Here is a 284,255-nt window from a genome sequence, read left to right as displayed (position 1 = left end):
TGTCTCTCTTCGGTTCTTCCTCTGTACACTTTACAAGGGAGACTGAAGGACACTCTTAGGATCAATGTGTTCTTTGGTAGAACTATCCTGCCACTAAGATTTTCCCAGCTCTGTCAAGACTTGTAGTGAAAGTACCCAACAAGCACCTTGAGCCAAATCATCTCTCAACAGTGTTTCTGAATAAGGCTTCTGATGCATGGCGTCTGTCCCCATGACCTGCAGAGCTGCCTCAGAGTGGTCCAATGACTATGCCACTGAGGAAGCTCCTCAAATGAGAAGTCAAACATGGGTCAGTCCACAGTACAAATTGCTTCCCCAGAAGACACATACAGGATGATGATTCACCCACAATAGGAAGAGTCTTCTGTAGCAGAAGGGATATATATCTGTATTTATTTACTAGTAACTGGATATGCTTTTTGTTGTCCAAAGGCACAGTAACAAGCCCCCTTTTCTCTACCTCACCAGATCCCTGAAGATCTGGGATGAAGCCCTGGACCAAGGGCTGAACCACTTGCAGTACAGAGGTGGCCAATGTGTGAGGGCAACACTTCTATAAACAGCTCTAGATCCTGCTGAGACTCAGCTGTGACCAGGGTGAAGCATAAAATGCTCATGTTCACCTTTTGTTACTCTAAGCAACCCTCCTTGAGAGCCAGACAACTCACAAGTGTTCATGGTAACTCCAGGCAATGGGCAGTGTTGGAGTATAATGGAATCACAGAATGGTTGGAAGAGACCTTAGAGATCATCTAGTTCCAACACTCCTGCCATGGGCAGGGACACCTTCCACTAGATGAGGTTGCTCGAGGCATCATCCAACCTGGTCTTGAACACCTCCAGGGAAGGGGCATCCATGAACTCCCTGGGCAGCCTGTTCCAGTGTCTCACCATCCACACTGGAAAGAATTTTGTCCTAATACCCAGTCTAAATCTCCCCTTTTCCACCTTCAGTCCATTCCCCCTCATCCTATCACTACAAGCTCTTGTGAAAAGTCCCTCCCCAGCTCTCCTGTAGCCCCCTTCAGGTGCTGGATGACCACTTTTAAGGTCTCCATGCAGCCTTCTGCAGGCTGAACAGCCCCAGCTCTCTCAGCCTGTCCCCACAGAGGATGTGCTCCAGCCCTGTGTTCATTGTCATGGCATGAAGCTGGCAGGAGTTTGCCACTGCTAGTCTGCTTTCTCATTCTGCGCTACCCCAAGCCTCCCTTTCCTCCCACTGATCTCCTGCACGCAGGAGATGCCATATGGCTCCCAGGTGGTCTGAATTATCAAGCAGAGTGGCCAGTCCTGGATCAGGCCCTTTTTCACCACCTGTCATACAACCTGGGTGGAAACCAGTTCACTTCTTTTGAGGTATGTCCAATCAGGTGTTGCTCCCAGCAAGGCCACCACACCACACCTAGGTATCAAATAAAGCAGAGTTTATTTGGCATAGACTGAAAATGAACCACAACAGAACTTTATGTCAAACAAAGGCTAGTTACACAAACTGGAACAAGTGCAGTTAGAGCCTCAGTTACAATCTACCAACTAAAGAAGGTAAAAAAAAGTACATTTCAGAGTCTCCCAGTCTTGTCCTTTCTGTTCAGAGACACAGTGGCTCACTGGTGCGTTGTACCTTTCATCTTCTGAAGAGATGTTGTCACAACTGAAGTTGTGTTTCTCAGCTACAATGGATTTGGTTAGGAAATAAAGAGATTAATCTACAGGCTGCTCTTCAAATCCTGTTTGTTCTTCAAAGAGCAGTTTTAAGCCTTTTCGAAGGCTTTCAATTTGAATACAAGAACCTTGTGCATCAAATAACTAACACTTCAATTGCTGTCACAAGAGTAAGAAGGGAATGAGCAAGCTTTTAGCTTGATAAACTCCCAACCCCACACACTAGGCTTTCTCAACCCTGGTTGAAATGTCACAAAAACAGACAGAAATACAGACAATAACAGACTGAAACAAAAATACAAATTACACTGGTCAGAGTCACTGAGACTGGCCGGTTCAGCTATCAGACATACAAATCCCTTCTGCTCTACTCCCCTAAGAGTAAGGAGTGAGGTTTTACACTAGGAAAACAGTATCTTGCAGATCACTCCAAAAGTGCCACTGTCTATAAAGCTGGACTGGGCAAAGCATTTCAGAATGTGCCATCAGAAGTAACTTTAACAGCTGAAAAACCAACAGGAGGTCTGATTCAATGAGGACTTTCCCAGGTTCATGATGGTTCAGCACATCACCAGTCATTCACGTCATTCAAAGGCTTTCAGTTCAGCACTTGCTGCATGACAGCATCACAACCTGATCATTATTTACTCCAGTTACTCCCCATAAATATCCCTTATTTTATTTACAGATTTCTCTAGTCTCTTAAAATTTCAACACTCTTGTCAGTGTTTTCCAAGATGATATCAAAAATTGTTTGCAGTGAATGAGGTAAGTAAAGTGAAAGCATTTGCTCTACAACATCTACACCTGGTCCTTCACTTTGTCTTCATTTTCATTTTAAGGTTTTTTTTGGAGACTGGGAGTTGCACCACCTGAGGGTTAATCACCAGTCACTGTTACCGATGGAGAAGTAATTTCAGTCCTAGAGAACTCAATTTCTTTAAAACACAAAAATTAACAAGTCCTGCTTTTAATACTGCTGACAGCTGATGACTTCCAACACTTCCAACACAGTCTTTGTGCACTGATTTGTAGTTTTGTCTGTACACTTAAAATGGATTAAACTTTGCCATGCTTTCAGAACTGAAAAGCTTAACTTGACTGAAATACCGGGTCAGTAACTAGAATTAGCTTTGAATGACAATGCTAAGTGGCTAATACACTCAGCTGTGGACTAAATTTTTCTTCCAGACCTTCAGCACACCACCAAGCTCCAGCTGTACCTAGTAACAGAGAGGCACTGCTGAGCCATCACGTGTGCGGAGTTAATTCCCTGGGTGTTAAATTATGAATTGCGTTGTCTGATGCCTCAGCAGGCGACCCGGTGCCTCATTTCTCAGGTCTCCTGCTGAAGATCAAACCACTGGGGCTCTGTGCTGTGTCAGGAGCTGTTGGACAGGCTGCTCACCCTAACTGCTGTGTTAAAATCATGTGTGAAGCTTCGAAGCTGCCTTTCCTTGGGCAGCAGATCACTGCACAGGCAGCAGGTTGGATTTAATTTCAAACTCTTCAATCTTTCTGAGCTGCAGCTGCATCCACCCATGGATCCTTACATCCACCCATGGATCCTTACAGCCACCCATGGATCCTTACACCCACCTATGGATCCTTACACCTACCTACAGGCCTTACATCCACCCATGGATCCCTACCCCTGCCTATGGATCCTTACACCCGTCTATGGATCCCTACACTCACCTATGGATCCTTCCACTTGCCTATGGATCCCTTACATGCAGATTAACATGAGGTAGTAAATCCAGATGCTATCCTGTAGTCACTGTGTTTTATGGTACCTCAAGAATTAAAATCAATGAGGAAGACAAAAGGAACCAATGTGACTCTAGTGGAGAAAGAAAAAGAGAAGGAAAAATGCAGGTGACAATACAGGCAAAAAGTGATGAGAAGCTTGACTATAGAATACTAACTCTTAACATATTTATTTGTACCACACAGCTGGGGACATCACCAAACATCTGTCTGGCTGAAGAAAGAGCACAGCTGGAACACTCAGCTATGGCAAGATTCCACCTCTGGGCCGGTACAAATAAAGGACGTCGCGGGCAGCTCGCTACATGATATTTGCATTCATTAAGGATGACAACCAGGTACAGTTTCCAATCTCACCTCACCAGGTTTATCCCTAATTTATGAAAATAAAGCCTATATATTTTGGACATTTTTTTATATATATATATAAATATATATATATATATAAAAAAAATACACACTGCCAGGCAACTTAACAGACACGCACACACATATCATGCACACCCACCCAGGAGCAACATGCCTGCTACAGTATATTGTGTAACACACCCTCTACATCTAGGAAATAAGAACAAAAAAAAAAAAATCCCTTTTTAATGGCAGTTCTGCAGGCAGAAAAATCAATACAAAATATTTCCTTGTACAAAACCACCTGGTTTTCTTTACAACCAGCGCTGTAACACACCCCTGGAGAATGCACTGAGCACCCCTATACAAGGGGAAAAAAAAAAAAAAGGATCAAATCTTTATACAATGGTAAAAAACCCAAAAATTGTAAGCTGCTCTGCAACCTTCCTTTGCTAAAAGTTAGATACATTACACCGTTCTAGCAGCAGATTAATAAATAAGGATTAAATAAGTCTATTATACAAAGCCATACCCAATGGCAGATTTAAAACCAAGAAAGCTCTGCAGATCCTTTCGACTTCCTACACAAATCTTTTTGTTTATTAAGAATAAGACTCAGTATAAAACAGGGAAACAGCCAGCGCTTGATCTCTATCTACAGAACACGAGGAAAATCCAAGGAGAAGGAAAATATTTAACAGTTTATGGCACCTTTACTGCAAAACTTCTTTTTTTTTCCCAATTGTGTTTTTTTTTTTCTTTCAGGCCTCTGTTTCCCTACAACTAAGGAGTAAAGGGCTCTTCACCTCATAGCTTTTATTAAGCAAACTCGATATAACCAACCACACAGTGGCAAGAGACAGAACCAGCTGTTCCCAGCTGCAAAAAAATTAATAAAAATAATGTATTGATTTCCACCCTAAAACAACATCATTTAGGTGTCAAGAAAAGAAAAACAGTAAAGTCACAGTCACTGAACTTCCTACAGCTGCTTTGTTCCTTCCGTGGCAAATCCACCCTGTTGTCTGTGTTGGGTTACTGTTGCTTAGTAACTATTTTCATGTCCAGCCAGGATGTAGAGGTTGCTGTGGGCAGTTGGGTTTTCTGTTGGCCTGCTCTCTAACACCACCACTCTGCAACCAAACACAAACAGAACCCAAAATTGTTAGCGGCAAGAGACAAAGCACCTGGGGTAACTACTGAGGAGGAACAAACTTGTTGCTCACAGGTTCCTGCACACTGAAGGGATGTAGGTTCTCCTAAGTATCTTCAATATTTTATTCTTTATCTCATTTTCCATCACCAAAGTGGAGGATTCAAGGAACAAGGGACTAGAAGCAGCTTCTAGAACCAGATTCTGCCCCTCTGAAGCACAGGCACATGTAGCATGTTACAGACCTCTTCCAAACTGACAGCACTCATGACCAGCAGGATCAAGGAGTGATTGTCCATCTGTACTCAGCACTGGTGTGGCCACACTTTGAGTACTGGATTCAGTTTTGGGCTTCTCACTCCAAGAAGGCCATTGAGGTGCTGGAGCAGATCCAGAGAAGGTCAACAAAGCTGGTGAAGGGTCTGGAGAACAGGTCTGATGAGGGGCAGCTGAGGGAATTGGATTTGTTCAGCCTGGAGAAAAGGAGGCTGAGGGGAGACCTTCTGGCTCTCTACAAGTCCCTGAAAGGAGGTCAGAGCCAGGTGGGGATTGGTGTCTTCATCCAAGGAACAAGCGAGAGGACAAGAGGAAATGGCCTCAAGTTGTGCCATAGGAGGTTTAGGTTGGACATAGGGAACAATCTCTTCTCTAAAAAGGTTTTCAAGCCCTGGAACAGGCTCCCCAGGGAGGTGGTTGAATCCATCTCCCTGGAGCTGTTTCAGAGACACAGGGATGTGGCGGCTCTAATGACTCTATAAAATAAGCTATGTCCTCTGCTTCTCTTGGAAAGTTATCTCAGAGCCAGAGTGTTCAGGAGACACCACCCTCCTATCATCTGCAGCCCAAACATATTTATACCTCCTACATCATGATAAACATCAGCCACTAACCTAAACAGTTCTCCCCATGCCCATGGCAGGAGGGTTGGAACCAGATAATCTTTTACACTAACAGAGGGAGATTCAGAGTAGATCTAAGGAACAAAATTTTTGACTCTTAGGACGGTGAGACCCTGGCCCAGATTGCCCAGAGAGGTGGTGGATGCTCCATCCCTGGAATTATTCCAAGTCAGGTTGTTTTGGGCTCTTAGCAACCTGCTCTAGTTGCAGATGTCCCTGCTGACTGCAGGGTTCTTGGACTAGATGGACTTCAAAGGTCCCTTCCAGCCCAAACCAGTTTGGGATTTTTCCTTTCTCTTCCCAGCCTCTGTAGCTGGAAGGCATCACCTGGATGTTGGGGGTAATGGTTGAATTTAGGCCACCGAGCATTAAAAGTTGTATGGGATCCAGTTTGCCCTAACCCAGACCTCAAGTTCCAGAGGAGAGAAGATTATTTTTAACTAGCTGCCAAGACAATTCATAGCCCACCAGGAAAATCCAAGCCAGGAGCAAGCTTTTCCAGAGCTGCACTGGGTGCTGGCTCACCACAGGCCAAAGGCTGCTCTTATCGCTCCTTGTTGCTCATCTTCTCACTCTATCTCCACACACTTGTGTAGAGTGCCTCTGCAGTGGAAAGTGGGGAGCTCTCAGCAATAATTCTGGGCATAGATACAAGCACTAAGTAAAGTTTTGGTTGCTGCAGGTAGAAACAGATCCAGAGAGACCTGTGGTGGGCTGGAGGCCAGTTCCAGCTGGAAGGAGAAAGCTGGTTTAAAGAAAGATTAAGATTTCCTCAAGGTAGTTACCTGTCTGATCCCAGTAAGCGGAAAACCCTGGTTTCATCTGATATTTCTTGGGTGACCTGTGGGAAAAATGTGGAGACTTTTAGGTTCATTTCAGTGGCCAGAGTGAAACTTACTGGCTTGAGTTGGAAGGAGTCTGACTGATATTCTTGGAAAGAGAGCTGGGTCATGTGTGTGAGCTTTACCATGCAGGCAAGTCAGAGAAAGCAACCAGCAAGCTGAAGCACAACTGTTTTCCCAAGGGAAGCAGTGAGACAGGCCAAAGACCCAAGTGGTAAATAAGGAAGAGGAAGAAATTAAACTTGGAGAACCTGGGAAGTTACTTACTTCATCTGACTTAAAGCTTTTACCCTGCATGCCATGTTTCCAGAAGGCCAGCACACTGTCTTGAAGGCACACTGCAAAGGAGAAACGCAACATCAGACCAGAACCTGGATTTCTCACCAGCAGTGATGACGGGGAAGCGTGTTGAGAAAGCACACAGTGAGACTTGAACTGCAGGCAGAATCACAGAATCGTCTGACCTGAGATCACTGAGTCCAACTGTCAACCTAAGACCACCATGGCCGTTAGAAGAACCAAACTCAAGTAGAAAAACTGGACTGAAATGACTCTTTGGATCTGAGGCACACGTTACTGTTTAACGTGCAGTCCAAACCACACCACTCAGACTTCCGTTTGCCAGGACATGAGAGGCATCTTTGGCTTTTCCTTCCCTGCCTTTCCCTTCTGTTCTCTGGGCTGTTTTTTCCCTAATGATCCTGGAGAACACAGCAGGAAGCATACAAACATGCTGCCAGCCAAAACACTGTGGAAATTATTTATTGTATTATTGTATTCAAAATAGACAGGAGTATGAAAAACAGGAGGAGTCTTCCATTCAGGGCCAAAGAGAGGAGACAGAACACTACCAGATACGATTTAATTACCAGACTGCTGAAAATGATGAGGAGCCTGATGTTCCTTAAGCAGTGTTACAGGAACATAGTTTACACCATGTTTTATTTTCCTAAAGCCTACTTCTTTTCCTTCACTATTCCTTCCAGTCACACTTTGTCTCTGCTCAGTACTGACCATGTCCTAAGCAGAGATAACAAAGGCACTCAGCAGAATCCTAGAGCAATGTTTCTCACAACAGCTTCAGACTGATCTTCACCTGCTACTCCCCTCTTAACCCTGCAATCATAGGAGTTGTTTAATACCCTGAATTCCCAAGAGACCACTTGAAGCTGCTCAGATTGCTCAGTTTCAGCTGGTAAGCAGAAGGCTTTGGGTTAAATGCTTCTTTGTATGAATTCCTTCAAAGCTGAAGGAAAAGGAAATGGTCCAGCCATGTTGTGCAAGTCTCAGCAGGAGATGTTGGACAATCCAAGTACAGCAGTTAATTAGAACATGGAAGAACTCAGGGAAGAATCACAGCCTTCATTAAAAGGTCTTCCTTCAGGATGGGTTAATGGCCATGTTGGTCTTGGGTTGATGGTTGGACTTTGTGATCTTGGAGGTCTTTTCTAACCAAAATAATTCTATGATTCTGTGATTTATCTAAATCAAAACACTGTATAAAAGCATGTGTCCTGCTCTACCAGCTGCTGCTAAAATACAAAATACCTACATCAAAGATCTTCTCCTGAAAGGAAGTTGCCTGAAGAACCCAGAAATGCAAGTTCTACAGAACTGCTAACAAAAGCAAGTTGTGTCTCTGCTGACATTGATTCCAGAAAGCAGCTCAGTTTCTGAGATAGGGAATTCTTAAACTTCTAAGTAGTGTCAGGCCCCACTGGGTGCACTGGGCCAGTCTTGATTACTGAAAACCCTTCAACTCTCATCCCTCTAAATTTTGAAGTCCTTTAGAGACAGCAGAGAAGCAAATCACTTACCCACTGACTCGATGCAGAAATCAAAGCTCAGCTCGGAGGCCAACTTCTTGCTTGACTTCAGTTTCCCTTGTAAATTCACAATTTTCACAAATTCTCAAGGAAAAGAGAAAAACAAGAATTAAAACCCAGTGCTGGAAAGGATTACTGACAGCTTTAAGCACAAAGTGCTAATTCCCTCCTTCAGGCACAAAACCCCAACATCTAGTATTAGCCTAACATGAATCCAAGAGCATCCTTGGCTCTCAAAGTAAATATAGAAAACCTCCTTATAGACTCCTGGTGCTTTTAGACTCCACTGAGAGCCTTCCTGCAAATGGTGAATCCAACAGACAGTTTGGAAATTTTAAGCAGAGCAAGTCACTTCACAGTTCTCACTAAGGTGTTAACCTCTGACTCATGAGAACTATGGATTTATAGAATGGTTTGGGCTGGAAGGGGCCTTGAAGATCATCTAACTCCAACCTGCCTGCCATGGGCAGGGACCAGATTGCTCAAGGCCTCATCCAACCTGGCCTCAAATCCTGAGGGAGGGGCAAGTGTTATAATTACTGTGTATCACAGAATGCCAGCATGGTGGGGGTTGAAAGGGACCCTAAAGCAGGGTCACCCACAGCAGCTTGCCCAGGATCACACTGTCCAGGTGGGTTTGGAATCCCTCCAGAGAAGGAGACTCCACAACCTCTCTGGGCAGCCTGCTCCAGGGCTCAAAAGTGAAGTTTTTTCCTCCTGTTCAGATGGAACCTCCTGGGTTCCGGTTTGTGCCTGCTGCCCCTTGTCCTGTCACTGGGCACCACTGACAAGAGTCTGGTCCGATCCTCTTGCCCCCCTGTTGTTTAGATATTGATGAGCATTGAGAAGGTCCCCTCTCAGTCATCTCAATGCTTATTCTGTGTGTGTGCAGTGCTGATGTGCATGATGGAGCAGGAGCTCTTCGTGCTGCCAGCACAGGCAGATGTCTCTTTTTCCAGGGAAATGTTGAAATCTCCTGAATGTTTGATTCTGACCTGGGTTTTTCATTTTGAAAAGAAACAGGAAAGATACAAACATGAAGAGGGAAAGAGGAATCCCAAACATCAAAAATCTCACAGGCCCCAACTCTACCTTTTCAGAAATATTCCAGCACAAATTAGTACTGAAGGGAGAAAAATTAACTTACAGAGAGTTAACAACTAACAACCATGGCATGCACAGGGTGTAGTTAAGTTGCCCAACCCAGATGTGTTACTTACTGTCCAGGCAGACCAGGACAGTGTCTCTTTCCAGCTGTGTGACGTGAATGGCATCTAACTGCTGATTGCCTTGGGAAAAAGGAAACAGGGTTGTTTTAATCTCACATCATAAAACTGATCTCAGCCTCCCCTACAACTCTCAACAGCTACTGCAGCCTTTTCAGCTACAAGTCTTCCGTACCTGCTGCTCGTGTTACTGGGTACCACTGAAAAGAGTTTAGCCACATCCTCTTGCCCCCCACTCTTTAGCTACTGATTAGCACTGAGAAGATCCCCTCTGGGGCTGCCCTTTTACAGTCTCTCAGCCTGTCCTCATCACAGAGATGCTCCAGGCCCCTCAGCATCTTACCAGCCTCTGTTTGACTCTCTCCAGTAGTTCCCTGTCTCTCTTGAACTGGGGAGCCCAGATCAAGAGCTACAGAATCACAGGATCATTGTGGTTGGAGAAGACCTCTAAGATCATCCAGTCCAACCTTCAACCCAAGATCTCCATGGCCATTAAACCATGTCCTGCAGTGCCACATCCACATGTTTCTTGAACACCTCCAGGGATGGTGACTCCACTGCCTCCCTAGACAGGCTGTTCAATGCCTGACAATCTACAATAGTTGTTACTCTCTTAATTTTCTTTAAGGCTGTATGATCCTGGAATGTTCTGGGAGGAGTATGTGGGCTAAGGACAAACCAGCAGTTCACAGCAGCATTCCATATGAAAGCACTACTGCTTATTAGCAGAAAATACATTTTATGTCACAGCAGAGCAACTCAAGTTCCTTCATGAAGAGGCATGAAAATGAGCAAAAAGAATCATTAAAGAAATCTTTGCTCCTTAAAAATCCAACCTCTGCTCTTTTCCCATAAATCCACATCTGGAAATATTATTGTGCTGATATTAAACTAGATTGAATAGTTTTTATTAATGAGGTTCTTGGTACAGCTTGTAAGAACAACTATCTCTAACACAAGCATCTGCAAGATATCAACAAGCTTTTCAAGATAAAACACAATCTTCTACTTATTAATAGCCAGCTGAAGAGGACAAGCCTCCCCCAAGGGCTGGAGGATTGACAAGAATGTATCCATGTGAATCTTTATGCAGAAAGAAAGTGGGGAGAGGAGGAAGTTTGATCCCTGGAGATGGAATGCAGTAATAAAAGAGAACCTCATCAGCAGGTCTGTGTTACTAGTGCAGTAAATGTCTGAAGTAAAACATCTGTCTTCATGTGTCTAAAAGTGAAGTCTTCTAAGAAAGGTAATTTACACTGGAGTTGGTTGCTCATCCCAAGAAAACCTTGGGATCAGCTTCAGTAAGCTTTAGGTAGAGAAGCTGCATAAGTCTGCCCAGCCTAAAGGGCTTCAAATGACTTCTGAGCGAGGGACATCCAGCAGTCAGAATCATTTTGGTTGGAAAAGACCTTTCAGATCAAGTCCAACCGTTATCAAACTCTGCCAAGGCTGGTGCTAAACCATGTCCCTCAGCACCATAACTCTGCATCTTTTAAACACCTCCAGGGATGGGGATTCAACCACCTTCCTGCACAGCCTTTCTAGTGTTTGAGAACCCTTTCAATGAAGAAGTTTCTGGTAATGTCCAACCTAAACCTCCCCCACTGCAACTTAAGGCTATTTCCTCTAATCCTACCACTTGTTACTTGGGAGAAGAGACCAATACCCAACTCTCTACAACCTCTTTTCAGGGAGTTGTAGAGAGTGCTAAAGTCTCTCCTCGCCCTCCTTTTCTCCAGGCTGAACAACCCCAGTTCCCTCAGCCACTCCTCACCAAACCTGTTCTCCAGACCCTTCAGCAGCTTTGTTGCCCTTATGGACATCCTCCAGCACCTCAATGTCCTTGGATTGAGGGATCCAAATCTGAACCTAGTACTCAAGGTGAAGCCCCACCAGTGCCCAGTACAGGAGCACAGATCACTTCCCTTTTCCTTCTGGCCACACTACTGATGTTCCAGGGCAGGATGTTCTATTGTCTGTTACCAGAAAAAAAATTGCCAGAGGGATCCACAGTCTTACCTGCACCAATTTCTGTAAACCAGGAAGAAGCAGAGTTCAAGTTGATTGTCTCAAACTGAACTACCTGATTCGGTTCAGTACCCTTGCTGATGGCTACGCAGACCATGGGGTACTCCTGCTCAGGGATCACCAGCATTTCAAACACATTCAGAGGGCTTGGCAAAGGAAAATCAAAGTGCTGGAAAAGACAGAACATGGCATTTGTAAAGTTTCCTTTAACCCTGGAAATAGAAAGTTGAAAAGAATGTGGGCAAAGTGTAAAAGATGTGGAAGAGTTTCTCAGTGCTACTGAGGCATCATGAGCTGTGGCAGAGGCACATGCTGGTCTGTTTTTCCTAGTACTGGGCTTGATCCAACACTTGACTGACTCCAGTCACAAGATTTTCTTAGTCAAATTGTGCCCAGCCAGATTTTCAAGTGCTCAGAAGCCACAAACAGGGCTAGACTGAGATGTATTTTCCATTACAACCTCTGGAAAGGTTACTTCAACAGCTGTGTAATGATTAACACGAAATGTCCTGCAGGAAAATAAAACACTTACTTTTATTAACATGAATTTCTGCATCGGCTCATACCACTGGAGCAGAACAATTCCAGACTGCAGTGCACCACACAGGTACTTGTGGCCTGTGTATGGATTCCGTACTGTGTAAAATAAACAAAAAAGAACCTTTGTAAGTCCTGGAAGTTCAGTGCATACTTGGAACAAAACCCCTACAGCTATCTTAAGAAATAGCATCAGTTTCACACTAGATTCACAGAATGGTTTAGGTTGGAAGGGACCTTCAAGATCATGTAGTTCCAACCACCCTCCCATGGCCAGGGACACCTTCCACTAGACCAGGTTGCTCAAGGTCTCATCCAACTTGGGCTTGAACACCTCCAGAGAGGGGGCAACCGCTCTGGATGGGCAACCTGTTCCAGTGTCTCGCCACTCTCACCATAAAGAAATCTTCCTAATCTCCAGTCTAAATCTGCCCTGGCCTGAATCTGGCCCTGCCCTACCCAAGCCTTCTGGCTTGCCACTCAAACATCCATGGTGATTAATACTCTGCTACATTCCAGATTAACTCAATTATATTTATAATTAATCGCTACTAACATTCTTTGAGTCCCAGTAAAGAGGTCACATGCTGAGTGGCCAGGAAAGCTGTACCACCTCCTCCCTGGGGCTGGGTGAGCAGGGGGAGTGAAAGCTCTAGGTCAAATTGAGATGGAAATAAAAACAAATCCCCAAGCAGCAGAGCTGGCCTGTAACTCCCTGTGAGCTTTGACAGCTATAGTGCAGTGATGGGATAAACACATTGGGGGTTGCTGTTTTCAAGCTAAGGTGGATGTGAGACCAGCCTGACTTCACATATTCCTAGAATGGTTTGGATTGGAAGGAACCATTAAGGTCATCGAATTCCAATCCCCCTGGCATTGGCAGGGACACCCTCCACTAGACAAGATTGCTCAGGGCCTCATCCAACCAGGCCTTTAGGAATAACTTGTAATCATGCCTACTGCAGACACTGTTGTGAGCGAAAGAGGATATTCAAGTTTGCAACTATGTACTTTTTACCCTGATTAAGCATTTTTAAGAGCCTAAAGGTAGAGTTTCACCCAGCACTAGGGCCAGACTCCAAAAGGACATTCACTCTGCAGAAAGCCCAAGCCTGTTCAAAAGTCACTGAAGCCAAAGTCAAATCCGTAATTTCACAAGCTTTAACTTCTGTGTGCATTCAGACCTTAGAATAATAAAATTGTTTTGGTTGGAAGAGAGCTCTAAGATCACAGAGTCCAACCTTCAGCCTAAGACCACCATGGCCCTTAAACCATGTCCCAAACTTGAGCAACATCTTTCACTCCTCCCCAAGCTGACATAATTTTTATTCACATCCAGCCCTTTCTTTGTGGAAAAAGATTCCTTTTTTTCTTTTTTTGTGTGTGCCTGTGGTGGAAAAAGATTCCTTCTTTGTGTGTGGTAAAAGATTCCTTCTTTGTGTGTGGAAAAAGATTCCTTCTTTCTGTACGGAAAGATTATTTTTGTGCGGAAAAAGATTTTTTTTTTGTAGAAAATAAATTTTTAAAAAGTTTCTTTTTTGTGGAAAAAAAAGATTATTTTTGTGTGGAAATGAAATCCTTTTGTTGTGTGGAAAAAGATGCGCTTTTTTTGTCTGGAAAAAGTTTCTATTTTTTTGTGGAAAAGACTCTTTTTGAGTCAGCCTCACCAAAAGGTCAAGACTTGAGCCAAAGTGCCAAAGCAGAAAGGGTGTTTGTGTAGGTGCAACAATCTGGGATCCTGTAACGAGCATTACAGTCGCAGGCAGGCTGCATGTCACAGGAACCAGTTTGGTCTGGTGGCAGCCTGAAGCCAGTGATCCCAAACATCAACTTCATCACCAAGAGCTTCAGCAGCACTCAGCGTGTGCAACCCACCAGCTGCCTGCCAGTCCAGGATTTCCCTTTGGACCTTGCTCTCGGTTAAGAGCTGAGCTGAAAACTGCCTTTGCCCTGGGCAGTACTAAGATGTTTACCCCACGTTCATTAGAATGAAAGCAGCAGCCAGGCACAGCACTAAGAATCACCACAGCTGTGCTGCTTTCTGATCAATGGACTAACTATGAGCTTATTGAAAAGAAATTAGTTGAAGGCAGGAGGCCAGGGAACAAACCCACCAGCTGAGTGTCCGTTACTCACCTATACAGCATTTGTGGCATCCTTTTGTATCAGGGATCTTTGTCGTTAAGGCAAACTTCCTGGAATGACAACGATGACAAAAATACATCAAGAGCAGCAGTGGAAGGCCCTTCAACAGCACAGAGTATCTATGGCAACATTCACTTGTTAAGGAAGTGAGGGACTGGTACCTTGGTAATATTTTGTCAGGAAAGCGGTGGGTTTGGATATGAGCAGCTAATCCTGTCTTCTTGGCTTGTTCAAACAAAGCTATTAAATTATGGGAGTAGAGCTGGAAGGATTTCCCTGTAAGAGAGAAAAGCACAACTGAGGTGGCACCCACGCCTCCAGCAGAGAGCTGCATGGTTCAGAGAGATTTCTGTATCCAAAAATTACCTTCTAGAAACCAGGCCATGTGTGTCAGGGGATTCAAGTCCAGTGATGAAGGAAAACAAAACCAAGACAATATTAATGCATATGGAGAAGACAAAGCATTCAGCTCAAAGTTCCTTTCAGCACCACTAAAGCAGCTCTGAAAGTCAGGGTTATGGAAACATTTTTATAAGGCTGTATTTGCACAACAATTAATTGCATCAGGATAGTTTCTGTACTGTAAATCACCAGAAGTGGTGTTACACAACCCCCTACATGTTTAGAAACAGTCCTACAATTTAAACTCATTTAAACCTCATTTAAATCTCATTTAAACTAGACTAGCACCTAAAAGGGTTGGACCAGATGGTCCTTGGGGTCCCTTCCAACCTGGCATTCTGTGATTCTCTGACTCTATACAATCACTCTGCGTGCTACAGTGCCTCTGTTTCCTTCCTCAATGTCCTACTCTAAGACAACTGATGAAAAAAATCCCTTTTCCCCCCAGACTCAATCTGCTGGGTTAGTACTAAATCACAGACACCTTGTTCTCCTTGGGTTTGGGTTAGGGTGGATTTATTTTCTGAGTGTGGTCTGCACCAAAGATGCTGTCAGGCTGCACCAAGAGTGATCAAACCCTGCAATTATGTTTTGATAATCACCAACACTAACCCCCTCCTAATTTTGTTCTGACACATGAAGATCATCCTTATTCTGACCCTTCTAGCTCAGAGATCACGCAAGAGGACACTCAAAATTCTCTGGGCACATTCAGTCAAATTGCAGCCTTGACAGGGACAAGAAGATTGGACATTAGGAACAATTTCTTTGCTGACACAGCGGAACAGGCTGCCCAGGGAGGCAGTGGAGTCACCATCCCTGGAGGTGTTCAAAAACGTGTGGACACAGCATTTTGGGACATGGTTTAATGGCCATGGTGGTGGCTGGACTCCATGATCTGGGAAGTCTTTTCCAACCAAAACAATTCTATGATTCTGTAATTCTTGATCTGGCTTCCCCTGTTCAAAAGAGACAGGGAGCTAATGGAGAGAGTCCACTGAAGGCTAGAAAGATGCTGAGGGGCCAGAGCATCTCTGTGAGGAGGAAAGGCTGAGAGACCCGGGGATGTTTAGCTTGGAGAAGAGCAGTCTGGGAGGGGACCTGATCAATGCTCAGCAGGAGCTAAACAGTGGAGTGTAGGAGGATGGGGCCAGACTCAGTGGTACCCAGGGACAGGACAAGGAGCAAGGGGCAGAAACTGGAACCCAGGAGGTTCCATCTAAACAGGACAAAAAAATTGTTTGGTGTGACGCTGCTGGAGCCCTGGAGCAGGCTGTCCAGAGAGGTTGTGGAGTCTCCTTCTCTGGAGAGATTCCAAACACACCTGGATATTGTGATCCTGGGAAACCTGCTGTGGCAGACTCTGTTCCAGAGGTCCCTTCCAAACCCCTCCATGCTGGGATTCTGTAACTCTTGTTTGACAAATACCAAGTGCTGTGCTTTTCCAAACTAATTAAAATGAAATAAATAACAAAAAATATGTTGGGCCACTGCAGACACCTGGCTCTGCTCTACTACTTCTAAACAATCAGGTTCATCTCTGAAAATCTTTCACATGAAACCACTTTCAAAGCAAAGCTTCCCATACAAACACAGGAAACAATGCACAGTTTTCTACCTCAGTACAACCAAAATTCAGTGTACTGAATGAAGACTTTGAATGTTTCTCTTCAGTTATCATTTTCTCACTTTTCCCTCTGTTTGTACCTACCTGACAAGGACATTAAGGTGTTATTGATAACATACAGCCAGGTGCACTTGCGTGGAAATAACTGAGGAAAGAAAATAACTCCATGAATAAAAACACAGAGGAATTTCCAGCCATGGCTTTCTCTGCCTGCTCTACCTGCACCACTGTTCCTGCAGGGATCAACACTGGAGAAGCCCCCAGCTCCAACTACAGCTTCCCCTTTAATTCGCTCTTTTGGATCCTGCTTAGCCACCTTCTCTATCTGAAACAGTTTTCGTTTCTTCCCTCTTCCACACCTGAAACTTGCAAAATTCCATTTTAATTTTTTTTTTAATTAGCAACACAGATCTGAAGTGGGACAACTGGCAAGGCTGGGATATCACAGATAGAACGATCCAGCTTGGTCAGGAATGACAGGCAGAAAAAGAAAGCTACCACAGCTACAGAAACCTACTAAACCACACAAAAGTCAGGAGAGAGAAGGAAAAAGAGACATTAAGATATCTGAGCAACTGCCATTTTCAGCATCTGCCAACGCTTCCCTTCCAAGAACATTCTGCAACTCCTGAGTCTAAAACCGCAGATTTAATAACGCTGTGGATTTATGAGGCGGTTTTAGAAAGGGTTCAAGAGCCCAAGGAAAGGGAAGCAGACGTGTATTCATTTGTGATAGCAAGGCCAGATGAATTAAATGGCTGAGAGCTTTGCTAACAGGCAGTGGAGAACCCATATGCCATCTAGTGGAGATAAAGGGGAGGAGAAAGGGCAGGTAGTTTTCTCCAAGAAGAAAGACGTTTTAGCAAAGAGCTCCTTCAGAAGCAGTGTTACAGAAGCAGTAATCAAAATATCAGCTAGGTGGGGGAAATATTAATTTTCCACTTCCATTTCCAGCTCTGATGCAAATCACTTTGTGCCACAAATCCTGGTATCTCACCTATCCTCTAATCCTCATCATCCCTCTAGCACCAAATGTTCTTGCTTCATAATATCCCCAAATCCCTGTGTTCAATACACCAAAAGTCACCTGTTCCATTGTTGCTTCATGAAGCTCGTTCAAATTCAAAGTATAGATGCCTTCTTCTGTGCCAAAGATAATGTACTGATCTAAACAAACAAAGAGAAATGGATTATGCCACCAGCTCATCACTGCTTTGTCATCAGGCAGGTTTAAAATACAAGCCTCAGAGAGCTTTACCTTTAGTATCTGGATGTATCCAGGATGTGGCACAATTAATCTTCAAAGGACAACCATCAAAGACTTTGGAAAAACAGGCTCCCATCTGAAACACCACCAAAAGTGAAACCTGAAATGGCTTTACAATATAAAGCATTTTCTCTGCTGACATTTGCCCATTTAGCACATGTCTGGACACACCACTGCTCTCGTTTCACAGACACAAACTTAACTCTCATGTGTCAGATTTATCTGCCCTCAAAGCTACAATGGAGCCTTCCAAATCTTCTCACAGGTACATTAAGAAACACTGTAAGATATGATATAAGAATATAAGAACGATATGGACCATTTTAAGTACCTACTGTGTAAGAACAATGCTGAGTGCTTATTAAAATGACATATGAAAGAAAAAGAAGCTAGAATGTTGAAGTACTAACACCCTCTTAAATCACTGTCACCTCTCCCCCTTTGAGAGAATCATTCAGATTGGAAAAGACCTTTAAGATCATCAAGTCCAACCATTTAGCACCAAGGCTGGTGCTAAACCATGCCCCCCAGCACCGTATCTCTGTGGCTTTTAAACACCTCCAGGGAAGGGGATTCAACTACCTCCCTGTTCCAGTGTTTGAGAAGCCTTTCAGTGAAGAAAGGGTTACTAAGCAGAGGTTGCCACTGGAGATCACAACTCAGGGAACCAACCCTTCACATACAGACCAAATGGTGACAGGAAGTTTTTAAGAGAAGGAAACAAATATTATGGATTGAGTACATGAAAGGTAACTGGTTACACATAGAAAATCTAGAGACATGCCACAGAAACATAGAATGGTTTGGGTTGAAGCAACCTTGAAGATCATCTAGTTCCAACCTCTCTGCCATGGGCAGGGACACCTCACACTAGCCCATGCTGCTCAAGGCCTCATCCAACCTGGCCTTGGAACACACCCAGGGAGGGGGCATCCCTGACTTCCCTGGGCAACCTGTTTCAGTGTCTCACCACCCTCACTGGAAAGAATTTTTCTAATCTCCAGTCCAAATCTCCTCTCTTCCAGTGCCAATTCATTCCCCCTCATCCTATCACTACAAGTCCTTGTAAAAAGTCCCTCCCCAGCTTTCTTGTAGCCCCCTTCAGTAACTGGGTAGGCTGCTCTAAGGTCTCCCTGGAACCTTCTCTTTTCCAGTCTGAACAGCCTCAACTCTCTCAGCCTGTCTCCATGTCCCCTGTCCTGCCACGACAGCAGGTTTCCAATAACTGCTACTGCAAATGAGATTTCTTACCAGCACCTTCGGTGTTGGAGGCAAACCATTGATTGCTGGCTTCTGTGGAAAGAAAGGAAGATCGTAAAATTCCTCCCACACGTGATATGAAAGTAGCAAATACGACAGTGAGACCAGGCTGAGAATTGCCATACTCACAGGAAAATCTCTTTTCTCTTTTTTACGTGGCAGCTGAGGAATTTGTCCAGACCCTTCAGCATTTTCTTCAATGAGTTTCAGCATCCCTTCCCCATTTCCTGAAAAGAAGCCCAGACACATTTTGTAGCTCACTCCACACAGCTGCTGTCCTATTCTCTCTTCTCCCCCGTGTCTCATGGAAGTGGCAAAGTGAACTCTGAAACGTCCATCTACACTTCTCAGGTAGCTGAACCCTTGCAAGGACAGCTGGCCACCCTCCCACATGCTAAGCCATACAGGAATCAATGCTTTTCATTGTCCAAATCCAGAATAAAGCTGTGGCAAGGTCTTTGCGAAGAATCTCCCTGCACAGTTGTTGGGTTTATGCTGTTCCTGCAGGGGACAGGAATGGTATTGACTGGCTGAGAGTCCTTCTTTAGGGAACAATGTTTCTACCATGGGTGATAACTCTAAGAAGAACCAGCATCCACAGAATCATAGAATGGCTTAGATTGGAAGGGACATCAGAGATCATCTACTCCAACCTCCATTCCATGGTCAGGGCACCTCTCAGCTATACTTGGCTGCCAAAGGCTTCATGCAGTCTGGCCTTGAACACCTCCAGGAAGGGGGCATCCACAACCTCTCTGAGCAACTCATTTCAGAGTCTCACCACCCTCGTGCTGAAGGACTTCTTCCTAAAAGCCAGTCTAATCCTACTCTCCCTCGGCTGAGCACCATTCCCCCTTGTCCTGTGTTAGACACCCTTATGAAAGGTCTCTCTCCAGTTTTCCTGTAGGTTCCCTTCAGCTATTGAAAGGCAACTATAAAGTGCCTCCAGAGTCTTCTCTTCTCCAGGCTGAACAACCCCAGATCCCCTAAGCCTGTCCTCACAGCAGAGGCACTCCAGCCCTTGGATCATCTTTATGGTCCTCCTCTGGACTTTCTCCAACAATTTTGTGTCCTTCTTATGATGGGGACACCAGAATTGGGTGTGGTATTTGAGGTGGAGTCTCACAAGAGCAGAGTGAAGGGGCAGAATCACCTCTCTTGACCTGCTGGCCACACTCCTCTTGATGCAGCCCAGGAGACTGCGCCTCATGATCAGCTTGCATAGCAAACCACTAAAATGTGCTGCACACAGCTGCCTCTTGTGCAGATTTCCTTCCAGAGGAAGCAAGTCACCTTTAGGACGTGTAACATTTACCTAGGTCGCTGTATCTAGCTGTGAGCAATCCAGGGCTGCTCATGCTGCTGGTCATTCCAACTGAAGAAGAATCAGTCTGAGCTCCACAAACTGGGATGCTTTGTCTCCTGTGAGCTGGTGGAGCTCTGTTCTGAGAGTCTGGGAAATGTTTTATGGTCTGACATTTCTCATCATCTGGAAGGTTTTCCTCAGGATAACTGTTTATTCTTGGCTGCAACAAACCACAGAGGTGGAGGTTACCTGTGAAATGGCACCTGAAAGAAGGAACTTCATATAGTACAGTTTGGGTTGGAAGGGACCTTAAAGGTCCCTGCTGCGGGCAGGGACACCTCCCACTATGCCAGGTTGCTCAAAGCCTTGACCAGCCTGGCTTTGAACACTTCCAGGTTTGGAGCTTCCATAACCTCTCTGGGAAACCTCTTCTAAGGCCTTGAGACAAGTTTAATTCAAATCAGTCTGCTTCTATACACACAAAACCCACATCGGCCTTTGAAAAAAGAGATTTGACAGCAGAACAATCTATGAGAGATTCCTTCTCAGACGGAAAACCACAGCAGCAGGCAGAATGCTGAACAAGAGCACATCCCACGCAGCATGCTGGGGAAAATACCTGTAAGTCACTTTCTCTAGGCTGGCCCACAAGGCTGCAAGTCCCTGGAGGCTGAGATGGTGCAGACTGCAAGTCAGCATAAAATAGGAAGCTGCCCAAAGCCTGCTAGCAAATGGAATTTAACAGAGTTTATAACCTGCTGAGAGCATGAGACAGAGGTGCTGCTGAGGCTGCACAAGCAGAGCTCCGTGGAATAGAATCACAGACTGGTTTGGGTTGGAAGGGACCTTTAAAGGTCATCTAGTCCTTGCAGGCAGCAGGGACATCTGCAACTAGAGCAGGTGGCTCAGAGCCCTGTCAGAATCATAGAATGATAGGGGTTGGAAGGGACCTCTGGAGATCATCTAGTACAACCCCTCAGCTAAATCAGGATCACTTAGGGCAGGCCCCACAGGAAGGTATACAGGTGGGCTTGGAATTTCTCTGGAGGAGACTCCACAACTTCTCTGGGCAGCCTGCTCCAGGGCTCCAGCACCCTCACAAGAAGGAAGTTCTTCCTGATGTCGAGGTGGAACTTACTGGGTTCCAGTTTGCGTCCACTGCCCTTCATCCTACTGCAGAGCACCACTGAAAAGAAACTGGCCCCTTCTCCATGACCCCTACCCTTTAGCTCTTGCTGAGCATTGACCAGATCCCCTCTCAGGCTGCTCTTCTCCGGACTAAACAGCCCCAGGTCTCTCAACCTTCCCTCATAAGAGAGACCTGCCAGTCCTTTCATCATTCTTGCAGCCTTCTGTTGGACTCTCTCCAGCATTTCCCTGTTCCTTGTGAACTGAGGAGCCCAGAACTGGACCCAGTACTCCAGATGTGGCCTCTGCAGGGTAGAGTAGAAGTGTAGGAGAGCCTCCCTCAATCTGCTTGCCACACTCTTCTTAATGCGCCCCATTGGCTGCCTTGGCTCCAAAGGCATATTGCTGGCCCATGAATAACTCATTGTCCACCAAGATTCCAAAGTTGTACAACCTGACCTTGAATGTTTCCAGGGATGAAGCATTTACCACCTCTCTGGGCAAGCTGTTTGCTGCCTATAATTCCTAAAGGCCACCATCTCTTACCTTTGGAGGTAGCGGAGGTGGTCCAGCTCGCTTTAGCGTTGATCTACAATGAGAAGGTGCAGCATTGTCTTAGTTAAACCACCAACACAAACAGAATTACTGGAGAACACAGACTGTCAATAAGACAAGCAAGATGCACAGGAAGGATGGGTCACAGCTTTTGCACTAACAGGGTTAAACTACAAGTCCAAGAGGGAGGGGGAAAAGCACATTAATTGTGTTAGAAGTGGTGGGGATTGACAAATTCCTGTGCTCTCAGAAATGCCAAGGTTACAGAGCAACTTCTGCTGAAGGCTACTGGCATTTAGCAAAGAAATGTACATTCAGGGACTAGTTTGGTGCAGTTTGCAGCTTTCCTTCTGGATCAAACCAATGTTTGGGCAACAGAAGAGCTGCACATACTCCACCAGAGCTCTGCAGGAACATCTTCACATCCTGTCTTTACCAGGCTTGGCTGATGATCGATGGATTAATCAACACAAAATCTGCTTTAGAGCATTAGGCACTCAAAGACAACCTCAAGAAGGAGAGGGAGGGAAGGAAGCATTGCTCTGCAGACATTCTCCTGAGGATCAGCTAAACAGTCAAGCATGTATTAGACCTTTGAGTGCAGCCAGCCCTCCCTTTTTGATGAGTGGCAAAGCTGCCTGCAGCACTTTAAGGGAAGAGGTTTTGCCAGAAGGCTGCCTGCTTTAGCGAGCGCCACAGGGGGTCAAACACAACTGCACAGGAAGGAGGTCCACTCACTCTTCAATATCTTCAAAGCCATCGCCAAATTTGGTAAGCAGTCCCCTAGGTGAAATGTTCATACAATTAAGAGCTCTGCTCCGAGGTTGGCACGTGCGACTAAACCGAGCGGTGATGTCATTGGCTTCACAACAAGCAGCTCCCAGCCCTCTTCAAAACAAAGCACTTCCCTCTCCTGCTCACTGCACTAAGCCCTTTCTCGTTTCGTGGAATCACAGAATTGGTTTGGTTGGAAAAGACCTTTGAGATCGTAGAGTCTAACTGTTAACCCAGGACTGCCAGGTCACTGTGAAACCATATCCCTCAGTACCACATCTACATGGCTTTGAAATTCCTCTTCCCCGGATAGCCTGTTCCAGGGCTTGACAACCCTTTTCGACGAGAGATTGTTCCTCATGTCCAACCTCTGCCTTCCCTGGCACAACTTGAGGCTATTCCTGCTTGTCCCATCTCTTGGCATTTCATACAGTTTCACAGAATGCACTGGGTTGGAAGGGACCCTCAAAGATCATTTTGTCCAAGCCCCTTGCGGTCAGCAAAGACACCTCCAAACAGATCAGGCTGCCCAGGACCACACAGAGTCTCATTTTGAGTGTCTCCAGGGACAGGGAGACCACACCCCTGGGGCAACCTGTTCCAGTATTTCACCACTCTCATTGTAAAGAACTTCCTCCTGATGTCCAGCCTAAATCTACCTTGCTCCAGTTTCAAACCATTGCCCTTCCTCCTATCACTACAAGCCCTTCTAAACAGTCCTTCCCCTGCCTTGCTGTAGTTCCCTTCAGGTACTGGAAGGATGCTCTAAGGTCTCCCTGGAGCCTTCTCATCTCTAGGCTGAACAGCCCCAGTTCTCTCAGCCTGTCTTCATAGAAAAGGTGCTCCAGCCCTCTGATCATCTTGGTGGCCTCCTTTAGACTTGCTCTAGCAGGCCTGCGTCTCTCTTGTGGTACTTGTGTCTCTCTTAGGTGGGACATCAGGGGGAAGTTCTGTACAAGGAGAGTGGTGAAATACTGGAACGGGTTGCCCAGAGATATGGTTGAGGCCCTGCCCCTGGAGGTACTCAAGATGAGACTCAATGTGGTCCTGGACAGCCTGACCTGGCTGGAGGTGTCTGTGCTGACTTCAAGGGGTTTGGACAAGATAATCTTTGAGGGTCCTTTCCAACCCAATGCAATCTGAGACTATCAATCACCATTCACTCTGATAACAGCCAAAGGGCAGGAGAAGTGAGGAATCCCCAGCAGACATTCTCTCTGTGCACTCCTGGCGTTACTCAGAACTGCTGGGCCAGAGGAGCTGTGCATTTCCTGTTTATCTTTCCAACTAGAAGTGGTTTCCAAGTAAGCAGCACGGATTCACCATCCAGTAACTTTATGCCTGTCTTTTCAATCTTAAATCTGTATCTATTTACCCACCTATAGCCCTGGAAACATTTGCTACAGCTATATTAAGTCTGGTTTTAATACACCATGGTAATAAGGCTACAGAAACAGAATCAAATCAAGAAGTCACTTTGTCAGGAGGAGTTTCCCTCCCTCCCTGCTCTTCGACTCTGCAGATTCCAGCTGTCTGCATAGAATCCTTCAATCTGCAGCTCCTCAGGGTCACACAAACAAAGCCTGAGAGGAAGGAAAGGGCTTGCTGTTGTTACTGCAGGACCTAAAAAACCCACCCTAAGCTTTTACTACAATGAGTAAGAACAAAAAAGAGGTTGAACTTAAAAAGACCCAAGCATGGGTGATGTCAGTGACACAGCCAGCTTTCCAGGGGGCTGTAATGTCAGCTGACAGCTTATGCAAGGCTTTATCTGCAAAAAAAAAAAAAAAAGCCAGAAACACTCACTGTCTGCTGCTCAGTTCCAAATAAAGATGGGAAACAGGCTCTTCAGGCTGAGCAATTATTTCAATTCAAATACCATCTTTCCTAACATATGTGCAGCAGTATTGCTGAACTTCCAGGTTCTCTGCAAATCCAGATCGTCTAAAAAAGGCATAATCCAATATTTTGCAGCAAAAAGGAGCCACAAAGCTAATAAATCCTAGTCCCAGTTTGGACAGAGCTTTGCTCCCTTACTTCAGGCTTGCTTTACCCCAGGGGAGATCAGTCACAGCACATCTACACCTACAACATTTCAGCCCAAACAGGACGTGACTGTATTTGAGATCAGACACGCACAGCAGAAGCAGTAGTGAAGTTGTTCTGAATGTGCTACAACACAGAATCAGAGAACTGCTTTGGCTGGAAAAGACCTTTAAGATCATCGTGACCAACCACTAACCTAACATGACCAAGTCCACCACTAAACCATGTCCCTCAGCAGCACATCTCTGCATTGTTGAAACACCTCCAGGGATGGGGATTCAACCACTTCCCCGGGGAGCCTGTTCCAGTCTTTCCAAACCCTCTCAGGGAAGAAGCTTCTTCTAATGTCCAGCCTAAACCTTCCCTGGTGCAGCCTGTGGGCATTTCATCTTGTCCTGTCGTTTGCTACTTGGGAGAAGAGACCAACCATCATCCTGCTCCTTTCAGGGAGTTGTAAAGAGCCAGATTTCCCCTCAGCCTCCTTTTCTCCAGGCTCAACAACCCGAGTTGTTCCTCACCAGACCTGTTCTCCAGACCCTTCAGCAGCTTTGTTGTCCTTCTCTGGACATGCTCCAGCACCTCAATGTCCTTCTTGGGAGTGAGGGGCCAAAAAATGGACCTGATACTCAAGGTGTGGTTTCACCAGTACTGAGTACAGGAGCACAACTACTTCCCTGGTTCTGCTGGTGACATCATTGCTGATCCAGGCCAGGATGCTGGTGGCCTTTCTGGCCACCTGGGCACACTGTTAGCTCATCTTCAGCTGGCTGTCAGCCAACACCCCCCAGTCCTTTTGCACCAGGCTGTTTCCAGCCACTCAGCCTCATGCCTGGAGCGTTCATGGGGTGGTTGTGACCCAAGCGCAGGACCCAGCACCTGGCCTTGTTGAACCTCAGCCCACTGACCTTGGCCTATTGATCCAGCCTGTCCAGGTGCTTCTGTAGAACCTTCCTACCCTCAAGCAGATCAACACTCCCTCCCAGCTTACTGTCATCTGCAAACTGACTGAGGGTGCCTCAATCCCCTCCCTCATCCACATCACTGATAAAGATATTAAAGGGAACTGGTCCCAGCACTGCGCCTTGGGGAACACCTTCAGAACAGCTTTCTCCTTCCCTTTCTTGCAAGGCCCAGACTGCAGGTATGTGAACATGAAGTGTCACAGGATGTCACAACCACAGCCACAGCTCAGAAACGCAAGGCTGGTGCAGGATCCTGAACTCAGCCTTTGCAAGGTTTCCATCTTTGCTTCAGAAAATTGCCTTTGGCTGCATTATTTCAGTGTGCTGGGCATCAACTTACGTTTCCTTTTCCATCTACAACTGGGGAGCAACAAAAAACTCACACCAAACTCTGGTGCTGGTTAAAAGGGGTTAAAACCCACTCCCTAAGAGAATGACCAGCCAACTGCAGAAGGAGAGCTGCATACTGGGTAAAATCTCCTTTAATTTCATGAATACTGAAGTGGATTAGGTCTTATGGGTTAATTTTCTACCATAGCTCAATTTTTCTTGCTTAACTCTCATCTGAAGTCACAGAAACAAAAGATGGTTTTAATTTCTGCACTTACTTGCTACTTCCACCATCAACAAAAGGATTCCAATGTGAAGCGAAGTCAGCACCAGCTGCCACAACCTGAAAATGCAGAAACTGTCATTTTTATCCTCCTGTCCAACTGAAATACCTTAACCACAGCATGTGAAGATGCCTGAGAGATTGCCAAGCCCTCCAGAATGACCCATAAACAGTAAAACCAAGGGAAATCACATTTTACAATCTAATTATAAAGCAACTACTGAAAAATTATCTTCTTCTTATACTTGGATTTACAAGCAGCACCTGGAAATGGTTTATAGAATCACAGAATTGTTTGGCGTGGAAAAGGCCTCTATGACCATTGAGTCCAATCTTCAACCTAAGACCATGATGGCCATGAAACCATATCCCCAAGTGCCACATCCACGCTTCTTGTAACACCTCCAGGGGTAGTGACCCCTCCACCTGGGTTTAATGCCAGTATCACAAGTGGTGAAAACTGAGTAAGGATTTTCCACTCAGGGCACTTCCAAGATTCTCCCAGGAAGAGAACATACTGCAGCGACCTCCAAACTCATATGAGATGCCATCAGCAGAGCTTGGGATCATTCCTGTTATTAGACATGGTGTGGAGGGGACCTCACTGGTAATTAAAAGTAGAGATCTCATCAATCATACTCAAACCCAAGATGACTTGTACCCACCTAGTAGAAAAACAGGAAAGGGGGTTTGCTGGAGTGCTGAGCACTGATGTCTCCAAACCCAGACTAAGGGCAGCTGCTGCTGTTCACAACACTTATTAAAAAATGGAGCCTTTGTGTACATGACACATCCTAAGCCCAAAGAACATTAATTAGCTGATGTGCAATAAACTGGTGAGGGCTGGGACAAACAGCAGCAGCTCACAGGGGCAAAACTGACTGTGTGCAAGCTGGAGGCCTTCCAAGAAACAAGCAGGAAATAAACTCTGACGATGGGAAGATCAGGGACTCGAATGCTGAGAGGCCTCTTTACATTATCAAATTAATTGGCTCATGTTGTTGGGTTTTTTTCATCTGAGCATGACTCTGCACAAGGCAGGGAGGGTCTTAAGAATATAGCAACTGTCGGGGGACCCAGAGTGGTCTTCTGATGATACTTCAGAGACATTCTACTTAGACTTGAACCACAAAACAGTGAAGAAATGATGATTTAATGAAAGAAAAAAAATCAACTTCTGCTTACCATTTCATCCCGAGCTTCTGTTTCTTTCCGTAGAGGGGGCTCAAACTGCAGCTTATCAACTACAAAACATAACAAATTCAAATTTAATACACATAGTCTTCTTTTAATTTACTGCACAATTTATTTACAATTTATTACATGCAGTCCTCTTCCAGTGCTTACTACAGTGAAACACAGGTTGTAACAGATCCAAATGTTATGTACACAAGACTTAATCTGCCTACAAAATACAGTCAGCATTTAAATATCAGCCTTATTGTCTAAATATTTAAGTTTGCAAATATGAAACCCACAAGAAACAGACCAAAAGCAAACACCAGAAGTACACAAAGCTGCAACTGCCTAACCACATGTTACTGCTACTGCATGTGAGAGAATAAAAAAGAGACTTTTTAACAGCAAGCTTTCTAAAAGTGTGATGTAGGAGATGCAGAGGAGCAGAACACATTGAAACTACAAAAGATGCTTGTCCAAATCTAGAGAATTACCTTTTTTACACTAAGAATTTCAACTTAGATCCAAGTAAATGATGTATTAAGATAGTTTTGAAAATAAAATAAAAAGTTATATGAAAAAAAAAAGCATTATGTTACCATGTACCCTGGACAGGAGAGATAATCACAAGGTCATGAAAAAGTTTCATAGGATTGATAGAAAGGTTTGGGTTGGAAGGGACCTTCAAGATCATCTAGTTCCAACACCCTGCCATGGGCAGGGACACCTCCCACTCGACCAGGTTGCTCAAGGCCTTGAACCTGGCCTTGAACACCTGCAGGGAGGGGGCATCCACAACGTCTCTGGGCAACCTGTTCCAGTGTCTCACCATCCTTACTGTACAGAATTTCTCCCTAATATCCAGTCTAAATCTCCCCTCAAGTACAAAATGCTAAGCTTTTTCTGTATTTTCTCATCACACCATGACACTCAATGTCCTCATGTGAAAGTATGTCCTCCTAATTATCAACTCACTCTCATTTCTTGCTGTTTGCACATTATTAGTGGGTTTGGCCTTTTGAGTAAAGCTGCTGGCTCTGGAAGAAATCACAGACCTGAAAGGCTTGTGCAAGGTTTGCACATCTCTTTGCGATGCAGCAATGAGATGAAAGGAGACAGAAATAGTTAAATTTTAATTGTGATTTTGGAAAAAATATTCTTGAAGATTGATGTTTATTAGAATTACAGAATTCCAGCATAATGGGGCTTGTAAGGGACCTCTGGAGATCATCCAGTTCAACTCCCCTGCTAAAGCAGGGTCACCCAAAGCAGCTTGCCCAGGATCACACTGTCCAGGTGGGTTAGGATTGTTTCCCCAAAGAAAGAGACTCCACAACCTCTCTGGGCAACCTGCTCCAGGGCTCTGCCATCCTCACAGCAGAAATGTCTCCTTGCGTTTCAGATGGAACCTCCTGGGTTCCAGTTTGTGCCCACTGCTCCTTTTCCTGTCACTGGGCACCAATGAAAAGAGTCTGGCTCCATCCTCTTGACCCCTGCCCTTTAGCTACTGACCAGTACTGAGAAGATCCTCACTCAGGCTGCTCTTCTCCAGGCTAAGCAGCCCCGCGTCTCACAGCCTTTCCTCCTCACGGCGATGCTCCAAGTCCCTCAGCATCTTTGTAGCCCTGTTGCAATGTGCTGTTTTTTTCTGATTTTGTTTCTCAGAAGTGCCAATGCAGAAAAAACTTTCCAGAGAGCACAACAGAAGAACACCAACATCCTCCACTGGTAGAACCAAGGCAACACCACAGAAAAGGCAAAGCAGATCAGGTACTCACAGTTGATCTCTGATGCTGTTCTTTCCGCCCTAACGTTCCTGTTTGTCGATCGAATCGTATGGCGGACGATGGCGTGAGGCTGCAAGGGCCAGAAACAGAGAAGCTGAGGAAAACAGTATGGCTTTGTTGGATCTGAATCCACTACCAAACCAACAAGCAGAAAGAAGAGTTCTTGCAGTCATACACTGTAACCACCTTTGTCCCAGCCTCACAGTTTGTGCACAGGATCCTTCTATACACCCATAGAACAGAATCATAGAATGGTTTGGGTTGGAAGGGACCTTCAAGATCATCCATTTCCAACCCCAGCCATGGGGAAGGGATTAGAACAGGTAGCTCAAGGCCCCATCCAATCTGTCTTTGAACACTTCCAGGCATGGAACCTCGACAACTTCTCTGGGTAATGTGTCCCAGTGCTTCAACACTCTCATGGAGAACAATTTCTTCCTTACGTCTAACCTCAATCCATCTTCTTCCAGTTTGAAGCCATCACCCATCCATGCCATTGTAAAAAGTCCCTCTCCTGCTCTTCTGTAGCCCGCTTCAAATACTGGAAGCCGCTCTAAGGTCTCCCCAGAACCTTCTCTTCCCCCGGCTGAACATTCCCAATTCTCACAGCCTGTTTTCATAGGAGAGGTGCTCAAGCCCTCAGATCACCTTCATGGCCTCTTCTGGACCAGCCTCAACCTTGCAGAATCCATGCACAGGATCCTTCTCTAGCCCCAGAGCATAAGTTTGACAAGAGTTGCAGCAGTATTTCCTGGCTTCTCCTGCCAGAAATGTTGGAGTAATGTTCCATCAAGCTGCAACCCTACCTTCCCAAAGCAAAGCAGGTTATTTAAACGGCAGTTTTACCTAAAGACAGAAAATAAAAGATGTTCTCACCTCAAAATCATCATCATCAACTTCACTGTAGTGTGTATGGTTGTCAGGATTATTAACTTTATCCAACAGCTCAACTGCTAAAGATCTTGAAAGACCAGGCTGCCCAACAAAGCTATGCTGGAAGTACAGAAAAGAGCAAGTTAGAACACATCAATTGCTATGTAACATTAATAAACAGCCAATGTAGAATGTTACTGAACCCTGAGGTTGATGCCAAGCCATGTCCCTCAGCACCACATCTTTACATTTTAAATACCTCTGGGGATGGGGATTCAACCACCTCCCTGGGCAGCCTGTTCCAGTGCTTGAGAACCCTTTCAGTGAACAAGTTTCTTCTACTGTCCAAGTTAAACCTCCCCTGGTGCAACTTGAGGCCATTTCCTCTTGTCCTATCACTTGTTACTAGGGAGAAGAATCCACCCCCCCTTCACTTCAACCTCATTTCAGGGAGTTGTAGAGTAGCAAGGTCTCCCTTCAGCCTCTTTTTTTCCAAAACGAGAGAGATGAACAACACTAAATACATTTGTTTTCTATTTAGGTGACAGGTCACCTTTGCAGCTATATCCAAGAGGCTGAGACACTCACTTGCACAGAATCACAGAATGTTAGGGGCTGGAAGGGACCTCAAGAGATCATCTAGTCCAAACCCCCCTGCCAGAGCAGGATCACCTATACCAGATCACACAGGAAGGCACCCAGGCAGGTCTTGAATATCTCCAGAGAGGGAGACTCCATAACCCCCCTGGGCAGCCTGTTCCAGTGTTCCGTCACACTCACAGTGAAATAATTCTTCCTCCTGTTTCCATGGAAAGTTCTATGCCTCAGCTTCCACCCACTGCCCCTTGTCCTGTCATTGGGCATCACCAAGCAGAGCCTGGCTCCATCCTCTCGGCACTCACCCTTTACGTATTTACAAACGTTCATGAGGTCACCCCTTAGTCTCCTCCTCTCCAAGCTAAAAAACCCCAGCTCCTCAGTCTCTCCTTGTATGGAAGATGTTCCACTCCCTTAATCATCTTTGTGGCTCTGTGCTGGACTCTTTCAAGTAGTTCCCTGTCCTTCTTGAACTGAGGGGCCCAGAAGTTGACACAATATTCCAGATGCAGCCTCATTAGGGCAGAGTAGAGGGGGAGGAGAAAGGACAAGGCTGAAGAGAAAACATGAACCAAAGTTCTGGAATCCTTCCTACCAAAAATCACATAAAAGTTTTGCACAAAACCTTGCTACACCTGACCAGTGTCTTTCCTTCAGATTTAACCATCCTAGTTGTAAGATCAGAAGAGGACCATAGTTACAGTTTGCTTTGCTATAGATCTGTTGCTCACTTTGAAGCAAGAGATCTCTTGTTGATGTCACTAAATGTTTTGTGTCACTTACAGAAAGCAGCCTGTCTGCTGTGGGTCTCTTCTTTGGGTTTTTCGTGAGTGCTATTTTGACAAAATTATGGAATGTTGATGACCTTAAAGAAAAATGGGTTATGGTTAATTTTTCAAGAAGATTCTTTTGATTTTAACGTTGTCACTAAACAGACCACAAAAGGATGTGCTAAATTAAAATGTTGCCTGGGTACCCCATCTCAGGCTTGAATAATTACACTTCCAAGTTAACAAAACAGGACAAAAACATCATTTGGTTCATGGAAAACACTTCAAACAGGTAATAAATCAAACAGATAATAAATCAAACATGCAGAGATCCATTTCAACTTTTTCCATCTTCAACTGCTAGGGAATTAGGTCTCAGAAATAAAAACGACGAGGTATGTACCCAGCAAACCCTTAAAATCAGGCAATTTACCAATTTACCAATTTCACTGGTTTTGGCTACAGGCAAGAAAATAAAATACAATGCTCTAGACAGACTCAAGTTACTCTTCGAAATGTTTTGTGGCTATTTTCAGCACAGCTTAGGTGCCTGTGTCATATCTCCTCTTTTTACATCTGAATTATGACTTGATGTTATGACTGGACCTACAATTTCTCAACCATTTTTATGTCTCTCTTGGGGACAATATCAGCTCAAGTCTGCTTGCTCTCACATGACATTACAAAACACATTTCCTCTTTCAGCCTTAGCATCTGAGAAGGCAGCACTGGAGAAGTAAAGTACATTGGCTGGGGTTACGCTGAGCAGTTTCAATACAGGAAACACGCACTTAAAAGTGTTTTCTCCCTTCCACTAGCACACGTCTGCCCACTCAAACATCTCTAGGTATAAAGACTGCACAGCAGCACCATAAGCAAAATCATCCTGCACGTCAGAATTGGTTTGAGGCTCATAAATAAAATATTAGCAAGCATGGTACAAAATCCTGCAGGCACTGGGAAGGTATCACAGGATGAAGAAACCATGGAAGGATTAAGTCATTACCTGTCCCCACTGTGAATTGCAAATGCCCTGTAATAGGAATTAAGGAGGAAGAATAAAAACATTTTTTCTTCCTAGAACATACAAAGAGGGCTGAAGAAGGGCAATTTCATTTCCCTCTAGATCACCAGCAGGGATCCATTTTCATAGGTAGGGCTGTCCTGTCCCACACTGCTGCTTTCTGCCATGTCAGAAGATTCATAAAATCACAGAATGGTTTGAGTTGGAAGTGACCTTAAGCATCATCTAGTTCAAATCCCCCTGCCATGGGCTTCTTGCAGATGAAATCACCTCTTAGGCTCCCGAGTTAAAAAGTAGCACATATTATTTTTCACTGCCTCTATTCTCCAGTCATGACAAATTTTCCCACATTATCTACAGAATACTGAACAAAGGAAAGAGTTTAACCTACCATTTTGCTTTTTCCTTTAGCTTTGGTGGTTGAAAATTACTTTTTGACATTAAAAACAAAGCCCTAGAGGTAAAAGAAGAATAATGTTATTATATGGTTAAAAAAAATCATTTTCATTAAAATATCTAAACACTTCAATACTTTATGGTAAGAATCATAAAGGTGAAACTGGATTCTAACCTATACTGTGTTAGAGGACTGACAGAATAAAGCTCTTGATCTTCTTATCTTTAAATAAAATCTCTTTATCTCCATGCATAATCCTGTTAAACATAAGGCTGCAGCTTCTCTAGTGGTTTACTATACTACACTTTTATTCATGTTGTTGACGACACTACAAAGTGGTGGTGCTAAATTAACAATTTAAGGGATAATTTAAATTCTAAATTTAAGTCTGAGACTTCAGACTCATCTTAAATTCAGCTACAGCTCACACAAGAAAAAGTAGATGACCGATGAAGGAACCCTAGTGTGAGTTTCTAAGCTATGGAGAATGTTAAAGTGTATCTATTGGGCCTGAAGAGGGTCCCTAGCCAGCAGACCTCATGGGATGAAGATCAAACATGGGTGGCTGAAGCTCTGCCAGTTCAATCGCTGTTATGCCAACGGCCCAGATGTCACACAGCTGGTTGTATCCGCCGTTCTTCTCCACTGCTGCAACCTCTGGGGCCATCCTTTCAAAGCAAAAAGCATTGTTTAGGGAGAGCACCACCTGCTTCTGAGCAGTGCCCACACACAGCAGGCACAAAGCATGTTAGACAGACTCATAGATTCATGGAACGGTTTGGGTTGGAAGGGAGCTTAGAGATCATTTAGTTCCAAGCTCCCTACCATGGGCAGGGATACCTTCCACTAGACCAGGTTGCTCAAGGCATTGTCCAACCTGGCCATGAACACCTCCAGGGAGAGGGCATCCATGACCTCCCTGGGCAACCTGTTCCAGTGTCTCACCACCCTCACTATAAAGAATTTCTTTCCAATATCCAGCCTAAATCTGCCCTCCTCTAGCTTCAATCCATCCCCCCTCATCCTATCCCAACAAGTCTTTGTAAAAACTCCCTGCCTGGCTCTCCTGTAGCCCCCCTCAGGTACTGGAAGGTCTCCCTGGAGCCTTCTTTTCTCCAGGCTGAACAGCCTGATCCTATAGGAGAGGTGCTCCAGCCCTCTGATCATCTTTGTGGTCTCCTCAGGACCCGCCTCAACAGTTCCATGCCTTTCATGTGATGGGGGCCTCAGAACTGGACTCAGTATTCCAGGTGGGGCCTCATGTGAGCAGAGTGGGAGAAGCACTTCCCTTGCCCTGGTGGTCACAATTCTTTCGATGCAGCCCAGGATAAGGAATAACCCTAGGGTAGGACCTCCCTTAAAAAGCCTAACTGAGGGAAAAGCCTCATGTCCCCCTCAGCCAGCATCAGGGAACTGGAGCAGTGAGGTGACACATTTCACTGGAGCTTATGGGCTGGATGTCAGTGGTAGGAATCAAACCAGTCTCATGATTTCTGGTGAAATGCTTTAATGGCTTCCCTCAGTCCCCCTTCTCCATCAGGATAAAGAGGGCAGCATTAAGCTGTAGGTACACATTCAGTCTACACCAAGAACACTGCCCAAGGCGTCTCAGCTGCATCACAGTGATACCAGAAACTGACAGCAGAGAGATTTGCACATCTAATCCAGCTCAAGATTCACAATGATATATTTGCATATTAAATGTTGTCCTGCACTGACATTAATCAGTAAAGGTGATGAAAAGACAATTGAAAATCTGGGGTTTGTCACCATTTTTTCTGCACGGGGACTGAAAAGATGTTTGGCTTATTCTCTAAAGGAGTAAAAAGTTACTGAACAATTAAATGAGCTTTAGGTCCAGAAGAAGTAGAGAATGTTCTGCACTAATGAACTTGGGAGAAACAGCAATCCAGCCCCAAATAGCAACAATTTTTACTTCCCAGACTTACAACCATTGGACATTTTGCTTAGAAAAATGGGAATTTATTATCATAGAATGGCTTGGGTTGGAAGGGATCCTAACGATCATCTAGTTGCAACACCCCTGACATGGGCAGGGACACCTCCTATTAGACCAGGTTACTCAAGGCCCCATCCAACCTGCCTCTGAACACTCCCAGGGACGGAGCCTCCACAGCTTCTCTGGGCAGCCTGTTCCATTGTCTCACCACCCTTATGGGGAAGAATTGCTTCCTAATGTCTAATTCTGTGTGTAAACTTCGGTGTGTGCACTTTACAACTCTTGGCACAAATACAAATTCAGCCTTGCATAAACCACAGCAATCAAAGTAGTTCATTACCAGTAAGGGGTACCAATAAATGATTTCCTCTTCGCAATGGTGGCTGTGATTTTTGCTGCTACACCAAAGTCAGCTGGAAAAGAAAATTGTTATTAATCACTTTTCTCATCCAAAGTAAAAAATCATTAAGCTTCAACATTTAAAGATTAATAAAAAGATCAGCTAGTATCTGCAGTGACTTTACATCACAGAATACCAGCATATTGGGGGTTGGATGGGACCCCTGGAGATCATCTATTCCAAACCCCCTGCTAAAGCAGGGTCACCCAAAGTAGCTTGGCCAGGATCAGAATGTCCAGGTGAGTTTGGAATCTCTCTAGAGGAGACTCTACAACCTCTCTGGGCAGCCTGCTTCAGGGCTCTGCCACCCTCACAGGAAAGACTTTCCTCCTGATCAGATGGAACTTCCTGGGTTCCAGTTTGTGCCCACTGCCCATTGTCCTGTCACTGCACTGGGCACCACTGAGAAGAGCCTGGACCCATTCTCTTGCCCCCTACCCTTTAGCTATCGGTAATCATTGACAAAACGAAAACTTCAGTTTCTCCATCCAGCTCATTCATGACCCTGGGCTATTTTTTCCATCTCACAACAGAGCGACCAAGCAACCTTCCAGAATATAGTGGATATTCCATTTAATATTCAAGAGGAAAAACTGCATCATGCTTTGGAAGCTGCACTGTTTCTGTGTTACATATGAAGTCCTTTTTATTTTTATTGCATTTGTAGTATGATAGCTGGAGGGTAATTGTGAGCAAATCTACCTAGCTCAGCAGGCAGATGGAAGGTATCTGTCCGTGACCCATGATTAATGCAGTTAGTGGGATCTCCTGCCAGTTTCAGGGTTTTATTCTTGGGTTGTGTTTTTTTCCCCTTCCTCTTTAAAAAGCTGGACTTCCCTAGCAGAGCACTCCTGGCTCACCACAGGGGAGAAAAAGTGTTGAACCACACGGCTTTCCTGAAGGGCAGCCATGCAGCTAATGCACCACTGCCTTGATTCCAACACCAGACACAGTCAGCTGATGAGCATCCCATTCCTTCTCCTAGGATGTCTGCCAGGGTCAGGAGATGCTGTCTCTCTCAAAGAATCCTTGAAGGCTCTGAGGGAGAACTGCCATCCCAGCTAGGAACAAACCCAGGTAACCCCAAACTGGCATATTCCAGGGAAACCTCGGATGCTTCAAGGCTTGAAAAAATACATTATTTATAAGGGAACCCAAACTTTTCATCTCATGTGTACTCAAGCCCATGGATATACAATTTCTATCAACAACTACTGCCCCAAAATAAGAAAAATAACAGAATCATCAAGGTTGGAAACATCATCAAGTCCAACCATTAACTCAGTACTACCAAGTCACTACTAAATCACGTCCCTCTGTGCCACATCTACAAGTTTTTTGAACACTTCCAAGGATGGGGACTCTACCACTGCTCTGAGCAACCTGTACCAAGCATTGACAATCCTTTTGGGGAAGAAATTTTTCCTGATGTCCAATGTAAACCTCCCCAGGTGCAATTTCAGGCCATTTTTTCTCATTCTATCACCTATTACTAGGGAGAAGAGACCAACTCCCACCTGGCTCCAACCTGCTTTCAGGGAGTTGTGGAGAGCCAGAAGGTCTCCCCTCAGCCTCCTTTTCTCCAGGCTGAACAACCACAGTTCCCTCAGCTGCTCCTCACAAGACTTGTGCTTTAGACCCTTCACACCCCACAGTGAAGCACCCAAAGGTTCATGCCACTGAGAAGGGTCCCTAATAAAACTGACTCCAACAACACAGATCTGCTGTATTATGCTTTATCCTTTATAGCAAGCTTAATCTTTGCTGTGCATTTGCTGTGCAGCACAAAACAAAGCCTTCCAGAAGCTAACTGTTCCTGCTGGAGGGCATGGTCTCTACATTCTGGTCATTTTTTTCTCTTAATGGAATGATAAAAGCAAAAGGCAACTTTCTAAATCCAAGCTGCCAGCACAGTACCTTTTGATTCATCAAATTAAAACATTTCCATTTGCTTTCAGTCTTAAATTCAGTCAACTTACCTAATTTGACATCCCCATGGTCTGTTAGTAGAATATTTGCACCCTAAAACATAATAAATTGAAAGTTCAAAATCTTTATCAGGAATATTTTTGTGCTCTAGAAAGCTGAAGCTGAGTTTCTCAAAGTTCCAAATTACCTTGATATCTCTATGCATTTTGCCCTTCATATGCAAATAAGCCAGACCCTGGAAATCAAAAGAGAGAAGAGGTTACTTTCCCAGTTGTGAACACAGTACAAAGTCATCCCTGTTTAATAACATTTACATTACACAGTGGATTTGATTTGAAAGTGAAGACATTTGAGATTTGCAGATAAGAGGTAGCCTTGATTCTGTTCCTCATCTTTTCCAGCTCTGGCCAGTACATATGGAGACTCAGTGAAACCAGTCAGGGTATGATATTTTACATAGATCATAGAATTCTTTGGGTTGGAAAAGACCTCTAAGATCACCAAGTCCAACCATTGACCTAACACCACCACGGCCATTAAACCATGTCCTGAAATGCCATGCCCACATGTTTCTTGAACACCTCCAGGGTGTTCCACCATCCCTCTGGGCAGTCTGTTCCAGTGCCTGACAACTCTGTCAGCAAGAAATTTTTTTCTAATATCCAACCCAAACCTGTCCTGGCGCAATTTCAATCATTTCCTCTCCTTCTATCACCTGATACTAGGGAGAACAAACCAACCCCCACCTCACTCCAACCTCTTTTCAGGGAGTTGTAGAGAGCAATGAGATCTTCCAGCAGCCTACTTTTCTCCAGACTAAACAATGTCAGTTCCCTTAGTTGCTCCTGACAGACCTGTTCTCCAGACCCTTCACCAGCTTCATTGCCCTTCTCTGGACACACTCTGGCACCTCAACATCCTTCTTGGAGTGAGGGGCCCAAAACTGAACAGAAGATTTGAGCTGTTGCCTCACCAGTGCAGAGTACAGGGGTGCAATCACTGCCCTGGTCCTACTGGCCACACTATTGCTGATCCAGGCTAGGATGCTGTTGGACTTTGTGTGTTTTCAAAACAAACATCAAGATACATCACCTTTTCCCTTTACTAAAATTAAAACAGTGTTTCTGAAGTTGTGAAGGTTCCAACAAGCAGGTGTTTAGCCTTCAGGCTGTCCTTCCAGCACTATGAGTTCCAGCAGTGAGAAGAGCTCAGGAACAGAACTGCCAAACAGATTAGTTCACAGCTCTACACTCCTGCCTCTGGCAGTGACCAGTTCAGCCATGGCTTCAGGGAAAGGTGTGCATCCCCATGACTCTCATATGCTTATGCAGTGCGGAAGGAAAAGTTTTTTTAAAAAACAAGCTGCCTACATCATCTTAGAATGACAGAACTTGGAAGGGACCTCCAGAGATCATCAAGACCTAGGGTAGGTCACACAGGAACATATTCACACAGGTCCTGAAAATCCCTAGAAAAAGAGACTCCACAACCTATCTGGGCAGCCTGCTCCAGAGCTCCAGCACCCTTACAGCAAAGAAGTTTTCCCTCTGTTGAGGTGGAACTTGCTGTGTTCCAGATTGTGTCCATTGCCCCTTGTCCTATCAGAAGACATTACTGAAAAGAGACTGGCACCTTCTTCTTGACACCCACCTTTCAGATATTTATAAACATTGATCAGATCCCCTCTCAGTCTTCTCTTCTCCAGGCTAAACAGCCCCAGATCTCTCAGCCTTTCCTCATAGGAGAGATGTTCTAGTGCCTTCATCATCCTCATAGCCTCCTTTGGATACTCTCCAGTATCTCCCCCTCCTCCTTGAACTGGGGAGCCCAGAACTGGACACAATACTCCAGATGTGGTTTCACTAGAGCAGAGTAGAGAGGGAGAAGGGACTCCCTTGACCTGCTGGACACACTTTTCTTGATGCACCTGACTTCTCGGCCACAAGGGCATATTACTGTCCCACGGATAACTTATCAACCACCAAGGTCCTTCTCTATGAAGCTGCTTTCCAGCAGGTCAACCCCTAATCTGTACTGGTGCAGGGTGTTATTCATCACCAGGCACAGGACTCTACACTTGTTGAGTCTTGCCTTGCATTTCTACAGTTCTTAGCAATCACAAAATGAAACAGAATTTTAGTCATCTGCTAGTAGTATTTTTCCCCTACTAGTGATCAGGATTTACTGCCAGAGATCAAACAGGCAGATCAAAACACGTTTTTTTCTATTTTATTACTAAACTTACTAGGTGTTAGATGTTTTCTGCAATGAGAGTCAAAACGATGTCCTAAGCCAACTGCTGCACTGAATCACTGTGTTAGAAAAATGGGTGAAAACAGCTCAGACAGCACTGTGGTTACAATCTATGACGACCTGCTCTGTTCAGTTCCCCTGAAACCAACAAGCTGACCCAAATCCAGGAGCAGGACTGAGATTCAGCATTTTGGTCCTGCAGTGGGATCCACAGAGATGTCTGCTCCTGTGTAAATCCCTTTGTAAATCACAGCACAGAAGCAGTGCTTCTCTGACAATGATTTGAAGCAAATATTTGGGCTGCTCTACTGGAGTTTCTTGCTGATTTTTCTTTACGATATGGAAACTACAAGAGTAATCCTGGTTAATTGGTTTCAGATGGATTTCCAGTGCATACAAATGTACTGCAGCACCTTCTGAAATCATCTTCTCCATTTACTTCTTGTAGATGGAGCAAATACTTTATGCTACAGCTGCAGAAGTACTGTACCTGTAAAGTTTCTCTGCATACGTATGCAATTTGTAACTCTGACAGAGGTCCTGTTACTGAAAACAAAGACAAAAAGTGGGTAAGTGTACAATGAACAACACATCAGAGAATCAAGAATGGTTTGGGTTGGAAGGGACCATAAAGTTCATTTAGTTCCCTCTGCCATAGGCAGGGACACCTCCTGCTAAAGCAGGTTGCTCCAGGCCCCATTCAGCCTTCCTTTGCACAGGCTTCCTTTCCAGGCTTGGGGCTTACACAACGTCTGTGAGCAATCCATTCAATGCCTCACCACCCTCATGGGGAAGAATTTCTTCCTAATACCTAATCTCAGTCCAACTTCTTCCAGTTTGAAGCTTTTACCCCTTGTCCTGTCACTCCATGCCTTTGTAAGAAGTCCCTCTCCAGCTCTCCTGTAGCCCCCTTCAAATACTGGAAGCTGCTCTAAGGTCTTCCCAGCATCTTCTCCTCTGCAGGCTGAACTCTCTCAGCATTGCCTCACAGCACAGGGTTCCAGCCTTTGATCATCTTCATGACCCTTTTCTGGACCAGCTCCAACAGGTCCATGTCTCTCCTGCACTGAGGACTCCAAAGCTGGACCCAGCACTGCAGGTGGGGTCTCAGCAGAGCAGAGGGGCAGAATCCCCTCCCTCCACCTGCTGCCCATGCTGCTGGGGATCAGCAGGAGAAATAACATCAGCTACGTTGTGGAGCAATCAAGAAGTGTTATCTCCATGCTAGATTCAAGACTGATTTTACATGAACTGTGTTTTACATCAAGCTGAAAAAGAGGGTTTTGTTTCTTGTTTTATAGAAAGGCTTTCTGTGGAAAAAAATAATGCCACAGTAACAGAAAACAATACCCACAGTGAGGAAAAACACCCTGTTTTGACAGAAATCTAATTATCATTTTACAAGTGATTTTGTAGTAATGTAGTATCAGGATATTCTGAGAAAAGTAAGAAAAAAAAGGGTAAAAGACATTACTGCTATTTTTTTATGTCAGAAATAAAATGTTTTATTCTGCTAAATTTTTAATGTTAAAAATGTAATGTTTTATACTAAGGAACTATGGGGCTCAAAATTGTTTTGAATCTATTTGTACCAACTGGCTGAAAAATAAAGCAGAAAGAGCTCTGGTATTCAAAAACTCCACATTATCACTCAAAAGCAGAGCAAGTTCCCAGACCACTTCTCCAGCAACTCCAATAAATTCTTTTACAGAGTCAACATCTCAAGATGAAACCTCAGAGGGGAAAATAATAATAACAAAGTGATACAGTATTGCACAGGAGTGGGAATAAAGAGTTATTTTTACCCTTTAAAGATTGAATGTTGAGATTTTCCAGTGAAAAACAGCTTCCTCACACCACATCCACAATCCATATCCAATTAGACTGATTTCTGGTTGTGAATTTATTTTCTTTTTCTAGAGGGCCTTTTTTCCATCCTGCTTCTGAATAAGGCTTTCAAAAAGACATGGCTGAGAGAAGCCAAGAAGCAGGTGAGCTTCCAGGGTAGAGCAACTGCAGCTAGTGAAGAGCTCTCCAATGGGATAACTCTTTGGGTCTGTCCCTTAAGCATCACGAGGAAAAATAGTGTGGTGATTAAAACAAAGCATGTTCTGCCCTGAAATGACAAGGTATTAACCCCAAATGGTGGTTACCATATTTGAAAAGGGCTTTTAAAATCTGTACTAAAAAACACTGGTCACGACCTAAGAAAAAAAACATTGCCTGGTCAGTGCCAACTGTTCCCCATTACTTAGCTTCTTGTTTATTTTTCTTCCTTGCAGAAAGCTTCCCAAAGTTAGAAGAAGATTCAAAGTACCATGGTAAATGTCTTGGAGGGATCCCCCACCGCAGTATTCCATGCATATCCACAGCTTCTCACGGCTGTCAAAAGAAAGTTGAAACACAGGCATCAGATCATTAACTAATAATGATTATTTAATATATTTTTTTCAATTGGTCTTTACCACTCCTTGTTAAAAATACACACTCTGATACATGACTACATGGTATATATGTGATAAATAATCTCCATAAAACCTATCAACACCAACACCAATCACCTATCAACATCAAAATGTGATGCCACTTTAAGAAGTTAGCAGACCTAAAAGGGATTGATTTAACTCTGACTTCCTGACTGTACTAAAGAAGAAACATTTGAGGTTTAACTGCTACCAACAAATTTAAAGTAGACAGATTCATAGTTTCATAGAAATGTTTAGGCTGGAAGGGACCTTCAAGATCATCTAGTTCCAACTACCTCCAACTACCTCCAAAAACACCTTCCACTAGACCAGGTTGCTCAAGGCCTCATTCAACCTGGGCCTGAACACCTACAGGAAGGGGGCATCCACAACCTCCCTGGGCAACCTGTTCCAGTGTCTCACCACCCTCACTGGAAAAAATATCTTCCTAATATCCAGTCTAAAGTAAGCTTGAAACTGTGCGTTAAATCGAAATTACCTAACAATATCTAAACAACTCTTCCTGGCCTCCAAAAAGGGTAAAGGGCATTTAGAAGCTTAGCCATATTGTCCCAGCTGAAGTCCATTTGGGCTGTACAGATGACTTTAAAAATGCAGCCCTTCAAGAAATCTAAAGCTGAAACCTCATAGAAAAAGCCTGAATGGATGCTGTGGTGATATATTCCCACAGAGCCAACTGATAAACAGCAGAGCTCCACAAAAATGGAAAATATCCTCCAGCTTTCTCTCTAACATTTAACATGTGCACTTGAAGATGCAGCCAGCTGGCATCACCTTGCTTCTGCTTCTCAGTGCTTTGCATCTGTTCCACCAGAATGATGAAAAATGTTCTTAGCAGCAGCTCAGATTTAGTGTTTTTTGCTCTCACTACTCACTGACTAGACTTGCCCAAGCACACAAGACTACCATTAAATAAAAGAACCTAAAAACAACTCTAGCTAAATAATGAGCTCGTTTTATACTTAAAAGTGACAAATGTTTAAAATCTGCCCTGCAAGTGAGTAGCTTTGGATCTGTTGCAAGAATCTCTTTCTGTTCCTAGTGATAAAAATATTCCAGCCATTTGGCCAGCAGAGAAAACAAAGTGTTAGTCACTTTTTTATTTTCTTAAAGCCAACAGGGAACTGAAGGGAATTCAACCTAGAGAAGACGACTGAGACAGGATATCTAAGTACTAAACCAGACTGAGGCTTGTCTTAGGAAAGAAGCACCAGAAATTCAGGTATAAAAGTGGAGTTTACCTGAGATAGCTCCCAAAATAGGCGACTATGTTGCAGTGCTTGCATTCTTTAACCATATATATTTCTTGCTGTATCAATGAAAAGTCATCTCCTGAAAAATAGGAAGTGGCCACAGTTACCTCACACATCACACTCAAAGAGATCTGAAAGCGTGCACACATCTCATCAAAACGAGCCACGGGCTTGGAGAATTGCTAAGCCCTTCACAGGGGTTTGCTAGCACATCAGCCTGCTCAGCGATGGTATCTGCACAAACCAGCCTTTCTGTTTGCATTCTTTATGACATCCTTTGCAGGAGGTAGAAATATGTCTTGAAGACCAACAGAGAAGGCTTGGCCTGGTGGCCTGAACGTGATCCATCAGTCAGACAGCTTGACATGCACTGAGAGTGCTCTGGAAAAGAAGCAAAAGGATGGGAACACAGAGAGAACTCATCAGTGGCCCCTGTATAGAGTCACAGAATTGTTTGGTTTGGAAGAGAGCTTCAAGATCGTCAAGTCCAAGCACTAACCCAGCACTGCCAAGTCCAGCACTATATCATAACCCTCAGCACCACATCTACATGGCTTGGAAATCCCACCAGGAATAGAGACTTCACCACTGCCCTGGGCAGCCTGTTTCAGTTCTTGACAACCGTTCTGGTCAAGAAATTTTTCCTAATGTCCGACCAAGACTTCCCATGGTGCAACTTGAGGCCGTTCCCCCTTGTCTTGTTACTTGTCTCTTGGGAGAAGAGACCAGCCCCCACCTGGGTCTAACCTCCTTTCAGGGAGTAGTAGAGAAGAATGAAGTCTCCCCTCAGCTTTCTCTTCTCCAGACTGAACAATGGCAGTTCCCTCAGCTACTCCTCACCAAACCTGTTATCCAGACCCTTCTCCAGCTTTGCTGCCCTTCTCTGGACCCACTCCAGCACCTCAATGTCCTGCTTGGAGTGAGAGGCCCAAACCTGAACTGAGTATTCAAGGTTTGGCCTCACCAGTGCCAAGTACAAGGTGACAATCACTTCCCTAATAGCACCATCAGACCATCCATCTTTACCAGGACACGGTGCTCACATCACAAGGATCTCAGGAACAGAAGGAACCATTGAGGCAAGCTAATTCCAGAGTCCTCTGCCTGAAACCAGAAGAGATCATGTACCCGAGGCTCATTATTAAAAGCACTCCATTTCAAACTGACTCTGACAGAGCATACAGCCTGCACGCCCACACCGCCACTGATGACTCAGAAGAGAAGCAGCGAGTCTTCAGCACGGCCTGCCTTGTCATGAGTGCAGCCACAGAAGCAATTCGTAAATCCTAAACATCCTTGGTAAAAAAAAATAACCTTTTCTAATCAGCTTGTAAGGCCATTTGGGCAGCCTGATCTAGTTGGAGGTGTCCCTGCTCACTGCAGGGGGCCTTTGGTCAAGATGACTTTTGAGGGTCCCTTCCAATCCAATCCAATCTGTCAATCTTAGATATGCTCCTGCTTCGTATACACATATATTTTTTTATATGTTATTACCTTTACTACCTTTATTCGTCATTTGACATGGACAAAACTTCTGTAGCAGCTTGCAAGACATGAAAAGTTAGAGTTTAGATAAAGAATTTGGGTTTTAGAGTTAAAAAGATATGGTAAAAAGCTGATGTGTTAGCTACCATATTCTCTCAAGGAAAAAAAAATAATTGCTTGGTGTCTTTATTTTTGTTTCATGACTCACAAGTGGAAGTTCTCTCCTGCTACCAAAGTCAGAGGGGCACAACTCAGAACACACCCTTAATTTACATGACTTTGACAAGTCCAAGAGGTCTCAAGCACTGCTGTAAATTCTCTTTGGACTCTTCATGTGTTTATTTAACAAGTAATAGTGCAGCTAATATTTCTAACATCCTTTTTAAAAACAGTTGGGTTTATGTGCTGTGCTTTGAAGCCACTTCCCTGAGCAGCGGCGTCACTGGTACCCACAGGAGCCACAGAAGCCAGCACTGATGCATGGCCCCATGGCACCTACAATCACTTGGAAAGCCCAGCTCTCCACACATACACCAGTATGTAGGAGATGTTTACAGATAAAGCCCAGGAAGTGCCAGCTTAATGTAATGATTCCCAAACTGTCACCACCTTTATCACAGAATCAGAGAAAGGCTTGTGTTGGAAGGGACTTTAGAGATCACACACTCCAACCTCCCTGCCATGGACATGGATGCCTCTCAACTAGACTTATGTCTCTACACTTCATGTCAACTAAACTTTGTCTAAATGACCATCAGATTTTTACTTTAAAAAATAATTACAAAATCATAGAATCACAGAATGCCTTGGGTTGGAGGAGACCTTAAAGACCATCTAGTTCCAACCCCCTGTCATGGGCAGGGACACCTTCCACCAGACCAGGTAGAAGGGAACATGCTTCACAGAATCACAGCATGGTGGTGTTTGGAAGGGACCTTTGAGGATCACCCAGTCCAACCTCTTTGCTAAAGCAGGGCATCCATAGCAGGCTGCCTAGAATCAAAATGTCCAGCTGCATTTGGAGTCTCCCCAAAGGAGACTCTACAACCTCTCTGGGCAGCCTGCTCCAGAGCTCTGGCAACGAGTCTTCCAAAGCACGGAAGTTTTACCTCATGTTCATATGGAACCTCCTGGATTCCATTCATGCCCACTGCCCCTTGTCTTGTCACTGGGCACCACTGAAAGGAGTCTGTCCCCCACCCTTCAGCTCTTGCTGAGCATTGAGAAGATCCCCTGTGGAGCTGCTCTTCTCCAGTCTCTCAGCCTTCCCTCCTCACAGAGATGCTCCAGGCTCCTCAGCATCTTTGTAGCCTGCACTGGACTCTCTCCAACAGTTCCCTGTCTCTCTTGAACTAGGGAGCCCAGAACTGGACCCAGTCCTCCAGTTGTGGCCTCACTAGGGCAGAGCAGAGAGGGAGGAGAATCACTGGCACAAATACATCCCGGACTGATTTCAGTAAATCCTCAAGGGCTTCTTGAAGTTCAACTGTACAAAGAAAACACTTCACCAGGGCAGGAAAACATTAGGAGAGTTTCAAATGCCAAGAGTCTTTTTTCAAACACAAGTAGTATTTTTTTAAAACACTGAAAAGAAGAAAAGGCAACACAATTCCATAAATTTAGCCCAGATTTCACACTGTGCTGGCCTTATGGGTCACCTTCCAGCTATGGCTTTGCTTGAATTCATGCACTGTGCCTACAAATGATTACTACAAACAAGGGATTTTTGAGTTTGAACTCAATGGATTCATTCCTCTGACAAACTTCCTACAGGAAATTGTTGAATACTCACAGATAAACTAACTGGAGCACTTTACAACTCCAGAAGTTTTTGAAGAAAATCAAATCTAAGCAAATTCGAAGGCAAAAATCTCCCACCTGACATTAAAGAAGATACTGGCTTTGTCTAACATTACTAGATAGCCATGGTTCCATGGTTCAGAGTATCAAATGTCAATCCACAGAACCATTTCAGTTGGAAAAGACCTTTCGGATCATCCAGTCCAACCATTATCTAAACTCTACCAAGGCTGGTGCTACACCATGTCCCTCAGCACCACATCTCTGCATCTTTGAAACAACTCCAGGGATGAGGATTCAACCACCTCTCTGGGGAGTCTGTTCTGGTGTTTGAGAACCCTTGCAGTGAAGAAGCTTCTTCTAATGTCCAACCCAAACCTCCCCTGGTGCAGCCTGTGACCACTTCTTTTTGTCCTGTCACTTGTTCCTTGGGAGAAGAGACTGACTCCCACCTCACTCCAACCTCCTTTCAGGGACTTGTAGAAAGCCAGAAGGTCTCACCTCAGCATTCTTTTCTCCTGGATGAATAACTCCAGTTCCCCCAGTTGCTCCTCACAAGTCCTCTTCTCCAGACGTTTCACCAGCTTTGTTACCCCTCTCTGGACATGCTCCAGCACCTCAATGTAGTGACTAGCCCAAAACTGAACCCAGTACTCAAGGTGTGGCCTCACCAGTGCTGAGTACAGAGGGACCATCAAAATAGCCATGTCCTTTTCTTAAATGGACACCTTCAAATCCAAATCCCTTTGACATGTCAGAAGCAGAACTCCAGGACAGCTAGGCAGTCACATGTGTAAACCATAATTAAGGAGCACCCCCACAGCAGCAATAAATTGCAGGCAGCAGCTGAACTTGCCCCTTGGTAGCACATGGATTGGGCGGCCTAATGTGGAGCAAGAGCAACATAGGTTCTGGGAACTGTGACTAATGGGAGAAAATTGAAGGAAATCTGGAGATTTGGGCTAGCAAATGACTGACAACAGAAAAGATAACAAACTTCATGCACATAAAAGATAACAGGAAAGGGGGGGAAGAAGGGATAATCTATTCTCCATATGACAGGACGATTAGCAACGGGCTTCAATTGTCTTAACCTACATTCCCTGAAGAGATGAATTGTTTTTCCTACTGGAATAACATCACAGCATGGAACATGTGAGAGTTGGGGTTGTTCAGCCTGGAGAAGAGAAGGCTCCAGGGAGACCTTAGAGCAGCACTCCCTTACTTGGAGGGGGCTACAAGAAAGCTGGGGAGGGACAGCTTGTAGTGGTAGGACAAAGAGGAATGAAAGTGGAAGAGAAGAGATTTAGATTGGAAGTTAGGAAGAAATTCTTCTTTATAGTGAGGGTGGTGAGACACTGGAACAGGTCACCCAGGGAGTTCGTGGATGCTCCCTCCCTGGAGGTGTTCAAGGCCAGGTTGGATGAGGCCTTGAGCAACCTGGTCTAGTGGAAGGTGTCCCTGCCCACAGCAGGGCATTTGGAACTAGATGATCTTTAATGGCCCTTCCAGCTCAAACCATTCTATGATTCTGTGAAGGGATGGGAAGCAGTGAAAAATCCCACCAGAGAAGAGAGAGGGGAAAAAAGATTAAAAAAAAAAAAAAAGGAAGAAACCACTGTAAAAATACCCATTAGGAGTGATTTAGTGTGATGCTGCTGAACAGAGGAAGTCAGAAGAGACAGTATCATAGAATCATAGAATGCTCTGGGTTGGAAAGCACCTCTGAAGATCATCTAGTCCAACCCCCTCTACAGTAAGCAGGGGCATCTTCAACTAGATCAGACTGCCCAGAGCCCTGCCAAGCCTCTCTTTGAATATCTCCAGAGATGGGGCCCCAATCACCTCCCTGGGCAACCTGTTCCAGTGTTCCACCATCCTTGTGGTAAAGAACATGTTCCTAACATATCCAGTCTAAATCTAGTCTTTTCTAGTTTGAAACCATTGCCCCTTCTCCTATCACTACAGGTCTTCGTAAACATTTTCTCTCTATCCTTCTTTTTAAGCCCCCTTCAGGTAAGGACCTTAAAGATCATCTAGTTCCAACACCCCTGCTATGGCAAATGGACACCTCCTACTAGAATGATTTTCCTCTTTCTTTCAGCCATATCTTCAGTGCCATTGATCCATGAGGCTCCGCTGATCATCAGCAGCTTCAAATATCAGTATCTTGATTTGTAATCAATAAATGAAGACTTTATGCAAGAAATGGAGTTACCTACAGAAAAAGGCAAAAAAAAAAAAGTATCTGGAAGAGGAGAAGGGGGGTATAGCGTGAATACACACAGGGAGCTGATAAAGAAGCAGCAAAGAGATGGAAAAAAAAGAGATATATCCATGAGAAAATTTGGGCTAAATATGCAGAAAATTATTCTGAAAGATCAGACAGAGAGATAAGAGAGATGTATAGTCGTTTGAAAGATGACAAGAATGAATTCAAAACAAAGGAATTCAGAGTTTCCAGGCAGCTGGAGCATTCATCCTGGCAAGAAATCTTGGAATAGGGTAAACATTAAATATCCTTGGATAGCTAAAAAAAAATACTAAAAATTTGTAAAAAATACTTCATGGAGAAAGGAGACAGCAAGAGAAAAAGAATGAGACCAAAGGTGAGAATGGATCTGCACAAAAAGAGATATTCAGCTGCTGTAGTCATCTAAATAACACGGAATTGGGAAAATGTCCTTTTTGCTCCTCACATGTTTGCAATTATGGGTTGTGTGGCACGCTGAGCAAAAAACATGGTTGAGGGAGCTGCTGTAAATCACCCCAGCAGCATAGGCTGGTGACTCACTGCAGCCTGCTACTATTATGTAATTTTACCTCTGCAGCAAGAGATGCAGGACACACAAGGGAGAGGGACAATGGGAGATTCTGCTCCGATTCCAGCCCACAGTCGGGGCTGCTCTGCTTGGCACAACCAGCTGCTTGTTTCTCCAGCACAGCTGGGAGGGAGGGAGGGGACTGCTGGAACTTGAAGCCATATCATAGAATCATAGAATCTGTTTGGTTCGAAAAGACCTTTAAGATCAAGTCCAAACATTATCTAACTCTACCAAGGCTGGTGCTACACCATGCCCCTCAGCACTACATCTCTGCAGCTCCAGGGAATGGGATTCAACCACCTCCCTGGGGAGCCTGTTCCAGAGTTTGAATCATAGAACCATAGAATTCTTTAGGTTGGAAAAGAACTCTAAGATCAACAACTCCAACCATCAACCTAACACCACCATGGCTATTAAACTATGCCCAAAAGTGCCACGTTCACACATTTCTTGAACACCCCCAGGAATGACGACTCCACCATCGCCTGGGGCAGCCTGTTCCAATGCCTGATCACTCTGTCAGCAAAGAAATTTTTCCTAATATCCAACCCAAAACTCCCCTGGCACAATTTCAGGCCATTTCCTCTTGTGCTATCACCTGATACTATGGAGAAGGGACCAATCCCCACCTCACTCCAACCTCCTTTCAGGAAGCTGTAGAGACCAATGAGGTCTCCCATCAGCTTTCTCTTCTCCAGACTGAACAACTCCAGTTCCCTCAGCTACTCCTCACCAGACCTGTTATCCAGACCCTTCTCCAGCTTTGCTGCCCTTCTCTGGACCCACTCCAGCACTTCTCACAACTCTTCCTGTGTCAGCCGTGAACTGTCCAGAAGGATCCTCAGGGAAGAAGTTCATATTTCTTGCTTAAAATGAGTTTGTTCTGCATTACTGTAGTGTTGCATCACAGAGCTGATGCTGTGCAGAACAGAAGGAGGGAGGGACAAGCAGCGTCCAGGGCTTGCACGCAACTGGGAGGAGGGAACTGACAGCCCTTGGAGACATTCACAGTGTCACCAAAGGGTGGGACAGAAGCACTTAATGAAGAGGCCAGATCTCCTAGGTGCCAGCCAGCCAGCACTCCTGCCCTGAGCTAGTGCCCTCAACTTGCTGTCCTCACAGGCCTCAACACGCTGGAGGGACATATCAGGCTGCTTGGAGAAGGTGTGACGTGTACTCCAAAGCCAACCCACCAAGCCTTGCTGAGGAGCTGAACTGTAGGGACTTTGCAGAGCTGGGACTCTCAACACAGTAATTAAGAGCTGTTACTTAGAAGCGAGATGTCATTTAGCAACAGCACCAGGCAGACACTGCTGTGTGCATGCCGAAAGATGAGGAGCAGGGTCACATCACTGCTGATGATGCAAATGTTCTCACTGTAATCATACAACCAACAGACACCTGCCTCCTGAGTCAGCAGAAGCAACTGTCATCTCTGCTGGCATAATTCTTCAAAAATTCTTATTTCAATAACCTGAGTCCCCAGACAAGGAGAGAAAGCCCCAAGAGAGTGACAGCTTTGTGGAAATCATTCACACCAGAATATGAACTCCACAGGTAAGCAACATCCACAAATCATCAGCTCCTCTGTGTTGACTCCCAGATATCCCTATGCTCCCTAGTTCTCACCAAGCAACATCCACAAATCACCAGCACCTCTGTGTTGATTCTCAGACATCCCATGCTCCCCAGTTCTCAACCACTCACTCCAACCCATTTGACTGAACCTAGTGAGGGTTCAGTCTCTGCTGATGAAAGGGATGCCTTTCCCAGTATACAGGTTTTGCTTAGACTGGAGTTTACTGCCTTTCCCCTCTGTCCTTGTTAAGTTTAACTCCTGAGGTATTTTCCAATCCCCATTTAGATAGCTTGACACAATGACAGCCCTCAACATTTCTGGGGGCGTTGGAGAGGGTGCAAAGCATTACTGCAGGACTTCATCCCACAGCTCTGACACATACAAACCTCCTGCTTTCTTCACCACCCTGCAGACCTCTTTGCCAACCAATTTAAAAAAACGAGAATAATCGTCACAGAATGGCTTAGGTTGGAAGGGACCTTAGAGATCATCTACTCCAAACTCCCAGCCATAGCGTATGGGCAGGGACACCTCTCAAGCAGACTTGGTTCGTCAAGGCCTAATCCAATCTGGTCTTGAACACCTCCAGGGAGGGGGCATCCACAACCTCTCTGGACAACCTATTCCAGAGTCTCACCACCCTCATACGGAAGAACTGCTTCCTAAGACCCCATCTAAACTTACTCTCCCTCAGCTTTAAAACTATCCTTGTCCTATCGCTATACCCTCTTATGAAAAGTCCCTCTCCAGCTTTCCTGTAGGCTCCCTTCAGACACTGGAAGGCAGCTATAAGGTGTCACATCTTTAAGAAGGAGAATGATTTAAACCACACTCAAGCATTCAAACTGTTTTCTCCATACCTCCTTTCTTGGTATTCAAGGAAAGCTGCAATCTGACTGAAAGAATTTCAAGACCCCAAGCACAAAGCTCAGAAACTCGATTCCAAGCAGGAAACAGTTATTTGGAAACAACGATGTTTCCACTAGAGAATTTTACTGCCAAGCATCCAACTGCCAACTGCTAACCACTGATGGTACTGATTAGCTCAACACTGATAAAAAATACTACTGATGGTAAAGTTCTGCCACAGCAGAATAAGCTCTGCAGTAAGTGCCACACAAGTGTCTGGAGCAAATGGTCTAACACCAGAAATGATTTCTCATCTGCCCTGCTTGGATCCTACTTAGAAGCAGTCACGACCAGGGAGACCTTCTGGTGGCCATTCAGTGCTTAAAGGAGCCAATCAGAAAGCTGGGGACAGACTTCTGAGCAGACTTGCGACAGGACAAGGGGTGATGGCTTTGAAGTAAAAGAGGGAGATTCAGACTAGAAAGAAGGAAGAAAGTGTTGATGCTGAGGGTGGTGAGACCCTGTCGCAGGTTGCCCAGAGAGGTGGTACACGTCACATCCCTGAAACCCTTCCAGGTCAGGTTGTCTGGGGCTCTGAGCAACCTGCTCTAGCTGCAGATGTCAACTGCAGTGGGACTAGACTAGATGACCTTGAAAGGTCTGTTCCAAACCAAAGCATTCTGTGATTCTATGTCAACATATACTCTTATTCCTTATTTCCTGCCTCCTTGCCTTATCTAGTTACTGTTGTACACCTCAGCCTGTCATGATCTCATCCCTACTCTCCCTTCTCACCTCTTCCATCTCATTGTTGCTATTTGCCTTCACCTATTTTGTCAAATGATGTGTCCTCCTAATTCACCCCTTTCACAACCTGCCTTCACCTCATGTCACACTCTGCATTACCTTCCAACTAGAAAGTGTGATCTTCCAGCTTCTTTCCTATTCAGAATGTCTCCTTTCCCCACCATAACCCCTTCCTGGTGGTCATCCTCACCCAAGAAACACAATACATGGAAATATAAGCTCACCCACTCTGGATACATGATAGGACAAGAGGAAATGGATTGAAGCTTGAGGAGAGGAGATTTAGACTGGTTATCAGAAAGAAATTCTTTACAGTGAGGGTGGCAAGGATGCTCAGGGAGGTTGTTGATGCTCCCTCCCTGGAGATGTTGTATGGGGCTGGATGGGGTCGTGAGCAGCTTGGTCTAGTGAAAGGTGTCCCTGGCAATGGGGTTGGGACTAGATGATTCTGAAGGTCCCTTCCAACCCAAACCATTCTATGAATCTATGAACAGCAGATTACAAATGCATTACAAGTATGCAAGGTAAAATTAGATCAGATTTGGAGAAGTTACGTTTCATTAAGATGCTGAGCACTCTACATCAGAAGATCTCTGCTTTGCTTTGTGTATGCTCCACAGGCAGGCTGAGCAGCTGGTTGACAGTGGCAGTACCACTCAGGACATGACACAGCACAAGGCGATATCCAATGGTTCTGGCACACTTGGAAACTGAGGAATTCATCCCTGGGTACCTCCCAAACAGATGAAGCAAAGGTGTAATAAGCTGTACACTCACCTCTCCCCAAAAAACAGTGGCAGTGTCCTCTGGAGGTAAGGTGGTGACAGTCTGATGCCATGGGAGGTGGCAGCCAGCAAAAGAGCATAGGAATCAGACATGAGGGCTTGTGGCAGCACCTGGCCAGATGCTGCTCTGTGAATAAAGCCCATGTCTCTCTAAAGTGTCATGCACAAGGGACATAATCCCAAGGCCAACCACATCACACACCATGAGGCAGTGAAGGTGTAAGTAGTACCAAGGTGTTAGTCTCATATTTCTTCAACCCCAGGTGACGCCAACTATAGTTCAACCCCTCAGGCTTATTCTTCTCCATAGCTCACAGAATCCCTAGAGAATTTATCACACAGAGAAGCAGGTTGCTTTGCAAAAATATCCAAAGTCATAGAGTCATAGAATGGTTTGGGTTGGAAGGGACCCTCAAGATCATCTAGTTCCAACCCCCCCAACCACATGCAAAGACACCTCCTACTAGACCATCCAACCTAGTCTTAAATACTTCCAGGGAGGGAACATCCACAATCTCCCTGGGCAACCTGTTCCAGTGTCTCACCACCCTCACTGTAAAGAATTTCTTCCTAATCTCCTGTCTAAACCTCCCCTCCTCAAGCTTTGATCCATTCACTCTTGTCCTATCACAAGTTCTTGTGAAAAGTCCCTCCCCACCTTTCTTGCAGGCCCCCCCTTCAGGTATTGGAATCTTCATCCCTGGTCTTTGCTGTGCTACAGTCATGGCCCAGAGAAGACAAACCTGCATCTCAGCCTGACTCAGCTCTGTGGAATATCAGCCTCTCCACCTGAGATACAAAACAAACATAATACACCAGACCTGGTTCTGAATGTACTGAGCACTGTGCTACACACCTTCAGATTACTATGTTCCCTTTGTACAAAATCCTTTGAACAGTTTCAGCTCCACTTCATGATCCAACCTGAAACAGGTACCTCAGATGGAAAAATCACAATTACTGGACCAAACTAAATCCAGCAACAAGATTCCTCTATAACAATGCAAAAGGTACAGAGCACCACAGATTTCCACCAGCCCTTTGAGTGTCAAGGATCTCTGAGAGTTCTGGTTATCATCACAGCAATATTTACAATGGCTATTAGTATATTTTACAATGCCTCCTTGTTCTTTACGACTACCTGAAAGGAGGCCGGAGTGAGGTGGGGGTTGCTGCCTTCTGTGTACTATCAGGTGAAAGGAAATGGCCAGAAATTGTGCCAGGGGAGGTTTAGGTTGGATATTAGGAAAAATTTCTTTGCTGCAAGAGTGGTCAGGCATTGGAACAGGCTGCCCAGGGAGGTGATAGATTCTGGATGTGTTCAAGAAATCTATGGGCATGGCAGTCTGGGACATGGAGAAGAGAAAGCTCCAGGAAGACTTTACAGCGGTCTTCCAGTACCTGAAGGGGTCTACAAGAAAGCTGGGGAGGGACTTTTTACAAGGGTTTGTAACAATAGGAAGAGATGGAATGGATTGAAGCTGAAAGAAGGGAGATTTGGACTGGGGATTAGGAAGAAATTAACTACATTGAAAGTGGTGAGACATTGGAACAGGTTGCCCAGAGAAGTTGTAGATGCCCCCTCCCTGGGGGGGCCAGGCTGGATGAGGCCTCAAGCAACCTGGTCTGGTAGAAGGTGTCCCTTCTACCTGCCATGGCAGGGGGTTTGGCACTAGATGACCTTGAAGGTCCCTTCCAGCCCAAACCATTCTATGATTCTACAGTTCAATGGCCATGGTGCTGTTAGGCTGATGGTTGGACTCAATGATCTTAGAGATATTTTCCAACCCAAACAATTCTGTGATTTTACAATTTTGTTTATTACCCTTTCCCAGTGAGAATGTTCTGTGGCAGAAAACTAGAGTGGCAAAGAGCTACACCTTTTTGTATTGACTCCCCTCTGGATTCATCTGCTAAACCCATAGAAGGAAGTGGCTTTAGTGTTTCAGATGGTTTTGGCTTCTCCACTGCTGAGTACAGTTGGATTAGTTTCTGAAATAGAACTGGCTCCCAAATTATTTGAAGCATTTGTACTGGGGGAATGCTGGGAAATGTCATTAACGTGCCATAATACTTTTTGTCTAATGCTCTCCAAAGCCTATGCCAAAAAAAAAAAAAATGTGGAAAACACTATTTTGATTCTAGCAGCACAGCTCAAGTATCTGTGGTAGCAGATAGAGCACACTGCACAAAAATTCAACTAAACTGACAGGAACCTTCTGAATAGAGAGTTTGTTTCCTTTGTCTGGAGAACAGACAAAAAAAGGTAAAAGCAGACAAAATAAAACACGCTTTCATGTTGGGGTTTCAGCTTAAGTTGGAGTCTCTTTGCCTACCAACTCACTTGCTACCTGCTGCAGATGAGTAACATGAACAAACCACATTTCATATTTAAGGTTGGTCCAGATGATTCTTGGGGTCCCTTCTAACCTGGCATCCAGCAATTCATCCCCACCAGCACATCAGCAGTTTTTAAGTTTCCCCAGACACTGCCATCCTACTGAATGCTGTTTCTTGCAGCTTTAATTCAAAGCAATCCTCACCTTCTCTGGGGCATTCTCTGCTTCAGAGTCTTTTGTCTTCTGCTCCCAATTCCCCTATGTATTAATCAAGTGTTGAGTTGGAAGCTCTTATTTTTCCAGTCTGCTAATTAATTCCCATCGACGAGCCACCTCCTCCTCTCCAAAAGCAATGCTGTCTGTAACTCACAAACCTGTTTCTCTGGTGACTAACTTAAAAAAAAATATTACCATTCTTTTTCTAGCTGTGCCCTATGCTCTTACAGGAGCTTGTGCTGGTGCTTGGAGGGGCTACCCTCCCAAGGGGACCACCACAGCTGCCTCCCACAGCTTCTGGCACTGGACTGGTCCAGGAATTGATGGTGTTGTGCAAGTAAAGTCATACAAAGCTATTTAAAGTCCTTAAAATTAATCAGAACAGTGAAGTGAGGAGCAGCTGATTGATTTATTTCTTTTTAAAGCTGGAAGATCTTGAACAGCTATGCCTTCTTGCACAGCCAGTAAGCTGCTGCTCAGCCCAGCCACCCTGCAGAGGCTGCAGGCATCCCAGAGAATAAAAAGAATAAACAAGTCAACACATGTTGTGAACCCTCCTTAAAACCAAGAACAACACCCCAACAAGATTCTGTGATTCTATGATCTCTGCCAAGAGGCTGTGGGTGTACAAGCTGTGTGGATGGAGATCAGGTTGGCAACATTTAGAAGATGATGTATTAAAAAACCAAAACCCAAACTGAAAGAAATAGCTTCCATGTGGTAAGTCAGACCAGCAAGGCAATGAAACACAGAACACGTGGTCATCAGTGCTAATTAAAATGGGGATCCTCAGTAGTGAGGACTGACTTTGGGCTGGAGTCTTGTTTTTTTCACTATAGCTCTTAAGAGCAGGGGCTGCTCAGCCTCTAATGGCTTCTGCTATCCCCTCTCAGAGGATATGGCCTCTGCTTCAGTTCAGTTTTCAGAGCACTTCTTCAAACTCACACTAAAACCAGATCAGCTTTATCCTGGCCTTTATCAGCAACAGTGTGGCCAGCAGAAGTAGGGCAAGGATTGTCCTGCACAGTGTTAGGACACTGGTGAATACTGGGTTCAGTTTTGGGCTCCTCACTCCAAGAAGGACATTGAGGTGCTGGAGCAGGTCCAGAGAAGGGAAACAAAGCTGGTGAAGGGTCTGGAGAACAGGACGAGGCCTTGGGCAACCAAGCGTAGTTGAGAGCTGTCCCTGCCCATGGCAGGGAGGTTGGAGTAGATGACCTCTGAAGTCCCTCCCAACCTAAGCCATTATATGATTCTATGATTCATTGCTGCCTACAACTCCCTAAAAGGAGGTTGTAGGGAGGTGGGGATTGGTCTGTTCTCTCAAGTATCAAGCAGTATGACAAGAGGAAACAGTCTCAAGTTGTGCCAGTGGGTTGGACATTAGAAATAATTTCTTCCTTGAAGAGGTTGTCTAGCCCTGGAACAGGCTATCCAGGGGAGCACCACCCCTGGAGGGATTTCAAAGCTGTGTAGATGTGGTGCTGAGGCACAAGGTTTAGTGGTGACCTGGCAGTGCTGTTAACAGTTGAACTTGATGATCTTAAAAACAATTCCATGATTCTAAGTAATCTCTCATTACTTGGTCCCTGTGTACCTTTCAAAACCCTCCTCAGCACAGCAAATTCCGTGTCTCTTTGCTGTGTCAGTTGTTTAGGGTCCTGGCACTTCAGGATGGGAGCTGAAGGACTCTTCTCCTGTGAATGTACTTGCCCAGCACTCATGGGCTATGAAGCAATTAAGAATGTAATATGATGGGTGGAGACACAGAGAGGTAGCTTCCATGGCTGGAGAACTGCAGAGAGTAATCAGAGACTCCTTAGGAAGTAAAATGGAGGAAAATCTGGAAAGTGACTTGACACAGGAGAGACTGGCAGAACTGAGTGTTTTTTAGTTTGGGGACAAGCCTGAAGAGAGATCTAACACCTATCCTTCACAGAGGAGCTAGAGCCAGACTCTCACCAGGAGTGCCCAGAAAAGGGCTGAGAACCATTTCATCTTCAGCCAGCTCTGTTCAACTTCTTTGAACAAAGACCCTGATGTGGGACTGAGCAATAACGGAGGAGATAAAAATCTCCTCTCCTCATTTCCACTCAAGACAATTTCTGATTTCAACTCCCTATGCAGGACTAGGATCAGGCTTCAGCTCACCAAATCTCTTGGGCAGCAAGTGAGCTTCTCCTGCATCTCGTGATTTTAGGAGGAGTAGCAGAAAAAGCATAGGGAAATGATGGTGTGAGCCATCCTCCTCCCTCAGATTGAGTGAGAAAACAGAATAATCAGTAAAAAGCACAGGGTTCTGTTTTTCCTAGTGGTCATCAGCATCACTGCCTGGTCCCTTTACTTCTTCTAACTCAGCCAACCAGCTCCCTGCTGTCACAGAGCTCTTCCTCCCAAGTAACTAGTGATTGAACAAGAGAGAACAGCCTGAGCTGCACCATGGGAGGTTTAGAATCATAGAATCACAGAATTGTTTTGTTTGGAAAAGACCTCTAAGATCAACGAGTCCAACCACCAACCTAACGTCACCATGGTCATTACACCATAGAATCATAGAATGTCCTCCTTAGGCTGGACATTAGGGTTCCCAAACATTGGAACACACTGCTGAGGGAGATGTTTGAGTCCCCATCCCTGGAGGTGTTTAAAAGCTGTGCAGGTGTGGTGCTTGGGGATATGACTTAGTTGTGGACTTGATGATCTTGAACGTCTTTTCCAACTTAAATGATTCTATGATTCTAGAATCTTAATCTTCTCTTTGTGCTAACGCATGGTAACTGCAATGTCTTTTTATGCAACAATGGTAAGGCAGAGAAGAATAAACCAGGCAACAGTGAGCAGAACAGAACCAAAGTAATGGTTCACCTGCAGTGCTTCCTGTCAGCTAACCACTGGGACTACGAAAAACCCCAAATTATTCCTTTGTCTGATGCTTCATAGCCATGTGAAAATAAACATATGGGGGAAAAATGAATATAAAAATAAAAAAATACAGAAAAAAGTAAAACTTACCAGGCTCTAACTTGATTATTTTTACAGCAGCCAGTTCTCCCGTGTGAAGATTTCTAGCCTGAAATTAGAGAAGTAAGAGATAGTTAATGGAGAAAGACCTTGGAGTCCTAGTGGACAGTAAGTTATCCAATGTGCCCTCGTGGCCAGGAGGGCAAATTGTATCTTGGTGTGCATCAGGAGGAGGGTGTTCCACATGTCTAGGGAGGTTCTCCCCTGCCTCTGCTCTGCCCTGGTGAGACCAAACCTGGAACACTGTGTCCAGTTTGGGAATCCCCAGTTGAAGAGAGACAGGGACCTGCTGGACAGAGTCCAACACAGCTACGAGGATGGTGAAGGGACTGGAGAGACCTGGGGCTGTTTAGTCTTAAGAGAAGGTTGAGAGGGGATCTTAACATCTGTAAATATCTGAGGGGTAGGTGTCGAGATGAAGGTGCCAATCTCTTTTTGGTGGTGCCCAGTAACAGGACAAGGAACAACAGGTATAAGCTGGAACAGAGGAAGTTCCACTTCAGCATGAGGAGAAACTTCTTTGCCATGAGGGTGACAGAGCCCTGGAGCAGGCTGCCAGAGAGATTGTGGAATCTCTTTCACTGGAGTCTTCCAAGACCTGCCCAGGTGTCACCATCACCAGAGATAACATTTATTATTTTTGACACAAAACCTGGTGAGTCTAAAACTCAGCTGCTTCATTCTTACCCAGAAGTCTTCTGAACACATGAAATCTGGTTAAGAGGTAGATTATAGAAAACTGAGGGAAAACTGGCTTAGGTGAAATCAATTTGGATAGCTACTTAAACTGAGGATGGCAAGCAAACTTGCCCCTGTGGACTGAACTGAAGGAAGCCACTAGAGAACAAAACATTCTTCTCTTGCACATGGACAAGATGTCATCTTAATTTAACAACAGTTAAAATAAGACCCTAGAAGATGAACCCTTCAGTTTTGTCAACACTTCCAAATCAGGAAAGGAAAAAAAAAATCACCAATAATTGCCCTTTCAAAGTCCTGCAGTGTTCAGCCAAGAGAAGGGTGTCAAAAGGCATGCCAAGGACACAAATATGACTCAGCTGAAGTCAAAGAGAACCTCAAGTGTACAATAGAGCCCAACATCCGAGTCCAACAGATCAAATCACTGAAAGCAGAAACAGATAGTTATCTGCTAACCACAAAGGAAACCTTTACCACCTTTTTAAAGCACTTTCCACCAGAGGTGTTTTTAGACCACAGCAAGACCATTGGTATCTTTCAACATCCAGAAGTATGCATCCAAAGCTGGACAAAGGAGTAGGACTTCTCTGGTACTGCTACACCTAACAATTATAAAACACAGATATTCCCATAAGAGATAAAGCACGCACCTTGGTGAGGCCAGAGAACCTCCACCACCCACACTTCTATCCACAAGCAGCTAAGATGTGCAGGTAAGAAGACTGCACGGCTTCCAGAAGACCAGCTTCATTTCTTAGGTACAAAAAAGAGCATATTCCTTACAGATATTCCATTTCCTTTTTCACCTACTGTCAGGCTGAAGCCCGAAGGAATGGATATAGTCTGCCAAAGGTCTTTGGTATGCAGACTGCTTGGCAGGGACTTGGAGGTTCAGGCAGGAAGAGATCACTGCAATCACTGGTTCTTAGCTCTCACACAGAGCTTCACCAGGTCATGTCCTGATGCTATCCAATATCACCATTAAGTTTTGGCATAGAATCTATAGCCTGGACATGGCCAATTTTGGGTTTCAACCACCAAACGTCATTGGCTGGAATGGAAAGCCCTCCACCAGTTGGTATTTATGAACCAAATGCATCAATAGATCTGAGCCACTCAACCGAATAACAGTTTTCTGTTCCTACAGTTTAATCTTTACAGAATCACAGAATGATAGGGGTTGGAAGAGACCTCTGAAGATCATCTATTCCAATCCCCCTGCCAGAGCAGGTTCACCTACAGCAGGCTGCACAGGAAGGCATCCAGGTGGGTTTTGAATGACGCCAGAGATGGAGACTGCACCACTTCTCTCGACAGCCTGTTCCAGTGCTCTACCACCTTCAAAGTAAAACATGAGGAGGAGCACCCTCTAAACATAAGGAGAAGTTTGCTCTGTTCAAGTCTGTGCCCCTTAACTCTTATTCTACCATTTGACCACATTGAGTTGATGACATCAGGAACACAAAGGCAACTTAACTCCTATTGTACCAGCACCAAAGGCAAAAATTATGAATATTCCCTGGTCTTCAACATCTTTGGATGCTCAGAGGTAGAGGAACCATATTAGATCTTAAGCCTAGGCAGCATGGAGCAAATCACCCAAACTGCTTCCCAATTTGCCTGCAAACACAACTGATGGCTTTTGTTCCTTCAGCTTGGCTTGCACTAGCTTTACACGAGCGCACACATCTCTCTCTGCTGTCACTCTTGGTTTTTCAACTTTTCTGCTCCACACCTGTCAGCTGAAAGCTTGATCAATAATGAATTACTGTTATCTGGCACATCATTAAATATGTAAGAAGATGAGGGCTGAAAACTGTTTCTCCCATGATACAAACTTATATATGAAAACTGTCAAATAAGGATTGCTTGAATCATTTTGAGACATGTTAGTTAAAGAAATTCTCAGCTCTTCTCCTGTGGGGGACCACAGTCTGTGGTTTGCAGTGTCAAGGAAGCCAGGCACAGGAATGCATTACAGCAACACAGCTGGCTTTGTGAATCCAACCTGAGGTGTTACTACAAATGATATTTGACAAAAATAGAAGTTCCCCATAATTTCCCTGATATGAAGAAGTAGTGAATCATCTATTAATTGCTCTTCTTGCCGTACTTCCTCAGTAGACAAAAGGAAATTGAAATAAGGCTAAGAAATTACAGAATCATAGAATCTCAAAATGGTTTGGGTGGGAAGGGACTTTAAAGAACATCTAGTTCCAACACTCCTGCTATTAACCTACCACTGACAAGTTCTTGACTTGCTACTCAGCATGAAAATTAAAACTATAGGATTCTGGCAGAAGGATTGCAAAGCTCCAACAGAAAACCTGCCCTACACAAGAATGGGACGAGAACAAGGGTACATTTGAATGAGGGGAGCCACCCAGCTGTGTTTATTTTCCTCCATTTCAGACACAGAATATATTCACCGGGAAAGAGTAAGGCAGTCTTTTGGTCACCTCTTCTTCAGCTGTCCTACAGCCTGCTATAGGATGAGTGCAATCACAGAGTAACTCCAGCCTGAAAATACCTCATCACCAAGTCCAACCTTCAACATAAGACCACCATGGCCATTAAACCATGTCCCCAGGTGCCATGTCCACGTGCTTCTTGGACACTTCCAGAGACACTGATTCCATCATCTCCTTGGGCAGCCTTTTCCAATGCCTGACACTTTTGCAGTGAAGAATTTTTTCCTAATATCCAACCTAAACCTCCCCTGGCACAATTTCAGGCCATTTTCTCTCGTCCTATAATCTGATACTAGGGAGAAGAGGCTGATCCCCACTTCACTCACAGGATGATAGGGATTGGAAGGGACCTCAGGAGATCATCGAGCCCACTCCAATCTCCTTTCAGGGAGTTGTAGAGAGAGATAAGGTCTCCTCTCAGCCTTCTCTTCTCCATACTGAACAACCCCAGCTCCCTCATTTCCACTGAGCACACCCCCAGAGTACTTTAGCAGCTAAACAGAACATAACAGAGAGCCTGTGTTCAAAATAAAACACAAACCCTCCTCTAGTTTTGAATATCACATTGCAGAGCTGCAGTGAACTAGGAGATGACATGTCACTAGCTTAACATGACAGCACAATAATCATGACACTTTTCCCCCCAGTGCATGTCAACTCTAGCCAATACAACCCAGATTCCCTCAAGAGCAGATTAAAGGTTCCTTTAAACCTGTGGTCTTGTCTCAGTGGAATGTGTCAGAAAGTGGTTAAGAGATGAGGAAACAAATGGTGACATACAGAAAAAAACTCCTCTGTTGTGAGGGTTCCAGACCCCTGAAGCAAACTGCCCAGAGAGGTTGTGGAGTCTCCTCTGGAGAGATTCCAAACCCACTTGGACATTGTGATCCTGGGCAAGCTGCTGTGTGTGCCCCTGCTTTAGCAAGGGCATTGGAGTGGATGATCTACTGAAGGTTCCTTCCAACCCCCACCAGCCTCTGACTCTGATTTTCCTGACATGCTCTCCCAGCAGCAAAGTTATGATCTACACAGTGCCTGCTGCAAGTAGCTGCAGAGCCTGCATTAGTCTGTCAGTCCAGGAGCAATGTGTGTTTTTTCAACCTAGGCATATCAGTGGTGTGTCCCAACACCACACTCACAAGTAGGAGACACATTATTAGTTTGACTGGAGTTTGGGGGAATTGGAAGAGTTTTATGGCATCACACACACAGAAAAAAACATTAAGTTTTTGCACCAAGACTTAACTTTCTCCTCAGAACTACGTTAAAAAGTTGTGGGGCAATAGAAGCCAGCATGACACTCGTGTTAATCCCTGGGTACACTGCTTCCCACCACATACCAAAACAACGCACATGAGAAATCACATTTTGGGTAGGACACATTCTGTGGCTAATGACCAGAAACAACACAGAAAACTGGTTTCAGAACCAGTTATGCATTCTGCAGCTTTATTTATTTTTAAGAGTGCAAGCCAAACAATTCCACCCCAGGGGGTCTGCAGTACTAAACCGTGTGAGATGGTCAAGAACTGGAGAACCATTTCACTTGAACATCTGAATTTAAGTTTATGTGCTCAGTCACCTTGTCCAGCAACCTTCTCCTTCAACAGTGAGGAAGAGGGGAAGATTCAGATGGCAACATCACTCTTACAGCCTCCAGCCTCTGTGGATGGGGCCTTGAGCAGCTGAATCTAGTTGAGAGGTGTCCCTGCCTGTGGTGGGGAGGATGGAGTAGATGATCTCTAAGGTCCCTTCCAGCCTAACCCATTCTATGATTCTAAATCAGTATTTCCCATTTCCGTGGTGAAGTCTTTTCCTCTCCTCAATATCACTGTCTGATCTCTAGCCTTGGCTCAACAGCCCAGTTCACCAGAAGAGCTGTTTGTTTGTCTTTGTCTTCTTCATTTAATCGAATCATAATTGCAGCTCCTGTGGCAACCCTCTCATGCATGCCCATCTTATTCATTCCTTGCCAAACTTCACTCATCAGTGACCACAACATTTTGCTGTCTCAAGTGCTGCCTGCTTCTTCTCAGCTACTGTATACACCTTCCAAAGGCATTCTGACCTTCTGCCTGGTGACTGAACCCCAAATTTTTCATCTGCTTTCTACATTCTGACTTCTTACACTTTGTAACTCTGCTCTGTACAGGTTTGAAATTCCCAGTTTGCTGCATTGTTCTTTCCATATCTTACAGTATTATCAAACAGACCCTTGAATTCCCTTACCTACACCTCTGAATTCACATCTGCCACCACCCAGAGCTCTCAGCCAATCATGGTGACTCAAACAAACGTCTCTCACCCGGGCTCCTCTAAATCCAAGAAAATGGATTCCTTTCTTACACAGGAATCATAGAATGGTTTGGATTGGAAGTGGCCTTAAAGATCATCTAGTTCCAACCCCACTGCCATGGGCAGGGACACCTCCCACTAGACCAGATTGCCCAAGGCCTCATCCAACCTGGCCTGAACATCTCCAGGGAGGAGGCATTCACAACCTCCCTGGGCAACCTGTTCCAGTGTCTCACCGCCCTCACTGTAAAGAATTTCTTTCTAATCTCCCCTCCTCCAGCTTCAATCCATTCCCTCTCATCCTATCACTATAAGACCTTGTAAAAAGTCCCTCCCCAGTTTTCTTGTAGGCCCCTACAAGGTAGCACAGTAGGAGTTCAAAAGAGAATCCAAACCCTTATGGGCATTAGGAGAATAAAAAAGATACTTGATAGACAATACCTGAACAAACTAAGGCTACTGAATATGTATACCAGAAGGCAGGGGCACAGAGCCCTTGAAACAATGAATGAGATCTTGAAGATACCACCACAGCCAGCCCATCTGCACAGCAAAACTTCACTGAGCAACTGCCACAGCTCGGCACAGCCACCAGACCCTTCAGCAGCACTTCAGCTGTGAGCTTTTCTACATGAGGATTTGAGTTTCACCTTGCAGGGTAGTAACCTTCTCCAACAGGATACAAACCCCCCCAAACATATCACAGGCCTGCATGCAACCCCACTTCCATGTTATATCCCTACACTCAAATTGGTCACACGCAAAGATCACAATATCTTTGGTTGGAAAAGACCTTCAAGATCATCTAGCCCAACCTCCAACCCAGCACTACAAGATAAGTGCTAAAGCATTTCTCTAAGTACCAGGTCCACATACAGGTTAAACACCTCCAGGGATGTTTGAATATGAGACATTTCTGGAAAGAAATTACTTATTTCTCAAGATGAGGCCCCTGATCCCTTAACTGCTGTTCCCAGCACACAAGAAGAAACCCTAAAGACCAACTTTGGAGTTCTGAGGTCTCCTGCTACGCTGCCACCTCTACAGAGACCTGCCATGAAGGACAGCAAGTCCTCAGGAGACCTCAGTAACTGTAACACAACAATAGGTTTTGGGGTGTGTTTCATCATCTGCTTGCTTGTTTCATGGGTTGTTGTGTTTTGTTTTTTTTTTCTTGTGAACACACAAAGAAACATCCATAAAAATCAGGACCCAGGAGGCAGTGTTAAGAAATCTGACAGGAACTGCCAGACTGCATTAGGTTTCTGATCTCACCAGTGCACATAAACAGCAAATGATGGATTAGAGAAGAAATCTAAATGAACGGAGAAGTTTGTACTTCTGGAATATCAGCTCTTTACCAGCTGAGCTTAACACCCAGACTGGAGAGCTGGGGATTCAGAAAAAGGCAGAAAGCTTCTCAGAAAACCCAGGTTAAAAGCACCAAGAGTTAATCCTCATTGTGTGAGCCTGGGATTGCTATTTTATCTTTCACAAGAGGATACCACAACCTTTTGCTATCCCATATATTAGGAAATCACTTCTGTAAAGAAACTGAGCTCTCTGAAAGCCCTGAGGGGAAAAAAAATCATTGAAAATCAGATGGGTTTGGGTTGGAAGGGACCTTAAAGATCATCTAGTTCCAAATCCCCTGCTATGGACGCCTTCCATTAGATCAGATTGCTCCAGGCCTTGTCCAACCTGGCCTTGAACACTTCCAGGCTTGGAGCCTCCACAGCTTCTCTGGGAAACCTGTTCCAGGGCCTCACCACCCTTACGGGGAAGAATTTCTTCCTAATGCCTAATCTCAATCTATCTTCTTCCAGTTTGAAGCCATTGCTCCTTGTCCTGTCACTCCATGCCTTTGTAAGAAGTCCCTCTCCAGCTGTCCTGTAGCCCCTTTCAAATACTGGAAGGCTGCTCTAAGGTCTCCTCAGAGTCTTCTCTTCTCCAGTCTGAACAACCCCAACTCTCTGAGCTTGACCTCACAGCAGCAGTGCTCCAGCCATCTGATCACCTTCATGGCGTTCTCTGCCCCCACTCTAGCAGGTCCATGCCTTTCCTGTGCTGAGGACCTCCGAGCTGGCCCCAGCACTGCAGAATCCCCTCTCTTCCACCTCCTGCCCACGCTGCTGGGGATCAGCCCAGGACACAGTTGGCTTCCAGGCTGTAAGCACACGTTGACAACTTCTGTTGAGCTTCTTGCCAACCAGCATCCCCAAGTCCTTCTCCTCAGGAATGCTCTCAATCCATGCCCTGCCCAGCCTGGATTTGTACTATTTAAGCTGTATCGGCCTAAAGTGGCAGGTTAACCCAAGGTGAAGTTTGTTCTAATGGCTCACTGCTGAGGAATACCTGCTAAAATGCTCACCTGATGATCATCACCCTTCTCAGAGGAAGAGAGAAAAAGCCTATCATGTGCTCAAACCAGACCAGATCTTGGTACTGGGACAGTGCACAAGTGTAAGAATTGAATACACAGCCCATAGAGCGGCTGCAGAGCTCCTCTGCCTGGTTTCCAGCTACAAAGAGTAGCTCCCAGTACTCCTTTCTAGTTTTAAACTGAGTCCTGGGACTAGGTCCAGTCCCAGCAGCAGGCAGCACACCCTACAAGCATGCTCTAAAGACTCCCAGAAATGGTACAGGACTCATGTATTTTTTCTTCTATTCCCCTGTGTCTAACCTCCTAGATGGCTATATGTAGCAAACCCACACAGGTGCAATTACTGTAGTTCTGGGGGGATTTCTTCACCATCCCCCCCTCCCCCCCCCCCCTTTTATACAGAACAAATCAAAGACAAAATTCTCCACAGCCCCGTCACAAGCAAACCTGAACAGTGGACAGGGCTGAATAAAGGCCCTGCTGCTCAGTGCTGGGAGCATCTCCCTAACAGATGCTGAACACATTTTTCTCCTTCTTGCTGGAAGGTCTGTTGGACAGATTAAAAATGCAGAAGAAGGAACAAAAAGAGTGGGATGACTCTGTCAAATATTAATGCAAATCTTACTTGAATGGGCTGGGATTTGTGCCAGCCAGAACCAACTGTCCCTCCCATTCAGAGTCCTCGCAAAGCTCCGTTCATCACCCGAGGTGTGCCAGGGCAGCTCATATGTGATGCAGATCTCTCTGCTGCTGGAAGAAGTTACCTAACAACCATCTCTCATTTTGAGGGCTGTTTCTCTTTTTATGAGGCAGAAAGGCCCAAATGCAATTAGGGTAGATTTAGACTGGATATTAGAAAGAAATTCTTTACACTGAGGGTGGTGAGACACTGGAAGTGGTTTCCCAGGAAGGAAACCTCCCTGGAGGTGTTCAAGGCCAGGTTGGATGAGGCCTTGAGCACTCTGGTCTAGTGGAAGGTGTCCCTGCTCATGGCAGGGGGTTGGAACTAGCTGATCTTTAAGGTCCTTTCCAACACAAACCATTCTATGAATCTATGAATTGTTCATCCTGCAATCTTCCAGCTGGGTTTCAGTGATGCAGAGCAGTACCAGGCTCCTTTATAGCAAAGGGCACAGAGGCTTCCAGAAACCATTTCAACAGAATCACAGAGTACACTGGCTTGGAAGGGACCTCTAACGACCTAGTCCGATCCTCCTGCACAAGCAGGGACATCCTCAACTAGATCAGGTTGCTCAGAGCCCCATCAAGCCTGACCTTGAATGTCTCCAGGGATGGTGCCTATACTATCTCCCTGGGCAACCTGTTTCAGTGTTTTACCACCCACACAGTGAAGAACTTCTTCCTAATGTCCAATGTAAATCTACCCTGCTTTAGTTTTAAACCATTGCCCGTGACCTAGTGGTACAAACCTTTGTAAAAAGTCCCTCCCCAGCTTTCTTGTAGGCCCCTTCAGGTACTGAAAGGCCACTATAAGGTCTCCCCAGAGCCTTCCCTCCTCCAAGCTTAACAACCCCAATTTCCCTACCAGAGACTTTCCAGATTCAATACACTAAAAAAGAACTACCTCAGAAAACCATCACTTTTCAGGATAAATCAAAAAGAAACATTCACATCCTGGTTCTGCTTTTAGTATCTGTTTCTAAATTTCTTCTGACAGCTAGTTTATACTGCAGTGGCACTACTAAAAGAGCCATCACTTTGGATATCAGAGCTGAATATTGTATGAAGACAAATATTGATTTTGCGGGTGCTCTCCAGATGGGCATTGGCCACTCCTCGTCCTTCAGATGAGGAGCACGCAGCAGTACAAAGCAGGAGGCAAACTTCACAGCTATTGTTCCCTATTTCCACATTTACAGCACTTACAGTTTTCCTTATTGAATGGGCAGAAACCAGAATCCCAGGCTGGTGGGGGTTGGAAGGGACCTCTGGAGATCACCTAGTCCAACCCCTCTGATAAAGCAGGGGCACCCACAGCAGCTTGCCCAGGATCACACTGTCCAGGTGGCTTTGGAATCTCTCCAGAGAATAAGACTCTGCAACCTCTCTGGGCAGCCTGCTCCAGGGCTCCAGCACCCTCACACCACAGCATTTTTTTCTCCTGTTCAGACAGAACCTGCTGGGTTCCAGTTTGTGCCCATTGCCCCTTGTCCTGTCACTAGGCACCACTGAAAAGAGCCTGGCCCTATCCTCTTGCCCTCCAAGCCCTTTAGAACAGATCAAAGTAGCAGGGTTTAAATAAATTCCACTTTAAACCCTGAAAGTCAAAGCAGCAACATCTATGTCTGGCACTCCTAAGCCCAGCTATAATGCAAATAAGGCTTAAATGTATTTGCTTTTACTGGCAGTTGGTGGAATTCAGATAGTGTATCTTTTGCAGAGAAAATTGGGAGGAGGGGAACCTACCTTTCACTCAGAGACTTCAGACATTTTCTTATTCAAAGCCAATTAACTCAAGTAATAAGGGGATTAAAAGCTCATTTAATGATGTTAGGCCAACTCCTTTTATTCCAGCACAGAAAACCAGACTAAGGATTTGTAAAAGTAAAGTGGCTTTACAGATCTCAGCAGCCACTAAAATACTTAATTCTCATTCTTAAGCAATAGCTACTGAAGGACGAGGACCTATGGTAATAAGGATAATATTAACAAAGCAAAGATCAGGCCACATCCTAATATTTATTTAGGAGTTGAAAAAAATAACCAAAGTCGTCAGCTACATGCTTCCAAGGAGAGGTTGGTTCTTCTCCTGTGAAATTTTCTTGGCAGATCATCCGTTGCAAAATACTTGGCATGATCCTTCCAAAACTGAAAAGCTAAAGCTAGAAACAGACCCTGACCACAAAACTTGCTATTTAGCAACTAATGAGGCACAAAAGATACAAACAAATATCACATGAGGGAAAAAAATTAAAAAGGACCTCATTTTGACTTAGTTGGAACAAACTAGCAAAAAGCAAACATAAATGAATCCTTTCAAGTCACAACTCTGTGTATTAGGTTGTTTTGAAAAGCTACTAGAAACAGTTCACTTTGCTGAGGAATAATATACATTTTTGAACAAAATATGTATCATACAAATCAAAGAAGGTCCATAAAGCTTATAATAGACCACTGCCCTGCAGGGTAGTGGGGCTGGAACTAGATGATCTTTAAGGTCCTTTCCAACCCAAACCATTCTGTGAATAAAACAAAGCAGAAGCCAAACAGCCTTACCAGACAGGGTATAAAACAGAGGAAAGAAGAAAAAAAAAAAAAAACAAAAAAGGAGAAAAAAAATACCTTCAGGCATAATATTAAACTAAAAAAGAATGATTTTAAAGGGGTTTATTCACCAGAAGATATGAAGAATAAATGTAAAACAATTCTATTTTATTCCTCTGTTAAATGCATAAACATGACACAGGAAAAAATCCACCATATTAGGGTTGGAACTGGATAATCTTTAAGGTCCCTTCCAACCCAAACTGTTCTATGATTCCGTGATATTATGGAGTAAAAATTGAAGTAAGATTAAAAGATTACAGATTTTATCAGTTGTAAGGGAATTTATTTATTCCTCAGAGCTGAAAGAAGAGCTGTGTCAACCACAATATTTGAAGTATTTACATTTCTTCTTTTCACTGATAAAAAAATATTGGTGTGTTGACCAGATACAAGAGTCTCCAAATATCCTTACCAAGTCAAGGTGGCACTGTTAACTCCACTTCATAGAATTATAGAATTGTTGTGGCTGGAAAAGACCTTTAAGATCATCAAACCAACCATTAACTGCCCAGTCCACCACTAAACCATGTCCCTCAGCATCACATCTACACAGCTTTTAAATGCCTCCAGGGATGGGAACTTCACCACTGCCCTGGACAGCCTCTTCCAGGGCTTGACAACCTTTTTGGAGAAGAAATTGTTCCTCATGTTCAACCTAAACCTCCCCTGGTGCACCCTGAGGCTGTTTCCTCTTGCCCTGTTCACTTCTTAATAGGAAAAAGAGACCAAAACTCACCTGTCTCAAACATTCTTTGAGGGAGTTGCAGAGACCAAGAAGGTCTCTTCCCCTCTATTTCCATTTCTCCAGGCTAAACAACCCCAGTTCCCTCAGCTGCTCCTCACCAGACCTGTTCTTCAGACCCTTCACCAGATTTGAAGCCCACCTCTGCACATGCTCCAGCAACTGAATGTCCTTCCTGAAGTGAGGGACCAAAAGATGAACACAATATTCAAGCTGTAGCCTCACCAGTGCTGAGTACAGAGGGACAATCACTGCCCTAGTCCTGCTGGCCACACTATTGCTGATCCATGGCTGGTGGCCGCCTTGGCCACCTGGGAACGCACTGGCTCATCTTCATCCAGCTGTCAACCAACACCCTCTGGGCCTTCTCTGCTGAGTAGTTTTCAGCCTGGATGAATGTCCCGAGCCTGGATCATTCATGAGGTTGTTGAGACCCAATTGCAGGACCTGGCACTTGACCTTGTTGAACCTCATCCCACTGGCCTTGGCCCTTTACTGATAGTGCCTTGATCCCCTTGTCCAGTCCACTGATATTTACCAGAACTGGCCTCTGGGGAACACTGCTGGTGACCAGCTGCCAGCTGAAATTAACTCCATGCACTTCACACAAAAGGAAGACAGCAGCATTTATTACTTCAGGCAAGCTATAAAAAGTTGTGACTGTTTGTACGTGACAAGGATAGAACCAGTAAGTAACATGTCATTGTCATGCAGGAAATCCATGGCTGGGGTCCAAAGTGCTGGACCATCCTTTCCCATCACAACAAGGAATCTGGCTTTCTTGGAGGGTGGGAGGGGGAGGGAAATAAGTTCCTGAAGGAAAAGGAAGTGGATTGCTCTTTTTTCCTTCTTAAATTAAGTCTTGTGTTGCATGAAAGAGTTTAAGAGCATCACTTTACTTTTTTTTGATACCAAAAAGCAGATATTCTTTACTGCTTTGCTTTGTAACCGTGAGCTGACACAGAATCATAGAATCACAGAACTGCTGAGGCTGCAAGAGACCTCTGAGATCATCAAGTCCAACTTACAACCTCCCTCCAGTTGCTTGCCCTCCCGCAGATTCCCAGCATCCTCCCATTGCTAACACCAAGCTCCAGGGCTGGACCGCTGAGCCAGGACCCTTCTATTCAGCACATCTTGTGTTGCTGCTTGGGGCAGGGGGAAGAAAAAAGTGACACAAAAGATCTCCCTCCCAAATCTTTGTAGCACCTTGGGAGGAAGCAGCCCATCTACCTTCAGCCAAGCTACTGTTGCTTTTGGGTTTTGCTGCTTTTCACCTTTTTCCTGTGCTGCTGTCAAAAAACAAACAAACAAAAAAACATCCCATAGCTGAGAAGCTAGGGGGGAACACGAGAGAAAAGGTCATGTGTGTCTTTTCAGAAAGGCAGAAATGAGTATTTCAAAGAGAAGAAACTGCAGTTCTGAGCTTGCAACCATATCACTATCTACATGCAACTTCTTAAAACACCACAAATACTTTTGGACATACTTTCAGATTAGTCAGAATAAAACATCCAAGGGCATGCATTTTTCTGAGGGTTTTGTTTGGTTTATGAAGCTATTTTGCCTGGAATTGCTGTGCTTCATGCTGGAAGCGAGCCCGGTGTGCAAGCACCTTTTGAACGTTTGGGCAAAAGCCTCCAGCTTCTCATGTCACGCATGAGTTCTTCTGCAGTATGAAGGCTTCTAAACCCAGGGTAGAAATCTACACTGACTCCTCTTCCTTATTGCAATTTATCTGAGACAATCTAGAGGGGTACAGGCAAAAACTGTAGCTTTAAGCAGAAAAATCCAACTCCAACAAAGCTGTTCTGTAATTGCCTCCTTAAAATTTCAATTCCTCGGAGATGAACTCAACAGTTACAAAACGACTAAGCCATAAAATTGTCTTCATGACAAAAATAGGTCTGGGTGTTTTCTTCTTTGTTGTTGTTATTGTTAAACCAAACTGTGACCAGAAGAGAAAAAAATTATTTTAAAAGCAGCTGTGTAAATCAAACAAGTTAAAAGAAAATTAGTTTAAAATAGCAGAAAGAGAGATTCTTTTTGTGTCTTAAGATTAAGCTTTGGTTTATGCCTGGACTATATCAACTGTCACCTTCTTGGGGTGGGAAAAGGGTAAGATATAAGGGCTTCCTATTAATTTCACTCATGTACATGTAAATAAACACTCCAATGTGCTTGCTTCTTTCTGACTACTATGAGGGTACCGTTGTTTGACTGTTTCCACCCGAATAAAACCCAACATTCATTTAGAATCTGAAATTTCTATCTTATGATGATGATTAATGATGAGTAATATTTCTAATTTAGTCAGCAATTCAAAATCACACTTTGGAATTCTGCTGAAATAAAGAGAAATGGCATTTTAGTGGTTTGTCTTAATGAAGACAACTAGAATTTCTAAATATTCTAGGTACAGGAGTGTGAACTATGTTTTGTACTTATGCTGATGCAGTGAAGAGAGAAAATATGCCGCCATTTCATACCAGATGCTATCTTTCATGATTTTACAGCTATCTTATCCTCTCACACATTATTTTGAAACAGAATGGAGGAGACAAAAGAAATTGGTTTGATTCTTCATTTTATTTTCAAATGTTTTCTCAGTTTTGACTGACCCACTCACTTAAATGGCCTAACTTGAAAATGAGAAACAGTTATTTTTCTACAGCTTAACCTGCAGTTGTCAAACACTGGTTTCACTTCAGTAATCTGGTTTCAAGCACTTGGGACAGTGAGTTCCTTCCTTTACTGGTTCAACTTTCTTTAAAACAGGGACCAAAACCATGCTGCTCATTACATACATGGTATAGAATTTAGAATATTACAGGCTTCACGATTTAACTGGAATTGTAACTAAATATGTTAAAATTTTAATATACTTGAGAATATTTTCCATCTTGCCTAATTCCTCTTTTCTTTCTCAATATTTCTAAACCTTTGCTTGATCCCTGCTAGACCACAAAGCTGTGTAGGCAATGTCCCTCCATCCCAGGAAGCTGCTCAGCTTGACAACCAAGTCTGTAAAAGCCTACAGTTCCCACCCCCAATATATGTAATCCTCTCCCTTCAGCAGCTGGGTGGATTTTCCATGGACCAGCCTTCCTGAGCCAGACACCACTGAGGAATGTGTTTGGGAAAGCTGAAGGAAATCATGATAGCCAGGCTGAGGAACTCTGCACAGTCAGGCTGCTTCCCTGGTCCCAAAACTACTCTCCAGCAAAGCAGCACTCTGCTCTAGGAAGCAGCATACACAACATTTCCTCTTAATATGAGCTGACAGAATCAAAGAATCATTTCTGCTGGAAGACACCTTTAAAATCATCAAGTCCAAATGTTAACCCACCACTGCCAAGTCACCGTTAATCCATGTCCCTCAGTACCACATCTAAACAGCTTTTGAAGCTCTTTGGAGATTGTAGCTCCATCACTGCCCTGAGCAGCCTGTTTCAGGGCTTCACAACCCATTCTGTGAAGGCATTTTTTCCTAATATCTAACCTAAACCTCTCCTGGAGCAACTTGAGGCCATTTCCTCTCATCCTATTATTTGTTAGTATGGAGAAGGGAGTTGTAGAGAACCAGGAAGATCTCCCCTCAGTCTCCTTTTCCCCATGCTAAGCAATTCCAGTTCCCTCAGCTGCTCATCATCAGACCTGTTCTCCAGGCCCTTCACCAGCTTTGCTGCCCTTCTCTGGACCCATTCCAGCATCCGAGTGTCCTTCTTGGAGTGAAGGGCCCATAACAGGATCCAGTACTCACAGTGTGGCCTGACCAGTGCTGAGTAGAGGGGGACAATTCCTGCCCCGGTACTGCTGAACACAATATCGCTGATCCAGGCCAGGATGCTGGTGGCCTTCTTGGCCACCTGGGCACATTGCTATTGCAATAGATAAGGGCTAACTCACCTGCCCCATACATTCAGTTTTTGGCATCCTTGTTGTCCTAAGAACTGCCATAGTGGAGGTCTGATGATCTGCATACCCCCACAGCAGAAAGGAACAAGCCACAGAACCCTCAAGAAGTAGCACAGTGACCTGTGGGTTGTTGGGTTTTCTCCCTTACATAAGACAGCAACCAAAATGCAGACAAAAACTGAAAAAGCAGTCCTGTGAATCAAAAGAGATTCTAGCCACATCCTTAAGCAGAAACCTTAAGCTGTCACATGCAGTATCGCATGCACTGTAAGGTCTTTGCAAGAGAGTGGTCTTAAGCACAGTCCTATGAAAAGCAGCTGAGGGAGCTGGAGTTCTTCAGCCTGGAGAAGATGAGGCTAAGGGGAGACCTTCTGGGTCTCTGCAACTCCCTCAAAGGAGGCTGGAGCCAAGTTAGAGGCCAACCTCTTCTCACTAGTAACAAGTGATAGGACAAGAGGAAATGGCAGGAAGATGCACCAGGGGAGGTTTAGGTTGGACATTAGGAAACATTTCTTCACTGAAAGGGTCTTCAGGTACTGGAACATGCTGCCCAGGGAACTGATGGAATCACCATCCCTGAAGGTGTTTAGAAGACATTTGGATGAGGTGCTGAGGGACATGGTCTAACAGTTGTGTACAGGGAGATGTTAGGTTATGGATGGACTTGATGATCTTAAGGTATTTTCCAATCAGGAGATTCTGTGATTCTATGAATATTCCGCCTGCAGGAAGCTTAGGGGATGGTTACTGCCCTTCTCTGCACACAAACAGCAGAAACTGAACTCGTGGAATCAAAGGGCAGCCTCACAGGGATCACATGCAAATTCCACATCAAGCTTCCCATAGCTAAATAAAACAATACACATGGATGAAGTAATAAAACCAGAAACTATGAGAGAGTAGGAAGGTCAAAGCCATAATGTAGAGAAGAACTTGACATCCAGTGAGCCCACATCCCAGGGAAAGATGATAAGGAAATAGCTGGGCACCACACCTCTCTTAGAGCAAACCAAGCACAGCTGACCTGGTTGGCAGGCTGGATCTCACACATGCTTCCCACACACTGCCTGAAGCTTCAAGGCTCTGAGAAATAGAGGCAACAACTGCTTCACCTCTTTCAGAGTTTCATCACACTGTGCTTTCATGAAGAAAAGCCACAGCCTGCCTATCCTCCTCCTCCACCCCTACAGAAGCTGTTCAAGCCAGTGCAGTCAGTCTGTACTCAAGACATCCCACTGCAGGGTTTAGACAAACCTCAACACCCACAGAAGGAGAAAAAAGGGACATTTATGTTCCTTTGAATATAGGAACATATTCCTATGAACAGGAATGAACAGGCAGTCAGCTCTCCAGAGAAGAGACTCCAAAACCTCTCCGGGCAGCCTGCATCAGGGCTCTGTCACCCTTACAGTAAAGAAGCTTTTCGTCATGTTGAGGTCCCTTTGTCCTCAGCTTCATATTGTGAGCCAAACTGAAAAACAGATGCTCTAGAGAGAAACTGTTTGTCAAAGTTTAAAGAGCACTATGGTAATCGAAAAGTTAGTCATGCCTCTTCCCAATTAGCCATGAAGCAGAGGATCAGAACTCAAGCACTGCTTGAAATTTAAACACAGACATGCCTGACAAAATGAAACAAGCATCATCAGAAACTGCTTATCCTGTCCAATTACTGACCCAGACTCCTAAATATTCTTTTCATTAAGGCGTGACATGAATTATTCCAGCCCTTTGCAAGCTGCTAGTGCTACAAAACCAAGGTGAGCTCATTCAGTTCCTTCCCTCCTTGTATATCATTACCCTCCCCTGCAACAGAGATCTTCCTCCTAAGGAGCATTTAAAATGGCAGTGCTTCCCTCACAGACCCAGCTTTGCATCCAAAGAGGTCTCTGCTGTTTCAGAGAATCTATTTTTATATCAAAATGAAGAAGCCTGTTCTGATAGATAACACAACTGTGAATACCTGTGACACATCAAACACCCTCCCTTACTCCACTGTCTTATGAAGAAAGGTTTAAAGACCTTGGGCTGTTTAGTCTGGAGAACAGAGAACTGAGAGGGGATCTTCGTAATGCTGAACAAAAGCTAAGTGTTTGTGTGGTGAGGGAGGACAAGTAGTAGGTGCTAGCCTTTTTTCAGTGGTGTCTTGTGATAGGACAAAGGGCAGTGGGCACAAACTGGAACCCAAGAAGTTCTATCTCAACACCAGGAAAAACTTCTTTACTGTAAGGGTAATGGAATACTGGAGCAGGCTGCTCAGAGAGATTATGGAGTCTCCTTCTATAGAGGCCTTCAAGACCCATCTGGATGCATTCTTGTGTGACCTGCCCTAGGTAATCCTGCTTTGACAGAGAGGATAGCCTTGATGATATCTGGAGGTCCCTTCCAATCCCTACCATTCTATGATTTTCTGCAGACCAAGTACAGTGAAAGCCAAACTTCAGCTGGTTTGAAACCTCTGGTAAATATGACACAAATACCTGAAGCCACTGAAGTCACTGGAGAGCAACAAACATTGCTTCTTGTCAAGTTAAGATTCCTTCAGTTTTATCAAGACAAAGAAGGGCATGGCCCCACCTTTATTCTTTATACCTATCCAGTTTACATTTCTGTCTGCACAAGACATCTCTGTCATCACAAGAGTGATGACTGAATCTCCCAAACATCTTTGAGAGGGAGGTGGTGGAGTCACCATCCCTGGAGGTGTTCAAGAAACGTGCAGACATGGCACTTTGGGACATGGTTTAATGGCCATGGTGGTGTTGGGTTGATTGTTAGACTCAATGATCTTAGAGGTCTTTTCCAACCAAAACTATTCTGTGATTCTATGAGAGTCTAATGATTGGAATTAAACTCTTACCCATCTGCACATTAAACATCAAGTAAAGGCAAAAATAACAGAACTCAGCATGGCTTTAATAGCATTAATCAGCCAACAGCCACACACAGAGCTAAGAACAGAACAAAAATCCTGCTTCTTGTGGTGAAGCATCACAAGCAACGTGAGAAGAAATGGCCATCAGTAAAGTTGGAAAATATCTTCAAGATCATTGAGTCCAACCACTATGATGTCTTCAACACTGCACAGGACAGAGCCACACAAAGAAAGCTCATGAATGATTTCTTAAAAGTAAGCCAACAAAGCCACCCTACAATGACCTCTTCATCCTCCGAAGAGAAACAGCACCTGCCCCTGTGGAATGTAGACATGGCACTTCAGGACACGGTTTAACGACCGCGGTGGTATTAAACTGATGGTTGAACTTGATTATCTTAGAGGTCTTTTTCAACTGAAATTGTTCTATAGGTGTCTCAAAATTCCTATTTCAAAAGGCTACCAATCCAGTTATTCACATTAACCTGAGAATATGTTTAATTCAGATTTCCAGACATACCCAACCAAATACTCCTCAGCTTCCATCTAGCACTGGAGCAGGTACCCAGAGAGGTTGTGGAGTCTCCTCCTCTAGGGAGATTCCAAACCTGCCTGGACATTGGCATTCTGGGCAAGCTGCTGTGGGTGACCCTGCATTAGGAGGGGGATTGGACTGGATGATCTCCAGAGGTCCCTTCCATGCTGTGATTCTCTGAAAACATGAACCTTCTATAGATTATTCATGTAGAAGACACAAAACCAGACTTGGCAGAAGAGCAATCCCAACATGTGAAAACATCAAATATGGCATTAAAGACGCCATTTCAATGGATCAGTTCAGTAAATCCTAGAATCACAGAACGCTTTGGGTGGGATCTTACGTAGTTCAACCTCTTGCCATACACAGGAACATATTGAACTAGATCAGGTTGCTCAGAGCCCCATCCAGCCTGGCCTTGAACACTTCCAAGGGATGAGACACTCACAACCTCTCTCATCAACATGTTGCAGCGCCTCACCACCCTCACAGTGAAAAGTTTCCTCCTAATCTAAAACTGTCCCCTTTCGATTGCAATAGTTTTGGCCACCAGGATTGCAGGTCATCTCAAAGCCCCAACTGAATCTTCCATGACCTTTTTACTGTCTTCAGAAGCCGAGAAGCCAGTAGAAATACATCTAGAAACACAAAGGATCACAGACTGGGGGAAAGTACTGGAAGAGACTAAGGCTTTGGAACAAAAGCCTTGGCACTTCTCATTCTCCCTCTGTTGCAACAGATTTCAGATTTTTTACTGCCTGCTTATGATGTATTAACTGGTGTCTGCTCAAACCGTATCTTGGCATCCCACAGTCTCAAAAGTGAGCAACTCTGAGAGATGTGAGGCTAAATACCCTAGGTCCCATAATTCTGCTACCTCTTAACACGGCAGACTATGCTGTCCTGTACCCAACACCACCATTAGTGGTCACTAACTCAGAGATAAGATCACAGAATGGGTTTGGTTGGAAAAGACCTTTAAGATCACTGAGTCCAACCATTATCTAACTCTACCAAGGCTGGTACTAAACCATATCTGTCAGCACCACATCTCTGTATCTTTTAAACTCCTCTGAGGGGGAAATTCAGGCACCTCCCTGGGGTGCCTGTTCCAGAGACACAGTCAAGCTGTGGCAAGCTTTGCACTTCAACAGGCTGCCCTGGGTAGTGGTTGAATCATCATCCTGGAAGGATTCAAAAGCCATGTAGATGTGGTGCTCAGGGACATGGTTTAGTGGTGGACTTGGTAGCAATGAGTTCATGGTAGAACTCAATGATCTTAAAGGTCTTTTGCAGCCTGAACAATTCTATGATTCTTAACATGGGGTTTTCAATCTGCCATAGGGTAAGGTAAGCTACATATGGCACTTTGAGAAGCTGAGAAGGTCCTTGCAGACATTATCCACCATGCTGGATAAATTGATTACTCTAAAGTTTAGGTGAAGGAATTTAGAAAGCTGAAGAGCAGAATGGACACTTCTCCATACAAGATGCTGGAATTTCCCTCAAACAACCTAAGAAGGATGAGCAGTTTATCCAGCTTCCATGCACAAGGAACCTCCCAACAGCTCGGACCTTCATGTGAGAGAGACACTTCCCGCAGGCCAGCTGCAGGGGAACACATGAGCAAGCAGATTTGGATCTTAAAATGATGCCAAGAGGCTAAATATTATCCAACAGATGAAGATAGTGATTTTGCAGAGCTGGTTAGGTGGGAACAGAGTTAAAAGCTGTTTCACTCTAACTGGAGCTGCTCTGCTATTTTGATAAACAGAAGGATGTCCCAATTTTTCACACAAGCTGCGCTTGAAAGAAGAAAGGGGTGTGGGAGGTGCACCACAAGTAACACTGAATGGTGCTGCCTGTGCAAACACACTCTCTAACACAGCAAATCACAGCTTGGAGAAAAATGGAGTTGTTCGGCCTGGAGAAGAGAGGCTCCAGGGAGACCTTAGAGCAGCCTTCCAGTATTTGAAGGGGGCTTCATTAGAGTTAGATAGGGATGTTTTACAAAGGTATGGAGTGACAGGATGAGGGGTAGTGGTTTCAGAGTGGAAGAAGCTCAATTTAGATGAGACATTAGGAATAAATTCTTCCCCATGAGGGTGGTGAAGCACTGGAACAGGTGGCCCAGAGCTGTGGAAGCTCCATGCCTAGCAAAGCCAGGCTGGATGGGGATTTGAACAACCTGGTCTGGTAAGACGTGTCCCTGCCCATGGCAGGAGCTTGGAACTAGATCTTTAAGGCCCCTTGCAACCCAAATCATTGTGGGATTTTGTGATGCTGCCTCTTCTCATTCACTGCCATAACCAAGAAGCCAGGTTACAAACATGAAAAAAAAAGTAGCAAGCAGAGTTGTTTTTCCAGCTGCAGAGCGGATGGACAGTCACTGGTGTCAGCAGAATGTGCTGGCAAACTCCATCATGGCCTTGCTGACAGGAAGAGCTACTCTCCCTGACATGGATCATCTGCTACTTCTATCACACACCTCTCATGATAGACCTGGGAATTGCTCAGACACATCATGCTATAAATTTTGGACACATTAGAAGTTATCCAAACATGTTGGCAATTAAAACGAACTTCTGGAGAGAAAGATGAACTACATACTGGTACGAAAATGTTTTGATGTTTGACCCGTTCTTCCTTCTCAGACATCTTCTCTGCTGTTGGGGGTGTGGGTAGCGTGTGTGTTTCAGAGGGGATACATGAACTGCGCAATTCACTTCCTCTGGATGGATGGTATCACAGTATCACAGTTCATCAGAGGTTGGAAGGGACCTCAAGAGATCATCAGGTCCAACCCCCCTGCCAGAGCAGGATCACCTAGGATAGTCCACATAGGAACGCATCCAGGTGGGTTTGGAAAGTCACTAGAGAAGGAGACTCTAGAACTCCCCTGGGCAGCCTGTTCCAGGGCTCTGTCATCCTCACTATAAAGAAGTCTCTCCTCATGCTGAGGTGAAATCTTCTATGTTCTAGGTTGAACCCATTGTTCCTTGTCCAGTGTCTTGGTGAGACACTGAAACAGGTTGCCCAGGGAGTTCGTGGATGCCCGCTCCCTGGAGGTGTTCAAGGCCAGGTTGGATGAGGCCTTCAGCAACCTGGTGGAAGGTGTCCCTGCCCATGGCAGGGGATTTGGAACTAGATGATCTTTAAAGTCTCTTCCAAGCCAAACCATTTTGTCAGTCTATGAAGTCTGCAGGATACCTCAGCTTCCCTCACTGATGGTACCATGAACAACTGAGAAATAATAAAACTACCTACTCAGGGTAATGTCTCCTGCAGGATGACTAGTAGACAGTAATTCCGCAGCTGAAGTGTACAGAGACAAGGCTGCTCACAACAGGACATTAAACTCGATAGAACAGACTCTCAGTTCCTCCTTGGCTTAAGAGACATTGGGTACAGCTGTGGTACTAGCTGATGGAAGCACACTGAAAAGCTGCTACTACTCTTCGGCTCCTCGGAGGACCTAATCTAGGAGGACAACTTTTCTCAAGAGATGAAAAACATATTAGACCTTATTTTTAAGATTTCGGAGACTATCTGCTTTTGAAAGTAAGAGATGGACAAACAGACATAGGGAGAAACACTCTATTCCCAACATAAAACCTTCCATTAACAGAACATAGAGAATCCTCAAAGGAAAAATCAGAGAATTTTTTCGACTGGAAAAGACCTTAAGATCATCGAGTTCAACCATAACCTAACACCCCCCTGCTTGAGATCACAGAGTCCAAGCCCCCCAGCACAACTCCTTAAGATCACAGAGTCCAAGCATTACCCAACTCTGCCAAGTCTGGGGCCAAGCTATGTCCCAGATTCGAGTGAGTTAGGGGATTGGTCTCTTCTCCCTAGCAACAAGTGTTAGAACAAGAGAAAATGGCCTCAAGCTGCATCAGTGGAGGTTTAGGTTGGATATGAGAAGAAACTTCTTCACTGGAAGGGCTCTCAAACACCAGAGCAGACTCCACAGGAGGTGGTTGAATCCCCATCCCTGGAGGTGTTTCAAAGCCACAGAGATGTGGTGCTGAGGGACACGGTTTAGCACCAGACTAGCAGTACAGTTAAAGAATGGTTGGACCTGATGATCTTAAAGGTCTTTTCAAATAGGAACAAATCTGTGATTCTGCAGAAGAGTGTCTTCCATGATCCAATTTCACTGCTTTTCATTTTCCTGCTGCAGTGATCAGTGGCAAACCAATGGAGGTTTCTTCTAAGTTAATGCCTTTACCTGGTGCAGGAGATGAAAAGAAAAAAAATCCCAAGAGCATAAAAGATACTGATTAGGTGACTCCAAAAGGAATGAAATTGCCATGATATGCAATGAAAAGCCACCTCTTGTTCACAAAGAGTTTCTGCTATTAACTTGGTACTTTTCTGTCCCCCAGAGTTTACTTTTGATGAAAGCTTCTGTAGCACTGCTCACAACCATGCTTGGGAAAACCCAAACAAGCCAGCTTTAGAACTGCTGCACAAGATCATACTTGATCATCGTGGCTGAGTGAGGACAGACATCCATCCAGCTATTCAGCTCGCAGAGGGTTCTGGGCTGAGCACATCCATCAGCCCTCAGCTCAGCTGCCAAACCAGAGCATTCAAAAAGACACTTGATATAAACCATCCTTTTGTTCCCCTTCTCCAAAACTGAACATTAGTTAAAACTCTCTTTGGGGCACTTACATTAAAAACCACAAAAAGCCAAGCTCTGTGGAGTTGGGGAAGAGACAAAGGAGACAGTAGTGAGTGGAAGTCTTGTTCACCAGCAGTCAACAGGCTGAAGGTGAAGGCACTCATGTAGCAGAAGACTTTAAATTCCTTTTTATGTAGAAGAGGTGGTGACCCTCCATCTTTCACCACGACATGGGGAGACATTCTTGCAGCCTTTCAGTGGCCTGTAAGAAAGCTGGGAACAGACTTTTGAGCAGGGTTGGATAGAACAAGGGATGATGGGCTTAAACTAAAAGAGGGAGCTTCAGACTAGAGAGAAAGAAGAGATTTTTGACACTGAGGGTGGTAAAAAACTGGCCCAGGTTGCCCAGAGAGGTGGTAGACATCACATCCCTGGAACCATTCCAGGTCACATTGTTTGGGGCTCTTAGCAACCTGCTCTAGATGCAGATGTCCCTGATGACTGCAGAGGGGTTGGACTGGATGACCTTTAAAGGTCCATTCCAAACCAAACCATTCTATGATTCATTCTAGAAGGCTCCAGGGATACCTTCTAGCAGCCATCCAGTGTTTGAAAGAGGCTTGAGGAGAGACTGAAATGAACTTTTTACAAAGGCTTGTAGTGACAAGACAAGGGGTAATTAATTGTTTCAATCTGGAAGAATTTCTTCCCCAGGAGGGTGGTGAGGCACTGCAACAGGTTGCCCAGAGAAGTTGTGGAGGCTCCAAGCCTGGAAGTGTTCAAAGCCAGGTGGGATGGAGCCTTGAGCAACCTGGTCTACTAGGAGGAATTCCTGCCCATGGCAAGGGTGGTTGAAACTAGATGATCTTTAAGGTCCCTTCCAACCCACATCATTCTACGATTCTATGATTCTGTTGTTTCCACCAACTCTCTCTACCAAACCTATTCCGAGTCCTCAATAAATACTGAAAATGTCCATGCAGGAAGTTCCAGAAAAATACAGCTCAAGTAAATTATCAACCTAATACAGCACTTGTTTTGTAAGTCCTTCAGGCCACCAACATCTACAAATCCATACAACCAAATAACTTGCAATTGTGATGGAACCGAATCCTGCAAGTTAACCAAAAAAGCTCAGTCTTACACTAATTCAGGTACCTCCAGAAAATATCATGGACTGCAGCAACAACCTGCCTATAGAGCTGCTTATGGGAACTTGCTATCAAAACTGGCCTTCTCCAAATTAGACCACAAAATCCTACTGACACGCTGCAGGGTCACTGACAGGTCATGCTGGCATGAAAACCTGATCTGGGAAACACCTAACCACACTATGGGGTTTCACCTAGGATGGGATCTGATAAGCCACTTCCCAGTGCTGGAGATTAAATTCCATTTACAGTTTCTGGTGGCTTTTAAAACTTCCTTCTCTAAGACAGTGGTCAGATGGATGGTTCTGCATTAACCCCACACACATAAGATCTATTTCAGCACAATGCCACAGATGCATGAACTTACATCATGCTTTGAGACTTTCACATATATGACCAAGGAGGGCAAACAGAAATTTGCCATAAAGCCAAATTAAAACCTTGCTCTTGTAGACCCTATCTTCACAATGTTCAGGGGTACAATGCTGACCCTCTGACACAGAGGACAGAAAAAACCACTGCCAGCATTAATTTTTAGTGAGTAGAATCATGGAGTCATAGAATTGTTCTGTTTGGAAAAGACCTTTAAGATCGAGTCCAAATATTATTTAACTCTACCAAGGATGATGCTAAACCATGTCCTGCAGCACCACATCTCTATAGCTTTTAAAGCCCTCCAGGGATGGGGATTCAACTATCTCCCTAGAGAGCCTGTTCCAGTGTTTTGAGCACCCTTTCAGTGAAGATGTTCCATCTAATGTCCAATCTAAACCACCCCGGCACAACTGGAGGCCATTTCTTTTCATCCTGTTGCTTCTTACTAGGGAGAAGAGATCAACACCCACCTGGCTCCAACCTCCTTTCAGGGAGTTGTAGAGAGCCAGAAAGTATCCCCTCAGCCTCCCTTTCTCCAGGCTGAACAACCCCAGTTCCCCCAGCTACTCTTCACAAGACTCTAGACCCTTCACCAGCTTTGTTGCCCTTCTCTGGACATGCTCCAGCACCTCAATGCCCTTCTTGTAGTGAGGAGGCCAAAGCTGAACACAGTACTGAAGGTGCAATTTCACCAGTGTTCACTGCTGGGGTACAATCAGAGGGGATTTTATAAATGTTTATAAATATATGAGGACTGGATGTCAAGAGGAAGGGGACAGGCTCTTCTCAGTTGTGCCCTGTCATAGGACAAGGGGCAATGGATATAAACTACAGCACAGGAGGTTCCACCTCAACAAGAGGAGGAACTTCTTCACTGTAGGGGTCACGGAGCACTGGAACAGGCTCCCCAGAGGGGTTGTGGAGTCTCCTTCTCTGGAGACTTTCAAGACCCATCTGGATGCATTCCTGTGCAACCTGCGCTAGATTATATGCTTACGTGGTCCTGCTCTGGCAGGTGGGTTAGACTCAAATGATCTCCAGAGGTCCCTTCCAACCCCTGACATCCTGTGATCACTTCCCTGGTCCTGATGGCCACCCTATTCCTCATCAAGACCAAGAGATGCTGCTGGCTTTCTTGGCCACCTGGGCACACACTGGCTCATGTTCAGCCAGCTGTCAACCAACACCCTCAAGGGCTTTCTCTACTGGGAAGTTTTGCAGCCACTCTGCCCCAAGCCTGGAGCATTCATGGGGTTGTTGTGACCCAAATGCAGGACTCGGCACTTGGTCTTGATGAACCTCAGCCCACTGATCCAGCCCGTCCAGGTCCATCTGTAGACCCTCCCTACCCTCAAGATCAACACTCCCTCCCAACTTAGTGTCTTTTGCAAATTCACTGAGGGTGCCCTTGATCCCCTCAGCCATATCACTCATAACTGGCCCCAATACTGAGCCCTGGGGAACACCACTGGGGACCAGACACCAACTGGATTTCACTCCATTCAGTATCGGTCTTTGGGCCCAGTCCTCCCGCCAGTAATCAATCTTTGCTATTACAGCCTCTTTCAGAAGTCAACAATTTCAGATTGCTTGATACAGTGCTTTGATAGATGGATTATTCCAACTGATTAGAATTGGCTTAACAGTAACAACCTCTAATAAAAAGAAAAAGCTTTCCCAGCTTTTTAAACAACTAACACATTAGGATTTTGCACTTCCAAGACTGGCAGACCCAAAGTTGGATCTGTTTATGCACTTTGTGAATACGTAAGAAAATAGTTTATTTAATGATGGTTTCTCCCCCACCTTGAAACTGCATTTTGGGTGAAAAAAAAATGAATTAAAACATCAACAATCCAGTACTTACAAGGAGCCCTACAATCAACCATTGTGCACCATGTGACAGAGAAGAGGCAAAAAAAAAAAGCAACCCACAAACACTAAGAAAACACATTTCAGTTTTAAGCTTCCATAGCAGTAATGAAAAGCCAAGTGGGCAGGAGATTTTTAGAAAGGCCTTAAATATTCTTCTGTAACCTAATATTGAACACAAATATTTGCTTAACCTCTGCCTTTAGCATGCAAAAAACAACAGATTACTCTAAAAACTACTAAATGCCCCAAGAAGAATTTGAGGCACAAACCACTAGCACCAAAAAGCATCTGAGGAAGAGGCAAATCTCCCACAATCAGAAAAGCTGTCTCAGTTAGACACCCCAAAAAACAACTGTGCTGGAGAAGCTGGTGACTCACTAATAGCAATGGAGCAGAGAAACCACTTTAAGAGGTGAGAGGAAAATTCCATATTAATTTAAGAGCACTCTCTAGCAAATCTTTGCCCAGCTCTGCAACATAACAACAGATATTCACCAAAAAAATGAATTTTATAAACACTACTGACAGCCTTCAGCAAGCACAAGATCTGTGCTAAGAGATTTACCATAGACTAAGGAAAATAAAAGTACAATGTTTATATATGAAGTCCTTTCAAGAAGAAAAGGCTTCCCTTACTTTTAAAATTAACATAATATCAATGACGTGAAAAAAATAAAGTTAGCTTTGCACATTTGTCATAACAGCCAGTACCATCTGATTGAGTATTCCCTTGATACAGTTCCTCTCTGTTGCAGGGCTTCATAAAAACAAAGAGCAAACCAATGACCTAGAAACAAATGCAGGCTCTCAAACTACTTTAAACTCATTAACTTTAGACATGTCTTAAGACTCATAAGGATGTTTAAAAAGTGCCAAAGACTTGGATAGAAATTTGCCAACTTGCACTCTTGAGGAGGAGTTTGGGTTTATTCCTATCTGAAACTGCTTCAGGAATAGGAGACACATTTTTCATAACTCCAAGAATGGAGGTGGGGGTGGGGGGGGAGGAGAGGGAACAGGGGGAAGAGAGAGAGAGGGATTTTTCTCCTTTTTTTTTTTTTAAGGGGATATGTTTACATGGCACAGAGCCTCTAGAGCCATGCATTCAAACCAGCTCCGGAACCGGAAGCTCAATGACATGTCAGCACAGCTCTCCACTAATTACCAGGATAATGAGGAGCAGAGTATTTCTTTTTCCACAAAGAGATGACACCAAAAAACCACTTCTCTGCAACACGACTAGTTATTTCTTGTCGTGCTGCCCTGTACTATGTAGGCAAACCCAAACAAAGCTCAAGGCAGGCTGAGTTTGGGATTTAGGAAACTTGAAATGTTCTTTTAAAGGATTTACTGCTAAGATCCCCTAGCAAAGAAATGGACTAATCTGTGCACAGCACTCCAGGAGGAAAAAAAAATAAGGAAGGTAAATACACCCCATGAAAACTTAAAAATAACTCCCCAAGGCCATAAGTAACCATTTCAAAGGGGTGGTGGGAACAGGATCCATCCATAAAACTTCTATTCGAACATTAGCAAAAAGCCCTCCCCCAGCACAAGCAATTACATCTGCCTTTCATGTGGGAGAGTAACGCATCTTTTCTTGTAGGGTTGGTTGTTTCAGGTCTATTTTAAACACTCAACAGCATCACAAAGTAAAGCATCACCGCAACTCTTCCCATGCAGCTGAGAACACATACTGCCGAAAATGTTAAGGCTCTATTTGTAAGTAACCCAAGCCCTAAAGCTGCCGACGATCCCTGACATTTGGGGAAGGGGTGGGTATCTCCCAGAGAAGCATCTAGAGAGGAACATGCCATGCCTAGACCTCTGTTTCCCATGGCTGTGGTTCTGGCAATGTGAGCACCAGTACACACCATTTCAAGAGCACCCACTGGATTTGCAGTGTTGACTCTACCACGAGCTGCAAACTCTGTTCCAGCTTCTGAAGAGCTTTAATCTGCTTGTGCCTTTTGCCTGCTATTATTAACCTCAGGGATAAACCTGCACCCTTTTAATCAGGTGCTTTAACTGATTCGTTGTGGAAGCACGTACAGCAAATAAATATCCTCTACCTTCTTTAGCAGCAGCATGGGAAGTATCACCCCGAACGTTCACCAATTCAAAGCTAAGAATCACACGGAACGGTAGAGGTTAGAAGGGACCTCTGGAGATTACCAAGTCCAACCCCCCTGCTAAGGGAGGTTCACCTGGAGATCACTGAGGGCACCAGCACACTGAAAGCAGAAGTCAACCCTTTGTAATAAAAGTGTTAGATAGGGAGGGAAGCCTTAGGCTTTGGAAAGGATGCCCCACGTCCCTGGGTTTTTCAGGAGCCACTCTGACCCTTGATGCCCTGGTCGTGAGGAGAACCCCCGGAGCACACAGCCCACGCCTCTCACCTTGTAGACATCGCCGTAGGTGCCGCTCCCCACTCGCTGGATCAACTCGTAGTCCTGCTGCGGGTTCCGCCTCAGGATATCCCCGCTCGGCCGCGCCGCCGGCTCCATCTCCAGCCCTTCCCCGGGGGAAGGGAAGCAGCGGCCGCTTTCCTCCTCGCTCCTCCGCCCGGTAATGTTCCTAACGCGGCAGCCGGCCCATGGCTCCTGCGGCGGAAAGCGCTCGGTAAGGGGAGGACTCCCAGGGCGGGCTCTGGGCCGCGACCGCCGAGACAAAGGCAAAGCAGCCGCCGGTTGCCACGGCTGTTGGCGGCCCGGCAGCAGGGTCAGCCCCTTCCGCACCGACTCCCGGGGCTCTCCGGGGCAACAGGGAAGGGCCGAACCCGGTAGGGAGCAACCGTTCCTAGCCACTGTGGGGAGGTGTGGAAGCAAGGAGGGAGGTCCCGTCCCGCCGGCGCTGAGGAGCCGCCGCGGCCCGCCCGCCTACCACCAGCCGAGGCAGCCGCCAGCCCTCCCGCCCGCAGCCAGGCCCATAGCAAGGCCGGGCCGGCTCCTACCTGCGCGCCCACAGCCCTTTGTCCGGCCAGAGAAGGAGCGCCGCTGCCGCCTCCTCCTCTCGCCGTGGCCTCTCTGCCAGCCGCAGCCACGGACCCCAAGGCACGCACCGCCCGGCCGAGCCGAGCCGAGCCGGGACGGGACGGGACGGGACGGGTCGGGTCGAGTCGGGACGGGGCAGCAGCGGCCTCCGCGACGCCGCAGCGCCACGGCGCGGCCGATGGCACCTACACGGCGCTTCCTTCCCTGCCCTCCTCTCTGCTCTCCCTCCTACCCGCCCGCCTTCCTCACTCCGACCCGGGCCGCCCCTGGGCGTTAGTAGAACCGGTGTCATAATGCTATCGCGTGTGCCGCCAGCAGCCCGCCCGCCGGCCCGGCCGGCCCGGGGGTGCTCCGCATGAGCCCTGAGGTGCCGAAAGGGCCATAGGGGTGCCGCCGGTGGAGGCAGAGCTGGACCCCGGCTGGGCTGGAGGCCCCACTGCCCGCCCTGGAGGTGCAGACGGGGGTCTTTTGTTAACTCGTGAGCCTGGGGCTTCCACGTCCTGAAGCTCACAGAATGGTTTGTTTTGGAAGGGACAAACTTTAAAGGTCATCTAGGCCAATCCCCCTGCATCTGCAACTAGAGCAAGCTCCTCAGAAACCCAAACAAACTGACCTGGAATAGTTCCAGGGATAGGGCATCTACCAGCTCTCTGGGCAACCTGGGACAGTGTCTTGCCACCCTCAGCATCAAACATTTCTTCCTTCTTTCTAGTCTGAATCTCCCTCTTTTAGTTTAAACCATCACCCCTTGTCCTGTCACAACAGGCCCTGATCAAAGTCTGTCCCCAGCTTTCTGACAAGCCCCTTTAAGCACTGAAGGGCCACAAGAAGGTCTTCCTGGAGCCTATTCTTCCCCAGGCTGAACAACCCCAAGACTCTCAGCCTGGCCTTAGCAGAGGGCTTCCAGCCCTCACATCATTGTTGTGGCCTTCTCTGGTCCCACTCCAACTGGTCCATGTCTTGGCTGTGGAGAGACAAGTTTGGGGACAGACATGGCTCTTGGCCTGTGTCCCCTGGTTTGAGGCATGAATACTCCATATTCATGCTTCTCCCAAACACCAGACTGAACTTTCCATCTTTAACACCAGAGCTTTTCCATCATGTACATCCTGGTTGGGATTATCACAGATGCCATGGCAAAACCTCCCTCAGAGCTGAGTGCCAGAGGATGACATTCTTTCTGAGAGGCTCTGATGTGTGAGAGGAGGAGGGGAAGGGGGGCACAGACTAGATAGGACTTCCCATGTCAGTGAATCTCACCCTTTGCAATCTGTATGGCAACCCTGCAGCGGCATCACGTAATCCTTTTCATGGGCTAATCAAGCACCATGGTATTTAGCTTTGCAGGCAGCCAGTGCAATGATAGTCACATGAGAATTAACTTGGACATGTTGGGACTTGTCTACTTGGGCTCCTAAAGTCAAAAAAGTTCCTGAGAAACTGCAAGATGAAAAGGATTCTCTATCTGCCTTTCCCTCTTTGGAGAACATTTTCAGCAAAGTGGCTGAAATTCAGAGCAAAAATCACTTGTGGTCTCCAAACGAGTGGTAAGCAATGTAGCAAACCCCAAGATGGGGATATGGAGTAGAGGAATGCTGGAATTAGGAGCAGTATCCGCTGCATGTAGAATCATCAGCACCCAAAAGGAGGTGTGATTTTCTAGGTGCAAAAAGCCCCCACATACTCAGCGCAAGAAATATGCTTTCAAAAGCTAGGTAGGAAAAAGAAATTAAATGGATGCCAGATGTACAAATGTCTTTGGTGTTCATTGCTCTGGATTGGTTATTCCAGAATGGATTTTGCCTCTTTGGCAGTCAGACAGCCCACACAGGTCCAGTGTAGCCTGTTGGCAAAGTAGCTGGGTACTGATTCTCAGTTTAAAATGGAGTCTGGGCTTTCAGCTTACTCCAGCACATTTAGAAATCCCACATGCAAGCACCTGAAGCAGTGGCTGCCAATTGCGTAAACAGCGGAGCATAACTTGTTAGGATTGCTGTGTTGCTTTAGGTTAAACTCAAAGACAGCATGTGTAGGCTCTTGGGAATTACATAGTGGAATTTGATTTCATTTATGGGCTCATTTGAAATGAAGTGTGGCAGAAACAAGCTCCAAAACGTAAACTGTCCTGCTTCCACAGTCAGGGGAGCACAGGGCTGCTAACTTGAAGAGATCCTCATTTAATTTCTCCTTGTACTCTGAAAGCCTTCTACATCCTGTATGTTCTCTCCAACATAAATACGTAAGTTTTCCTGAACACCCAGCAAATAAAGAAGAAACTATTTACCCTTTGGGGAGCTGTATTTCCTCAAGCGATTTTGAACAAAACAATTACCTCTCCCCCCATAAATGAGCTTCCGGTACTCCTGATAGTGAGCTGTTTGCGTCCTTTTGCTTCTCTTCCTTGGCTAAGATTTGGAACACTGCTTCTCACTCTACTGATTTGCTGCTCTTGACAAGCCATCAGGTGACAGCACAGGAAAGAGGCTATTTCGTTTTCCAGTAGTAGATCACCATCTGCTACTTGGCCTCCTAGAATGTCTTACAGATCCAAGAGCCACCTAACAACTGCAATTTAACACAAATGCTCCTGCACTGACCATGATTTTGACCTTGCTGGGTTAAGTTCCACTTCCCACCTGGAGGTGTAGTTTCCTGTCCCATATTCATAGATTCATAAAATGTTTTAGGTTGGAAGGAACCTTCAAGCTTATCTAGTTCCAACTCCCTGCCATTGGCAGGAACACACCCCACTAGACCAGATTGCTTGAGGCCTCATCCAGCCTAGCCTTGAACATCTCCAGGGAGAGGGCACCCATGACCTCTTTAGGCAACCTATTCCAGTGTCTCACCAGCCTCACTGTAAAGAATTTCTCCCAAATCTCCAGTCTAAATATCCCCTCTTCCAGCTTCAATCCATTCCCTCTCATCCTATCACTACAAGCCCTTGTAAAACGTCCCTCCCCATGTTTCTACTAGGCCTCCTTCAGGTACTAGAATTTTCAGACCCTTTATTATTTATTGCCAGTAGTGAAGAGTGAGCTCTCAGAGCCCACCTTGTAATCCAAATATAGTCCACCCTCACACTGGTGCAATTTAACAATCTTTGTTGGTGACATGGACAGTGGGATTAAGGCACCCTCAGCAAGTTTGCAGGTGATACAAAGCTGTGTGTTGTGGTCAGCCCACTGGAGGGGAGAGATGGCATCCAGAGGGACCTGGACAGGCTTCAGAGGTGGACCTCTGCAAACGTCATGAAGCTCAACAAGGCCAAATGCAAAGTCCTGCACCTGGGTTGGGGCAGTCCCAAGCACAAATACAGGCATACAGGCTGGGAAATGAGGAGATTGAGAGCAGCCCTGAGGAGAAGGACTTGCGGTAGTTGGTGGATGAAAAACTATGTAAGAGCCAGCAATGTGCAATCACAGTCTGGAAGGCAAACTGTGTCCTCGGCTGCATCCAAAGCAGAGTGGGCAGCAGGCTAAGAGAAGGGATTTTGCCCCTCTGCTCTGCTCTAGTGAGACCTCATCTGGAGTTCTATGTCTAGTTCTGGAGTCATCAGCTTACAAAAAACATGAACCTGTTGGAGCAGGACCAGAGGAGGCCATAGCAATGATGTGAGGGCTGGAACCCCTCTGCTGTGAGCACAGGCTGAGAGTTGGGGTTGTTTAGCCTGGAGAAGAGAAGGCTCCACTCAGACCTTAAAGCAGCCTTCCAGTATTTGAAGTGAGCTACAGGAGAGCTGGAGAGGAATTTTTTACAAAAGCATGGAGTGACAGAATGAAGGGTAATGGCTTCAAATTGGAAGAGGGTAGATTTAGATTAGATGTAAGGCATAAGAAATTCCTTACTATGAGGGTGGTGAGACACTGGAACAGGTTGTCCATAGAACTTGTGGACGCCCCATCCCTGAAAGTGTCCAAAGCCTGTCTAGTAGAAGGTGCCCCTAGCCATGGCTAGTTGAACTATATGATGTTTAAGGTCCTTTTCAATGCAAATTATTCTATGATTCCCAAATGAGTCTTGGTCCCTGCTGGAAGCACTTCTGCAAAGCGTACATAACTAACAGTAGCACCAGGAATGTGTTATTTTGTTGTTGGAGAAATGGACATAAATTAGTTGTGCAAGTGTAGGGTGCCAGACAGACACTGTACACTGTCAGGCATGCCCTCCTGAACACACATCGATTCCCACTTGATGTTTTCTGCCCTAGACCATGCCGATTTTCTGGTCAAGCGTGTTAAGGAATGTGCTTTTATGCAGCATCTTTCATCTGGATGGGTCCCAGCCTTAAAAGGAATGTTAAGTGGTTTTACATAAGGCATGAGGTAGGATCAGAGAATGTGATCTGTTTGCATTGTAGTCTTAAGAGAGAGAACAGACAAAGTTATTTTAATGAGACACCAAGATATATCTGGTAACGGTAGAGCAGAACTGTAGCAATTTCTTACTGAACAATATCACAAAGGGCATTGTAAAAGCAGCAGAATGTGCCCTGCATAGTCACTGTCAATCCCATAACTCTGAGCAGCATGAGGGTTGTAGAATCATAGAGTGGTAGAGGTTGGGAGGGACATCTGAAGATCGAGTCCAACCCCCCTGCCAAAGCAGCGTCACCTAGGGTAGGTCACACAGGAACACGTCCAGACGGGTCTTGAAAGTCTCTAGAGACTCCACAACCTCTCTGGGCAGCCTGTTCCAGTGCTCCAGCACCCTTACAGTAAAGAAGTTTTTCCTCATGTTGAGGTGGAACTTCCTGTGTTCCAGTTTGTGTCCATTGCCCCTTGTCCTATCACAGGCCACCACTGAAAAGAGACTGGTCCCTTTGTCTTGACAGGCACCCTTCAAATATTTATAAACATAAGATTATAAACACAAGATCTCTTCTCAGTCTTCTCTTTTCCAAACTAAGCAGCCCCAGGTCTCTCAGACTTCCCTTATAAGACCCTTCATCAGCAGCATGAAGATAAAACACTTCAAGACCTAGCTTTTATCAGGCTGCTAAATCGTCTTTAACGTCACACAGTCTAAAAATCTCACATGGAGGATAACCAGAAATGTTCTCTAGGATTGCTTCACATCCTTAAAGTGTTTGAATAATAGAATGGATCAGCTACATGGCAATGCCAAGAACTAAGACTCAGGAAACAACTCAGGGGCTTACAGCTTTCCCTGCTTGTTGATTCCTGCTATACACCCAATAGGCCCTCTTGTGACACGACAAGGGGTGATGGTTTAAACTAAAACAAGGAGATCTAAACTAGAGAGAAGGAATAGATTTGTGACACTGAGGGTGGTGGGACCCCATCTCAGGTTGCACAGAGAGGTGGTAGAGGCCCCATCCCTGGAACCATTCCAGGTCAGGTTGCTGGGGGCTCTGAGCAACTTGCTCTAGTTGCAGATGTCCCTGCTGACTGCAGGGGGCTTGGGGCAGATGACCTTTAGAGATCCCTCTCAACCCAAGCATTCTATGATTTTATGATTCTGTGACACAGAATAAAAGGGATAGGGCAGTTTGTGCAGGAGACCTAAGAGTCACTCACTGCTGGAATAGCCCTTTTGGGCACCCATGGTGACAATTGCTATGGGCACATCATGACAAGTACAAAAGATGCACAAAAAAATACAGAGTTTGGGTAAAAGGGCTCTGAAGCGACCATGCTATTTCTGTCACAGTAGCAAGAAAGTGGGAAAGGTCTTGGCAAGATGGATGCAAGGAACACAGCTGAGGGAGCAGCTTTGGGTGACAAGGAGGAGATGGCATCCAAGCCTGTTAGATGTTTCTTATATCCAGCATGGGAATTCACTTGCTCAAGAAACCATCAGTCCCTAGGGATTATTGCTGAGATGTTTTGGGAAAGAGAAAAGACACTAAGGGAGAGCAAAGCTTTTCCAGGCTCTCAGGAAACTTGTATCCTTTGCAGGACCAGGAGAGCTAACTAGGACATAGCTCAGACCCTCACGACAGCTTTAAGTGAGGCCCTTGTGCAAGGATTTGTTTGTCACGGAAGGAACAGGAGGGCTAGCAGCTATACATTATTTTTGTGTCACCCTATTTACGTCGATGTATCTCAGGAGACTTTGCAGCTGATTGTGCTGTTTGTATTCAAAGGAAGGAAACCAGCTGGGTGCCCTTCCCAAGCACATGCACGAGCGGGAGGGCAGAGGTGAAGCGGTAACTGCTCAGCATAAGGATGCAGGAAAATGTGACCATTCCATTAAAAGCAGTATTAAGAGGGGGACTTCACAGCAGTGCCTGGAAACCTGGCTGCTTCTCCTGTTTCAGGTGCATGAACCAGGCTGGAGCAGATTGTGAGTATCTTGCTGAATCATGCGGGCAGGTGGATTCAGTTGTTTCTGCCAACAGGAGCTGGAAACATCTCCCCGGACAGAGTGTATCTTCAAGGGGAAATCCTAGAAACAAACTTGGCATGCACTGATTTTGACTTGGACTTAGTAAAGCCACGTTGCAAAAAAAACAAAGACTGGCAAGGAAGGATGTTTTGAATAGAGCATCAATCTGCCTATCAGTGCAGGAGAGAAAGAACCCAAGAGTCTGGAGAAGAGGAGGCTGAGGGAAGACCTTATTGTTCTCTACAACTATCTGAAAGGAGGTTGTAGTGAGGGGGGGGTTGGTCTCTTCTCCCTAGTGTCAAGTCATAGAATGAGAGGAAATGTCATGAAATTGTGGCAGGGGACATTTAGATTGGGTATTAGAAAAAATTTCTTTACTGAAAGAGTGGTCAGGCATTAGAACAGGCTGCCCAGGGAGGTGGTGGAGTCACCATCCCTGGAGGTGTTCAAAAAACATGTAGATCTGGCATTTTGGGACATGGTTTAATAGCCATGGTGGTGTTTAGTCAACAGTTGGACTCAATGATCTCAGATGTCTTTTCCAGCCAAAACAATTTTGCCATTCTATAAAAACAAATTAAAACCAATATTGGAAATAGATAGTAAGTTTGGCTTTGAAAAGATTTTACTGACATCTAAAGAGAAATAAGAGGACGAAAAAAATCTCAGAAGGTTGTAGTTAGTCCTGCAATGTTGGTGTGTCTCAGTGTTTGTTACAGAAAGGCGGAGCCTGGAGTTAAATGAGTTTTTAAAAAAATCTATAAATTAGCTTTCTCCTCTGCTTCCAATTTGTCTGCTCCAGAATTAATAGAACGTCAGGGCAAGATACAGCCCAGGACAGATTCATTAAGCCTGCAGGAGGAGCCTGCATCTTGGGGAGAACACCTTGAAAGCAAAGGATTTGCCTTCCCCAGAATATTCTTTGAATACAGAGGTATACAAAAAAGAAAAAAACAAGCAAGCATATTGAGATGCTTTTGCACATCCACTCATCCAACAAATGCCTCTGACATTGCAAAGAAGTGAGGTTCCAGATGCAGCACCGAGGCACACACAGATGGATCTGCAATATTATCTGAGCCTGCAGCTAAGAGGGGGACATTTTATTCCTGTCTGGTTGAAATTTTCATGCTGATGGTTCTTTATCCACATGGCTTTTTATATTAAATAGTTCTTTCAGTTTACAAAGCATCTTCCAGAAGGAAGGACCTTCAGACAGATTGATTAAACAAGTCATTTAATTAACCACTGAAATTCTATCTCCTCTACAAGTGAAATACGATGGCTCTGTTACAGTTGTAGTGTGCAATCCTGTTTACAGAAACAGCAAAGATCATCCCATTGGCTTCCAACCCTGCGTAGATGTAGGCGGTCATAACACTATTTGGGGTGAGAAATAGGAAGAGCAGAAATAGAAGGATTTCCTAAGCAACAGAGATCTACTTCACTTAAAAATATTCCAAGGAGGAAAAAACCCAGAAATATGTTAGGAAGGCTTTAGCTTTCAAGAAGAATGGGGGGAAAGCCAATTCCAGTTTATCACTTTGGACTTGATGATCTTAAAGGTTTTTTTCCAATCAAAAGAATTCACAACATCACAGAATGCATCAGGTTGGGACTCTGAAAGGTCATCTTGTTCACTCCCTCCTGTAGGGAGCAGAGACATCTCTAACTAGATCAGGTTGCTCCGGGCCCCATCAAGTTTGACCTTGAACATCTCTAGGGATGTGGCCTCAATCACTTCTTTGGGCAATATCTTCCAGTGTTTCACCACTCTCATTGTAAAGAACTTCCTCCTTAAGTCCAAACTAAATCTATCCTGCTCTGTGAGTTTTGGTATCTCCTAGGAATTGTGGCCTCTTAACCCAAGAATAAGGGTGCAGAAATTAAAACAGTGCTTACACATCACAGTGCAACTGCTTGGGAGAAGTCCCCTTCAATGCTTGTTACACAGGGTTGAAATCTCTGTTCCTTTGACTTTCCCATGCAGGTAAGCAGAAATGGTGAAAGAGTGAAGACTGAGAATGCAGAAGTGGTAATTATAACACCAGTTCTGGGCTCCCTAGTTTGAAAGACAGGAAACTACTGGAGAGAGTCCAACAGACGCTACAAATATGCTGAGGGGACTAGCGCATCTCTGTGAGGGGAGAGGCTGAGAGACCTGAGGCTTCTGAGCATGGAGAAAGCTGAAAGGGGATCCAATCAATGTTTACAAATACCTTTAAAGGTTGGGTGTCAAGAAGATGGGGCCAGTCCCTTTTCATTGGTGCCCAGTGATAGGATAAGGGGCAATGGATACAAAGTGGAACCCAGGAAGTTCCACTTCAACATGAAGAGAAACTTTGCTTGTGAGGATGCTGGAGCATAGGCTTCCCAGAGAGGTTGTGCAGCCTCCTTCTCTGGAAAGATTTCAAACTCGCCTGGGTGTGTTCCTGTGTGGCCTGCCCTATGTGATTTTGCTTTGGCAGGGAGGTTGGACTTCATGATCTCCAGACGTCCCTTCCAGCTCCTACCATTCTGTAATTCTGTGAGGGAGAAGAGGACACATTCAAGAACCTTGTATAATCACTGTAAGTATAGATCTGTCGCCCAGGGTTAAGACAGCGCCTTGTCTGTGTCACGGCAAAGCACACTCGTGTGGATGGCCTGGTTTCTCTCAACAGCAAGCCCCAGTGAGTTCTTGGTGGCACCTGAGAAAAAGCAGAGATTTTGCAGCATCCCTTTCTCTTACATAAGCATTGCACAATGTGGCTGGTTTCTCTCTGCAAAGGGCTGAGGATCTGAAAAGCAACTGTAAATGCTGCCTGGGTAAGTGGGCCAGTCAAATCAAGGTGAATTATGAAACGGCCTCTGCAAGCCGTGCCTATGGTATGCAGAAAAGATTTAAACCAAAGTTCTCTCCTCGTTCTGGGGCCTTTTCACAGAATCACAGAATGCATTGGGTGGGAAAGGACTGTCAAAGGTCAGCTTATCCAACCCTTCTGTCCTGAGCAGGGACACCTTGAACAAGATCAGGTTGCTTAGGGCCCCATCAAGCCTGACCTTAAATGTCTTCAGGGATGGGACCTCAATCACATCTCTGGGCAACCTGTTCCAGTATTTCACCAATCTCATAGTAAATAACTTCCTTCTAATGTCCAACCTAAATCTACCTTGTTCCAGTTTCAAACCCCTGCCCCTCCTCCTATCACTACAATCCCTTATAAACAGTCCCTCCCCAGCCTTCCTGTAGTTCCCCTTCAGATATTAAAATGCAGTTTTAAGGTCTCCCAGGACCCTTCTCGAGGCTGAACAGCCTATTCTTTCAGCCTGTCCTCACAGGAGAGGTGTTCCAGCCTTTTGATCATCTTTGTGGTCCTCTGGACCCACTCCAGCAGATCCATGTCCTTCTTCCAGCTCTTTAACTTCTGACACACTGACTTGGGGATCCCAGCTGTGCTCTCTCTACGAATTTTTTTTTTGCCTTTCCCATATTTAGCACCATTTTCCCTTGGTAATCCTTCCCACCTGTGCCTGTTCAGCGATGTGGTACTTGGGAAGCAAGAGCATACGAATACTTTCTAGAAAATGCTGTTTCCAACTGGAAAAGTAAAGGAAGGCTGAAGCACTGGAGTGAAGGGATGGATGATGGGTGAAAATTAACAAATGCTGAGTCACCCCCAGAAATAAAATAATCTACAAAACCTCTTGACTTGGGATCATAGGAAAAAATGCAGGAGAAAGCCTTGGGAGTCCATGCAGACAATTACACCAGCACAGAACAAGATCAAACCTCACTGCTCCTCTTTCATTTTGATACCATGTGCCATAAGCCAGAAGAGGGTAGATTTAGAATGGCTATTAGGAAGAAATTCCTGACAGTGTGTGCGGAGAGACGCTAGAACAGGTTGCCCAGGAAGGCTGTGGATGCCCCCTTCCTGGAGGTGTTCAAGGCAAGGTTGGATGAGGCCTTGAGCAACCTGGTCTAGTGGAAGGCATCCCTGCCCATGATGGGGGGTTGAAACTGGATGATCTTGAAGATTCCCTCGAACTTAAGCCATTCTATGATTCTAATGGAAACAGAAGATGAAAAAATCATAGAATCATAGAATTTAATTGGTTTGAAAAGACCTCTAAGATTGAGTCCAACCATGCCAGTAAATAGGGCAGTACAAGCTTGACCTAAGCAGCAATTCTCAAAGGAAACAAGGAAAACAGGACCTAAGCCCATCTCAGTTTAATTAGACTTTCAAATTAACAGATCTCCTTTTCCATCCTCCTTTTCATTTTTCCATTCCCCAGCTGCTTTTTTTTTTATATCTCCTCTTTCAACCTATCTGAACCCCTCTGACAGTCTCCAGCACAAGAAATCTCCCCTCATGACAAAGAAGCAACAGGCACATGCGATTTCAGGGATTATATATAAAAACCATAAGGGAGATTCTGTCAAGGCCATGAGCTCCTTGTCATCTTGGTGCCTGGCAGCCAGGGGCAGGAGGATTCAGCTGCCTACCACGTGAGCCAGCACTTCAGAGCTGAAATTATATGTTATGCTCTGATGCTGTAAACACAGGGAGGAACCCAACAGGAGGCAGTCACCGAGTATTGGAGTAGGTACTTACAAATTAAGGATCAGCCTATCAATGGAAGTGCAGCAACACAAAGCTTTGACATAGGTGAGCTGTCTGAAATGGAAAATTGGGTCATTTTGTGATATTTTTCCCACTTTCAAAACTGAAGAGTGGAGTCTGTGCATCCAACAAAGCTGGATGGCCATCGGCTTTCCCTGACCACTGCAGGCCACAGCACAGAAATGAGCAGCATTTCCCAAAATCGGCACTTGTAGCTACGGTCTGGGGCTCATCCTTCCAGAATTTCGCCTATACGATCCTCCGGTGACTGCCACATTTCCAGTTCAGAGATCATGCCTTGAGCAGTGTGCAGCTTTCCCTGACCCTACCCTCTTGACCCCCCTGCTCTCCAGGTATTCCTGAGCATTGAGATGATCCCCTCTCAAGTCTGCTCTTCCCCAGGCTGAACAACCCCAGTTCCCTCAGCTATTCCTCACAAGAATTGTCTCTAGACCCTTCACCAGCTTCACTGCCCTTCTCTGGACATGCTCCAGCACCTCAATGTCCTTCTTGGGGTGAGGGGCCCAAAACAACCCAGTATTCAAGGTGTGGTCTCACCAGTGCCCAGTATAGGGGAACAATTCTTGCCCTGGGCCTGCTGGCCACATTATTGCTGACACAGGCCAGGGCGTTTTGGGCCTTCTTGGGACACCTGGGCACACTGACTTATCTTCGGCTGGCTGTGGACCAACACCCTCAGGTCCTTTTCACCAGGCACTTTCCAGCCAGCCTGCCCCAAGCCTGGAGCACTCGTGGGGTTGTTGTGACCCAAGTGCAGGACCTGGCACTTGGCCTTGCTGAACCTCAGCCCATTGGCTTCAGCCCATCCATCCACCCTGTCCAGCTCCCTCTGTAGAGCCTGCCTACCCTCAAGGTGTGAATGCCCATCCATGATGTGTACCCCCATGAGCCCAGTGCCCTGGTGGGGGTGACCTGGACATGGGTACACCCTGGCTGTGCTGGGTGCCCCAGCCATGCCCCCTCTGTGGCTGGGTGCCTGTGAGAGTGACGAGGTCTGGTTACCCCTGGGTCTGCCCGTGCCTGACCCACGAATATCCACACCTAATGCCCCACGCCTGGCTGCCTCCAGTTACATCCGCCCGTGGGCCGGTGGGTGCTCCGTGGGCGGGTGCCCCAGAGGCCGCCGTGCCGTACCGTGCCACGCCGTAACGGCGGGCGGGGATGCTACTGCCGCCGCCGGCTCCCCCGCCCGCCCCGCTCCACCGCGGCAGCCGCGCCAGACGCAGCGCGGCTCGGAACGCGCAAGGAACCTCCCGTAACTGCCGCGGCCCGGGCAGCCCCTCGCCGCGCCATGGCCCGGAACCGCCGGGAGAGGAGCAGTTGGGGTAGGTGGCGGTGGAGGAGAATCCCGCGGTGGAAGGAGGGAGGGAAGGAAGGCAGCGAAACCGGGCGGGGCGGGTCACGAACAAAGCCGGGCCTGCGGCGGCCCGCGGCCCATTCCCCTCTCCACAGCGGGGCGGGGGGCGCGCTCAGCCCCGCCCGGGCCCGGGCCGCCGGGGCGGGGCGGGGCGGTGGCGCTGCCCTGCGGACGGGGGACTTGAGGCGGAAGGGCCGAGGCGGGGGGTCGGCAATCCCAGGAGGGGCTTGAGGGGCCTATGGGGGCGGAGGGCCGGCCACTCGTTGCTCCTTTCGTGGGGCTACACTGGCGTCTTTTACCCCTTCTTGCTTCTCCCCATCCTTTCGGGGGTCTGGAGCCAGGGCAGGGGTACCCAGCACCCCAGCCCAAACTCCTTTGGCCGGGATGGGGGAGGCACCGCTGGCTTGTCACCGCCCTCGGCCCTGCGACCCACACGGGGTTGAGCACCCTCGGCAGCCTCCCCTGGCCTCCGTCCGGCTCTGATACCCCTCGCCCTGTCACTGCTGTTCGCACAGCGCTTGCCCTCAGCTGCGGTGAGGAATAGGGTTGTCATCTCAGCCACCACCCCACCTCGGCTGAGCAGCAGGGCTTCTGCTCACGCCACCTTCTCCATCAGACGGAGCCATCGGCCATCCCCAAGCTTCTCCTTTGGTGGGTTTTTGATATTTCTGGAGGCTGTAGGATTTTATTGGTGGGTCAGACCCTCCAGCAGAGAGGGGCCTTTTTAAATACAGCTTCTTCCCTACCCCACGGGAGCTGGTGGCAGTATCACTGTGCTGCTGAGGAGGAGGAAGTTCTGCATCATCTTCCTGAAAAGCTTCCCATCTCTTTCAGCCTGTGGCAGGCCTGGATCCACGAGTCAGTTCCACTTCCCCAGTGGCACCAAAACTGGTCCCACAGGTGGGCTGCACCAAGCAAGGAAGAGGCTTTTGGTGCCTTTTACCTTGTGTGTGGCCAGGGCCATGGCCAAGCCTTCTTCATTCAGAGTATCACTTTGCCACCTTCCACTAACGTGCTGCCCATTTTGTAGAAAATCAGGTTTTATACAGCCATTTGCTGTTATTTGAGGCTGCAGAGGAGCCTAATTTGTCATTTCACCTCAGCTGTATTCTGTGTGAACTGGCTCATTGCAGTATCCCTATTTCATCAGGCAGAGCAGGTGAGCTGAGCTCTGATGTTTAGATACACAAATTACATTGTAATTTGTGTAGATGAGTGCAGTATTTCCCATGATAATGATTAAACAGTTCAGGGACATGCTTGTGGAAGTGTTTGGATAATGGGAGCGTGTGCTTTGAACAAATGGAGGGGGGTTGGTGGTCTCCTTTTGCAAGAGAGGGAGGATTAAATGAGCAATGCTTGCTTGATCGTGCCGTTTTTAACTGTGACTCTAGACGAAGGTCGGTAGACCCTTGGGTAAACTGGAGGGAAAACTTCCCAGTGAATATGCTGACATTCTCAGCTTTGTCTCACAGAGCTGTCAGCCCTGTCTCTGTCTGTGTGTTGAGTATTGCACACACGTACACATACAGATGCTTTCCCTTCAGATCTTGATAGCATGAGAAGAACACACAAATGATGCCAGAAGGGATATAAATGGAGGAAACATCATCTTGGAAAGAGTAGCCTTGGTCCTGCAGGGCAGTTAGACACATTCCTCAGTCTAAACACCGTACTAGAGTGAAATGTGATGTGTCATTGATCTGATGAGCTCCACCTTAGAATCTCTGTTAAGTTTTGCAAGAATCTGGAATGATCCATGGATCCAAGTGGATCTCTGTGAGAGCCTTCAGCTGCAAGCCATCCACAGATCAAAATCATAACCTGTCTTTCCACTACCTGAAGGAGGCCCACAAGAAAGCCAGGAAGGGACTTTTTACAAGGGCTTGTAGTGATAGGATGAGAGGGGATGGATTTAACCTCAAGGAGGGTAGATTTAGAATGGATATTAGAAAGAAATTCTTTACAGTGAGGGTGGTCAGACATTGAAACAGGTTGCCCAGGGAGGTAATGGATGCTCCCTCCCCAGAAGTGTTCAAGGCCAGGGTGGATGAGGCCTCGAGCCTCATCCTGGTCCAGTGGAAGGTGTCCTTGCCTATGGCAGGGGGCTTGGAACTAAATGATCTCTAATGTCCCTTCCAAGCCAAACCATTCTGTGAATTCCACAGATGTTCAGCCTATTCCTAGAAGGCTTTCTTAGCAGTTTTCCAGGCTGGTTGATATTGCAAGTGATCAGCTAGAGAGCAAAATGCCTTATTTTTTACTAGGAACACCCTCCACCTCCCCCCCACCCCCATCCACTTCAATAAAAGTGCATTTATACAACAGGACCTCATTGCCCTGAAAGATGTTCTTACATCCAGTGACTGCAGTATTGTTTGGTGACATCAGGCCATGGGGTGACCCTTCCATTTTTTAGCCTGGCAAAGAGGGCTTTTACTCAAAACTAAGGCAGAAAGTCCTCGCTGTGTGCTAAAAATGGACTTGTGGGTTATTAAAAATATTATTCTATTTTGAAATGGATCAGACTTTGTCCTAGTTACTCCCTGGTTGGTCGGACCTGAAAAGAGGCAATTGCTTAGTGCAACCTTTCTCTTCCTTTGTTTCATAAAAATAATTTGCTTTTTAAAAGACCACAAAGCAAATTAGGGGGAGTGAGTGTGCAGCACCCAGAAAAAATTGCCTCTGGTCAGCTACTAAAGCTGGGTTGCCATCACAAATACACATCCCCAGGAGCCTGCGGAGGGCTGTGTAATGCATCCAGCGTAGGATTTAGCCCTGGGCAGAAGGTCACCATAAGGCTGAGCTTCATTTAAGCTTCTCATACTGTATGTGCTGGGTGATGCATAGACCTCACCTCTGCTGCTGGTTGCTGGGTGAATGGGTGAGGGAGCTCCAGATGTATCATTATTTGGTAAGAGTAGGGGATTAGAACTTGATGATCCTTAAGGTCCCTTCCAACTTAAGCCATTCTGTGATTCTATGGATAGAGATGTAATCATAAAAGAGCCATTGAAGGTTGGACTCAATGATCTTGGAGGTCTCTTTCAACTGAAAAAGTTCTATGATTCCATATTCCTACGATTCTATGATTCTATCTCTGTTCCCAGTCACTCCTTTAAACAGCATAGACTGGAACAAATGGTATGAAACCTCTTCATGTTTCCCATCATGGCCCATGTTGCAATCAGAATGACCCACTCATCAAGAATTCAGTTTCAAAAGCATGCAAGGGATTACAGAGGTTAAATATATACCTCTGGGTCAGGATTTGCAAGCTGGATGTCAGATTTAAGAGAGCTCTTAAAGAGGCTGATTGCCAGGAAGGTCTGAGCAACTCTTTGGGGGAGAAGAAACTCCCTTCCAGCACAAATCAGGATGAGATCATCAATGTCACTCCTCCAGGCTGCACAGCAATGGGTTAAACTGGAAAGAAAATGATGGTTTTGGTAGTTTTTTGTTGTTTTTTTTTTTTTTTTTTAACTAATGGAGCTAACATCCTTTCTGTTTGTCATTTGTTTTCTGACCTTTTATGGTGGATTTGCACATTCCACTTCCTGGCATTTCTTTGTGGTTCTGAGTGAATGCTGGGAACCTCCCGAAGAGTGAAAGCTGAGATGTTTCAGTTAGGCAGGACTTTACACAAAAAGCCACTAGCTATGAAAAGATTTATAACCAAATTAGTAACTTGCAAATGAGGAAAGAAAATGTAGTGTTGGGAGTTGAGAGCTAGAGACACTGCAAGCTAGAGACCCAAAGTGCTAAAAGTGTTTCTCGGTCTTTGTGCCTCCAGTTTAGAGGCAGCAGCAACTTGAGTTTTGTGCCTCTGTTTTTGAGCAGTGTGGTCTGATCCATTACAAGATGAACAAGAGCAAGACCAGCCTGCCTTTCCCCTTTTAGGAGAAGAACTAAGATGCCTTGACCCTCCTAGCAGTGGTGACATGGTGCCCTTATCATTCTTCATGTTGTGTCTGAATCAGAAGAGGCTTTGCTGCTGTCTGGCTGCCTGATTAATGGAAGGAAGAAGCAGTGTGTGGAGCTGGCTGTGTCTTGCTGAATTTTCTGTGCCAAGCCCCTGGGTGAGAAACGGCACATGTAAAAATTGTTTAGGGCCTAAGTGATGTTCACAGGCAGCAGGCCTTATGTTAACTTCTCTGCACCCTCAACCGGAACCTTGTCCAGAAGGGGAGTGAGTCTGGTGCAGGTATCATCATGCTGTGGGAGGCACAAGATGTCCCATGGATCACCCTTGAATGGCACTTCAGTCTAGAGAGACCCCAGCTCCTTTGTTCCTGCCAAAACCATTCAACATTTGCTATCTGTTGAAGGAAGGTTGAGTGTTAGGGCAGTAAAAACTGAACGCAAATTTCCCAGGTGAGATGGAGGCTCATGCACTCTGCCAAGTGAGGAAAACACATTTAAAGCACTCTATGTGCACAAACATTTTCTCCCAGGTGTTACTACCTTTCATGCTATATCCTAGGATTTCTTGGCACATTTACCAAACTTTGTTTTCAGCAATTTTAACAAATAAAGGGTAAAAATAATTTCATGTCAGAAACGAGGGAGGCTGGTTGCTGAAAAACAGAGCAGAAAATGTGTGCTGGAGGAGAAAGTGAGAGTTTTGGGGACATCTTGAAAAGTGCTTTTCAGTCATATCACACCCCAGTCTGGCTGGGCTTACATGTGGGTAAGCAAGCAAACATAGTGTTTGTACCTGAGAAATACATAAAGGCCTTTTGGTCATGCTCTCTTTGGATGAACACAAATGGGAGGAAGGTTCTCTCTGAGAGCTGCCCACCTTGCCTTTGAGTCAACTCATCCTGTCACACAAATTGGCATGGAGGTAGCCATGTAGCTGTCTAATGTGACCTCAAACTTCACAGAATCACAGCGTGGTGGGGGTTGGAAGGGACCTCTGGAGATCATCTAGTCCAAACCTCCTGGTAAAGCAGGATTCTCCCACAGCAGGTTGCACAGGATCACAATGTCCAGGAGGTTTTAGAATCTCTCCAGAAAGGGAGACTCTGCAACCTATCTGGGCAGCCTGCTCCAGGGCTCCAGCACCCTCCCAGGAAAGAAGTTTTCCTTCATGTTCATTTGGAACCTCCTGAGTTCCACTTTGTGCCTGTGAAGAAAAGGAGGCTGAGGGGAAACCTTATCACTCTCTACAACTATCTGAAGGGAAGCAGTCATGAAGTGGCTGTTGGTCTCTTCTCACAAGTAACCAGTGATACAGCAAGAGGGAATGGCCTCAGGCTGCACCAGGAGAGGTTTAGGCTGGACATTAGGATTTTTTTTTTTTTTTCACTGAAGGGTTGTCAGCCATTGGAACAGGCTGCCCAGGGAGGTCATTCAGTCACCATCTCTGAATGTGTTTAAAAGCGATGTGGATGTGGTGCACTGAGCAATGGCTCAGTGGTGGACTTGGTAGGGTAGGGTTAGTGCTTGGACTTGATGATCTTGAAGATCTGTTCCAAACTAAGTGGTTCCACGTTCCAACCTATATGATTCTGGTTTGCCCATTGTCCTATCACTGCAGCACCACTGCAAAGGGTCTGGCCCCATCCTCTTGTCCCCCACCTGTTAGCTCTTGCTGAGTGTTGAGAAGTTCACCTCTCAGGGTGCTCTTCTCCAGGCTAAACAGCCCCAGGTCTCTCAGCCTTTCCTCTTCACAGAGATGCTCCTGAAAAAACTTCTACAAGAGCTTCTGTTCTTCCTGAGGCAGTTGTATGCCTGTGTCTCTGAAGCATGCTAACAATGATCTCAGCCTGGAATGTCACAGCAGTAGGCATTGCTGCTGTTCCAGAGCCAGCTGAGGCACTGCAGCTCCATGTAAGTGGTAGTAGATGTCATCACTCCAAAGTTTCACGCTGGACTTTGGCATGTGAGGTGTATCTGCTGTACCAGACAGGTTTGGTGGCTGGTGATCATCTGGGCTCTTATTTCTGTCAGCAGTCTTTTACGCATGAAGATCCCAAACCACTCATGTTATCAGCTTAATCATTCATCTCCTCCTTTCCTCTGCCAAAGGAAAAGGGGCTGAGTTGGCCACGCTCTCAAGCGTGGCTCTCTGAAGCTGCTGTGCTGCCAGCTGGATGACTCAGGGCTGGCGGGAAGGAGGTGCACTCCACATCTTACCACTGCCCCAAAAAACGCATGGTCACCAAGCCTGGCAGGCAGAGCCACCACGCTGCTTGGCTCCCTGCTGTGAGCACCTTGGGGTGCAGAGGAGTGGGGTGCTCCCCAGGAGTTTGTGGGAGAGCAGATTGCACTGAAGAGTAGAAGAGCTCACCCAGCCTGGGATGTCAAAACAAGACCCAAGTGACTACCAAGCATGGCCTTTTACCTGCTGTACTTGCTTGCTGAAGGACAGAGCTAAGTTTGACCACGACCATGACAGTGTTCTTCACCTGTTGCTAACCAAAGCCCTGCAGCTTGCTGGGTGGAGATGTTCATTATGGGCTGTGTCTCTTATCTGTCATTTCCACAGATATCAAGAGCCTTCTTTGCATCTTGGTTTATGGCAAAGCTGTGATTGCATATGGACGTCCGTTTTGGGGAGGTGTAAGTGCCATTGTGACCAAGAAGGCAAATGGCCTCTTCAGGTGCATTAAGAAGAGTATGGCAAGTAGGTCGAGGGAGGTTCTCCCCAATCTCTACTCTGCCCTAGTGAGGCCATACCTGTAATATTGTGTCCAGTTCTGGGCTCCCCAGTTCAAGAAGGACAGGTAAATGCTGGAGAGGTTACAGAAAAGATGCTGAGGGGACTGGAACATCTCTCTTCTGAGGAAAGAATGAGAGAATTGGGTTTTTTAATCTGGAGAAGAGCATACTGAGGGACAATCTCATCAATGCTGATCAATACTCAAAGGGTATGTGTCAGGAGGGTGGGACCGGTCTATTTTCAGTGGTGCCCAGTGACAGGACAAGGGGTGATGGGCACAAACTTGAACATAAGAAGTTGCATGTAAACATGAGGAGGAGCTTCTTTAAGAGTGATGGAGCACTGGAACAGGCTGCCCAGAGAGCTGGTGGAGTCTCCATCTCTGCAGACATTGAACATATGCTTAGGTGTGTTCCTGTGTGACCTTCTCTATATGAATCTGCCTTGGCAGGGGGTTAGACTTGATCCTCAGAGGTCCTTTCCAACCCCTTCCAGTCTGTGACTCTGTCATTATGTGAAGTGAATTTTCCACTTGGGCACGAGAAGGTCTGGCTCTGCCTTCTCTTTCACTGCTGGCTTGCCCAGACCACCGTCCCCAGGCATAAGAAAGCACAGAGCAAGGCTGAGGGAGAAGTGCCACTGCAGGGGTGCATGGTGGCTCTGGCTAGTGAGTGCTGCTGATAGCTAGAGCCTGGAAGTTGTCCACCCTGGGTCTGGGGGTCCTCTAATTCCAGGGTGGCATCACAAATCCCAGCAGAGGCAGGGTTGCGTGGCTCAGTGACAGTTGTGCCCTGGGTGTAAGATACAGAAAGGGGAGGTGAACATGTGTGTGGTTAAATACAGCTCAGGAGGCTTTCTGGCCATCAGAGAGTGGGACACAGCCAAATTGCAGAGCAGTGGTGGGTAGGAGAGGGCTTTACCCAGCCAGGCTTCCCTGCTTTGTCCTCTCAGAGCCTCTCTCCTGGGAGCACCTCCAACTCAACCCTTTATGGCAGCCCCATGCTGAGGGAATTTGCTAACTAAGAGATGTCAAGGCCAGGCTCCTGCAGCAGCCTGAATATTTTGGGCTGCAGCTGTGCCCTGCTGTGCATCCTTCGTACAGGATCAATACAGCTTCTTGTTCTCCAACCTCCCCTCTGCCCTGGCTGGCTCCTGGGTGTGCTTTGCTTCACTGCTTTTTTTTTCCTTTCCCTCATTAGCTGGAGCTGAGCTCTGCGCAAGCCTGTCTGGGAGAGGAGAGGGTGTTTGGTGCATGCTCAAAGCCACCCTGCCTTTCCCAGCCTCTTTGCTGGTGATCCTTGGCTGGTTGTCATGTGGCAGAGGTGGTTCAGCATGAACAGAGGGAGCAGAACTCATGTCACAGCAGCAGCCACACTTAATGCAGTAAGTGTAAGGGAGACAGCAGCTTGCACAGAGATGGCTTTCTTTGCCAGTGCTCTTTCTGAAGGGCAGATAAGCTTCCTGGAAGCTGAAGCTCTCTGGAGAATGTGCAGAGGGATCAAGCCTGACTGGAAGGTCTGTTCAGAGCTTGGCTCGTGGTATAGCTAGTGGCACTGTGACATGTTTGTAATGTAAACAGCCGAGGTAGGACACAGCTCCAGCAGGATCTGTGCCACTATCACTGCCGATCAAATTAATCCCCACAAGGCTGCTGGTAAGAAACTGAGCCCCTTCCACACAGGGATACTCCATTCTGTTCCATTAAGGGACTAGAACATCTCTGTCATGAGGAAAGGCTGAGAGACCTGGGGCTGTTTAGCCTGGAGCAGACAAGGCTGAGAGGGGATCTGATCAGCGTTTATACAAAACATTAAGGGTGGGAGGCAAGAAGATGGCAACAGACACTTTTCAGTGGTACCCAGTGACAGGACAAGGAAAGTTCTGCCTCAACATGATGAAAACTTTCTTTGTTGTGAGGGTGCTGGAGCCCTGGATTAGGCTCTCCATAGAGGTTGTGGAGTCTCCTTCTCTGGAGAGATTCCAAACCCACCTGCATGCATTCCTGTGCAACTTGCTCCGGGTGAACATGCTTGAAAAGGAGTCTACAAAAAGCCAGGGAGGGACATTTTACAAGGACTTGTAGTGATGGGACAAGAGGGAATGGTTGAAGCTTGAGGAGTGGAGATTTAGACTGGGTGTTAGGAAGAAATTCTTTACAGAGAGTGTGGTGAGACACTAGGACAGGTTGTCCAGGGAGGTCGTGGATTCACCCTCCCTGGAGGTGTTCAGAACCAGGTTGGATGGAGCCTTGATCAGTCTGGTCTAGTGGAAGGTGTCCCTGCACATGGCATGGGGGTTGGAACTAGATGACCTTGAAGTTCCCGATCCAACTCAAACCATTCTATGAATCTATAAATCAGTGAATCTCCAGAGGTCCCTTCCAACCTGCACCATGCAGGGATTGTGGGATTGCAGGGAGAGAACAAGTTAAAGCTTCCCATCAAACCTCTCTTTTATCTCCTTGCTGTTTTTCCATGCAGTAACTTGGATTGAATACCCTCAAACATCTCTGTGTTTTGAATATTTTGAATATTTGAATACATAGAATCACCAAGTTGTTTTGGTTGGAAAAGACTTGTAAGATCATGGAGTCTAACCACTGACCTAACACCACCATGGCCATTAAATGACATCTCTGTATTTTAGGGAAGGGGATTGAGGCCCAGGCTGCTGCTTCTGCCCTTCATGTGCAGTGCTTGGATAGACAGAGCCCCTGGAGTCCAGGCGAGCAGAATACAGGATTGGTAAATTGTTTTCAGGCCTGGTTAGGAGGCTTTGTTTTTGCACAGGTGATAGGTGAGGCCTGCATTTCGTTCTCTGGAATGAAATGTATTTATTGTGCAAACTCATTTAAAGGAAAAAGCTGACTTTATTAGTTGGTCTCTGGGAAGCAGTCAGCATTTCTCTGACCTGTTCTTCCGTAGCTAAAGAAGAACAGGCTTCAGCAAGCACTTGCCAAAGGTGTGTTGCATAATTAGTGACATGTAATTTATCTCATTCATTTTTCTGGAGAAGCTTAAATGAGTTAGACAGTGGCTGTCAGTCTCTGCACAGGCACAACATGAAATAATGCTGATTTAATTTAATTTTAACCCTAAAGAAGGCCCAGAGCAGTTGAAGAATGATGTTTTTTTTTTCTTTAGACTAATAACGTGAGCTGGAAGTGCTGCTGTATTATGGGGCTCTCTATGTGAGTTGAACCATTTTCTTGCTGCGTTCTGACAGCCCAGTAAATGTGAACGCAAATTCTGCTCTCTTTCACCTTTCCACTTTGAATCACCATATGGAAAAGAGACATGGATTCCAGCCTGCTTTAGAGCCATGGAAATGAGCTGTTATGAAATGGGGAAGAGGAACTGTACACTGGCCATCGCTGGATGAGCAGCTGGAGAATTGACGTAATTGCCAGGCGCCGGGAGAAAGCCTGACAGAGAGGAGGAGTCAAGTCAGAAAATGAGTGAAACAAGTGTGTTTAGGAAAGCTGAGGGCTCCTTCCTTTCCTTTTTGGCCAGATGATGTTGTGCCCTTGCCAGGTACAACTTCCTTTCAAAGCAGATATCTAATTTATGCCAGAAAGGCCAACTGATTGCCAACACTGTGCAGCCATCTTATAAAATCATCTCTGGCTCTCCAGTGTGGCTGATAATTTCCTAAACAGAACATGGAAGTTTTGCCACATGGAAATAAATATGAAAGATAGTTTTGTCTGAAGATGGTAGACCTGAAAGTAGCAAAGGTAACAGGGCTGCAATTAGTTCAGAGACATGCTTAACATAGTGGCTTTTCTCCTGAGAGTTCCATTGAACTAGGAAACCAAACATATCCTGCCCGTAACACTTTGTATTTAGCCCCTGTGTGGTGCAAACAGGCTGGCTTTCCCGGTGTTCCAGTGGTAGAAGCAAGGATCTCCCCTAGGAGGCCACAGCTGATCTGGATTGTTACTTTTGTCTGCAGATATTCTCCCAAAATCACAGAATCCCAGCATGGTGCGGGTTGGAAGGGACCTCTGAAGATCATCCAGTCCAACCCCCCTTCTAAAGCAGGGGCATCCACAGCAGCTTGAGCAGGATCACAATGTCCAGGTGGCTTTGGAATCTCTCCAGAGAAGGAGACTCCACAACTGCTCTGGGCATCCTGCACAGCAAAGAAGTAATTCCTCGTGTTCACATGGAATCTCCTGGATTCCAGTCTGTGCCCATTGTCCTTTGTCCTATCACTGGGCATCATGGAAAAGAATCTGTCCCCATCATCTTGTCCTCCACCCTTCAGATATTGATCATCATTGAGAAGATCCCCTCTCAGCCATCTCCAGTCTAAACAGCCCCTGCTCTCTCAGCCTTGTGTCTGTCAGTATCTGCTAAAAAAATGTGCTTCTTACAGATTGGATATTTTGAAAGGACAGCACAATATCTCCTCCTCTGCACTGGTTGTTGCTTTTTCCAGCAGCTGAGCTGGAGGGAGAGGAAGACGTGGGAGATCCCATCCAGGCACCAGCAGCAGCAGAGGAGGGATCTGGCACCAACTGTCCCTCAGATAGCAGGATGGGAGGGACATTCCTCAGTTCATGGTGCTTGGATCCTTGACCAGGATCCTTGACCAGGACTGCCTGAGCTGGCGGCATCCATGCTGCCATTTCCCAGCGCTTGAAGCCCACAGACAGCAGGGTTTGTGCCCATCTTGGTACCCAGCTAGGTGATCTGTGAGCAGCTCTCATTACTGCTACTGTGGGGTGAGTAAAATGCTTGTCCCCTCACCTTCTGTGTGCCCAGAGGTGGGACTTCTCTGGTCTGAGGAGGTGGCACAGCTATTTCACCTGCACCCCCGCAGGCTTGACTAGAGTCCAAAATGTTTTGATTTAATTTGATTTACACATTTTTTCCTGCCTCTGCCATGAGTCACATCCTATACAAGGATCCCTCCACTGTCCTTTCTGTGCAGCTGTAAAAGGAAAAAAAAAATGGACTCAGCTTGAGCAGGGCATTAGGAAACACCGCAGGAGAAGAAATGGTCCCTGTCCTAGACTTTCTATGGCACTGGCAGCATGGCACCGCTCAAAAAGCCCACAGGAGCCTGTGGCCCTTTGGCACCTGGCCACACTTACATGTTGAGAAGATCTCAGTGCTGGGGGTGGTGTTTGGTGTGTGCAGCAAGAGGATTGACTGCTCTCAGAGGCTTTCATTTTCCAAGTCATTTGGCGATGCGTGCCTAGATCACGGGTCCATGTGTTTGAAATAGGAAGGCTTTTCTTCCCTCTGGAGGCTCCTAAGTGTTGACACAGAGCAGAGGTTGGTGTTTGAAGAGAGTTTGGTGCTGCTGATCCCTGGCTGCTGAAGTCTGATGGAGAATCCAGCTTTTCAGAGGCTTTGGGACTTTTGTTTTGTTAAAAAAAAACCCTCCAAGCATCAGGAAGAAAAGACCTTTGTCTTTCCACTGGGAGGAAAGAAAGCTCATAGTATATGTCCAAGAGGCACCAGCAATCCCCTAGCAACCAGGCTTAATGATCCTGATATTTCATTGCAGGATCATAGGAAATCAGAAACTGACACAAAAGCACTGCTGTTATTGCACAGATGAAGTTTCTGCCGGAGGCTTCCTTACAAAGAGGCCCAGAATGGGCAAACTCTTTTTCCTCTTGGTATTTCTGTCTTGCCTTTTAGCCTGTGCACACACAGCACACAGTTCTTGTACTTTGAAGCTGCTGGGACTGGCTGAAAAAGGGTTCCCCAAGGTCAGGGTCTTAAACAGAGACTGAGGAGATTTAACTTGAGGCTACCAAGTTTGGAAAGTTACAGCCTGAGCCAAGGAACCTGTAGCAGTGTGGAGGAAGTTTCCATCACACGTTCCCTTCCCTGCCAGTGAGGAGATTTCACGTGACTGTAGGTGATCTGACTGGCACCGTTAATCATCTTCAGCATCTCTTTCCTGTGCTGGGAAGTTTGAACTCAAGGAAAGGAAAACTACTGGAGCTCATCCTGCTCTCTGCAAACCACAGGACTGCAGTGTCACTGGATGGAAGGTCTTAAAAGGCTTCCATCTCCTGTAGTGCAGCAGGTACACAAAGCATCCCAAATGGACTGTGAGGCTGCTAAGAGCCTCATCTGCCTTGCTCTGCTCAAGCTAACCGAGTCCAGTTATTTCTCCTTTTACAGCTGCACAGAAAGGACAGAGGAGGGATCCTTGTATATGATGTGAGTCATGGCAGAGGCTGGAGAGAATGTGTAAATCCAATCACATCAAAACATTTCTGACTCCAGTCAAGCCACCAGGGGCGCAGGTGAAGGAGCTGTGCCACCTCATGTGGGAGCGTGGATGCAGTGACCAAATGCTGGGTCCCTGCCTGTCGGTTCCAAAGGCTCCTCCTGCAGGATCTTGTTGATTCTCCCCTGTCCCAAAGGGGAGATGAGACCTTCTTGTAAGGCTGTATGAACACTATACAGCTTATGCAGCACTCACCTTGGTGTGCTCCACAGGGAACCTTGCCATTTCCAACTGGAAAAGCGAGCAGGGCCTGTGCTTTCTGTGTGTTTTCCAATTAGGAGTAAAGAAGTGGCTTTTATGAGGCAGACAGGTATATTCATGGTCTGGTTCCTGCTGGGGCTGGCTTGGGGCTGCCCATGGATGAGGTTGATGTCAGAAGTGGCAGATTACACTTAGAGCATTAGTGCAGGCTGCAAATGGAGCAGGGCTCTGCTGTTGCTACAGAAACAGCACAGGATGCATAAAGGCAGCATCCTTTGATGGAACATGAGGTACTTAAGACACCTCAGCATGAATGCTGCATCCCTTTTTGAGACAACCTTCAGGAAGGACCTGGTGAGGAGTGTCCAGAGGAGAATAGTTAGTTGCCTATACAATGTGGTAGGAAAGGGTGATTGAGAAGCTTGGATTTCTCTTTCCTAGCAGAGAAAAATCTAAGGGAGGTGTTGTGGTAGTCCTGGTGTGTGTAAGAAGATATTGCAGGCAGGGAATGATCTGTTCTCCATGTCTGCTCTTGTAGGACTAAAAATAATGGGTGTGTTTTGTCAAGGGATATTCCAGCAGGGAGTGCTTTGCCTGCAGGGAAAGAACATCTGCCTGTGGACAGATGGCCCCAAATGTCTGGACTCCATGTGATGCCTGAGCACAGGTTTGACAGACATCTGCTCTGAGTGATGCTGTTTAGGGTGGATATTTGGGCTGGCTGGCCTGTTACCATCCTGTTCAGCCCTGCTGTCTGTGATTCTGCACTTTGCAGAAGAAGGAACATAACAGAATCACAGAATGGTTTGGGTTGGAAGGGACCTCAATGATATCTAATTCCAACCTGCCTTCCATGGGCAGGAACACCTTCCACTAGACCAGGTTGCTCAAAGCCCCATCCAACCGGACCTTGAACACTTGCAAGGAGGGAACCTCCACAACTTCTCCAGGCAGCCTGTTCCAACAGCTCTTGTTTTACTTGTTCACACAGGTAGTTTTGCAGACAAGACTTACGAGTGGAGCTCAGAGGAGGAGGAGTCTGTGAGGAAGGCAGGACCAGTGCAAGTCCTTATTGTCAAAGATGACCATTCCTTTGAACTGGATGAAGCTGCACTCAACCGCATCCTCCTCTCAGAGGCTGTCAGAGATAAAGAGGTTGTGGCTGTCTCTGTTGCTGGAGCTTTTAGAAAAGGAAAATCATTCCTGATGGACTTCATGCTGCGGTACATGTACAATAAGGTATGGCTCCAGCTCAGGTGGCTTTTCTCACGGGTATGGTGCTGCTGCTCATTGCTCCCAGGTACCATCCAGGGATGAGCTGGATAGGACACTGATTTGGTGCTCTAGGAATGCTCAAGCCTCTCATTAGCATAGAATCATACAATTGTTTAGATTGAAAAAGACCTCTAAGATCATTGAGTCCAACCATCAACCTAACACCACCATGGCCATTTAACCACCAAAAAATAAAATAGAGCAGATCCTTCAACAGCACTGTGCACCAGTGGGTCTCTAGTGGACTCATAACTTTGGAGCAGACATGTTCACACTTGCTGCCCTGTAGGAAACCTCTCTGATAAGGGCTGCCCTCCTCCAGCACTGGGGTGGAGGCAGCACAGAAGAAAAGTGTAAAACCAAAGTGAGATGAGATGTCTATCAACAACTTCTGTTCCTACCTGCAGGAAGCAGTGGACTGGGTTGGAGATTACAATGAGCCTCTGACTGGTTTCTCCTGGAGAGGTGGGTCTGAGCGGGAGACGACCGGCATTCAGATATGGAGCGAGGTTTTCCTGGTGGACAAGCCTGATGGTACAAAGGTGTGTGCTTCTCTGCTGCTGGGCAGCTCATGTTTCTCCTCCAGCTTTTGTAAGACTCTTCTGCCTTGGCTTAGGTGCTGAAATGCCTGTGCAAGTTTAGAGAAGGTCTCCTGTACCTCCTCTAACTCTGGGAGTCCCAGAGTTTATTTCTCTCCTGTTGCCAGGGATCTTGAATCTGAGGACCTTGCAAACTACTCCCCTTTCCTAGAGCAGCAGCTGTAAAATGGGGTGTCCTCATTCAGAGTGGTCAAATGCAATGCAAACTGCATTTTGGGGCATCCTGAAAATTCAGCTTAGAACCAGGACTATTCGTATTCCTGGACTCTTTCATAAGGAGCCCAACACCAAAGTCACACTGGATTATTCACAGTGTGGCTTCTAATACTGCCTGAATTTGGGTTAAGGTGAAGAGCTCTGCTGTCTTTGGCTTCTGTGCCATGAAGCTAATGCAGGAAAAGACCCATCTGCTCTGACAGCCTGTGTCTGAGGAGCAAAGTGGTTCCCTCCACTGTGTTGCAGTGTTCATTCTGCTGCTTTCTGGAGTCATCACCCTGTCAAGAGTGACTGGGGCTGCTCTTTTGCTGTGTTCTCCACCAGTTAAAAGTCTGAGGCAAGAAGAGTGTAATTCCCAGCATGCTAATGCAGCTGATGCTCAACCCCCACCCTGCTCTGGCATTTCACAGATCATTTAGTCCAACCCCCATGCTAAAGCAGGATGACCTGCTTTTAAAGTAAGTCACACAGAAATATGCCCAGGTGGGTTCTGAATGCCTCCAGAGACCAAGACTCCAAAGCCTCTCAGGGCAGCCTGGTCCAAGACTCTGCCACTCTCACCTCAAAGAACTTTCTCCTGTTTAGATGGAACCTCCTGGGTTCCAGTGTGTTCCATTGCCCCTTGTCCTATCATTGGGCAGCACTAAAAAGAGTCTGGCTTCATAGTCTTGCTCCCCGGCACCCTTTAGCTATTGATCAGCATTGATCAGATCCCATTCAGGCTGCTCTTCTGCAGGCTTAACGGCTCCAGGTCTCTCAGCCTTTCTTCCTCACAGAGATGCTCCAGGCCCCTCAGCAACTTTGTAGCATCTGATGTACTCTTTCCAGTAGTTCTTGGACTGGAGAGGCTGCAGCCGGAGGCACTATTACAGATGAGACCTCAGCAGGGCAGAGTAGAGAGGAAGGAGAACCTCCCTCCACCTGGTGACCACACTCCCAAGATGCCAAGGCTTTCTTGGCCACAGGGGCACACTGCTGGCTTGCTGCAAGCCTGTTGGCCACCAGGATTCCCAAGTCCTTTTTCCCAGAGCTGCTTCTCCAGCATTTTTAGAGTGATTTTGCTTGGATGCAGATGCTTTAGGAACTTTCTGTCTCTCAGGTTGCAGTGTTGCTGATGGACACACAGGGGACCTTTGACAGCCAGTCCACCCTGCGGGATTCAGCCACTGTGTTTGCCCTTAGCACAATGATCAGCTCAATACAGGTAAGAAGGGAGATGTCTCCAGGAATCAGTTCCTCAAAGGTGGTGGGCTGGAGGTGTTCACACACCAGTAACCTCATAGTAGGGCTTCCTTTCCTACCACCTGGCCTTCAGTCTTGGAGGACAGCATGAATGGGATGGAAGCTCTGTCTTGGTACAGAGCTCAGCACATCATCAAAATAGGGAAGAAGGAACTTTATTTGCTTCTGACAACGTTCCAGGCTGGGGCATGACAGCCCCTGGTGTTCCTATGCTGGAGTGCTTCATGTGCAGGGAGCAGCAGTGCCTGTCTGTCTGACAGGGGCAGTCTGTCCAGCAGCACAGCTGTGCTTGGGGTCTGTCCTGGTCATCACAGACCAGTTGAGATTTTGGCTGTGTCCCCATGATAATCATAGAATCATGGAATGGTTTTGGCTGTAAGAGACCTTTAAGATCAAGTGTTACTATTAACTCACAGCACTGCCAAGTCCACCACTAAACCCTGTCCCCCAGCACTGTATCCATATGTCTTTGAAACCCTTCCAGGCATAGGGACTCTACCACTGCCCTGGGCAGCCTGTTCTAGGGCTTGACAACCTTTATGGGGAAGAAATTGTTCCTAAATGTCCAACTTAAACCTCCCCTGGTGCAACTTGAGGCTGTTTTGATTTAATTCAGGGAGTTGTAAAGAACAATGAGGTCTCCTCTCAGCCTCCTTTTCTCCAGGCTGAACAACCTTAGCTGCCCTTTACCAGACCTGTTCTCCAGGCCCTTCACCAGCTTTGTTCCCTGCTTCAGCACCCCAGGGTCCTTCTTGAGTGAGGGCCCCAGATATGTACCCAGTATTCAAGGTGTGGCCTCACCAGTGCCCAGCACAGAGGGACAACCACTGTGGTCTTGCTGACCACACTGTTTCTGATACAAGCCAGCATCATGCCGTAGGCTTTAGCCACACCAGCCCACACATTGGCCTGAAGGTCACAGGGCCATTCTGAGCGCTCTGAAGTTTTTCTTTTTAAATGCAGGTTTACAACTTGTCTCAGAACGTGCAGGAGGATGACCTGCAGCACTTACAGGTAAGACCCTTGTCCCTGCTGCTTTGCAGCACTGGAGTGCCTGGATTGCTTTACACAGTTGCAGGCTCCATTGCTCCGGACTTCCCCATTCATAGCTACAAAATGGTTTTCAGTTTCCCAGCTCTCATTTTGCTTCATGGGCAGGGAGGTGCTGTCACTTGGGTTGAAACCTGTCTTGCCTCATAGCATGGCTCCTGGGTGCCTGGGACCTTTGGCAGGACAGTCAGTGGGACATTTGGAAGGAGGGCCTGTCCCTGGTTTACCTGTGTTTCTTGAAGCTGTGGAGCTGAAAATGGCCTGTGGCTGTGCTTTGTGCTGCAGCAGGTGGCTGGAGGGCTTGGAGGGGCTGAAAGAACCAAGGCTGTTAAGACAAGAGACAGAAGTGACTGATAAGGGAGGTGGTGATGATCTTCAGCTGCAAAGTGGAGGGCGTCATTATCTTTTCTTAGGGCCACAGTGCACAGTTGTCATGGGTGGTGCTGCAGCCAGAGAGGGTTGAGTTGACTTTTTAATGGTAAGGTTAGAGGAAATCAGACTACCCAGGGCAATGCAGAGTACCCATCACAGACCATCTCAGTGAGCCATCACCGGTCTGGATACAGCTCATGCTGGTCTCTGTGTGCTACCCTGGGATTATACTGAGGTTCCTCAGGAGGCAGAGACCCAGCAGAGGCCAGGGGTGAGCCAAGGGGCTGGAAACATGCAGTGACCTTCACAAGGGGCTGAAGTGACTGCTAACAGGGAGGGACCAGGGTGGTCAGCCATGTGTTGGCTGCCCTCATACTGCTGTGAGCATCTTTCCACTGCTCCATGAGTAAGGGCAGTAAAAGTGCTGGTTTGACTGAACTGACAGGGAAGCTGAAGGTAGCAGTTGCACTGTTCACATTGCAGGACAGGATCTTTGCCAGCTGGATCCTACTAACGTAGGAGAAGCCCAGGAAAAAATGGGAACTGGTTTATAAGCCTGGATATTGACATCTGGTACTGGCTCAAAACAGATGACCCCTAATGGTAATTACTGTTGGAGACAAGCAGCTAATGGGATCTTTGTGGCACAGGTGGCTTGCCTGTTTCCTGGTATTACCTTCAGCTTTCTCTTCTCTTTGGGTGATTGATTGATTAATTGATTGACTGACTGATTAGGTAGATTTTTTCCAGGAGCTTAAGGAAAAGGAAAGAAAAGCTAAAGTCCATCTGGAAAAATCATCATTTGAAGACTTCTGTATCGTTTCAGTCAGTAAATATTTATAGCAATGATGCCTTTGTAACGCTGAACTTACCCAATGCAGCTCCCATCTTTCACTTTGGATTTTAAACCATTCTTGTTTCACATGGTTGACCCATTTCTAGGCATCTGTGAAACACATTGTTGTGCCTTCAGTTAGAAATTACAGTCCAGAGAGGCTGGAGAGCCTTCAAATCTGGCTGGTAGGCTGATCTTACAGTCTTTGCACAGTGGGGGTTTGCAGGGAAAATACTTATTTCTGAATTAATTTCTGCTTCTTCTGGGCTGTTTAAAGAGGACAGAGCTCCTGCAGTCCAACTAGGGGGCTAGCACATGAAGTTTCTGGTTGGTAGGAAAACAATGACCAGCAGCTGATTTGAGCCATATTTCACTGATTTGGCAGCCAAAAATTCTAGGCTGAGATCTTTCACGTGAGGGTTCACAGGGTGATTGTCCCTCAGAGCTCCCTGTGGCTCTCAGATGTGAGCTAAAAGCACACAGCCAGCCAGTTTCCCTTCCAGCTCTGTAAATGGTGCTGCTAGCCCCAAGTCAGCAACTGTCCCTTGCTCCTACAGCCCACAGATGTCCGTGTGTCTCTGCAGACAGACAAACTAACAGTCCTGTTGTTCTCTTCTCCTTCCAGCTTTTCACTGAGTACGGCCGGCTGGCCATGGAGGAGACATTCCTGAAACCTTTCCAGGTGAGTCCAGGGCTCCTGCCCAGCACATGACCCCTCTACTGGAGGTGGCTTGGCCCTCAGCCGGCTGGCTTCACCACGAGGTGTCACTGCAGTTTGCAGAATGGGAGGACATGGAGATGCCTAGGGACTGACTGCTGCAGGAAGGAAAGGCTTTGTGCTTCCTTGCCCCAAAGAGGCTTTCAAATACATCCAGCATCCCTCTTTCTTTCCTCTCTGAACCTCTGCCATCCTGATTGCTCTGCAGATGTCCTGCTGGCCTTGGGAAGCAGTCAGGGTTTGTGGCAGGTTTGTCACCCAGTGACTCTGCCCAGCTTTTGCACTGGGAGGTTTGAACCCTCCTGCCCTGGAAATCTCTGCTCCTGGTGAAAAGAAAGGAGAAGGATTAGCTCAGAGCTCTCAGGAGTGACAGCAGAGCTGTGGGAAGGCTCGGTTTAAGTGGGGGTTTAACTTCCAATAAGGGACATCTGTTCACCCTGCTGCTTCCCAACCTGTGAAAATCTGGCTTCAGAAAAGGGAGAGTGTTGAGCAGATGCCAGCTTGCCCTGGACACCAGAGCTGTGAGCAGCTCTGAGGTGGGAGCATAGTTGGTTGTGACAGTCCCTTCCAGGAGGAGAGTAAATGTGAGTGAAGAGACAAAGCAGAAGGTAATGGGGCAGAAGGTACCCATGACATAGCTGTGGCAGCTCTAAAGCTCCACTCCTTTAATATATTGAGTTTGTATGGCTTTGGGTTTGGTTGCACTGAATTCTGTGCAACTTGGAGGTAGAGAAGCTGGTTTTGAAGCTTTCGGGACCAGTTTTGAGCCAGAGAGTAGGGCCAAAGGGGATGGAGGGAGTAATGCTGTGAAGTCCCCACAGGTCCTTTTTCCCAGAGCTGCTCTTCAACAGATCAGCCCCTAACCTGTACTGATCCATGGGGTTGTTCTTCACCAGATGCTGAAGTCATTAGGGCTGGATAATAGACTGATTTTACCAAAGAGTGTTCAGCCTGGAGAAGAAAAGGCTCTGGTACCTGAAGGGGGCTACAAGAATGCTGGGGAGGGACATTTTACAAGGGCTTGTATTAACAGAATAAGAAGGAATGGATTCAAGCTGGAGGAAGGCACACTTAGACTGGAGATTAAGAAGAAACTTTTTACAGTCAGGGTGGTGAGACACTGGAACAAGTTGCCCAAGGAGGCTGTAGATACCCTGCTCCCTGGAGGTATTCAAGGCCAGGTTGGATGAGGCCTTGAGCAACCTGGGATAGTGGAAGGTGTCCATGCCCATGGCAGGGGGGTTGGAACTAGATGATCTCTTAAGGTCCCTTCCAGCCCAAACCATTCTATGATTCTATGAATTGCTGTCCAGTCACAAAGGTTTGTGGACAGCAAGTCTTCTCAGACAATCCCATTATCAATTTTTTAAAAGACCATGAGTTTGGATGATCAAAGTGACGACCATCATGGTATGTTCCCTTCTGGAAACCTTATCTCCCTGCAGTGCTGATTAAAAGCAAGTGAACAGCATGGCAAGTCAGCATTGTCTGTTCAAAACCATTGTAAATGGATTAATTCATCATTAACTGATAGATGACAGAGCAGGCTCAGCTGATTTCCCTCAGGAATCATCATCCTTCAGAAGTGGTTCCTTGGGGCTTCCCCCAGGCTCCCTATGATTCGCTGTTGTCTTTGTTAATGATCTGGTGAAAAATATCAAATGAGCTTGCAGATGTGATAAAATCTGATGGAAGCATCAATGGCTACGTGGTCAGGTGAGCAGCAGAGGTCTCCTGCCCACATCATAAAGTGAGATTGTTCCTGCAAACATGTTTTTAGCTGACTAAGTGTTACAAAAAATGACAGAATGGTTTGGCCTGGAAGGGACCTTAAAGATCATCAAGTTCCAACCCCCCTGCCATGGGCATGGATACCTTCCACTATCCCAGGTTGCTCAAGGCCTCATCCAGCCTAGCTTGGAGCCTCCACAACTTCTTGGGGAACCTGTTCCAGTGCCTCACTACCCTCATGAGGAAGAATTTTTTCCTAATGTCTAATCTGAATTGAGCTTCTTCCAGTTTGAAGGAAGTCATTGCCTGTTGTCCTGTCACTCCATGCCTTTGTAAAAAGTCCCTCTCCACTGAAAGGCTGCTATAAGGTCTCCCCAGAGCCTTTTCTTCTCCAGGCTGAACAACACCAGCTCTCTCAGCCTGTTGTTTTCATAGGAGAGATGTTCCAACCCTCAGACTATCTTCATGGCCCTTCTTTTGACCTGCTCTAACAGTTTCATGTTCCATGATTTTGATTGGGAAGCAGGAGAAGGGTGATGGTAAATAAACTGTTTTTCATGGAGGACAAGCCAGTTCTCAGCTCAGTGTCTGCAGCTGGGACTGGGCAAATCAGACCAGAATTAGGAGCATGCTCTTAATGTAGGGGCAATGTAATGGTGAGGACAGCTTTCAGGAGAGCTGGAGGGCCTTCTCTGGTAGCTGCAGGCTTTATATTGCTCTTAGGGCAGAAGAAAGTCTACAGCTTGAGTTCTTGAGGTTGCAGGCCTGTGAGTCAAACAAGCTGTACCTCTTGAACTTGAAATGGCCTCAAGTTGCACGAGGGGAGGTTTAAGTTGGACATTAGCAGAAGCTTCTTGACTGAAAGGGTTCTCAAACACTGGAACAGGCTGCCCAGTGAGGTGGTTGAATCCCCATCCCTGGAGGTGTTTAAAAGCTGCAAAGATGTGGTGCTGAGGGAATGGTTTTCACTGAAGTTTGTAGATGATGGACTGGATGATCTTAAAGATCTTTTCCAACTAAAATGATTCTGTGGTTCTATGATTCTGTGAATCTGTAAGGGAGGCTTTGGAAAACAGCTTCTGTAAGAATTTGCTGCCAAGCACGGAGAGCACGGAAAGTGTTGATAGTGAGGCCCTTGCATTGATCCTGCTGGAAGGGAAGTAATGCTTGGTGGTGGAAAAATCAACATTTCCCTTCATTGCTTTCCATCCTGTGTCCTCACACTTGCACTGAAGCATGACATTCTGTGCTGCCCCTTAAGCCTTCCCCAGATCCTGGCTGTAAAGCCTTCACAGAGGTACAAAGGTTGGAGGAGCTGAGGGTGGCTTTGAGGCCTCATCCAGACCAATTTTGCGTAAGAAAAAAGAAAATTATTCCAGAGTCATCATGTGTTTGTGGAAAAGTCCTAAACATGGGCATGTCTCCTAAGCATCTCAGGGATGTAGAAAGAACAGCATGTCCTGAAGCAGCTAACTGGGTGCAGTTCTTGTGGCTTGTCATGCAGTTTGGACTGGCCAACAAACTGTTCCTTCTCTTCTTTTAACCTTTCCTGATGTTTTATGGATGACAAATAGGAGGGGAAATATTTTTCCTCCCACCACTAAATCTTTATTCTAAACAGAGCCAATTTGTAGGGAAAGTCCAATGAAATGGATTCCACTTGCTGACCTGCTTATTAATGTGGAGGAGAGGAACCCTGACACTACTGCCAGCCCCTCCTGAGCTTCAGCATTCAGGGTTTCCTCTCCAAATCATGTATTTGTTATCCAGGAGGTAGGTCCCTTGCACAGGTTAGTCCTGGAGACAGGATTTCTTCTGAAAACATTGTGTTTTGTTCTTTTTTTTTTAAAGGCTCCAAGTTGACCGTCTTGGTATTTATTTATTTATTGCATGGGAGCTTTGAATGCCTCAATACAGATTACAAAAGACAGTGATTTCTTATTCACCTTCATTATCCTGCATCTGCTTCTCATTAAAAGTCTGCCTGGAAGGCTGCCCAGTGAAAAAGGCTGAAAAAATGAGCTTGTAAAATTCCCATAGGATGGAGCTAAATGTGGCTGGAATTAGGAAGCTTGTTGCCTTTTGTCCTGCTAGGCAAAATGTCTCTTCCTTGTGTTGCAATTTAAATGGTTGATGCTCGTAGATGTGGTGCTGAGGGATGTGGTTTAGTGGTGATCTGGCAGTGCTGCTGGGTTAATGGTTGGACTCAATGACCAGAAAGGTCTTTTCCAACCAAGCTGATTCCATGAGTCTATCTACCATAGCTTTGCACACTCAGCTTTGTGAGGTTTGCAGGCTTTATGTTCAGGTGCAGAACTTGTCCTGGTGAGCAAATACACCTCTTGGGAACTTCCATATGGATAAAATATATACTTTATATAGACTTAGTGGTGGACTTGGTAAAGTAGAATTAATGGTTGGACTTGATGATCTTGAAGGTCTTTTCCAATATAAATTACCCCATGATTCCGTGATCCATAATTCTTCAAGACAGGGAATTAAACTGCTGCCCAGTCTGGTGTTTGTTGCACCTCCTTGTGGGACACAGCCAGCAGTGAGTCTGTGTGGCCTCAGCACCATGGTGGGGTGCCCTTACACAGAGAGGTTTTTCCACCAGTAAATGTGTGAGATGCTGCTGGAGCTGGGCAGACTCAGGGCCAGGTCTTGTCATGGCATGAATCATAGAATGGTTTGGGTTTGGAAGGAGCCTTAAAGATCACCTGGTTCCAACCCCCCTGCCATGGGCATGGACACCTTCCACTATCCCAGGTTGCTCAAGGCCTCACCCACCCAGGCCTTGAACACCTCCAGGGAGGGGGTATCTACAGCCTCCTTGGGCAACTTGTTCCAGTGTCTCACCACCCTGACTGTAAAAAGTTTCTTCCTAATCTCCAGTCTAAGCATGCTGCCCTCCAGCTTCAATCCATTCCCTCTCATCCTATCACTACAAGCCCTTGTGAAAAGTCCCTCCCCAGCTCTCCTGTAGCCCTCTTCAGTTACTGGAAGGCTGCTCTAAGGTCTCTCCAGAGCCTTCTCTTCTCCATTCTGAAGAGCCCCAACTCTCTCAGCCTGTCCCCTTAGGGGAGGTGCTCCAGTCCTCTGATCATCTCTGTTGCCTCTACTGGACCTGCTCCACCACTTCCATGTCCTTCTTGTGCTGGGGCACCTGAACTGGATGCAATACTCCAGGTGGGGTCTCATGAGAGCAGAGGGGAAGAATGTTCTTCCTCATCCTGATGGTCTCTCTTCATGAAGGTGTGGTTGAACATGCCAGGGGAGTCCTGCCACCACTATGGGTGCCACCATCCACTGGAAGTGGTGGTGGCAGGGAGGGAGGCCCTGAAATCCTTGTGAACCCCCTTTTGGTAACATACAGCAGAGTTAAGCATTTCATGCAGCCGGTCCACAGTTGGCAGGAAACAGCAGAGCCCTTGAAGGATGAGTTTCTCCAAGCTGGCTCTGGAGCAGTTGGTAATGTTGACTCAGAGTGTGCTGTGTGGTACTGACCTTGTGTTTCTCTCTCTCTTTTCTAGTCCCTTATATTCCTTGTTCGTGACTGGAGCTTCCCTTATGAATTTTCCTATGGATCTGATGGTGGTGCCAAATTTCTGGAGAAGCGACTCAAGGTGCGTTCTGTCTGCTCTGGGTTCATTTCATGAGCAGTGGTAGCCTGGGGTACACTCCTGGGTGATGGAGAGTGAAGAGACAAATCTTGCTTGTGACTCAAGGATAATGCACTGCCATCACCTGCACAGATAGAGTTCACAGGGCGTGAGGGTGAGACCTTTATCTTCAGCTGATTCTGGAGAGCATAACCACAGAATCCCAGACTGGTGGGGGTTGGAAGAGACCTCTGGAGATCACCCAGTCCACCCCCTCTGCTAATGCAGGGTCACCCACCACAAGTTTCCCAGGATCACGATGCCCAGGTAGGTTTGGAATCTTTCCAGAAAAGGAGACTCCACAACTTTATTGGGCAGCCTGCTCCAGGGCTCCAGCACCCTCACAGCAAAACAAGTTTCTCCTCCTGTTCAGAAAGAACCTCCTGGGTTCCAGTTTGTGCCCATTGCCCCTTGTCCTGTCTCTGGGCACCACAGAAAAGAGTCTGGCCCCATCCTCTTGCCTTTAGCTCTTGATGAGCATTGAGAAAATCCCCTCTGGGGCTGCTCTTCTCCAGGCTAAACAGCCCCAGGTCTCTCAGCCTTTCCTCATCACAGAGATGCTCCAGGCCCCTCAGCGTCCACTGGACTCTCTCTGGTAATTCCCTGTCTCTCTTGAACTGGGGAGCCCAGAACTGGACCCAGTACTCCTGATATGATCTCACTAGGGCAGAGTAGAGAGGGATGAGAACCTCTCTTGACCTGCTGGCCACACTCTTCATAATGCGCCCTAGGAGACCAGTGGCCTCCTTTGCCACCAGGGCACATTCTGGGCACAATCCTAGGCAGAAAACAGGGCTTAGACTGCAAAGCACTGGCAGCAGTGGGTATTCTCTGGGGCTCTCCTGCTGGGACCAGCTGGGAGAGGCATCACAGATGAGAGTCAGCAGATTCCCTAGAGACCAGGAATGATGTTTTAGTAATAGGTGGTTGCAGAGTAAAACTGATGGGCTCTGGGATTAATCAGGAAATGCATGGATGGTTTGGTAGTGGAGAGACCTCATTAAATGTGAAACAAGAAGGGCCCAGTGGGAAATCCCAAATGTTTTTGTATTCCAGTCAGACATGGACATGCACACTTTCCAAAGGATAATAACAGGCCCTGGGGGTGTGTGGTCAGATATGCAAATTCCGGGGCTGCTGGAAGAGCTTTGTCTTTGTCCTCCTGTAGCAGACCCCTATAGGATGTCCTTCTGTCTTGCTTTAAGCTGTAAGCAGCCATAGCATGGAGTTCCCCATGCTCCTGCCTCTATTAACCATGTGCCCATCAGAATGGAAACCCCTGACCCCAAACTGGTCTCTTCCAGGTCTCAGGAAATCAGCATGAAGAGCTGCAGAACGTCAGAAAGCACATCCATTCCTGCTTCACCAAGATCTCCTGCTTCCTCTTACCTCACCCAGGCCTCAAAGTTGCCACCAACCCTAATTTTGATGGAAAACTGAAAGGTATGAAGGCCAAGGGGCCTGCTTTTTAAATGCATGCCTTAGAAGTCCTGGCAGACAGACCCACTGGTTCCTGAAACCTCTAGAAGTTATGTTCTGTGAAAAAACTTCATGGGAGAGGAGTTGGATTCTCCTCCCAACCATGTACACATGTTCAGCTCATTCTTCTGAGTCCAGCAGCTGCCTGTTCATAGAACCACAGAATCACAGAATTATGGAATGGTTTGAGTTGGAAAAGACCTTTAAAGCCCATGTAGTCCAACTACCCTGCAGTCAGCAGGGACATCTGCAACTAGACCAAGTTCACTGCCAGATGCTTTTAACTTAGAACAGAAGTGGAGGTCTAAAAGGTGTGGGAGGCCAAAGAAGGTCTCAGAGTTGCTGGCAATGATCAGTGTGAGGGCAGATGGCTGAGAGGCAGCCAGGGAAGGGCAGGGCTGAGACAGGAAATTCGTGGACATGGAGTTAAGCCTGCAGTTAATTGCTGTGCCTTGGAATTCAACACAGATGCAGGCCAGTGCACACTGGGTGCTGCAAAGCAGGCTGGTGCTTGTGGAGGGTGGAAGGCCCTTTACACCTGCTCTCAAGGGATCTTTGTTTCACTTTGAAAGGCTTTCCAAGGAATATTTAATCTTCCTGCTGCTTTTTCTGATCAGTGGTTTCCCTACAGGGCAGATTTAGTTCAAGAGGTTAAAGAAAAAACAACAAGAGGAATGAAAAAAAGTGTGGTGAGATTCTCCACCCTGAAAGGAGCCACATGCTGTGGATTATTGTAGTTGTGAACCAGCTGCTTACCAACATCACCGTTCAAGCTTAGCAGCAGAGAAAGTGACCCATTAGTCACTTAAAATAAGTCAGCAGACAGAAAGAAGTTTCTTTTTCTCTGGTTTTGCCTGGCTAGTGCTCAGACTTGTTCTTCCGGCAAGCCCCATGCTAAGCAGCAAGCAGCACGATGAGGCAGGAGGGTGGAAACTGAGCTGAGCCTTGTTGGTTCCCTCCTTCATTTCAGTAGTAGTGAACAAGGGGTGTGTGCAGAACTGGCACAGGAGTTGTCACCAAGGATTTTTGATGCTATTTTTCTTGTTCCCTCAGAGCTGAGTGCAGGTTATTATGCTCTGGGGGAAGTCATGTAGGGAAGAAATGTGTGTCTCCAACCTTGTTCAAAGACAGGTTGGATGGGGCCTTGAGCCAACCTGGTCTAGTAGGAGGTATCCCTGCCTGTGGCAGGGGGCTTGGAACTAGATGGTCATTAAGGTCCCTTCCACCCAAACCATACTGTGATTCTGTGACACCTCTATCCTTTCCTTGGCTTCCAAATTCATGGGTGTTGCATTGGATTTTTTTCTGTCTCCACTTTTATACAGTTTAAGTGGCAATAAATGGATGTCAGACACCACAAAGTCATAAGAATGCTAGGAGATGAGTCTGCCTCTATTGAAGCAACACAAGCAACCCGTGGAGGCCTAAAGCAGTGCCCTATGCCACCTCTGTGCTTTGGCAAAGGGGAGAGGCTGGTAGGAGTAGATATTGTCCTTGTTACAGGTGTCTGATGGTGCAACGTAAATATACAGCCATGGAATCACAGATTCACAGAACAGTTTTGGCTGGAGGAGACCCTTAAGATCATCAAGTCCAACCATTAACCCAGTACTGCCAGGTCCATCACTAAACCATGTCCCTCAGCACCACATCTACACAGCTTTGAAATCCCTCCAGGAATGGGGACTCCACCACTGACTGGGCCAGCCTGTTCCAGGCCTTGACAACCCTTTTGGAGAAGAAATTTTTGCTAATGTCGAACCTAAATCTCCCCTGACACAACTTGAGGCCATTTCTTCTTGTCCTATAATTTGTTCTTTGGGAGAAGAGACCAGCCCCTGCCTTCTTCCAATCTGGTCTCCTGTAGCTGTAGAAAGCAGAAAGGTCTCCTCTCAGATCACTCACAGGAGTCCTTTGTGGACCTGTACAAGCACCTGCAAAAGCTTTAAAATGCTTTGCAATGAGATTTTTCACATGTGGGTTCACGGAGCACCAAGAACCTGGGACAGAAGATCTCACCTACTGGTACAAGAGATGAGAGCAGGAGAGCCTAAGCCCTGGCAGAAAATTTCCACTGTGGATGCCATGGAGCAGAGCAAAGGGAAGGCACAGAAAGTGTCTGTGACCTGTCCTAAAGATCATGACTTGCAAAAAGTATTTGTGTCTGAGCATGAAGATGATGCTCTCTGGCTTTCTTCCCATGCATTTGTGTTTGGGCAAGGATTTTTGAAGCTGGTTTGGGGATTTATGGGCAGCTAAATATTTTGTCCATGGGTCAAGTAAGAACTTGGGGCCATGATCATCTCCGAGTGTCCACATCACTAAATTACAGAGTGGTGGAGTTTATATCCTGGCTTCAGTCTCCTGCTCTCATTTCACCTGAAGCACATCTCAGACCTTGGGCTGCTGCTGATGTCCTTGGGTTTTGTTTCCAGAAATAGACGATGAGTTCATCAAGAACTTGAAGGTTTTGATTCCTTGGCTTCTTAGTCCTGACAGCCTGGATGTGAAGGAGATCAATGGAAACCACATCACTTGTCGAGGCCTTGTGGAGTATTTTAAGGTATTGGCTCATTTAAGAGATTTGGCTCATTAATCTGTGGCACGTTTGCACTTCTGCTGTAATTAAATGGGAGGGCAGCAGTGGCCAGACTAGTGGAGGAGATGCTCTTGGTCTAGCTAAGAGTCCTGGCTCCCAGGCTGTACCTCATGTCATGGATTTGGCCATGCAGTAAGCACAAGAAGTGGGCAGGGCTGTTCTCCCCACCCCCGGAGAAGTGAGGACCAGGAGGAGGTAGGCTGAGGGCCATATTCCCAGTGCTTTTGGGAAAAGCTTCTTTGGTTGTCATGACAACTGGGACATTTTCATATGAGACATCAGTGAGTAAGTCTCACCACCTACTCTCCAGGGCTACCTGACTCTGGCTCCTTCTCCTTCACAAAGGTAGGTACAAAGCTGAGGGTAGAGATACTTAAGTGGTGGAGTGAGAGCCTTCTGTGACTGACACAAGCCACCCAAGGAGTCAACCTCAAGCCATGTTATGGAGCAATTTTTGACACTGAAGCCATCTTGTGACAGGAGCATCCTTCTCTTCTGTGCTTTTAGCATCCTGTTAAAGCTGAGTCTGGAACTGGGAGGGGCTGTTTGTGTGTTGTGTGCTGCACTGGGTGTGATCTCATTCCTCATGCTGTTTTGCAGGCATACATAAAGATCTACCAAGGGGAAGAACTGCCACACCCAAAGTCGATGCTGCAGGTATGTGAGGGTGAGCTGGTGGGCATTCATGTGCTGTAATTGCCATTGATTTCTAGTTAACTGTCTGAGGTGTCCAGTTAGTGCAGCATGTTGGGTCTTCTGAGATTGCATATCCAGTCCTTAGTGTAACAACCCAAGAAACAACCCTTCTGGATCTTGGGGTGGTGGTTGGCAGCCAACTGAAGGTGAGCCAGCATATGCCCAGGTGGCTGTGAAGGCCAAACAGCATCCTGGCCTGGAACAGCAATGGTGTGACCAGCAGGGCCAGGGCAGAGATTGTCCTCCTACACTCAGCACTGGTGAGGACACACCTTGAATACTGGGTTCTGTTTCGAGCTCCTCTCTCTAAGAAGGACACTGAGAAGGGCAGTGAAGCTGGTGAATGGTCTGTGGAACAGGTCTGATGAGGAGCAGCTGAGGGAACTGGGGCTGTTTAGTCTGGAGAAAAGGAGTCTGAGGGGAAGACCTCATTGCTCTCTACAACTCCCTGAAAGGAGGTTGCAGGCAGTTGGAGGTTAGTCTCTTCTCCCAAGTAACAAGTGATAGGATGAGAGGAAATGGCCTCAAATCTCACCATGGGAGGTTTAGATTGGACATTAGAAGAAACTTCTTCACTGAAAGGGATCTCAAATACTGGAACAGGCTGCCTGGGAAGGTGGTTGAATCCCCATGCCTGGAGGTGTTTAAAAGCTGCAGAGGGACATGGTTTAGCACCAGCCTTGGTAGAGCTAGATTATAGTTGGACTTGATAGTCTTAGGGGTCTTTCCCAACCCAAACAATTCTGTGATTCTGCTTGGCAGCCCCAAGTCTGCTGTAGCAACTGAGGGAGCACCTCAGCTGCTCAGTGGTGACTCTCTCTCTGCACACAGCTGAGCTGCAAGTGTTCCCTGGCACGTGAACAGCATTGTCCTTGGCTGTGGCAGGGCTGCAGCACGGTCTGTGGCTGTGGTGGGGCCGCACAGGGAGGTGACACAGCCCCCACATGTGGGCAGTGGCTGCTGGGCTGCAGCTCTGCTCTGCGGGAGGCTGCAGCTGGAGCTGTTTACACATGTTTGAGCCTTTCATCTCTTTTCTTGATGTCTCCCACAACCCAAGCCAAGGTTCTTGTTGCTCTGGCTTGGAGGACAGGAATCCTCTCTTCATGGAGGCTTTTGCCTTGGGGGTGCTGAGGAGACTGGATCTGTAAATACAGGATGATCTTATTTGGTGTTGGTCAGGCTCTGGGGAGAGGAGACTTGGATAAGTCGAGGGAGTTGGTTACTTCTGTAGGCATGCACCATGCACATCAGAAACACAGAACAGTTTGGGTTGGAAAAGACCTTAAAGATCATCTTATTTCAACCCCTGTGCCATGGTGAGGTTTTGGAACATGTCCTGACCATGTACACATCCAGTAGCTGTCTTTTTGTAGCTCAGCTTTTTACCCCTTTTGCTCTTCTTGCAGGCCACAGCAGAAGCCAACAATTTAGCAGCAGTTGCCACTGCCAAAGACACCTACAGCAGAAGAATGGAGGAGGTAGGTGGTGCTGAGCACATTGTTTTGCAGCCCTCATGGCTCCTGGGTCTCCTGTCCTTGTGGAGAAAACTCCTTGCCCGGGTTCCTGGTAGAAAACGTCCTGCTTGTACTTCGCCAGGACTGGTTAGAGTGCTCCATGCTCAGGAATCCAAAGAGGGGGTCTCTTCTGTGGTCCTGGTGGAAAGGGGGCTTTCTTGGAGGCTGAAGAGCAATGCCTGGTCAGGGTGTCTTGCCAGGACAGGGGAGAGTGATTGACAAATGGTCATTTGTTTCATATGATGGCAGCACTTTGCAGACCACGTGGCCTCTGCTGAACTTGCCTCTTCTTCCCAGTGTTCCCCAGCATGGGTAGATGCAACCCAAAAATGGGATGTTGTGGGGTGGCAGCATTGCATGGCCTGTACCCTGTGCTGTGGCTGGTGATCATTAGGGGGTAAAGCCATTAGCATTGGGCTTCACCCATGCCCTGTCCTGTCAGCTGTGCTGAGGGGGTGGTTGTGATGTCTGAAGGTGAAGCTCAGGCCGCAGCCTATCTCCAGCACTTCCAAACCCTGATTTTCTTCATCAGCATGGGAGATCGTTGCCCATTGACAGGAAAGGGGTGTGGAGCTCTATGGCCAAACCACCTATGGACTGCTCTGGGCCTTCAAACTAAGGTGTCCATGCCCTAAAGCAGAAGGAAGATGCTGTGGAGCTTCCAGTTCTGGAAAGTGCTGGGATTCAGGGTCCTGCCATCAGTGTTGCCTGAGATCCTGGCTTGGGCTGTGGGTGAACTGAGCAGACAAGCTGTGGGACACAGCTTCTGCAGAGCTGTCCATGGACAGCACAGTGGTGGAGGTCTTCCTGCAGCCTAGAGAAGGGACGACTCCAGGGGGGACCTTGTATCTGCCTTCCAGTACCTGAAGGGAGCCTACAGGAAGGCTGAAGAGGTGCTTTTCATAAGTCAAGGGGGAATGGTTTTAAGCTGAGGGAGAGTAGGTCTAGACTAGATCTTAGTAAGAAGTTCTTCAATAAGAGGATGGTGGGACTCTGGAATAGGTTGCCCAGGGAGGTTGTGGATGCCCTCTCCCTGGAGGTGTTCAAGGGCAGGCTGGATGAGGCCTTGAGCAACCTGGTCTAGTTGAGAGGTTGGAGTAGATGATCTCAAAGGTCCCTTCCAACCTAAGCCATTCTATGATTCCTGCAGGATCTAGTGGTCCATGCCAAGCAGGAGCCAGTAGAGCCCTAATTCCAGTATTCTGCACAGCGGAGCACAGGAGTGGGGTTTCCACACTGATGGGACTGTGTTTTCCACACAGGTCTGTGGTGGGGACAAGCCTTTCCTTGCACCAAGTGACCTCCAGACCAAGCACGCGGAGCTGAAGGAGGAGGCTGTGAAGCTGTTTCGGGGGGTGAAGAAGATGGGTGGGGAGGAGTTCAGCCGTCGCTACCTCCAGCAGCTGGAGAACGAGATCGATGAGCTCTACATCCAGTACATCAAGCACAACGACAGCAAGAACATCTTCCACGCCGCCCGCACCCCCGCCACCCTCTTTGTGGTCATCTTCATCACCTACGTGATAGCTGGAGTGACAGGCTTCATTGGCTTGGACATCATAGCCAGTCTGTGCAACATGATCATGGGCTTGACACTTATCACACTCTGTACCTGGGCATATATCAGATACTCTGGGGAGTACAGAGAACTGGGCGCAGTCATAGACCAAGTGGCCGCAGCCTTGTGGGACCAGGTAGGATAAAGAGCTTTCGATTTCAACCCAACCCCAACAAGTTCTTAACTCCTGAGTTTCTTGGGCCTTTTTCTCCCCTTTTGAAATGGGCTTTGTGTTTGGGCTTTTAGACCAAGCAGCCACAAGCCTGTGGGACCAGGTAGGATAAAGAGCTTTTGGTTTCAAAATGACCCAACCAACCTCACCAAGTTCTTAAACCCTAAGTTTCTTGGAGCTTTTCCTCTCCTTTTTGAATTGGGTTTTGTGTTTGGCATTGTAGACCAAGTAGCTGCAGCCTTGTGGGTCCAGGTAGGATAAAGAGCTTTTGATTTCAACCCAAACCCACCACATTCTTAAGCCTTGAGTTTCTTAGGGCTTTTCCTCCCCTTCTGAAATGGGGTTTGTGTTTTGGGCTTGTTAGATGCTCCAGCTGGGGAGATCCTGTTGGGCTGAGATACTGGAACAGGTTGCCCAGGGAGGTTGTGGATGCCTCTGCCTGAAGATGTTCAAGGGCTGGTTGGATGGGGCCTTGAGCAACCTGGTCTTGTGGAAGGTGTCCCTGCCCATGGCAGGAGGTTGGAACTAGATGATCTTGAAGATCCCTTCCAACCCAAACCATTCTGTGAATGTGTCCTGCGTCACAGGTGGTTTCATCCTAGCCGCCCCATTCTGAGGATCCACCATGAACCTCACAGCACCCCTTTGCCTGAGGACACTTCCCAGGTGCCCTGGGGCCATGCTGAAGTGTTTAAGCTCATTTGCCCATCCCTCTGCAGAACCAGTGTAGGGGGTGGTTTAAGAAAGACTAGGACACAGCCAGAGACGTCCACTTGCAACTCGCACAGCTGGGGAATAATAAAGAGGTTAAAGTGCCTGCAGCTGCTGGCTGGCCCCCATAGGCTGTGCAAACATGGCATTCCAACTGGGAAGAAAGGTCTCCCCAGAAGGGACTGGCCCAGTGTGACTGGCTGTGTCCCAGCAGCCCTGCTGCAGGCATCAGCATGACTCTGCCCTCTGAGATACACAGGGCTGGTGTCTGAGTGCCCTGGTGGGTTCCAACACTCTGAGCTCTCAGTGCCCCATGGTGGTGGGCAGAGCTGCTGGAGGGTTGGATGAAGCCATGAGGTGTCCTACAAGAGGGGCACCCTTGCAGAGCAAGCCCCCCCCCCCAGAATGTGGTGGGACCAAATGGCTGTGACCAGCGGTGGAGAGCCCCATGTGATCTGATACACAGAGATGCTTTTTTTTTTTTCTCCTTTCTCCCCAATGCCTCTCCCCAGGGAAGCACAAATGAGGTAAGTGTCTCTTCTTCTCCGCATGCAGTGGCACGCAGCTCCTGCGGCCTCCTGGGGAAAAGCATCTCAGACCCAGATGCATGTTTCAGTCACCTTTGGGCGGGTGGAGGACAGGGGGCTGCGAGGGATTCAGTGGCAGCCTGGCCCTGCACCAGGACACCGACCAGCAGCTGGGGTCTGGTTGCTCCCTGTGATCCTGGGAGAAAGGGGTTAATGGTGGGCACGGTGCTCTACAGGAGGTGCTGGAAGCCAAGTGGGGGAGAGAGTTGGGTGGGGAACGCGTTGGTTACACTGGGACTTTTCATCTTTCTCCCTTCAGTTCTGTTTGGGGATATTCCTGTTGTGGTGAAAGGTCCAGCTGAAGCATCAGCTTGTCTCGTAGCACCAGACATGGAGGTGTCATGAAATTATGGAATCATTTAGGTTGGAAAAGACCTTTTAACATTATTGAGTCCAACCTTTAACCTTGCAGGCACCCAGCATCCCAGCAGCCACCAGACTTGGCAAAGCTTCTCTGTGCTGCTGGAAGTGCTGGGGGTGTGTTTTGGGCCAAACCCATACCATCCTGGATTAAGAAAGCCAAAGGCAGAGCCTGGAAGGCGCATTTTATCTCCCCAGCCTCTAACTGGGGCAGAATGTCCAGTACTGGATCTCTGGAAATTCCTTTCAACCTCTACCATTCTGCTGCCCCTCTCACCCTGCTTGGGAGGGAAACAGCTGGGGGTGGGTGGTGCAGCCCTGCAGGGAACCCTGGGCAAGGAACCCTGGGCAGACAACCCTCAGCAGCTCTCAGCAGCAGCTAATTAAACCAAGAAGGAGCATCCTTACTCTTCTGTGTACCTTAACCCAGCACTGTAGTCAGGTGCCACATCTGTCTGTGACAAAAGACAACTCCATCTTTCATTGTATCACCAAAGCCTTAACAGCTCCATCTGTCAATGTCAGCCACTGAGTTAAATTTTCTTAAAAGCAAGCCAGAGAAGCTCTCACAGGTCCAAAAGGTCATCTAAAAAAACCAAAAGCAGTTAAAAATCAACCCATTCCCCCAGCAGCCAGCCCAGCATGGCCACTTTGGTTCCTCACTGTGCCACAAAAGCTGAACAGCTAGAATCTTTGTGACCTCTAGATCCATGGGCTCTGCTCTGGCTTGTGCAACAGCAAGAGGCAAAATATGGCCTTTGCTGTTGATGAAGTCTTGAACCAGCACTGTCAAGTAAAAGTCAGAGCTGTGAGATTGGTTTGCCATGAAAAAATAAATCCTGAAATAGCACAGAATGCTGCAAGGTCGCTTATGTAGGGTTTGGAGACATAGCTCTGAGACACTGGAACAGGCTGCAACACAGAGAGGCTGTAGGGGCCCCCCTCACTGGAGGTGTCTTTGCTTACAGCAGGGGGAGTTGGAATGATGATCTTGAAGGTCCCTTCCAGCCCAAACCATTCTGTGATTTTCAAGGACAAAACACAGAGAAGCTGCATGAAGTTTCCTCCTCCAGTCCACTATATTCCCAAATAATCCCCGAACAAACACGCAAAGCCCAAACTCCCTTTCATGCAACCTCAGGTACAAGTGGTAAAAATGAGAAGGAAAATAATCTGTAGTATTCTGCTGAAAAACAATCCAGATAAACCAGGTGCCCACTGCAGAGCAAAGCCCTCTGTATGGTGCTTGTTTATCTGCCTTCTGGTGTAAACTAAAATGCTGAGAGTGCAGAAACTGAAACTCTGTGGAAGAGCAGCCCTGAGAACTTGGGGATGCTAGTGGATGACAAGCTGGACATGAGTTAGCACTGCGTGCTTGCAGTCCAGAGCCAGCCATGTCCTGGGCTGATCCCCAGCAGTGTGGGCAGCAGGTGGAAGGAGGGGATACCCCGTCCCAGGTCTCCCAGAGAGGTGGTAGATGCCCCATCCCTGGAACCACTCCAGCTCAAGTTATTTGGGGCTCTGAGCAACCTGCTGTAGTTGCAGATGTCCCTGCTGACTGCAGAATGTTTGGACTAGATGACCTTGACAGGCTCCTTCCAACCCAACCCATCCTGAGTCTACAAAACCCATAGAGATAACAAACCCAAATCCCTTACTCCTACTCCAGGCAGCCCTTGCTTTATTACAGCTCAGGGCTGCTCCTCCCACAGCTGGGACATTTGAAAAATCAGTGTTACTGATCTTTATTCTTCTCCCTGATGGACACTTGACTACAGTCAGGAGTTGGTGCTCAAAACAAACCAGGCGTGACTGGGTTGAACATACTGCTGCAGCCTGAAAGCGCAGAGGTGTCCCAGGCAGCATGGCTGGGATGTGACCTGCTCCCTCCCTCCCTCCCTCCCTCTCTCCCCAGGCTTTGTACAAACTGTACAGCGCAGCCGCGACTCACCGGCACTTGTACCACCACGCCTTCCCAGCACAAAGAGCTGAGCCTGCTGAGGCCTCCGACAGGAAGAAGCTCTAAGGGATTTGGGATGCATGGAGGAGGAGGCGTGGACATCTCCTCCTCAGCTCAACACTCTTGTCCTCATGTCCCATCACAAGCTGCTGCCACCTGACCAAGAGAGGGAAGAACATAGCCTGTGCCTGGTGGTGCCCACGCGGTGTCTGAGGGGGTGACCTCAGCATGGTTTCTGTTGTTGATTTGTACATATTGGCACTGCCGCCACGACAAAAGTGCTTTTAATTTGTGATGGCCTCCTTCCCAGCTCAGTTACAAAGCCTTATTTCCCCCTTCTTAATTAGTTACGAGGTCACTGCAGAAATTTACAACTAATTACATGATACCATAACTAAAAAATCTTCCAGACCTTTGCTTATTCAAAAACCAACTCATTTTTCAGACCTTTGACTGAGTTATTATAACATGTAACCAACATTTTTTTCCTTCAAGTAACTATTTAATGACATAAGCATCATTAAAAATGTATTAACTTGCTTTCTCCAAACCTGTTAAGGGCACTTTTGCTGTGGTTTGTGACCCACCTCGTGTGGGAAGCATCACTTTGTTCATGTACTGGAGAAGTCTCACTGTATTTCTGTACATATAGATCCATTATAGAGCATAGAAGGTGTGTCCCACGGCTCTATTCTTATAGCATCAGAGTGATTAAAGTTTGTGTTTGGTTCCTAAAAGAAGGAAGAAGTTATTGACCAAGGAGCTGAGAGTGTCTCCTTCTTGAGTTTGGTACGTTCTTGCTTTCCTTTGGGCCTTCAGAGCTGGTGGTATAGCCATCAGTGGTTGTTATTTGGGGGGTAGCAGGAACATTCTCCTCACCATAGGCCCAATCCCCTTGCTGCACTCACCTGGGTCACTGAATCCAAAACTCAGAACCACTCTTGGCTTCACAGTATGTTCACCACCACCACTACTGCTCTTCACCACCACAATCAGGTGCCTCACTATCAACACTTTCCATGCACTCCCTGCTTGGCAGCAAATTCCTACAGAAGCTGTTTTCCAAAGCCTCCCTTACAGATTCACAGAATAATAGAACCACAGAATCATAGAACTACAGAATCATTTTGGTTGAAAAAGACCTTTAAGATCATCCAGTCCAACCATTACCTAACTCTACCAAGTCTGGTGCCAAACCATGTCACTCAGCACCACACCTCTTCCTCTTTTAAGCACCTCCAGGCATGGGGATTCCACCTTGGGCAGCCTGTTCCAGTGTTTGAGAACCCTTTCAGTGAAGAAGTTTTGTTTGGTCGTAAGATCATTTGATCTGATGTTCTAGTGTTTAGAAGGGCAGATAGGATAAGGGACAACAGTTTTAAACAGGGGCAGAGTACATTTAGACTGGACATTAAGAGGAAGTTCTCTAATGAGAGTGGTGAGACACTGGAACAGGTTGCCCAGAGAGACATTCAAGGTCAAGCTTGATGGGGCCCTGAGCAACCTGATCTCGTTGGGGATTCATAGATTCATAGAATGGTTTGGGTTGGAAGGGACCTTAAAGTTCATCCAGTTCCAACCCTTCACCATAAGCAGGGACACCTTCCACTCAACCAGGTTGCTCAAGGCCTCATCCAATCTTGCCTTGAACACCCCCAGAGAGGGCGGCCTCCATGACCTCCCTGGGCAACCTATTCCAGTGTCTCACCACCCTCGCTATAAAGAATTTCTTCCATTTCTTCCTAATACCCAGCCTAAATCTATCCTGCTCCAATTTAAATCATGTCTCTGCTCACTGCAGGGGGGGATTGGACAAGATGACCTTCAAGGGTCCCTTCCAAGCCAATGCAGTCAGAATGATTAAAAAAAACCAATCACCTGGACAACCCTTTGTTCATTAAACAAAATGATTTTATTGGATTAAGAGGGTTTACAAGAAATGTCTTTTTTTTTTTTTTTTTTGTCTGCAACAATGCTTATTGCACTAAGAAGAATCCATAAATAACAGCTTGGGGCAATCAGTGAACCAAATCAAGATATTGGAGAGAATAACTACAATTAAAACTGTTCCCCAAGTAAGAAAGCTCTATTTGAAAGCTTGTTTGAAAGCCAGTAGCTGTAGTTAAGAGCCCTTCCTTGTTGGCCATGGTGGGGTACAGCCAATTGGACAACGCTGTTGGACACGTTCCCTTCCCACCAACCAGGATGGACCTGAAATGCTTCTTACCTAGGGTTGAAAAAACCTGTGGGAAGTTTGCTTAGAGATCTTCATCTTTAAAAGACCTTGGTCTTTAAGAGGTTACTTCCCTTCTGAGGAATTCCTGTTGAAAACCAGTAGTAAATCTCAAGTAGTAATGTGTAAAGAGTAAAAAATAAGGCAACTTGGAGCTTGTTTTCATGAAGCACTTGGTGCAGAGTGATGAAATCTGCTTCTGGCTGGTTGCTGAAAAGAACAGTGTTGAGTGTTCTGTACATTAAAGCTGTAATCAAAGAGCAGACCTCTCTGTCCTGAGGGATACAAAATCCCAAGGGAAATAACAGGGAAATACTCATTTGGATGTGAACAATATTTCAAATTCCAGAGGTTTCTCCTTAACTTGCATCTATTGCCCTTTAAAAAATAAGTCAGCTTCTTAATAATACAGCTAGAGAAAGAAACCAGAAGCAAGGTTCTGACGGAACCTCTGGGCTGGCTTTTTGGGAATAACAAACTAGCTCTGGTATGGAAAAAAGATTAACAAACATTTCTCATCTTTATAAACAACACCTTAACAGGTAGAAAAATATTCAAGAGGGTAATAACAAAGGTGCAACGTCAACAAAAATAAGCTGCCTTCTCAACAAAAAAAGCACATTTTTTCATAGTTTGTAAGTGTGGAAAAAACCCAACAACACCTTTTAAAGCTCTGAAGTGTCCTCAGAAAGTCTATTAGAAAAAAAATCACCCAAAAAAGAAGGAGCTGTGAGCTTAGAAATTCTTGCCATGCTGCTGGGCGTACCACTGCTGCCGCTGCTTGCGGTGCTCCAGCTCGGTGAGCAGGGCCTGCCGGTATGCCTCGTACAGCTTCACAATGCGTTCCAGTTCCTTCATGAACAGCAGCTTCAGCATCCCCTGGTAGGTGTCCAGGTCGGCCAGCTGGAAGAGCTCCCACTTCAGAATGTGATCATATCTGATTTGGATAGAACAGAGAATCAGCTACATGTCAACAAACAGCAGTCTGTGTGTTTTCTTAAGAGCTGCCCTCAGGGCTGTGCAGCTACCCAGCTGACAGCTACCTGCACTGGTGTGTTGGGTCTGAAGAAATCACAGAATCAGAGAATTGCTCAGGCCGGGAAAGGCCCCCAAGATCTAACAGAACCCCAAAACCATCGAGTCTAACAAGACCCCCAGGATCATCAGGTCCTACCTGTCACTGAAGAGAGTCTGGCCCCATCATCTTGTCCCAGACCCTATAACTTTTGCTGAGCACTGATCAGATCCCCTCTCAGGCTGCTCTTCTCCAGGCTAAACAGTCCCAGGTGTCCCAGTCTTTCTTCTTCACAGAGATGCTCCAGCCCCTTCATCATCCTCAGTCCAATATGGATATTAGGAAAACTGTCTTTACTGAAAGAGTGGTCAGGCATTGGAACAGGCTGCCCAGGGAGATGAAGTTTCCATCCTTGGAGGTGTTCAAGAAACATGTGGACATGACGCTCTAGAACATGATTCAATGGCCATGGTGGTGTTGGGCTGACAATGGGACTTGATCTTAGAGGTCCTTTCCAACCAAAACAATAATTCTGTGATTCTATGAACCCTTTGGAGATAAGAAGAATGACATCTGAAGGGTGCCCAGGCTGGCTGGGCAGCTCAATGAGAGCATGATCTAACATGAGACATCCTCACCAAGGGAAGGGCTTATAAAAACAAACCCCTTCATCCTCCTGAAAGGGCTAAGAAAAACCCTGTGCAGCAGCGTTCCAGGCAACGTGGCATAGAGGGAAAGGCAGTGGAAGGAGATGGCAACCATGCCATAGGTGATATTGCCACACACTGACACACCCACCCCCAGCAGCACTTCTGGCCTTGGCAGTAACATGTCACATCTGAGCATGGAAGGAATGAAGAGAATTTGTTCCTGGCAGAGAGCCCTGGTTAGCGTGACCACTTCTTAGCAGACAGCCAAATCTCCTGCCCTGGACACCACTAACACCAGGGTTGAGTTTTACCAGCTCCTTTGTGTAGAAGGCTACACACAGCAAATTGAAGCTGACATGAAGTCACCTGCAAACAAAATACCTGGCCATAGACCAAAAAAGGGACTCTGCACAAGCTGGATGAAAGGAGGTTGGAGTGGAATGGGGGTCACTCCTTCCAAGGAACAAGAGATAGGATGAGAGGAAATGGCCTCAGGTTGCACCAAGAGAGGCTTAGGTTCAACATTAGGATGAATGTCTTCCCTGAAAATGTTGTCAAGCCCTAGAATAGGCTAGCCAGGGCAGGGGTGGTGTCCCCATCTCTGGAGGGATTTTAAAGCCATGTAGACATGGTGCTGAGGGACATGGTTTAGTGGTGAGCTGGCAATGCTGGGTTAATGTTTGGACTCACTGATCTTAAAGGCCTTTTCAAACCAAAACAATTTCTGTGATTCTATAAACCATGGCTTTTTTATGTTTACTGTTTAATAGTGAATCACAGAATCATTTCAATTAGGCTGGAAAAGACCTTTAAGATCATTGAGTCCAACCATTAACCCAGCACTGCCAAGTCACCACTAAACTGCATCTCTCAGCACCACATCCCCATGGCTTGTCAATTACCCCATGGATGAAGCCTCCACAATTTCCCTAGGCAGCCTGTTCCAGGCCTTGACAACCCTTCTGGGAAAGAAATTTCCCCTTGTATCCAATCTAAACTCCCCTTGGTGCAGCTTGAGGCTACTTCCTTTCATACTATCACTCGTTACTAGAGAAAAAAGACCAACGCCCACTTGACTCCAATCTCCTTTCAGAGAGTTGTAGAGAGCCAGAAGGTCTCCAAAGTATTTAAGCAGGAGGTGCTTGGGATGTTCCTCAAGGAAGTAGTCATTGAAATAATTCAGGAAACCCCCAAGACTCTGGGCCAAGAGCAAGCAACTGTTTGGGTGAGTAATGTGCAGCACATTAGCTCAGGCTCTGCAGCCCACGTGGACAAACAATGAAGATCTGGCTCAGCACCATCAGTCACACATCAACAGCCACCATTGCAGACCTATCTACACATGCTTAAATAGTGCAGTACAATGACTTCAGAGAGCTGGAGACGCACCAAAGCTTAAAATATAAAAGTTGTTCTCTTTGATAGTCTCCTTCCACTTCAGCATGATGACTGGAGGACACTGGCAGGGCCGCAGCAGCTTGCAGCCATGAGGAGACCTGCCTCATGAGGAACACTCACACTGCCCAAGGCTCAGAGGGAACACTAGGGGAACTGTCTAGGCCAACCCCGCTCTACCTAAGCTTGAAGGGACTTGTGTGGGAGAACTTGAGGAGTATCACCCCAAAATGAGCAGGGATGGGGAGAGGGGGGCTCACACTGGCCCTAGAATGGGGACCTGAGCAGCAGAGTGCCCTGGTGTGGGGCAGGACAAGCTGTAGAGGGTGAGGAAACAGCAAGTCCCCAGACAAGCTCTAATCAGAACTTTCTTTGATCTGAGTCTTGCTCTACAATAGACACTTTAATAAGGCTTTGCTCAGCTCAAAGAACGTCCCAGTGCTGTGAGGTCCTCCTCCAACACAAAGACTAGCAAACTGCAGCTGTTTGTCACTGAAGAGATCAAACTCCACAGACAGCACACTGCTGTCTTTGAAGGCCTGCCAAGTACAACTAAGGCTGTAAGCACTTGATTATTGAGTCTACATGAACATCACCTTTCCAGCTCAGCTTCTGTCCCACTGACCATGAACCAAACTGAAGCAGGATTTTCATCAGTAACCTGGATGAAGGGACAGAGTGGACCCTCAGCCAGTTTGCTGATGATACAACACTGGGAACAGTGGCTGACAGTCCCTCAGGACAGAGGGGAACCTCATGAAGGTCAACAAGTGCACCTGGGAAGGAATAACCTCGGCACCAGTACAGGTGAGGGGGGGACCTGGGGGGAAAGCAGCACTGCAGAGAAGGACCTGGAAGTGCTGGTGGGCAAGCTGTGAGCCAGCAATGTGCTCTTGTGGCCAAAAAGACAAATGGTCTCCCAGGATGCATTAAGCAGTGTGGCCAGCAGGTCAAGGGAGCTTCTCCTACCCCTCTGCTCTGCCCTAGTGAGGCCACAGCTGGAGGACTCAGTCCAGTTCTGGGCTCCCTAGTTCATGAAATGCAGGAAACTACTGGAGACAGTCCAGTGGAAGCTATAAAGATGCTGAGGGGGCCTGGAGCATCTCTCTGAACAAGAAAGACTGAGAGACCTGGTGTTGCTTAGCCTGGAGAAGAGCAGACTCAGAGTGGATCTTCTCAATGCTCAGCAAGAGCTAAAGGGTGGGCGACAAGAGAATGGAGCCAGACTGTTCTCAGTGGTGCCCAGTAAATCACTGGCCAAAGGGTAATGGGCACAAAATAGAACCCAAGAGATTCCATCTGAACACGAGGGAAAAATTCTTTCCTGTGAGGGTGCTGGAGCCTTGGAGAAGGCTGCCCAGAGGTTGTGGAGTCTCCTTCTCTGGAACCCACCTAGATATTGTGATCCTGCTGTGGGTGACCCTGCTTAAGCTGGGGATGTTGGACTAGATGATCTCCAGAGGTCCCTTCTAACCCCCACCATGCTGAGATTCCATTGTTCTGTGAACTTTTAATTAAAAACTAAGTGGTAGTAAACACTTTTTTCAAAGGAACAATGCTGTAGGAGCAGGGAATCTTCTCCAAGACAAAAACTGGAGTCAGCACAATTAAACTAATTCCTCCTTCTAGTGGAGGTCATGAAATAATGAACTTCTTTTTGTAGGGAAAATACAGAGAAACAAAGTTTTGCAGCATTGAGCAGGTCAGTCTTTAGTTGCAAAATCGGACCTTCAGTGACTTCCACTAAAAAAAAAAAAAAAAAAAAAAAATCCTTTTTTAGCTGCTTCTAGTAACTGTAATTTAATGAGTTTATTACTTTTTGTGGCTACTGGTCGTGCCAGCAGCCCGGGAGGATTTAAACTGGATTAAAATCCACCAGTACACTTCTGCACCAGGGACATAAGAAGTTCCTGTAACCTACAGGAGGACTTGCTTCTTAAAAATACTCCTAGCTTTTGGCTGCAGCTCTGTTTCTTTATTTAGGTCCTTGGCACATCCAGATAATGTTGTTTTCAATATTTCAGCCTGTGTTGTGTGGGCTCTTGTTGGTGTTTCTCTTGGAGCTAGAGTCATAAATTTCAGACAATTTAAATAAGATTATCAGGAATTTCTTTAGTAGGCTGTGACAAAAACCTACTTTGGGGCTCCAGCACCTTCACATCAAAAAGTTTCTCCTCATATCCAGATGGAACCTTCTGGGTCCCAGCTGTCACCACGTGCCTTGTCTTGCCACTGGACACCAGTGAAAAAGGCCTGGCTCCATCCTTTTGACCCTCACGTTTTAGATATTGATCAGTATTGATAAGATCTCCTATCAAAGTTCTTGAACACAAGGACAGATTTCAGTCTGTATTCAAAATTCTTAGCTGTGAAAGAAAACGTGTATGTCTTTTTTAAATGGAAGGAAAATAAACATTAGGAAGTTAACACCCTACAAATACTTCACATATTTTAAAAGCACGTGCTCTCTATTATCAAAGAAACACAGAAGGGAAGTAGAGGTTGGAAAGGACTTTAAACATATCTAGTTCCAACCCCCTGCAATGGGGAGGGACACCTCCTACTAGACCAGATTTCTCAAGGCCCCATCCAGCCTGGCTTTGAACACTTACAGGCTTGGAGCCTCCACAACTTCTCTGAGCAACCTGTTCCAGTGTCTCACCATCCTCATGGGAAAGAAGTTCTTCCCTGTGTCTACTCTCAATTCAGCTTCTTCCTGTTTGAAGCCATCGCTGCCCCTTGTGCTGTCACTCCATGCCTTTGTAAAACATCCCTCTGCAAGTCTCCTGTAGCTCCCTTCAAATACTGTAAGGCTACTATTATTCTGCAAGTCATGTATCTGCAAAAAGGACTGTGGTGATTTAAGTGATGTCTAAAAGAAAGCAAACTAACGTCAGGAACATCTGGCACATCTTCCTTGTGCAATGTCAGCAATAGTTTTTATTCATAGAATGGTTTGGGTTGGAAGGGGCCTTAAAGATCATCTATTTCCAACTCCCCACCTTCCACTAAACCAGGTTGCTCAAAGCCTTATCCAGCCTGACCTTGAACCCCTCCAAAGAGGGAGAATCCATGACCTCTCTGGGCACTGTCTCACTACCCTTTCATGTGATTAGGAAAGAGTTCTAATTTCGATCATTGAAATTCATTTGTTTTCCTTCTAGGCCATGCATGTAAAGTGTGAAATGCAGAGGGGGAAAAAAAAGCAAATCTCACTTGACAGGAGCCCTGGCATAGACCTGCAGCCAGTCTGGGATCTCGGCAGTGTGGTAAGGGTTTGCAGGGACGAGCAGAGGTTGGCTTCTTTCAGCTTGCTGTGGCTGGTAGGTCACAGGAGGAGGCTGGTCGTAACGGGGAACGCTGCACGAACAAGACAGACAGAACCTGTGACCCCCAACTGCTAACTTCCACACATCAATAGCAGTAAGTTGTTAACACAAAAGCTGATGATGCAGAAAGACATGGAACATTGCCTCGGCAGCTCTTCACTGAGAGCACTTTTCTGTTGCTGTTTCTGTGCTTCACTCCAGCCACAGCTCTGTCACTGCTCTGTCAGCACACCAAAACTCACCTCAGACCTGCTCACCTACTGCCTGCTCCATGGATGCTAAAGCAGACCAAAACAATGAGATGTTTTTAAGAGATTTCAAAGGCAAATATTGATTCAGCCAAATTATCCACCATTTAATATGTTGAAATAAATTTAGTCAGGCAGCAGCTGTTAACAGTTATTCCATCTGTGACAAAGGACAGCCTCGTGTGTTTTTTTGTCATGTTAAAAAAACTCTCTTTTGGGTAAATTAACTGCCAGATTTGGTGTAACTTTACTTTGCCTTTGAATTCTGAGCCCTGTTTTCCCCTCCATATTCTGAGCCCTATTTTCCCTCTAAATTCTGAGCCCTATTTTCCCTCTAAATTCTGAGCCCTATTTTCCCTCTAAATTCTGAGCCCTATTTCCCCCTCTAAATTCTGAGCCCTATTTCCCCCTCTAAATTCTGAGCCCTATTTCCCCCTCTAAATTCTGAGCCCTATTTCCCCCTCTAAATTCTGAGCCCTATTTCCCCCTCTAAATTCTGAGCCCTATTTCCCCCTCTAAATTCTGAGCCCTATTTCCCCCTCTAAATTCTGAGCCCTATTTCCCCCTCTAAATTCTGAGCCCTATTTCCCCCTCTAAATTCTGAGCCCTATTTCCCCCTCTAAATTCTGAGCCCTATTTCCCCCTCTAAATTCTGAGCCCTATTTCCCCCTCTAAATTCTGAGCCCTATTTCCCCCTCTAAATTCTGAGCCCTATTTCCCCCTCTAAATTCTGAGCCCTATTTCCCCCTCTAAATTCTGAGCCCTATTTCCCCCTCTAAATTCTGAGCCCTATTTCCCCCTCTAAATTCTGAGCCCTATTTCCCCCTCTAAATTCTGAGCCCTATTTTCCCTCTAAATTCTGAGCCCTATTTTCCCTCTAAATTCTGAGCCCTATTTCCCCTCTAAATTCTGAGCCCTATTTCCCCCTCTAAATTCTGAGCCCTATTTCCCCCTCTAAATTCTGAGCCCTATTTCCCCCTCTAAATTCTGAGCCCTATTTTCCCTCTAAATTCTGAGCCCTATTTTCCCTCTAAATTCTGAGCCCTATTTTCCCTCTAAATTCTGAGCCCTATTTTCCCTCTAAATTCTGAGCCCTATTTTCCCTCTAAATTCTGGCCATTACTTTTCCTTTAAATCCTGACCATTATTTTCCTTCTAGACAAGACTCAATTCATGTTTCAGATGGTGTGTGCTATTTAGTTAGTCTCTTGAAACATCAGATCAAGTTTCTTCTCAGGCTGCAGTCCCAATTCTGCTCTCAGCAAGTTTGCTGTTCAACTGAGAGCTGAAGATAATAGCTGCTTTGTTTCAGGGAGTTAGGAAGAATATCCTATTTCTAAACTTAAGACAGTAACAGATGAGACAAACCCCCAACAATTACATCTTGAGCAAAGCTTATGTCTAAAAATAAGTTTTTTGGCACATTTTATGTGAGACAAAAGCAGTTCCACTGTCTTAACAGAAACCCAAGTACAGAATTGGATGGATGTCTTACCTGGGAGCACAAGGATGTTTATACTGAGCTCTTTTATTGATGTGATCAACGTAATAGACTCCAAACTCTGCTGACTCAACCCTCTCCCATCCTGGAGGCAGTCCTTCCCGCTCGAGTGGATGGCTCCAGTGAGTGGTGTTAGTGTTATGATCTATATAGTATTTCCTTCCTCTAATAGTCCAGTCTACTGACCAGCCAGGAGGAAGAGGTAAATCTTCAGAACTATGATTTGTTAGGTTTCCTAGAGATGTAGCAGCAACTCTACCAATGCCTGAAAAAAACAAAACAAAACAAAACAAAAAAGGGAGAACGCTGTTTAGTTGAGCTGGTAATTGCCAAACCCAACATGAGGTACAAAGTCAACTTCTCCACCACCACCTGAGGCACTGTGGACTCTGAGCAATACTCTGAGGATGGTGTTTATGGAGTAGGCCCTTGTCTTCTAGTAAAAAAGCACAATCAGGTCACAACAGCTCTTCCTTTGTAAGTCTCACTTGTTTCACTCTCCTCCAACTCCAGGTTCACTAGGCAGCTCTGTTCACAGACAATCAAAGTAGCCTTGTTTTCTCATTTAGAGACCATCAGCGTACCAGGGATTCACAGATTCACACACTGTTGGGTTGGAAGGTACCCTAAAAGCTCATCTTGTCCAACCCTGCTGCACTCAGCAGGGAAACCTCCAACTAGATCAGATGAAGAAGAGGCTGAGGGGAGACCTTCTGGCTCTCTACAACTGTAGGAGAGGAGTGGGAGTTGGTCTCTTCTGACAGGTAACAAGTGACAGGAGTAGAGGAAATGGCCTCAAGTTGCAGCAGGGAAGGTTTAGGTTGGACATGAGGAGAAACTTCTTCCCTGAAAGAGTTGTCAAGCCCTGGAATAGGCTGTTCAACAGGCAGCAGTCTTCATCCCTAGAGGGATTTAAAAGATGAAGATGTTCTCATTGTTTCAATTTGCCGTGTGCAGAGCTGACATCACAAATGTCATGGCTTTACATAAATGACAGTTTCTGTCCACAGGTTATTACAGCTGCATCAATAGTTTTGATGAATCAAATAGTTTTGATGAAATGTTTATCTACAATAAAAACCAAAACAACCCAAACCACACAGAGCTATTTCGCTTTTCATAAATTGCAACTCTCCAGAAAAATCATCAAATATCAACACAGCTTCAACCAGTCAAGAACAGATCAGGTAAACCAAGAGAGAAGGGACAGGGAAGGTCAGAACTATCCTATACTGAGTGTTATAGAATCACAGAATTGTTTTGGTTAGAAAAGACCTAGTCTAACAAAACTGTCTAACAAGCAAGGGTAGTTTTGGCATAGAAGACGTGGTAACATCAACCTCAGTGTGTGCAGAATGACCATGTTCAGCCAAGGGCTTTTGCAGGATGTTGTGTGGATCCACCTTTTCTGTTTTCTTCTGTTGCTGATGGCACTTTCTTGGTTATGATTGCATGACTTGGGGCAGAATGGCTGGAAAGCTCCCTGGTGGAAAAGGACCTGGGGGTGTTGGTTGATGGCCAGCTGAAGATCAGCCAATGTGAGCCCATGTGGCCAAGAAAGCCAACAGCATCCTGACTTGGATCAGCAATAGTGTGGCCAGCAGGAAAAAGCAGTGATTGTGCACCTGTACTCAGTACTGGTGAGGCCACACTTTGAGTACTGGGTTCAGTTTTAGGCCCCTCACTCCAAGAAGGACATTGAGTTGCTGGAGTGGGTGGAGAGAAGGACAACAAAGCTGGTGAAGGGTCTGGAGAACAGGTCTGGTGAGGAGCAGCTGAGGGAACTGGGATTATTAAAGCCTGGAGTAAAGCACTGTGGGAAGACCTTCTGCCTCTCTACAACTCCCTGAAAGGAGGTTGGACTCAGCTTGGAGTTGGTCTCTTCCTCCCAGTATCCAAGTGATAGGGAGGAAAACAGCCTCAAGCTGCACCAGGGGAGGTTTAGGTTGAACATGAGGATCAAATTCCTTCCCCAAAAGGCTTGTCAAGCTCCAGAAGAGGCTGCCTGGGGCAGTGGTGGAGTCTCCATCTCTGGGCGGGGGGGGGGAGGGGTTAAGGCTGTGTAGATGTGGTGCTGAGGGACATGGCTTAGTGGTGACCTCGCAGTGCTGGGTTAGCAGCTGGACTGGTGGGACAGTCAGGCCTTCTGAATGCAATCCAGACAAGAGTTAGGACACCAATATCTCATCCTCTCTTCACAGCATCTCCCTTCACTCAGTTCCTCCCTCCCACAGATTCTGGAAAGAAGTTTTGGTGTCTGGTTGGCTGAACATCTGCTTCTATGCATCTGTGAACTTAACAACTTATGCTTCGCATTGCTGTAGAAGCATGTGAAATAATTTCCAGCTTTCCTGGGTGATGTGGGCTGCACTTGAAGAAGGACTTCTTCCAGCAAGATAAGTCCTTTAAAAATGACTGTGCTGGATGGTGAGAGATACTGAAGAAATGCAATTCCAGTTTCATATTTTCCTCCCTGTATATACTCTGGATACTTGTTGGAATAAAAGCTGTAATAATAGATATAGACAACTAGGAAAAAAAACAACAACAAACCAACCAAACCAAACCTCAAAACCCCAACCACAAAACCAAGTAATATCATGAAGAATTTGGAAAGTTTCTTTCCATTCCTTGGAAGCCTCCTACTACTGGACATGCTGGCTCAAATTTATAGAATTCTTTTGGTTGGAGAAGACCTTTAGGATCATCAAGTCCAACCATTATCTAACTCTACCAAAGCTGATGCTAAACCATGTCCCTCAGCACCACATCTCTGACTCTGTGAAATACTTCCAGGGATGGAGATTTGACCACCTCCTAGGGGAGCATGTTGCAGTTTTTGAGAACCCTTTCAGAGAAGTTTCTTCTAACACCCAACCTGAAGTCAACTATTTTTCGTAAATCTTCTAAATTAGTTACCTTCAGTCACCCACAGTTGTATAGTTAGACAGGCTCTGGCTTTAAAGAAATTCCAATTATCTCCCTTCTTGTAATCAAATGCATTGATTCAATCCCAGTATTGATCGGTGTTACTATTTCCCACAGCCAGAAGAAGGGTTACAAGAGCCACTTTTTCCACTTTCTCAGAAGTCAGAAAGTGACTCCATCACAAGCACCATGTTTAGAGATTGTTTTCCTTCTGGTTTTCAGAATGTTATTGTATGATTAACACAGGCAAGATATGACACTCTTAAAGCAGGGCCTGAGGAGGGCCATGAAGGCTATCAGAGGGTTGGTGCACCTCTCCTGAGCACAGGAGAGCTCAGGCTGAGAGGGCTGAGGTTGTTCAGCCTGTAGAAGAGAAGGCTCCAGGGTGATCATAGAGCAACCTTCCAGTATTTGAAGGGGACTACAGAAGAGCTGGAAAGGGACTTTTTACAAAGGCATAGAGTGACAGGATGAGAGTTAATGGCTTCAAACTTGAAGAAGCTGGATTGAGATTAGACATTGGGAAGAAATTCTTCCCCCTGAGGTTGCCCAGAGAAGTTGTGGAGACTCCAATGCTGGAAGTGTTCAAAGCCAGGCTGGATGGGACCTTGAGGGATCTGGTCTAGAGGAAGGTGTCCCTGCCCATGGCAGGGGGGTTGAAACTAGGTATCTTGAACATTCCTTCCAAACCAAACCTTTCTATGATTCTCTGATTTATTGAGAAAGTAGAAAGGACAGAGCAAGCCCATGTCAGCTAAAGCAAACTATTAAAAGGATGCTTCAGGTGTGATCATCAACTCAAAACCCAACTGTATTAGTGGAATACCAGTAGAACTGTTCTGTTTCTCAGGTATTTTTATACTCTGCTGACAAAGGCCAGGTCCTTTTCAACAGCACACACACAGTGTGCTAGCCAAGGGATGTCACCTACTTTAAACACTAGCTTACACATAAAATGGCTTTGAAAACTGGATGGGCTGAAAATTGTGATTCTAACACAAGAGAAAAAACAGCAACAATAAAGTACTGGAAGGCTCCAAAGCAACTGAATAAATAAAAGGGAAATTATAAAGATCTCCCAGACTTCCTCTCAAGTGCTGCTCTTCAAAACATTTCTGCTCCCCTACATAACTTTTTCTATCCTTATCATGTCCTAAACTATTTGGCCTTCCAGTGTTTCCTCTTGTTATGACACTTAGCTACCTGTTAGCTTTATAAAGGGAAGTGGATGGTTGTGTTCATACCACAGCTCCCATTTCATCAGGATTTAGCAACCTAGACCTTTACTTCCAGTGAGAAGAAACATCCTGGAGGATTCTTGACCTTTAACAGTACTGGGCCAGGGAAACTATTTCAGACTCTAGCTATGGTTATGTCACTGAGTTTGTTTTCATTCCAGTGACACAAATACAAACATTTAAGCTTCTTGGACACAGTGCACTTTGGATAAACAAATTCCCTGTTTTCTCTGAATAACTGGATTACTGTGTTGTACTGTCCTGTTCAATCACCACTACCAGAGGAACTGAACATGGAATCTTAAAACCATTTAGGCTGGAAAAGACCTTTAAGATCATCAGGTTCAACCACTAACCCAGCACTGCCAGGTCACCACTAAACCATGTCCTTCAAGCACCACATCTGCACACCTTTGAAATCCCTTCAGGGATGGTGTCTCTACCACTGCCCTGGGCAGCCTTTTCCAGGGCCTCACAAACCTTTCAGTGAAGATAGTTTTCCTAATGTCCAACCTAAATCTTCCCTAGCACAACTTGAAGGCATTTCTTCTTGTCCTATGATTTATTCTTGGGAGAAGAGAACAGTCCCCACCTGGCTCTAACCTCCTTTCAGGGAGCTGTAAAGAGCCAGGTCTCCCCCTTAGCCTCCTTTTCTCAGACTAAATAAACCTCATTTCCTCAGTTGCTCTTCACAAGACCTGTTCTCCAAACTCTTCACCAGCACTTCAGTGTCCTTCTTGGGAGAAGGGCCCCACAACTCACCCCAAGGTGTGGCCTTGCCAGTGCTGAGTACAGGGGGACAATCCCTGCCCTACTCCTGCTGGCCACGCTACTGCTGATCCAGGCCAGGATGCTGGTGGCTTGCTTGGCCACCTGGGCACACACTGACTCATCTTCAACCAGCTGTTGACTAACACCCCCAGATCCTTTTCCACAGGGCAGCTTTTCAGCCACTCCACCCCAAGCCTGGAGCATTCATGGGGTTGTTGTGACCCACAGGCAGAACCCACCACTTGGCCTTGCTGAACCTCATCCTGATGTCCTTGGCACATTGATCCAGCCTGCCCACATCCCTCTGTAAAGCCTCCCTATCCTTGAGCAGATCAATATTCCCTTCCAACTTTTGTGTCACCTGCAAACTTACTGAGGGTGCTCTTGTCCAGCTCATCAATAAAGACATTAAAGAGAATTAGCCCCAGTAGATACAAACCTGACTGAGGTTTGTATCTTTCACAAAGGCATAAACATATTTTCCTGTTTACTGTTAAGACAGTCCCCCCTCATTAAATCCTAGCATGATTCCAGCAGTGAATACAGGGATATTTATTGTTTAGGGCAAAGGTTAATGTCTTCTATTTGGCAGGTGGCATTAAAAGATGCACAAGCCATCCTCTGCAGCAGAAGTTCTCTTGACACAATGCCTGAAGAGACTGGGAAATGAACTCAGGTACTTTTTGGGTTCTAGATTAAACAGAGAAAACACCTAGAAAGCAGGCTAAAAAGCAATGCTGCATGCCACGGAAAGGCAACACTGGCAGTTCTGTGTTTACACCATTGTTTAATTCTAGCTACAGGGTTTCTCCAAATGGAAACTTGATTTTTTTTTAATTACCAAGATGCGAAGAACGAAAATAGCAGACCACAAAGAGATTATATATTCCCATTTTGCCATTTTGACTTCATAGATGAAGAAGCAGAGCTGTAACGTCTTACAACCATCAACCCCCTATGGCATTTGAACTGGTAATTAGTAAAATTAAAATGTCTCTAGAACTGGAGTTATAACAGATCAAAAGAAATTCTGTATTTGTTTTCCTTACAAAGCTCAGCTGATGCTTCCTTCAAGAAAAAAGTGGGTACAAAGACCTAGCTGTGGTTTTGAACAAGAAGCTGAAAATAGGCTTGCTTATATATATATATACACACACACACACCTAAAAGTATCCAGAAGATCAAACAACACTTGGAAAGGTAAATTCCTATGCAATCCTCTCCAAAGTATACCCACAGAAGAAAGCTACAAGCCATTCTAAAACCAACAGTACCTTTTTTGTGTCAAACCACCAAAGTATGATACTCCTCTGTGTCTAAATTTCAGGTAATGTCTTGGTCCTAAAGTATTTTCAGATCAGCCTAAAGCTTCACATGGGATTTTACTGAACACACCAAGGACATGCACAGAATCACAGAATGGTAAGGGTTGGCAAGGGTCACAGGAGGTTCCATTGAAGATGAGGGAAAACTTCTTTGCTGTGATTGTGGGCAGAGCACTGGAGAAGGCTGCCCAGAGAGGCTGGGGAGTCTCCTTCTTTGGAGAGATTCTAAACTCACCTGGACATTCTGATCCTGGGCAACCTGCTGTGGGCTTCCCTGCTTTAGCATGGGGGTTGGACTAGATGACCTTCCAGAGGTCCCTTCCAATACCTACCAGTCTTTGACTGTGTGAACGGCAATATCAAATATCAAAAATGACGAATGGTAAGATTAGAACTTATGTCCTCAAATGTTATTTGTAGCTTTGCTATTTCCTTTACTTGCGAAACACAGTATCTTTAGTTTGAGATTTGGAATGAATTGTCAGTCAGGCCAAGAGGAAGAGCAAAAGAAAATCCTGTGAGTGCAGTTTGCTTGCTCAGGAGCATCACTGCTGTGTTCTCAACACCCTGAGAAAAGAAAGTGCACAGGAAACATCAACAGCTCGTGGTAGTGCTTTCTGTTTAGCATTGCTTTGCTTATGCTACACAAGGTTCAAAGTGAGGCCAGGCCCAAATATTCATATTCTCAACAATATTCTCTTATTCTTCGACAACTGTCCTAATACCAGAACCCAAACCTGAACTTTGAGCAGCACATTCCAGTGCATTGTAAGACACAGAATCATAGAATCAAAGAATGACTTGGGTTGGAAGTGACCTGAAAGGTCTTCTAGTCCTACTGTGCTGCAGTCGGCAGGGACATCTGCAACTACAGCACGTTGCTCAGAGCCCCAGAAAAACCTGACCTGGAATGGTTCCAGGGATGGGGCTTCCACAAACTCCATGGGCAAACTGGGACAGTGTCTCACCTTCCTCAGCATCAAAAACCTCTTCCTTGTATCTAGTCTCAATCTCCCTCCTCTAGTATAAACCCATCACCCTTATCCTGCTACAACAGGTCCTGCTGAAAACATTGTTCTCATATTTCTTACAGGCCTCTCTGAATCTCTGATGAAGAGGGAGATGAAGGTGCCACATCACCTTCAAGCCACCTCCAGGCTCAGAGAAAGCCAGACATAGAGCATTTTAAAATCCTTCATTCAGACTGGGAGCTGACAGTTGCAGTGTGCCTCTCTTTCCACGAATGTCAAACCAAGTCATATTAGTGCAGAGAGTTAATTTTAACATTTTTCTCTTAAAACTGTATCTTAAGCTAGTAATGACACGAACAAGAAAACTACTTAGTGTCTTCAATCAAGAATTTCTGTGTGGTTAGTGCTTTTAGTATGGAACAAAGAGAACTCCAAGTGACATGTGTTAGTGATTTCACAGCCCAATGAAGGAGTTTTATTGTAAAGGGTCTCTGCCTGGAAAGAAGTCCAGGGTTTTAGAAGGAAACATTTCCAGGTCAGCAAAGAGCTGTTCTTCAATCTGCTTGTTGAAAAGCACAGGAGAAAGTCACATCACCCTAGCATTCCAAACAGCAAAAACAGTAAAAGAAAGACTCACTTTGGCTACTAGATACAGTGCAGAGAAGTTTCAGAGCCTATGAACTCCCCACAACTAGCTCCAACCAAACTTCCAAGTGTTGAAGAACAAATCTAGCCGAACAAAAGGCGTTCATACTTGTCTTTAAGTCAATTGCCTTGAGAGCCTTTTTCAGGATGTCAAAATCCTCTCCCTTCCCTCAGAATGAAGAACAGGAAGAGAAGACAAACAAACTGTTTCATTTTAAGGGAGTAGTAATAATAAAACAGCAAGGAGTTCCAAGATCTATCCTATTTAGCTAGGTCTGCAGGTTCTGGGCCTTCCCAACTCATTCCAAAGCATGTGAAGGCACTTCCTGAGGACAAGTACCTTGTTTGTCAGAGGGAATGGGGTGTTCCAAGCAAGCATAAACCCACAAATAGGAAAATGACAGCAAGTAATTTGAAAGCTTCCCAAAGTAAGCTACAAAGAAATTACTGCAAAATCAGCACAAAGGAAGAAAAGGGCAGGAACTGACATTTGTTTTAAAATGCATGAAGTGTAGACAGCTATAAAGAAAACCCTTGATACTTCAGCTCTGTTGCTGCTGCTCTGTTGAGACCACATTTGCAGTGCTGGGGCCACAGCAATGATGCAAGGGCTGGAACTCCCCTGCTGTAAAGCCAGACTAAGAGAGTTGGGGTTGTTCAGCCTGGAGAAGAGAAGGCTCCAGGGAGACCTTCTGGTGGCCTTTCAGGACTTAAAGGGGCCGATCAGAAAGCTGGGGACAGACTTCTGAGCAGGGCGTGTTGTGACAGGACAAGGGGTGATGGGTTTGAACTAATAGAGGGAGATTAGACTAGAGAGAAGGCAGACATTTTTGATGCTGAGGGTGCTGGAACTCTGGCCCAGGTTGCCCAGAGAGGTGGTGGAAACTCCATCCCTGGAATGACTCCAGGTCAGGTTTTTTGGGGCTTTAAGTAACCTGCTCTGGTTGCAGATGTCCCTGCTGAGTGCAGGGCGGTTGGACTAGATGACCTTTAAAGGTCTCTTCCAATCTAAAGCATTCTATGATTCCACAAATTTAATTGAATAATTTGTGTTTATTTTGCTCTTGTATTAAACATGAATCCAGGCTTGCCATTTTTAGGGGTATAATTTAACACAAGACGAACCAACTTCCATTAATCGTTTTTCTCCACTTCAACTGCTTTATTTGACCATCAGAAAGTCTCTTGACAGGGTGATTTTAATCTCAGCAATTTTGATATACACAGAAGAATGTTTTAGCTTACCGCTCAGAGAGGCACAAATAACTCTGAGGTCTTGGTTACAAGTTAGTTCCATCTACATTGTAGGTATAACTTCAACCACAGACCTCCCCAAAACTTTAACCTAGAAGAGAGGAAAGAGATGTGGAGGAAAGACAGGTAAAGTCTCCTGGAGTTAAGTTTGAAACGGACACTAAAAAAAAGTAATTAAAAAAAATAATAAAGAAATGCCAGAGGAAGCTAAACATCACAACTAAGACATTTTTGCAGCAATAGACTGGAAATTAAAAATGAATGTAATGAAAATAAGGAACACGGGGTAGAATTGAATCACACCAAGAGGAAAAACATGACTTGAAGGAGAAATGCCTATGGAGGAATATATCAATGCTGTCAACATCTGCTGAACAACCATGGAGCTTCAATATTCTGCTGAATACTTTGAGTATGAAGCTCTTGGTTAGAACATGTTTCCAATTCCTCTCTAAATTGAAGAGGAGAATCTTTATGCTGAATGAAAGCTCAAATTCTCATGCACCTCTTCACTGCCAGACCACTGCTTCCCAAAAGTCATCTCAGTTGTAACCATCACTGAATGAACTATCACTCACCAAGTGTACCATGTGTTCATCAGACAACATTTCTGTGGCAATCAACCCAAATGGGGACCTTCTAAGGGAGGGGAGAGAGGAAGAAAAGGGCAGAACGCAGCATTCACAGCTTGGAGATAATAAACAGACTTCTATGTTGAAATTGTAGGTATTGAGCAATTTTATCTTCAATTACCCTGATAAAGAACTACGATTAGGTGAAACATTTAGAAGTAACAATGCCGATGTGTAAGGAAAAATTCAGACAATAGAAGTGAAAAACCTGCCTCAGTATTCTGGAAATGCAGGGAAAAAGTAACTGGGAATTACAGAAAGATTAGTGTAGCTCATAGAAAATGCTAAAGGTTTGAAGACAATGGATGGTTCGAATAAAAAAAAGCTTAATGGTGAGATGCAAGAAGGAAGAAAATTTAAGATTTTCTTATTCTGGGGTCAGGTAATTAATTTACTGAGAAAGATGTGGAAAAGCTGAGGATATCGGTCAATGTTCTCACTGCAGTGAAACTGAAAGATGAATTTAAGAGTTCATGTTCTGTACTGAAATAAAAGGGAAAAATAAAAGAGGAAAAGGGAAGGACCTTGGGAGACAAAAGGCTTTTTGCCTCTACAAATGCATGAGGTTGAATCATAGAATGGTTTGGGTTGGAAGGGACCTTCAGGATCATCTAGTTCCAACCCTCCTCCCATCATGGGCAGGGACACCTTCCACTAGACCAGGTTGCTCAAGGCCCCATCTAACCTGGCTATGGACACTTCCAGGCTTGGAGCCTCTACAACTTCTGTGGGCAATCTGTTCCAGAGCCTCACTATCCTCATGGGGAACACTTTCTTCCTAATGTCTAAAATTTCCTCTTAATGTCTAACTACTCCCTTGTTACAAAACAGTGTAGAATTTGTTCAAACTTCTCAATGTAACAATATGAGAGTGAATTAAAGACCAAACAAACATCAGTAGCTCCTTTATAATTTCCAGTGGCTAAGGCAGATGTATAAACAAACTATTTACTACAGATTCTAAGTAATGAAAACCTAACAACATATACTGAAGGTATGATAGCCAAAAAGGTTTGAAATGTTTGTTTCCAATTCCTCCTTGAACAGAGGTTTTGTAGTATATGCAGTGCTCTGATACAGCTGAATTTTCTACTTCTGAGGTCACCTTTCTATGGATAATTTTATAATCCCAGACTTTTTATCCCTCCAGTAGATTCCCAACAGCACAGTGCACTGAAGAATTGTTCTTCATTGGCATCACAGATAAAAGCAAGCATTCAAAAATGTAGTATGTAACGGATTCTTCTTTCTTAGGCTGTTCTTCCCTTAGAAAACAAAGGCAAGTTCCAAGGAAACCAGGGGAAAAAGTATATTTACACACAGTATTACAAGCTAAAAGAATAAAAATAGTCAAGGACTGGGAATTTCAGCACTATCTGCCAGTTTGCTAATTACACACTACAGCCAGTACTCCCTTTGACTATTTATAATATATTTGAGGTCAAATTAACACAATGAAATTAAATAATAACACAATGAGAGCTAAAATACAATAATAATAATAAATGGCAATGTTAGAATTTAATGCATGTTTAATAATGTTTAAACGTTTAATAAATGGTTATTCTCTACATCATGAAAATAGCAAATGTCCTCTAATGAAGAAAAGTTGCTAGCCAGTAACTGAATCGACTTTGTCTTGAGGAATTGCATATGTGCTTGGCATTAAAGAACAACTTTCTCATCCTTATCCCATTTACTCAATAAGTAAATCCTGGTTTAAACATATTTTTCCTTTCTGATCATATGTGCTCAAATTTCCTAAGAAATGTGAACACTGTACTCAGATCACAAAGATGTCAGTAAAAAGTAACTGTCCCACACAGACTAATTCCTAAAAACACAACCCAATCATCCAAATATGTCCCTGCACCTCAAGCCTCATTAAAACCACATACTAAATTACTAATTAAAGAATTAAACAAATCTTACCTGAAGTGTGCCTCCCATGATTCTGTGACATCCTCTGGAAAAGATCGTTGTTGTGCTCATAATACCTGTAGTCCTCATGGACACGATCATTTAACTGACGTCTCCTCTGGGCATCATAAAAATGATCATAATAGTAACAACGGGCACCAGCATCTCCATTTTCCAAAGCAGAATTAGCTTCTGTCAGAAAGGACTGGGAGGAAGAGCCATATTCCCTAGGGACATCAGCTAAACTTCTTGCAAGATAGGAAGGAGCAGACAGTCTGTTGCTTTCACGTCTCATTATTTCATGAGGTGGCCTCTGCACCGGAGTGCGAAGGAAACTCTGGTTTCTGGAAACAATTCCATCTGCACCAGAAGCATACCCAGAAGAAGTTGAGTCAGGAGGACATATATCAGTTCGTCTTGGAATGGTTGGACCGTGACGGATAAATGAAGGCATCAGATCTGATGGATGGCAGGAAAGAGAAGTAAGAACTTTGACTGTACCCACATTTCGCTGATTTACACTGTGGAACTGAGGAAATTCGAATTCTAGAAGCCCTTTAAGGCACCTCTAATGCATAATGGGAATGGTGTAGTTTGTACTGGTGCACAGAAACCATCACATCCTCCACCAGCGAAAAGAGTGCAGAGGCAGACAGTCAGCTGAAGATGAGCCAATGTGTGCCCAGGTGGCCAAGAAGGCCAAGAGCATCTTGGCCTGGATCAGGAATAGTGTGGTCAGCAGCAGTAGGGCAGGGATTGTCCCTCTGTACTCAGCACTGGTGGGGCCACACCTAGGTTGAGTTTTGGGGCTCTCACTCTAAGGACATTGAGGTGCTGGAGCGTGTTCAGAAGAGCATTAAAGCTGGTAAAGGGTACAGGAACAGGTCTAGTGACGAGTGGCTGAGGCAACCAGGGTTGTTCAGTCTAAAGGAGAGAAGGCTGAGGGGAGGCCTTCTGGCTCTCTACAACTCCCTGAAAGGAGGTTGGGGCCAGGTGGGAATTGGTCTTTTCTCCTAAGGAACAATTGATAGGACAAGAGGAAATGCACCAGGGAACATTTAAGTTGGATATTAGAAGAAGCTGCTTCTCTGAAAGGGTTCTCAAACACTGGAACAGGCTCACCAAGGAGGTAGCTGAATCCTCATCCCTGGCAGTGTTTCAACAAGGCAGAGATATGGTGCTAAGGGTCAACATTTAGCACCAGCCTTGGCAGAGTTAGGGAATGGTTGGACTTGATGATTCTAAAGGTCTTTTCTGACCAAAACAGACTGCATGACTGCTTCCACAATAAATGAAAACCCTCAAACCCCCTAAAAAAAGCCATTAAAACACCACCCACACCACTCCCCACTGTCGTGAGGCAAGATCAGCCAGGCTTCACACCTCTACTAGAAAGGTCAAGAAAACCTAAGCATCCTGGCTACTATTTTACCACTTCATGAGGACCCTTACGAATTCAGAATAACTGAAGACATTACCAACTACACACTCACGGGATTCCTCAAGAGAACAGAATTCCTACTTTCTCCACTAATCACCAAGTTCAGGCAGCAGAATGCTGTAATTCTGCACGTTATCAAATTGTTGTGAAGATGCTTTTTACCTGGAGGTTTTGCACACCATTAGCAACACAGCAGCGGACTTGGTAGTGTTGGGTTAATGACTGGAATCAATGATCTTGAAGGTGTTTCCAGCCTTAATGATTCTATGATTTTATTACTCCTCTCCTTAGTATCACTTTGAACATGATGTGAGTAATTTTCCTCCAGGTGAGCTAACAGTAAAGTTGTTAACCCCTTGGACAAACCTGCAGCTTAATATGAAACAAACTTTGTGGGTTTGTTTTTTTTTTCTTTTAAAGACTAAGTCAACATAATCAGACTACTAAATATTTTTTTGCCTGTTGGCTGGGGAACCAGCTGTTCATGCAGTAAATACTTCCAGAAAAGCTGAGTGCCTGCTCCTGCCAGCAAATCAGTCACTGCTAGTTGTGATCTCCAAGCTAATCCTGCACTTACAGCATAACACATTGCACACAAAACCCCAGCATTGGTGCAGTTGGAAGGGACTCCTGGAGGTCATCTAGTCCAACCCCCCAGTTAAAGCAGGGTCACCCACAGCAGTTTGCCCATGATCACAATGTCACAGAATCACATAGAATCACAGATTGGTAGGGGTTGGAAGGAAAATGAAGATCATTGAGTCCAAGCCCCTGCAAAGGCAGGTTCACCTAAAGAAGGTCACACAGGAACACATCCAAGCATATATTGATTTTTTCCAGAGATGGAGACTTCACCATCTCTATGGGCAGCCTACTTCAGGGCACTGTCACTCTTAAATTAAAGAAGTTCCTCCTCACATTTAGATGCAACGTTGAAGTTTGTGCCCATTACACCCCTTGTCACTGAGCACCATTGAAAAAAGACTGGTCCCATCCTCCTGACACTCACCCTTTGAGTATTGATGAACATTGATGAGAATCCCCCTCAGTCTGCTCTTTTCTAGACTAAAAAGCCCAAATTCCCTCCTTCTTTCTGCAGAAGAGAGATGTTCCAGCCTCCTCAGCACCTTTGCAGCCCTTTTCTGTACCCTCTCCAGCACTTCCCTGTCTTTCTTGAACCAGGGAGCCCAGAACTGGACACAATATTCCAGATGTGGCCTCACCAGAATCTCCCTCAACCTGCATGCCACACTCTTCTTAATGCACCTCAGGATGTCCAGGTGGGATTGGAATCTCTCTAGAGAAGGAGACTCCGCAAGTCCTAGCTTGTTTTCAAAGAGTAACCAAACCAAACCTAAGTGCACTTTCAATGTGTACTTACTACTGTTTTGTACAGTCTTAATGAAAATAGGGCTGTGGCCTGAGCATCAGGTTAACCACAGGAAGATCAGCACATCCAAGGTACATAGCTGTGACATCATGAAGTTGATCCATGGTGAAGAACTAGAGCACTTGCTTCTGCAGGGATTTTATGCAACTGTCTCCTACAGTTATCTCATTTTCAAAGCACACACCTTTTGGCAACGCACACAGCCTAGATGAGGAAAACAACCACTGACTTCTGGAAAGACAGAAATTATCTGATCCATTCACCTGAAAGATGTCTGTTTGGGGACTATCCTAAGCCCCCCACCTGCTGAAAACATAGCAACGGCAGCTAATAAAATAGACAAACAAATCTGTTCACTGTGAGCACCTGGTAGCACGTTATGCATAGGGCTCTCCTTCAAATCCAACCTTCCTTCGACGTTTAACCTCTTTCCACCAGCTGTTTGGTCTCACAACAGGGAGGATTCCTCCCTCCCCCTCAGAAGGGGAACCCCAAAAGCTGTGCAAGGCCTCTGAGGCCATCTGGGTTGCAGTCAAAGAAACAGAGTTGTCTTTTTGGAAAAGATCTTTAAGAACACTGAGCTCAACCATTAACCCAACACCACCAAGCCCACCACTAAACCACACCTCTCAGAGCCACATCTATACAGCTTGTAGATTCCCTCCAAGGATGGGGACTCCACCACTGTCCTGGGGAGCCTGTTGAAGAGCTTGACAAACCTTTCAAAATTGTTCCTAATGCTCAACCTAAGTCTCCCCTGGTACAACCTGAGATTACTTGCAAGAAGAGACCAAGCCCCACCTGGCTCCAACTTCCCTTCAGGGAGTTGTAGAGCCAGAAGGTCTCCCCTCAGCCTCCTTTTCTCCAGGCTGAACAACCCCAGTTCCCTCAGCTGCTCCTCACCAGACCTGTGCTCTAGACCCTTCGCCAGCCTTGTTGATCTTCTCTGGACACGCTCGAGCACCTCAAAGCCTTTCTAGCAGTGAGGTCCCAGAACTGAACCCAGTATTCGGGATGCGGCCTTACCAGTCACACAAAGAACGCCCCCCTCACCCTCCCGCCCCGGAGGCCTCGGGCTTGTCCCCCCATCCTGCTCCCCATCCCAGCGAGCCCATCCCCGACACTCACTGCGAAGCAGAGGGCTGGTCTCCTTCTTTACGTATTTGCCCTGCACCTCGCCCGGCTTGGAAAGCTCCGTTCGCGTCTTCTTCCGCGACAGCATCCCACCTCCCGGCCCGCTACCACCGCCCGCATACCCGGCGCCACTCCCCCGCTCCGCAGGGCAGGGCCCGGCCGATAACGGCCCCCTCAGGCACTGCGGCCGTTGCTCGGTTCCCTCATGGCCGCGTACGGGGCTAGGAGTGGGGGCTGACACACACAAGGTGTGCGGGCACGTCCGCGCTGACGGGAAACAGCGGCAGCGGCGGCGCGGACCGCGGGGCCTTGTGGGAAGGCGGCCTCCGCCCTCCGGGGACAAGCCGCGGGGCACTGGGCCGCCGAGCGCTGCCACAGCGCCCCCGCGCGGAGGGGAGGGCGCGGCGCACACGGCGGGGGGTCGGACTGGTGGCGTAGGGGAGGGGGTCCACAGGATCTGTCTGCTGTTTCGCACCCAGTCCCGCACCGAAACGCGGCCCTGAGGGCTGGCAAAGGCGAGGTGCAGTGGGTTGCTCCTGCCTGGGGGGATGCGGGGACACAGCTGGTTGGGGAGGGCTGTGGTGGCAGCGCTGCCGGCGTGGAGGGGGAAGCTCGTGTCCCACAAGAACTCAGGAACTGGGGCTTAGAGCACTTCCAGCAGGTACCTCTTGCCGCAGTTCCCCTCGAGTTACCAAAAGAATGATGTTAGGAGTTTAAGCACAACAGAGATACAAAAAGCACTCAATATTTTCGGTAAAAAGGTGAAGAATTGCTTTGCAACTTGCCCTGGAGCACTCAGTGCAGCTCTGGAGTCCTCAGCACAGGAGACATGGAGCAGGGCCAGCAGGGGCCACAGCAACGATGGGAGGGCTGGAACCCCTCTGCTACCATGCCAGACTGAGAGAGTTGGGGTCGTTGAGCCTGGAGAAGGGAAGACTCCAGGGAGACCTTCTGGTGGCCTTGCAATGCTTAAAGGGGCTGATCAGAAAGCTGGGGACAGACTTTTAACAGGGCCTGTTACAGGACAAGGGGTGATGGTTTGAAACTGAAAAGAGGGAGATTCAGAATGGAGAAAAGGTATTTTTTACACTGAGGGTGGTGAGACTCTGTTGAGGTTGCCCAGAGAAGTGGTAGATGCCTCATCCCAGGAACTACTGCAGGCAAGTTTGTTTGGGGCTGTGAGCAACCTGCTCTAGGTGCAGATGTCCTGGCTGACCGCAGTGGGGTTGGACTAGACGGACTTTTAAAGGTCCCTTCCCACCCAAACCCTTCCATGGTTCAACAAACTTTAGTTGAGATCACTGAAAATAACCTATAAATGTGCTCACTACCTGTCCATTTTTCACATTTTCATTAGTTTTATACTTTCTTAAGGGAAGAAACTACTTTTAGTAGCTGCCAAACTGTTCCCTTTTTTATTTTTATAGCTTTGTGTATATATCTGATGAATTTGTGGATATCACAACTTCCAGGGGAAGATAGAGAAAGATTTTCCTTTTGGATAAAAAGCAAAAGACACAAATATGGATCATACAGTAATTTTTTAATTTTCATTTTTTATTATTTTGTACATTCATCATAAATAATGTGTGAGTTGGTTCATCATTCAGTTTTACATGATGTTGTTAGGACAATATATTACAGTGAAACAAAACAAACTTGATAGGAAAAAAAACCCCTTTTTTCATCTATACAGAAGTTATTTATACAGGAGACTGAACAGGTAAGTGATGGAAAACCTGAGACAGTGATGCTGAAAGTAAACAAAAAGATTTTACCATAGATAGATCCAAACTGCCCCCTGCACTACCTTACATATAATCTGGCTACAATTAAATATGTTACAATCTTTTTCTTTCCTTTTTTTTTTTTTTAATCAATTTAAAGAATTGTGAGGAATTTGAAGAATTTGAATCAGAATTCAAAGAAGACTCAAAGAGTTCTGATTTTGAAAGCATTAAAGTAGTTCCATTTTCCTGGTATTTGAAGTAATAATCAAAGAATGTGTGACAATGTATGCTTTTAAATAATTTTAAATAGACAAGTAGCGCTTAAAATGTGTGAATTTAGCATGCTTCATTTTAACTTAGGGTCTCTCCTTTCCCAGAACTCCCAGCCCAAGAGATCTGTGTGCCTTTATTTTCACAGTGATTCATAAAGCAAGAGTTGAGAGCATTTAAAACACCTTCTGGTAATAAAGTAGTTAGATATCTTAACTTCTGAGACCTGTTGTATGCATAAGACCTAGAAATTCAGTGATTTTTGACTGGTATACTTTGGTATCTTTAAAATGCCTATACTGCATAGGAGACACATTCATGCACAAAAAGACCACTAATGCTTAGTAACTGACATGTTTATATGCTTATTTTCAGTAGCCTGGGCTTTGCAAAAGCAGCTGCTTATCTTCTGAGCTGACATGAGGAACCCATTAGCAACACAACACTTGTTTGTAAGCAGCAGCACCACCACCTTCCTCTGTTTTCCCTTTGCTTTGGGAAGGGATTGTCCTGAATTTTCCCTGTAGCAACAACAGTACAGTAGAGAAAGGCTCTAGCATATGTAATTCTAAAAGGCACTTCTGAGAATGAATTCACCCAAGTATTACAGTGGAGTTTTGTCTTTAAAAATAAATACATTTTAAAAATCTTTACCAGACATTTTCCTCCTCCTCTTCGCAGGTTAGTTTTGTGAAGCTGAGTGAAATAAAATTAGAGCAGGATGAGACAAGTTGAGAAAGGGAGAAGTCAAAGTCCTTTTTCTCTGTTTCTTCCTTCTGTTTCTCTCCCCCCCCCCCCCCCCTTTTTTTTTTTGGTACTGTGCTCTGGAAACCTTTGCATGATTGGTTTATAAAAGCCTGGTAACAATCCAGGAGATCAAAAGAATGAGTTAAGTAGTCTCACCTTTAAAATTGAGTAATGTGAAATTAATTGCACAACAATTTAAGTGAAATACTCATTCCCTCTCCTCAGCCTTTGATCAGAGACTGAGCACTGGAAGTAAACACAGGTCAGGATACAAAGTTGTGTTAAGTGTTGCCTAATAACATTTTTCCATGTACAGTTCTGATCATCCCAACCTCCTTTAGATCATTTCCTAGGATTATTTTGAGACTCTGCTAATTTCCCTGACTCACCCCAAAATGTGTTGCTGACAGACAGCCCTGGTACCTGCACATAGAGATTAATTAGAGCTGGTACCACTGATCAATATTAAAAGAAATAACAAGCTCACATTGCTTCATCTTTTTAAAAGCTCCGATTTGTATCAATGCAATTTGTCAATCTGACATTTCAAGTTGATGAGAAAAACATTGTGCTGCCCCTAAAAAGCAGGATGTGTCAATCCCTGAAGCTGAGATAGCTTAGAGAAACACCCAGTGCAGGTGTTTAGAACAGCAAAGTAATTTATAATTAGTAATTGTGATACCCCAACATGTTCTTCTTACATGATTCTATTTCCATTTTTCATTCTATTGCCTCAAAGCAATGGAGAAGGCAAAGGAGGAGAAAGAATGAGAAGGAGAAAGGACAAAGAAAAAGGAGAAGAAAGAGAAAGAAAGGAGGAGGAGAAAGAAAGGAGGAGGAGAAAGAGAGAGAAAGAAGGAGAAGGAAAAGGAGAAAGAAGGAGGAGGAGAAGGGTTATATATCTATACACCTTATATATCTAATTCAGTCCCTCAACCCTCCAAAACTGGTGTGTAAGCACACAGACATAAATACCATCCCTTACAACCACACAGTACCACATGGCATCATGTTCCCTGGTCTATCCCACAGCTTGCAGGCAGTTTGTCCCAGTTTCTGGGGGACTTTTGGCTTTGCTGTCAGAATTGTCACCTTGCTAGTGGTCTTGGAGACAAAACAACTCACCACCTTCCCCTGCATTCCAAATTCATGCATATTTAAAGAGGACCAGTTTCAAGTATTGCCAGTATGGCCCTTTTACCGGTTTTAGTTACATTGCTGACCATGTCTTACTGGTCTGATGGTAGCAGAGGGCATTTAAACTGGTAATAGTTTATGTACAAGTGTTTGAGCATGTGAGCTCCTAATTCAGCTGCTTCTGTGCCAAATTTGAAGGTATTCTCAGAAAACTTCCATTTCCCAGCCTCGCTGATTGATCACATGGGATCAAAACATACCTGTCACTACAAACCTTGATGCTCTTTCACCTTCATGACTGCACATTGGTCTAGGAAATACTCATCCAGAGTTTGGTTTTATCCTGCTTTTCCTAATGCAGATACATCTTCATCCTCTGGCATTAATATCCACATTTATGATGGTGAAGGAAGCTAATCTAGGCTTTTATTCCCTGAGTTCATCATGTTCACGTTGAATATGTTTCTTCACAATTAGTAACACTTAGGTCCTGTCCTCAGATCTCCTACAGAAGGCAGACCTTTCTAAATGATCACTTGAACACTGCATTGCTGGCAAAGATCCATGTTTGTGAGGCCTAAGTGACAGGATTTCACTAACAAAATCATTTTAATCCCCCTCTTCATTCTTCTGCCAGTTGTTTAATAAACATATCCCACTGCTTTAATGAATTTACAAGTTATATAAACAAACCTCACATCTTCACTGGCTCTTCTTTTGTTTAGAATAACTTATTTCCATGTACAAAAAACAAAATTAAAATAAATGTAAGGCCTCTACAATTTTTAAGTTGTCTGGCAGTACAGCTTAAAAGAAAAAAAAAAAAAAAGTAGTCTTTCTTTGCCAGCTGGGAAGTTTCTTCAGATGAAACATCACATTTAGTTGGAGGCAATAGTCTATTCACATATTTTTAAGACAACATTTTTTTCTGAGCTCTGCAGAGAAACAGTCATGAAGAACAACCCAAAATTCTTTTTGAAATGGAACATTTTGCTTTACAATATACCATAACCCACTTGCAGGACAGACTGTATCAGGAAAGTTTTGGTTTCAACAGCAGTTTAAAATGACAGTGTTGATGACTGGCCTCTCAATATTATTAGGTTTGGGCCATGAAGTATTTTAGGAAGCCAAAAATACAGTTTTAATTCAGTGATGTAAGTTTGTGCTAGACCTTGGCTTCAATCTAGGCAGGAATATCACCTCAAGTGTATCAGATTCAGAATTTACATTTTAAATTAACCCCAAATATCAAAATAAGTTAATCTAAAAAAAAAAACACATCTTTGTTTTTCTGTAGTGAGGATAACTTTTAGCCAAAACTTAGCAGAAAACCGGTTTGGGAATAAACAAAAAATTCTGTTTTGGCAGTGTCCAGGTTTGGAATTTAGCTCTTTCCTCTCCTTGGAGGCAGCTGTTCACTAAAACTCATCAGTACAAAAAAGGCAACACAGTGAAAAGGCTGAAACACCAACATTTCAGTAAAGTGCACAGGGCTGTGGCAGACTTGAATGGCTTTGCTATGACCTTATCTCAGAGGCTGACTTCAACGTCGGGGATGCCAAGTTCTTCACTATCCTATTGAGGTTGGCAATTTTTTCTTCTAGCAAATAGTTCTTCCTTTCAGCAGTTTTCTGCCGCTGTTCTGTCATCTCCAGAGCCTTCAGCAGTTGTGCATTCTCAACATAGAGATCCTTGACCATTGCATCTGCTTTAGTGTTCTTGGAAAGCTGAATTGTGAATAGAACATGATTACTCAGTGCATTGAAAAGCAAAATAAAGATTGCAGGTTGGATATCTGGAAAAATTTCTTCACCACATCCCTGCATCTTTTAAACAACTCCAGGCATGGGGATTTCAACCACCTCCCTGGGCAGCCTGTTAAGTGTTTGAGAACCCTTTCAGAAAAGAAGTTTCTTCTAATATCCAACCTAAACCTTCCCTTGTGCAATTTCAGGCCATTTCTTCTTGTACTATCACTTGTTACTAAGGAGAAAAGACTGCCCCCCACCTGGCTCTGACCTCCTTTCAGGGAGCTGTAGAAAGCCAGAAGGTCTCCTGCTTCAGCCTCCTTCTCTCCAGGCTGAACAACCCCACTTCCCTCAGCTGCTCCTCACAAGAGCTCTTCTCCAGACCCTTCACCATTGTCCTTGCCCTTTTCTGGACCTGCTATAGCACCTCAATGTCCTTCTTGCAGTGAGGAGCCCACAACTGAACCCAGTATTCAAGGTGTGGCCTCACCAGTGCCAAGTACAGGAAGACAACTCATGCATTCATCTTATATTCCTTTGCTGAAAATCTGTACATTTGTGGAGTCTTTACACATGATGGGAATAGTTTGAAACTGGAAAGAGTTTATGGATCAGGCAAGGATAGGCTTCAAATGAGTCTTGTCAGATGAATACTGCTTCATTGCATGTCATCTACGAATGAGTCTAGCTCATGAGAGGACCCACAAGCTTAGTGATTCCACTGAGAGATTTCCTCTGAAATTTGTACCACCAGCTCATCCTACAAAATTGGGGGTACCAGCCTAGCACTTGTCTACATGCTTTTGGGAAGAGCTTTGCAGGAAGTCCTCTCAGCAGAGCACTTCCTTAGAATGAAAGAGGAGACTGAACCTTAGTAGAAAACACATGCTGTTATTATGCCACACCTGGGTGTTCCAAAGACCTTTTCGTAAGTTTTGGTTGGAAAAGACCTCTAAGATCATTGAGTCCAACCATTGACCTAACACCATCATGGCCATTAGACCATGTCCCAGAATGCCATGTCCTCACGTTTCTTGAACACCTCCAGGGATGGTGACTCCACCACCTCCCTGGGCAGCCTGTTCCAATGCCTCACCACTCTTGCAGGAAAAAAATTCTTCCCAATATCCAACCTAAACCTCCCCTGCCACAATTTCAGGCCATTTCCTCTCGTTCTGTCACCTGAGGGAAAAGAGACCAACCTCCACCTCACTCCAACCTCCTTTCAGGTAGTTGTAGAAAGCAATGAGGGCTCACTTCAGCCTCCTCTTCTCCAGACTTAACAACCCCAGTTCCCTCAGCTTCTCCTCACCAGACCTGATCTCCAGACCCTTCACCAGCTTTGTACCATTCTCTGGAAACACTACAGCAACTCAATGTCTTTTTGTGTAGTGAGGGGCTCAAAACTGAACTCAGTACTGAGGACTTCTGAAGAAGACAGAGCATAGCAAGAACCAAAACCCCAAAACCACATGAAGCAAAGGGTAGGTTGGGACAAGGGGCATAGAGAAATTAATAATTGTACAACAGTCCTGTCTGTGCTCTTCAGGAAATTATTTTTCCTCATTTGCTAAGTGTGACTTGGCAGCTTTTGATCACTTAGTTGTTTACAGAAGCAACAGGGATGATTTGAAGTAGAGAGTAAGAATGCTTACTTGTTCCTTGAGCTGATTCACTTTATCTTGGAGAAGCCTCTTCACAAGCCTTAGTTTCTGTTCGACATCCATCATACGCTCTTCCATCATTTTTAGAAGCTGCTCATGACCTCCCTGGAAAGCAACATTTGTGTGAGGATCAGTTAATGAAAATCAGTTCACCAAAACCAAGTTCACATTCACTAGTCTCTTCTTTTCCCTCCACCCCCCAGTTTAATGTTTAAGAAAATAGCTGGCACTCCAAACTCCGTTTGTGGAAGCAAAAAGTTATGACAACACTTAAAGGACACTCACAGCCTTAAATTAATTTTCCAACTCTATGTTACATTTGAAATTACCAGATGGAAGAAAATCTGATTAAAAAATTTTTTAAGTTGTCTTAACTGTGATAGATTTTTGATAGATTCCTGTTCTTAGGTGCTGGCATAATTCACAAAGTACCTATCAAAAATCTTCACCATTTTAGGAAGACAATTAAGGTGAGGTCATAATTGTCTGTTGTTTGACAACTCTCCCACACCAAGCCCCCTTGAAATTGAGTAATTCCCTAAAAAATAGAAAATAATTATCCCAAACTTGATTTTAAAATTTATTTTAGATTAACTGTCAATAACCAACATTTCCAAACAGGAATTCTCAAATGGTTTTGCTCTTTTTCTTCCCTGAGCAAAGTCTAACTGAAAGTGCAGTATCTCAGTGTTGGGAGAGATCTGTTACACCAATGTTTAAGTGAAATTTCCCCCAGTAAATTAGAAACCCCAGGAACTACAGAAAACCTGTTTGCATTTGGGATACTGACTGCAAGGACAGAGGATTCTCTACTTCAATGATATTTTTTTTCACTCCAATTCTAGGAAGTCAGCTGAGAAGATTAACCTTGAGCACTAACACACAGTGAGATCAGCCTCAAGAGGCAGGAGGGCACCAGCAGGGCTGGAACTTGCAGCTCTAGACAAAGCCAAGAAGATAGATAATACTGCAATAGAAAGCTGCAGATTTTGACCCCCCAAAAATGATGTCTGGCTAGCACCACCACTGAGGTATTAATGGAGTCACAGAATGGTAGAGGCTGGAAAAGACCTCTGGAGATCATAGAATCCAATCCCCCTGCCAAGCCAGGTTTACCTAAAGGAGGTCACGCAGGAACACATCCAGGCAGGTTTTTGAATGCCTAACCTTCTCTCCAAAACAAAATACCTTCAAAACCAGAAGTACTTTTATACATCTGGGGGAGGATAAATGAAAAATGGAGAGAGGAGTGTTTTGGGTAGGTAGTTGCTCATCTAAACCACCATAGAAAGATGCCCTGAGGGGACTGATTGAACTCCACTCAATATTTTATTTGTTGTAACACCAGAAACTCCTGAGTTCTATCTAGTGAAAGGGTGACAGACAATGGCTGCAAACTGGAAGAACCTCCATTTAGATTAGATACTAGGAGGAAATTCTTGCCCATGAGGGTGGTGAGACACTGGTTGACCAGAGAAGTTGTGAAAGCTCCAACCCTGTAGGTGTTTAAAGCCAGGCTGGAGGAGACCTTGAGCAATTTGGTTTAGTAGATGTCCCTGCCCATGGTAGGGGTGCTGGAGCTAGATGATCTTTAAGGTCTCTTCCAACCCAACCCATTCCTTGATTTTACGTGTGAGGTTATAGAACCACTTAGCTTGTGAAAAACACTGACAAAAAAAGTTACATTAGTCATAGGAAGCTGTTTTACAGGGTTGCTGGACTGGATATATTTCTGGATTTTAAAAAATGCTAAGGCAGAACTTGCAGGGGATTTTCTAGCCAAGTTATTTCCATCCCTCTTCTGTAATTTGATTGGAATTCAGAACCATGGCTGACTCTTTCACTTCATAGTGGCCGTGTTGGCCTTGAGCAAGTAGTTAAATGGAAACTAAGAATTATAATTGTCTCAGTACCTCTGATTCCTATTTTTTGGCTTGAAGTAGATCTGAAAAATAGTCTGTTTAACTTCATTTATGTCATGTTTAACAGGAGAAGTCAGCTGAGGCATTGACTTTAAGGGCTTTAGAAGGACAGGTGCAAATATCTTTGAAATCAGAGAGTTGAAACAGCTCATGGCTCTCAAATAGAAAAATTAGAAGCCTTAAAGATATGTTCTATTGATTCATAGAATGGTTTGGATTGGAAGGGACCTTAAAGATATTCTAGTTCAAACAATCCCTGCTATGTTCCACTGGACCAGGTTGCTCAAAGCTCATCCAACCACCTCCAGGAAGGGGGTGTCTCTTAAAATATGAAAAACCTAGTTTAATCTGATAATTTGAGCCAAAAGAAAAGGAACTAAGGGATGTTATCCAAGAAAAAAGTGTGTTAGCTTTCCCTTTCCATCACTGGCTTTTGACTTCATGGTCACAGCAGCAGATATTCTACCTATGTAGTGAAAGTGCAGGTAGATCTGCTAAAGATCACAGAATATATCTGGTTGAAAGAGACCTTCAAGATCAACCAACCCAACCTTCAACCTAGCATTAAGGGTCAACACTAAACCATGTCCCCAAGTGCCAGGTCCGTACAGCACTTGAACAACACCCCCAGGGATGGTTGCTCCACCACTGCCCTGGGCAGACCATTCCAATGTTTGATAACCCTTTCAGTGAAGAAATATTTCCTAACATCCAGCCTAAACCTCCCCTGGCACATCTTGTAATGTACTCAAGTCTACCCCCCTATTATAAATCTTGCCCTGAAGTGAAATATGACAACTGGAATATGAGATTCTCAGTATCAAAGCTATTATCTTCAATATCAAAACACATTTTATCTCAAATCTTGTTCACAAAACTGAAACTACTCATACTATTAAGACAAGAGACATTATGTTTAAAAAACAAAGAGAGAAATTTTATTTTTCATTTACATCCCAAAACCATCATCTTTCTCTGGTAAAAAGTTTATACATCTCATACAAAAAAAAATGCAGTATAAATACCCCAGATTTTCTCCAAGTCTCATATAAAATTAGTACCATTTGAGAAAAAAATAGTCTCTTTTTCACAATGTGAACGACTCCACATTTTAAATAACATAAATAAAAAGCATTTGTAAGAAATAAAATAATAATTAATAAAAAGAAAAGACAGCTTATGAACTTTCAACAAAATAGCTTCTAGACAAATAAATAATACTGTGGAGACTTTTTTTGTTCCTTTCCTGTTTTGGGATTTTTTTTTTTTGGTTGGTTGGGTTTTCATTGTTGTTTTGTTTGTTTGTTTGTTTCCTTCATTATTTTTCTTTTTTTGTTTTAAATTAAAAAAAAAAAAAAAAACAAAACAAAACACCACAAAATGTGATCCTCAAGTTTCTCAGCTTATGCCAGTTCATGTGTTTGTGTGTGTTTATCATGGTAAGGAATGAGATCATAAGCAGCCAAACTGTCAGAGGTGCCCGATCCTCCGGTAGGAATCTGCATGCACTGCTCGCTGCTCCGGTAGCAAGGCCTAGAGAAAGAAGGCAAGTGGGATACTTCACCCTGATATCCAGATTTTTTTTTTGTTGTTTTTCTTGTAAATACTTATGAATCATTAAAAAAAACCACAAACAAAAAACAACAGAACACCAAATACAAGCAAAGCAAGCAACACAAGACAAACAAAACAGCACACACAACCCCCTCTCCCCCATGCAAAGTACCACAGATTATATTTCTCTAAATATCAGCACTACACATCTGCAAACTGGGAGATATTCACAGAAGGACAGAACCATAGGGGTTGGAAGGGACCTCTGGAGACTGAGTCCAGTCCCTCTGCCAAGGCAGGTTCACCCAGAGAAGGTCATACAGGAACACGTCCCAGCTGGGTTTCGACTGTCTCCAGAGATGGAGACTCTACCGCCTCACTGGGTGGCCTGCTCCAGGGCTCTGTCACCCTTAAATTAAAGAAGTTCCTCCTCATATTTAGATGGAGCCCCTTATGTCCAGGTTTGTGCCCATTAGCCCTTGTCCTGTCACTGGGCCCTACTGAAGAATATTCAGGATGCATTTTCTAGAGGGAAGGACTCTTGCAAGTGGCTCCAGGTTTTGGAGAGATTTAGAAAGGTTAGTGGCAGTCATTACAGAATCACTTGTGGTTGGAAAATACCTTCAAGATCAAGCCCAGCCATTATCTACCTCTACCAAGGCCACTACTACACCATATCCTTGTGCACCATATCTAAATTGCTTTTAAATACATCCAGGGATGGAGACTCAACTACTTCCCTGGGAAGTCTTTGATAACCCTTTCAGTATAGAATTTTTCCCTGATGTCCCAACCTCCCCTGGTGTAACTTGAGGTCATTTCCTCTTGTGGTATCCATTGTGACTGCTGAGGAAAGACCAACATCTGCCTCGCTACAACCTCCTTTCAGGTAGTTTTAGAGAGCAATGAGGTGTCTCCTCAGCCTCCTTTTCATTAACTGCAATTAGCAGAGCAGTTAATTTCTTAGGAGGAAATTGTCTGCCTACATATAATTGTTTACATATATATTAATATATCAGGTTTTCATATATAAATAATAATAAAAATTATAATAAATACATATAAAGCGAGACAGTTTTATATCTCTTTGTATCTTGAAGACTCTGAAAAACATTGTCCAATTGATCTCCTTTGAATACTTGTTTCTAATTTACACCTAGCTGTAAGTCTTTTCCTGAGACTTCCCAAGCTGTTGGTCAGAACTTTGACAATAAAGAGCTGAAGAAAGAGGGAAGTTAAGCAACTCTGTACAAAAATATTGCTTAGCAGAGTTTCTAAAAGAACTTAGGGAAATATGAGGTCATTAACAGGTTCCCAAATCTAGTTATTGGGGAAGGAATATGAGGACAAGTGCAGGAGCTGCTACTGTGCAGCAGGGAAGAATCACAGCACTAGACACAGCAAAACCAAACCATTTGCAATTCAGAGGAGTCCAGACAGGTTAACACAGCAAAAATAAAAGGCTCAGGAGCTTTAACTTAGTGGACTGTGGAATGTATGGCAGCAGCATTTGGAGGACAGTATCTGAAGGCTGAATGTCAAATGAGTGAGAACATCATAGCCATGATCAAAAGAGCCATGAAAATTGCAAAACATGATGAACACAATTCCAAAAAAACAGGAAGGAAGGGGATAAAACTTTGGATACCTTATCACACAGAAGGATCTAAGGAGGCTGCAAAGTGCAAAGCAGCAGCAGCAAAACTAAGTAATTAAATTTACACAGAAAGCATGGAGATAATCTGGTGGTGTACTCACTGGTGAAAAGATGATGAAGAGGGATTAGGATGCAATTTTTCAAGGTGCTAAAGAGGACATTAAAATGGACATAAGCTCAACTAGATGTTAACCTTAGAAATCAGGATGATGAAGAAAAACAAATCAACAATGAGAATTAAAGCAAGATGTGCTTACAGAAACATCAAAGTTGAGACAAACTAAACCAAACTCGGCCTCCTAGTTGTAGAATGCATGTGTTCAATAATGATTCTGGAAAGTCTTTTAGTAAAGCCCATAAGGAAAGCTGCAGGAGATTTTATGAACTGGAATATCTAGTCACTTAAATTATAAACAAAACAACCCCCCCCGCCCCCCCAAAACCCCAAACCCAAAACCACCAAAAAAAACCCAACCAGCCAAAAACAAAAGAAAAAAACCCTAACAACAGTTAAAAAAAAAACAAAAAAACAAAAAAGAACAAAAATCCCACCGCCCCAAAAACAATAGAAAAAACCAACAAAAACAACAGAAAAAAAAAAACAAGAAAAAAGCCCTAAACAAAACCCCAAGAAACCTAAGCCAAACAAAAAAAAAATTAAAAAAAAAAAAGAAAAGGATTAAGTGCATTACTGCATTGACAGCAAATATTTGCAAAGCCTCTCTGAAAGTATTTTTAAATTCATGAAGCTTTCCAGAGGAAAAGCTTTTACAGGAAGAACAGAAATGCTTTATCTGTAGAACTACAAGTTCCAGGATGTGACTAGTTTGCAAACTGTTCCTCAGGCTATCGAAGGCAAAAATGACAAAGTCATCACTCCTAATGCAGTAACACAGCATATTCATTTGCTGCAGCTGCTGTAATTTGGCTGTTATTGATTTCAAACCTCAGCTGCATACTCTTTGCTTACCACTGCAGTTGATCAAGTAATTAGCCACAGTAATGGAATTCTGTCAGGACTCAGGTGAAAGAGAGAGAACCTTACAACTGATTGATTTTTATTGATTCTTAGAATGGTTTGGGTTGGAAGGGACCTTAAAGATCATCTAGTTCAAACCCCACTGCCATGAACAGGGACACTTTCCATTTGGCCAGGTTGCAAAAGGCCTGGCCTTCAACACCTTCAGGGAGATGTTCTTTTCACGCTAAATTTTGAAGCTATAGAAACTGTGACTGCACATACTCTCTCTTCAAAATATCATTTTTTCTGGAATATAGAATCCCTGAGTGGTGAGGGTTGGAAGGGACCTCTGGAGATCACTCAGTCCAACCTCTCTGCTAAAGCAGGGTCCACACAGCAGCTTGCCCAGGATCACAATGTCCGGGCAGGTTTGGAATCTCTCCAGAGAAGCAGACTCCACAACCTCTCTAGGCAGCCTGCTCCAGGGCTCCAGCACCCTCACAGTAAAAAAAAGTTTCTCCTCCTGTTCTAACGGAGCCTCCTGAGTTCCAGTTTGTGCCCCACTGCCCCTTGTCCTGTCACTAGGCACCACAGAAAACAGTCTGGCCACGTCGTCTTGACCCCAACTCTTTAGCTCTTGCTGCTCTCAGGCTGCTTTTCTCCAAGCTAAACAGCCCCAGGTCTCTCAGCCTTTCCTTCTAACAGAGATGTTCCAGGCCCCTCAGCATCTTTGTAGCCTCCACTGGACTCTCTCCAGTAGTTCCCTGTCTCTCTTGAACTGGGGAGCCCAGAACTGGACCAAATACTCCAGATATGACCTCATTAGGGCAGAGTAGAATGGAGGAGAACCTCCCTTGACACGAGCACATTGCTGGCTCTAATGTAACTCAGTATTGAGCCTATTGAGAGGTTTTTGAGCTATTAGGAGTTCGTATTTTTTAGAAGTGTAACTGCAATCTGAATTTTCAATGTAAAGGGTTCATTTTTTTTCCTGCTAACAGATTAATCATAGAATTGCTTAGGTTGGAAAAGACCTTTAGGATCAACTCCAACCATAAACGCAGCACTGTCAGGGTTAATATTTTACCTAAGTCATTTGCAGCTTTATCTTTTCTCATAAAGCTGTAAATCATTTTAAGACCTGGGTCCTGAGACAAAGCTTTAGAGATTTAGAAATTCACTTACTTTTTTGAAGAGTCATTCGGCAAACCTAGTCCCCAAGCTGAATTTACTATGAGAGATGCAGACTTTTCTATCTATTGCCTGTAATTCGGTTTTACATCTTACAACCCCAAACCAACACTAAAAGTAACTGCCTAGTGCCTGCAGTGGTTGTAATTTTCCTTGTAATTAGCTGGTGTTCTTCAGAAATGCAAAATGTTGACGTTTCATTGATCCACAGATTGCATCAGGTTGGAAGGGACTTTCAAAGGGTCCAACTGCCCTGCAGTGTGCAGGGATACCTCCAACATCAGGCTGCCCATAGTCACATCAAGTCTGATCTTGAATGTCTCCATGGACAGAGTCTCGACCAGTAACAACCTTCTGCAAACAACATCTTGTCTTATAGCCAAATCATGAAGATAAGGCTGACCTTATAAAAAGGATTAATTTGTTTGCATTCTGCTCTGCTCCAGCTGAGAGAGCTCCATGTGACAGCAACAGCCCACACCAGTGTTTTATGTGTGGTGAGTTTGTGCTTGTGCAATATATGGTGGGATGCTATTTTGAAAACAATGGTTCCAGACATGGATGTTGGATAAAGAAAGGAAAACACAAAAACCCAAACCCCTCTATAAACACTTACTGCCCATTGAGCAGGAGGAGAAAAGCCAGTTGAATGTGGATAGGAGTGGTTCAGGATTAAGCTATGGCTCAAGCTCAAGATGCTAAATAACCAAGGTTTGGTTTGTACCCATCTTGGATAAAAGTGGATTTTAATTAAGTTTTGAACTGGCATAAACAGAGAATGGATCTCATCAGAACTGAGCAAAGGAGGAAACTAACCAGATAGCCTTTTGAAGCTGGAGCCTGCAGAGAAATGAGAGTTTTACCTGTTGCATGTTTGTTTCAGAAGGTCGACTTTCAAGTTCTTCCTGAAGACGTTGACTCCTCCTCTCTGCTTGTAGTAGCTGGTGTTGGAGCTGCAGGAACTGTTCCTTGGGCACCATAGCACAGCCTTGCTGCTGGAGCTCCCGGGAGTGCGGAGGTTGGCTAAGCATCACACTGGTGCTGGAGTGGAGCATCTGGAGAGTAAAGTCAGGCAGCCATCAGGAGAAAGTAGCACTGCCCTTCACACCAGGTATCTTTTGGTGACGTGCCTGTGAACAATTGTAGGCTGGAGAGCTGGGCAGAAGGGAACCTCGTGAAGTTCAGCAAGGGCAAGCGTAGGGTCCTGCGCCTAGGGAGGACTAACCCCCACACCAGTAGAGGTGAGGGGTTACCCTGCTGGAAAGAAGCACTGCAGAGAAGGACCTGAGAGTGCTGGTGGACAAGTTCACCATGAGCCAGCAGTGTGTTCTTGGGGTCAAGAAGGCCACTGGTCTCCTAGGGTGCATTAAGAAGAGTGTGGCCAGCAGATAAGGTTGGTTCTCCTGCCCCTCCAACTCTGCCTTAATAAGGCTACACCTGCAGTACAGTATCCAATTCTGGGCTCATCAGTTCAAGAGACAGGAAACTACTGGAGAGAGTCCAGCAGAGGCTACCAAGATGCTGAAGGGCCTGGAGCATCTCTGTGAGGAGGAGATGTTGAGAAACCTGGGGGTGTTTAGTCTGGAGAAGAGCACACTCAGAGGGGATCTGAACAATGCTCAGCAAGAGCTAAAGGGTGGGGTGTAGGAGGATGGGGCCAGACTCTTCCCAGTGATGTCCAGAGACAGGACAAGGGGCAATAGGCACTAACTGGAACCCAGGAGACTCCATTAAAACAGACTGCCCATAAAGGTTGTAGAGTCTGCTGCTCTGGAGAGATTCCAAACCCACATGGACATTGTGCTCCTGGGCAACCTGCTGTGGGGACCCTGTTTTAGAAAGGGGGGTAGAGTAGGTCCCCAAAGGTCCCTTCCAACCCCACTTTGTGATTCTGTGAAAATTAGATTTCTCATGTGGAACAACAGGACCCCATTCCTAATAGTCCCTGCTACAGCAAAACAAGTACCTCAGAACAGGCTTGCCCCAAGAAGTTTACCTTCCCCAGCACTGCTGTCAGTTACTGGATGGGTGGTTGTGAAAGAGACATTTCTGGCACTGTCTTACTGTGGTAGCCTTGCAACCACAAGAGCTCAGATTGGATAAACTGGCCCAGCATTAGATGGACTTTCAGACAATATTAAGAGCTAAGATGGTCATATGAAACAATTTAGCATTTTTCTTGACTAAAGTAAATTTGAGTAAGACTCTCAGTTTTAATGATTCAGAATACTAAAAATAGACCAGAAGTGTACAGTAAAACTCCTGATGCTTCAGAAAAGGTGATTTACAACTTGAATTTGTGTAAGATTAGTCCTTTCCTCCCAAAAACTTTAGTTGACCACATCACAAAATTCCCACCTGTTATCTCAAACCCATTTCTCTGTTCCCTTAGGAAAAGGTATAGTGGGTTTAATTGTCTTTCACAAGTGGTGAAATTAAGGTCACTTTCTGTAATCATGTCAGTTATTATTAAATAATCATAGATATTTTTCATAGTGGTGCAGCTCTTCTGGCTGTATTACATCTGTACATCTCTGCTGGCCCAGGTAAACAGAAAATAGCTTTATAAGTACTTTAAAATAAAACTATTGGTTGGTTGGGTTGTTTTTTGTAAGCTAATCAAGAAGTTCTCTTGAATCAACTTGTTTGTAAAGGAGCTATTCTTTTACTGACAGCATAAACAGTGAAAATAATGAGATTTTGATGGAATTGGTTAGCCTGAAGAGGAGAAGGTGGAGAGGAGACCTTATTGCTCTCTACAACTACATGAAAGGAGGTTTCAGTGAGACTGGTACTGGTCTCTTATTTCTAATAACAAGTGATAGGACAAGAGGAAATGGCTTCAGGTTGCACCAGGGGAGGTTTAGATTGGATATTATGAAGAATTTTTTTTACTGAAAGACTGGTCAGACATTGGAACAGGCTGCCCAGGAAGGTGGTGGAGTCACTATTCCTGGAGGTGTCCAAAAGCAGTATATGTGGCACTTCAGGACATGGTCTAGTGGTCATGGTAGTTGGGTTATGGTTGGAAATGATGAACTTAAAGGTCTTTTCCAGCTTTAATGATTCTGTGATTCTGGACATGGCCTAGTACTCATGCAGGTATTGGCTGGAAGGCTGCATTTGATGACCTTGAAGGACTTTTCCAAACATAATGATTCTATGATTTTTTTTGTTTTTAGGGTTTCCTGTAATGCTGTGAAGCACTCAAGTACCTACTGAAAGAGCTGAAGAAACAGCTTAATTAACATCAGCATCTTAAAAACAAATACCAATTGTGTGGCTAATGAATATGCTGGGTATATTAACCTGAGAGAGAAAGTGGAATAACAATGAACTTGCTAAACTACTTGGCATGACACTGATCACATATCATTTAATAGTAAGGAAACATTTGACAGTCTGGTGAAAAAAAGCATGCAGGTTTCAGAGGTAAATATGCAAACACCTTCAAGCCTTGCAGCCAGTGGGTTATGAAGGAAGGGGTTGAGCCACTTTTCATTTCTTTTTTTTTTTTTTTTACCATCAGTTTAAATTCTTTGTAATACAGTTGGTGATTTCTCTCCATTTTCATGGCAAGCGTTCGACTTGGAGTACAGAATCCAAAACACTCGACACACTACCCACAGGAATTTAGTGCAGCTAATTTTGATGTTAAAATGAAGAGTGGCTTCTTCTCCTTCAAAGATGCATGTACTAAATAAAAAGAAATCCATAAAGGAAAAGAAATGTGGTGTGGTTTTGTTTGTTTGTTTTTTTCTCCATGCCACAGCAGTACAATGAAAACAATTGCTCTACCTTCGCACACTATTTCAGAAAGAGAACTGCACCCTTCTCTGCTAGTTCCAACCACTGAGTTCTAGACAGGTTAGCCACGAAGAAAAAGGAGAGAACATTAGAAGTCATCAAGTGCTAAGCAAATGTTAAACACACCTGCTGGGAAAAGGTTAAACAGGAGTAACAAGAGTCCTTTGTGTTTGAAGTATTAGTTTTAGGAAAACCCCACAATTCCATGCTTGGTGTTTATAGTAAAGGGTTTAAACAGTGTTTGGAATGTTCACAAAGCTTAATTAAGACCATAAAAAATAAAAGCAGAGGGCATACAAACACTCTTGTCAGTAACTTGTCCAAAAAAATCTCATCTCTTCTAATCAAACCAGCAATTTTATAGCTAATTACTTCATACATTCAGTATAACATGTTCCCCATTTGCTCTCTTGTTGAAAAAGATTAAATCTTTTAAAAAATGACTCAACTAGAAGCTGCTTTGATTTATGGAACAAGCCAAAAAATTTAGTGCTTTTTGTTTCTTTTTTTCCCCTCATATTATGTTTTAAACTCAAATCCAGGACATCAAGTTTAGGCACGCTGCTGAGAGACAGCTCAGAGGTCTAGTCTGACCTTGAGGGATACACAATATAGGACACTCAGGAATTGTGCAGTTTCCATAACATCCAGCATGATCCATCTCCAGCAGAATGGAACATTCACATTGAACAGCATACTTCGGAAGAATCTCAAGTGAATTTCTCACTCCTGCTTGTAGATTAATAGTAAGTCATATAAAAAAATCAGATAAAATAGGAAGGCTTAAATTCAACAATTTAACTCAGTAAATAAGAACAGGTTTCTGTGTTACAAGCAGCATTAGACAAATATTAGTTAGGAAACTGGAGGTTAGACATTTTAGGAAGGGTTGGGGAAGCCTTAGCCTTGCCTCAAGCTCAGAAACAAATTTCTTCACTGTTTGATATCTGAAGTCTTCTGATAAACCACACCATGCTTCACAGCAGCATGTTTGTCATGTAGCTTGGTCATGAAAGATGAGATTAGGGGAGATAAATTCTTCTAGTTTGGTTTAGTTTCCCTTCCTCCTACACATCTAGGAGCTGTGCTTAAATAAATCCATAGATTCAGCGAGATAGTCATAAAGCCCCACATCATTCAGTACAGCCAACACTGATTGAAAAGTACCTCCATTAACTGATCATCCAGTTTGACTTGCTTTTTCCTTAGCCCTTCATTTTCTGAGCTGGTTTCCAGTTCACGTTCCAGAGAATTCATCTGACTGATCTATTAAAGACAAGAAATGTCTTTAGAAAAACAGGAGTTTATCTCTTTTTTTTTTTCTTCCCCACCATGCACGTCATGAATCACTGCACATCACAAAAATTCAAGACTAAAAGACAAAGGTAAAGCTTTGATGGAAGTGATGTCTGAGACAATGTTACACATCATCACCCCCTCTACTCTGCTCTCTTGAGAACCCCACCTGGAGCACTGAGTCTAGTTCTGTTAGAGCAGGTCCAGAAGAGCTCATGAAGATGATCGGAGGGCTGGAGCACCTCCCCTATAAGAACAGGCTATGAGAGTTAGGGCTGCTCAGGCTGGAGAAGAGAAGGCTCCAGGAAGACCTTATAGGAGCCTTCCAGCACCTGAAGGGGGCTACAAGAAAGGTGGAGAGGGACTTTTTACAAGGGCTTGTTGTGATAGGATGAGACGGAATGGATTCAGGATGAAAGTGGGGAGATTTAGACTGGATATTAGGAAGAAATTCTTTCCAGTGAGGGTGAGGAGACACTGCAACAGGTTGCCCAAGGAGGTCATGGATGCACCCTCACTGCAGGTATTCAAAGCCAGGTTGGATGGGGCCTTGAGCAACCTGGGATAGTGGGAGGTGTCCTTGCCAGTGCAGTGGGGTTGAAACTAGATGATATTTAAGGTCCCTTCCAACCCAAACCATTCTATGATTCTATGAATCTCTGACACAAGATCGAAAGAACAAGCAGACTAACTGATTTTTAGTCTAAAAGTGTTAATTCTGGCTTACAAGTAACTGCATATTGCAGAGCACTCCAGCATGGTTCCCTTTTTCTACTACTGAAGTGTCTGCAGTGACTACAAGTCCCATAGCATTTTGTCACAAACTTCTAGTCTGCATGCTCTGCAGAAACACATAAGATACTCAGCTCCCTGAGACAAGGATTCCTGAGAAGAACTCAAAGCTCAGGAATAAATGCTTTAAACTATAGCAGGGTAGGTTTAGACTGGACATTAAGAAATTGTTCTTTACTGTGAGGGTGGGTGAGGCACTGGAACAGGTTCCCCAGAGAAGTTGTGGATGCCTCATCCCTGAATATGTTTAAGACCAGGGCGAATGAGGCTTTGAGCAACTTGGTTTAATGGAAGGTGTCCCTGCTCAGGGCAGTGGGGCTGGAACTAGATTATCTTCATGATCCCTTCCAACTCAAGCCATTCTATAATAGGATTCCATGAATAAAAGAAGAAAATGCTCAGGGCAGTGGGGCTGGAACTAGATGATCTTTAATGTCCCTTCCAACTCAAGCCATTCTATAATAGGATTCTGTGAATAAAAATAAAATTACAGCTTTCACATTAACTCTTAGGGATGGTGAAGTACTGCATTGAGCCATGTATTCACCATCTAAAACCAACCTTCCTGTTTGCAGATGACAGCTCCTTCTGAAGCTGTTCACATTCTCTCTTCAGGCTTAACTTCTCTTGCTCTATGGCTTTGACGATACCTGACTGGCTTTGATGCTTTTGGTGCTTTAGGGCAAGGATTGTAGATTCCAGCTGTCGGATCTAAAGAGACCAGAGGAGAACAAATGAGGAAAAATGCTGGAGCACCCCCCACTATGAAGACAAGCTAAGGAAGTTGGGATTGTTTAGCTTAGAGAAGAGAAAGCTCCACTAAGACCTTCTCACAGCCTTCCAGTATTTGAAGGGGGCTACAGGAGAGCTGGAGAGGAACTTTTTGCAAAGACATGGATTGGCAGGACAAAGGTGATGGCTTCAAACTGGAAGAAGCTCAATTGTGATTAGACATTAGGAAGAAATTCTTCCCCATGAGGGTGGTGAGCCATTGAAACAGGTTGCCCAGAGATGTTGTGGAAGCTCCAAGCCTGGAAGCGTTCAAGGCCAAGCTGGATGAGACCTTGAGCAACCTGGTCTAGTGGAAGGTGTCTCTACCCATGGCAGGGAATTAGAACTAAATTATCTTTAAGGTTCCTTCCAATCAAAACCATTCTGTGATTCTATGATGCTATGTTGCAGACCATTAAAAGTCTAATTCCATCTGCCTCACATAAAACACCAACCAGTTTTGGACTCACAGCAGATTCTGGTGTATTTCTGACATTTTAGCTTTGAGCATCTTCCAACAGGTTACCCAGGGAAGTTGTGGATGATCCCTCCCTGGAGGTGTTCATGGCCAGTGTAGATGAGTCCTTGAGCAACCTGGGTTGGTGGGAGGAGTTCCTGCCCATGGCAGCAGTGGTTGGAACTAGATGATCTTTAAGGTCCCTTCCAACCCAAACCGTTCTATGATTCCTCCTCCCCATAACCTGCCTAATACTGTAAGCCAAGAAACTGGACATGAAGAATTATCAGAATATTAAGAAGTCTTTCTGAAAGAACAGAAGGGCATTAACTCAAAGTCAGAGCAGAATCTTGGCCATGAGTTACTAGGATTTTCTCTTTAAAAGGCTGTTTGAAACACCACAAGAGTGTCTGCACTCAGAGTGGGTATAAAGGAAAACCTGTCCATGATGTGCTCTTTCTGCAAATGTTTCTATTGAAACTAATGAGCAACATTCCTCTCCTGGAATTACGAGGAAGGTATGTCCTGCATTACCTGTTGCAACACCAGAATCACTACATTTTGCCTAGCACACAAGGACCTCCTCCATAATCTGTTTTCTTGCTCAGGTTACCTTCTCTCTGGAGTGAACCAGCTCTGTTTTGGTGCTCTGGACTTCTTTCTGCAGCCTCTCATTCTCTTGTCTGAGCAGCTGCTGCTCTTGTTTTGTCAGCTGGACCAGTTCTTCCCAGTGGAGTTGCCTCTGTTGGTCCTGCAGCCCTGAGGAAGGCACAGCCTGTTCTAGAACCCGATTCTTGAGACAGACAGAATTGCAGGGTTAGGCCTTCAACAAAGCAGCAGACATTTTCTCTATTCAGGTGGGGTTTAAGGAAGCTTTTAGTAACTGCAGACTGACACTAAATAGTCACAGAATTCCCATCTTCCTCCCAGCCTTACACACTGTTTTCCAGTAAGAAACCCAACATACTAATCACAGTGCAAACCCAAAGTGCTTCCCTTCACTAAAATCACAGTTATCAGCCAGGCACCGAGCTCAGGGCTGCAAAACACTGATTTGTGCTCCAGTTTACAGCCTCAGCAGGCAAATCAGAGAACTCAGTCTCATTTATTATGCAGTAATGGCTGTAATTGAGCTCCTGTCCCACAATTGTGAAAGAGCTTCTTTTCCACGTGGACATGAAGTATTCCTTAATTACATGGAGAACAAGCCAAATTAGGAACTGAATTCCTAACACCAATCCCAAGACTGCTGTCTACAACCTGCCTCAGACAATTCCTCATCTGTTAAGAGAGGCTGGTACAATACTGTGCCTTTCAAAACTATGGCTGACTGAAAATTAGACCCTTCTGCCAATTACTAGCTTGATTGTTAATATAATTACAGTTTTGATAGATATAAATTCATACATTGGCCACATTTCTTCTTCCTCTCCCCCCACCCCCCAATATTTATTTCAGGGAAAAGTGGAAACTCAGGAGATGGACTGATCATTGTCTGATGATGTTCCAAACATCTCTAAAGTTATTGTATATAAGTTTAAAATCTGCACATTATCATAGAATGGTTTGGGTTAGAAGGGAACTTTAAAGGTCATACTGTCCAAGCCCCCTGCAGTAAGCAGGGACATCTGCCACTAGTTCAGGTTGCTGAGAGCCCCATCAAGCCCGACCAACAAGACTTATTAACTCTTTTAAAACGAACAAATGAGGGCCATGAAGACAATCACAGTGCTGGAGCATCTCTGCTATGAGGACAGGCTGAAAGAGTTGGGGCTGTTCAGACTGAAAAAGGGAAGGCTCCCAGGAGACCTTAGAGCACCCTTCCAATATCTGAAGGGGGCTACAAGAAGGCTGGGGAGAGACTTTTTGCAAGGGCTTGTAGTGGTCTGGTGGAAGGTGTTCCTGCCCACACAGGTGAATTTGAACTAGATAATCTTGAGGGTCCTTTCCAACCCAAACCATTCTATGAATCTATGAAATACAGAAATTATCATTAGAATATTTTTTTGGTACCAACCTCCGTACAGCTTTTCTTTTAATCAGCTTTATATCACTTATTTAAAATAAAACTAAAATCAATAGCTGCGTAACTCAGAGCATACTTGCTCGAGCCTGCAGCACTTATTTGTGTCCCTTTGATACACAAGCCAAACTAAACAAATAAGTTGGCTTCAGCAGCAGGCTACAGAAGGGAGGCAGCTGGTTGGTTGGACTAGATGACCTTTAAAGGACCTTTCCAACCCAAATCATTCCATAATTCTATCATTTTAGTGTCCATAAACCCTGGTATACAAAATTGACATGACTCTGAGGCACCTGAGGTCCGTTACCTTTTCATTGGCATTCTGCAGTTGCTTGTGTAAAGACATCACTTCTTGTTTAAGAGCTTCCTTCTCCTGTTGTGTCACCTGTAAGTCTGATTTCAGTCTGGACACTTGGAGGTTGGTATTTTGCAGAGTTTCATCTAGACTCTGAACCTGTAAGGAGAAGGAACAAAGGTTGGTATTCTCTGGACCAAGATTTCTACTACCTTTGATCTGCTAGGACACATAGGCAGCACATTTAGAGTCTCTGATGAAAGGAGTGAAGAAGTCAGAACTCTGACAGCCCCTTTTAAAAACCATAGAATCAGACTAGTCTGGGCTGGAAGGGACCTTTCAAGATCATCTAGTCGAAAGTCCCTGGTGAAAGCCCCACCTGGAATGGTTCCAGGGACAGGGCATCTACCACCTCTCTGGGAAGCCTGGGCCAGTGCCTCACCACCTTCAGCACCAAAAATTTCTTCCTTCTCTCCAGTTTGAATCTCCCTCTTAAATTTTAACCATCACCCCTTGTCCTGTCACTGCAGGCCCTGCTCAAAAGTCAGTCCCCAACTTTCTGATCAGCTCCTTTAAGTACTGAAGGCCACCAGAAGGTCTCCCCGTAGCCTTCTCTCCTCCAGGCTGAACAACCCCAACTCTCTCAAGCCTGTCCTCACAGCAGAGGGCTTCCAGCCCTCCTGTCATTGCTGTGGCCTCCTCTGGCCCTGCTCCAACAGGTCCATGTCTCTCCTGTGCTGAGGACTCCAGAGCTGAGCTAAATGCTAGCTCGTTTTCTGACTTTGTTCAACATCAGTAGCTGAACACAGACAGTACTGCATTCACCTTCCAGCCCTGAATATTTGCTCTGATATGCTGGGAAGATTGCTCTCACGTTATTGTATTCTTCCTGGCTGCTCATAGTCAAGAAGAAACTGCAAGTGTAATCTGCCAGGCAGATAGCCCTTTGTTCTATTTCCTTCCCTGGAGAGGAAAGGCTGAGAGATCTGGAGTGGTTTAGCCTGGAGAAGAGCAGCCTGAGAGGGGATCTGATCGATGCTCAGAAAGAGCCAGAGGGTGGGGGGCAGGAAGATGGGGCCAGACTCTTTCCAGTGGTGCCCAAGTGACAGCACAAGGGACAATGGAAACAAAACGGAACCCAGGAGGTTCTGTATGAACATAAGAAACTTATTTGCTGTAAGGCTGCTGGAGCCCTGGAGCAGTCTGCCCAGAGGGGTTGTGGAGTCTCCTCCTCTTGAGAGATTCCAAACCCACCTGGTCATTGTTATCCTGGGCAACCTGCTGTGGGTGACCCTGCTTCAGCTGGGATGTTGGACTAGATGATCACCAGAGGTCTCTTCCAACCCCTACCATCTTTCATTCTGTGAGAAGGACAAGGCCCTACCAGAATAGTGATATTTTAGGACAAACTGGGCAGAATGAACTGAGAAGAAGGAACTCGGCTGTAGATGCAAAACAACATCACTTATTCTCAAGGGAAAAAAGTGCCTCATTTCATTTAACAAGTTTCCTCTTGTTCTTTAAGGACGTCACTTTGAAAGCCCATCAAAGCAGCCATTCTTAGCTGCATGACATCTTTGTCCACATTAGATGAGGGCTGCTTTTAATGGAAAAAAGCATGACAAGAGATTATAAAAATGCTTCTGACCCAGGGCTACACCAGACCCCATGATTATACCTTCTCCTGTGAAATGGTGAGCTGTGTTTTCAGTGTCTGACTCTGCTGTTCCCAGCCCTTCTGCTCCTGCTTCAAGCTGCCAATTGCATTCTCTAAGCAGCTTATTTTAGCTACCTGAAATAAGATTACCTCAGTAAGCACGACTCATTCAGGATTTTCTTTAACTCAATTGGACTTCCAGACTTAAGCAACGCAGAGAAAACTCAGGACATCAAACAAAAGAACCCCAAACCCTTAGTTCCCAGCCAGAATCTCCAGACAACAGGATCATTATTTATAGTGCCCATAATTAGCTACTCTGCTTGAGTTCAGAGCGGCAATAAAAGTGGAAAAACACTGTCTTCCTTGTCCTGCTGCAATATTTATAGGAGTCTGTCCCTTGCAATGTTTGGCATTTTCTACATAATCAAATTACACTAGAGTTGTGCTCCAGAATTTAACCTTTCTCTTTAAGAGCAGCTAGGGGAAAAAAAAAAAAAAAAGGCAGTGGCAATTAAGCATTTATCTGGCTTGAAGGTAAGAAAAAAAAAAAAATCCAAAGTAGTTTTCCAGTTTAGGGTGATACAGATGATGATAAAAGTATTTTAACAGCCTGCAACAGCATGTAGGGAGCGCTGTGAACTGGCACTTGTCATCTCCTACCTTATCAATACATCTGTTTAATTCCTCACTCAGGGCTTCTTTTTCTTTCTGCAGGTTTTCATTTTTAGTAATTAAACTCGAAACTTCATTTTGAAGGTCAGAGAGGTCAGGACATCTGGGCAGCTGTGGAAAAAAAACCACCCTGACAGTTACATTTCTGTGCTGTTTCCAAATTTCTGCAAGTATCACACAAAGCTTCTGGGCCACACATCTCACTCCAGATAGAGCAGAAGAGAGAGGAATCATAGAATGGTTTGAGTTGGAAGGGACCTCAAAGACCATCTATCTCATATTCCCTTGCCATTGGCAGGGGCACCTCAAGGCCCCATACAACTTGGCTTTGAACACCTCCAGGGTTGGAGCTTCTGCCAAGAAGAAATGAAGACCTCTTCTAGTTTGATCAGCAGAAACTCTTTGCCAACTCAATTGCTGTGAACCTTCATCAGGCAAAGCGTCTTCTCAAGAATCAGAATTGTTGATGGTGGAAGGGAACTCTGGAGATCACCTAGTCCAGCCATCCCTGGAGGCTTTCAGTAAAGTGGACATGGCACTTCAGGACATGGTTTAATGGCTGTGGTGGTGTTAGGTTGATGGTTGGACTTGATGACCTTAGGGGTCTTTTCCAACCAAAACACTTCTATGATTCCCACAATCCACTCTTCACTGAACAGCCCTCATCTGCTTTTGCTTTTTAAGACCATTAACAGTCCTGAGCACTGGTTGCATCAAATGAGAGCTTTATTGCTGGGCAGAAAATGACTTTGTGGAGCCCTAATCAGGAGAGCCAGTGCATTTGTAGCCTTCATTATCTGTGTTTATTAGCATAGATGGACACAGCCAGTTGAACCATGCTTATACAGGAGATAACCCAGCCCTCCAGGAAATTATGATAGAATTATGGAATCATTTCAGCTGGAAAAGACCTTAGACATTGAGTCTAAGACGTTTAACTCTACCAAGTCTGGGGCTAAATCACATCACTCAGCAGCACATCTCTGCGGCTTTTCAACACCTCTGGAGATGGGGATTCAACCACCTCCTTGGGGAGCATTTTGTGACCTATTCTGATGTTTAATCTAAGCCTCCCCTGGTGCAACACGGAGCAGTTTTCCCTGTCCTGTCACTTTCTACTTGGGAAAAGGCACCAACTCCCACCTGGCTCAAGCCTTCTTTCAGGTAGAATTGTAGAACTGTTGAGGTTGGAAGAGATCTTTGAGATTAAGTCCAATTGCTTTCCTAGAGCTCAAAATCCCACCACTACTGCTAAGCTACAATCACTTAAACCATGTCCCTCAGCACCACATGAATGTGCTAAGGTCCCTTCCAACATAACCCATTCTATGAATCTCTGATTAAAAGAAAACCAGCATTATCTGATGGCACTCAAGTGCCTGAATCATTTGAGATTAAGATACTTAAGACTAGTAGACACCATGCTTAGGGATGTTGTTTAGTTAGACTTGGCTAGGGGGGGCTGGACTCAATGATCTAAAAAGTCTTTTCCAACCCCAGTGGTTCTATGATCCCAACAGGATCATACCTGTTTTGTGTTCTCCAGTTCCTGCTTGAGGATGTGGTTCTCCTGTTCCAGTATATGAGCTTGAACCTTCATTTTTGACAGCTCCATCTCCAAGGAAGACACCAGATTTGAGGACTGCAAAAAGCAAAAGGCTCAGATTTCAGTTTAGGAGACATGCAGGGCAACAAGAGTTAACCAGAGGATGCTGCAGCCAGTGACTTGAGTTGGAGCTGGAATGGCACAGGGCTGCATAGAACAGGCATGCTGGGAAAAGCAGGTAGATATTTAGTATCACCAAGCTCCATTTTCAAGATAAACCTGCACACTTTCACCTGCCTGCTTTTGGCTGCTGCCATGCTTTCCTTCCACACCCACTGCCACAAGAAGGTGTGTTTGAACCTTGGAAAGACCGTGCACAGCTTAAAAAGGGATGTTAATTCTGTAGAACCTCTGCATCCCTAAAAGTTCCATTGTTCCATGCCATTAGAGACAGTGGAATCCTATACCTTGACTTTGGAGTTTTCCAGTTCCTCTTTCAGCACCAGCCTCTCCTTTTCACATTCTTCCAAGCTACACTTTCCAGCTTCCCTTTCCTTTTGCTTGAGCACCCTTGCCAGCTGTTGATTAAGATCCTGCACATCTGCTTGATTTTTGGAGTTCCTCTGGCTAAGTTCTGTATTTTCAGAGTCCAGCTGCTGGTTCCTGGTCTTCAGATCTGCTACCTGAATTGGGACAGCAGTGTCAGTCATGATTAATTCTACAATGGAGAGAGCTTGAAAAACATTTAATAAAACCATAGGATGAGTTGGGTTGGAAGGAACCTTTAAAGGTAATCTATCTAGTCCAACTCCCCTCCAGTCAGCAGAGACATCTGCAACTAGAGCAGGTTGCTCAGTGCCCCAAACAACCAGACCTGGAGTGCTTCCAGGGATGGGGCATCTACTACCTCTCCAGGCAACCTGGGCCATGGTTTCACCACCCTCACAGTGGAGACTTTTCCTTACATTTAGCTTAAGTCTCCATCTCTTTTAGTTTAACCCATCACCCTTTGTCCTGCCACAACAGGCCCTGCTCAAAAGTCTGTCCCCAGCTTTCTTATCAGCCTCTTTAAGTACTAAAAGGCCATCAGAAGGTCTCCCTGGAACCTTCTCCTTTCCAGGATGAAGCATTGCCTTTTCTATTAAGATGATTTTAAAGTGTCACTCCAATTCAGTGGCTCAGCCAAGACAACAGAATCACAATCTGGTGTCACCAAGCAGTGGGAGCAGGCAAGTGGACTCTGTGTAACAGTCTTGACCCCATAGCACTGCTTGCTTTATTTCCATGAAACATTTCATTTGCTCCATGTGTTAATTTTAAGTTAACTCAACAATTTCAGAGTTGGAATTCTCCTGATGGCCTGGTGCATGCATGGTCAACCTCACAGACTTAATTTCTCTTAATTGGCCTCAATTATATCAGTTATTATATCAGTCATCTGGCACACACCACTCCACTTCTCTTTGCCTTTGCTGATGTCTGTTTTGGTGAGCTACTGGATTATTCTGAGGAAGTAGAATTTTACCAAGCAATAGCAAGGGGGACATGAATCTAAGAGCTACTTAAACCTTCTACATTGCCTAGCATAGCAAACCACCCTTAACATAAAAGTCACAGCCTTATGAATATGAGCAAAGGGTCACAGCTGGCAGCATTCCTCAACTCAGCTAGCTGGGAAATAAGTAGAGGCTGAGTCACATAACCTCTGTTTCCCATGGGCCACTGCAGAGCATTGCCCACAAAGACTAACAAAAGAAAGATTTTTATCTTTGTATTTCTATTAAATAAGCTTCCCAAGCTGACTATGGAAAGTGCTCTCAAGTCTGTGAGCTAGATCATTACAGCAGCATGGCAGTTGTCTTCGGATCTGGTGCAACAAGCTTCATATCAATCTCAAAGAGTTAATGAGAAAGTTTAATTGTATATAAAGGTCATTTTCTACTGCCTTTGTGACAATCTAAGGAGCAGCTTTTAAACAATGATGTGGTTATGGGCTCAGTTCATATACCTGCTTTTTCAGGTTGTCGACCATCTTCTGTACAGCCACCTTCTCCTTTCTCACAGCCTCTATCTTTTGCCTAAGGAAAAATCAAACCTCATTAACATTCAAAGTCACTTGTTAATATCCAGTCATGTAGACAGGTATATTAGAAAGAGCTTCTTGACTGAAAACACTGGAACAGGCTGCCCACGGAGGTGGTTGAAACCCCATCCCTGAAGATGTTTAAAAGCTGCAGAGATGTGGTGCTGAGGGGAGTGGTTTAGCACCAGGCTTGGTAGAAGCAGGTAACATTTGGAGCCCATGATCTTAAAGGGCTTTTCTAACCAAAATGATTCCATGATTCTACTCTAGTCTATTCACCACACAAGAAAAGGTTCAGATGGAACCTCCTGGGTTCCAGTTTGTGCCCTTTGACCCTTCTCCTCTCACTGGGTACCAATTTAAAGAGTATGACCCCATCCTCTTGCCTCCCTCCCTTCAGCTATTGATCAGCATTGAGAAAAACCCCTCTCAGGCTGCTCTTCTCCAGGCTAAACAGCCCCAGGTCTCTCAGCCTTTTCTCCTCATAGAGATGCTTCCAGTCCCCTCTGCATCTTTGAAGCCTCTGCTTGACTCTCAGCAGTTTCCTCTCTCTCTTGAGCTCAGGAGCCCAGAAATGCACTCAGCCCTCTGTATGTGGCTTCACTAGGGCAGAGTAGAGGGGACAAGAACCTTCCTCAACCTGCTGGCAACACTTTTCTTAATGCAGCTCAGAACTGTCAGACTGTCAACCAGCTGGATTTCCAACAAAACCAAGAAATAAACCCTTATCCAGTTTGGTAGACTATCTAACACATGAAGGAACTTCTAGAGGAGGGATGTAACCACCATGTCTGCACCGCAGCGAGAGCCTGAAGCCAAGCACATGGTCCATGCCCCACTGGATTCTCACCTCATTTCCTCTCGGGATCCATTTAGCTCCCTCAGCTTCAGGCTGGAAGCACTGCCTTCCTCATTTAGTAAAGTCACTTCATTTTTCAGAAGGGCATTTTCTTCTCTGAGCTTCTCAGCTTCACATCTGTGGCAGAGACAGGAGACCTGTGAAAACTGTTTTTGTTTGCTGTCTAGGACCATAGTGAGAAAAATTTACTCCTAGCTTGAGCTATGAGTATTTCAAGTATTGCTAGTATTTCAAACCCAAGCTATGACTGACTTATGGTATATATGAACATTATATGGATTTTACAGTTTATGATTGGGGTACTTCCCAGATCCCTGAAAAAGGGGCTTTTTGTGCATTTTTTTGTACAGCTAAAGTTGATTAAAATCTAAGCTATCCAGTAAGGTTTCACACTAATGTTGTACTCCACCTGTCAGTCCCGAAGTTACAAACACCATTACTTCAAACAGCTTAGCACCCCAACATGCAAGCTGCTGGGAGAGCGACCTGTTTGTTTCTAGAGCCCAGTATGATGGGAACAGCAGCACTGGAAAGTGCCTTCTCTGTCCTGAAGTAACCATAAAGAAATAACTTTGCCATGGTGTAATACCTGCAAGAACAATGTCCTGCAGGAAGCTGGCACTGAACAATAATTCAGCCACTTGTAGCCACTTTATGGCCTCCAAAATAATCCTTCCTGAAGTCACAGAAACATAGCATGGTGGGAGCTGGAAGGGACCTGTGAAGATCATCCAATAAAACCCCCCTGCTAAAGCAGGGTCACCCACAGCAGCTTGCCCATGATCACAATGTCCAGGTGGGTTTGGAATCTCTCCAGAGAATAAGACTCTGCAACCTCTCTGGGCAGCCTGCTCCCAGAAAGTCTGCTCTTCTGGACTCCAGCACCCTCACAAAGTTTCTCCTCTTCTTCAGATGGAACCTCCTGTGTTCCAGTTTGTGCCCATTGCCCCTTATCCTGTCACTGGGCACAACTGCCCCCATCCTCTTGCCCTCCACCCTTTAGCTCCTGATCAGCATTGGGAAGATTCCCCCTCAGGCTGCTCTTCTCCAGGCTAAACAGCCCCAGGTCTCTTAGCTTTTCCTCCTCACAGAGATGCTACAGCCCCTCAGCATGGTTGTAGCCTCTGCTGGACTGTCTGCAGTAGCTCCCTGTATCTCTTGAACTGGGGAGCCCAGAACTGGACCCAGCACTGCAGATTTGGCCTCACTAGGACAAAGCAGAGGGGCAGGAGAACCTCCTCTGACCTGCTGGCCACTCTCTTCTTCTTACACCCCAGGAGGCCAGTGGCCTTCCTAGTTGCCAGAGCACATTGCTGACTCAGGGTGATTTTGTCCACCAGCACTCCCAGGTTCTTCTCCATGAAGCTGCTTTCCAGCAGGTCAGCCCCAACACCTGTACTGGTGCAGGGGTTATTCCTCCCCAGGTGCAGGACTCGACATTTGCCCTTGTTGAACTTCATGAGGTTGCCCTTCACCCAACTCTCCAGCCTGGCCAGGTCTCACTGAATGGCAGCACAGCCTGATGGGGTGTCAGCCCCTCCTCCCAGGTGGAATACAGCAGTTAAAAACAGGTAGTAAAAGGTAGTAAAACCCTTTACTCTCTGTGTGATCGTGGTATGTATCAGATCACACATCTGATGGGTTCCCCAACACTAAGTTCTCCTGCTGGGATAAAAGGTTATCCTAATTTTCTAATATTAACTTAAACATTGAGAAAAATAGAAGCACTTTGAGCATTCCAAGCAACATTCATAACTAGAAGGGAGTGAATGTAGTGAAGAAGTGATATTAGTAGAAGCTAAAAGCATTCTGGAAGTGTTACCGTGGTATTTTGGAGATAAGAATGGAAGACTTTCTGCTGTACCATCAACTAGACACTGCGACGGTGCCTGTATCCACAGACAGAAGAGCTGGCAGGTTGCTCCTGGTTTACCACTGGTATTAGGTCATGGGTAAGAGGGGAGCAAGTCACACACATTCATTCCAACCGTCGTTATCCACGAATAATCAGCCTGCTAGAGTCCAAGGCACTGGTTGCTACCGAGTTAAACTACAGGGGTTAATGCCGGAACCGCAGGGCGGGCAGCAAGCCATGAGTGGGACACGCTAGGTTAGTGTCTAAGCAGCACGTGGGATTACTGTGGGACCAGCACGTTGCCCACAAAGGTTTGCAAGCGTACATTACCTCAGGAGGTCAACTTTTTGCTGCAGCTCAGTGCACGTGCTTTGCAAGCTGTGGGTCACTGTGTTCCTCTCCTCCCTCTCTCCATGGAAGTGCACCTCGTTTGAGTTAACCAGAGCAGCAGCTTTCTCCTTCAGCTTTCTATTGGGTTCTTGCAGCTCCCTCATTTCTTTCATGGTGTTGTCACTATGGGCATGCTTTTCTTGCTGATCTGTAAACGTGGTGGCATGTTCTTCAAGCTTCCCAAGCTGGCATCTTGGTCTTATCTCATCACTGTATGCATCTACGTTTCCTTCAGCATCTTGTTCTTGCACATCTTCCAATTCTTCAGCTTTTTGGAGGAGCTGTGCGTTTTCCTCTCTGAGTTTAATACTTCCTAGTTTGCAATGAAGGCTTCTCAGCTTATATAGGTTGTCTTCCAGCACTTTATTTTTTTCAACTAACTTGATAATTTCAGATTTCAGATCCTCATTTTCCACCTGAAGTTCCTCTTGTAGTGACAGAAGTTTAGCCTGTGCTATTGATCTGTCTTCTAATTCTTCCACCCTCTCCCAAAGCTGAGCTATTACATTTTTCAGGTCACCATTTGCTGATCCAGGAGCATGATCAAGCTGGAGAGAAGCTTCACTCAGTTCTTCAGCTTCCTCAAGCTCAACCTGCAGCTTTGAAGCATCAGGAATAAGCTCCTTATTTTTAGAAGCTATTCCGTGATTTAGCAGATGAACCTTCTGCTGTTTAACATCATCCTCATGTAGCATTTTTGCTCTGGGAACTCTCTCAAAGGTTTTCTCAGGACTTCCACCTGCTCTGGCTTTAACACATGGTTTCTCCAAATCTGACTCAATCTCAGACACGTCTTCCAGGTCTGTAGCTTCAGCCTCCAAAGGCGGAAGGACATTGGACTCTGTTTGCTTGTCAGCATCCTTGCAGTCACTGGGCAACCCTTCAAAAATGGGATCTGTTTCATCTGGCAGCTGAGATGGTTCTGAGCTGGAGTCAGAGCAGCCAGGACTGTGAGGTCGCATGGGCTCCCGCTCCACAGCTGCCAACCTGTGCTGCAGCCTGATGATCTCAGCAGCCATCCTGACATTTTCCTTCACAGCTTGCTCGTGCACTTTCTGCAGATTTAGGAGGACATCTGCGTCATCTCCCAGAGGGACCACACTGGAGAAAGAAGCAATTTTGCTTTTTGCTTTGGCATACTCGCTTTCCAGGACCCTATAATGATTTTGTAGCATGGAAAAACTATGGGTCTCCCACTGCAGTTTCTGAATTTTCCCCTGAAGATTTGAGATCTCCAAACTCATCTTTGCCTTTTCTGTTTCTGCCCTTACACAAATGTCTTTGTTTAAGCTCTTCAAAGCAAGAAGTTTCGAATTGAGGTCTTCTTTCTCTTGCTTATATTCACTATCAAGCCTCTCCAGTTTTTGCCTAGCCAGCTTCCCATTTTCCTCCACCACAGACAGATGCTCTTCTTTGTTCTTTAGCTCTTTCTCATGGTCATTTTGGAGTTGTGTTATTTTATCATTCAGTTGTTTCTCTTGCTTCTCAGCAGCGTTCCTCAGGTCTTGCAGCTCCTTCTGAAGTTGCTCTCTCTCACACACAAGCTTGTTCACTTCTTCCTTGAAGTTCTTCTCCAGGAGATCTTTCTCCTGGGTCAAGGCAGAAGAAACAGCCTTTTCATTTGCCAGCCTTTCCTTCAGCTGCTCATGGGCTTCAGCAACCTCCTGAGCAATTTCATCCTTTTCAAACTCCCACTGAGATTTCTCTTCTCTCTGCTGTTCAGCAAGTTCACGCAGCTCTTGCTGGTGACGTCCTTCCAGGTTTTGGATCGTTTCTTCATATTTATTCACAAGTGTTTGTGTCTCGACAGAAAACTGAGTTTCTACATGAGATGTTCTTCTGTTATAGTCACTTTCCATTTTTTTCCTAAACATGGTTAACATAATTTATTACTAAATTCTGGGCTCGCTCAAAGAGATTCAAATGCCTTTTTAGGTTGAATAAAACAAGCTGGAAAATTACATTTTTTTTCACTGAGTTTTAGATGATTTCACAGGTGTTTCTGAGAGCCAAAAGTTAAATTTCAGGCAGTTAAGTGAAACTGCTAAAATAAAAATGTAATTGCCTTGGGAAAAGGTAACTCAAGAAACATCTTCAGAAAAGGTTTCATATCTGATATATGCCCTTCTATTTGCCTGATCTGATTTGTGGGGGCAGATGTTCTTACCCCTATCTCACCCTGTCACCCCAGGATGGTTTCACACAAATCAAAAGAATGGTGAGTATTGGAAGAGGCAACTAATCCACCCCCCTGCTACACCCCCCCTGCAACCTCACCCACAGCAGGTGCCCAGGATCACAACGTCCAGGTGGCTTTGGAATCTCTCCAGAGAAGAAGACTCCATAACCTTTCTGGGCAGCCTGCTCCAGGACTCCAGCACCCTGACAGCAAAGTTTTTCTTCGTGTTCAGGTGGAACCCCCTGGGTTCCAGTTTGTGCCCATTGCCCCTTGTCCTGTCACTGGGCACTACTGACAAGAGTCTGGCCCCATCCTCTTGGCTCCCACCCTTTAGCTCCTGATCATCATTGAGAAGATTCCCTCTCAGGCTGCTCTTCTGCAGGCTAAACAGATCCAGGTCTCTCAGCCTTTCCTCCTTACAGAGATGCTCCAGACCCCTCAGCATCTATGTAGCCTCTGCTGCGCTGCCTGCAGTAGCTCCCTGTGTCTCTTGAACTGGGGAGCCCAGAACTGTACCCAGTCCTCCAGTTGTGGTCTCACCAAGGCAGAATAGAAGGGGAGGAGAACCTGGCCACTCTCTTCCTCATACACCCAGTTTCAGTTTCTTTTGACAGTCAGTCCTAGTCAAAAGCATTTACCAGCCACCTTTTCACTACTTCAGAGAAGAACTCTGAAAACCCAAATGGTTTAAAAACAAAGCAGAGATTTGTACAGCACAGGGATCCTGAAGAGAGCTCAAAGTTAATGACATCTGGTTATGCTTTAACACTCTGGTTGCCTCAGGGTGAGTTAAAAAACAATATAAATATCTGCTTGAGAAAGGTCAGAAGAAAAAGCCCCTGGGTAGCAGCTCAATGTTCTGGAATCAAACAGGTAACAGCACTGAGTTAAGAGCCAGGAATCAGTTCTACACTTAGGTTCACTTTGGCCAGCAAGCCAAGCCATCAAGTTCAGCATACACCACGTATCCCAGTAGGAACACTCACCTTTCCTCCTCCAGGTCCTGTTTGTGCTTCCTCAGCAGCTCTTGCTGAAGCTCTTCCTTCTCCAGGGCATGCACCTCTGCCATCCTTTTCAGCTGCTCGTGAAAGCCACGCTCCAGCTCTCCCTTCTCTTCCTGCAGTGTCTGCACTAAAACTCTCATTTTTTCTTCCACCCAAACACCATTTTGGATCAGTTTTTCCCGTTCTTGACTAAATTTCTCATTTACCTGCTCTAGCCTGGCTCTAACATCTTCTTCATGCTCCTGCCTCAATAATTCTTGCAGATTGGCTTTTTCCTCATCAAAACGCATTTTTAATTTGTTTTTCTCATCATTGTATTTACAGTCAAATTGTTCTTGCTGTTCTTTGAGCACTGCTGCCTCTGCTTGCAGCTCTGCAATTTGATTTTTAAGGCCACTTATTTGCTTTTCCATGACATGGATCTCCTCAGTGTACTTCTTCCTCATGTCCTCCTGTTCCTTTTCACAGTGGGTTTTTGTCTCATCTAGTTGCTTTTCATAATGGCCCACCTACAGAAAGGAGAACAGATGGATTGGTTCATTTTCATAGATTCACAGAATGATTTGGGTTGGAAGGAACCATGAAGACCATCTAGTTTCAACCCCCCTGCCACTGGCAGGGACATCTCTCACTAGACCAAGTTGCTCAAGGCCTCAACCAACCTGGCCTTGAACACCTCCAGGGAAGGACATCCAGAACCTACCTGGGCAACCACTTCCAGTGTCTCACCCTCCCTGTAAGGAATTTCTTCCTAATATCCAATTTAAATCTCCCCTCTTCCAGCTTCAACCCATTCTGCCTCATCCTATCACCTTGTAAGAAGTCCATCTCCAGCTCTCATGTAGCCCCTTTCAGGTACTGGAAGGCTACTATAAGGTTTCCCCAGAGCCTTCTCCAGGCAGAACAGCTCCTACTCTCACAGCTTGTCCCCATAGGGAAGGTGCTCCAGCCCTCTCATCTTCATGGCTTCCTCTGGACCCACTCCAGCAGTTCATCGACAGCATGGTCTACAGAGATGTTTTGTCAATGTTTTTATACTATATCACAGATTGGTGGGGGTTGGAAAGATCTTCTGGAGATCACCTACTCCAACTGCCCTGCTAGAAAAAGGGTCACACACAGCAGGTTGCTCACAATCACAGTGCCCAGGCAGTTTTAGAATCTCTCCAGAGGAGAATGCTTGACACCCAATCCAAGGCTCCAGCACCCTCATAGCAAAGAATTTTTACCTCATGATCAGGTGGAACCTCCTGGGTTCCAGTTTATGCCTGTTTGCTCTCATCCTGTCACTGGGCACTGCTGAAAAGTGTCTAGCCCCACTTTCTCAGTTATATATTTCCACATATTCTACAGAATATTTCTGATTGACACATTAGCATCTTCTACTGGTATCCCCTGCTAAGACTGTTCAAGCACTCAGCTTCATTTCTTCCTGGGATAAAGATGAATACTAAGTAGAAACCAGTGAAATTTATGTGTTTCCATTAAGGCAATTTCTGAAATGACACACCACCACCAACTTTTAACTTCTAAGCCAGCAAATTTCAGGTCTCTTTTTTTATGTTACTAATCACTTTTTCAAAGCCTTCCCCAAATTAAGAGGCAAATGAGATCTTTCCTTTTACAAAGGTTGAGAGGGCTTTTGATTAGGTTTTTAAAATAATTGTTTTGTTTTGGGTTTTTTTGAGGAGTTTTGTGGGGTTTCTTTTTGGGGGGGGTTGTCTGTTGTTTTTAACACAGACCAGGAATTAAAATTCCTTCTTCAAGGTGTTCAAGGCCAGCAGGACAATGGCAGGGATCGTGCCTCCACACGCAGCACTGGTGAGGCTACACCTTGAGTACTGGGTTCATTTCTGGGTCCTTCACTCTAAGAAGAACTTTGATGTGCTGGAGCATGTCCAGAGAAGGACAAAGCTGGTAAAGGGTCTGGAGAACAGGTCTGGTGAGGACCAGCTGAGGGAACTGGGGTTGTTTAGCTCAGAGAAAAAGAGGCTGAGGAGAGACCTTCTGCAACTCTGCAACTCCCTGAGAGGAGGTCAGAGTCAGGTGGGGTCTGGTCTCTTCTCCCATGTAACAACCAATAGGACAAGAGCAAACGGCCACAAGTTGTATCAGGGGAGGCTTAGGTTGGGCACAAAGAAAAATTTCTTTACTGAAACAGTGGTCAAGCCCTAGAACAGGCTGCCCAGGGCAGTGGTGGAACCCCCATCACTGGAGGTGTTCCAAAAAATGTGCACTTTGGAACATGGTTTAATGGGCGTGGTGCTTGGACTTGATCTTAGAGCTCTCTTCCAACCTTAATGGTTCTATGATTGACTCAAGGCCATTCCACCTGTATGAAGAACCTGGAAAAGCTGTGATGGCTTGTTTTAAGTTAAAGTAGCTTACCGTGTCTTCAAGCTCCTGTTTGAGGTGGTGTAGATCTCTGTCATGTTGCTCCTTCATTTGTTCAATAGCCATTTCTGCCTCGATGCTCATGTTTAATGGGTTGCAGTCTTCTGAACCAAGCCCTTTGAAAAGAGTAATGATATACATGTTCTTGAAGCCCACAGAGATACATCCTCAACAGAATCATTTCTTCAGTTTAAATGCACTTAGGCAGCTAGGTTCAGCTCTCAAATTCCTATCACACACAGAGAGAAGAAACTGCAGACATTAAATTCCACTTTTCAATGTAGCCCACCAGCTGTAGCCCACTCAAGGTCAAACCACAAAATCACAGAACGGTTTGGGTTGGAAGGGATCCTAGAGACTGTCCAGCAGTGTTTGAGTTTCACTCACTCTGAAGGTTTGGGCAAGTTTTTACCTTGCTGCCTTCAAGATGTTATGGTAACTACCTAAAGCACAGAAGCCGGTCATGTAGGAGATGTGTTTTACCTTGGTCAGGCTCAATACCACTGTGGCCATGGCTTTTCATATCAATGTCAAACTCTTCTGACAGTGAATTTTTCAGAGAAGGCCTCAGCACTTTGCCTTGGGCACGGTACTCCTCCAGTTCTGCGTGCAGCTCATCTATCTGGTCTTGCAGCTCCTGAAAGGGGAGAAAAGAAGTAGTCTCAGTGAAAGCAACCAAGGCAGCCAAGCATTTGTACATCAACACATTCCCATGATGAGACATCTAGGGGGGGAATTACAATAAACCTGTCATCAAGCCACAGTTTGCTATCCTCTTATCAGTCCTCCAAGTAATTTGAAGAGCAGAACCTTCTTCACCCTGTTTATATTCAGCCTCTAAAGTAGATCATGCTCCAAGACCTTCCACTTTAAAAAAGGATGTAGGTAGAGGGAATAAACAGCATCTTAGGAACATTTTGCAATAGTCAACAAATAACTCCTCAAATATATAGAATCACAGAATTGTTTTGGTTGGAAGAGACCTTCAAGATCATCAAGTCCAACTCAACACTGCCAGGTCACCACTAAACTATGTCCCTCAGAACCACATCTACACAGCTTTGAAATCCCTCCAGGGATGGGGACTCTACCATTGCCCTGGGCAGCCTGTTCATCTGCTTGCAAAATCAAATGAGAAGCAAACGATCAAAGGAGGAAAGAGAGAGTCTCATTACTGCATTTACCATCTGGTACTTCTGCCCACCTGCCAGTGGAGTATGCCACGTGTTTGTGCCACGTGCTGCATGCTCAGCTCAGCGAGCACCATTTAGTGAGGAACGTGAGGCCCTCAATGTCTAAACAGACAATTCTGCAGATTTTGATGGTTCAGCAAATGAACCTTGAGTGCTGAATCATATCTGTTGGTACTCAAAAAACAGAAAATAAATTGGATATGCAAGCAACTTCATACCAAGAAATATCAATCCAGCTACTATTTCTAGAAGATCTTTGCTTTTAATAAGCAACTTTGTATGAGAGCTACTGTGCTGTTTCAGATTAGAATCAAGAATGGTTTGGGTTGCAAAGGACCTTTAAAAGTCAGCTAGTCCAACCCCCCTGCAGTCAGCAGGGACATTTGCAACTAAAGCAGGTTGCTCAGAGCCCCAAATAACATGACCTGGAATGGTTTCAGGGATGGGGCACCTACCACCTCTCTGGGCAACCTGGGGCAGTGTCTCACAACCCCCAACATCAATTTTTCTTCCTTAAATCTAGATTAAATCTCCCTCTTTTAGTTTAAACCCATCAGCCCTTATCATGTCACAAAAGACCCTGCTAAAAAGTCTGTTCCCACCTTTCTTAGAAGCCCCTGTAAGTACTGAAAGGCCATGAGGTCTCCCTGGAGCCTTCAATTCTCCAGGCTGAACAACCCCAACTCTCTAAAGCCTGCCCTCACAGCAGAAGCATCCCACCCTCAGATCATTGTGGTCTCTTCTGGGCTTGCTCCAACAGCCTTTTGCCAAGGTAGCTCATTACTGAATGAAAGTTATCATAAGCCAAGTTCTGGTAACCACAGTAGGTAGCAGTCTGGTTCACAGACAACCCGCAGACCCACCTTAAAGAAAGTTCAGCCATACAAGACTGAGGAAGAAGACAACAAAAGAAAACTGGAAATGTAAAGCTTAAGAAAATACTACTGCTCTAGAAACCAGCAAAACTCAGACACAGATTATTTATGCTGTTGGCTCCTGCATTTCAAATTAGAATTTAACATAGAATTCAAATTAAGACAGAGTTTATTTCAGAAATCAACTAAATGCTAACAAATGGACAAGGAGATGAGCTTGACGTGCAGCTGGGAAACCAAGAAGGCTCCAGAGACTCCACCCCAGCCTACCCTTGGGGCACCTTCGTCTCTTCTCTTGGCCAACTGCCTCTGCAGCAAGTGCTTTCCACCCTTCAAGAGCTTAAATTAACATAAAAAAAGACATTATATAGGAAGAAGCCCCAACCCAGCAGCACTATATTGCTGCTGTGGGCTGCTGTTCACAGTAAGGATGTTCTCAGTGAACATGGGCAGATGGGTGCTGGGTCTCCCGCCTCTGGGCTCCACTTACTCTGCACTGCTGCTCGTACTCGCTTCTCATCTGGGCCAGCCTCTCCTCCTGCAGGAAAAACTCTGCACTGCTGGGATCCAGGTCACCAAACTGAAACAACATCAATGGGATCCAGTTATTCTTGCCACCCAATGGTCCTGCTCATCCCAGTCCTGCAGCTTGGGCCCTCACCCCTCTGTCCTTTTACAGAATCACAGAATCAATAAGGTTGGAAAAGACCTCAAGGATCATCAAAGTCACCCAAGACCTCATGACTACTAGACCATGTCACCAAGTGCCACGTCCAATCCCCTCTTGAACACCTCCAGGGATGGTGACTCCACCACCTCACTGGGCAGCACGTTCCAACATCTAACAACTCTCTCTGTGAAGAACTTTCTCCTCACCTCCAGCCTAATCGTCCCCTGGCACAGCTTGAGACTGTGTCCTCTTGTTCTGGTGCTGGTTGCCTGGGAGAAGAGACCAAACCCCTCCTGGCTACAACCTCCCTTCAGGTAGTTGTAGACAGCAATGAGGTCTCCCCTGAGCCTCCTCCTCTCCAGGCTCCCAGCTCCTTCAGCATCTCCTCATAGGGTTTGTGCTCCAGACCTCTCCCCAGCCTTGTTGCCCTTCTCTGGACATGTTGAAGCATCTCAATGTCCTTCTTAAACTGAGGGGCCCAGAATGGACACAGTACTGGAGGTGCAGCCCAACCAGTGCTGTGTACAGGGGTACAATGACCTCCCTGCTCCTGCTGGCCACACTATTCCTGATACAGGCCAGGATGCCATTGGCCTTCTTGGCCACCTGGGCACACTGCTGGCTCATGTTCAGCTGCTGTCAGTCAGTACCCCCAGGTCCCTCTCTGTCTGGCTGCTCTCTGGCTGTCAAATACAAATTCTGCTGGTAGAAGATAATGAGCAAACTCCCTAAGAAATGCCAGCTCCTATCTTACCATAGTTCTTATGCTGACTTTGACTGCAGACCACAGCCTGCTACCTTAGCATGCATACATCTCAGACAAACAATCCCAGCTTGCTGGGTGAGAGCCCCAGTGTGTTGTAGAACCACAGAATGGTTTAAGTTAGAAGGGACATTTAAAGGTCAGCAGGGTCATCTGCAACTAGAGCAGGTTGTTCACAGCCCCACATAACCTGACCTGGAATGGTTCCAGTGATGGGGCATCTACCACCTCTCTCGACAACCTGGGCCAACGTCTCACCATTCTTCCTTCTCTCCAATCTGAATCTCCATCTTTTAGTTTAGACCCACCACCTCATGTCCTGTCATAACAGACCCCGCTCAAAAGTCTGTCCCCAGCTTTCTGACCAGCCCCTTTAAAGCACTCAAAGGACACAAGAATCTCTGCCTGGAGCCTTCTGTTCTTCAGGCTGAACAACTCTCTCCATTTGGCCTCACAGAAGATGGGTTCCCGCCCTTGGATCTTCCTTGTGGCCGCCTCTGGCGCTGTTCCAACAGGCCATGTCTCTCCTGTGCTGAGGACTCCCACACTGCAGGTAGGATTTCAGAGTGGAACAGAGGGGCACAATCCCCTCTCTTCACATGCTGCCCATCAGCAGATGAAGCCACCTGAGCCTTTGCCTATAGATGCACACTCAGATGAGCTGCTGCTGCAGAAGCTGATATTCTGATGAGTTTACTGTAATACAACCAAGGTGACCTCAGTTTTCACCTAAGCTCAGCAGAGATGCCATCTAACACCTCACCTATGTATCGTCTTCCCTAGAAGGACCTGCACATTGGGTCTATCCAAAACTACATGCTGGGAAAAAATACCCCTGCAGAGATGTGGGATGATTGCTTCATACTCAGGATCCCTACTCTTAATTAGTATAAAACTACAACTAAGATGGAGTATCTTCAATTTCCTTAACTACAAGTCAGTCAGGTGGTCCATGTCAACCACTTAGACACATCTGGATAAGGACCTCAAAAGCCTCCAGTTATTAGTTAAATTGGCAGCTTGAGGGTAGTAACTGAAAAGCAATTTAATTCTGGACACAGGCTGGAAAGAGGAGGAATTACCTTCTCAGCCAGGACATTCTCCAAGTTCCTCTGGAGTTTGCTTGCCAAACTTTCATACTCAGCCAGTTTCTCCCCTGTTTCCAGTAGCTCGTTTTCCAGGCGGCTGTTTTCCTGGAACAAATGAAAAATCCCACCACTGCCTCAGCATTTGGAGATGGAAAAACATTAGTCCATGGTAAGTCATTAGAAAAACAAATCATCTGCCAGTCAAGTCAAAGCATGATCACAGAAGCACGATGCTCTTCCTGCTTCAAGAGAAGAGAGGAATTGTGAATCCATGACCAGCTCACAACCCCTGCGCTCCTTTTGCCTTTCAGGTGGTGTTTCAGGTGCTTTACAGTTGTCCTCATGTTCACAGCACACCCAGCTCCTGCAAAAGCTGCTTGCATGGCCATCTGCAGGGGTGTATGAGCTCTCTCTGAACATCAGATCTTTTGATGTTGTTCTTAAGACAACACCATTATTTTTTTGTTTGTTTTTTTGAGACTTGGCGAAAGTTTAATTTTATGGTAAGGCATTGGGTCAGATAAAAAAAAAAATAGAATTTGTGCTTTAAGTGTTTTCTAAAAACATATTGAAAACTGGCTGAACAACAGAGTTCAGAGGGTCATCATCAGTGGGACAGAGCCAACTTGGAGGCCTGTGGCAAGTGGTGTTCCCCAGGGATCAGTACTGGGTGCAGTTTTGTTCAATATCTTTATCAACGACTTGGATGAGGGGATTGAGAGTACCCTCAGCAAGTTCACTGATGATACAAAACAGGGGGGGCTGGCTGACACCCTGACATCCAACGTGACCTGGACAGGCTGGAGAGCTGGGTGCAGGCAAACCTCATGAAGTTTAAGGACAAGTGCAAGGTCCTACATCGGGGGAGGAATAACAACAGGCACCAGTACAGGTTAGAGGCTGCCCTGCTGGAAAGCAGCTCCACAGAGAAAGACCTTGGAGTGCTGGTGGATAGCAAGTTCTCCATGGAACAACAATGTGCTCTTGTGGCCAAGAGAGCCAATGGGATCCTGGGATGCATCAAGAAAGGTGTGTCCAGCAGGTCTAGGGAAGTTCTTCTACCTCTCTACTCTGCCCTGCTGAGACCACACCTGGAATACTGCATCCAGTTTTGGGCTCCCCAGTTCAAGAGACAGAGACCTGCTGGAGAGAATCCAATGGAGAGCCACAAGGATGATTAGGGAACTTGAGCATCTCCCCTATGAAGAGAGACTGAGATCCCTGGGGCTATTTAGTCTGGAGAAGACTGAGAGGGGATCTCATCAATGTGTACAAAAATCTGAGGGGTGGGTGTCAAGTGGAGGGGGACAGGCTCTTTTCAGTGGTTCACAATGATAAGACAAGGAACAATGGGTTCAAACTTGAACATAGAAGATTTCACCTCAGCATGAGTAGAAACTTCTTTACAGTGAGGGTGACAGAGCCCTGGAACAGGCTCCCCAGGTGGGTTGTGGAGTCTCCTTCTCTGGAGCCTTTCCAAACCCACCTTGATGCATTCCTGTGCAGACTATCCTAAGTGATCCTGCTCTGGCAGGAGGGTTGGACCTGATGATCTCTTGAGGTCCCTTCCAGCCTCTGATATACTGCGATTAAAAATAATCTAGGAAAAGGATGTGAATGTCTGATCACAGACTCACAGACTGGTAGGGGTTGGAAGGGACTCTGGAGATCATCTAGTCTAACTCTTCTGCTAAAGCTGGGTCACCCAGAGCAGGTTGCCCAGGATTACAATGTCCATTTGGGTTTGAAATCTCTCCAGAGAAGGAGACTGTCAAGATGTACTGTCTCCTGGCTGGACATCCAACCATCCAGCAAGGCTGACAGCCCATCCTCTAGCTGTACACACACACACTCTGCACTTGATGGCAGCAGAGATTTGAACTGAAGCCTTATGAATCCAAGGAGAATCACAGAATGATGGGGGTTGGAAGGGACCTCTGGAAATCATCCAGTCCGAACCCCCTCCCCTAAAGCAGAGTCACCCAGAGCAGGTTGTCCAGGATCACAATGTCTAAGCAGGATTAGAATCTCTCCAGGGAAGGAGACTCCACCTCTCTGGGCAGCCATCTCTAGGACCTTCACAGCAAAATTTCCTTCTGTTCAGGTAGAACACCCAGGATTACAGTTTGTGCCCATTGCCTTTTGTCCTGTCACCAGCCTCCACTGAAAAGAGGCTGGCTCCATCCTCTTGACCCCCACCCTCTAGATATAGGACCATAGAAGCATTTCTGTTGGAAAAGACCTCTAAGACTGAGCCCAACTGTTGACCCAACACCACCATGACCATTAAACCATGCTCTTCTCCAAAGAATAACCTATCAAGATGACCCAAAACCCCAATCTCATCCATCCACATCTATATTGCTGCCAAAATCCCTTTCAGCTAACTCCACATTCGTCATGTCACATCCTCTCAACAACGGCTTGCTCCCTACTTCCAGGAGGCAAGGATGTCCCAGGGGAACCCACCAGCTGCATTTCAGTCCCTGTTACCTTCAGGGAAAGGGCCAGGCGGTCCCTCATGTAGTTCTCATCAGTTTTCAGCTTTTCTATTTCCTGCTCCAGCTCCAGCCGCTGTTTGTTAGCCTGCTGCAGGATTTGCTCCCGCTCTCTCCGGAGCTCATTCTTCAGAGCTGCAATCCGTTCCTTGTACTCCTCATCCAGCTTCCTACAAAGGCATCGGGAGGTAAGAAGAGCTCATAAGAAGCAGCAGATGACAAATACCATGGTTGTGGTTATCTGCAGGTGTTGAGCCACTGCCTTCATCACCAAGTCCCTGCAATGCCATGGCAGTGATGCCAGTGAGGAGGGGAGGGATGAACTGGGACACCATACCTGAGGTTGTACTCATTCCGGCGCTCAATTGCAGCATGGTGGTCGTCCACTTCAGAAGCCATCAGGGACTTCAGCTTCTCAGCTTTTTCCAAGTCTGACCGCAGCTTCTCTTTCTCTCTGGCCACTTGGTCAACCCTCTCTCTACAGTAAACACATCCAGCCTGGATTAGCTCACTTCTCCCAGCTCCCCAAAGAATGTACTTGCAAGAGGCTCATCACAGAGTAGAATCATAGAATGCATTGGGTTGGAAGGGACCCTCAAAGGCCATCTTGTCTGACATCCCCCTGCCCTTCAATTAGCAGGGACATCTCCAACTAGATCAGGGCCCCATCAAATTTGACCTTGAATGTCTACAGGGGTGGGGCTTCCACATCTCTGGACTGCTGGAACAGGTCCAGAGAAGGACCATGAAGATGATCAGAGGGCTGCAGCACTGCCCGCACTATGGGGACAGGTTGAGGGAGTTGCGGCTGTTCAGCCTGGAGAAGAAAAGGTTCCAGGAAGACATTTAGTTACTAGATATGAATAGTAATCTTGAAAGAGCCCACAAGAAGGGCAGGTTAGAAAGGGCTTTGAGGTAGTGGAAATTGTCCTTCCCTGTGGCAGCAGGATTGGAACTAGATGATCTTTAAGGCAATTCCAATCCAAACCATTCTAGAGTTCTAAGATTCTATGATTCTAACTTGCTTCAGACATGTCTTCATATCCCCATAGGTCCCAAGACCTCAGCACTTGAACTCCTTGGGTCCAGCCCTGTTGAATTGCAGCTCTGTGCCATTTTGCCCACTTTCTGTCCCCCTTATTACTACTTGTCATTTTATTACCTTTATCACTTCATCCAGTCTGGCTTCGATCACAATTTTGTAAGATCTCCCACAAGGATCATCTAAACCCAACCTTTGGTGGCAAAAGCATGTTCCAGACAAGATGGCCCAGCACCCTGTCCACCCAAATCTTATAAGTGTCCAATTTTGAAGACTATCCACTGGAGAGAGCATTCCAATGGATGACTGGAATATATTGAGATATGTGTTGGTGTACAAGGAGATGTTTCCTATCTCCTACACTCTCAACAGGGAAACCTGCACAAAGAGGCCAGTGTGAAGTCAAACTGAGTTGACTTTCAAATGAAAAAGGTTAGGGAGCTTGATGGTTTTGTTCCTCACCCACACCTCCATCACATGGCAAAGCACGTGTAACACTAATGCAAGAAGTCAGCTGGGATTACAGGCAATGCTCATCAACTTGTACCAGCCTCAGGGGAGACCTTCTCACCCTCTACAACTACCTGAAAGGAGGTTGGAGCAAGGTGGGGGGGTTGGTGTCTTCTTCCAAGTTACAAGCGATGGGATGAGAAAAAAACAGCTTCAATTTGCAGCAGGGAAGGTTTAGGTTGGACATGAGGAAAAACTTCTTCACCAAAAGGGCTTTCAAGTCCTGGAAGAAGCTACCCAGGGCAGTGATGGAATCAGCATCCCTGGCAGGATTTAAAAAGCCATGTAGATGTGGTGCTGAGGGACATGGTTTAGTGATGGACTTAGCAATGCTGGGTTAACAGTTAGACTCAAGGATCTTAAAGATCTTTTCCAGCCTAAATGATTCTATGATTCTAAGTTTTACAGTCCTTGGCTATCAATGCCTGCTACAGAGTGCAGCGACCATCTCCAGATGGCAGAACAGGGCTGGGAACAGCTTCCTGCTTTGATTATTGGAAATACATTTTTCTGCCATACTTAGGTTTGAGTGTTTAACCCCTGCAAAACAAGAGAGTTGGAAGTTTCTGCCCAAAGAACCTAGTCTAGAAACAGCAGCACCATGCTGATGCCCCTGGAAGAAGGACTCCGAATCACCATTGACTTACAGCAAGTGTTTTATCTCCGTTTTGAAGCTTGCCAGGGCTGCCTGGTGGACTCCATTCTTGGTTATTAAGAGCTCATTTTCTAGTGCCAGCGTCAGCTCCGTCAAGTTCACCTTCCCATCCAAGCTGAAATCCAAAGCCTGCAAAAAGCACCACATCGTTAGAGCAGAACAAGCTTCCTGGCCCTGCGAGGAGCCTGGAGACATTTAGTAGGTGAAGTGACAGGATAAAATGAGGAGGCTCAGGAAAGATCTTTGCTTGCTGATTAATCTGTCACACAGAAATGCCTTGGGGGCAGTAAACCAGACATCTCCACCACCTTCCTGCATTAAAGAGCTGCTGCCAGCTGTGGAGATGGAGAGTGCCCTGGTTAGGCTGCAAGACCAACAGGAAATTAATCCCACACTTGATTAAAAGTCCTCCTTCTCTAGAGGAATTAACTACATTGGTCTTTTTACAGCCTCAAACGCTGCAGGGACATGGTTGAAGATGTTAAACTAAACCAATGCAGACCACACAGAAGCAGCCTTATAGGAGGTTTTTGATAGCAAGGAATTGGAATAGGCTGCCCAAAGACATCGTGTAGTCGCCATCCCTGGAGGTGGTGGACATGGCACTTTGGGACATGGTTTAAAGCAACCCGCAAAAGGCAAAGGTGCATCATGCACATCTGGTGGAAAGAGGCTGCCCAGAGAGGTGGTGGAGTCACTTAAAGCTCACTGTCTCTGGAGTCATTTAAAGCTCACATTGATGCTGGCCTGTGCAACCTGCTCTAGGTGACCCTGCAGTGGCAACAGGCACAAACTGGAACCCAGGAGATTCCATCTGAACAGGAGGAGAAACTTGTTTGCTGTGAGGGGGCTGGAGCCTTGGAGCAGGCTTCCCAGAATGGTGGTGAAGTCTCCTCTGGAGAGATTGCAGACCTGCCTGGACTTTGTGATCCTGGGCAAGGTGCTGTGGATGCCCCTGCTTTAGCAGGGGAGTTGTACTGGATGATGTCCAGAGGTCCCTCCCAACCCCCATCACTCTGTGAAACAGTCCCAAGTTACCAAGCAGAGGGTACATGTGGGTTTTAAACGCTGAGCAATGGCAGTTTATTCCAGCCTGGATGTTCAATATCCACATGGACATTAAATACCAGGAGAAATCTGCCACCATCCATTTTGGGAACAAGAGGAAATGGCCTTGAGTTGCACCAAGGAAGATTCAGGTGGGATATGAGGAAGAATTTCTTCACTGAAAGGGTTATCAGGCATTGGAATGGCTTGCCCAGGGAGGTGGTAAAGTCCCCATCCCTGGAGGTATTTAAGAATCATGTAGATGTGGTGCTGAAGCATGTGGTTTAGCCAAGGACTTGTCAGTGTTTGGCTAATGATTGGACTCAATGATCTTAGAGGTCTTTTCCATTCTAGGCAATTCTGTGAGCCCACCAATGGCCTCCAAACACACATGTGGGATTATCTTCTCCTGTCCATGACTTTAACTAGACGAACAGGGAAGGGGCTTTAATTCAGCTATCTGATTTGCAACCCCCATTATCCTTTCACTCCACATAATAAAACACTAATTCCTGGGCAAGGTTTCAAGTGCTGTCCTCCACACCTCAGCAGAAGCAAGAATTCAGGTCATCTCATGCTAAAAGGTTTGTAGGTGCAGCTATTTAGGGAGCTAAAAGGAATTAAATTGCTTTCTACAAATATAGGTGACCTCTTCCACCCAAGCTGGAAGTCATGGGACATTTTTATCACTAATTTCTAGCTTCTCTGGGATGCACCAGTCTTTCAAAAAGGAAATTATTGGAAAGTTCCCAAATGTCTTGCCACTAGAACTGGGAATGTTAAAGGAGACAAAAATATCATCACAGAACGGTTTGGAAAGGACCTTAAGGATCATCTAGTTCCAATCCCTCTGCCATGGGCAGGGACACCTCCCACTAGACCAGGCTGCTCAAAGCCTCATCCAATCTGGCCTTGCACGCCTCCAGAGAGAGGGCATCTGTGACCTCCCTGGGCAACCTGTTTCAGTGTCTCACCACCTACCCACATCCCATGCTGGGGTAAAAAAAAAAAAAAAAAAAAAAAAAAAAAAAAAAAAAAAAAGAAAAAGGAGGATCAGAAGGATGGGGCTGGGCTTTTTGCAGTGGTGGCCAAGGACAGGAAAAGGGACAATGGGCACAAACTAGAACACAGAAGATTCCACTTGAACTTAAGGAGAAGCTTCTTTGCTGTGAGAGTGCTGGAGCCCTGGAGCAGGCTGAGCAGAAAGGTTGTGGAGTCTCCTTCCCTGGAGAGTTTCCAAACCCACCTGGATATTTTGATCCTGGACAAACTACTATGGGTGACCCTGCTTTAGCAGAGGGGTTGATCTCCAGAGGTCCCTTCTAACCCCCACCATGCTGAAATTCTGTGAAAAAAAGTGAGATGGAGTTTTCAATTACCTTCAGGATCTCTTGGCTGTTCTCTATGCCCTCCTGGTGCCAACAGTCAAGGACACCCTCCACGCAGCTGTAGCCCATCCCATCATCCAAGCTGGAGAAGAGGCAGAAGCCGACGGTGTTGGGCATGGCCGAGGGGGTGGTGGTTCGTCTCCCACTTTCATCAAACGACTGCCGAGAGAAGGGAGAAGGTGGGACAGGGCATGGGCAGAGCCACCCCGCCACAAGAAAGGCTTAGAAATGTAATTTCACTAACAGCGCTCTGGAGATTAAGGATTAAGAGCTGCTTTTCCTCACTGCCAAGCAAATACCCATCAGGAGCACCGTGATTGACCTCAGGCACTGTTGTGTGGCCAGGCGCCTCGGGCTTAGGATAAATTCGAGGAGGAACAGTTCCAGAACTGTTCTCAATTCTCCAAAAGTGTTCTCCAGTGTCCATTTTTGGGTTCCAATTTTACCTCCCCTTAAAAGGCTGAAGGGAACATGTGCACAGGTGCTTTTGCTGTAGCCCTCAAATTCTAGACTGATTGTAGAAGATTGTTGTGGTTAAAGCTGTACATCTCTGGCCCTGGCTGCCACTTGCACCTAGAAATACAACCTGAAAGCTTGTGGTGGTTACATCTGCACATCTTCAGCCCCAGCTGCCACCTGAACTTGTTTCTGTTCATACAAGTGATGGCTCTCAAGCCTGGGGTGGCTGAAAGATGACCAACTGTGCCTTGGAAGTGTTCTGACCTTGCTTCTGGTTCCTTTTTGCTTTGTGTTACACGTAACGATGATCATGTGCTGAATGGTGGTGCAGGGTTGGGATGGGGAGCAGGTTTGGTGGCCTTGTGGTACCAGCACCAACCTGGCAGTAGGACAGCAGCACCCTTTGGCACATGGTTCCCAGCAGTGCACCCCTGGGTACCCAGCTAGACATGGCCAGTCTCATGGCCATGCTGACTTCCAAATTTCATCGTAGGGCATCTGACATCTTCCCTTCCCTGGCTGCTGGTTCTGCTCTGGGAAGTGTCTCTCCTACTTGCAGGCTGCAGAAACTGCTGTCATAGAATTGTGGAATTGCTTAGGTTTGAAAAGACCTCTAAGATCATCAAGTTCAACCATCAACCTAAAACCATCATACAATCAGAATTATAGAATCAGTCAGGGTTGGAAGGGACCACAAGGATCATCTAGTTCCAACCCCCCTGCCATGGGCAGGGACACCTCACACTAGATCAGGCTGGCCAGAGCCTTATACAGCCTGGCCTTAAACACCTCCAGGGATGGGGCCTCAACCACCTCCCTGGACAACCCATTCCAGGTTCTCACCACTCTCATGGTGAAGAACTTCTTCCTCACGTTCAGCCTGAATCATGGCCATTAAGCCATGTCCCAAAGTGCCATATCCACGTATTTCTTGAATACCTCCAGGGACAAACTGTTGAGGTTGAAAGAGATCTTAGAGATCAAGTTCAACCATAGTCCAACCAAGCTCACAAAATTCAAGCTCTCTCTCTCAAAAATAAAATGGAGATGTGGGACTTGCCTGGCCAGAGTCAGCCAATTCAAGGTCACTGCTTCCCCACACATCCAGCTTATCTCATTTGCTTTCTGCATTTCACAGTTTGAAAGAGTCCTTCCAGTATTTAAAATGAGCCTACAGGGAAGCTGAGGATGGACTCTATCAGGGAGGGTAGTGACAGGACATGGGGTGATGGTTTTAAATTGAAAGAGGGGAGATTTAGATTAGGCACAAGGAAGAAATTCTTCACCATGAGGGTGGTGATACACTGGAAAAGATTGCCCAAGGAAATGTTGGATGCCCCAACCCTGGAAGTGTTCAAAGCCAGGCTGGATGGGGTTTTGAGCAGCCTGGTCTCATCTGTCCATGCCCATGGCAGAGGGTAGAAACTAAATAATGTTTAATGTCCCTTCCAACCAAAACTTCTATGATTCTATGACCTCTAAGGCATGCCACTTTAAAGGGGAGCCATCTCCCCTTTGCTTTAAGAGCATTTTCTGCTTTATCCTCCCATATTCCCTGACCAAGCCTGCAGCAGCTTAACCCCATCACTCTTGCTTGGGGTGGAGGTGGTCGCATCCCTGGAAGGGTAAAGCAGAAGCTGCCATCAGCTACCTTGATATGGGAGGAGAGCCATCACGGCTACATCACCACAGTGACAAACCACAGAATCACAGAAGCATTTCAGTTGGAAACAAATCTTTAAGATAGAGTTCAACCATTATGCAACGCTGCCAAGTCTGGTGCTAAATCACGTCCCTCAGCACCACACCTCTACATGTTTTAAACACTTCTAGGGATGGGGATTCACCCACCTCCCTGGGCAGCCTGTTCCCCTGCTTAAGAACCCTTTCAGCGAAAACGTTCCTTCTAATATCCAAACTAAACCTTCCTCTGGTGCAACTTCAGGCCATTTCCTCTCATCCTATCACTTGTGGCTTGGGAGAAGAGACCAAACCCCACCTGGCTCTAACCTTCTCTCAGAGAGTTGTAGAGAGCAATGAGGTCTCCCCTCAGCCTCCTTTTCTCCAGACTGAACAACCCCAGTTTCTTCAGCTGCTCCTCACAAGACCTGTTCTCCAGCCCCTTCAATGGGGAAGAAGAGGGGAAGACATGCTGCAAGGGCTTTGGTCAGGACTTGTACTCCTGCTTTTACCCCAGGATCCAGCTCAGTTTCTCACCTGCATGGAGAGGTGCCGTTTCAGCTGTCGGTACGGAGTAGATGCCGATGGTGTCAATGACTTGCCATTTTTAAACAAGCCATAGAAGAAGTCCTCCACGCTCATGGTGCCATCTTGCTCCAGGTTATGGAGCACCTCTTCAATCACCTGCAAGTCGCAGAGAATAGAAATCACACCTCGTTATTGCAAAAAAAAAATACTGTGGCAACAATTTGGCTCAGCAGAAAACATCCTATTCCCAAGGCTCTACAGAAATAAGAGAGCAAAACAAGAGTTACTGTCACACTGCAGCAGCCTGACCACCCTGGCACCTTCATACAGAACCTTCACAGAGTCACAGACTGGTACGGGTTGGAAGGGACCTCTGGAGATCACCTAGTCCAATGCCTTTGCTAAATCAGGGTCACTCCCAGCAGGTTGCACAGGATCACAAGTTCTGGTGGATTTGGAATCTCTCCAGAGGAGACTCCACAACCTCACTGGGCATCTTGGTTCAATGATCCATCAAAGTAAAGAAGTTCCTCCTCATGTCTAGATGGAAACTCCTCTGTTCAAGTTTGTGCCTGTTGCCTCTTCTCCATATAGGAAATGCAGAGCCACATACACTGTGAAAATCCTGTTTGTAAAACCTCCTGCTCATCTTGGAGGAGCATGAAAACCCCTTTGTTTCATCCTGCTCTTGAACAGGGTAATCTCAGGGATTCAGTTCAAAGTAATGAGAGAGAATCCAAAATCCTAGCAGTTTGGGAAGTGACCAAGCAAAAACCAAACCAACCAACCAACCAAACAAAAAAAAAACAAAACCCAAAAACAAACCTAGAAGACACTTCAAGGTTATAATAAATCTGGTTCCTGCTTCAGGGCAGTCTGCTCTCTGAAAAGCAAGACCAACCTTATTAGAAGCAGAGATGCTAAGATGAAGCCTTCACTTTTTCTTTGTCTAGGGTATATTTTTTTTTTCCATTTTCTGCTTTAATATCCTGAGAACATTTTGTTGCAAAGGAAACCTGCTCAGAAACAGGTTTTCTAAAAGAAATTATTGTGAGCCATGTTATTTTAAGGTGGAACAAAACTTCAACTAATTCTTTAATAAAACTAAATCCTAAATTGACAAGAGACTTCTTTTTCCTCAATAAATCATTTTCTTGTGGACTCTTCATGTGGAACATAAACTGCCCATGGGTCTCCTCAAAGCCAAATCAACCATCTATGAATATTTTAAACTCATATTTACTGTCTTAGCTAAAAGATTTTGGGGCTTAAGGAGACACGGTTGGAATGCAGGATGTGTTTTTACGTTTCAGTTGCCTCTGTGATTGCAAGAGAAGCCACGCACGCTACGGTGCCAGCTGCCTTCCCCTAGAGCAGCCTCCCATGCCTGATGGGGTGACACCAACAAACGTGCTGGAAAGCCACAAGCTGGAGCTGAAAACCACCTTCCAGGTAGCAACCTGGTTAAGCACAAGACATACTTTGTGAGGGCTACACTAAAGCCCAGGTGCACTCACCTCCCCAGCTGCCGTTTGGAGCCCATACTGCTCACAAATGGACACAAGCTTTTTGCGGTTCAGGTGACCATCCCTGGTGATGCCAAGGTGCTCACAGACCTCCTGCAGTTTCTCTTCTATCCAGTCTGGGGTGGGCAGTGATGTTCCAGGGGAGGCATTCAGGTCATCTGGGTTCCAGAAGCGCAGCTGCCCTGGAAAAGGAGGAAACTGCTTGGGTTTCTGTCCATCTACTGCACACAAGTGATCACCAGAGCACCTGGGGGGTTTGCACATCACAGAGAACTTGCTGCTCAGCATAGAATCACAGATTGGTTTGGGTTGGAAGGGACTTTTACAAGGTCATCCAGTCCAACCCCTCTGCAGTCAGCAGGGACATCTGCAACTAGAGCAGGTTGCTCAGAGCCCCAAACAACCTGACCTGGAATGGTTTCAGGGATGGGGCAGCTACCACCTCCCTGGGCAGCCTGGGCCAGTATCTCACCACTCTCAGCATAAACAATTTCTTCCTTCTATCTAGTCTAAATCCAATAGCCAACACGGGCTGGGGGCCAGGGGAAGGGCAACCCTACTGACTTCACTGCTAGCATGGAGGGAGAAGGGACCCTTCTGGGCAGTTATGGGATCAAGGCAGAGGACTGTAAGGGGAAATGGTTTTAAATCGGATCAGGGTAGATTTAAACCAGACATGGGGAAAAAGTTCTTTACTGTGAGGGTGGTGAGACACTGGAATGGGCTGCCCAAAGAAGTTGTGGATTTCTCACCCTGGAAGTGTTTAAGACCAGGATGGATGAGGCTTTGAACAACCTGGTCTAGAGAGAGGTGTCCCTGCCCATGCCAGGGGGTTGGAACTAGATGATTTTTAAAGTCCCTTCCACTCAGGCAGTTCAATGAATCTATGACTGAACGAGTTCCATATCTAAATACACCTTAACTGGGTCAAGAACTTCAGTGGTTGCCTGTCTTCACAAATGTCACCTCCCAAGTGGAGCTGCCCAAACTCCCATCCCCTTTGCTTGTAAAGTGTAGTGTCTGTTTTGATCTAGGCACTTCCAAAGAGCTCTTCAGGGGAAGAAAAAACCCAATAGCCAGCTTGAACACATCTCCTCTACTTCCAGCAAAGCTTGGAGTGCATTTTCAATCAGCTGGAAACAGAGTTACTAGACACAAACCAGTCACAGCTTGCTCAGCTGCAAACACTTCCACCCACTACCTCACTGTGGGGCTGGGAAAGTGGCTTTTGGAGAAAAAATTTGGTCTTTTCAGATGGAACAGGGTTTAGAGAGCAGCCAAACTCTGAAGAGGTGTTGAAGCAATGAAAAGCTGCAACATGGCAGAGTCCCATCAATAAGGCACTTTAGTGAGGAGCAAACCCCATCTTGAGCTGCTATCTGCAGGCCAGCTGGAGCCTTGTATTTGTACACCAAGGACCTTGAACTCTGCACGCTGCAGGTTAGTGCCAAAGGCCAGCAGTCACCTTAGGGTCACCCTTCAGGACAATTAGGAAACATTTAACTAGTGGTCCATGCTGACATCTAGTGCCTACCAGGCTCCACTACAGCCAGCAGCCTCAGGACAGGGCGGGGGGACCAGGACATGAACACTCTCAACTGGGACCCCCAAAAGCTGCTGCTCAGGGAGCTGCTGGAACCTGGGAGACTGAGAGCACCAACAGCAAGGAAGCTTCTCTACCAAGCAAGAGGGAGAAGAGGGCAGAGGATAAAAGGCACAAGACTGTGCCCCAGGGCTAAAGCCCTGCTTTAGATTTCATTCCCAGCTCACAGCTGGCTTGTCCCACACCAATCATCTTCTTGACCACACCAGGCTGGGACCCCTCAGAAGGCTTGGAACCATCTTACTGTGCTTCTCTGATCCATATTCAAAGTTAAAGAAAGAGAAGCAGCACACAAAGGTGCTGCTGTTTGCTCTTACCCTCAGCCTCATACTCCTCGCTGTCTCGTGTCTTCCAGTGCTAGGGAGAAAACAAAAGGTTCCTGAGTTATTACTAGTGCAAGACATCACCCATATGAAAGAGACTCCACAATCAGCATCAAAAGAGCTACAGGGCTCCAACAACGCTGCCAGGCTTTCATCTCTCTGTTCCCCATGGGCTGGGCTGGCAATCCACAGCTCTTTGATGCTGCCTTTTTCTGGCATGCAAGGTTCTTCAGTGGGGATAAGTCACAGCTGCAGCAGAAGATGCCTAAGGCCCCATAAATGACCTATGAGAGGTGGCACAGTCAGGTAGGGTGATGGAGAACGAGGGATTTGCCCTCCAAGCAAACCATACTGCTTGTCTGAGGGTGCAGGGAAGATCACATGAAATTGTAAATTGTTTTGGTTGGAAAAGAGCCTTAAAATCCATCAAGTCCAACCAATAACCTAGCACTGCCAAGTCCACCACTAAACCGTGTCCCTCAGTACATCTACACAACTTTTCAGTCCCTCCAGGAATGAGGACTCCACCACTGCCCTGAGAAGCCTCTTCCAGGCCTTGAAAACCCTTTCATAGAAAAATATTTCCTTAAAGTCCAACCTAAACCTCCACTGGTGCAACCTGAGGCCATTTCCTCTTGTCCTGTCACTTGTCACCTGCTGCATATAGGGCTCCACCTGAGTTTGGGTTATTCTTTCATTCCCATAGGTCCTGCACACAGCCAGACCTTTGATGGTTTGGGTTGGAAGGAGCTTTTATATCACTCTAAGACATCTGTTCCCAGAGCAAGTGCAATTTGGGAAATTAAGCTTCTGCTGCTTTATGCTTCCCCTTTTCATAGTAGCAGTAAGGTTGGAAAAGACCTCTAAGATCACCAAGTCCAACCATCAATGCAACACCACCATGCCCACTCAGCCATGTCCCCAAGTGCCACATCTACACATTTTTTTTAACACCTCCAGGGATGGTGGCTCCACCACTTTCCTCAGCACTTGGACATCTGCCTGCATAGCCTGAAGCCTGGCAGCCTCCACTTATCCAGATCAACTCCCAAACCTCTGATAACTGTAGGTCTAGTTCAGCAGATGAAGCCCTGCTGCCAACAAGCTCTCTGCTGAGGTGGAATTAAGAACAACATACTCTTTACCAGTCTTAAGCCATCCCACTTCCTCTGCGGCAATGCTGCATCAGGTCAGGCCACACCAGGAGCAGGGCAGAAGAACCTTGTTTGAAATTATTTCCCCATGTGCTACACATTGTCCTGTCTCTGCCACCCTTGTACCAGCTGAGGATATTTACTCCCACACGATGCTCAACGATAGTAACTCCTGGTTCAGCAGCAGCAGATGTTGCTTCTCCACCACTACTTCTTGCATGTGCGTGACTGATGGATTTGAAGTCAAAGTCACCCAGGACATGAAGAGGCTCTAAATCATCATATAAAAAGTTCAACACGTCTCTTTCAGATTACAGCTAAAAGCCATTAATCTACAATGTTGCCATGGAAACTGGATTAGGTCACCAGACTTTTTTTAGCTCTGCTGCTCACTGCCATTTCATCTGCTGGACCAGGGCTGCAACATTTCTCTCCACGGGTTGGTAGGGTTCTCTGCATCACCTCTGCTTTCGGGGACAGACATGGGGCCAGAGAGGTGGTAGAAGCCCCATCCCTAGAAACATTCCAGATCAGGTTGTTTGGAACTGTGAGAAACCTGTTTTCCTTGAAGATGTCCCTGCTGACTGCAAGGGAGTTGGACTAGTTGACCTTGAAAGGCCCCTTCTGACCCAAGCCATTCTGTGAATTAGGAATGGAAAAGATGGGATTTAAACTTTGCTCTTCCAGTAAGAAATCAGCCTGGAAGAGGTTGGAACCTGCAGCTCTGGACAAAGCCAAGAATATATATAATACTGCACTAGAAAGCTGCAGATTTTGACCCAAAAAAGTGATCCTAGCAGGACATCACTACTGAGGTATTAATGTAGCAGAGTCACAGAATGGTAGGGGTTGGAAGGGACCTCTGGAGATAGAGTTCAGCCCTCTTGCCAAGGCAGGGTCCTCTAAAGAAGGTCACACAGGAACACATCCAGGTGGGTCTTAAATATTTCCAGAGATGGAGACTCTCCCACCTCTCTGGGCAGCCTGCTCCAGTGCTCCACCACCCTTAAAGAAGTCCCTTCTCATATTTAGACAAAACTAAATTCTTGGTTTGCCAGATAAACCACCAGGGAACACACACATAAAGCAAGACCTGAGGCAACAGGTACCACCAAGTTGCTACCTGCAAAAAAACCAGAAAACAGCCCAAAAATAGGTCTGGCAATCCCAAACTGATGTCATCCCAGCCCATAATTATCTGTACCAATGGCCAACTTTGTGCTGAGAGATGGTATCTTTGCTAGACAGAGCTACCACCCTGCAGTCACTTGTCTGTGGAACAGAGGGAAACCAAAGGGAATTTGGGTAGTGATGCTCAGAATGGGGGTCCACATCTGTCTCCAAGTCTTTTCACATAAGCAGCATGTATGTTTATAGAGAAACAGACCTAAACCATTCGGCACCTGAGCTTCTCACCTCAGGGACTTTCTAGTGCACAAGTCCTATGAGGGGCAGCTGAGGGAACTGGGGTTGTTCAGCCTGGAGCAATGGAGGCTGAGGGGAGACCTTCTGGCTCTCTGCAACTCCCTGAAAGGAGGTTGGAGCAAGGTGGGGGTCGGTCTCTTTTCCCAGGCAACCAGTGACAAAACAAGACACAGTCTCAAAAGCTGCACCAGAGAAGGTTTGGGCTGGATCTTAGAAAGAAATTCTTCATAGAAAGAGTAATTGGCCATTGGAATGGGCTACCCAGGGAGGCGGTGGAATCATCATCCCTGGAAGTGTTTAAAAAAAGACTGGGTGAGGCACTCAGTGCCGTGGTTTAGTTGATTAGATGGTGTTGGGTGATAGGTTGGACTTGATGATCTCGAAGGTCTCTTCCAATCTGGTTAATTCTGGCCTCGAGTTACACCAGGGGAGGCTTAGGTTGGACATTAGGAACAATACAGGAGGGGGGCTGCAAGCTGGAAACCCACTACCACTAAGTCCAGGTAGCTCGTGTGACCTCCTCCCTCTCTGTGCCAGGGTCCCACTGTGGGCAGCTCGGGGGAATCCTTTGTGCAGTGAAGGCTCCCGGTCGGCCACCACCGGTGGGAGGACAAAGAGAGGCCGACGCATGCCGATGCCATTGTCTCCCCCGCGGCGGAGGAGCTACAGCTGGCGGCGGGTCAGGCGGCGCTCGGCGTGCCGGCGGCGGGGACCCCAGGAATGCAGCATTCCGCGGGCAGCCGCGGGCCCGGCTGGGCCGAGCGGCAGATGGCCAAAGGCTTTCAATGCTTCGGATCGGAGCAGCATCTGCAGCTTGTGCCGTTTGCTCCTGGTGGCCTCTCCCCATAATAAGGCAGCAACTTCTTCCCCCACTGCCATCTGCTTCAGCGAGACAGACCTTTGTTCTCCACCAGAATATATTGCTAATTAAAATGACGATCGGGAGCGCACACAGAGCCCTGCTCAGCACTGCACGCAGTCAGGTGAGCCCTCACACCAGTGCTCACGAACCCCATTGCATAGAATCACGGATTCATAGAATGGTTTGCATTGGAAGGGACCTTCAAGATCATCTACTTCCAACCCCCTGCCATGGGGGACACCTCTCACTAGACCAGCTTGTTTAAGGATTCATCTAAGCCAGCCTTGAACACCTCCAGGGAGGGGGTATTCATGACCTCCCTGGGCAACTTGCTCCTGTGTCTCATCACCATTCTTCCTCGTTTCCAGTCTAAATCTACCCTTCTCAACTTCCAATCCCTTCCCTCCTATCCTATCACTACAAGCCCTTGTAAAAAGTACCTCCCCAGCTTTCTTGTACTCCCCTTTAGGTACTGGAAGGCTGCCCCGAAGTCTCCCTGGAGCCCTCTCTTCTCCAGATGAATAGCTCCAACTCTCAGCCTGTCTCCATAGGAGAGGTGCAGCAGCCCTCTGATCATCGTTGTGGCCTCCTCTGGACCTGCTCCAGCAGTTCAATATTCCTTCTTATGCTGGGGACACCATTTCTCCTTCCCCACATGCTTGCCCAGAGATCAATTCCTTGGTTGGAACAGTCAGAGCAGAGAGCCTTGAAGGACAGCAAATACCCACACCTGGCTTTGTCAGCTGCCTTCAGCTAGAGAGCACCAGAGTCCCACCAGTCCCAGGGGTGCATTGCTGGGAAATATGTGCCAAAGGGTGCTGCTGCCCTACTGCCAGGTTGATGCTGGTACCACAAGGCCACCAAACCTGCTCCCCATCCCAACCCTGCACCACCATTCAGCAGATCATCATTATATGTAACACAAAACAAAAAGGAAACAAAAGCAAGGTCAGAGCACTTCCAAGGCACAGTTGGTCATCTCTCAGCCACCCCAGGCTTGAGAGCCCAACAAGACCCATCACCTGTATGAAGAGCAACAAGCTCATGTGGCAGCTGGGGCTGAAGAGGTGCAGATGTAACCACCACAAGCTTTCAGGTTGCATTTCTAAGTGCTTTCATGGCTGCAGCTCCATTAGCACCACATCCATAACACCACAAGGGCCATTAGTTTCTCATCATCCATCAGCCAAGTAGCATCCGTAGGGAATTTAAGGAAAATGTCTTTCCTTTGAGGGTGATGGAGCACTGGAAGAGGCTGCCCTGAGAGTGTTTGTGGAGTTTCCTCCTTTGGATGCATTCCTGTGCAACCTGATCTAGGAGTACTTGCATTAGCAGCGGTTAATGATCTCCAGAGCTCCCTTCTGAATCCTACCATTTTATGATTCAGTGATGAAGCCAGGAGGGTCAGAGGGAACCTCAGGATCCCTACACCACCCTTCTGCTCTCAGCAGGGTGAATGCTGAGTTCAGACCCAGCTGCTCATAACTTTGTCCAGTGGAACGTGGGAAGCCACCAGGGATGGAGGTCATGGAGCTTCCATGGGCAGCCAATCCCACGCACAGACCAACCCTCCAGCCTCTCGTGTTTACAAAGAGAAGGAAGCCTCTCAGACAGAGCCTGAGCCCTTTTAATTGGCACTGGTTGAAAGAAAGCACCAATTAAGCCACACTGCCCCAGTTCTCAGGCCAGCAAAACAACGCTGGGCTGGAGACAGGCTTGTGGAGCAGCGTGTTTCTACACACAGCAGGAGAAAATTGCAAAGGCTGTTTTGCTGCGTCAAGACTCAAGAAGTCAATGCTTCAGGAGGCTCCTGATGAGCTTTTTGGCCACAAGACACCATCCCCTCCCCACCCAATACCTCCAAGCAACTAATTTCTGAGCATACCAAGGGGATCTTCTTTTAGGGACATGAGAGTGATACTGATAAAGATAAGTAAATAAATAGGGATTTTTGCTCGAGATGGAAGAGGATTAATCATCTCACCCACCCCAAAACGTGCAACAAGAGATCCCATTGGGAGACAGGAGCACAGTGTGGTTACTACCAGTTGAGTTAATTAAGTGACCTTGTTAATCAGCTAACTTCTCATCATAGAACCATTGGAAAAGACCTTCAAGAGTGAGTCCAACCATTAGCCCTTCTCTGTCAAGTCCACCACTGAGCCACATTCTCAGGCACCACATCTGTATGGCTTTAAAACACCTCTAGGGATGGTGCCTCCAGCACCTCCCTGGGCAGCCTATTCCAATGCCTGACAACCCTTTCAGTGATTTTTTTTTTTTTCCCCCCCCAACATCCAACCTAAACCTCCCCTGGTGCAGCTGGAGGCCAGTCCCTCTTGTTCTATCACTAATTACTTGGGAGAAGAGACCAACACTTACCTCAGGACAACCTCCCTTTAATATCTCCTTCACAGCTAAATCAGGAGTCACATTGGAGTGGCTGCTTCCACCAAAGGACATTACTTCCCTAAGGGCTGTGGGCAGATTAACACCGATTTCAAGGCCAAGGCAGCCCACAGTGGCCAGCATCAGGAGATGGATGAGCACCCTCGTGACACTGAGTAAAGGTTGTCAAGAACAGGGTAAAGAAGCAGGTTCTGGTGGAAATGCTTGTCTTCAAGTTGTGTTGTTTTTTTCCATTATTTTTAAACTCAGTTGCATAGGAATGTCACTGGAAATCTGAGAACTGGAAGTTTCTCCATTGCTTCCCCATGCAGTGTTAAGCAGGTGCCTACAAAGTTCCCCTTCATCTCTAGGGAAACCAGGAGAGACAGAGGAGGGAAGAAAGCAGCAGTGTTTCTCCTTCCCACTGGAAAACTCCCACCACACACTACTGAATCAACAATACTTGGCAAACTGGGGCAAGGCTGGAATGAGCACAGCTCCAGGGAAATGCTGCTGTGGTCATATCCCAATGCACACCACCAAATCCAACTGCTCTTCACCTTTTAGAGGGTGGCTACAAAGAAGATGGAGACTCCTTTTTTATAAGGAGTCATGGACAAGATGTGGGTTGACGGATACAAGTTACTGGGGAGATTGAGGACAAGAAGACAATCAGCTCTGTCCCCTCACAAGTGGTGGAGTCCCCAACATTGGACACTGAAATAGGCCATCAAGAGAGGTTGTGGATGCCCTGGAGGTGTTCAAGGACAGGTTGCAGAAGCACACAAGCTTTTTACTGGAAAAAGAAGTAAAAGACTGAAAGTTGGTGGCTGTAGATTCAGGGCACTGTCCTGCTACGGAGCTCTGCTGCTCACCACCCCTCTGCCCAAGAGCGCTGGAGCCACAGCCAGACATTTGCAGATGAGCTAATAAATGAGGACATGCTCCTTCTGCTCCCAGCCCACACTTCATTAGCCACAGAGGCAGTGGAACAGCCCTGGTTTAATTGCTGGCCAGTTCTTCAGCCAGCAGCTTGGGGAGGCCAGCGGTGCCAGCACCCCCTGCACGTCACCGGTGCGCGTCACGAGCCCAGCTCCTCCCCAGCTTCCCACGGCATGGAATCTGAGGCTGGACAAGGGAAGTACCACCTGGCATGACTGAGCCACAGGGAGAGCTGATCATTATCTTAGCTGGGAAGACCCCAAGGGCGTCCAAAACACTTTAGGGTGGTGTGGGGAGCAGCTGAGGTTATGAAATCACAGAGTGGTTTGGGTTGGAAGGGACCTTTCAAGGGACCTTTCCAACACCCCCAGCAGGGTCATCTGCAACTGCAGCAGGTTGTTCAGAGCCCCCAGTAATCTCACCTGAAATAGTTCCAGGGATGGGGCATCTACCACCTCTTTGGGCAACCCAGGCCAGGGTCTTGCCACCCTCAGTGTCAAAATTTCCTCCCTTCTCTCTGGTCCAAATCTCCCTCTTTTAAACCCATCACCCTTTGTCCTGTCACAACAGGCCCTGCTTCAAAGTCTATCCCCATCTTCCTTATTGACTCCTTTAAGCACTGAAAGGGCACCAGAAGGTGTCCAAGATGATCACAGGATATTAGGGGTTGGAAGGGACCTCTGGAGATCGAGTCCAACCCCCCCTGCCAGAGCAGAACCATAGAATCTATCACAGGTCACACAGAAATGCGTCCATATGGGTTTTGAAAGTCTCCAGAGAAGGAGACTCCACAACCCCTCTGGGGAGCCTGTTCCAGTGCTCTGCAACCCTCACAGTGAAGAAGTTCCTCCTCTTGTTGAGGTGGAACCTCCTGTGTGGTAATGTATTACCCCTTTACCCCTTGTCCTATCTCAGGATGCAACTGAGAAGAACCTGTCCCCTCCCTCTTGACACCAAGCCCTCATATTTATGAACCTTTATTAAATCCCCTCTCAGTCTTCTCTTCTCCAGACTAAACAGCCCCAGGGCTCAGCCTCTCCTCACAGGGCACATGCTCCAGTCCCTTCATCATCCTCGTAGCTCTCCATTGGACTCCCTTGAGTAGATCCCTGATGATGTTGTGGGGAGCAGTGATGCCTGGGGATGACAAGCCCACCTCAGCACCTAGCCCCTTGCAGCTCACCTCCTGGCAGTCAGTGGAAGCAATGTGCGTGGGACATGCCTCCTCGCCCAGCGGCTCGATGACGGTCACCTCGGCAAAGTCCTCCACCGACTCCTGGAACTCCGGCAGGGACCGGCGGCCGTAGCGTTTGCCGCCTTTGATGTACTTGGGTTGTGCTTCTGGGGAAGAATCTGTGGAAGCCAAGAACAAAGCACAGAGGTTAACATGATTTGTGCAGATCCAGCTCTCAGGTCAAAGCACACAAGGCTGGTTTGGTTGCAGTATTTCAAGTGTTGAATTGCCACCACTGTTCCCTTTGGGCAAGCACTAGCAGCTGCTCCTTTCCAGGACCATCACCTTTACCATAGCATTGGGTCTGATGGGTTGGAATTAGTTCTACCCCAGAAAAAATAAAGGTGGAATCTGGGCTCCATCTTACCCTTCCCCAATTCTCAGATCAAATGTGGTCTTTTAATGGGATGAGATAAAGAAACAAAACAAAACAAAACAAACCGCAGCCCCGAACCTTACAAACAGCCTGGAATGGAAAGTCCATGAGATGCTGCACTAATCTTCATTAGCTGCACTGGGCAGGTTTAATTAGGGCCAGCATTGCACTTAGGCAGCTTAAGGCTCCAGATTATGCAGGCACCTGGGTGACTGCTGCTGCTTCTGTGGATTTAAATCACAGCTCCATGAAAACACAACTGGGTGAGTGGAAAAAAACTGGGCAAGTTTGGAGGTGAACATCTCCTGGAGGAGACACCAGCAGCTGATCCCGGCAACGGCAGGGCAGGTCCCAGCTTGTGCTGTGCAACTAATGCCAACTGCAAGATCTAAATAACCCTTTGGAGCCATCATCTAATTACGGGGGGGGGCGGGGGGGGGGGGGTTCTGCTTGCATTCCCTCTCTCCAGCTTCTGCTTGCACTGCTCATCTCCAGCTTTTCACAGCAAGCTCCTGCCATTGGGGACTGAATTATCCAAGAACAGTCATGGATGGGGATCAAAAGAAGACAAACATAAATAAATAAGCACATTTTGGGCCATTTTCAGTGAGAATAAGAGAATGCTTTGGGTTGTAAGGGATCTTTAGAGGTCATCTAGTCCAGCCCCCACCCTGCAATAAAAAGGGGGACACAATCACAGATTGCACTGGGTTGGAAGGGACCCTCAAATGTCATCTCGTCCAATACCCCTGCAGTAAGCAGGGGCACCTCCAACCAGATCAAGACAACACCAACTAGATCAGGCTGCTAAGACACCCATCAAGCCTGACCTTGAGAATCATCATTGCAGGGTGCAAATTAACCAGAGGACCAAATTAACCAGGGATTCAATTAGGGGAAGGGCTCTCTGCCATGCTTTGTTCCAATGTTTACTAACCTAACCATCAAAAACATCAAACCTCACCACTGAAACCATCCCCCCCAGGACCTGAGATCATCTTTTATTTTTTGCTGCTTGCAAGGTACTGAGACAACAGCACAAAACCAGCAGCTTTTGAAATTTTTATTTGCAGAGCACCCTGGTACAAAATAAATGCAAGAGTGCAATACTAATAAGGAGCAGGGAAGCTGTTCAATCATTGACAAATGGTCTCTAACCCCCTCCTCCTCTTGCCCAAAAGCCTTGGATAATATTCCTTTAGATACGGAAGAAGGCTACAAGCTTGTTAGAGGGGAAAAAAAAAAAAAGAAATATATTCTGCAACTTAGCTATGCAATGAATTATAAAATACACAGGGCTAGGAGTGCTTTGATTCCTCCAGCCTTGCAACTCCAACCATCCATATTGCAGCTCTAGGGAACAAATCCCAGTGCCTGTGTTTGAACAAGACTTTTTTTTTTTTTTTCTTTTTTTTTTTTTTCCCCAAACAAGATTTTTCTGCAGCTGGGACTCACACATGAAAGTTGTGTGTGAGAAAGAATTAAAAAAAAAAGTAAAATAAAATCAAAATCACAAGCAGACAGGCTGATTAAGTAAGAGCCTGAGAACAAAAGCAAACCTTATCACTCCTATTAAAGCTTGCCCGGTGGTGAACAATCTCCATCCAGCAGCCCTCTCTGAAATGCTAATATTTGTGGCTACTCATTCACTCATTTATTCCCTCTCCCTCTCTTCCCCCCCTGAAAAAAATGCTGGGGAGGTGAGGGGGAAGCTTTGTGGGTTTTGTTTTTTTTCAGGGGTTGTTTTGTTGTTTGTTTTTGTGGGTGCTTGGGTTTGTTTTTTTTTTTTTTAGAAATATTTTTTTCCCCTTTTCTAAGGCAGACAGGCACCTCCATGCCTCAGCTGTCTTTGGGAAGATGTAAAGGGAAAAGAAGGTGGAATTTAGTAATTAGGAAGCTGTGGTTTTAATTTCCTTCTGGATTTCCCAGTGCTCAGAAGAGTCTTTGCCAACCCATCTCCCTGACACTGCTGCAGCTGAAAAGGCAGCTGCTGGGGGTTGGAGGGGAGGCAGGGGTGGAAATCCAGCTGCTGGGGGCAGTGGCGGGGGGGGAAGAGGAAAATTCAACTGCTGGTAGAGGAAAAGAGGAAAATCCAGCTGGCAGGGGGCAGGAGGAGGGGCAAAAAGAAGAAAATTCAGCTGCAGGGGGGAGTAGGGGGGTAGGGCGATACAAAGAGAGGAAAATTCAGCTGCTGCAGGGGGGGGCAAAGAGAGGAAAATTCAGCTGCTGCAGGGGGGGGCAAAGAAGAAAATCCAGCTGCTGCAGGGGGGGAAAAGAGGGGGTGTGAAATTGGGAGCATCTCCTCACCTCTGTCTTTTAAGCAATTTGGAGGCTGACAGATTATTGCTTTCCACTTTGGTCTTAGTACCTGAGTAAGCTTGGTTTTTCCACTGGGATGGAAAAGGTGGGAAGCTTGAGAACATTCCCAAAGAATAAGGTGACCCTTCACAGGTGGAGAAGAGCAGAGAGTTCTTGCTTTGCTCTTGCCTTGCAAAACTCCAACTGAAATAAGCTATCCCTGAGCCCAGCTACCAAAGGAATTCCACCTCAAACACCCCAAAATTCCATTTCCCTTAATCTTGTTCTTCTCTTCCAAGCCCTTGTGCACCTTCAAGGTGTGCCAGGTGGATGATGCAGAACAAAGCCCTCATGTTATGGGGCCATGGGTACCACTCATTGTAATATACCACATCCTGCAGCCCCGTCCCTGGGAGCTTGGACCTGTCTCTGCTGCAGAAAACCCCATGGATCATCACCCTTGGACTGAGTGCACGTGGAATTCTTCCATCCAGCCAGCATCCTCTAAGCACCTCCACCCTCCTGATCTCCCAATCCCTTGCCCCAGCACAGTAACTGGTGCCCTTGATGGTCACAACACCCTGGGTGTATAGGCTCACAGAGTCACAGAATGGTTTGGGTGGAAGGGACCTTTCAAGGTCATCTAGTCCAACCCTGCTGCAGTCAGCAGGGACATCTGCAACTGGAGCAGGCTCAACCAACCTAACACAGAACAGTTCCATAGATGAGGCATCTACCACCTCTCTGGGCAACCTGGGCCAGGGTCTCAGCATCATCATCATAAATAATTTTGGATTTAGGGAAAGCTGAGCACCTGTGCCAGCAAAAACCAGCAACCCAAGCTCCCTGAGCACAAAAAAGTTCACCAGTGACCTGAGCTGAGCCTCTCCTTTCCAGTCAAAACTGATGAGGGAGGATGGAAAAAGATGTTTTAAAAGGCACCTGAGGAAACAGGAGGGAGAGGTCAACCTGGGTGCTTCCCATGAGGTAGATACTCCTGAGAGAGCCCTGTGTGCTATTTGTCACAAACTGTAAAACATAGAATCACAGAATGGCTTGGGTTGGAAGGAAGATCTCTAAGGAAAGATAATCTAGTTCCAACCCCCCCTGCCATGGGCAGGGACACCTCCTGCTAGAGTTGAACAGTAAGACAAGGCTGCTCTTAGAATCACAGAGTCATTTTGGATGGAAAAGACCTCCAAGATCACAGAGTCCAACAGCCAACCCAATACCACCACACCACCATGGCCATTCAAACCATGTGCCATGTCTATGGGGTTGTGGGGTTTTTGGTTTTTTGTTTGTTTGGTTTGGTGGTGGTTGTTGCTGTTGCTGGTTTGGGGGATGGGTTTGTTTGTGTTTTGGGGTTTGCTTTTTGTTTGTTTGTTTTTTTCTTAACACTTGCAGGGATGAGGACTCCATCACTTCCCTGGGCAGCCTGTTTCATGGCTTGACAACCCTTTTGTGGAAGAAATGGTTCATGTCCAACCTAAATCCCCCCTGAAACTTCAGTCCATTTCCTCTTATCCTATGGGTTGGTACTTTGGAAAAGAGACTGACCCCCACCACACTCCTTCCAGGGAGTTGTAGAGAGCCAGCAGGTCTCCCCTCAGCCTCCTTTTCTCCATGCTGAATAGCCCCAGTTCCCTCAGCCATGCCTACCAAGACCTGTTCTCCAAGCCTGACCTCTGGAATCCCCTTCTGCAACTAACAGCAATGTGAGATGCTTCTCTTCATAGCTCCTCGCTATTGTGTGGCCAGCAAACCACCAAGAAAGTGGGAAAAGAAGAAAAAAAAAAAAAGATAAAAAGAACACAAGTCGAAGGCTCCCTGCTTCCTACCGCCCCCGGCAACAGGCGGGGTTAGTAAAACACACGCTCCAGAGCTGGCACCTAATGAGACACTTGGGGCTGATCTACTCCCCCTTGAACTTCCCCCCAGGCTAAGGGAGAAAACAAGCATCTCACCTCTCTGCCTCATTGCCTGGGGGGCACTGTGGACCCTGAAGTGCCCCTAGAAAAGCCCAGCACCCCCCCTAAATCTGCATTTCACAGATCTCCCCTGGTTTAAGTGCTGCAGACAGAAGCCATCCATTCCTTGGCTCATTTCCCACCCCCCTCCAAGTCCCCCCAAGTCCATCTCAGCACTTAAATGTCTCCATGGTTAGAGATTTACAGTTGATTTTCTGCCTTTCTGGACTAGATAAGTCAGTTCCAAATCCTGATTCTCCTTGGAGAGGGGGGTGGGAGCTCCCCTTGCTGGCAAGCAGCATTTTCCTGGGCACAGCATCAAAGCCACTCAGAGCAGACAAAAGGGGGTTTAGAGGAGGGAAGACCCTCACCCCATGAGCCCGACGTTTAAAGATGAAATTAATTACTTTGCCACTAAAGATTTGGAAGGGAAGGATCTTCATCATGGTGGCAGACAGCCTGCAGCTGGGCAAAGCACACCACAGCTTGGATCTGCTAAAGCCTAATCCCTAGAGACACCAGGTACTGCCTAAATTCCTCCAAATCCCCATTTCACACTTTGGGCTCAGCAGCTGAGGTGGAGAGAAGCAGCAGTTGCTGGGAACACCCTGTTCAGGCACCATGACCCAAGCTCCAGGCGTTTTGTCCCAGATGTGCTGCCTGTGCCTATATCACCTGACAGTGGGACCAGTTTAAACACAGAATGGTTTGGCTTGAAAGGGACCTTAAAGTTACAAATGCCCTGCCATGGGCAGGGACACCTCCCACTAGACCAGGTTGCTCAAGTCCCCATCCAAGCAGGTCCTGAACACCTCCGGGGGGGAACATTCACAACCTCCCTGGGCAACCTGTTCCAGTGTGTCACCATCCTCACTGTAAAGAATTTCCTCCTAATATCCAGTCAAATTTCCCTACCACCCAGGTCCAACTAGACCTTCACAGCCACCTGAGAAACCTTTCCCCTGCGGGTGGGATTCCTGCAAAGGCATCATTCCCATCAGGTCCTCTTTGGGAGAGCAACTCTGTTGTCTCCATGTGTTGGAAAGCACAACATCCCAACAGCTCCTCATGACCACAGGGATGATGGCATCAAGCTCCTCTGTAATTTGTCCTGGGTGCTCCCATAATCCCATGCTCCACCCTAGTAATCTCTTCTTAACACAGAATCACACAGAATTGCCTGGTTGGAAAAGACCTTAAGGTCATTCAGTGCAGCCATAACCTAACATCTCCCTGTACACAACTCTTCAACCATCTAAGCTCCTCATCCTCATAGTGAGAACAGGTTGCCCAGGGAGGTCATGGATGCCTCCTCCCTGGAGGTGTTCAAGGCCAGGTTGGATAAGGCCTTGAGCAACCTGGTCTAGTGGAAGGTGTCCCTGCCCATGGCAGGGGTTTGGAAGTAGGTGATCTTTAAGGTACCTTCCAACCCAAACCATTCTAAAAATCCCAATGTCTTTTAAACACCTCCAGGGATGGTGACTCCACCATCCATGCTTCCATGAGACAAAGCCATTACTTGCCAAAATAGGAAGGAAAAAAAAGCTTGATTATTCTTTCCCCCTCTATCACCCAGATCACAGATATTTTATTGTCCCCAAACCTCCACCTCACTGCTAGAGTGACCCACGGAAGAAGAGCACTGGTAGCAGCAGCACCCTGCTTGCATCCCATAGAGATTCCAGAGTCTTCCCCATATTCCTCTGGCCAGCCCCACCACTTCCCAGCAAAGCTAAAGTCTGCTGGGATGGCTGATGCTGCAATTCACAGCTGAGTCCATGTCCCCACACCAATGTCCTTGAGGAGACAGAGCTGATGATAGCAGCACTAGGAACTCTGCCTGCCGTAGTTTTCAGGGCTGCTTCCCAGGCAAAGTGCCCACAGCATGCCAGAACCATCCTTCCTGCCAGGCTTCCCTTTGGAAAGGGAATTTAGCTTCTTTGCCAAGAGAAAAAGAAACAAACATATATTGATCTCAGCTGCTCTCTGCAAGCCTGAGAGCCTCTCCCACCTGCTGCTTCCCAAGAACAAAATAGGGAAACCCCCATCAGCCACTTCTCCAGGAACTGCTTGTGCATCCTTGCATGGTGGTGGTTGTTCCTTGTCATGCCCATGGGTTCTGCTCTCCAGGAACTGTTTGTGCATCCCTGCATGGCAGTTTTGGTTCCTTCCTGCCTGCCACCAATGGATGGGTGAGCCATCCTACCTGTTTAATTGAACTAGAGCAGGCTAGATTTAGGTTGGACATTAGGAGGAAGTTCTTCACAAAGAAGGCAGTGAAACACTGGAACAGGTTGCCCACAGAGGTGGTGGAGGCCCCATCCTTAAGATATTCTAGGTCAAACTTGCTGGGGCCCTGAGCAACCTGATCTAGTCAGAGTTGTCCCTGCAGGGGAGTTCAACAAGGTGACCTTTCAGGGTCCCTTCCAACCTGATGAATCTATGATTCTATGCCTGAGCTGCTCCCAAGGGCACAATGATGCTGTCCCCACCAGGTATCCTCAAGCTGGCTAGGAGCTACAAGGGAGCAGCTGCTTTGGAGACCACAGACATACCCCTCTGGTCACTTGCAGACCCGAGGAACCTTCCCATTACCCAAAGTCCCTGGGCAAAACCCCAGCAAGAAGACCCAGAGCCAAGCTCCTTGAAAACAAACTCCATAGATGCAAACAGCCTTCAAATCTGGGCTTTTATTTTTTATTTCCCCTCCTCCCCCAAATTAAATTTTCATTTAAATGCTACAATTTGAAGCTCTTAACTCATTTTTTCCCCCAAGCCTGGGGGCAGGCTTATAACACCAACATCTCCACACTCACTGACAGTTTGACACCAACAGCACAAAGCAGCTTGTTCTCCCAATCTTCAGTTTGATCTAAATTAAAAGCAGCTAAGCCTTTGGTGTTCACCAACTTGTCAAAATGCATTAATGAAAAAGAAATGCCTCCAAGATCTGCCTGGTGCAGGCTTCCTACCTGCACCCCATGCCCTTTGATTACCTGCCAGGCAAAACCCAACTGACAAATGTGTCCCAAGGAGAGCTCTCCAGCTCCAATACAACTTCTTTTGTCATTTCCCTTATGATAACCTCAAATTTAACCCTTTGGAGAAGAGTTATTTGAATTTAAATCAAAGCTAGAGCATCTCAGACATACCATTCCTCAATAAATCCAGCCTCTTGGATTAGTTTGGCTGCACTATTGTGCCAGGGCTGCCTCCTGCTCCATGCCAGCTTGTCCCAAGGGGCTGGAAGGGATCACAGAAGACCTCTGACCCCTTGCCAGGCACCACTGAGGCTCCCCCCTGTTACAGTGTGAGAGTGTGACACAGTCTTTAAAATCCATCACACCCCCTCACTCCTGAGCACCCTCTGACCTGTGTTGGCAAACTGCACTAAGAGACTGCTCTTGCACCCAGCATCAGCCATGGCACTTTGGGACATGGTTAGTGAGCATGGGGGGGTTGGGTTGACAGTTGGACTTGATGATCTTAGGGCTCATTTCCAACCTTAGTGATTCTATGATCTTCCTCTAAGCATGAAGAACTTTGGAAATGATGGGGTGGGAAATAAAAATAAGCCATCAATTGCATCTTCTTTGTGTGGCCTATTATGACAGGACAAGGGGTGATGGCTCTAACCTAGAGAAAAGGTGAGACTTGACAAAGAAATGTTTTACAAAGCGGATGGTGAGACACTGGCCCAGGTTGCCCAGAGATGTGGTAGATGCCCCATCCCTGGAACCATTTCCAGGCCAGGTTGTTTGGGGCTCTGAGCAACCTGTTCTAGTTGCAGATGTTCCTGCTGACTGCAGGGCAGTAGGACTAGATGACCTTGAAAGGTCACTTCCAACCCAAACCATTCCATGAGCTCTTGGGCTCTGTGGTTTTTGCAAGCTCTTCAAGGAGGACAGTTGTAATTTTGCTGACAAGCAGCACTCTGCAAGAACCTCCATCTGAAATTGATGCTGCAGGAGAGGAAATCTGGAGTTTTCCTCTCCCCCCTCTCTTCCTAAGCTGTTTTCTCCTTCAGGGATTTCACGTCCCACTGCTCTAAAGGCAGGATTAGGGATTTACATACAGGTGGGACACAGCAGACCTCAGCTCCCCCCTGCCACCACTCCAGCTGGAGCTCAGCCCTCAGCCTGGCCCACACCTCCCCAGTGCCCCCAGCACCACCAGCCCCTCACACACAGGGTGGGGGTCACATGCTGAGGCAGTGACCCTATTTCCTGCCAAGGGTCTGAAAAGCCACATTTTCAATGCATGCTGAAACAAAGCAAGGAAAAACCCAGGACAGTGAGGACTTGCAGCACCTACTGCTTTCTCTGACCAGCCTCAAGCTGGTTTGTCAGAGGGCTCATTTTATGCAGAAGCATCTTTGGGCAAGACTGACTGTCCCCTGGGACATAGACAAGTTGGCGTAGCTTCTTATGGTCTGAGCTCACCATACTCATTTCAAACACAAGGAAACAGTGGACTTTAAAACTCCAAAATCAGCACTAGACAGGAGAAGCATTTCTGTGTCTAGCATCCCAGAACAATCTGTTGCAGAGAGCTTCCCCATCATCACAAAAGCAGAACAGCATCCAAAACCAGTGCAGCTTTTCACACAACCACAGAATTGTTTGGGTTGGAAGAGACCTTTAAGGTCCTCAAGTCCAACTGTTAAGCCAGCACTGCCAAGTCCAGCCATAAACCATGTCCCTCAGCACCACATCTATATGGCTCTTACACTCCTTTAACATCACTGAGTACAACCATCAGCCCAGCGCCACCATGGCCACTAAGCAATGTCCCAAAGTGCCATAGCTACATGTTTGTTGAACACCCCCAGGGCTGGGGACTCCACCACTGCCCTGGGCAGCCTGTTCCAAAGCTTAGCACCCTTTTGGGAAGAAATTGTCCCTAATGTCTAACCTAAACTTTTTCTGGTGCAACTTGAGGCCATTTCCTCTTGTCCCATTTCTTGTTCCTTGGGAGAAGAGACCAACCCCACCTCACTCCAACCTCCTTTCAGGTAGTTGTAGAGATCAATAACTCAGCAAGGCACTGCTGTTTCTCAAGACCAGGAGCTCGCTGGCTGCCAGGGCTGCCACCAGCTCAGCCCAGAGGCTCCCCAGCCCTCTTCCTGCCAACCTGGAGCTTCTATGCCTGCACTGGGGTCACACCACCTCAGAGCCAAAGCACTGAAGGGGAAAGCAAGGGGATGTGCCAGCCCCATCTGGGAAAAAGCAGCAGCATTAAAGCATTTGGTTGCCTGCCCATAACTATCTGCTGCAGCTGGAATGCTCCTAAAGCCTCTCTGGCCACCAGAAATGTGAGGAAGATAGATCTCAGCCCATTAGGTAGCTGTGGGGTGTGTTGAGCATCTGAAGTGCTGTTAGCTGTCTACACTCAGACACCACATGTCTCTCCAGGCATTTAGATCATGGTAATGAGATATTTATATCTAATACCTCAGAAAACACTTTTGAACAATGCTCCATAACAGACCTTAAGTTCTCCCTAGGTCTGGGCATCCAAGCAGAAGGGCCTCTCTTAGAACCTAAAAAGCACTTTCTCTTCACTATGGAAGCCACTCATACCTGCTTTGCCAAAATAAAAACACTATTTTAAATAATTTTAGTGTTTACCTGGTTCTTGGAAGTGCTCTTCATTTGAGAGGGTTCTGGATAAGATGAGGATAAGTGCTTCTTTAAATTGATCAAAGTGGACCTGTGGGGGGGGGGAAAAAAAAGGAAGTAAAGAGGGAATCAACTGGTGCAAATAATTAAATATCAGAACAACAATCCAGCAAGAAGATGGACAAATCATCCAAACAGACCACCACACTGAAAGAAGAGCATGCCTGTGTCTGCCTCAACAAAGGGCATGGGTGAACCTCAGCCCATTCAGTCTTGGAGGCTGAAGAAAAGTCTGAACCTTTGAACCCACAGAAAAAATTATTGTTGTCACAGAAGCACTCAAAGCCACTCCTTTAGTGCATTGGTTGTGTTTTTTTCCATCCAGCAGGAAGTAAAAAATGACACAGCCAGAAGACCAAGGAGCATCTGGACCAGGTTGCCCAGGGAGATGGAGATGTTCAAGGACAGCTTGGATGAGGCCTTAAGCAATCTGATCCAGTGGAAGGTGTCCCTGCCTATGGCAAGGGGGCTGGAACTAGGTGCCCTTTAAGGTCCCTTCCAACCTGATCCATTCTGTGAATCTCCATCTCTTGAGATCACTTGCTCAGGGTCAGTGGCTCCTACAGTGAGATCCCAGCCCTGACCAGTGATGAGATACTCAGTTCTGGAAATGTTCTGCTTCTCTAATTAAGCTTCAGAAAAGACTTTCCAAAGTGGATTGCAGAAAGCTGCATCCTTTCCAGGACAGCCCTGCCCTGGCTCCTGCCTGCTGCAGCTCTGCTTGGGCTAGACTGGAAATATAAGGTCTGGAGTGTGGTTAGGAGAAAAATAAGGAGGGGTGAACTTACCACTGGGTAAGATCTTTCCCATCTGTTTTTTCCTGGAAAGCCTCCTGCCTTACCACCACAACAGCTGGAAAGGGGCTGGAGTATCCTTCACAGCCATGCTGGGGAATGTCAGCAATTCCAGCCTGGGGGGGGACGGAAGCTTGGGGACAGCTGGGGAAACTATTTGACATGGGTCAGTGGTGAGGCAGAGCTGGCTGCTACCATTTCTTCTGGCTAAATAAATCCTCAAAGAATTTTTGTTGCATTGAACAACAGATTTTGTATTTAAAGCACCCACTGAGGCTGCTGTTGCAGGCAGAGTTGATAGCTGTGAATCCACCACGAAGTGTAGGAGACAGTTGATGGGGAGGGGGGGAGGGATTTCAATGCTCTTGTGGGGAAGCACAAGCAGCAAAACCCACATCTGCAGTTTGCCAGCTTGTTCTCAGGGTTGAAACAGCCCAAAAAACACCAACATGCTCCAGAGCAAGAAAGGGATGATGGCAGAGCTGGAGGCTCAGCCATGGGACCCCTATGCAGGAGAACATCTCATCCCATAACTCAGGCAGTGCAAATCAGCCCTAAGGTTCTAAACATGGAGTAATTAAGTAGTTAGGAATATGCTCAGCAAAGGAGCTCGTCAGGGATGCCTTCATCTGAATACTAATTGCTGCCATTCGTTTCTGAGCGCTGGTGCACTTCAAAAAGGACACTTTAGAGAGACAGGAGAATTTGCCTGATTAAAAAACCCCAAACTTGACATTTAGACTAAATGAGGATGAATAAAAGATGAGAGTGTTGGAATAACAGGTCCCCTTCCCCATGGGATCTTCTCAGGAAGATGGGGAATAGTGATGACAGCCACAGGGAAACAGAGCTGGTCCTTCAGCTGGGTGCTGGGTTTGGATGGGACCTCGAGGCAGCAAGATGAAAGTAAACCACTTTGCATCACTCCTGCAAGCACCAAATTACAGGGCAGAGTAAAAACACCCAGGCAGGTGCAAAGAGCAGCCCTGCTCTGCGAGAAGCACCAACAACCAAGGGGGTGAAGGAAGGATCATAGAATGGCTTAGGTCAGAATGAACCTCAGAGGTCATCTACTCCAACCTTCCTGCCACAGGCAGGGATGCCTCTCAACTAGACTTGCTCAAGGCCTCAAAGGAGCCGGGGAGGGGCTGAGCTCTCACTGCTGCAGCTGCCTAAGGGACAGATGGATCTGGTGTGGAGCCCACAGAGCAATTTTACCATGACCACCACGGCACCAAAGCAACCTGTGGAAGATTAGGCTGCAGGGCAGGAGGTGGCCATTCTCCAACCCCATTGCCAGTGCAGTGGTCTGCTGCACAGCAGGATTTAAAAATGCAAATCAGCAGCACAGAGCCTGCTCATAGGGGTTCCACAAACATCATCTGAGCAGCAGCTCCCAACTCTGTAGATGTAACCCAAGCAGGTAGGTGGCGGATATTTTTCTTCAGAAAAATCTCTCAAACCAGATAACAAGGAACAACAGTGTCTGTGGTGCACCTTTGACCTTGGATGTTGCAGGGCTCTACACAGAGTACTTAGAAATGCAAATCAGTAAAGTGAAAGTTGTGCTCAAGTACCAGCCAGGCAAAGCAGCATGCTGCCACTGCTTCCCAGCAATGTCCTTCCTCTCGTTCAGATGGCACCTCCTGGGTTCCAATTTGTGGCCATTGCCCCTTGTCCTGAAACCACTGAAAAAGAGTCTGGTCCCATCCTCTTCACCTTCGGATACTGATTAACATTAACCAGATGCCCTCTCAGGCTGCTCTTCTCCAGGCTAAACATCCCCAAGTCTCTCAGCCTTTCCTCCTCAGAGATGCTCCAGGCCCCTCAGCATCTTTGCAGCCTCCACTGGACTCTTTCCAGTAGCTCCCTGTCTCTCTTGAATTTGGAATCCCAGATCTGATCCCACTAGTGCAGAGTAGAGAGGGAGGAGAACCTCTCTTGACCTGCTGGCCACACTCCTTAGTGCACTCCAGGAGACCATAGGCCTTCTTGCCTACAAGAGCACATTGCTGGGTCATAGTGAACTTCTTGTCCACCAGCACTCCCATGTGCTCCTCTGCAGAGCTGCTTCCCAGCACATTGCCCCACACCTGTACTGGTGCATGCAGTTATTCCTCCCCAGATACAGGACCCTTTACTTGCCCTTGTTGAACCTCATCAGATGCCTCTCCATCCAATTCTCCAGCCTGCCCAGTGACATCCTTGATTTGTGTTTTGCTTAGCAGAAGGATGGTGCTGGCCAGCCCTGGGGAAAGGAGCATTAACAGCAGCAGTGATGCATGAAGCACCATCCTCTTCTAGAGAACAGCCTCAGCCACTCAAACCAACCCAAAAGCTTTACAATCACCAAGCACAAAGTCCAGAGCAGCAAACCACTGTTGGAATATGGAAAGTCTTAACACTCTTTTTTCATCATGCTTGGCTGGATTTGGAGGGTTTGGGAACTCTGCTCACAGAGCCCTTTGAAGAGCAATATAAGATCTGACACATCCCTGCAAACCCCACTGCAAGACCAGGGCACTGCCCAGTGCTTGGGGCATGCTAAGTCACTGGTAGAGGAGAATTTTCTCAGAACAAGTAAAACAGCAGCAAGCCAACAGGAATCAGGTATTTCCCCATGGGAACCAGGGACCAGCCAAGCTGCTGAGCAACACCAGCACCTCTGAGAAATCTTGACACCTGCTTGAAAGCATGTTTCCTATGAAACCATCACTTATTAGCACTAGAAAGAGAGCGACCATGTGCCAAGCTACCTGCTGCTTCTCACTACGTGTCCCTGCAATGCAAAGCAGCAATCTGCAAGTCCAACGTCTCTGGGGCAAAACGGCATCAGTGGCTCCTTCCAGCTCCTCCTTCCCCTTGATCTTCTAGCACAGTCCTTTTCCCAAAGCCCTGTCCTTGCTTACAAACTCCTTCCAGCATCAGCAGCCAGAAGGTTGCAAGTGGGGAAGACACAGAACAGAGCAACTTTGCAACCAAGTCTCCTGCCTGGCCTGGAGAGAGCTGCTACACATCAAAGGGAGCAGCATCAGGGGCTCAGAGGGAGGATATTTGCAAGAGATGACCAGCCAAAGCACAGAAAGAAGCTGGTGAATGAAACCCCAGACTGGTGTCTTTGCTGCAGGCTTGTTAATGCAATAGCACAGGGTGAAACCTGAACTCCCTGTCCTTGCCTGAGGGCAATGTGAAGGACAGTCCTCATGCAGAGTCTGGAGGTGCCAAACTTATTCCAGGTCCCTGCATACTGTAGAATCAAAGTATTTTGGGTTGGAAGGGACCTTTGAAGATCATCTAGTCCAACCCCCCTGCAGTCAGCAGGGACATCTGCAACTAGAGCAGGTTGCTCAGAGCCCCAGGCAACCTGACATGGAATGGTTCCAGGGATGGGGCCTCTACCGCCTCTCTGGGCAACCTGGGAGAGGCTCTCACCACTCTCAATGTAAAACTTGTCTTCCATCTCACCAGTCTGAATCTCCCTCTTCTAATTTAAACCCATCAGCCCTTGTCCTGTCCCAACAGGACCCACTGAAAAGTCTGTCCCCAGTTTTCTGAGCAGCCCCTTTAAGCACTGAAAGGCCACCAGAAGGTCTCCCTGGAACCTTCTCAACTGCAGGCTGAACAACCTCAGCTCTCACAGCAAAAATATTAAAAAAAAAATAATCACATAACCGTGGTGATTAGCACAGTCCATGAGCACTGTCCACGACACCACTCCACATGCGCTGCCAATTAATGGGCACTGCCCCTCTGAAACACAATGAGAAGGGCAGCCTGATAATAGTTGGACTTGATATTAAAGGTCTTTTCCTATTGAAACAATTCTATGATTCTATGGTCCCACAGCCAAGTGAGACCATCCTGAGGAAAGAGCCTTCCTGAGGAATCCCAAGAATTGCTGCATGTGTCGCCTCTGCACGCAATCAAATGCAGAAAGCGGTTCTGGGATGGTTTGGCTCTGCCACGAGCCAAGGCAGGATTTACAGAGCCCTTCCAGCCCCTGGAGGTAGTGTGTCCATGTCAATCCCCACAGCAGCCCACAGAGCAGGGGAGGGGGGAAGCAGCACATGCAGCCCCTCATGGGGATGCAGCTCCCAGCTCAACCCAGCAGCCCCATCCTGGTGCATTCATTCCCCAGAGCAAAGCCCCCAGCACAAAAGCAAGCACGTGGCCCCACTGGGTTGCCCCTCAGCAGACAAAACCATCTCCTCATTACCCTCCCCTCCCCGGTGCCCTCCCATAAATCCCAGTCTCTTGGAAGTGCAGGCAAACAAAAGCCGCTCCGAGAGGGACCATCTGCGGCGAGGAGCCGGTGGGGCAGGTGCAAGAAGCCTACGCTGGGGGAGCAACATGTTTGCTGCTTATCCTCCTGACGTGCTTCCTAGGAAACCCGGAGGAGCCGACGGTGATTAAATCAGGCTCGCGCGCTGACACGGGCCACTGCCGCTGCTAACGAGCACGGGCGCTGGGGAGGGGGCAGGAGAGGCTGCAGACAAAGATGATTCTGATGCTTGGGTCGTAGGTTGTAAGCAACAGCCATCCCAAAACATTAAAAAGGGGGCAATGAAATAAAAATGCTCCTTGGGATGGTTCGTGCCTCCTAGAGAGGTGGCGGAAGGTCCATCTCCAGAGTCGTTCCAGAGCCACCAGGACGTTGTCTTGTGCAGCCTGCTGTAGGTGAACCCTGGCAGAAGGGTTGGACAGGGTGACCTCCAAAGGTCCCTTCCAACCCCTACTGTTCCATGATTCTATGATCCCAAGTGCTGGATCATGCTCACCCCTTCCCAGCCATGAGCAGCACCCCTGTGAGCTTGTCCCAGGGCACAGAGTCACAGAGTGGTGGGGATTGGAAGGGAGATCTATTCCAACCCCAGATGCTTTAGCAGAGGGGTTTTGGTGCATTGGGCTCTTTCATAGATTCAGAGTGGTTTGGGTTGGAAAGGACCTTCAAGGTCATCTAGTTCCAATCTCCCCTGCCATGGGCAGGGACACCTTCCACTAGACCAGGTTGCTCAAGGCCCCATCCAACCTGGCCTTGGAACACCTCCAGGGAGGGGGGATTACCTCCCTGGGCAACCTGTTCCCTGCTACATTGAACTTCACTTTTCACCCACCCTGAGCACCATTGCCATACTAGACCAGCTCTTAGCACCTCATCTTTAGCAATCCTTCCCCTCTATGCCACCATCCCACAAACAGCAAAGCCACACAACAGTATCCAAGTGGTGGGAGCTCAAGACAATTAAGCTGCATAGAAAAGTCTCCACTGCTCAAAGACTACTCTACAGCTCCAAAAGTCAGAAACCTCCAACTGTATCCACCCCAGCTGTCAGCAGAAGAGCTACAGACCCTGGGGCAGATGAGGAAGAGGCGGCTTTGTTCATTGAAGGAATTGTTTTGTGAAAGCTGCAGCTTGATAGGACACAGGACTTGGGATGGCTGCTTAGCTCACGTCTGTCAAGATCCCTGGCTGCCCTGCTCTGCATCTTCTGATCTTAACAAGCAATTATGGGATTTCAGGATGATTTTAAGGGAAACAGCCCAAGCACATTGTGCTAAGAAGAAGGTAACACAGGAGGACAAGGACATCCATGCTGAACAGGAGGTCTTCCCAAGGTTAAGCAGCTTCTGCTCCCTGACATTTAGCTTTATAAAGGTACAATCATTTTGGGAAGCTCCATGTGCTCACCAACCACTGCTCTCCTACACAGGCTTCCAGTCCCCCCAAAACCCTAGCCCAGGTGGGTCTGTGATAACCACAGCTGTGTGGACACCAACACCCAGTATTGTGGACAGAGGTGGCTCAGCCAGCAACTGCTGGAGCTGGACAACATTCTCTACTCTAGAGAAGCGTGCATGACTTCACCTGGCCTCACCAGTTTAACCACAGCTTAAGACAACATAAATCACAGGCTTGGTTTTAGGTCCCCATCGCTTTGCAAGCACCTGGTGAGCTGGTTTGGGGAGGTGACCCAGGCCAGAAGCTGTAGTAAGTGGTGCTGGGGGGCACATGTTGCAAGTCTTGCAGCCCCAGAACCTCAGGGATGTTGGATACTCACAAATTAAGCCTCTTTCCACTACCCTCCCATGTGTGCCAAAGCAGCTGCTCAGTGCTGCCCTGGACCTTGCCGTCATCCTCCCCGCCGTCATCCTCCCCGCCGTCACCCTAGACTTACCCTGCCTAGGAGGTTGCCTTGCAGGAGGGTCTGCTGCAGTGCTGGTGCCACCTCCTCAAGGTGCAGCATGTGGCAGAGGTCGGTGAGCTCCTCCTGCCCCAGGGACCCTGTGCCTGTGCTGTCAAAACTGTCGAAGAGCTCCTTGAGGCGAGCTTCATACTGGTCCTGCTCAGCCTCATCCATCCCATAGCCTGCCACGCTAACCTGTGGGGAAAAAGGAGGCTGGTGAGCATCAACCATAGCATCCATGGCATGTAAAGACCAAAACCTCAATGGCTGGTAGAGGGGTAGGTACTCATGAAGATCACAGGATTGTTTGGTGCATTTTTGTTGGCATCATGTGAAGTTGGTGCTCTACCACACCTCCAACCTCTTCCACCCACTGGATGAAGCCAGAGGTCACACAGCAGAAAGATCATGGTGGAAAAAAAGCCTGCAGAGCTAAACCCTCAAGGTGGGGACAGCTCAGGTGGCAAGGCAGCCCCAGCTTCCAGGTCCCTATGTGCCACTTCACACTGGCTCCATGAGCACCTTATTTGCCTCAGCTGAAGCATCTGAGGTGTTTCAGCGGAAAATTGTTCCTTTGAGCTCCACAACCTGGGAGTTGGTTTCCAGGTGTTGCAGGTGATGTTTTATCTACCTTAGCAAAGAGATAAACAACCATCCCAACAGCAACACCTCCCCAGAGGCAGTGAGCAAAGCACAGGGCTCTGCCTGTGGTGGGGAGGGCATAAATATCCCAGCTGCTGCCTCTCCCACCACTCCAAACACCTCAGACCAGTGAGCCACCACATACATCTCACTCCATAAGCACAAAACATATTCCTGCACCAGATAAGCTCCTTTTCATGCTGGTCTGGGTGGCCAACGCATTATCAACATTCTTGGATGGCAGCTTGCAGCATCTCTGCTTTCCTCCACAACCTCAGCACAAAGCCACCCAGAGAGGACATGTTCCCCTTGGGTCATTGCTCTTGTTTAGGTACTTAGGTCAAACCATGTCTGAAAGCAGAGAAGGGTTTGAGAAGGGACACTAAGGGTGGCAGCAACTCCAGCCCTGGAGCAGAGATGACCCCAGAATGGAGACAGCTTCCTGCACCAGCAAACAAAGCCCAGGTAGTTTCTCCACCATGCAGCCAAGGGCTTTGTCCTCTGCAAGTCAACAACTTCTCACCTCTCACGCTAATCAGAGCATTACAGCCCCAGGAATTGTTTGGGGAGGGAAATTTCCCATCCAAAATGAAGGATTCACCTGGTATCTGTTCACCCAGCCTGGCTTGGGGCAAAATTACAGACTGGTGAAGATTGGGAGGGATCTCTGGAGATCATCTAGTTCAACCTCCCTAGTAAAGCAGGGCCACCCACAGCAGGTTTCCCAGGATCACAATGTCCAAATGGGTTTGGAATCCTCCAGAGAAGGGGGCTCCACAACCTCTCTGGGGAGTCTGCTCCATGGCTCCATCACCACAGGGTTCCCATGTCACCAGTTGTGCTTACAGACATCCCAGAACAACTGGAGCTGCAAGGTGCAGCCTGATTTCACCCTACCACCCACCACCACAACCTCAAGGAACACACTGATCTGCAAGAGCATTGTGAGCCACCACATCAGCTTGTCCAAGCACCTTGTGTCCCACCACCGTAGCTGGAGAGCTGGGAGATCTCCAGCACAAACACTGCAGCAGCCATGTCCTTGACTTTGCTGGTTGTAGAAGCAGATGCCAATGCAGAGCTGCACTGAGCCCCTGTGCCTGCTGAGGGAGGCAGGGCTGGTGCCAAGCGGCACGTAGGGTCTATGGGACAGAAATAGCCCAGCCTGCCTGCCCTTCCTCCTGTGCTGACATGGGCAAGGACAGCAAGAGAAGGGACACAGTCCCTCCTTGTGTCACTCTATGACTCTCACACCCCGAGGGTCCCCTTTTCTTCCACTCTCCCCCAGATGTCTCTTGAGCTGCTTTAGCCAAGTGCTGTGGATGGTGCTGAAGAGGGCACAGACAGATTTGCATTCATCCCAGGGCACAAAGGAAGAGTCAGCACCCAAGAACTCAGGTGTCTGCAAACAGAAGGAAGACAAACTTGTTTCTCACACCAGCAACCCCATTTCCCACCAGCACCCACTGGGCTCAATAGTGGCAGCTGCTGGATACTGGTATGAGGAGATCCTTTCCCACCACAAAAGGCACAGCCAAAACCTGCAGCAAAGGTGACTCCAACCCCTGGAGCTGCCCAGGCTTATTTGAGCATCTTCAGGATTAACCACCTCCTGCCCCTCAGAGACCTCTCCAGCACCTGACCCTACTTCCACACCACCAGAACCAGTTCCCCTAATCAGCATGGAGAGCTAAACATCACCTCCTGATGTGTCTCCAAGCATCTATGCTTAAAAAGCATTGGGGTCACCTCCTCTTGGTGTCATACCTAAAGACATACCAGAAACGTACCCAAAGCAGACAGCCCTAAAAACTCACCTGGATGGGTGAGGGAACCTGATGGGCTGAGGGAGGAGACACTGGGGAGCCCAGTAAAACCGGCAAGAAACATACAATCCTCAGAGAAGAGCCTCAGGTGCGTGGTCCCTGCCTGGGGCCAGACCCACCCCACAGCCTGGGTGAGCTTTTGGTGAGGGTACCATGGCTTCAGCAGCCTCACATCCTCACGGTAAGGGATGGTTGGAGCTAACTGGGCTCCACACAGCTCGGTGAGATCCAGTCGCCCCTGTGCAGCCTGGGGAAGGGGCATTTCAGCTTTCCAGCTCCAAAAGCATCAGAAATTAATAAAGAAAGGCACTGCTCCTCGCCTACCTGTCAGTCAGTCAAGGACAGCGAGCAGCCAGCAGCGAGGCGATCCTGCACGCATCCTGCACAACCTCCATCTTAGGAAGCCAGCGCCGGCACGCAGCCGGCTGCGCAAGGTGACCCAAGATGCCTACTCCCGACTGAATTATTCAGCAGCTCATCAAGAATGGAAGGGGGAAAAAAAAAAAAAAACAAACCAACCAACAACAAAACACCAAACCCAACCTTCCTACCTGATGAGCGCATGAGGCATCCCCCAGCAGTCAAAATAATGAGGTCAGTGACATCAGGGACCCAGTGTGCCCAGCCACCCTCCGCACCCGCGTGCCGGAGCTGCCTTGTTGAGGTTGGTGACAGGAGGGAGAGTGGCAGCAAAGAAAGGGCTAAGAGGGGAGGGAGGGGGGGAACAAACACAAAGCCTGAATTAAACCCCAGCCTTTCATCTCAGCTCCAGATGGACCAGCAGCTGAGATGCAGGAGGGCAGCCAGGAGCTGGCAGGATAATAGGGGGGGAATGAGTGGGCGGCAGCTGAGCTGGGGCTCCCCGGTCCCCTGCAAGGAGACAAGGCGCTGTTCCCTGCATAGGGCATCACTTTGTTTAGATTTATAGCTGCCCTTCTGTTATGCCCTTCCCCTCCCAAAAAGGGCCAGCTTGAGCAGACGGTGCAGAAGGGGACAAGTTTAGGAACTCCTTGGAGTCACAACCACATTATTCGTTATTTCTCTCCTCTCTAACACAAGTCCTGAGCAGCAAAGCATTGAGGGATGAGAAATTTTCCCCCAGCATTTCTCTCCTTCCTTTAAATCCAGTGCCTTCTGAGATCCAGATAACCTTCATGGCACAGAATGTAGAGGCTTGATAGGGCTCAACTCCCAGCTAAATTTAACTCAAACAATATAGGCTTAAACAGTAATTACCACTCTGCATATTAAGTGCCTGGAATCAATATCAACCTCTAAGCTTTCACCTCAAACTTATGAAGACACAGACTAGCTAGTCAACCATCATGTAGAGACATGACAATTGTCAACCTAGCCTTTTTTGATTCCAAACAGGGTTAATGCAAACAGCATACTTGCATGATATAAAGGTCTTGCAGATCTTAGGATATTAGAAGAAACTTTTTCACTGAAAGGGTTCTGAAACACTGGAACAGGCTGCCCAGGGAGGTGGTTGAACCCCCATCCCTGGAGGCGTTAAAAAAGATGCAGAGACGTGGTGCTGAGGGACATGGTTTAGCACCAGCTTTGGTAGAGTTAGATAATGGTTGAACTCCATGATTAGTTAAAGGTCTTTGCCAAGCAAAATAATTCTATGATCTCAAGGATGCTCTGCCTAGTTGCATCTCCAGGGTACATAGTTATGAGCTTCATTGCCTCCACCCCAACCAGCCCTTCCCATAAGTCACTGTCCTCAAGCAAGTCATCTCCTTCAAGGGATAGGAAAGAAAATGTTGCTTTGGCTGCTGCTCTGGATTGCCTCGACTCAAGCGAGGGCCTAGCAATTAGCAGCAAGTGCCTGGTGGAGAAGCATCAATTAGCTACCTCCAAAACACAAGCACCTGCTCTCCAAGAAGTAGCCATTTGGTAGCGCCCACCCAGGTTAAAAGCAACTGGTCCTTCTGTCTGCTCTCAGGACAAGCAGGATGATGTGAACACAGCTGGCAAAAGCCACCAAGACCCCAATTTTTAATGGCAGAGTTTATGATGAGATTCCCAGCAGCTACCAAAACCAAACCCTTGAGCTCTTGCTGGAAAGCTGGAGTTGGGGTTGTCTCATCTAACTCATTATCTCCTGCCCCAAATGAACCATCTCACCCATCACAGCTGTGTTTAAGCTACTGCACACCCACCGCTGCTGCCTGGGTCAGGATGGAACTCAGCCCTGCAAAATTCCATCTTACAGACTGAAGCTGGAAGAGGGTAGATTTAGACTGGATATTAGAAAAAAAATATTTAGAGTGAGGGTGGTGAGACACTTGGACAGGGTGCCCAGGGAGGTCATGGATGCCCCTTCCCTGAAGGTGTGCAAGGCCAGGTTGGATGAAGCCTTGAGCAACCTGGTCTAGTGGAAGGTGTCCTTGCCCATGGCAGGAAGGCTGGAACTAGATGATCTTTAAGGTCCCTTCCAACCCAAAGCACTCTACTTATCTATGACTCTTAGAAAGCAGCAGTTCCACAAAAGGAAAGACAAAAAACTCAACCAACCAACAAAAAAAATCTCAACAAAACAAACAAAAAACCCAACCAACCAAAACACACCACAAAAAGCCAATCAAGCTCCCAAATATCAGTAAATCACTTGACAGCATGCCTGGTTCTCCAAGGGTCACCACCAAAGTCAACTCTACAGCTGGCAGTTCCTCCTCCCCATTGAGCATGGTCATAATTTTCACAGCCCTGCTGCTTTGCACCTCAACACCACCTCTCCAAAACCACATCCAGCCCCTCCAAAGTCAGCAGATAGAAAGAGATTCTGTTAAGCAAACTCTGCTCTGGTTTAGCAAAGCACCATAAATTGATGGAGAGGGCTTCAAAAGGAGCCCAGAGGTTTGAATATTCACGCCAGCCTGGGATTTGCATTGCAATAGGGTCTTTCAAGGAGCTGCCTTCCCCTTTCCAAGGGAAAACAAAGCGCCCATCTGGTTTGATTTTTGGAAACTGGGATGGACTGGGGGCATCAGCTCAATAATTCAGGGAGCTCCGGGTGTGATAAAGCCCAAGGTCCAAGACACAAAGCTGATTATTGCTGAAGTAAACAAAGCAAGCTGGCGGTCGATCCAGCAATGCCAGGAAAGGAGGGATTTGGGAATTCCCACCCAGCTCAGTCCTGCACTGGCTCTGATAACGATGCTGAATCACAGCGATAACTCCAAGCTTCTCACCAGCATCCCCAGTTTGGGCAGCAAGGAAGATTCATAGACTCATAGAATGGCTTGGGTTGGAAGGGACCTTAAAAATCATCTAGTTCCAACCCCTCTGCCATGGGCAGGGACGCCTTTGTACCCAACCCAAAGTGACACCTAATTGTATGGAACACCCAGCTCCAGTAACTCACCCCCTTTCCAGGTTGTGGATTTGGGGCTTTTCCTGGCTCACAGCCTCAGCTCTATCCTTATCCCACCACATGTGACAGGCCCACAGCCTACAACCAGACAGCAGATGCTGTCTGCCACCCTTAGTGACAGCAAGGGCTCCGCCGATGACAAAACAACTCCTGTTATTAATTCCTCCAGCCACAGCCTGCTGCTTCCTCAGCTCAGCCCAAGCACAGTTGGTCCAAACCCCATTCCCAGCGTTTTGGGGTGTTTGGAGCATCTCTCCAGGGATGGGACGTGGGTAGGGACAACCCACCGGAGGAGATGCCCTTGGCAGGATGCCCCATCAGACCACTGCCGCCTGAGCAAAGGCCACTGACAGGGACTGTGGAGGCTTTTGCATGGCCTCCACCCATTCAGGCACAACTCTGTCTCAAAACACCCACTGCACCCTACGCTATGAAACCCCTGTCCCCCTCCTCCAGCATCTCCCTCTTCCTCTCCAGCACCTCTTCGGGCATCACCCCCCTCCTCTCCAGCATCTCCCCCTTCTTCTTCCAACAATCCCCTCCTTGTCTCCTCTCCAGTAACCCCCTTCTCCTCTTCAGCATCCCCTCCACCCCTCCAGCATCCCTCTCTCGTTCCCAGCACGCCACCCCTTCCTCTCTAGTATCCCCTTCCCTCCTCAAGCATCTCTCCGCTTCTTCCAGTATCCCCCATTCTCCCTTCCAGTAGCTCCCCTCTCTTCTTTCCAGCATCCCCTTCCCTCCTCAAGCATCTCGCTGCTTACTCCAGCCTCCCCCTCTCCCTTGCAGTATACTCCCCTATTCGCCTTTCAGTATCCTCCTCCCTCCTCATTTCCAGTATTCCCCCTTCTCCCTTGCCCCTCTTTCCCCTTTCCAGTATCCCCACCCCCAGCTCCTTTCTAGCATTCCCGCATTTCCCCCTCCAGTATCCTCCCTTTCCAGCTCCCATTTATTCCAGCATCTCCCACTCCTCCTCCATTACCCACCTTCTCTCCAGCACCCACCTCTCCCGTCGCTCCCTCTCCCCCGCCGTCCCGTCCCGTTTCCCGACACACGCGGTGGCAGCCCCGGGAAGGGGCGGGCTGCGCCCCGGTACCGCCCGCGGAGGAGGGACCGGAGGCGGCAGCCGGGACCTCCTCCCCTACCCCCATCCCTGGAGTCCTGGTAAATTCCCCACCTATCCCGCCCTCACTCCCCTTCCGGGCTCACCCAGCGCGGCTGCCGGTGCCGGTAGCTCCGGGCGCGGCGGAGCGGAGCGGTGCGGGGGAGTACGGAAACGGGAACGGTACCAGGGGAGGTGCCGCGTTCAAATGCGGCCTCGTTTATTGGGCAGAGACTCGGGGGCGGCCACAGGGGGACTGGGGGGCGGCCCCGGGGCGGGGTGAACCGGCAGCCTTTGTGCGTCCGGGACCGCCCCTTGCCTGGCACCGCCGGAGTTCGGCACCACGGGGGACGGTGAGGGGGGGTCCCACAGGCTGTGAAGCATCCCCGGTAGCATCGCTGTGGTCCCTGATGTCCTGCTCCCCGGGTGACATCACACTGGCTCCACACTGTGTTGCATCCCAGGGTGGCATCACCTTGGTTCCCACCTTCCTGCTCCCTAGGACGGCAGTAACCTGGCTCCCTGCTGTCCCACACCCCAAGGTGGCACCAACCTGGCTTCTTACTGTCCTGCACTGCATGGTGGCATAACTTTGGTTTCCACCAACCTGCACCCCAGGGTGGTATCTACCCCAACTCTCCACTGTTCCTGGGTGGCATCACCCACACTCCCCATTGTCCTGCACTGCAAGATGGCCTTGTCCTGGCTCCTCACTGTCCTCTCATCTGGGTGGCATCACCTCTGTTTCTGTTATCCCACACTCCAGAGTGGCATGACCCCAGTCCCTCCCTGTCTTGCACCCCATGATGACATCACCTCAGGGTGCCATCATTCCAGGTCCCCATTGTCCTGTCCTCTGCACAGCATCACCCTGGCTCCTTGCTGTCCTGCACCCCAGGGTGGCATCACCATGGCTCCCCACTGTCCTACACCCCTGGGGACATGGCCCTGCAGCTCCTCAGTGTCCCAAAAAAACAATGGTACATCACGTGAGCTGCCCCATGCCTGAGGGTCACATCACCACGTCACCTCACTGTCCCCCTGCCCTGGGATATGGCACCCTGGCTCCTTGCCATCCTGGGGCCTGCAGGGCTGGCATCCCCCCCGGGTGTCCTTGTGTCACCATGATGTGGCACCCACCACTCATCCCAGCACCCATGGTGGCTTGGCATATTGACCTGCCTGTGCCTCCACTTGCTTTAGTGTGGGGACACAAGCAGGGATAACCCTCTGCCCCATCAGCCATCCCACAGGGTGGGCTGCAGGGCTCTGACACATTATCTATGGCCACCATCCAAACTCAATCCCTTTATTTAAACCTCAGCAGCCCTCATTAGAGGCTGGAGCCATCAGCCACCCACGCTCCCACAGGCACAGACCGAGTGACAACGAGCTGGCTGTCCCCAAGGGTTGTGGCTTGTGGATTCTCTGGTGCCTAATAAAAGGTTCAGCTCATGTTTCAATCTGCCCTCACACATTTGCAGGGGATCGTTTTTGCTGCTTTTGGGGAAGACACTGGGGACATCATAACTTTTACACCCTCTTCCCTTGTTTTTAAGGCACCTAAAATCAGCCTGTGAGCTTGAAATGTTTAGGGGGGAGAAACAAAGGCAACACAAAACTTCACAGACAGATGCACAGATGTTTGGTGAATTGCATAAGCCTTGCCTTGAAGTGCAACCAGGCTTAAAACCCCAGGAGATCCTGCAGAGGTTTGCCCCTCAGTCCCACTGGCTACACCAGAGACAAGAGCCCACACATGAGCTAAAATGTAATAGGGGAGCAGAGCTTCTCTGTGAGGAGCCTGGAGAAGAACAGACTGAGAAGGGATCTTATCTTTGGTCAAGCATTGGAACAGGCTGTCCAGGAAAGTGGTGGAATCACCATCCCTGGAGGTGTTCAAAAAACTTGTGGACAAGGTGCTTTGGGACATGATTTAGTTGAAATGGTGGTGTTGGGTTGATGTTTGGACTTGATGGCATTTTCCAACCTTAATGATTCTATGATCAATGCTGATCAATATCTACAGGGTGGAGGGCAAGAGGATTGGGCCAGACTCTTGTCAGTGGTGCCCAGCAACAAGACAAGGGGTAGCGGGAACAAACTGGAACCCAGGAGGTTCCATCTGAACAGGAGGAGAAACTTGTTTGCTGTGAGGGTGCTGGAGCCCTGGAGCAGGCTGCCCAGAGAGGTTGTGGAGTCTCCTTCTCTGGAGAGATTCCAAAGCCACCCAGACATGGTGATCCTGGGCAAGCTATTGTGGAAGACCCTGTTTTAGCAGAGAGGCTGGACTGGAGGATATACAAAGGTCCCTTCCAACCCCTACCAGTCTGTGACTCTGTGACTTAAGGTGCTGCAGCAGTCAGGGTAGATTTGCTGCCTGCCAGGGAAATGGGACATGGCAAAACCCAGTGGGTCTTTCAGCATCGAGCAAAGCCCTGTCCCTGGATGGGGCCATGTCCCCACATGGTGATTATAAAGGGAAGGGAGCCTTGGCGAGTGGCTTTGCTGGACAGATGTTAGCAGCCATGGCTTTGTGCCGGGGGAGGGCTTTTTTGTTTGGGTTTTTTAACATTTGCCATTTTTCTCTGAGTCTTTCTTCAGTGCTGACACTTGCCCAAGGTTTTTCTTTCTTTTCTTTTCTCTCTCTCTTTCCTCATTTGTTTTTGGTTTTTTTTACCAGCCCCATTTCAAACCCTTTTTCACCGCCACATTATGTTGAAGTTGAAACCATCTGGTGCTTTGTTTTGTTGCAAGCCCGGCTGAGTCTGGCGAGTGCCAGGACCTTTATTCCCCCAACCCTCCTCCTCCTCCCCCTCCTCCTCTTCCTCCTCCTCCTCCTCCTCCTCGCTAATCCAAGCGACAGCCCCAAACCATCTCCCCCAGTCACCCAACAAAGCAGCTCGGCGCGTGTTTGGAGGCGTGCATTCAGCTGGGTGTTGGGGACATGCAGCACCCCCCGTGTCCCCATAGAATCAGATAATTGTTTGGTTGGAAGAACCTTTTCAGATCGTTGAATCCAACCTGCAACCTAAGACCACCACAGCCATCAAAACATGTCCCAGAGTGCCATGTCCACACACTTCTTGAACACCTCTGTCCCCACAGGGATGTGCAGCCCTCCAAGCTTCTTGGTGCAGTGCAAATTCCTGACTCATTTTTAAGACCAGCTGTTAGCAAAGGCATCCTGATTTTATTTTTCCCCTCCTTTTACCCTCAGGAGGAAAGCATTTTTCAAGGATCCCTGGAGCCTCAACAGACACAGACCACACCAATCTATTTTTGGAGCCCCTTTCCAGCAAGCAGCTGCATTTGATGGTGGCATTTGCAGCCAGCACCGGAGGAAGGAAACCTCCTGCTAGCTCACACTGTCACGTGTGACACACCACACACACACACACAAAAGGCACATGTGGGAAAATCCAGGATTGCTGGACACAATCTGCCTCCAACGGCTGGGCTGGTCCCAGTGCTGTGAGCTCAAGGCTTGGCACAAAGCCACCCCCAAAAAATGGGGTCAGTGGCTGCGGACGCTTGCGCAGGCAGTGGGTGACCCCTCTGCAAGGCCATGGGTGCTGAGTCCCTGTAGGAACACCCTCCCAGCACAGCTCTGGTTGCCCTGTAATGCTTTCCTTCCCATTTCCCCAGTACAATGGGGTGCTTTGTTCTGCTGGGGAGAGGAGAAGTCCAGCCACATCCCGTGGGAGCATTGAGGTAGCCAAAAGCTGCTCTTGCCTTCTGGGATCTCCTCCCATTGTGCCATGTTGGGCAAGACACCCTTTGCCCCAGTCTCTTACTGGAAAAAGTGTCCTGGAAACAGCAGGGCAATAAAACAAATAGCCAAAAATTAGGGGGAAAAAAAACGGGGGGGGGGATCATCATCGAAAAGTAAACAAGGGGGGCATTTAGGATAAGACGCTGCAGGAAAATCCACCTGGAAAGCTCTCCATCCCACAGCTGGTGAAGGGAGAAGTTTGGGGTGAAATAAGCCCAAACTTGGATATTTTTGTTCACCTGAAACAATGGCGAGCTGCAGCAGTTCCGCATCTCCTCGGCTGCAGCTCGTTGCTGCCATCGCATGTCCAGTCCCCCACTGCACAAGTCTCATATCCGCCACCGGTGCTGGTGCCTCAAGCTGCTCATCCTTTCAGCTGCAGGATCTTCCCTCCAGCCAAGGAAATCCTCAAATTTGCAACGTTTGCTGTGCCAGAGCTTTACTGGAAGAAGTATTTGCATGGATCCTCCACCCCAGTGGAGTGTGTTGCCAAAGCTTCTACAGAACTCCACACTGACTTCCTTCAGCTCCCACTGCCAAATAAAGTCTTAGAAGGTAGCACTGGCTATACCCTTTCTATCCCCATGGACCACAAAGAGAAGGTGCTGGGGGTCACCTATCCCTTCCTCTTCATGGCAATGTGCTGCTGTGTACCCCAGCTGCAGCCCCAGTACCTAAGTGGGAATGGGGTGAAATGGGAAGGGAAGGAAAAAGCTCTTGGGTATGTAAAACCAGCTGGCTTTGCTGGTTGCTTCTACTACCTTCTTCTTGGCAGGTAGCACGAGATAAGCAGTTCGCAGGTGGCATGTGCCACCTTATTGCAACATCTGCTGACTGTGAATGCACAAGCACTTGCCCACAACCCTGGTTTGACCAGACCAGTTTGTCTTTGGATTTGCAATCAGGCTTAGCTCAGTCTGTGCCCACATAAACCTCACCAATTCACACAGCTGCAGCTGAGCATCTCACCAAGCCCATAACCATGGGTGCTGGAGAGCCACGTGCCCAACCCCTCCCTTGTGCCAGCAGTTTGTCCCACCATCATATAATGGTTTGGTGGGAAAGAACCTTAAAGATCACCGAGTTCCAAAACTCATGCCATGGGCACAGACACCTCCTACTGGACCAGGTTGCTCAAGGTCTCATCCAACCTGGCTTTGACCGCTTCTGGGCTTGGAGACTCCACAACTTCTCTGGGCAACCTGTCCCAGTGCCTCACCACCCTCCTGGGGAAGAATTTCATCCTAATGTCTAATCTAAATCAATCTTCTTCCAGTCTGAAGATCTTTTGATAATCTGATTATCCTCAGACTATCCAGTCTCAGGATATTTCGATAGAGAACCTTACAAAAATACACTGATCTGAGACAAGAAAAAAAGGAATAGGCATCTCCAGGGGACAAAAAAGAAGAAAATTTAGTTAGCTTTCATGTCCCACCAATCACAGGAGTTCAGGAAAAGCAGCAGCAGCACAGATCTTGCTTCGGAGGGTAGGTGGGACTAGAGCAGCTCAAAAGGCCAGCACTCTTCTGCAGAAAGGCTTCTTCTCTCTGAGCCTTCTTGTGCTCTATTTAAGCAAGTCCTCCTGGTCGTGGATTCCACTGGCAAGCAGGGTGATGCAGATCGTGTCCCAGCCATATGTGCTCATGTCCAGGCAGCACATCCTCCTGCACCTGGAAGGGTTTCAACTGGGAATACTGGTGAAACTAGCTTAATTCTTTCCTGGTGGGAAGCTTCAGCCTATGAAGTTCTGCCTGACTCAGCCTGACAAAGCTGTGGGTGAGAGAGGACAACCAGCAGCAGGTTTATCCCCTTCTAGCTGAAGCCAGTTTGGGCTGAAAGTGCTTTTTTCCTTTATTTTGGGTATTCTTTGGTAAGCTGGAAGCTTTCCCTGCACTCTCCTTGCCGTGGCAAGGCTGATTTTCTCCGCGTGTCCCCATGCTGTTGGCCCCCAGCTCTCCATAAGGGGTAGGGGGCTGCGGCCCCAATAGGGTCCCCCCATTTCCTGGGATGCCCTGGGGTTCCCTCCACGCCCCAGAGCCCAGGCAGGGCGCGGCCCCCCAGCATGGGCAGCCCAGGCCCCACCCTGAGGCTTCAGGGGGCACGTGGTGTGGAAGATGCGGCAGGTGATTGGCTGAGAGTGGAAGATGTGGGCGGGACCTGGAGGAGAGGAGAGGTGTTGCCGGGAGTGAGGCGGGGCCTAGGTGCGTGAGGCGCGGCCTGGCTGCATGAGGTGACTGTGATTGGGTGAGAGGCGGGGCCTGGCTGTGCGGGGTGCAGCTTTATTGGCTATGGGGCGGGGCCTGGACTTGTGGGGCGTTGTCCGACTGCCTGCGCTGGTGTTTTATTGCGGGGGCGTGGGCTGGCTGTGGGGTGGGGCTTGTGCCCGTAGAGGGGGAGGCTTGTTCGACGTCGGGCGGGGCTTGGCGGCGGTGATAGCATCAGGAGCGATGCGGCGACGGGGGCAGCGGGGCCTTGGCGATAGCGGGGACAGAGACGGTGACAGCGGCCATGCAGAGGGCAGGAAGAGCACGACCCGGCGGCAGCGGTGAGGACCCAACGCGGAGTGGGCAGCCCGGGCTGCTGGGCTGGAGTGGGGGGCTCTGCTGGGCGATTGTGTCCCTGTCCCCGTGTAGTGTTTCTCTGACGGGTTCCCCTGTCCTTCCCCACCCTGCGACGTGTCTCATGCTCCGTAGGTCCGTCCCTGTGCCATGGCCGTGCTCCCGCGCCGAGGCTGTCACCTCGTGCTGTGTTCGTGTCCCGCGTTCCCACACCATAGCCTTGTAACCTCCCTGTGGCCGTGACCCCACGTGTCCCCCTCCAGCCACAGCTGTGCCCAGCCTGTACCACAGCCATGTCCCCATGTCATCCCGCCATGGCTGTGATCCCATTTCATGGCCATGCCCCCCCACCCCCGACCATGATGGCACTCTGTTTCGGTGTCCCCATGTCACCTTGCTGTCCCTATGAAGCCATGTGGTGGCTTGTTGCTGTGACAGTTGTCAGAGTTACCCCTTGGTGGACACAGCTCCCTGGTCCCAGCCCATGCAGTGTTGTGCAAGGATGGGTGTGAGTTCTCAGCCCTGCACTTGAAGGTGAGGTGTGGACCAAGACTAGAACCCAATAATTAACTGAAGCAACCCTGAGGGCTTTGCGGGTCCGTTGCTGCTGGTGTACAGCGGGACAGCTCACAGGACAGTCTGGGAGAGTGACTGGGTTTTGAGGAGCTCCCCATGGCTCGTGGCACCCTGCACCCTCTTGGGCTACCTGGAGAACCATGCCACTGTGCTCTGGCACCTGCTTTCTCAGCATCTAGTGGTACTTTGCAGGGCAGGCAACAGGCTAAAACTGTTTCAGCAGCAGTGATGGTGACCTCAGGCACACTCTGGCTTGGACACGTAGCAGAAGCCTCTGCTCTAGATTTCCTAGTGCTGGAAGAGGTTGCCTGTTATCTGGCACCATCGTCTCGTGAGATGTTGGTGCTGGGCAAGCTGCAGCTCTTACCTTTCTCTTCGGTCTTGGAAACTGGGGCTGGCTGGTGGCTCACTGGGTGCATTCCTCAGCCCTTTGAAGCAGGAAGCTGTTGGAGGTGGTCACACTCCTCACCTGTGCTGGTGGCACTAAGGAACATTGCTCTGGAAACTGGTTTCTCCCATGGTGCTGGGGGATCCCCAAGCCCCTTTCCTAGCTTTGCTCCTTTTGCCTGGAGAATCACAGAGGCTCTGGGTGCTGGGTTTGGGGATACCTCTAAGACCATATCTCACCAACTACAGCTTGGGGTGTGGCCACAGAGTACTGGTCGCTCCTTACTGCTGGTTTGGCTTGCAGCTCCTGGCCCTGGCAGTGCCCTGCCCTTCCTGCTCACTGGTATCTTGTGGGAGGCTGGGGGTGATCCGATTGTGACCTCTAGTGACATTGTGTCATGATGGGTCTGCTTTGACCCCTTGGCTCCATCCTCAAAAGCCAAATACAACATGGAGATCCGGTTGCCCATCCCAAGGGGACACAAACAGCAGCTTCACGCCCTTGTGGAGCAAAACCCACTGTGACCAACCATCACAACTGGGATTGGGGATGAGGACCCCACTCTGCAGTGGCTCAAAACCCTTGTGGTGGGAGGGGATGTGCTGATGGGTGTCTGCCTTTCAGGAGCCGCCTGGCCTGGTGCCCCAGCCTGCGCACCCTGCTCCTGAACCTGCTCCTCATCTATATCTCCGTGCCCTTCCTCATCCGCCTCTTCCCCTACATGCTCACCAAATTCGTCTTCCTGAATTTCTGTGAGTGCCTGGAGGCTGTTCCATCTGGGAGACCCCTTCCCAGAGATTCAGCAAGCAGGGAGCTGGGGGTGGATGTCCTCAGAAGGTGGGTGGGGCCACACCCAGCACTTGGGTGACACCAGGACAGCACCCATCCTGCCTTCGCCTTGCCGTGGATTGGCAGAGGAGCCATAGAAGGAACTTTCCCGTTGGTGCCTCACATTTTGCAAGCTCTAATAACTCAGTGCTGTTTACTGTTACTCAACACTGTTTACTGCCAGATGTTGCAACACATCTGGGCATGCAGGGTGTCAACAGGGCAAGGAAAGAGGGTGGAATGGGGTGGCAGAGGGCTGTGCTCACCTGCCCCCTCCCTGAGGCAGGTATAGAACAGCCCTTGACTTCTGAGCAAATTATTTAAATAGTTTTGGGAATAATGCTTAAAAGCAGCTGGGAATGAGGGTTCTTGGGTTCTTCTGGTGGGGTCTTCTCAATGCTGATCAATAGCTAAAGTGTAGAGGGCAAGATGATGGGGCCAGACTCTTTTTGGTGGTGCCCAGTGACAGGACAAGGGGCAACAGGCACAAACTGGAACCCAGAAGGTTCTACCTGAACAGGAAACTTCTTTGGTGTGAGGGTGCTGGAGCAGGCTGCCCATGGAGGTTGTGGAATCTCCTTCTTTGGGAAGATTCCAAACTCACCTAGATGTTGTGATCCTGGGCAAGCTGCTGTGGGTGCCCCTGCTTTAACAGGGGGGTTGGACTGGATGACCCACAGAGGTCTTTTCCAACCCCCACCATGCTGGGATTCTGTGCTGCCCATGTGATGGCTGTGATTTCTCCATCAGTGGCCTTCCCCTTCTTCGTGGACCTTAGGCAGCCAGAGCTGCTTCTGAACAACACCATCAGCCTGTACCTCACCACCGAGCCAGACATCACAGTTGGAATCTGGTGAGCAAGGCAGCCCTGGCATCCCAGGTGGTCACAGGTGGGACCTCCAGCGTAACCCTGCTCTGGTTCCTTCAGGCACACAGTACCAGGCAGTAGAGCATCAGAGGCACAGAGCAAGGACCAGCGCTGGTACGAGGAGGCACTTGCTGATGATCACCCTGTGATCATCTACCTGCATGGCAATGGGGGGACCAGGTGAGTACCCAAGAGCATGCTTGTACCTTTCCCAGGGGAAGACTTCTCCCAGGGGACCTCCAGCTGTGGTGGGTTTTGACTTCATGGGTCAAGGGAGAAAAGTGCCTTTGAGTTACAGGGAAACATCAAAACCAACCTCAGAGCATTCAGCTTACTTCTCCTGGGAAAAGGCCATCTTGGTCCCTCACCTGGCCAGTGCTGGAAGGGAGGGTGTTTTGAGGGTTCTTCCCCAAATCTAACCTCCCTGTCTCCATCAGAGCTGCAAGCCACCGTGTCCAGTTCTTGAAGGTAAGCGGTCACCTGTGTCAGACCAGAACCTGTTTGAGGTGAGGCTTCTCACACTGGCTCTGGGGACCCCAGAGGGACCCTGGGCAGAGTGAGCTCAGCCACTCTGGGGGGGGTGTTGGGCTGCATCCCACCCCCACTCCCAGGACATAACAGGATGGTGCTCCTCCGACAGATTATGGGGGCTGCTGACTTCCACATCCTGGCTCTTGACTACAGAGGTAAAGTTGCTTCCTGGCCCCTTGTTGACTGTCCCTTTGGGGACAGTCGCTCCACCAGTGTCATAACACAGAATCATGTGCCCACAGGCTATGGGGACTCCAGTGGGCACCCCACGGAGAGTGGCTTCACCACAGATGTTCTGGCACTCTATGACTGGACCAAAGCACGGAGTGGGAACAGCAGCATCCTCTTCTGGGGACACTCCTTGGGGACAGGGTAGGTGTGGGCACAGGTGAAGTGAGGACACCCTGCAGGTGCTGGGGCCAGATGGGTGCCACCCAGAGATGGACCAAGGGGCTGGAGCAGCTCCTTGGTGGAGGCACCTGCAAAGTAAAAGTCAGCAGGGAATGGAGTGCTGAGGGTACCACGCACCCCATCAGGGCATTGTGGCTGCTCCCCCTCACTGTCATCTCTCTTGTCACAGGATTGCCACAAATGTGGCAAGAAAGCTGCAAGAAGAACGAGGTAAGGGCCAGTGTGGCTGTGTCACCACAGGTTTTGGGGGCCACAGAGGGGCTGAGGAGCCCCATCACACTCTGCTCAAGCATCAGGCTTGGCCCCTGTGGTGGTGACAAGCAGCTGTCCTTGTCCTCCCTCATGGGATGGAGCTGTTTTGGTCTCCTGGCTGCTGCCTGGGATGGGAGAATGGCAGCAGCTCAGTGTGGGGATGGATCCCCCCCCCAGACCCATTTTACTCTCAGGGGTCCAGGTTGATGCTGTGGTCCTGGAGTCACCCTACACCAACATCCGTGATGCAGCTGCTCACATCCCCATCACCAAGGTGAGCCCCAGAACTTTGTCTGTGGTGCTTACCAGCAGTGATGGGTGAGGAGTTCTGTCCGTGGGGTTCCTCTGTGGTGATGGGTGGTGGTCTCTGCCTGTGGGGTCTCCCAGCGGTGGCATCCCCAGCCACCCAGGCCTCACCCCAGCAGAGGAAGGGTACATTGAAGCCATGATATAGCACCCCCCACCTCTCTCCCTGGCAGATCTACCGCCAGTTCCCGGGGTTCGGGTACCTCATCCTGGACTCTCTAGCCCTGGGCGACATGTTCTTCCGCAGCGATGAGAAGTGAGTGCCTGCAGGGATGTGGGGATGATGCTGGGACCACCTGGAAGAGGAGGGACAGTTTGGTCAGGTCACACCATATAGTTCCTACTCTCACTTGTGTTTGCCCAGCTTACTCATGCTTTAGACGTGGCTTTTTATTTGCGTAACTTCAGATAGCAACTTTGCTTTTGAGCGAAGTCCACAAACCAACATCAGGGGTTGATTTTATTATTTTTTTTTTTGAGCCCTATGTGCTCAGGTGCCACCCAGATTGCAGAACCCACACCCTGGGGTGGCAGGTCCCTCCTCCTCCCTGTTTATGGGTGCCTTGGCCATAAGCCACCTGGTTCACAGGTGTTTTTTAATCCTGAAGACCCTGTGGCAGGGGTTTAAAGGTTATTAGGGTGCTGGGGTGAGCAGGGTGGCTGTAGAATCATGGAGTCATTTTGGTTTGGAGACCTTTAAGATCATGAAGTCCAACCATTAAGCCAACACTGCGGGATCACTGCTAAACCATGTCTCTCAGCACTCATCTACACAGCTTTTCAGCTCCACCACTGCACTGGGCAGCCTGACATCATCAAATTGGGGAAGTTCTACTGGGTGCTGCTCTGAAAGGCAGCATCAGGGAAAGGGGGGCAGGGTTGCCAGTGGAGGCTTCCAGAGGTCTGTCAGCTCCAGGGTGACTCCTCAGTGCTGTGCTTGCTGCCCACAGTGTGAAGGTGCTGTCCTGCCCGCTCCTTATCCTGCATGCAGAAGATGATGATGTGGTGCCTCCACATCTGGGTCGCAAGGTAGGACCACCCTCATCTCCCTGTGGGCTTTAACTGGGGCTGGGCACAAGTTTAGCCTGGTTTGGGGGGGGCTGAAGAGGAGGTAGAAGGGGTGGCCTTCCCTAGGGTGCCAGGAGGGGGTTTGGGGTCCCTGTGCATGCCACTAACCCCACTCTCATCCCCTGGGCAGCTCTTCGAGACAGCACACAGCGCCTACAAGGACAAAACCAAAGTGAAGTTCATTACCTTTCCTGAAAAACTTGGCCTGGGCCATGACTATATCTCTTTCAACCCAGAGCTGCCCACCTTGCTGAAGTAAGTGCTGCTTCAGAAATGAGGTAGGAGGCATAGAATGAGCTTTGGCCTCTTCTTCCATCCCCTTTTGACACAATCACATGAGTGCCTTCAGCCTGCTCCTTCCCCTTCCCCAGGGTGCTGGCATCAATTTTTTTGAAGTCCAGGCACTAAGCTTATCCTCAGCCTGGGTATCAAGTGGAAGTAGCCCTGGGGGTAGCACTCAGCTTCTCTTGTGCCTGGGTGCTTTTCTGTAAGCCCAGCTCAGACCCAGATCCAAGGATCAGAAATGAAGCTCTTGAGCAGCCCAGCATGGTCAGTGATAAAGTTGAAGGTTTATTTGGTCTCGTTGCAGAGACTTCTTGAAGATGAAGTGACAGCAGCTACTGTATGCAATGACCATAAGCACTCCCCCTAGTCCTCTCCAGGATCCCCCCTCCCTGCCAGCTGCACTGAACTTACTGCTGTATGTAATAAAAACTACTGAGAAGTGTCCTTCCTCACCTACTGCCTTGAGGGAGCTTCAGGTTCCGTGGCAGATGGAGACAGCACTGGAACCTGGGTGCTGCTACTAGGTTAGGACCACCCTGCAAGCCATGTTGGGGAGCACCACATGCAGCAGTGGTGGGGATATATGAACCTGACTCCAAACAGAACCCCTAGCAAGACCAGGGGCAGCAAGAGCTTCACCCCAAGTCCTGCTTCAGCATCACCTGCAAGGGCTCAGCCAGCTCTGCCCAGCTGTGCCACCCACCCTGTCCTGCACCAAGTCCCAGCAGCTCACCCAGTTTCTCCCTTAGCATTGGTGCAAGCCCCCATTTCAGGCTTCAGCCCCTTGGGCTCCAAGGGCACTTTTATTGTTAGCACCTAGGCAAGCAGCAGGCCAAGGAGGGTTCGCTTTCTGCGTGACGCTCCGGCTATACAATTCCCCCCTCTTCCCCATCCATAGGAAAACCAGCAGCAGCCAGCAGAGAGCAGACAGCAGACACCATGTCACAGCGCACGTGCAGGTGTCCCAGCCCCTGGCGGCTCCGTGTCCCTACGCTGCTGTGCCATTGAGGGTCTTGTCCTCGGCCGAGTCCCGGGGCTCGTTGGGGGGTGGGATCTTCAGGTCGGAAGGTTCCACGTGCCAGATATCCCGGGCGTACTCCTTGATGGTGCGGTCGCTGGAGAACTTGCCAGCTGCGGCAATGTTCCTGATGACCATCTTTGTCCACTCCTTGGAGTTCTGCAAGGGGAGTGGTGGGACCGTGAGGAGGGAGGCTTGCGCTCATGGGTGTCACATTGGCACCATAAGTGGCTTTCAACCACAGTCAGAAACCACTCCAGAAAGATGTAATCACAGAATGTCAGGGGCTAGAAGGGACCTTGAGAGATCATCTAGTCCAACGCCCCTGCCAAAGCAAGATCACCTATACCAGGTCACAGAGGAACTCATCCAGGTGGGTCTTGAATATCTCCAGAGAGGGAGACTCCACAACCCCCCTGGGCAGCCTGTTCCAGTGTTCTGTCACCCTCACAGTGAAATAATTCTTCCTCCTGTTTCTATGGAACTTCCTATGCCTCAACTTCCCATTGTCCCTTGTCCTATCACTGGACATCGCTGAGCAGAGCCTGGCTCCATCCTCTTAGCACTCACCCTTTATGTATTTATAAACATTCATGAGGTCACCCCTTATTCTCATTTTCTCCAAGCTGAAGATCCCCAGCTCCCTCAGTCTCTTCCTTGTAAGGAAGATGTTCCACTCCGTTTTTGTGGCTCTGTGCTGGACACTCTTAAGCAGTTCCCTGAACCCTCTTAAGCAGTTCTTGAACTGAGGGGCCCAGAACTGGACCCAACATTCCAGATGTGGCCTTACCAGGGCAGAGCAGAGAGGGAGGAGCACCACTCTCAGCCTACTGACCACACCCCTTCTAATACAACCTTCTAATCATCACCAGCACCATCAGGACATGGTTTAATGGCCACAGTGGTGTTAGGTTGATGGTTGGATGCGATTCTTTTAGAGGTCTCTTCCAACCACTACATTTCTATGATTCTATGGCAGCTGCTCTGCCTTGTCCCCAAGGCTGGCACTCACCAGGTAGAGCTTGCTGACCTTCTCCTGACACTTGACGTAAGCCTCATAGTCTGCAAACACTTTAAACCTGTAGCAGTGAAGAAGAGTCAAGAACAGCAGAAATGAGCAGGTAGGAGCCTACCTATTCATGGTGGTGTGGTGGTTGCATAAGACAGGGTTACAGTTGCCAGATCTGGAGCTTCCTCCAACACAAATGCCTCAAACAAACTCATTGTCCCCAGGGCCTGTAAGCCTGTGGGTGCTGAAGCACAGGCTGGATGGGTGCTCCAGGAGGAGATAGCCTGTGTTAGCTCACTGGAGAAACATCTCCCCCGTGCAAACACCCACAGCCCTTGTCTGCTTAGTGCTCTGGCCATGAATGCCCTTGAGATGCCTAAAACTTTCTTACTATCTGGTAAGGGTTGTACACCTGAACATGTCTTGACCTTGGTCTGGCCCATGATTTAATGTGGCCGGTGTGAGGTGTGCGCATGCGGCAGAGCCTTTTGTACCCACGGAGCATCACATGGGCAACATCAAGGCCAGAAAATGCAACCGTGAAGGCCAGAGGGCAGATAGTTGGTGCAAGGTTACCATGGGTTTGGTAAAGAGACTCAGGTCAGGGGCTGATGGCATGCCAGGCCTCACCGGTCATGGTGGAAGAGCATGTTGACCACATCTTTGAAGAGGTCAGGTTCCTCTGGGGAGAAGAAGCCACTCGCAATCTGGTCAATGGCCTGCTTCAACTCAGGGAGCTGGTCGTAGTACTCCTGGGCGTTGTACCTGGAAAGGAAGAGTTGACATCAGATGGTGCTGCTCCACCTGAACATGGTGGCAGGCCCACAGCATCCCCAGCCCTCACCCTTCCCTGTCCAGCTCAATGACATCCTCCACCCTCATGCCAAAGATGAACAGGTTTTCTTCTCCAGCCTCTTCGGCCATCTCCACGTTGGCTCCATCCATGGTGCCGATGGTCAGAGCCCCGTTCAGCATGAACTTCATGTTCCCCGTACCCGACGCCTCGGTGCCTGCTGTGGAGATCTGCTCTGACAGGTCAGTAGCAGGGATCACTGCCAACAAAACAGACAGAAGGGCTTCACCGTAACCAGCCTTAGGTTTGTATCACACCAAAGGATGTTAGATCTGCTCTTTGGCAATGATGGATTCATGGTGGACAGCCATGGGGTAGACATCCTCTTCCCCAGTGTGTTTCATGTGTGGGCTACCTTTCTCTGCCAGTGAGACCCTGTAGTTCTCCAAGAAGATGACCTTCAGCTTGCTCCCCACAGTGGGGTCGTTGTTCACCATGTGAGCCACAGCATTAATGAGCTTGATGATCATTTTGGCCATGTGATAGCCTGGGGCAGCCTAGGAGAAAAGCCACAGGTACCAGAAGCAGGTGAGGAACACCCAGTTATCAAGTGCCCAGACAAGTAGCCACTCATCTCCCATTACCACCTCATCCAACCCACATGTTGTGCCACCAAGTTTTTCAGCCTTCCATGATTACAGGCAGCATATGATTGTCCAAGCTTGGTGCCTTGCAGCTAACAAATGCTACTCCAGCACTTCCTGGAGAGGTCCTGGAGGCGCTTTCAAGGACATCCTCCAAGATACCTTAAACTCCTGACCCTGTACCTGAAGGGGCCTGCAAGAAAGCTGGGGAGGGACTTCTTGTAAGGGCTTGTAGTGATAGGACAAGAGGGGGAATGGCTTCAAACTGGAAGAGGAAAGATTTAGACTGGATATTAGGAAGAAATTCTTTACAGTGAGGGTACGGAGGTTGCTCAGGGGGCTTGTAGATGCCCCCTACCTGGAAGTGTTCAATGCCAGGCCTTGAGCAACCTGGTCTAGTGGAAGGTGCCCCTGCCCATGGCAGGTGGGTTTGGAAGTAGGTGATCTTGAAGGTCCCTTCCAACCCAAACCATTCTATGATTCTATGACCCAACTTACCTTTCCCCCAATGATCACTGTCCTTGGCACAAACAGCTTCGCAGGATCCCTCCTGATGCCTGGAGAAGACAGCAGTGTGGTGTCACCCGCTTTAGCTGCAGCCCAGGGGCGTGGAGGTGCACCCCCAGGGCAGGCTGTCCGCTTGGGGTGCATGGTAGCTTACGGTTGTACATGGTGATGATGTGCAGGCAGTTCATCAGCTGCCGCTTGTACTCATGGATCCTCTTTACATGCACATCAAACATAGAGGAAGGGTTGATCTTCACCTTGTACTCCTTCTCCAGGTACAGAGCAAACTTCACCTTGTTCTCCTGGGTCAGGGCAAGGAGAATGTCAGCCCCCAGCCTGTGCTCCCCTTCCCTGTGCTCCCCCATCCACATCCCTCACCTGCTTCACTTTGGCAACCTCCCGGATGAAGAGGTCATCGTCCACAAACTCATGCAGCTTTGTCAGCTGGCTCAGGTCCCGCACATAGTCCTCTCCAATTTTCTGGAAGAGGAGCACAGGCACATGCTGAATTTGGGATGGGAGGCAACCACCTTCACCAGGTAATGCTGCTCCCACCCAGCAGAGCCAGAGGTGCTTGAAAAGCAGAAGCAGACCACTCACAGTATCACAGGAACAAAGACTGGTAGGGGTTGGAAGGACTTCTTGAGATCACCTAGTTCAACATCTAGTGCTCCTTTGTAGCCTCCACTGGACTCTGTCAAGTAGTTCCCTGTCTCTCTTGAACTGGGGACCCCAGAAACTAGACCCAGTCCTCCAGATGCAGCCTCACTAGGGCAGAGTAGAGGGGGAGGAGAACCTCCCTTGACCTGCTAGCCACACTCTCCTTAACGTGCTCCAGAATACCTTTGGCCTTCTTGGCCAAGAGCACATTGCTGGCTCATGGTGAACTTGTTGCCCACCAGGACTCCTAGGTCCTTCTCTGCAGAGCCATTTCCAGCAGGTCAGCTCCTCACCTGTGCTGGTGCAGGGAGTTATTCTCACCCTTGTGGAACTGAGGTGAGATGCAAACAATTTGCCTGTTTAGAAGATGTAAATGCAGAGGTTGGAGTGGTGTCCCTGGGGTGAGAGGCCAGCATGCTCCCCCTCCACCGTTACCTCAGCGATGAGCTCCGCCAGCCCCGGGTTGCAGAGCAGGAGCCAGCGCCGCGGGGTGATGCCGTTGGTCTTGTTCTGAAACTTCTCTGGCTCCAACGCTGCAAAGTCCTCAAAGCTGTGAGGGCAAGGAGGGGACAGCTCCAGGCTCACCTGCCTGGTACCACCACCATTTCCCAAGCCAAAAGCAATCCACCAGCACCTCCCTCTCTTGGCTTACACTTGGGTCTTGACAATCTCGGAGTGGATCTTGGCCACGCCATTGACGGCGTGGGAGCCGACGATGCAGAGGTGAGCCATGTTGATCCTCTTGGTGCTGCCCTCCTCAATCAGGGACATCCTCCGCAGGCGCTCCACGTCGTTGGGGAACAGAGATGCTATGTGCTGCCCGTGGGGGATGGAGAGGTGCTGAGTGGTGCTGCTGCTGAGGTGTGTCCCACCCAATGGCTTCCAAAGAGGGGGCCGCAGCCATGTCCCTGCTGCATTCAACACCAGCCAGAGTGCTGGGTTTTGCTCCAGAATGATGGTGCAAGCCTCCTCCAAAGGAGGTCCCCTTCCCCAGCATAGATGTCTCTGGACAGAAGGACCCCCCATGGAGAGAGGCTTGTGGGCACATGCTTGGCCAGTGATATCCTTCCATCAAAATCCTGGTGCTACCAGACCAGGAGGCCAAACCACCATCTCCTTTGTACCCTCAACCTCATCCTTCTCCAGTATGATTTTACGGAGCAAAGAAATGCCACCAGGCAAGCCCCTAGAGAAGTGGGTGAAGCCTTTAAAATAGCCACTAACTGTGGGATGGCAACAGACTGGTGGGAAGGCTTCTCCCACGCACCAATCTCCTAAAAGAGAAACCAGAACCACCCAGCCACACACCCAACATCAGTTTGAGCGTCCCTCTAACACCAACACCACAACATTCAGCATTCCCTTCCCTCTCTTCAGAGAGGGCTTCTGCACACTTACATCCAGGTGTCTCTGGTTGATCTCATATATGATCTGCAGGTGTCTGGGGAGCAGCTTCTCCACCAGGTCTACTGGCCAGCGCTCCAGGGCTTCAGGGAGGACTGTGTGGTTGGTGTAGGCAAAAGTCTGCTTGGTGATGTTCCAGGCCTGCCAGGAGGAGAGGCAGTGCTGAGGGTGAAAGTAGCCCCAGGTGGGTGGCATCACCCACACATAGTCACTGTGGCCAGCAGCACAGCTGAGCCAGCACCTCCAAGTTCATGCTAATTAAAACCCAACCTGAGTGCTCCACATCATGCTCTGAGCTACCAGGAACCACAAACCTGGTTCCTCAGATTCTCCATCATAACCAGGCTGGGGGTGTGGGTGCAAGTGAGGAGGACCCAAGGGCTTTCCTTACCTTGTTCCATGGCAGCTTCTCAATATCCACAAAAATCCTCATCAGCTCAGGGATGGCCATGGCAGGGTGTGTGTCATTCAGCTGGATGGCAACCTGCAAAGAGAACATGGGTGACACCTAGGGACACAGAGGACATGACAGCACCCCACTGCATAAGTCAGCTGGGCACAGGAGGGTCCACAAAACCACTCCAGCTTTGGGTGTGCATCTGGGAGGCATCAAAATGAGCTCCAAGACACATGCCAGAGAAACCTTGGCTCCTACCTGGTCTGGGAAGGAATCAAACACGGTTCGGACACTGTCTGTGCTCCCAAATTTGGAGGCTTTGAAGCGACGAATGATGTCCTGGAGGGTGGCAGCCACCACAAAGTACTCCTGCTTCAGCCGCAGCTCCTTCCCCTCAAAGAACTGTGAGGGCAACAGGACACCTCAGGGCTGCACCACACTGCCCAGGCAGCTGGGCTGCACCTTCCTGGGGTTCCCTGCCGTGTGGGCACCCGTATTGGCAAGCATCTGTGACATGGTATGCTGAGAGCCTTCAGTGCTTCCCCCAGAGCCAGCTTAGGAAGCAGCTCAAACCCTGGTATCTCGTCCATGTCCAGTTTCAGCACAGGGGTTTTGAGATACAGAACAGTGAAGGTGGTGAGACACTGGAAGAGGTTGCCTGGGGAGGCTGTAGATGCCCCCTCCCTGGAGGTGTTCAAGGCCAGGCTGGATGAGGCCTTGAGCAACCTGGTCTAGTGGAAGGTGTCCCTGTTCACCGTTCAAACAAAACAAGCCATCAACCCACTGGTCTGTGAGGGAGGATCTGGAGCTGTGGTGCCACCAGCTCTTCTCACCAGGGTGGGGGTAGGATTAAATGGAGAGGGGAAAAAAAAAAAAAAAAATCAAAAAAAAAAAAAATCAAACCATCGGGGCCTGTCCAAAACAGGTTGCAGGGTAAAGCAAGCTGCTTGTTTGCACCTGCTCCTGCTCTATAACTTGTTTTGTGCCCAGGGAAGGGTTGATACAACCCATAACACCTCTGTGTAGTACAGCAAGAATCATAGAATTGTTATGGTTGGAAAAGACCTCCAAGATCATCAAGTCCAACCTTCTACCCAACATCTCCATGACTATTAGAACACCCTCAGCAAGAGGGTTGGGGTGCAAAGAGCAGTTTGAGGCCCAATCTCTGGCCCTGGGCTGCCAGTGATGGGCAGAGAAATGCCAGCAGTGTCCAGCAGTTTGCTATCAGGTTCTGTTTTGAGACTTGAGGGAGATTTCTACAGCAGGACATGCTCACTCTCACTCCCTCCCCTTTACCTGGCTATGGATTTCATAGAATCACAGGGTGGTTTGGGTGGGAAGGGACATTTCAAGGTCAGCAGGGACATCTGCAACTAGAGCAGGTTGCTCAGAGCCCCAGATAACCTGACCTAGAATGGCTCCAGGAATGGAACATCTACCACATCTCTGGGCAACCTGGGACACTGTTCACCACCCTCAACATCAAGAACATCATCCCCCTCTCTAGTGTAAATCTCCCTCTTTTAGTTTGCCCAGGAATGTCCTTGTCTCTTCTGTAGCCCCAGGCAGCACTGATGAGAGGCAGAAATCCCAGTCCAAGCACTACAGGTGTCTTGAAACCCAACAAAACCATCTCTGCAATGTCCGGGAGTCCACAATCTGTAGCCATCCCTGAAGAGTGACATCCCTCCCTCCCAACTTACATTGTCGTTGGGGTAAAGGACACGGGAGATGTTCTCTGCCAGGTTCCTGTCCAGGACAGCCTGGATGTAGTCTCCAACGTTGACTGGGGAGAAGCAGAGGGATAAGGTGGGTGTGGGACCTCCTCTGCACCCTGTCCCACCCAGTACCCCTCCAGCACCCACTTACAGTCCCGCAGGTTGAAGTCGTTGGGTGCCCGAGCTGACCACAGGCGCATGGTGTTGACAGTGTTGTTCATGTACCCAGGCACGGGGGTATCGTAGGGCAGTGCCAGCACCACCTAGCACACAGGCAGGGCAGCAGAGCTGGGCTATGACCCCAGCTAGTGTCCCATCATGTCCCCCCTGCCCATCCCACTGACCCTCCCACACGACTGAGCTCAGGGTTGTATCCAGCTTCGCATGTGGGGACATCCTTGGTACCCTCACCAGACCCTGCCCCAGGGACACCACAGGTCAGCTCCTCCAGGTCTGCCTGGTGTTTTCCAGAAGCACTCAGGGGAGGGAGAGAGGCTTGTGAAGATCAGGAGAAGCTTAATTCAAGCCATCACATGGGGCTATGCATTGAACACAGACCTGCTGGAGGTGCTTTTTGGGTTATTTTAGATGTGGAACATCACAACCTGTCCTCATCCCTACATCCCTCTCCTCCCCACTTTGCTCCACCGCTGCCTTTTCCACGCCAGCAAAGCAGCTTTACTGGCACAACCCTCCCTGGGCAGGGATGCTGGTAGCACCCATGACCAGGGTGCCACGAGCCAGTGCTAGGTGATGGGACACAAGGGGAGTTCTCCAGCATGCTAGCCCTAAAAGGTGCATACCTGGGTGTCAACCCACTTGGCACCGGCAGCAGTGTGCTCTACCCGGCCATAGAAGTGCACGGGCAGCATGTACTCGGGACGGGCTTTCTCCCAAGGGTTGCCATGCCGGAGCCAGTCATCAGCTTCTTCCACCTGCCAGAGGAAGCAAAAGTGGTGATGGGGCCACTCAACCTCAGGCACCTCCCCAGGTTGTGCCATATGGAGGGTCCAGCTGCTTGCTGCAAAAGGGCACCACCTGGGCATGGATTTCATAGAACCACAGAATGGTTTGGGTGAGAAGGCACCTTCAGAGGTCATCTAGTCCAACCCCCCTGCAGACATTGCAACTACAGCAGGTTCCTCAGAGCCCCAAACAACCTGATCTGGATTGGTTCCAGGGATGGAGCATCTACCCCACCTACTATTCTCTGGGAAACCTGGGACAGTGTCTCACTACTCTCAGCATCCAAAATTCTCTTCCTTCTCTCTAGTCCAGATCTTCTCTTGTAGTTTAACCTCATCACCCCTTGTCCTGTCACAACAGGCCCTGCTTGAAAAAATCTGTCCATAGCTTTCTTGTAGGCCCCTTTAAAGTTCTAGTCTAAAGCTTCTTCCAACCTCTGATGGTTGAACCCAAGCAGCAGAGCCAGACTGGACAGCTGGATCTGGCCTCTCCATACCTTCCCACACCATTCCTGTACCATCTCAACCAAACCATTCCCATCCCACGAGGAGCAGAGACATGACTTTTTCATCCTCACTATGGAGCAGCTTTCATGGTGGTGCTGGCCCTGAGGTGAGGATGAGGGCAATCAGAAAACTCTCAAGGAGAGCAAACCACTAGTCCCTGTGAGATGCTGCTGGGAAGCACAGCACATAGGATACCTGTGCAGCTACCTGTGGGAATGTCAGAGGGGTGGTAGCCCCAGAAAAGAGAGATTGTGGGAATATGATGAAGATCTAGTAGAGATGTAGATGATGTCCCCACTATGCAGATGCAGGGCAGGCATCTGCACAAACTCAGCTCTGGAAGAAAGGTCATCACACTGATGACTTGTGGCTTTTTCTGCTCATTATCTGGGATGCTAATTGGCTTGAATGGGAACTGTGACACTGGGCTGATCTCCTTACCCACTGGAGCCACCTCGGATGAGGGATGAGCTTCCCTGCAGCAGGAAGGGATGTTAAGTGCCAGCACTGGTTGAAGAAGTTCAACTTGTTTGAGAAATCTGACAAGTTCTAAACACTTCATCAGCTCCAGCAGCCTCCAAGCTTAGGGAAAGCATTGGTACACCCTGATCTTGGCCTGATCTTGGACCTGGGGCTGTGCCAAGAGCACATGCCTCTCTCCATACCTGCCATCCATCCCGGATCTTCTGGTTGAAGATGCCATACTCATAGCGGATGCCGTAGCCGTAGGCTGCCAGCCCCAGGGTGGCCATTGAGTCAAGGAAGCAGGCTGCCAGGGAGAGAGGAGAAAGGGAGCTGCACTTCCCCAGGGATCTAGGAGACACCAGGTCCTTCTCCCCATGGAGAGACGACAGCAGCCACCACACAGGGACATGAGCCAGGGCCACCATTTACCACCACCACCACATTACCAGCAACCCAGCACCTCTTGCTCTATGCTGAAAAGCTGGAGCAAAAACACCCCCCTGGGTTTAGGTATTTCCCCCCAGTAGACACAAAACCCTTGGGGCTGTGTTCCACCACCCAAACAGGACCATTCTGGGGGCTCACTCACCAGCCAGCCTTCCAAGGCCACCATTGCCAAGACCAGCATCCTCCTCGATCTCCTCCAGCTCTTCCATGTCCAGCCCAAGCTACAGATGAGAAGAAGGTGATGACAGGCTGGAGGCTCTCCAAGTGCCCAGCCCTTTGGAGGGGAGGCACTGCTGGCACGTACCCCTGTGTGCTGCCCTGTGCCTACCACTGCTGTCCCCTTTTGCAGGTGGGCTCCAAGAGGGGTGGAATAGCACCAACCCTGCAGGGCCCTGCAGGTGATTTCCAGAAGAGCTCCATTCTCTCTCCACAGTGTGGCAGGGACCAGCTCTGGTGTTTAAAGTCACTCCATCACCCTTTAGACAGGAGACAGGTGCCCTTGACCATGCTGTGGAAAAGCTCCTGGGAGTGGAGGGCACCCAGCCATAACCAGGGTGTCGTTCTCCTGGACCCAGACATTTTGGACTGGTCTCTCAGGGCTCCTTCTCTCTCCACACCCAACCCCACAGCTGAAGCCCAACAGGTGAAAGCACCATGCTCTTGCTGCACCAGCATTCTCATCCACCTGGTGCAGGCACCCAGGTGCCCATTACCCTAGAGATGATGAGAAGCAGCTTCACCACTTGTACAAGGAAATTCAATTTCCAGCCCAGGATGCTGTGGGGGGAAGAGGTTTTGCCTATGTAAAACTCCTCAAGTAGCTCAGCAGGAACTAAGGTGGTGCCTTGCCAGGGCTGAGCCACCTTTTTCCAGGGAAACCTCTCAGTCTGAGGTCTCCTTAATGTCTCATGGTCACAGTATGCAGGGACAACCCCAGTTCCATGGCTATCTGTGAAGGAGGGCCAGACCCTGCACTGCTGATGTGTAAGTGGGCAGCACCTCCTCCCAAACTGGTCAGTCACAGATACAGGAGCACCAGCACCACTTGCAGCTGTGCTGATGTTCCATGGCACTGGTCCACACAGCTCTGAACTTCAGCAGCACCTCTGAATGCCTACAGAAGGATCTGAAGTGATTTAGGTTGTACCAAACACTTTAGAAATATTTGGGATGTGTGTCCAGGAGGCTCAGTATGTGCAGTGGGGAGGATTTCCCTCAGAGCCTTACCTGCCACCACTGAAAAGAGAATCACAGAATCATAGAATGCTTTGGGTGGGAAGGGATCTTTAAAGGTCATCTAGTCCAACCCCCTGCAATCAGCAGGGACATCTGCAACTAGAACAGGTTGCTCAAGAGCCCCAACCAACCTGATTTAGAATGGTTCCAGGGATGGGGCAGCTACCACCTCTCTGGGAAACCTAGGCCAGAGTATTGCCACCCTCAGTGTCAAAAATTTCTTCCTTCACTCTAGTCTGAACCTCCCCCTTCTAGTTTAACCCCTTCTCCTGTCACAGCAGACCCTGCTCAAAAGTCTGTCCCCCGCTTTCTGACCAGCCAGCCCCTTTAAGCATTGAAAGGCCACCAGAAGGTCTCCCTGGAGCTGTCTCTTCTCCAGGCTGAACCACCCCAACTCTCTCAGCCTGGCCTCACAGCAGAGGATTTCCAGCCCTCCCATTACTGTTGTGGCTTCCCCTGGCCCCACTTCAACCGCTCCCTCTCTCTCCTGTGTTGAGGACTGCAGAGCTCGACCCAGCACTGCAGGTGGGGTCTAGTTTCCAAATAACCTCACACCTTCTGCTTCTTCAGGGTCCCACCACACCACATCCCAGGCTCTTCCCCTCCCACTCTCATCCTGAGCTGAGCTGTCATCCTCATTGCAAGGTCAACAAATAAAATGATAAGAACACCCTAAAAAAGAAGTTCCTCTCCTTTGAACATGTTTGCTCAAAAGCTGCTCCAGCTGTTGTGCAACAACCCCAACCACATATGAGGGTGTCGGTCAGGAGGGGTGCAAGCACAGGCAGGGTAGAAAGGAGCCACCTAAAAACCTTCAACAAGTAGAATGCCTGCTGCTGGAGCTGAGTTAGGTCAAGGTTTTATTCCTCTCTGCCACTGATTAGAGTTATTAATGGCCTCGTCTACACAACCATGACCTTTCTTGCAGTTCATGGGGGCTTGACCCCATCGTTCCACCAGTCCTCAGCATGCAGCCACCAGGCTGGGCAGCCCCAGCCAGGCTGCAAAGACTGGCTGTGGCCCCAGGTCTTTGGAAGGTGGGTTCTGGAGCACCATCCATCCACACCTGTAGCTCAAGCAGCTGTTTGCAGCCAGGATGGTAAAACATGGATATCCCCCAGGAGCTGGACCCTCCCAGTCAGGGTCCTCACTGCCTCCCTGGGATGCTCACCTGGTAGATGGCTTCATCACAGGCATTCTGCAGCCCCAGGTTGATCATGGTGTTCTGAAGCGTCCGCCCCATGTAAAACTCCAGGGAAAGGTAGTAGATCCTCTGAAAGAGAAAACCACCCCCAGGTCACCTTCTCTGGGGCTAGAGGAGGCATCCCTGGACCCCAGAATCTGCTGTCAGGCATTATCTCGATGGAAGAGGTAAAAATCTTGATAATCAACAGAGGAGTGGTTTGCACTGGGAATCCGAAAGCTGGAGCTCCTCAGGTTACCCTGAGGTGGCCATGTCCTGCAGCTCCAACCCTGTTCTCCTGGTGCTGCTGTTTCCCAAGCTGGGAAGAGGTAACACTGAGGCAGTTTTGTTTGAACAAGCCCTGTCCAAAAGCAGGGACAGGTCTAGCACAGTCACCCTGAGTGCACTGGTGGTACAAAGTTCAAATTTGAAGAGGAGATGTTTCCTAACATCACTTCTGAGCTGCAAAGCCACCAGAGAACCAAGTGAGCCATGGGGACACGGGCTTCCTTTTCCATCCTCTGGGGGTTTGGTCTCAGGACCAAAGTGTTCTCACCTCCCTTCTTGGGGAGACGATGGGTGCAGGATATGGCCAATAACATGGAAGGTTGTGTAAGCCACCTCCTGGTGTCAGCAGCAGCAGGTTTTAAGGAAGGATTTAGGCTGGAGGGAGTTGCTGACTCAACAAACTTCCCCAGGAGCTGCACAGGGTCGGGCAGGGGACATGCCAGGCAGGATCAGTTGGGTTTACTGGTTTGGTCCCAGTAGATCTGGGTGGATGGTGCACAGCTCTGCTATATAGGAGGTACCCAGGTTCAAGCCCTGGGTGAAGCTCATCCTTCTTCTCACCCCTATACAACATGCAGGCAGGGTTGAGGTATTTGGGTTAGCATCATCCCAACCTCTCTGTGAGGAAATTGGAGCAGACAGGGCTTGTCCAGGTGTCAGGAAGGGATTAATGCTTAATCCCCTAACACAGACCAGCAGCAGGAGAGAAACTCCTGCACAAACCAGCTCCTCCACACTGGGTCCAGATTAGGCTTGAGCTTGTTTGAAACCAGAGCTGCTGGTGGCTCATTTTAAAGCCCTTTCAAATAATTCAGCCCTAGAAGGTTTGGCAGCTGCTTCAGGCAGGACCACACCCACACCAGCGCTGCGGGGCAGCAAACACTGTTCCCATGCTCTGCACCCTGCTCCCAGCCATGCTGCATGCTGTTTGTTTTGGCAAAGCAAAGGACAGTGGCCTCTCTTGGTAAAGTCCACTCCAGACACTCAACAAAGTTAGGGGGAACATCACTAAATCCAGGGAAAAACGACCCTATTTTCCCCACGGAAAGAGGCTTTGCACCCAAGGGGTTACAATGGCCAAATAAATTTCTCATCTCCAACCCCGGCCATAAGCCAGGATTGAATCTTGAGAAAACTTTGGAGGGGTTCCCACCACCCTTTAACCCCAGACAAAAGCCAGGGCCCACCTTAGGAAAGCTTTGGGAGGGCTGGAAAGCTTGGGAAACATTTCTGAGAGGTTCCTAAAACCCTTCAACCCCAGTCATAAACCAGGACCCACATCGAGAGAGCTTTGGAGGAGTTCTCACCACCCTCCAACCCCCAAAAAAGGTGTGTCCCCCACAAGCATCACCTTGGGGTCCTTCTCGTAGTAGTACTGCTGGGTACGGATCCAGCGCCCCACCAAGTGGTCCCTCACGGTGTGGGCCAAGGCGAAGTAGTAGTCCCGGGGGGTGGCGACATTGCGGTCCTTGACCAGGGTGAAGTGGAGGTGCCGGTTGAAGCCGCGCTTCAGCTCGGCCACGCTCTCGGCCCCCACGATCCCACGGATGCTGATCTGTTTCCGCCGCTCCTGGTCCGACAGTGGCCGCGACATCGTGGAGGGGCTGTGGGGCACACAGGGTAGGGCACACACACGCACAGGTGGGACAATCGGTGGGCAACGATACCGGGTTCCACCTCCGCCCCGGGTTGGCACCGCCCCGGGGCTGAGCTCGCAGGACGGGGACGGGACGGGGAGGGGAGGGGACCAGGGACGTGCCAGCACCACGGGCCGCCCACGAGTGGGGCGGGAACGACGATCTGCCACCCCGGGGTCCTCGGGGATTGCTACTCTAGGGGGTGCAAAAGCGAGGGCTACCCTGGGAGTGTACAAAAGGCGGGGGGCTATCTCGGGGACCGCCACCCCAGAAACGTCCAAAGGGAAGCGACACTTGGGACCATCACCCTGGGGGCGTGTGAAAAGCGGAGAACCTTGGAAAGGACCACCCTAGGGGTGCGGAAAGCGGGTCGCCCAGAGGGCCATCACCCCCAAGATGCTCAAAAGGACGGCAGCCTGGGGGCTATCACGCGGGGGGGGGTGCAAAACGGGACACCCTGGGGACCGGCCCTCCGGGGGTGTGCAAAGGAGGAGACCTTGTGCAAAAAGGGGATACCCCAAGAACGTGCCAAGAGGAGGAGGGCAACAAAGCCGGGTACAAGCACGGTGTGTTCCCCCCAGACCCACCTGCACCGGTCAGAGCGGCGCGGCCCGGCACCAGCTCGCTGCGCAGGAGCCACCCCACACAGGGCTCTGCCCTGCCCCGGACCCGGCTCCGCCCCGTGGGTGGGAGGAGGAGCGATGACCGCAGGGTGCCTATGAGGCTCTTCTTGTTAAGCCCGAAGGGAAGCACTACTCTTATGGCCGAAACGGGAAGTGTCCCACCCCTGTCCCACTGCACCGCCTCTTCCTCCATACGCTCCCTTGCCTTGCACTCACTTCTGCGCTGTGGCTTTGCACCACTTCCCTTGCACCCTTTTGCACTCCCTCCTCCACTTGTACCCCTATCCTTGTGCCCCCTTCCTGGCCCCCCCGCCTTGCATCCCTTCTTCACCCCCTTCCCTTGCACTCCTTCTCTTGTATTCCATCCCCTACACCCCCTCCCCTCCACCCTCTCCCTTGCACCGTTTCTTCTGCAGCCCTCCCTTGCACCCCTTCTATGGCACCCCCTTCCTTTGCACTTTCTCCTGTTCCCCCTCACACTCCCTTCCCTGCACCTCCTTCCCTTGCACCCTGTTCTCTTGTACCTCATTCCCTTGCAACCCCCTTGCATACCTTCTGCATCTCTTTCCTTGTACCCCCTCCTTGGCCCCCCTCTTTCCCTTGCACCGCCTTCTGTTGTACTCCTACCCTTGCTCCTCTTCCAGATTTCAGATTCACAGATTGCACTGGGTTGGAAGGGACCCTCAAAGGTCATCTTGTCCAAGCCCTCCTGCAGTGAGCAGGGACACTTACAACTAGATGAGGCTGCCCATAGCCACATCAATTCTGATCATGAATGTATCCAGGGACAGGGCCTGGGTGTCCTCTGGCCTTGGGCTCTTCCCTCATCCCTGCTGGGTGCTGCAGGGACATTGCAGTTTCCTCTATCTCCGGTGTCCTGGGCAGGACGAGAATTGTTCTGGGCTAAAGGGCCCTTAATGCAACGCATTAGTGGATTTTATCTTTAGCCCTGGACACGAGCCCATGATAAGCTCAGAGACCTCACACTGAAAACTTCTCTTGAAGCACTCTGGCATTAATATCCCAGCTGTGAGCCCTCAGAATCACTCTGGTTGGAACAGCCCTTTAAGATTGAGTGCTTCTCAGGTACCCAGGAGAACTGTCCTTGTCCTTCTTTTGGAAACAGCCCCAACCCCACTCATCCCTGAGCATTTGCCCCTACTTCTGGAAGAAAGGCTCCTTGGCACACCAGCACCTGGCTTGTATCAGGATTAGTGTGTGGACAGCAGGACAAAGGCATAGATTGTGCCCCTGTACTAGGCACTGGTGAGGCTGCACCTCAAATACTGGGTTCACTTTTGGGCCCTTCACAACTAGGACATTTTGGTACTGGAGTGGGTCCAGACAAGAGCAATGAAGCTGGTGAAGGGTTTGGGGCACAAGTCTTGTGAGGAGTGGCTAAGGAAACTGGGATTGTTCAGCCTGGAGAAAAGGAGGCTGAGGGGAGACCTTCTGGCTTTCTACAAGTCCCTGAAAGGAGACTGGAGTGAAGTGGAGGTTGGTCTCTTTTCACCAGTAACAGTGATAGGATGAGAGAAAAAGGACTCAAGTTGTGCCAGGAGAGGTTTAGGTTGGACATGTGGATCAATTTCTTTACTGAAAGAGTGGTCAGGCATTGGAACAGGCTGCCCAGGGAGATGGTAGAGTCACCATCCCTGGAAGTGTTTAAATGAGGAGCTCAGGGATGTGCTCTAACAGTTGTGCATGGGGGAAATGTTAGGTTATGGTTGGACTTAGTGATCTTAAATCTTTTCCAACCAGGCAATTCTATGATTCTAGGATTTAGTGGACATGGCAGTGTTGGGTTGATGGTTAGGCTTGATGATCTTAGAGGTCTTTTCCAACCTTAATGATTCTGTGATTCTCTGCTGCTATCTCCTGATGGAGACAGTGTGGTGACATGCACTGGGGGGTAGGGGGATGAGACGAGAAATGAGGGCAGGGGCTGTGTTGGCACAGAGATACTTCAGGAAGCTCTGCTCTTCTCTCATAAAAGTCCTTTATTAGAACAGCAAACATGACACGTCTCTTCAGTACAGCGGCTGTAGGCAGCTACCATCGCAGTATGGGCTGGGGGAACGACGTCTTACAATCACTGGGAGTCTAATAAGCACCATGAACATCCTAAATTTAGGGGTGGGGGGTAACAGCTGAAAGGAGCCCCAGGTAGGCCAGCCACAGGAGCTCCTCAAGGATTCACGAAGGAGCTGCTCAGCATTGTCCTGCAACGTGGCTCTCCTGCAGCTGGGAGAAAGTCCTTGGTGGAAGTCAACAAGATAGCACCCATCCAATAAATTAGGTAAACTTAATACTAAGAGCAAGAAGGGGGCAAAGGGGACTGTCCTAGAGGAGGGCACGCTGGAAGGGAATGGTCTATATACACTTGTCCTTCTGCTGGACCTGTAGGATCCCAGATGAATGAACTGCGGCTCTCCGGCCAAGCTGGGCACCTTTGGCACCTACCCAGCAGCGCTGCTGCCGCTGCCTACCCCCAGCCCTGCCAGCTGTGCCGGGGGAACGGCAAGGGACTGCAAAGTGAAGCATGGGGACATGCGCATGCAGGCACCCCTGGCGTGGGAACGAGGGCTGGCACCGGGCATGGTGCCCACCACCTCCCACTCCTCTCCTCCTGCCTCTGGATTACTGGGAAGTCTGGGGTAGTGAGCGGAGGCTGAGGGGGAACTGCTGCCGGCAGCAGACAGGGCAGCGGGCATGGATTCCTGAGTGCATGGCAGGGCTGTGGCCACCTCTTCTTCCCCATCCCAATCCCCATCCTCATCCCCATCCCCATTCCCATTCTCATCCTCACCCTCATCTCCAAACCCATCCCCATCCTCATCCTGAGTACACAGGAGGGCTGCGGCCAGCCCTTCGTCCTGCCCATCCTCATCATCATATCCATCCTCAGCCTCATGCCAATCCCCATCCTTATCTCCATTCTCAACCTCAGCCCCAGCCCCATTCTCATTCTGACTGCATGGCTGGGCTGTGGCCAGCTCTTCTTCTTCCTCGTCCTCATCCACACCATCCCCATCCCCATCCCCATCCCCAACCCCATCCTCATCCCCATTCTCATTTCCATCCTCATCCTCATCTCCAACCCCATCCCCATCCTCACCTCCAACCCCATCCCCATCTTCACCTCCAACCCATCCCCATCTTCATCCTGAGTGCATGGCAAGGTTGTGACCAGCTTTTCTTCCTCCCCATTCCTATCCTAATCCCCCATTCCCATCCTCATCCTGAGTGCATGGCAAAGCTGTGTCCACTTCTTCCTCCTCCCCATCCCCATCCTCATCCCCATTCCCATCCTCATTCTTTTCCCCATTCCCATTCCCATCTCCATTTGCATCCTGAGTGTGTGGCAGGGCTGTGACAATCTCTTCTTCCTCCCCATCTCCATCTTATCCCTATTCTCATCCTCACCTCCATCCCTATCCTCAGCCTCATCTCCAACCCCAACCCCATCCCTATCCTCACGCTTGTCTCCAACCCCATTCCTATCCTCATCCTGAGTGTATGGCAGGACTATGACCAGCTCCTGTTCTTCCCCATCCTCATCCTCACCTCCGTCTCCATTCTCATCCCCACTGTCACCTCCATCCCCATTCCCATTCTTATCCTGAGTGCATGGCAGAGCTATGACCAGCTTTCCCTCCTCCCCATCCCCATCCCCATGCCCGCCCCGTGTTCCTGCCAGCCCCTGGCTGCAGGCTGGCCTCTCGGGCCCAGGGAGGCCGCTGGCAGTGGTTAAGGCTTGGCTTTGTACGGCAACTCTACAAAAATAAAAGCTACTCTCCGAGGAGCCAGGCGAGGGCTCTCCGGCCTATGGCTGTGGCACGTGTGCCGGTGCTGGGCTGCGGCCAGCCAGAGGAGGGCACCCTGGGGGTGCTCAACACCGGATTGAGGGCTCACCAGCACCTGCAGCACCCAAAAGTCAGGGTGGCCACCTCCAGACCCCACCGCTGTGCCCCATAGAAACAACTTGAAGGGGACAAGGGACAGAGCTGGGTGTTTTAGAAAGGATGTGGAGACTGAGTGGTAATCCAGGACCCACCTCTACATCTACACATAACCAA

At 47.2% G+C, this 284,255-nt stretch overlaps 6 protein-coding genes across 8 annotated transcripts; 2 read left to right on the top strand and 4 right to left on the bottom strand.

Moving 5' to 3' along the window:
• Positions 1 to 4,825: 4,825 nt before the first annotated feature.
• Positions 4,826 to 88,740, bottom strand: MAP4K5 (mitogen-activated protein kinase kinase kinase kinase 5). Its single transcript, XM_054400044.1, has 32 exons — positions 88,633 to 88,740; positions 58,982 to 59,039; positions 43,273 to 43,363; positions 41,863 to 41,927; positions 40,036 to 40,091; positions 37,480 to 37,527; positions 37,343 to 37,385; positions 35,304 to 35,376; positions 33,540 to 33,671; positions 32,998 to 33,060; positions 31,596 to 31,677; positions 30,219 to 30,335; positions 29,334 to 29,412; positions 27,562 to 27,620; positions 26,372 to 26,436; positions 21,973 to 22,015; positions 20,356 to 20,518; positions 19,122 to 19,219; positions 18,984 to 19,025; positions 17,724 to 17,808; positions 17,553 to 17,632; positions 16,550 to 16,610; positions 14,803 to 14,805; positions 14,598 to 14,712; positions 14,428 to 14,486; positions 12,287 to 12,390; positions 11,746 to 11,923; positions 9,721 to 9,789; positions 8,492 to 8,584; positions 6,942 to 7,012; positions 6,618 to 6,673; positions 4,826 to 4,913 (listed from the first exon to the last, which is right to left on the bottom strand). Exons 1-32 carry the CDS (start codon positions 88,738 to 88,740, stop codon positions 4,826 to 4,828), a joined length of 2,547 nt encoding a protein of 848 aa, XP_054256019.1.
• Positions 88,741 to 101,499: 12,759 nt separating this feature from the next.
• ATL1 (atlastin GTPase 1) lies at positions 101,500 to 138,093 on the top strand. The gene is made up of 14 exons (XM_054400686.1): positions 101,500 to 101,764; positions 115,683 to 115,930; positions 116,374 to 116,508; positions 117,881 to 117,985; positions 118,987 to 119,037; positions 120,906 to 120,962; positions 126,263 to 126,355; positions 127,696 to 127,834; positions 130,306 to 130,433; positions 131,070 to 131,126; positions 132,572 to 132,643; positions 133,942 to 134,373; positions 135,633 to 135,647; positions 137,983 to 138,093. Exons 1-14 carry the CDS (start codon positions 101,500 to 101,502, stop codon positions 138,091 to 138,093), a joined length of 1,908 nt encoding a protein of 635 aa, XP_054256661.1.
• A 2,896-nt stretch (positions 138,094 to 140,989) lies between these two features.
• SAV1 (salvador family WW domain containing protein 1) lies at positions 140,990 to 164,135 on the bottom strand. The gene is made up of 5 exons (XM_054400833.1): positions 164,042 to 164,135; positions 160,095 to 160,541; positions 148,393 to 148,663; positions 146,537 to 146,680; positions 140,990 to 141,197 (listed from the first exon to the last, which is right to left on the bottom strand). The coding sequence occupies exons 1-5, from the start codon at positions 164,133 to 164,135 to the stop codon at positions 140,996 to 140,998; spliced, it is 1,158 nt and encodes a 385-aa protein (XP_054256808.1). The 3' UTR covers positions 140,990 to 140,995.
• A 5,316-nt stretch (positions 164,136 to 169,451) lies between these two features.
• On the bottom strand, positions 169,452 to 246,045 carry NIN (ninein). Its single transcript, XM_054400312.1, has 29 exons — positions 245,863 to 246,045; positions 238,842 to 238,923; positions 228,517 to 228,686; positions 220,557 to 220,596; positions 218,628 to 218,818; positions 217,120 to 217,266; positions 214,435 to 214,602; positions 212,001 to 212,137; positions 210,139 to 210,279; positions 209,797 to 209,971; positions 207,298 to 207,408; positions 205,273 to 205,362; positions 203,198 to 203,351; positions 202,709 to 202,830; positions 200,303 to 200,829; positions 197,078 to 199,003; positions 194,884 to 195,009; positions 193,959 to 194,028; positions 192,418 to 192,633; positions 191,933 to 192,046; positions 190,393 to 190,515; positions 189,751 to 189,864; positions 188,085 to 188,231; positions 186,368 to 186,547; positions 185,088 to 185,237; positions 183,606 to 183,704; positions 179,495 to 179,686; positions 171,338 to 171,451; positions 169,452 to 169,661 (listed from the first exon to the last, which is right to left on the bottom strand). Exons 1-29 carry the CDS (start codon positions 246,043 to 246,045, stop codon positions 169,452 to 169,454), a joined length of 6,219 nt encoding a protein of 2,072 aa, XP_054256287.1.
• Positions 246,046 to 248,492: 2,447 nt separating this feature from the next.
• On the top strand, positions 248,493 to 265,015 carry ABHD12B (abhydrolase domain containing 12B). Its single transcript, XM_054400685.1, has 18 exons — positions 248,493 to 248,520; positions 252,664 to 252,813; positions 252,935 to 253,006; positions 253,722 to 253,812; positions 256,975 to 257,319; positions 258,991 to 259,146; positions 260,748 to 260,875; positions 261,702 to 261,804; positions 261,880 to 261,999; positions 262,257 to 262,287; positions 262,460 to 262,505; positions 262,593 to 262,722; positions 262,931 to 262,971; positions 263,208 to 263,287; positions 263,493 to 263,575; positions 264,270 to 264,348; positions 264,518 to 264,642; positions 264,977 to 265,015. The coding sequence occupies exons 1-18, from the start codon at positions 248,493 to 248,495 to the stop codon at positions 264,996 to 264,998; spliced, it is 1,830 nt and encodes a 609-aa protein (XP_054256660.1). The 3' UTR covers positions 264,999 to 265,015.
• Positions 265,016 to 265,659: 644 nt separating this feature from the next.
• On the bottom strand, positions 265,660 to 279,510 carry PYGL (glycogen phosphorylase L). 3 transcript variants are annotated; one of them, XM_054400048.1, is made up of 20 exons: positions 279,268 to 279,510; positions 277,617 to 277,718; positions 275,352 to 275,430; positions 274,963 to 275,066; positions 273,629 to 273,760; positions 272,977 to 273,088; positions 272,811 to 272,893; positions 271,363 to 271,506; positions 271,099 to 271,191; positions 270,702 to 270,848; positions 269,956 to 270,119; positions 269,739 to 269,853; positions 269,022 to 269,123; positions 268,798 to 268,945; positions 268,635 to 268,693; positions 267,908 to 268,049; positions 267,544 to 267,751; positions 267,330 to 267,464; positions 266,703 to 266,769; positions 265,660 to 265,849 (listed from the first exon to the last, which is right to left on the bottom strand). In XM_054400048.1, exons 1-20 carry the CDS (start codon positions 279,508 to 279,510, stop codon positions 265,661 to 265,663), a joined length of 2,568 nt encoding a protein of 855 aa, XP_054256023.1. In that variant the 3' UTR covers position 265,660. The 3 variants fall into 3 exon arrangements, with proteins under 3 accessions (XP_054256023.1, XP_054256024.1, XP_054256025.1); XM_054400049.1 differs by lacking the exon at positions 277,617 to 277,718; XM_054400050.1 differs by lacking the exons at positions 275,352 to 275,430; positions 277,617 to 277,718 and having other exon boundaries at positions 274,963 to 274,983.
• Positions 279,511 to 284,255: the final 4,745 nt, after the last annotated feature.

This window comes from Indicator indicator, chromosome 4 (genome assembly GCF_027791375.1).
Source record: "Indicator indicator isolate 239-I01 chromosome 4, UM_Iind_1.1, whole genome shotgun sequence".
Classification (NCBI taxonomy): domain Eukaryota; kingdom Metazoa; phylum Chordata; class Aves; order Piciformes; family Indicatoridae; genus Indicator; species Indicator indicator.
Note: the sequence above shows the minus strand (reverse complement) of the source record. Positions and strands in the feature narration are given on the sequence as shown.

Bases quoted from the DNA above. Each gene is read 5' to 3' on its own strand.
- MAP4K5 (XM_054400044.1), bottom strand. From the start codon at position 88,740: ATGGAGCCGGCGGCGCGGCCGAGCGGGGATATCCTGAGGCGGAACCCG. The intron at 29,413-30,218 runs GTGAGAACATCT...TGGCCCTTGCAG, and splicing joins TTGATGATGATGATTTTGAG to CCTCACGCCATCGTCCGCCA. The intron at 27,621-29,333 runs GTGAGTACCTGA...TATGTTTTGTAG, and splicing joins AACAGCATCAGAGATCAACT to TTGATAAGCTGCAGTTTGAG.
- ATL1 (XM_054400686.1), top strand. From the start codon at position 101,500: ATGGCCCGGAACCGCCGGGAGAGGAGCAGTTGGGGTAGGTGGCGGTGG. The intron at 101,765-115,682 runs GCGGGGGGTCGG...TTGTTCACACAG, and splicing joins CTTGAGGCGGAAGGGCCGAG to GTAGTTTTGCAGACAAGACT. The intron at 126,356-127,695 runs GTGCGTTCTGTC...GGTCTCTTCCAG, and splicing joins TTCTGGAGAAGCGACTCAAG to GTCTCAGGAAATCAGCATGA.
- PYGL (XM_054400048.1), bottom strand. From the start codon at position 279,510: ATGTCGCGGCCACTGTCGGACCAGGAGCGGCGGAAACAGATCAGCATC. The intron at 268,694-268,797 runs GTAAGCTACCAT...TGTCTTCTCCAG, and splicing joins CATCATCACCATGTACAACC to GCATCAGGAGGGATCCTGCG. The intron at 267,752-267,907 runs GTAGCCCACACA...TTTTGTTGGCAG, and splicing joins GGTCTCACTGGCAGAGAAAG to TGATCCCTGCTACTGACCTG.
- SAV1 (XM_054400833.1), bottom strand. From the start codon at position 164,135: ATGCTGTCGCGGAAGAAGACGCGAACGGAGCTTTCCAAGCCGGGCGAG. The intron at 160,542-164,041 runs GTGAGTGTCGGG...GCCATCCATCAG, and splicing joins GACCAGCCCTCTGCTTCGCA to ATCTGATGCCTTCATTTATC. The intron at 146,681-148,392 runs GTAAGACATCCA...TTGTTCGTGCAG, and splicing joins AAACATCCTTGTGCTCCCAG to CGTTCCCCGTTACGACCAGC.
- ABHD12B (XM_054400685.1), top strand. From the start codon at position 248,493: ATGGCTTCAGCAGCCTCACATCCTCACG. The intron at 248,521-252,663 runs GTAAGGGATGGT...CTCCCTTTCCAG, and splicing joins AGCAGCCTCACATCCTCACG to CTCCCATTTATTCCAGCATC. The intron at 260,876-261,701 runs GTGAGTGCCTGG...TTTCTCCATCAG, and splicing joins ATTCGTCTTCCTGAATTTCT to TGGCCTTCCCCTTCTTCGTG.
- NIN (XM_054400312.1), bottom strand. From the start codon at position 246,045: ATGGATGAGGCTGAGCAGGACCAGTATGAAGCTCGCCTCAAGGAGCTC. The intron at 238,924-245,862 runs GTAAGTCTAGGG...CCCCCCCCACAG, and splicing joins AAGGCAACCTCCTAGGCAGG to GTCCACTTTGATCAATTTAA. The intron at 190,516-191,932 runs GTATGATCCTGT...TTTTTTCCACAG, and splicing joins AACTGGAGAACACAAAACAG to CTGCCCAGATGTCCTGACCT.